Raw genomic sequence first — 283,240 nt, 5'->3', positions numbered from 1 at the left:
ACACGTGTCAAATCAAAAAAATAACACAACAATTCTGTAAAAAAAATCTGGTGTTTACTTCAAATAAATAAGGAAAATAATGATTTGAATGTTTCAAAATTCAATTTTAAATCGAAAAAATCAAAATTTAGAGGCAAAAAAGGATCTTTTTCGACGAAAACTGCGGCAAAGCGCGTAGATCTCGAAAAGTTATTCGAAAACAAAAAAAAATTGTCTCAATCGGACAACCGAGCCAAAAGTTATGGCCTTTCAAAGTTTTTCAAGCTAAAAAACATAAACTGTTCATGAATTATTGCTTCCACGTCAGCAAATTGTGCTTTCGTGGACGCGATTTGTTGCTAGGTAAGTAATCGCGCTGACGTGGACGCGATTTGCTGGCACATCCCTGACATTGAGCTGACGTGGACGCGGTTTCGGGGAAAATGACCCATTTCGGTAAATAATAAAATACCGGGCCCATTTCGGTAAATTTTAAAAAAATAGGGCTTTTATGTGTAATTTGCCCATCTAACTAATCAATTTATTTAAAAAATTATAATGAATATTACATTTTAAAATAATTTATTATTCAATTTACACAATTTAGAAAATCCAAGTCTAAATTTTAGAATCTTATTCTCAAATAGGGTAACTTAATGGGTAAATTATTGAGATATTCTGCTTTTTTTTTAATTTAAATATTTAGGCTGTTTTATATATATACTAGGATATGTTGTTTTTGGGGAGAGAAGTGAAAATACGTCTTACATGACGCGTTTTTAGGAGAGAGAAATAAAAATGTGCCTTATAGGACGCATTTTCAGGGTAACGATAACTTCTCCAATGGTCACAATTCCAACGGCTACACCCAAACATTCATTTTTTTCCTATATAAATCCCTCCAAACTTCATTCTTTTCAATTCAAACTCAATTCTCAGTTCTCAATTCCCAATTCTCTCAATAATCTCATTTTAAATATTTCTCTAAATCCTATTCTGTTCGATTTTATTTTATTCCTTATAAATTGTAATCGTTTGAATGACAAGCACATCTCTGACATTCAATTACAAATGGTAAAAATATATATTAAATTATTTAATTTTAATTAATTAATTATTATGTTGTTAACAAACTTTTTATGTTTATATACTCAAGTTAAAAATCGAATTTAACATTATTAATTTTTTATGTTTATATACTCCGTCCTGTATGATGTGTTTTCATTCCTCTCTCTAAAAATGATATATCACGATAAATATTAAAAAAAAAAAGCCTAAATACTTTTTTTTTAAAAACAGCATATTTCATTAATTTACCCCTGCCATTATATTATTTTTCAAAAAAGAAAAACCATCGTCATGGCTTGATAAAACAAGGGAAACCCGTTTTTGAGTTACTAGCAAAACTCTTGTATAAGTGACAGCTGGGCTCAGTTTTTAAGTTTATTAGAGCTAATGAAATAAAAGAAGTAGACCCGTCTTGTTTCCATTCTGTCTGAATATGAGAAAGTCTTTCATCTGTAATGGCCTAATACTTATAACTATGCTTTCCAATTTAATCTCATAGATGATCTATTTTTAAAAGGGTTTATTATTACAAAATTTAATCTCAGAGGTGATCTATTTTTAAAAGGTTTATTATTACAAATACCTTGTAGGAACTAGTATAGTGAAAGGATTGTATGAAATTGTAATTCTACATAATCTTTTTGATATAATCTTTATCTAATTCCAATAAGAGAATGAAATCAGATTTTTTTTCTCCTAATTTTTAACATTTTTAGGTAGTATTTGAGTTAATATTAGAATTTAGCGATACCAAGTTAACAGAGAAATGTACAAACTTCTAATTATAGCATATAGAAGCCCAACAGCAGGGAAATTAAGTACATTGGACATTATACAGAAAAACCCATTTCCATGGCCATACCAAGGAACTCGTCTCATTTTGCTCACCTGAAAACGCAAAAATAAGGCACCCATTTTCATCTTGACAAAATTTTAGACTCAACAATTTGCCACTGATACCTATATACTAGTTTGTCATTAGGAACAAACACCTCAATCATCACAACTTTCCAAATATCACATCTAAGTTACTATTCTCGAAGACAGTAACCGTTGGTGTCACTGATGGTCGTCTCACTGCTGCTGCTCGTACTCTTTTCATCTTCTGCAATGTGCTGCGACCTTGGAATCGAAATAGACAGACTGGTGCTCAGGGCTGGACATGCTGCTTTGTATGCTGTTGTTAATCTACTAGGTGGACGGCAATCACCAACACTGGGAACTGCAACAGGCTGAGAAACCTCAGTCTGTTTTCTAGCACCTCTGTGCATGTGTCGTGCACAATATTTTTGATCGGGGATAACATCCCTGCTGCATCGCCATCTTTTCCCATCTGTTCTTCTACACCTCCCAGGCTCAAGTTCTATTTCATTTTTGTAAGCACGGGAACTGCTGTTGCCTAGCACTGAAAAGAATACCAGGAAAAACTGTTATATTCAACGCTATGCATAATGACACAAAGTTAACCGCAACCAATTCTGCTATCAAATAGTACACAAGTATTAATAACAACGGTTATAGTAAATGACTTCATGCAGCACATCATTTTTCAGCATGTGCATTGTAAGCATAAACTACTAAAACTAAATAAGATAGGATAACATGGAAAGGGTTCTTCTATATCTGTTTTTATAGTAGAAGGGATCATGTAACAAGAACATCATACAAACTTCTACGGAACTACCTTGAAGAACGCTTTTTGGAGAAAAACCCACACTCGGAGATATATTATTACCGACAGTGGCCTTGTTTCCACTCTTGCTGCTTCTTTTGATGGTATTATTGTTACTTACAGAGAGTTTTTCTTCACCCTTCTCACTAGTATTTGTCACGTTTTTGTTCCTTTTCGGATCATTTTTGTTGTCGTTCTTCATTGTGGCAATGATGGTGCCACTAGTTGCAGCATTGATAGAAATGGAGTTTCGGTTGCAGCATACATTGTTGCTTTCTATAGCAGTGGTTCCATGGCTGGTGCTGGTATTACAGGAAAATGGGTTCGTGTACTGAAAACTTACAGGTGTTGGAAGGTTTTTTGAGTTTTCTGACAATCTGATTGAAAATTTTGATGATGTTGAGTCAGGCAAAGCGGATTGAGAAGTTTCCACAGGCTTTCTTGAACGCCGACAACCTCTATGCATGTGCTGTTCACAATATTTCTGATAAGGAATCACATTCTTACTGCACCGCCATTTTTTCCCATCAGTTCTTCGACACCTTCCCGGCTCAGGATCCGCCATGCTCCTATAATCCAATGCTTGAGGACTGACTCCTACAGCTGAAACGACATTCTTCATGTAAACTAACATTCCTATAATACCATTACGAATTTACAATGCAAAGTAGGGAAATTATGGCCAAGTGTATAAAGAGACTCAATTTTCCAGGAATAATTGAATTTGAATTAATAGTACTTAATGATTAATAAAGAATAGCATAAGCCTAACAAGCACCAAATCATCTGTTAATTACAATACATCTTCAAGTGGGATTTTACCATAGCTTAAATATTTCTTGGTAAAGATGAGGATTTTGTAGATCAGATGGTAAAGACTAAAGATGCATATCCACTTCCAGTTTCCTACCTTATACCTTATACTATAGCTTAAATGTGTAATCTAACAGATAGTTAACAAAAGGTTCACTCTTATCCTTTCACATCTTCCTACCAATTAAAACTTAAAGAAATGTATGGAAAAAAAACCAAATTATTGATCTTCTAACTCTCTAGTAAAAAGGAAAAAGAAAATATGGATGTAATCAAATTCAGGAAGCAGAAAGAAACAGAAAACAAAATCAAATTCCACGCAAAAATGAGGGGACAAGAAAACTGGCAGTAGGCAAGAGAAAAGTTAAAAAGAAGAAAGCTTACAGCTGGGATACCGTTCATAGATACAGCCCCGAGCAGAGCCAAAGGAGGAAGCGACGCTTTTCCAAATGGGTATAACAAGGTTAACGGGAACTTGGATTCCACCCGCTATGTATTTGAAGATGAGCGTTTGTAATTGCAGGTCATGCAACTGAGCTGTCGTAAACACACACTTCCCGTGTTTCTTCACGGGTTTCTCCGACGTCGTCCCATCAATCCCCAGTGCCAACTTGATCGAAGGTGATCCTCCCTTTTCCGTCTCCTCCTCTTCCATCTTCACCGTCCTTCCCTTCCCCTCCAACCTCTCTTGGGCCCCACTCCCACCACCCCCTAAAATTAAAAACATGCTCAAAATTAATTAACCAGCCAACCACGATACTTAAAAACTATATATATCTAGAAATAGACTACCAGAATCTGGAAGAATTCGAGTTTGAACCGGTTGGGCATCCATTGATGGAAAAAAGAAACACAGATTAAAGAACGGTGGTACAGAGATCTGCGAGAACTTAAGTGTGAATGATATTTCAAAAGAAGTAGCTTGAACTTAAACATGATCGCCTTTGCTGTGTTTCAGTTTCACGATATGCAGCGACGAGTGTGACATAAAGTTGATGTTAAAAACGCGTGTCAGGATTCTGACAGTTATCAGCCTTTTCGCAGTCACTGCAGGCGAAATTCAGTTACTTTATCATTTTACAGACTCCGTAAAAGGTAAAGCTCACCTCTCAAAATCGGCGTTTGAAATGGACGTTCCAATGAGATGGTGAAAGAGTGGTGCTGTTGCAGACGGTGACAATGTGGTCGGTTGTTTGCCACGCGCGTTGTCAGATTAATTGCCTGGTGCTGTGATGGGCAGAAGAGGACACGTCACTGGATTCAGTTATGGTGGGTCCTACTTTAAGCATAGGACACGGTAGGGCCCGGTTCTGCACGTCAGCAGTGACACGTGGACCGTTGGCTATGCCATCGAGTGGTTCTTAGTTTTCTAAAAGCCCATAATTAGGCTATTTTATTCCTCTAACTCTAAAAAATTTAATATCTACAAAAATAACTCTGATTTAAAAATATATATTAAAATAATCTGAAATGAGCTCTAATTTTGAGTTTTGAAAATTTAATGGCCGGCACCACAATGTATTTTGGCCCCATCATTACTTGATAATTGTGTTAGGCTTTAAAAAATATTTTTTTTGTGTTTGGGATCCCAATGGTCAGCACCAGGGTTTTTTTAAATCGAATCATACTGGTATATAAAAATACCAGTATTTGAAAAAAAAAATTGGCTCTAACCATGTAATGGCCAGCACCAGAGACATTTAAAAAAATTTTGGTGCTGGCCAGTAGATGGCCGGCACAAAGTACATTTTTTGGGCCCCAATGCACTTTTTTTTTTAATTTGGCACACTAATGGCCAGCACGAGTGTCATTTAAAAAAAATTCAAGTGTCAGCCAATAGATGGCCAGCACCACCTTTTTTGGGTCCCGAAATTTTTTTTTTGTTTTGGGACACCAATGGCCGGCACTAACTGTATTACATTAAAAAATTATGTTTTCTATGGTGGTCAACACCTTTGGATGGATCTTTAGACAATGATTTCAGTGACCCCGATTTGGATGACATCCCTAAAGACATAGACAAGAAAGGCCTGATGGAGGGTGAAAATACAAACCCTCATTTGGCCGAGAACACGGGCCCTGGTATAGTTCTAAGAAATAACCCAGGGCCCTTCATGATCGACGTGGACCCTGATGCGGCTTTTGCACGCGAGTTCCTGGAATATACAAACATTGTGTTGGCTTATCTACTTGATGATGAATTCGACGATGAAGAGTTGTTCGTAGGACAATAATTCGATAACAAAAAAGATTGTTTACATGCTATTAAACAACTTAGCTTGAAGTTATGTGTGGATTATAAAGTAACGAAGTCGACGCTATCTTTTTACGTAGGAGAATGTTGGAAAGCCTCAAGTGGTTGTAACTGGCATGTTCAAGCCACGTTAATGCAGCGAACACAGATGTGGATAATAAGGAAACTAGAAGGTCCACACACATGCACATATGCTCGTATGTCGCAAGGCCATCAAAAGTTAGATGCAAAAACTATATGCAACTGCATCATTTATTTGGTGAAAGAGTCGTCCACCATTCAGGTGTCGGTCCTTATTGCGGACATGCAAGCTCGATTCAAGTATAAAGTGTCGTATCGGAAGACATGGTGGGCAAAACAAATGGCAATGTGAGAGTTGTATGGTGACTGGGATGCGTCATATAACGAGTTTCAATGGTAGATAGTCGGGATGCGGGAGTATGTGCTCGGGACAGTGACTGATTTGCAAACACTGCCGTATAAAGGCCCGAACAGGGAGATACAATTGGGGAAACGAGTTTTTCACCGATTATTTTGGACGTTCGAGCTGTGTGTTAGGGTCTTCCCTCACTGTAAGCTCATGGTACAGGTGGACGAGACCTGATTGTACGATAAATACACGCAAATACTCCTGATTACTGTGCACAAGACGGTAACTGAAATGTACTTTTGATCGTTTTGGCCATCGTGGAGCGTGAGTACTTCAAGTTTTGGGAATTTTTCCTCAGAAATTTACGGAGGCACATTGTCAGATACGACAACATTTGCCTTATATCAGATAGATCGAAAAGATTACTTGCTGCGATAAGGCAATTGAGGGTTTCATGGAGAGAGATTATAAGAATAAATATTGGAAAAAAGAACTCGTGAACATGGGTAAATAATATTGTTTGTATTTATTTCAAAAATTCCTTTTCAATTTTTTTCAGCCTGTAAGTTTTTAAAATACTGATTCCAATTTGCATATACAGTTCATGAGTTAGAACCGCGAAAATTCAGGCAGAGGTTCACTAGGCTTGAATCTCAAATGTCATCTTTACCAACAAATCTCCGAACATGGTTGGGTAGCATAGAGAACTGGCAAGGGAATCAAAGTTACGACAAATGGTTTCGGTACGGGTAGATGACGACTAACCTAGTAAAGACTGTTAACTCTGTATTGAGATGCACACATCAACTGTCGATTTCTATTGTTTTCTCGGCGACATTCTATAGGTTGGCCACATCGATGCCTAGGATGGGGTTGAAACAAGCTAAGCATATCGAGGCTTGACACGAGTACGTTGAGGTCGTCCGAAAGGCCATTGCGGTAAATAGTCGAATGGCACAAACAATAAAAGTAGAATTGCGGCTTGGAGACTTTCCGAGTTCAATAGTACATCGGCTGTCATTCGGGTCTTCCACCTAGATCGTATGCAGTTGATCTGCGAAATAGGAGTTGCAAGTGCGGGATATTTTAGACTCTTCGATATCCGTGTGCGCATATTCATGTAGCGTGTGCGAGAGCAAACTTAAATGTTGAACAATTCATAGACGAGATTTACACGTTGCAACACACATTGCGTATATGGGGGAAAGAATTTCTTGTAATCCCTGACGTCTCAAATTAGGAAGTTCCACTGCCTGCTTTCGAGATGATGCCTGACCGTAGTATTCATAGACATCCTAAAGGTCGACCACAATTGACGAGAATTCGAAATGACATAGACGTCAGGGAGACTGGCGAACTCAAACTGTGCACTGTGCGTCAAACATCCAGACACAACCAATCAACTTGCTCACATCGTATCTATGTTTCCGATCAATCGTCTTGTAATGTCAAACTCGAAGATGATGAATTATATACTATTGAACGCATGTTCTTGTAAAAATATTGTAAAAAAAATATGAAAATTTATACAAATGATATACTTTATTCAAATTATACAATTGATTAAATATAATTATTAATACATTTTTTTCTTATTCCTAATTTAAAACACGTTAAATTATAATACAATATACATGAATATTTAATTTAAAGCACATTAAATTATTATACAATATACATGCATATTTAATTTAAAATACCTTAAATTATAATACAATATACATGCATATTTAATTTAAACACATTAAATTATAATACAATATACAAACATATTTAATTTAAAACACATTAAATGAAATAAATTACAATGAGAGAAAAATTAATATGAAAAAAAACATAAATTAAAATGGAAAGAAAGATAATTTAAATGAAATGAGAAAAAAATTAAATTTAAATGGATAAAAAGATAATTTAAATAAAATTGAAATGAAAATGAAAATGAAATGAAATGAAATAGAAATAGAAATAGAAATGAAATGAAAAAAAAAGTCAAAAGGATAGGTCAGGCCTGCAGCAGGCCTTTGGAAAATGAGCTTTTAGTGACCGGCACCAACAAACGGTCTACAGGCACTAGGCCTGCTACGATGTGACCCAACAGGTCAAGCTTAAAAAAACTAAAAAAAATGAAATGATAATTTTTTTAATTTAAATAAAATTTAAAATTTTGAAATGGAATGGTATTTAAATGAGAAAAAAATATACTACTTGTGATTAATATGAAAAAAAAATTGTATATTAGGAAAAATAAATTTAAATGGAAATGAAATAAATTTAAATGGAAAATAATTAAATTTAAATGGAAATGAAATGAAAAAAAAAGTTGAAAGGACACTGCCTGTGTCAGGCCTACGTCAACGTTAGAGGGCCCATTCGGCCTTCTATTGGCCGGCACCAGCAAGCTTGGTGCGACGTGAACCAATGGGTCAGTACCTGAAACAAGGTTTTTTTTTTTTAATTTTACCCCTGCTCAGCCATTATGGTCCCCCACTATAAATGGGGTACTTCACCCTAAACCCAATCACCATCGCCGATAACTGCTGCTCACCGTCGACTGCCGGCATTAACTGCCGACCGCTATCGTCTTTCGCCGATCGATGACCACCGATCACCTCCAAACACCTCTGACAACCGTCGTTCATTGTCGACCACCGCTGATCACTTGATGGATCCTAATCCTAATATTTTTTTAAATGACAACAACTACATTGCTAAAAATGTAAATAAGATAAACAAGAAGAAAAATGTCCCACTTAATTTTAAATATTCAGTTAAATTCTTTTTTAAAATGAGAAATATAACATTCTATATTTACTATAAACGTAGGATCAGTACTAGAGGTGCTCGTGGGCCGGGCCGGGCCCATAAAAAATTTAGGCCCGGGTCCTAGGCCCGGCCCGAAATATGGGCCTGAAATTTTGCCCAGGCTCGGCCCGAGAAAAAAACCATAAGCCCGGGCCTGGCCCGGCCCGACCCATTTTTTAATAAATACCAAAAATTTATTTTAAAAATTAAAAAAGTATTTTAAAAATATTTTAAAATTAAAAAAATTAAAAAAATAAATATATTTATTATATCGGGCCGGCGTTTTTTTGCCCAAGCCCATATTTCGGGCCTATATTTTTACCCAAACCTTCCCATATTTCGGGTGGGCCGCCCGGCCCATGAGCACCTCTAATCAGTACCGAATTATGAGACCCCAGTTGTATGATCCCTGTTATTTTCCAAATTGAAAAGTTTTGTCGTATTTGAACGTTGAGGGTTTTGGGGTAGTCGCGTACATTCAGATATTCCGGAGACACATATGTTTCACCTCCCGTGTGGGGAGGTAACTATTACACTACAAGACGTAGCAGCCTAACTTGGGCTATCTATAAAAGGTGAAGCAGTGACAGGCTTGAAAAAGTATTCGATTCGTGGGGCACTTGCGAGCAATTACTTGTAAGAGTGCCCCCCAACGATGAGAAATGACGATTAACCTATATTAAATTTACTTGGTTAAGAGAAAACTTCCAGCATCTTCCGAGCAGTCCAACGCAGATGGATATTATCTACGCTGCAAGAACGTTCATTTTGCAACTTATAGGTAGGATACTGTTGCCGGACGTTAATCAAAATAAAGTCAACATCATGTATCTCCTCTTATTAGAGGATCTCGAGCTATATATTCCCGGAAGACGCATAACTGGAATATTCTCGATGGAAACAGAGGAATGCACAACCACACCATAACCGAGTTTCACCATGCAGGAACACCAAAATTGATTCTGCCTCAAACCCCGATCTTGTAACGGCTTATTTTTAGTGAAATCAAAATAGTGATTTCGGGACCACAAATACAATGTCATAAAATTTATTTTAATATTATTTTGTGGTCTACAACATGATAGTATTATTGCATAAAAATTTCGTTAATAAATTTTATCGTTTGTATGCTCATTTTGTGAAAAATGACTAAATCGCATAAAGTGCGAAAGTTACGTTTTATTAGCTAAAAGTGTTAAATAGCTATAGAAATTTAAAGTGGAAGTCCTTATATGGTAATTAGACCATTAAATGAGTTAGTGGATGTGCATGGCTTGTAATTGAGTAATTTTTAAAATTGGGTAAGGGTAAAATGGTAATTGTGTAATTAAAAGTAAATTAAATAAAACAAAACAAAACAAATAGCCATCTTCCTCATGCAATTTCCACCGAAAGTTTCAGCAACTTAGAGCCATTGGAGAGCTTAAAATTTCAGCAACATAAACCTCTTGCATGTAAGTGAATTTGATGTTCATTTTTGTTGATTTTTATGTTTTGGAATTGTTATTGCTTAACCTAGCTAATTAGGGGATTAATTTGCAAAATGGTTGAAAGTATAGGTTTTTCCATGAGAGAATTATTGTTTTTTTAAGTTTAATGGAAGAAAATGAATCTTTGTTGTTAATTAAACAACTTTTGTTAAGTGAGTTTTAGTGAAATTACCAATTAAGGGTTAATTTGAAAAATGTGAAAATTGTGTGTCAAATGTGTGAATTTGTGATGTGTATGGACTACTATGAGCACATAGGATATTTGGCTAGGCTTGGGTGTAGTGAAATTTCATGAATTTCATTTTTACGAGCCTAAGGACTAAATTGTAAAAAAGTCAAATATTTAGGGGCAAAATAGTAATTTTTCCATAACATGAATTTTGGATTGAATTGATTAGAAATATGATTAAATGAGTTAAATTTGATTATATAGATCAAGAAAAGTAACATTCAGAACTAAATCGGGGAAAATATAAAGTCGTGGACTAAACGATCGTATTCTCCGTTTGAGTTGGAGGTAAGTTCGTGTAAATACATTGCGTAATTGTATGTGTTGATTGAAATATATATGTATGTGATTAGTTTAATTATTATGCATAATTATCGAGCACATAATCGACGATGCACGAAGAATACCAAGCCCCTTTTTGAACCTTAGAAATTCGTAGAATAAAAACGACATGTCATTAGGGTTACCGTTTTGGTTGAGGTCCTGCATGTGTTGTGGACTCACCACAGCTTGTATGAGCTTACCGATTTGCAATTCGTAGGAGCTTACCAATATTTGGCTCGGATGAGCTTACCGTTTATCGCTCGTATGAGCCTACATGTATAGAAATTGACAGATTACAGTTCAGTACACCTCGTGTGTGCTACCTGGATATCTAACGAGATTCTAAGTGATTTAACTGGTATAGTGTTATTACGAGATTATATAAGTTCGATACGAACTAGTACAGGTATTTACATGGAGATGGTTTTTATATATGATATATGGATATACTGTAGAGATGTTACATGTACATGGAATTTTAATAATTTTTGAATTCAAACATGATTCTTGAGTTTTATGTGTATACATGGCTAACTTGGTGAATGGTTATGTGATAGGCTTTGGCCAAATTGAATTGAATTATGCTTTGAGTTATTTACCTAAATTATTGGTTATACGATAAGTTTTATTCTATGTTTTACGAACTTACTAAGTTTAATTGTTTACTCCGTTTATTTTTTCGTGTTTTATAGTGCTTTGGAAGTTCACTCGGTTTGGAAGTCGTCGGAGATTTGCGTCACACTATCAAACATTCATTTTGGTACTTTGGACTTTATATTTTGGTTAAATGACATGTATATGTATTTTGCCTAATGTGGCCTATATGTCTTGTTGAGTTTTGGCCATTTGAATTGGATTGTAAGGTGGTCATGTATTTTGGTATGTATATATGTATAAATGGCCCTATGATATGTGGTGTATAATTGCTATATGAATGCTTTACTTGTGAAATTGTGTTTTGGCACTAAATGGTTGGAATTGAGATGAGTATGCATGCTAAGTTGTAGGCACAATGTCTCATATGTATTTGACCATTTAGGTAGACTTTGGAAGTATGTTTGATCTGTGTTAAAGTGGTCAAATGAATGTGCTTATAGATATCATGTTGTATGTGTGAATATTACATGTTATAAACTTGATATTTGTTGGTTTTGAAAGTTTATTTATGACATGGTTATATGTGCATTATTGAACTTAGGTTGGTACCATATTGGGTAAGAAATATGGCTTGGAAAATGGCCTATTTTTGTCCACACAGACAGAGACACGGGCATGTGTCTCAGCCGTGTGTGACACACGGCCAGGTGATACGGCCGTCTATATCCTGATACTGATTTAGAAATCAAGTCACTAGTTTCACACGGCCTAGCACACGATCGTGTGGCACAAGTCAGTATACCCTTTAGTTTTCACACGGCTTGACACACGGGTGTGTGAGGCCATTTTAAAGGATACATGGCCCGGCACACGGGCGTGTGTCCCCATTTCGAATGCCTACACGGCTTAGCCACACGGGCTTGTGTCCCCTACACTTTGAAAAATTTCAATATTTTTTAAAAAAATTCCTTGAGTATTCTGTTTAGTCCCGAACCATTTTTAATGTCTATTTGGGGCATCGATGGCTCGTATTAGGGACGATATAAATGTTTTTGAATGTTCTTTGATTTGAATGATAATTGAATATGAAATGTATGATTGTTTAAGTTTTAAGTTCGATAATGCTTCGTAATCCTGTTCTGGCATCGAATACGGGTTAGGGGTATTACAAATCTCGAGCTCCAATATAAAGCATTTGACTTGTCATCATACCACCCGGAGCTCAAGCCTGAGCCCCAACTTCCTCCATCATTCGAGGATATTTTTGGTGACGACCTCGAGCCTCAACATACCACTGGAGCTCGACTGAGAAGCACGTACACCTACTACTGATGACATTTTTCCATCGACACCTCCTGTCACCCAATACCCCTTAACTCTCGATTATGGTATATATGATTATACTGTTTTTCTAAATACACCGGATAGGACACCGGAGGCCGAACTGAGTTACTATCAAACGCCTCAGCAAGGTGCATGACATAGCCGACGGAGGCAGCCGGACCGTTACGCACTAGCGTCGGGGACGTCGCCGAGATCATCACAATTTTGATTTTTATCTATAAACATTTACTTTATTTTGTAATTGTTATGTTTTTAATATTAATTTAGATTCTGTAAAATAATTATTTGTTTAAATAAATGATTTCAAAATATTTAATAAAAAATATAATTCGAATAAGTAATAGTACACAACGAATTAAATTTACAGATACAATAAAATACAAACATTCTAGAATATTAATACACAAAAATATAAAATTCAAACAAAAATAATACGCACTAAATTAAATTTAAACACCCAACAAACTACAAACAGATAGGTAAAATTAATATACGAAAATTTTAAATTTAAACTACATATAATACAGACTAAATTAAATTTAAATACCCAACAAACTACAAATAGATGGATAAAATTAGTGCACAAAATTTTTAAATTCAAACTATATATAACAGAGACTAAATTAAATTTAAACACCTAACAAACTACAAACAGATAGGTAAAATTAATACACGAAAATATAAAAATGAAACCTTAAATCCTAAACAACTACATTAAATTTACAGATATAAAAAAATACAAACATTCTAAAGAAATAATATAATTATTTTGAATAGTGGTTTCTTCACAATTAGTCATCTTTTGCTCGAATCAAGTTTACATTGCATCAGTACCCCACTTATAAGTTGCGGAATAAATGTTCTTGCACCATAGATAATGTCAATCTGCGTTGGATATCTCGATTAACCATATATGGCGCAAAAAATCATCTTACCCTTAATGACATAACATTTAAGGTTGACATGGCAGTATATAATTCAACTCGTTAAAACATGACAATATATAATTCAACCCCGAAATTCAGTTGTACACTACAAGAAACTTCCATCTACAAATCACTACAAAAAACTCATTTGATGATACACTACAAAACACTCTTATTTTGATAGCTCTCTAAAAAAAATCTCATTCATTTACATTATTAGAACCCAAACCACCCACTATATATAGAGTGAGGGTTTGGTGTCAGCCATCTAATTCCCAAAATTAAGAAAACTAATTTTTAATACTTTGTGCCGGTCAGCAATGTTCTAAAATAAGAAAAATAATTTTTTAATGTGACAAAGTTAGTGCCGGCCATCGGTGTCCCAAAACTAAAAAAAAATTTTCAGGACCCGAAAAAGGTAGTGCCTGCCATCAGTGTCCTAAAGTAAAAAAAATGCATTGGGAGTGAAAAAATGTACTTGGTGTCGGCCATCTACTTGCCAGCACACAAATTTTTTTAAACGACACTGATGCCGGCCATCAGTGTCCCAAAAAAAGTGCATTGGGAGTCGAAAAATATACTTGGTGCCGACTATCTACTTGCCAGCACTCAAAATTTTTTCTTAAATGACACTGGTGCCGGTCATCAGTGTCCCAAAATAAATAAAAAAGGTGCCTTAGGACCCAAAAAAATGTACTTGGTGCTGGCCATCTATTGGCCAACACCCGATTTTTTTTAAAATGACACTAGTACCGACCATCAATGTCCAAAAGTAAAAAAAGTGCCTTCGAGCCCGAAAAATGTATCTGGTGCCGGCCATTACATGGTCAGAACTATTTTTTTTCAAATACTGGTATTTTTGTATTCCAGTATGATACGATTTTAAAAAAAATATCTTGGTGCTGACCATTGGGTTCCCAAACTCAAAAAATTCATTTTTTTAAAGCCTGACACAATCATCAGATAATGATGGAGCCAAAACACAAGGTGGTGCCTGCCATTGGGTTTCCAAACCTAAATTCATTGTTTATTTTAGGTCATTTTAGTGAATATTTTTGAACTAGAGTTATTTTTATAAAAAATAATTTTTTTTGGATTAGATGGGTAAAATAGCCCCATAATTAATATGACCGGATTTCAAACTCGGGCTAGTAATCCCGTTATGGGTCAGCCCAGACAAATCTTACTAATTATATTTTTAGAATTTAAAATTTTAATAAAGAGAAATTATGGGGACAATAAAGTGGACCATCTTTAAAATCTTAATGGAGGTACATAGTCATTGTATCACATGACATCCAATGCGAAACAATGTCTGCATACTGCCCCCTCTTTGCTTTGATGCTACATTGTTGCCGACAATTTCATACCTTTTCTCCTTTTACTTTACTTAATACAACAGGTAAATTTCCTTTTTCAATGACTAGGTCGTCTATTTTTTTTTAATCTTTGTCAATCGTCATCAGCTGAAATTTATGCTTCCTGCTTTACTGTCTAGAGATTAAAGAAAATCTTGTAAATGAAGAAAAAGATTGAAAATTAAAACTATATTGTGCTCGTAACTTTACAGCTAGGAAAATATTTAGGCACATTGCTTCTATTTGTGGCATTGAATGATGCCCATCATCAATCAAGGCATCATTGGTGGCAAAGCAAGCTCATGCTACTTTTAAAGTGGTCTAAGCCAAAAAAGGGCAAGGCATTTAAAATTTCACCTGCTGAAAAGAGAAAACCTAATTAACTACCCTAATTACTCTTTGTTAAGTCTGTCTTTGTTTAACACTTTACATGTTAGGCACCTATCTCTTGATCTCAATACAATCTACAATCTCTCATTCAGGTTATTTTATGACAAATTCATTAAATTTTAATGGAATCGCTATTTTCTAATTGATTTTTATGTTTATTTTATAAGTCAAACTCATCCGTATAGAAGATGAAGACATTGATATTAACACTATTATTATGTCAGACAGGACAGGCCACACAAATAAGATCAGAGAGGAAAGGTTAAATAACACAGAACATAGATGCTTGAGAATATGGAGATTATGGCGGGGATGGGGGATGTGGGTGTGCAAAGTAGTCAAGTGGTGTGGGGTACAAGCAAGCTTTATAAAAAGGAAATGTTTTGGGTGAATCATGAAAGTTCTCTGTGCCACATTGAGATTTATGTTAATAAACACATAATTCATCGAATATTAATTGGATCAGACACTTGCAGTAGAGTTCTACGTTCTTCACACGAAGGCAAAGTCTTTGAAGCTGGAAATGAACCAAAGGATTGACCAAGCAACATAGCCAAAGTCAACCCAAGAGACGTTGTGACCCTGACCTTTGGGTTAATAGCCGTTATAAAAAGCCCGTTTCGTCAGTGACAAGCATAACGGATAGCTTCAATGATGGTATAAAGTAAAAAGGCAAAGTCCATTATCGTCAATATAGTTCACCCCCATAACCACAAAATCCTTTTATATTTCCTTTCCAGCTGCGGCCTAAGCATAATGCCCTGACCCATCTCACGTGGTCCCATCCTTTTTTCCGATTATTAAACCATAGTTGTTATTATTTTAACCCTGATTAAAATTCTACCCCCAGTCCTCCCTTTTTAGCTCTTGTTCGGCCCGTACTCTGCTTCTTCACTGATTAAGCTCTGCTGCCTGCCTCCTATCTCTTCAACGTTCACAATGGGCGCATTTCACCGACTCAACTTGCTCCATTTCACGCTCTCTTTAGTTGTCATTGCCGTCAATGGCCACAATATAACGGCCATTCTCGAAGGTTTTCCAGATTACTCTGTTTACAATAGTTTCCTCACCCAAACAAAGCTGGCCGATGAGATTAACACCCGAGAGACCATCACTTGCCTTGTCCTCAACAATGGGGCTATGTCTGCCCTCACATCCAAACACCCCCTTTCCGTCGTCAAAAACATCCTCAGCCTTCACGTTCTTCTGGACTACTATGACCCCCAAAAGCTCCACAAAATCTCTGATGGCACTACCCTCACCACCACGCTTTACCAAACTACTGGTAATGCCCCTGGAAACCTTGGTTTCGTCAACATCACCGACCTCCAAGGTGGCAAAGTCGGCTTCGGCTCCGCAATTCCTGGCTCCAAACTCGACTCATCTTACACCAAGTCTGTTAAGCAGATTCCCTACAATATCTCTATCCTTGAGATCAGCGCTCCGATTATCGCTCCGGGTATCTTAACGGCTCCGGCCCCGTCGTCTTCTGGCGTCAACATTACCGGTTTGCTTGAAAAAGCCGGCTGCAAGACTTTTGCTAGTTTGCTTACCAGCAGTGGCGTGCTTAAGACTTACGAGTCGGCGCTTGATAAAGGGTTGACCGTTTTTGCTCCGTCCGATGAAGCTTTTAAAGCTGAAGGTGTCCCTGATTTGAGCAAGCTCACCAATGCAGAACAAGTCTCACTTCTAGAGTATCACGCCTCGCCGGATTACAAACCTAAGGGAACGTTGAAGACGACGAAGGACCCGATCAGTACATTGGCGACTAACGGCGCTGGAAAGTACGATCTGACAGTTACAACCGCCGGCGACTCGATGACACTACACACAGGGGTTGGCCCATCCAGGGTCGCCGAAGCAGTTTTTGACTCACCGCCGGTCGCCATTTTCACCGTTGACAACGTTTTGCTCCCTTCTGAGCTGTTCGGCAAGTCACCGTCGCCAGCACCAGCCCCGGAACCAGTTTCTTCGCCTTCACCGACACCATCTTTATCTCCAAGCCCATCCCCAATGTCTGAAGCACCGTCACCACTTGCAGCTTCACCACCAGCTCCACCAACTGGCACCCCCGTCGGATCCCCGGCCGATTCGCCAGCTGGCTCGTCAGAGAACAGCACATCGGATAATGCCGCCGGTCACGTGAGTGCTCCTCTTTTGGGCACCATCATTTTCACCGTCTTTGCCACTGTCGTTTCATCAGTTATCTTGTCCTGAATCGTAATTATGCCAGTCCGTTAATTTGTTCTTTCCTTAATTTTTTTTTGAGATTATTTAATTTGAGTAGAGAGGGCTTTTCTTATCTAATTTATGTGGTTGAGAGCTTTGTTAAACGTTTGTTTTTGTTGATTACAATTTATTATTCGTAAATTAAAGATTTATACAAGAAAAAGAGGAATTGAGTGTTGGGAAGTGGGAAATGGAAGCGCATGGATGGCAGGAATTGAGTGTGAGCGCACGTGGAGAGATTGTGGGTGGTTACAACAAGCGGAAAGTGCTTGTACTTGTAGCAGGCAAGGCAACGCTTAAGTTGTGACAGTGGGTGGTCCTTCCTGTTCCGGCCCAAACCTTTTTATTCTCTTTCAAAATTTCGGTGTGGGATCAAAATCTTGAAATGCTGCACTGCAAATCGCCCATGCTCCTTTTTTTTGTTTGGATGCTTCCCAACTTCTCTAGTTGCCAATTTATTTCAAATGAAAAATCGTCCTTCTCAAAACGCCACATTGGGTGGCTTCGGTAAGTAATGACTGCTCACCGATATGATGGCAATACCATAACCATTGTCATCATGTATTGGTATGATTGATGTTTGGGAAGACAGCCAGCATGGATTGCCATTTAAACGTTTATCAGGAGATAACAGCCACCCCCTATGGTAAATGTTAAATCTGTCCATAACAACGGTAATTCTCAAGCCTCTAGGCCCGGCCCACAACCTAGAAGTCATGTCCTGCACAACAAACCATGTATCGAAATTAAGATCCAAACTCAAGTCCACTAATAAAAGCTGAAATTTTAAATCTGTCTAAAACCAAATACTATTCCTTCTACCTGATGCAACCTGTTGCTTTTTCAGAGATTCCAATTTCCAAACAACCCTGATATTTTATTTTTTGTTATATTTTTTTAAAAAGAAAATTGTTTTGGGTATATTAAAAATTAATTTTTTTTTACTGACTAGGAAACGACGTAGTTTTGTTATTTTCACAATAAGATGAGCTCACCAAGTGGATGTTTCTCATTGGATCAAAAGCTGGAAATCAACTAAGGATAAAATAATAAAGAAATAATGACTACAATTGATTGTTGAACACAAAAATTAACGCAACAGCGACTAACCCGTGTACCACTGATTCAAGGCAGTTAGGGCTTCAAAATCCCCGCCTTTTTCTTTTTCTATTTTACTTCGCACTCTGCTTTCATCAATGGCCACAAAAGAAGATGAAGAAAAACCAGAGACACCAATTCCTTCAAAGCCAAGTCCAAACTCCAAGGACATTGTGTCCCAGCCCAAGCAAAACGATGTCTTTCCGCCTTCTAAGTTGTCGTTGAGTCCCAAAGAGTTAATAGTCTCAGCCGCCGCCAACATCTCCTCTCATCCTCTCCCAACCAACGATCCCAACGTTTGGGGCGTTCTCACCGCTGTTTCTAACAATGCCCGCAAACGCCAGCAGGTTTCCCTCTTTTTTAAACCCTAAACCCTCTCTCTCCCCGTCTTCTCAATTTTATTTTGGTTGTCAAATTTCCCATTTTTCCACAACTTTTATTTACATTGTAAGGCTTCAATTGCCTGGCTGGTTAAACTGAAAGGAAAGGAATTAGAAAAAAAAATGAAAGAAACGATCAGACAGAAATCGTAATGTACAAGTAAAAGGCTAATGAGGAGATCATTTTTCTAGGGTATGAACATGCTTTTGACTGCGGATGAGCACTGCATTGGTCGATCAGTAAAGGAAACAAGTTTCCGAATTGATTCAAATTCCGTTAGCGCGGTACATTGCAAAATATATAGGAAGAGAGTGACCAATGAAGATACACAGCAGTCCCCCAACTGTTATACATCCGTTTTCTTGAAAGATACAAGGTTAATGTGCTGTCTATGATTTCTTATTGGTTTTAAGTATTTCTAAATTCTGATTCTTTTATCTATCTTTTTTTTTTTGTAGCACAAATGGGACCTATCTTAATTGGGAGAGATTGAGAAAGAATAGTCCTGAATTTAAAGTCCAACACGGAGACATCATTTCATTTTCTGCCCCTCCACAACATGGTAATACTAATATCCGTATCGTTCACCGCCTTTTCTTTTATTCAGATAACTAGCATGTGATTGTTCTTTGTTTCTTTCATTTCAAAAGATATTTGAAGCTTATAATGCCTTGGAAAGTAACTGTCTTCCTGTTTACAGAACTTGCTTTTGCGTTTGTATATCGAGAAGTTCTTACCTCTATTCACTCAGCAGAAGGTGCATGTGCAAAAAGAAAAGCTGGTATATATATGAAAAGCTCATGCCTTTATTTTTAGGAACTCTTTATTTTCTCTAAAATTTCCATAAAATTGATATAAGCTTTAGTGAGAAATAAATGCCATGACTATCTTTAAGTTTTCAAACAACAAGGAAACAATTAACAGGTGTATGTGTAAATCTGTAAGTCTAATGCTGTTATTGATAACAATATTAATAGCTTGTTTTAGACTCGTTTTCTTCCTTTTATATGGTTGTCCTGTCTTCTTGAGGATAAATATACTGAAGCATTACTATGAAAACAGTTGCCCCTAATAAACTTCAAATGTTTTATTGGTCATCCCAGATTGTGCAGATGAGCTTACCTGTGAAAACAAAAGATTAAAAGGTATTGGCATTGGTGCTCCTGAGGGTCCTATATCTCTTGATGATTTTCGGAGTCTTCAGCGGTCAAACAGGGTATCCTATTTTAGATTCATGGGTCTAATGATTGTTCAAACAATTAATTTATGTCACATAATAAATAATCCTGAGAACTGATGAATGCAGGAACTGAGAAAGCTGTTGGAAGATCAGGTGCTTACAATAGATACATTGCATAATGAGAATCGTGCAACCGTTGAGCGTCATGAAAATGTATGCTCTTCTGATGGATTATGACCTTTCATTCTTTCTGATTTATGTCTATGTTTGGGTTCATTGAGTTGGTTTAGCCAAGTGTCTATGTTACTGGATACTGTGGTTCCTGTTTGACTTAATTCAAATTCATGCATTCCACTTTGATTTTACCTGGCTATGACTTTCCCAGAAGAGAGAAAAATAATGTACAACATGGTGTTAATGATATTTCATGGGTCTCTTTCTAATTTTATGCCATTTTTTGTACTGTATGTCACTATTTCTTGCTTTTAACTGGTTACTTTTTTCATCCTTGGTGATTAAGAATTAAGATATATAGTTATCTATTTCTGAAGGAAATCAAAGAGGTAAAAGAATCAGTTGCGACGTCATACCTTGATCAGATCAAAGAATTGTAAATTTTGTTAGATGGTAAGCAAAAGGAGCTTGTAGAGGTCAATCGGATATCAGCTGAACAAAAGCATGCTATAGAAGACCTTAATGAAAGACTTAGTGCTTCCCTGCAGTCATGTACTGAAGCAAACGAAAGGATGAAGAGGTAAGAAATGAAGGCTTTATTAACTATTGCCAATTTATGGCACCAAAAAGAAGACAAGAACAAGATATAATGTCCTAATTTTATACTTTTAGTCAGAAGGCATCTATAGCTGAACTTAAGGTTCAGTTAGATGAAGAGCGGGACCAGAGACGAGAAGAACGAGAAAAAGCTACTGCTGATTTAAAAGCAGCGGTGCAAAGAGCTCAGTTTGAGGCTCAAGAGGAACTGCAACGACTATCAGATGTTTATTTAAAACGAGAAACAGAGAAAAAGGAAGTAATTAATAAGCTTGAGGTCCGAATAATTTTCCTGTGCTTGCTTGGATTTTGATGTGTAATTTATTTCTAGAGAATTGAGAAATGAATTGTTATGCATCTCCATTCTTAGGAATCACTGAGAAAAAGCTCAGCACAAGTGGAAGATCTGGTGTCCAAACTGGTATTGTCTGCAGGACCATCTGATTTTGAAGTTAAACACATGATACCAGTTTTCTACATAATCTCTGAAATTGTTGTTCCTTATTTCCCTATCTTCTGCAGGAAGACACTAGGCAGAAATTGGTCGATTCTGATAATAAAGTTCGCCAACTAGAAACCAAAGTTTGCGAAGAACAAAAGACCTCTGCAAATACAAGAAAAGTAAACGTGTTTTTCTTGTGCTTGCTTATATAGTCAAGCATATACAAATAGATTCCTTATCTGACATTTAATGTGCATTTGAGCAGAAAGTGGAAGAACTTGAACATGAAATAAAAGGATTGAGGAAAGAACTTGAGACCGAAAAGGTATAATTTTATATCATTTGCCTTTTCCTTCACTTTAATGTTATACTTTTTTATTTCAACTGTTGGAACTCTCTTTCTGCCATACAAGATTTCAATTATTTATTGATTTTGTTGATAACTTGCTATCACTTTCATTAATCTGCATGTAAATCTGGGTAGTACCTGCAGCTTTTGAAAGCATAAAAAAGAAAATGAATGTTGTGTTATGAGTATTTTTTTATCTGAACACACTACAATTGATTTCTTCAATCGTACCTAGATTGGCGTTTATCGGATAAATAGATAAATCAATCTGGGTACAGCAAACCTCTGTTCTTCATCATTATGAAGTTAGTCTATTGTTAAGCTGAAGTTTCCTTTGCGGTTGGTAGCAGGCAGCCCGAGAAGAAGCATGGGCTAAAGTTTCGGCCCTTGAGCTTGAAATAAATGCTACAATGCGAGATCTTGATTATGAGAGGAGGAGGCTAAAAGGTGCCAGGGAAAGAATTATGCTTCGGTATGACTTCTGTGACAATAGCTATTGTTTGATTTTTAGTTGCAGCATTGGTGTAAGCATTTTGCTGAGCAAGGTTCTATCCTTTTGTATATTGTGGCCTTTGGTATTAACATTGGCTGCCATCAATTCCTAGGAATTTTATGAATTGAGGATGGTGATATTTTTGTGGTTGCTCCCCAGAGAAACACAGCTACGAGCATTTTATTCTACAACTGAGGAAATCTCCATACTGTTTGCAAAGCAGCAAGAACAACTGAAGGCAATGCAGAGAACTCTGGAAGATGAGGAAAATTATGAGAACACATCGGTTGATATTGACCTTAATGTACCGTACCAGAACGTAAATGGAACCAGAGTTAGAGAAAAGGCTCTTACTGGCCATCGTGAAAATAGTACCATGAGGGAAGGCTCCACTGCTTCAGCTCAGAGGGTTAATATTTCTAGTGATGAGGCCAGTGTTACTGAGAAGCATGACTGCGGTATGAGAAGTCAAGATGTTGGCGAAAATACACAGGAGGCAGAATTTACAAGTGCTGATCATTCTGTTAAAGGCATCTTTGGTTTTTACGTTGATGGTGTTGGTACAACACCTATTCTGGAAGGAGATCCCATTGGTACTGAACATGTTCTTGAAACTGAAAGCTTGGGAATTGAGGTTGAACCGAATATTGATTTGAACAGGTGTGGAACTTTAGGTGGAGATACAATGCAGTTTGATTATGAAACTAATGCACATGAAAGTGATGAACGGGTTCAAACAACTTGCCTAGATACTTCAGTACAATCTCAGTTGAATAAACCACACGAGACTCAAAAATGCACAGAAGACAAAGAAGCTGGAGGCACAATCAGGACAACGGACCTTTTAGTTTCAGAAGGTTTTGAGAGTCAGGCCAACGGTACTAATCCTTCTGTCCATGGAGAAAATGTCTTACCTAAAACTAGAGACAATGATAAGAATCGTGCTATGGTAGGTGAGAATCAAAGTAGATCATCTTCCGAGGCTACTACTTCCATGCGTAATGATGAACGTCAAGCATTGAGTGAGATGATTGGAATTGTTGCTCCTGATTTGAAAGAGCAATTTGTGGGTGCTGCTACTTCTGACTCAGGTACTGAAGATTGTGCTGACAGCGAGGATGGTGATCATAATAACTACAGAGTAGCTGCTAAGTCTGGATCAATATCAGATGCAGAAACAGAGGGAAGTGACCAGGCTGATAGGGATCAAAAGCATAATGATAAAATGGATGACGATGATGAAACTACAAGTGAAGATTCCGTTGGGTAGCAGGCATGCCCTTATCGTGTGAAACCTTGTTCATCTCCTTTTCAGTTTCCAGTTCACATGCATTCAATTTCTTGTACATTATTTAACGCTTAAAGATGCATACCAAAAGTGCGTACATTGATCAACTCAATTCCTAATAATTAAAGATTTAATAGTTATGCATGGTTCGAGAGTTATAGTAGTATTACTCACTGTAAGGATCCTTCATATATGCCTGATCTCTTGCCAAACTTGCTGTGCCTACTTTTCAGTATTCACATTTTAGATTTCTCGGATGGAATTGATGGTTGAACTACACTGGTTTACTTATGAATTAAGGATTAGGGTTTGTTTTTTTCTTCAGCCCTTTATGGGGAATGAGAGAATGCAAAAGTCAAAAGTGGGTGGATTCACGCCATTTCCATCTCTTTCTAGTAACTCGTAACTAATTCAGACCTCAAAAGTCAGAGACAACAATGAGTTGGCCAACCAGCCATCCAGGCAAAAACTTCGAAAATTTTCCCACGTTATTCAATTAGAAAAAAAAGAAAAAGAAAGAGATATGCGTGGCAGAGGCTGGAGGGAGCCATGAGGCCCATGATTTGTTTGGGTTTTACTTTAAAGTCAGGCTCCAAGTTTCTGATCATGTAGACTAAAATTATAATAATAATATAACTTGCTATAAATTGATCCAAAATTTTGAATATTCAAAGAAGCTATAATTGCAGATTTTTTAGGTTTAATGATGATAAAAAGAAAATCAAGAAAAAGGAGGAGTAAATAGTAGGGACAGCTGCATTCCGTAAGGGAGAGTGATAGATTAGTAATTTGAAATTTATAGAGTATGGGTGTGGGTATGGTGATTTGGACCACCTGGACATGGTTGAGGGTTGAGAAGTAGTAGCTGCTCCACCGTTGATCACTCGTCATTATCAGAGGTTGCATGTGAACTCATCATCCATAAAAGTTGCTCTCATCACTCTCATTGATTTTTCTCACCTTAATAATTTCTTCTCCATTTCCAACCCCCAGTCTAGGAGAATAGCTTAAAAGGTATATAGAACGACCACTATGAAACATGCAATCACTCTTTTATATATTCCAATCCCAAAGATACAATCCAAATATAGGGCAATTAGCTCGTTTCCAGATGCCCACTAGAGATTCATTTCATTGTTGACTACTGCCTTTATATAAGTCCATTGCACTTGGTGATACTAATTTATGTTACTTCCCCTATTATTTCTTTTTAAAATACTTGTGCTCCATATTTATTTAAATAATATTTTATCCCAATAACTTACATAATAATATAAGTAATGAGTAAAGGTAAGCTATATTAGTGCGATGGTCTTACTTCCCATCAATTTCCTATCCATCTATATTCAAAATAGCATGATGAGGTTTTTTGTTTTTTTGTTTTTCAGTTGCTACACTTCTAATCTATTACAAGGACTAAAAAGAAATATGTGATATTAGTCCCACTCATTTGTGGGCTGGCGAAGCCCAACGTGATAAATTCCCTTCACCGCAAGTAAAGTGGGTGATGCGAAATTTAACCCACCGTATCCACACATGTATTGTCGTGTACCGGTTTTTTAAAATTATTTTATAAATATTAAACATATGAGATTGAATATTTTTCAAATATAAATACTCACAAATTAAATTTATTTATTTGATGGCCCTTAGAGTTTATCGAAACCTAAATTTACACCGAAAGTAAGATTGGATATATCTTTCTATCATCTATATATACATATAATATACAATAAAAGAAAACATTTCCTATGTGGCACTTTTAAAAATTTACCATTTGTTATTATCAAAATTTGCCATGTGTATAATTATTTATAATATTGAAAAAATAATTTGATGATTTAGATAATCCAAAATCACCATGATACTATTTGATAATCATTTTTACCTTCTTAGCAATTTAAGTTTTCTTAAACAAAGGAAACATTAAATTTTACCATTACTACAAAGAAAAGAAGAGATGCCTTTAGGACATGAATAGGTTGTCGGCAATAAACATTTCAATATATTAGTATTTTTTTTCTTGAATTACAGTTTATATAAATTATTGGTAATATTGTAAATATTTTTTTTAAAATACTTAAATAAATTTCATAGATTTCAAAATTTTTATTAGGAAAAATAATTTTAAGAAAACATTCAAGTGATTTATATGTTGTTTAAAATTAAAGTTTTTAGTGTAAAATCATTTTTAAAAAACACATAAAAATAAAGAAAATTGTTTGGTATACAGTTAACGGAGTTTTTAAACTCACAAATAGAGTCTATAGTATTAAAGTTGGTTGTGGAATAAAAAAAAATACAATACCAATGTGCCAAATACTCACTCTAAAAATAAACCATCAAATGCATGCAACGAATTTAGAAATCAATAAACATAGAAAATTTTAAAATATATTCCTATTAAAGAAGTAGTAAATTTCAAACAAGAAAAGTAAAATATTTTTATTGACAAAAAATATTCAAGTATTGTGCATTTTTTTTTTGGTATAATAAAGACAGCCTTAAGCGAAACTAATAAATAGGCTCACTCGCCTTTAAATATCTGAAATAATCCTCTTGAATTAAGTCCCGCACGGAATGGGGTGGAAACTCAAAAACTCCTTTGTCATATGATCGGCGATTGCATTGTGAGTCATTGGAATATGTTGAAAACAAACCTTCTTCTATTCTCGACACACCATTTGATGAGATGCTTTTCAAGTTATATATATGATTTTGAAAAACGAAATAAATGAAAAGATTATACTTTGATGAGATATCCTTTCAAGATTTTGATGTGGTCCATTAAAAACGGATTTTCTTAATATCGTAATATAATGAGAGCATAAAAGAATATTTGAAAATTTGGATTTCGTTTTTTGACGGGTTCTTCATTTATAATGTATTTTTGAAGGAATATTGCAAATAAGAAGATAGGAGATAGGCTATTTTCATCGGAGGTGCTTCAAATTATATCAAGCTTACCTAAATTAAATCTAATAGCATTCATTTTAATTTTTTATTTTATATGAATTTGGAAATATTATTGTTATATTTAGCATGATTGGTTTGATTTTGTAAAAAAATTGACTTCAACTGCTTTCTTTTATTTATATATATATAATTGTCTTATTGTTTAAGGTAAAAGGATATTTTAATTTATTTTAAAAAGGTTGTGATAAGATAGTATCAACTACTATAATACATGCCGCATTAAACACGAAATCCTATATCATTTGAATAAATAAATAATAGGTTCTAAATTTGGAATTTTGGACATAAATAAAAAATAATGGGAACACAAAGTAAAATGCGGAAGTGCCAGGTGTATCCACCCCTTTTTACGTTTGAAAATTCCTGTAGTTAATAAAAGATTAGTGTTTGAGAAAGCATAATAATGAGGTGGATTTGATTCAAACCCTTGCCCTGTCCAAGACGTAAAGGATTTCTTTCATAATTAAAAAAACATGCTTTTCACCCAACTTTACGACTTTTAATTAATTCTCCAGTGAAGTTATGGGTGATGGTGCATGGATTCCTAACCAGCTTCTAATTTCACTCCCAACTTGGTTTTGGTAACAGCTGAACCAAGCTCCCTTTCCCAAATTCCACCTTTTGATGTTAATATGAACCCTGGATGTCAAGTTAATTTTCTACAGCAATGATAGCATCAACTACTTGCACCCATTTGTTTGATTCATTACAGCGCGTCAACGTAATATAATATATTGAAATTTGGACGTATAAGGTAAAGAGGAAGGGGCCTAACTGTTGAGAAACAGAAGGGGAAAGTTCTAAAATTCAAAAAAGTGAATGAAGATGGAGAAGGAATAGTCATTTTCTGTGTGCCCCAACTCAGCCTACACCCTTTGGCTCAAGTCTTTTACACACTCGATCGTATTAAATAATAATGGTACTTGCAATCCATAAAGGCCATCCATACAAAAGATAAGAGAGACGCACCCTTCCTTCTTGCCCTGACCTTCTCTCTGCATTCTTTCTTCTATTGCTGCTCCTTTGTAATCATGAGTCCTTGTGTCATCATTACTATGAAAAGCCTCTCTTTCTCTCTCTCTTTTTTTTTTCTTCTCTTTTTACAATTTCAGATACAAACACGATTTCCCAGCTATATAACACTTGGTTTTTTCTCCCTACTTGGATCACACAAATAATCTTCTCCCAACTCTCTAAACGAAACCCTTCCCTTGAGTTTTTTTTTTTCCATTCTCAATATTAAACATGTTGGTTAACTCTTCTTCATGCTGCCGAAAACGTCAGTCCAAGCTAAGACATAACGTTCGTGTTCCAAGGCTCAACAGGTTAGTTAATTAAGATTCTTTTGTCTTTTTGTTGTTGTTGTTGTTTTATCTCTGCTGGTTTCTATCAAGGTGCTTAAATAATGGTACTACAGGTTGAGAAGATTAAGGACAAAGAAGATGGGGGCCGTCGGGATTAAAACAGATATGGAAATAAAAAACTTGAAACTGTACATGGAGAATCAGATTATCATACAAGAGAACAAGAAGCTGAGGAAGAAAGCACTTCTTCTTCACCAGGAGAACCAAACCCTGTTGGCTCAGCTACAGAAGAAGTTGTGTAATCCGCCGAATCAGTCCTTAAAAACCTAGAAAATAACTGGCTAGCTAGCTGGATTGCATGGGATGGGATATGGGTAAATACTACCTTTATTAATATATATACAGTGTAACACTAGATGATGTGCTGCTGATGGGGAGACTGTAGGAGGACTTAAAGGATCAGGGGGGACGTGCTTCTTCATTTCTTTCTTGTTTATCTTTAGGGTTTAAATTGAAGTTGGATTTGTAATGGGATCAGCTGATCAGGTTTGGAATAATTTTGGAATTTTATTGGATGGGAATATAACTTATGTAGTGTTTAGCAGCTGCATGCATGTTATTTTTACTTGTTTAATTTGTTGAGCACTATATATTTTCTTGGTGAATGGATGAATATTTTTGTAAGAGGTAACCAGACACGAAGACTTAATTTTAATAAAATCATTTTATGGCTGAGAAAAAAAAAACATGAATCCATGATTCTGTAGCCCAAAACCTGGAGCAAGTCAGCAAATAAATAAATATTCGCTTTTTGTTTTGTATCTTCCTTGCACGTTTATTATACTAATATAAGCGATATGTTATCAAATGAAGTTTAAAAATGGACGTAAAGAGGTTTCAAGCCCACCACGTGAAACCCATATTCGATGGGGCAGGACATCTCAAGACAATATACTTGAGTATGGGATTTGATGGGCGGTACAATAGGTAAGTTTAATTTATTTTTTATCTAATATTATAGTATAGTATTATTATAATATTTAATCTCACCTTCATATTTTTACATTAACGGTATCTAAACCCACAGGGCTTCAACTTGATCCGAATGACTGCCAACTAAAACACAAAGCTAACACCTCAGTGGATCAAAGAACGCCACGAGGTCAGAAACAAAATCCATGGGTGGATTGCACTACAATTGCAATAGCAGAAGAATGGATTTGTTGCCTGCATTACTTCAGATTGTTTAGGACCGAAAGGACTCGATGGTCATGGCCCTGTGGCATATCAAAACAAGTTAATTGCTGACTAACAAGGTTATATTTACGACAAGGAATAGTGGAATTATATCTGTAGCATATAATATACAGTAACTTCTGTTTTCTGCCGTAATTTAAAATAGCTTATTAGATTATTATTTGTACTTTGTAAAAAGAAAATGTAAAATTTGCAATCTCCAAATTGAGACACAAAACTAGGGTCTTAATTAAATAGAATATATTGAATACCTTGTTCAGTCGCATGAATAGCTTCCATGGTTGGATGTGCTTCCAGTGTTACCAGTAACCTTAATCAATCCACCAAAACAATAACACTTTGAGCACCATTTTCAGTTTGCATATTCACCAAGCTGTAATATGATTCAAGATCAAACCTTCCATCACGTAGATTTAATATATCTTCTGCCGATGTCCTCCTGCAACGCAATAAACAGACGAAAGAACATCGCCGACAGTAGGATGCAGTTCTTATATTTAAAGGCAGTAAAACAACGCTCTGATTAGGATAGTACAAAGTTTATTAAGGGATACCACTTATTAAAACGCTCTCAACAAACTTGAAAATCTCCATTCCTTGTCTCTTTTTCTTTTGCAATACTGTTGGTTTCATTTATGGTAAGAGAAGTTATTTGGGCGGCGGTGGCTGTTATCAAAACAAAAATGCAACCTATTTGATGCTGTTAAAATGGGATTTTCTCACGGTCTACTCTGTCTCTGTGGGGTTGTACTTATTTTATTGAACTAAAACATGATATTAATACTTGTAAGATACCGAATGGTATTTGTATGATAACGATTGGTGTTTGCTTAAAACTTAATCCATCTTTATCTTATAAATGGAGTTGTATAGTGCATTGAGAGCAAGTTTTAATTAGTTCCTCGTAACGAGGAACCACTTTATTATAAGAACCCTAAATATCACAAATTAATGCAATTAAACAACCATAACTTTGCACAAGCATTAGATGAATGAAGAACTGTGTTATATAGAGACCATACATTTATAAGCCCAGCTAACAGATTAAAGGATTCCTGTTTCGCATTCCAGTGATTACATAATATGTTTTGTAACATTTAAAATCATTATTATTATTTACAAAATAAAATTCCTTACAACTAATTTAATATACTTTTTACACTCAAATTTTATTGTTTTGTTAAAAATACATTACTCTGGTACAAAATGTCTTACATCTTGCATGGAGCGTAATATTTTTTGTAAAGTTAATTACACAATATCTTACCACAAATTTTCTTACCGCTAATGTCAATATTTTGTAACACCCAAAGTTAATTGTTTTGCTACAAAATACATTGCTCTTGTACTCATAATCAAGTTAGACAAATGGCATCATTAGCAGCCACCTAAAAAACACTCAGTGCCTCGTCACACAATGCCGAAGTTAAATGTTGGTGCCTAACGCTTATCAATGTGTTTGGCACCTAATGTTTTATTGGTATAACCGAAGTAAAAGTTGTGCCCAGCACTCATCGACATGTAGTTGAAATAATCCGTACTCTATTTATCCTATGGCATGCAACTATATCCAACTCCGCCCGAACAGTTAATAGGGTAGCCAATAATCAATTTTCTTTATAGTTCGATCCTCGTTTTATCAATTTCAATATCATTAATTTATTAATCAAGGCATCATTTAATACATAGCATAACATTCTTCATTACAAAGCCAATTTTACAATTTCATCAATTTATACTATTTTCACTTCTATTCAATTTAGCCTTTTATCTCGAAAATCAACACAATCATATCAATTTAATTCGATTCAACTACTTAATCTCATATCACAATTCATTATATTCAATTTATCATTCAATTTGTCATTTCTTTATAATTTAGTTCATATCTCACCTTCTTTTACCAAATTGAAAACAACCAAAGTTTCAATTAAACATATTTACAATTATAATTTTAAATACATAACAATTTAATACAAACATACCACATGAACCGACCTAGTCAAAACAACAAACTAAAATTTCAAGGACTAATCAACAATTTTACCCTTTTCCCGATTATCCCTGGTTTGATTCAATTCTCGATCTATTCACTAATTCAATTTATCAATTTCAGTCCTCTTATTCTGTCCTATTATAAGCATATATCAGCTCAATTCCACTATTTGAATGTCCCTAAAATTTTACATTTTATTCAATTTAGTCCCTAAAACCGAAATTACCATAACTTTTAAATTTGAGCTTCAATTTTGAAATTGATCTCAATTTCATCCTTTTACGGCCCTTTATTATCTATAGTTTAGAAATTTCATGCCAATTTCAAAATATTTACACTTTAGTCTCTATATTCAAAATTAATAGTTTTCACTTTACAAATTAGTATTTTTTTCATCTTTAACCTTAAAATATAATAATTTAGTACTAAAAGCTTCAAGAATCAACAATGGAAACTTTTAAAAATGGTAACAATTTTACAAATTAGTATATGAGTTAGCTAAATCAAGTTCCGGGACTTCAAAAACATAAACATTACAAGAAAATGACATGAAATTACTTACCAATTGAATAATTAAAGTTGAAAAGCATGAAACCCTTATTTTCTTCCCTTAGCTACGGTTGAAGAAGAAGATGAAAAAAAAGATGGTTGTTTTTCTTTTTCTTTTATCTTATATACTTAGTTTAATATATATAATTAATATTAATTAACCTAATCAAATTAATCTTAATCTAAATTAACAACTTTAGTGGATTACACCACACATCTAACACCGTTTGGACCTTTTAAAGTGGTCTATTTTGTAACACCCTAACCCATATCCGTCGTCAAAACAAGGTTATAGAGTATTACCAGAATTTACAGATCAAATACAGACATTTCATATCAGATATCAATCATGTTGTCCCTTATATGAGCCCCTGAGGCTCAAAATTACACCTTCGAATCAAGTCGGGACTAAATCGAGAACTCAGAGAATTTTTCAAAAAATATCAAAATTTTTTCAAAGTGCAGGGGTCACACGGCCAAGCCACACACCCATGTGCTAGGTCGTGAGAAAATACCTGGGCATTCTGTTTTGAAATTTTAAAGATGCAGGGGACACATGGCCAAACCACTCACCCATATGCTAGGCCGTGTGTTGCACACGGCTGAGACACACGCCCGTGTCTCTGCCTGTGTGGATGAAAATAGGCTATTTTCCAAGCCACATTTCTCACCCAAATTGCCTTCCACCTACATTAACACTTTAACACACTCACAATCCAATATAATATCTTCAATTTAAGCCAAAATCAAGTTTTATACTTAACATTTCATAACTTATATTCAAATATCCAAATTTACCAAATTAACCATATGCACATATATGCACATTTTACCAATTTCATTAACTCAAACCATACTTTTAATATACCTATTGTTTAACCACCATTTAACCATTTCAAGCACATATTAAGCATGATAATGACACACAAATATATATATATCAAAATGCACTATATACAAGCCATTTTAATGGCTATTTACAACAAAATACTTATAAGCCAACATCGGCCAATTTACGTTATACAAACCATTATAACCAAAATTAGTTTTTTATATGTACCGAAATGGGTCGATGGATAGTGTGATGATATCTCTGCCAAGCTTCCAATCCAACGAGCTTCCAAATTACTATAAAATAAAGGAAATTAAACAGAATAAGCATTTAATGCTTAGTAAGTTTGTATAACATGAAATTTAACTTACCATTATTTCACATACATGGTAAGCATACAATACATATTCCAAACAACTTGGCCAATAGCCTAAACACATATCATTGTCAAACATGTTAGTCATGTATTTCACCTGAATATCAAGAAACATGTATGAGCTCATCAAATATAAAATTTTCATATTCATAAACTTACCACATCTTGTGTTTCATATATAGATTCCATGTATTTCAAGTATATACGGGTAATGATTCATTTCGAATTCATATTTTCTCATGTCAGAATTTTTCCCGTTGAATCATTGAAAATATCGATGGATACACGGGTAGTACACACGAAGTGCACACAATTGTAATCCTTTAATTCATATTTAGGAATGCTCATATGAGCATATAAACAGGAAGCTCATGTGAGCCATGTAATGAGAAGCTCAATCGAGCTGTATAACGGGAAGCTCATAAGAGCCGTAATCGGGAAGTTCAAGTGAGCTAATATCGGGAAGATCCGGAGAGCCATTAATCAGGAAGTTCATAAGAGGCAGTTATCAGGAAGCTCCAAAGAGCTATTAATGGGAAGCTTGCAAGAATCATATAACGAAAAGCTTGTGAGAACCAAATATTGTGATGCTCATGAGAGCTAATAACGGGATGCTCTTTCGAGCTATGGTGTGTCCGCAACACATGCAGGACCACAACTAATTCGGGAACCCTGTATCCATCGAATTTCATTTATTCAAATGGGAACTTAATACTTGTCAAACATTTTCGGATATGTAATCATATTTATACATGGAAACTATACAATTCACACACAATAATATTCAATTTAAACATTTAAATATACAATTTAGTTACACGAACTTACCTCGACAAGTGTTCGTGTACGCAAAATTTACTAATCTGACACTTTTTCTTTTCCTCGATCCAACTCCGTATTTAGTCTATCCGTATCTATTTGAATAAATTTTACATTAATTAATACAATTCATACTCAATTTAATTCAATTCACATCTTAGGAAAAATTATCATTTTGCCCTTATACTTTTAATTAATTTTAATTTCGTCTGTAGACTCGGAAAATTAAATTCATGCAATTTAATCCTTATTCCAAGCCTAGCCGATTTTTACATATAACACTAGCAGTCCATGTATTTCATAAAATTCAAAATTTTTCTATGAATTTTACATCTTTTCAATTAAATCCCTAAATCATAATTTCATAATAATTCTCTTTACAAAAGTTGTTTATCTATCAACAACCTTTCATTTTCTATCATAAAACTTCATAATTCAACTATATTCATCCATGGAAAACCTTAGTAATTTGATAACTTTAAAAATTAATCCCCGAGATAGCTAGATTAAGCTATTACGATGTCAGACATATAAAAATCATTAAAAACGGGATAAGAATACATACCTATTTGAGCTAGATAAGTTTGCTAGAACTTAAGTTCTCATTGCTAGGGTTTCCATGTTTTTAATTTGGGAAAGATGATAAAATATGATGATATTTTCATTATTTAATCATTTATCATCTTTTATTATTTCTCTTTCCAATTTAGTCTTTTCTTTATTTAATTTTCCATAGACGAATAATCATACTTATCTACTAACTCCTCTTAATGGTCTATTTTCCATATAAGGACCTCAAATTTTGAATTCCATAGCTATTTGATCATTTTAGCTACTAGAATTCAACTTTTACATGTTATGCAATTTGGTCCCTTTTATCAATTAAACATGTAATCGGTAAAATTTTCTTAACAAAATATTTATACAATATTTCTATCATAAGGTAGACCATAAAATAATATTAAAATAAATTTTCTTTCAGACTCGAATTTGTGGTCCCAAAACTATTGTTCTAATTTCACTGGAAACGGGTTGTTACATATTTACTCATTTGGTCCTCCAATTAATTAAAATTCCAAAGCGATTAACTTTTACTACTTTTACAATTTAGTTCTTGTACCTTAATTTACTATCCAATTAACAAAATTAGAGAACCAAACTTCAATTAGACTTTATATTAACCTCGTAAATATTTAATATTTATGGACTCGATGATTATAATTGGGGCTCCGAAACCATTATTTTCGACACCACTGACTTTTAATTTGTTACAATCAAATTTTAATTCATCAAAATATTAACTCTGTAAATAACTCTATTTAATATTTACGGACTCAATTTACGGAAATGAAGTCCTAAAACCATATTTTTCGACATCACTAGAAATCGGGTTGTTACAATTTATCCAATTATTGGTCCAAAGTTTTGTTTGTTGACCATTTCTAATATACTAGTGTCACGGGCCAAAGTGCAAAGCCCGTGACCATGGCACAAGATGCACCCCATGGAGGTCTGTCGATAAGATGAGGAACATTTAGCCCACGAGAGCTAGCCCGATTCAAAGAGATATTGGAGAAACCTGTCAGATTGAAGCCTGGTTGGCCCGATAGCGAAGAGATGACAACTTAGGCTAATATGGTAACTAATCTTAGAAGATAGAGGGAATCATATCTTGTAAAGATTAGATTAGATTTGATATGGCATATATTGTAAATCCCTAAAATAAAGGGATATGGTTAATCTCGTCCGTCGATGTAAATGTATCTTGACCGTCGGTTTTGGGGGAGCTCAACTATAAATAGAGAGCCCCCCCTCATTTGTACTCATTCCATTGTATTCTGAATTCTTAAGAGTAATAGAGTTCTGAAAGCATTTACTCAAACACCTTGTGTGCATTCTTTTCTGTAGCTTTCTGTTGTTCTTTTTCTTAGCTTCTTTTGGCATAAATCGCTTCCGCTCTTCAATTGGTGCCTTGGAGGAGTTCTTAAGGAATCCTCATTTGAGTTAAGGCTGACTTAGGCGAGTTTGGACGAACGGATCGCCTAAGGCCGCACGGGTTGTGAGACGAAAACTCTAGCCCCGTGACAAGTGGTATCCGAGCCAAGTTTTGAGCTAAATGTTATTCGAGTTGGTTCAAAGGCACCGTTGGGATGTCGAGAGAAGCATTTGAACAATTGTGGGTGAGAAAGCCTTTGAGAAAGATGTTGTCGGCTGTTGAGGAACGCGTGGGGAAACTTGAGGAGTCCATGGAGGACGCAAAAGAGTCGGACAATGCGCTTGGGAAAAGCATTGATGACTTGAGGGAGCAGTCTAGGGACTTTGTTACCGAGTGTCTCACTTCCCAAAGGGATAACGTGTGAGAGTTGCTAGATTCCCAAAGGAAGAAGCTAACAGAGAGGAACGATGCTCTCGAGGCCATCATGATGGCTTTGAAGGAGGAAACAATGGCCACGACGAGGGCTTTGAGCACAAGAATAGAGGAGCTCGAGGGAGAGCTGGCCTTGTGTCAAGCAGCCGTGGAGAAAGGAGTGGCAAATGCAGCACTCAATATCGAGGATGTCCCGAAGCCGAAAGAGTTTGTGGGGACAAGGTCTGCATGCGATGTGGACAATTTCTTGTGGAGGATGGAACACTACTTCCGTGCCAAAGGCATTGTGGATGATGCGGTTAAGGTAAATACTGCTTCAATGTTTCTTACTAACATTGCACTTTTATGGTGGCGACGTAGGACCACAGATAAAAGGCAAGGTGAGATTGGGACGTGGCAAAAGTGCCAATACAAATTGAAGGGACAGTTTTACCCAGAATTTACCGAGGAAAAAGCTCGGGCAAAGTTGCAAGGGATAACGCAACGAGGCACAGTGGGGGAGTACGTTCGCGAGTTCAGGAAACTCATGCTCCAAGTTTCAAATGTGACCGATGAAGAAGCATTGCTTGCTTTTCAAAAGGGATTGAAGCCGTGGGTCAGACAGGAGGTGGAACAAAGAGGTGTCTAAAAGCTGTCGGAAGCCATGACGGTAATTGAATCCGTGATGAAGCTTGATCAAGGGAAAGACAAGCTTGGGTCTTTCAAGTCCGAAGGAAGGGGCGTATGTGAAATGGATCACAAGGAAGATAGTGTGGATGGCAATGGCAACGGCGACAATGGTGGTAATAGAAAACCATGAGTTGGGAAGAAGAAACCCAAGACGAAAATGGACAAGCTAAAATGCTTTCTCTGCGACGGTCCACACATGTTGAAGAAATGTCTGAGGAAATCCGCGCTTAAGGAGAAGCCGGTAGGTAAGGCCTTGGGCCTTGGTACTTGGTTCGAACGCAAGGGGTGTCGAAGCCAATGAGGCCGAAAGTAAGAAAAAGCCAGTGGAGTGCTTCTTGTGTCAGGGTCCGCATAGGTTGCGGAAGTGTCCGAGAAAGTCTGTCATCGAGGGGAACGATGGAGCAGACAATGAGCCTAAGAAGCTTGGTTCGAGCAAGGGAAAACCCGAAGCCAAGAGGGCAAAGAGGAGCAAAAAGAAGCGAGTTAAGTGCTTATTGTGCCGTGGTCCGCATGAGTTGCGGAACTGTCCAAAGCAAGTCGGAGTCAAAAGAAAGGCAACGTCTGAGCTTGGTGAGTCGTCGGAGGGGCTTCCACCCAAGGAAGAGGTGAGTTTGTCATCGAACTTAGTGGAGAAAGTTACGATGAAAACAGTGAAGTTGGGACCAATGAGGCTTAAGTTGAGTGAAGCGTCAGAGTTGGCTGAACCATCGACAAGGCTTCCACATATGGGAGAGGTGGGTGGTGCATCGGACTTCAAGGAAAAAGAAGTGATGTATGTGGGACAGTTGACCAGAGTAAATGCGACGAGTAGGACGGTTCGAGTGAAGAAACGACGTAAGCCGAAGCAAGAGTCCCAAAAGAAGGGAGAGGCTAAGGCGTCGAGACGAGACCGAGGCGAATCAAGTCAGTGTCATTTGGAAGTCGCAACGAGGACGTTGCAAGATTGGGTGGGGGAGAATGTCACGGGCCAAAGTGCAAAGCCCGTGACCATCGCACCAAATGCATCCAATGGAGGTCTATTGCTCAGATGGGGATCATTTGGCCCATGAGAACTGGCCCGATTCAAAGAGATATTGGAGAAGCTTGTCAGATTAAAGCTTGGTTGGCCCGATGTGAAGAGATGGCAACTTAGGCTAATATGGTAACTAATCTTAGAAGATAGAGTAAATCATATCTTGTAAATATTAGATTAGATTTGATATGGCAAATCTTGTAAATCCCTAAAATCTAGGGATATAGTGAATCTCGTTCGTCGATGTAAATATATCTTGACCGTCGGTTTTGGGGGAGCTCAACTATAAATAGAGAGCCTCCCCCTCATTTGTAAATCATCCATTGTAACCTGAATTCTTAAGAGTAATAGAATTCTTGAGCATTTACTCAAACACATTATGTGCATTCTTTCTTTGGCTTTCTGTTGTTCTCTTGTAGCTTCTTTTGGCACAATCGTTGCCGCTATACAAATTGGTGCCTTGGAGGAGTTTTAAGGAATCCTCACTTTTGGGCGTAAAGGCTGACTTAGGCGAGTTTGGAGTAAACAGATCGCCTAAGGCCGCACGGTTTGCGAGACGAAAGGTCTAGCCCCGTGATAAGTGGTATCAGAGTTAAGTTTTGAGTCAAGTGTTATTCGAGTTGGTTCGAAGGCACTGTTGGGATGTCGAAAGAAGTTGTTGGTCAGAATGAGCCAATGGAGACTCGATGAAGGGCCAGAAAAGCGATTCGATCAAGGGACTTAATTTCAGCTTTGGAGGATCGAGTCATCACTCTCGAGGAGTCTATGGGAGATGTCAAAGAGAGGATCGATGATGTCGATGATAGACACAATGATGCGTTGCAAACATTGCAAGGACAGCTTAGGGAATTTGTGTGGGATACTATCGGTTCCTCGGAGAATAAGCTGGCTGAAAAGAACGATGCTCTTGAGGCTATGGTGACAGCTTTGAATGAGGAAATCAACGAGCTTAAGGGGGAGCTCAAGATTTTCAAGGCTTCTATAGGGAATGAAATGCTGGCTTCAAAGTCGAAGCCACAAGCGATGGATGTGCCCAAGCCGAAGGCGTTTAAAGGGGCAAGGTCTGCAAGTGAGATGGACAACTTTCTTTGGGCCATAGAGCAATACTTCTGTGCGATGAACATCAAGGATGATGTTACAAAGGTAAGCACTGTTGCTACGTATTTCACTGACGTTGCTTTGTTATGGTGGAGACGTAGGTCCACTGATGTGAGACGCGGTGGTACTAAGATTGGGACTTGGAAGGAGTTCCAAGATGAATTTAAAGCACAGTTTTACCCCGAGTATGCCGAGGATGAAGCTCGAGCAAAGTTGCGACGGCTAACGCAACGAGGCACGGTTAGGGAGTATGTGCGGGAGTTCAGTGAACTCATGCTCCAGATCTCTGCTTTAAGCGAGAAAAAAACATTTTTCTCCTTTACAGATGGGCTGAAACCATGGGCGAAGCAAGAATTGCAACGTCGAGGAGTTAAGGAACTCACCAATGCCATGATGGTAGCGGAGTCTATAGTGGAACTTGCTCCGAGAAGAGACAGGTTTGAATCTTCCAAGCCCAATAGGAGGGGCAATGGTGGGTACCATGAGGAGGATGAAGAGGGACAAATCTATGATGGCAACGGTAGTAGCAGCGATGGTGATGATAGAAAACCACGAAATGGGAAGTGGAGACCTAATAGCCCGAAAGAAAAGAGGGGAAAGTTACGATGCTACTTTTGTAAGGGATCGCACATGAAGAGGGACTGCCCAAAGGTATCTTCAGTTTTGGCTATCAAGAGAAATGAAGAGTCGGAAGAGGCGAAGCCTATTGAGGAAAAGCCATCGAGGGTCAGTTCGATGGTGCTCATTCCTAATAAAAGAAATGGAAAAGAAGGGTTGATATTTGTAGATATCAACATTGCGGGTCAGAAGCAGAGTGCTCTTATTGATACGGGAGTATCGAACTTGTTCATATCAGAGAAGGCTACAAAGAAGCTTGGTCTGTCAATTAGGAAATCGAACAAGAAGATCAAGACAGTAAATTCCGAGGAGGCCCCAACTTTAGGAGTAGTTCAGAATGTGGAACTACAAATCGATGAATGGAATGGCAAGAAAGACTTTGAGGTAATCGAATTAGATGATTACGATTATGTACTTGGCTTAAACTTCCTTGACAGGATTAAAACAGTTTTGTATCCATGCGCCGATCAAATTCATATTAGCACTGGTCCGTTAACAAAAATTGTTGTGCTGGTGCATCGAGATATGAAGGTGGGGGCAAATGTGTTGTCGTCAATCCAACTAGTCGAGGATGTTTCGTATGGGGGGAACATTGACTCGATAGAACGGAAAGTTACGAAAGCTCATTCGGAAGTGTTAGTGGCACAAGAGTTCGATATGAAGCCTGCAAATTCAACTGTGAAGCCGACACCTTTGGGAAAGGTGGGTTGTGCATCGGGCATTAAGAAAAAGGGAGTGATGCAAACACAGTCGGGACGAGTAAATGCTGTGAGTAAGGTACGTTGTGAACACTTTGATAGTGTTTTGAATTCTGACTTGTTGGCTTGGCAAGGTCGTAGGGGCCCTTTCAAAGTTCATGAGCAAGGAGGCCAAGAGATTGTGGGCAATACGAAGCCAAGGTCTGAGAATAGAGATGATTCAAAAGGGAACAAGTCAAAATTTGGGCAAGTTAGTGCGAAGTCTTCTTGCCAACGAGATGTACCAACAAGTGCAACGGTTCAAGTAAAGATGTGACGGAAGCCGAGGAAAAGGTTCTAATGAAGGGGACAACCTGATAGCAAGACAAGTCAGGAAGAAGCCAAGGCAACGAGAGGGTTCAAAGGTGAATCAAGTCAGTGCCATTCGGAAGTCGCAACGAGGGCGTTACGAGAATGGATGGGGGAGAATGTCACGGGCCAAAGTGCAAAGCCCGTGACCATGGCACAAGATGCGCCCCATGGAGGTCTGTCAATAAGATGGGAAACATTTAGCCCATGAGAGCTGGCTCGATTCAAAGAGATATTGGAGAAGCCTGTCAGATTGAAGCCTGGTTGGCCCGATAGCGAAAAGATGGCAACTTAGGCTAATATGGTAACTAATCTTAGAAGATAGAGGGAATCATATCTTGTAAAGATTAGATTAGATTTGATATGGCATATCTTGTAAATCCTTAAAATAAAAGGATCTGGTTAATCTCGTCCGTCGATGTAAATGTATCTTGACCATCGGTTTTGGGGGGGTTCAACTATAAATAGAGAGCCTCCCCCTCATTTGTAAATCATCCATTGTAACCTGAATTCTTAAGAGTAATAGAATTCTTGAGCATTTACTCAAACACTTTGTGTGCATTCTTTCTTTGGCTTTCTGTTGTTCTCTTGTAGCTTCTTTTGGCACAATCGCTTCCGCTATACAAATTGGTGCCTTGGAGGAGTTCTAAGGAATCCTCACTTTTGGGCATAAAGGCTGACTTAGGCGAGTTTGGACGAACGGATCGCCTAAGGCCGCACGGTTTGCGAGACGAAAGGTCTAGCCCCGTGACACTAGTAGATGCTTCCATAAAGTTCTTCCCAAATCTTGCCTAGCAAACTCCATACAAAGCTATAATTATCTTTTTTTACACTCAATAGGCAGCCACCATACACCTTATATATTGATCGTAAAATTTGGATCCAAAGAGAATCTTGCTTCGAAATAATAACAAAACCAAGCTTTAAAAGAAATGCTTTGTTCTGATTGAGCAGTTTTCGAAACTCAAGACCCCTCCTATCACGCTATTGACAACATGTATCCTAACCAACAAGAGCCGCCTTTCTATGAGAATCAAAAAGCCCCCCAAACAAAGCTCTTAATGGTCTTTTCAATTTCATTACAAATACTAACTGGAATAAGAACGGTTTGCATGAAATAGCTCGGGATCGCTTGGAGTACTGATTTTGCTAAAGTTATTTTTCCCACTAAAGACAAAAGCTTCGCATCCCGACTATTTATTTTTTCTTAATCTTGTCTAATAAGAAAACATAAGTTCCTCTTGTAACTCTTTTATGAAAGAGAGGAACCCTAGTGTATTTTCACGATCCTCAACCCGAGTAACACTAAGTTTCCTACTAATATCATTTGTTAGCTCATTGCCAACATTAGGAAAAAAATACTTGAATTTTCTAATGATTCACTTTTTTCCTGAAAAAATAATTGAACCATGAGAGGATTTCATCAACGATTCTCGCTTGGTTTAAATTTGCTCTACAAAAAAGCACCAAATCGCCTGCAAAAAATAAGTGAGAAATATATGGACTTAAATAGTTAATTAATTAAAAAGAACTAAATTGAAAAAGGTGCAAAACTTGCTAATTAAAATATTTAAGTGATTAAATGGCTTGATTAATAAATGAGGGAGGACTTAAATAGTAAATATACCTAAATCAATAGGATGAGGTGGCATAGTAAGAAAAATAATAATAATAAAAGGCCATTTAATGGCAAAATGGTAATTATTATGAAATTAGAAGTACAAAATTGAATTTCTAAGAGATTTCTAGGCAATTCTTCTCCCATTTTCGGTTGAAACAGACATAGGGAGAGCTCCTGGTTTTGGACATTTGCTTCATGTGACTCCAATTCTTACCCGTTTCTTATAATTTTTATGTTTTTGAGATTCTTACAATTAGGTCCAACTAAATCTTACCTTAGTTTTTGTTTTTGTTAAAGATTTTGGATATTTCCATTGATGACTCTATATGATTTTAGATGCTAAATGATGAATTTGAGATATTAGTTGTTATTTAAAAGTATTTTGTTAAGTGATTTTGATGAATTTTTCAATTAAGTAATAACTTGTTAAATTAGTAAAAATACAAGGATTTGTTGTGAAATTATTGCAAAAATGGGCTGTATTGAATGTCATGAATATTCAGCTAGCATGGGTTTACATTAAAATGGTTAATTTTCATGTTTTGGGCTTAGGGACTAAATTGAATAAAAGTAAAACTTTAAGGGTAATTTTGTAAAATGTCAAAAATGACCAAATTGTAGGAAATGAATTATTTGATTGTGTAAATTAATATATTCAATGAAATTATTAGTTTAGATCAAGGTCGACTGAAAATTGAGGAAAATAGAAAATTTCCAAAATAACCCTGAATATTGATATTTTTGCAATTTAACCAGCTAAGTTCGTGCGGTTATACTTTAATAATTATATTGATTTGATGAATGGTATTATGTATTTATTCTATTGTTGAAAATGAATTGTTGTTGAAATTATAATTTGAATTGAATATTCGGATTAAATGGAACGCGAGATTTGAGTACATTCATTTTGTGACACATGACGGCATTGGAGGAAAATGATGGCAAATTACCCAAGTAAACTTAGGTTCAGCATTTTTTGAGAGCTCTCGTGTTTTACTTTCCATTTAGCTTTACGAGCTTCTGTTTAACTCATATGAGTTTTCGTTCAGCTCTTTTGAGCTTTTGTTAAACTCTTGTGAGTTTCTGTTCAGTTCTTATGAGCTTCTGTTTAACTCATATGAGTTTTTGTTCAGTTCTTACGAGCTTCTGTTCAGCTTTCGAGCTTCTGTTAATGATGTACTCAAATTCGTAAGTCGTTCTTCAAATGGTAAAATATCGAGAGTTGTCTTGGATGATATATGTATATGAAGAAATGGTAAGAGAATGATATGTATCATGATATGTATATATATCAATATATTGATATGTTGATACATGGAAATTATGTAAGTTGAGACGAGTAATAAACTCAAGTGTGACATATTGAGATAATAAGATTATTGATGTTGAAATTATATGAAAAATGTTCAAGTACGCTAACAATGTAACACCCCAAACCCGACCTAAACGTTATGGCCGAATCTGGCAATGTCACATTGTAACACCCCTTACCCGTATTCGATGCCGGAATAGGGTACGAGGCATTACCAGAACATATACACTTATAAACGTATTAAACCGAGTTATAAAATTTAATACAGATTAAAACTTTCTAATTATTGTCTTTGAATGGCTAATTAGGGCTTACGAGACCCAATATATACTCATTCGATCCAAGCCTTATAGCTACCACCATTGTAATATATTAAATATTCAATATCTCGTAAAGATTCGCTAATCTATCCCGTATACTTTCACACAGATTAATTCACAATTCACAAGTCTTATCATTTCAAAGCTTATAAGACACATGTACATATCTATACTAACTCGTATGAGTCTCATACTTATTCATATGCTCAATAAATCCGTTAAACCATTTCAACATCGAAGAATCCACATTATGTTCGAAACAATACTAATAACAATCATAAATCTTTTTATATTAATTTCATGTATCATTTACTGAACTTCATATATCATTTCATAAATATGTAATTCACTAACACATCTTGCTATATACAATATCCAATTGGTGAAATCACTTAATTGAATTCAACTTCAACAAACACAATAAATCTATCACTTGAATATGAGTCCATGTAACACTTACCAACTTTGTCAAATTAGTGAACGTCTTACGGAATTGAGTACTTATTTTCTCGATGTCATAGTCCAACTATGGTCTTACACGTAATCACATAACATATACCGATGCCATAGCCCAGCTATGGTCTTACACGTAATCACATAACATATACCGATGCCATAGCGCAGCTATGGTCTTACACGGAATCACATATCACTTATTGCCATGGTCCATCCATGGTATTTTTCGTCAATTCATCTTTATCACTGAACGAAAGTACTCAAACCTGCGTTCTACTCAATTTGAACTTTCATTCCAATTTATCTATCATTCTCAACAATCATAATTCAACCATGAATATGTATATAGAATAATACATTATGTCATGCATAATACTAACAAATAATTGTTTGGTTTCAGCCATATGAATTTACAATTCAATTCATAATAAGTAATTGAAATGAGACATTATGTCATTTCTCATTCAACGTTTATCAAATATAATCGGGCATATGACCAATTTATATACAAATGATTCATATATTTTATATTTCATCCTCCTCCTCTCTATTCCACATCCTTAATGTACATAACACTCTTATAAATAACATTTTCTATAATTTTACTATTCACTCACATGTATATTCAAAGCTGTCTATCCGAGTCAGAGTCACTAAATTATTTTTAACCCGAGCTACAAAGCTCCAAATTAAGATCTGTTAATTTTCCCTGAAACTAGATTCACATATGTTATTACCATAAAATTTTCAAAATTTTTGGCTTAGCCAATAAGTACAGTTTATTCTTTAAAGTTTCCCCTATTTCATTGCTCAATAGTTCTAACTTCTCTTCACTAAAAAATAATTATCTCACTGTACAGAATTTGGATGGTACTTACGCTTATTTCACTTGAAAATAGACTCATTCAAGGTTCTAAACATATAAAGTTTAGCCCGTAATTATTTTTGTACAATTTTTAACAATTTTCCAAAATTAGAGTAGGGGATTTTAAATTCATTCTGACCCTGTTTCACTAAACTTAAAATTTCTCAAAATATATAACTCTTTTGCTTACTCAATTTATTTTATGTAAAAATAGACTTATTAACCTTTCATTTCATATCTTATTCACTCTCTAATTCTATTTCCACCATTTTTGGTGATTTTTCAAAGTCATGCAATTATTTCTGTCCAAAACTATTTGCTGCTAATTCTACTATTTCATAATTTCACTTTTTCACTTTCGATCACTATTCAATTCAATTCCACATATATATTCATCATTCAATTACACTTAGTCGTTACATAATCTCATATATTTTCATTTAGTCAATTTCCCGTTGAACACTCAGAATATACACGGATATGTAGAGAATTAGCACACAAGCGCCACACTGATATGTAGCCGAAGCTACCACTGATACGTAGTTGTAGCTACCACTGAAATGTAGCCGAAGCTACCACTGATATGTAGCCGTAGCTATCACTGAAATGTAGCCGAAGCTACCACTGATCAATAACACTGGAAATGTCCACGGGCCTGCTCACACAAGCTGTCAGGTGTCTGCAACACATGCTAGATCACCCAGCACCCGGGACTCACTGTAACACTGTAACACTGGTCTCTAGTGATATGTCACTTGTATCCACTTTTATTTCTAAGTTCAACCGGGAATTTACACTTAACACTTTATTTTAAACACTTTATCACTTGAATAATTCATGAACAATTTTCCTTCCATATTCAATAATAATAATTCACATATCAAATATAATTCAAAATTTATAAAAATATATTACTATTATTTACACATAACTTACTTTGGTGCAACAATATAAAAATTTAGCAATTTAGTATTTAATCTTTTCTTTTCTCCGATCAAGGTCGATTCCACTTCTTTCTTGATCTATAATAACACATTTGACTTATTTAATACTCAATTTATCAAAACAGTCCTTGACTCAAACTTTGGAAAAATTACAATTTTACCTCTAAATTTTTGCATATTTACACTTTTTCCCCAAAGCTCATAAATTAAACTTCATCCCTTATTCTTATGTATTATGACATGCTGAACATTTTTACCTTCTATGGCAACATCAAATTCCCACTCTAACACTTACTTATGAACATTAGGTATTTTTACCGATTATGTCGTTTTACTCGTTTTCACTTAAAATCACTTAGCAGAAGTTGTTTAACATAATTTAAAACTTTATATTCTACCATAAAACATCAAAATAAACACATTTCACCTATGGGTATTTTTCCAAATATAAATCCTAGATTAAATTATTGCTAGAATAAGCTAAATTAAGTTATCGGGACTCTAAAATCGTAATGAACATTAAAAACAGGGCTTGGAATCACTTACTATGGAGTTTGGAAGCTTGAAAACCCTAACTATGGCTTCCCCCTTGCTATTTTCGTTCATCATGGAGAAGATGAGCACATTTTGCCATCTTTTTCCCTTTTTAATTCTTTTTATTACTAAATTATCAAATTGCCCCTAACTTAGAAATTTCCTATTTCACTTATCTCATGTCTATTTTTGTCCATAACTTAACCAATGGTCTAATTACCATATAAAGACCTTCAATTTAAAGTTTTATAACAATTGGACACCTCTAACATGTAGAACTCAACTTTTTCACTTTTTACAATTTAGTCCTTTTTGACTAAATTGAGTGCCCAAACGTTAAAATTTTCAAACAAAATTTTCAGAAAATTATTTCGTGAAATCTTAGACCACTATTCCGGCTAGGCCCAAAATCGAGTTGTTACAAACAAGTGCTGTTGTTTGATGCTTAGGCAATTGCCAAGCTATTGGTTGAATGGTAAAATGTTTAATTATAAGATGCACTGAAATGATAAGTGCTCAAATAAAAATATACTTGTGCTCATGAAAGAGTGGAAAGTTTTAAGTTATACAATTTCTTATGAAATGGCTTATTATGTGATTAATTTGAAAGGGGCTATGTTTGCATGCACGAGTTTGTGGCTATGGTTGTATGATATGCTTATGACTTGTGTGTTATGCATATGGAATGAGTGTGATAAGTAAAGAAATACAAACGTGAATAAAGAAATTTGGAAGAGTATAAAGTTGTTTAAAACTCTACTATACTTGGGATGATATGAATAAAAGATACTATGGATTTACTCATTTTGTGAGTTGTTGAATATGGTTTCTTGAACCGTGTGGCATCAGTAAATGTTTATTATTGATAAATGTAAATTTGATAATGAAATGGATTGATATGATTAAAGTTTATACGAGCTTATTAAGCATTTATTGCTTATGTGTCTATTTTTCTTTACTTTTTAGATTATCAGAAGCACGATTGAGTTGGAAGCTTGTAGGAGTTATATCACACTATCTGTAACAGCCCGATTTAGGGCCTAGTCAGAATAGTGGTTTTGGGACCACAAATCTGACTAGGAAAAATTTTATTATCATGGTCTACAATTTCACGGAAAGATTTCGTGAAAATTTTGTTCGAAAATTTTGACGTTTGGGCACTCAATTTAGTCAAAAGGACTAAACTGTAAAAAGTACAAAAGTTGATTTCTATATGTTAGAGGTGTCCAATTGTTATGAAATTTTAAATTGGAGGTTCTTATATGGTAATTAGACCATTGGTTAAGTTGGTAGACAAAAATGGACATGGTTAGGCATGTTTCCAAATATTTTCATTAAGGGCATTTTGGTCATTTAGTTATTAAAATGAATTAAAAACAAAATTAAAAGCCAATTTTTGTCCATCTTCAAGCTAAGGCAGAATTTTACAAGAGGGAAGCCATAGTTAGGGTTTTCAAGCTTCCAAGCCTCATAGTAAGTGCATCCAAGCCCTGTTTTTAATGTTTTTTTTTAACGTTTTTGGAGTCCTCGTAGCTCGGTTTAGCTTATTCTACCATTAATTCATGTTAGGGTTCATATTTGGAAAAATACCCATAGGTGAAATGTGTTTATTTTGATGTTTTATGGTAGAATATGAAGTTTAAAATTATGTTAAATAACTTTTGCTAGTCAATTTTAAGTGAAACTGAGTAAAACAACATAATCGGTAAAAATACCTAATGTTCATAAGTAAGTGATAGAGTGGGAATTTGATGTTACCATAGAAGGGAAAAATGTTCAGCATGTCATGAAATATAAAAATAAGGGATGAAGTTTAACTTCCGAGCTTTGGGATAAAAGTGGAAATATGTAAAAGTTTAGGGGTAAAATTATAATTTTTCAAAAATTGAGTCGAGGGCTGTTTTGGATAAATGTGAATATTAAACAAGCTAAATTTGATATTATAGATCAAGAAGATCGTGGAATCAATCTCAACCGGGGAAAGGAAAAGATTTCAGATTAAATTGCAAAATCACTACATTTTGCACCTAGGTAAGTTGTATGTAAATAATACCTCGTTTATAATTATTTTTAATATTTTTTTGTAATATATGAGAAATGGCTGAATATGAAATAGTTATTTAACAATTAGAAATTTAGTATTGATAGTTGAATTGAACAAAATTAGCTTGAATTGTGGATATATGATTGTCGAGTAAAAATTGAAGTAGTTCGAATCGAATTATTAAATTTGTTATGGTATTGGACTGAAATATTGGAAATTGTGATTTGATTTTAGATAAATTGTAAAATATTGAAAAGTGAGAATCCCTGTTGGACCGTCGGAATAGGAAAGGCTTGAATAAAGTACCTAGGAACATGTGTGTAGTACTAAGTGCAGGCTACTACGTGTATCGATAGATAATGGTCACATGTGTAGTACTATGTGCAGGCTACTATGTGTACCAGATGGCCTTGGTCACGTGTGTAGTACTATGTGCAGGCTACTACGTGAACCGGAAAGCTTGATCACGTGTATAGTACTATGTGTAGGCTACTACGTGTATCAGATAACAATGGTCACACGGGTGGTACTATGTGCAAACCACCGAATATTCGTTATTATTCTGACATGTTCAACAGGATATGAGTAATTGCAAACAAATATGAATATGTGATTGGAATGTGATAAATTGCAAAGGAGTAACTGGAGTGATAAAGTCTCGTACTGTGCCTACAAATTAAATTGTTATTGAATGTTGAATAAATTGGGCTATTTTACCAAACTAGTCCAAAAAAATATTATATTTATAAAAATAACCCAGGTTTAAAAACAATCACCAAAATAACCTAAAAGGAACAGTAAAATTGGGTTGTGGCCTGTCAATGGCCGGAACCCACTCGTATTTTGCACCCATGATTGCCTAATAATTGTGTCAGACTTAAAAAATTTAATTTTTTGGGTTTTGGCCTGTCAATGGTTGGAACCCATGTATTTTTTTAAATTGTATAATACTGATATACGAAAAAGGGAAAAAAAGAAAAACAAATTTTTTTTGGGTGCCTGTCAATGGCCGGCACCCAGTACAAATTTAAATTTTTTTTTGTGTCAGAGTAAGATATCAGTATACGAAAAAAATAAAAAAAAATTTGGGTGCTGGCCTGTCAATGGCCGGCACCCAGTGCAATTTTAAAAAAAAAATTCTTTTTTTTCGTGTTAGAATCAGATATCAGTATACGAAAAAAATAAAAAAAATTTTTTGGTTGCAGGCCTGTGAATGGCCGGCACCCAGTACAATTTTAAAAATTTTTTTGTGTCAGAATCAGATATCAGTATACGAAAAAAAAAGAAAGAATTTAAAAAAAAATTGTACTGGGTGTCGGCCATTGACAGGCCAGCACCCAAAATTTTTTTTTTATTTTTTTCGTATACTGATATCTGATTCAGACACGAAAATTTTTTTTAAAATTGTACTAGGTCCAGGTCATTGACAGGCCAACACCCAAATTTTTTTTTATTTTTTTCGTATACTGATATCTGACTCTGACAAAAAAAAGAATTTTTTTTTAAAAAAATTGTACTGGGTGCCGGCCATTGAAAGGCCAGCACCCAAAATTTTTTTTTCGTTTTTCTTTTTTTTCCTTTTTTTGTATATCAGTATTATACAATTTAAAAAAAATACATGGGTTCCGGTCATTGACAGGCCAAAACCCAAAAAATTAATTTTTTTAAGTCTGACACAATTATTAGGAATCATGGGTGCAAAATACGAGTGGGTTCCGGCCATTGATAGGCCACAATCCAATTTTACTGTTCATTTTAGGTTATTTTGGTGATTGTTTTTAAACCTAGGTTATTTTTGTAAATATAATATTTTTTGGACTAGTTTGGTAAAATAGCCAATAAATTGTTATAGTATTATATGAATGAGTGAAATTGAAACAGAATAGATTTGGGTAGTGACAGTGAAGTTAGTTTGAAAAATCACCAAAAATTATAGGAATTGAGTTAGTGGTTGAATAAGATATGGAATTAAATCTTAATGAGTCTATTTTCATATAAAAGAGAAATAATAGACAAAAGAGTTATATATTCTGAGATATTGAAATTTTAGTGAGACAGAGTCAGAATGATTTCGAAATCCGCTGTTCTAACTTTGGAAAATCATTAAAAATTGTACAAAAATAATTATGATTTTTAATTTACATTCTTAAATTTCTAAATGAGTCTATTTTCAAGAAAAACAAACGGCAACATCATTTGAATTCTGTACAAAGAGATAATTAATTTTTAGTGAAGAGGGGTCAGAGCTTTCGAGCAGTGAAACAGGGGAAAATTTAAAGAATAAAATGTACTAATTGGCTAAACCAAAAATTCTTAAAATTTTATGGTAAGAAGATATATGAGTCTAGTTTTAGTGAAAATTATGGATCTTAATTTGGAGTTCCGTAACTCCAAATAAAAATAATTTAGTGACTATGATGAGAATAAACAGCTGGAACTTGAATAAAGAATGAATTTATGTGTGATTATGATTATATTATCTATGGAAATATGCTAAAAACTTGTTTATTAATTACATACATACTTACTAAGCTATATGTTTATCCATTTCTTTTTTCCCTTGTTTTATAGTGTTACCAAGCCAGCTCGAAAATCGGAGGTCTTTAGAGATCCAGTCACTCTGTCAACTTCCTTTTGGGTATTTTAGTCAAAAAATATTATTTTGGAATTATGGCATTTATAGAAGACTTGGTCATTTTGTTATGTGTCATAAATTGTTCTGTATATACTATATAATAGTTTATTTTGTATAAGTCATCGATATGGACTAATATGGATTAAATTCCACGTGTATGAAATTTTAATGTTGTGTTGATAAATTTTAAAGCAAGTATGTAAATGTTTAAATGCAAAAAAAAAGGGACTTTAAAATAAAATATGAAAAAAATTATTTTGTTAAAGTTCTGTAATGCCTCGTACTCGGTCCGGGAGTCTGACACGAGTAAGGGGGTGTTACACTATCCATATTATATCGGTACTTTCGAATGTTTTGATTTTGGTTATAATGGCATGTATAGGTATTTTGTTTAATGTTGGCCTATGTAATTTGTTGAGATTTGCCACTTATTTTGGCTTGTTTTGGATGCCTAATTATGACTTGTTGATATGTATAATATTGATTGTAGGTTGACACAAAATTGGGTGAAAAATATGGCTTGTAAAATGACCAATTTTTGTCCACATGGGCGTGTGTTTCAACCGTGTGACCCCTGCAGTGTTGAAAATTGTAAATATTTTTGAAAAATTTTCTGAGTTTCTGATTTAGTCCCGATTTGTTTCTGATGCGTAATTTCAGCCTCGAAGGCTCATATAAGGGACAATATGTATGATTTTGATTGGTGTTTGGACATGAATATTATATGATATGAAAAGTTTGCATTTTCAGTCTGTTTGATTTGTAAACTCGGGTAGTACTCTGTAACCCTGTTCTGGCAATAGATTCGGGTTAGGGATGTTATATTAATATTTTGTTATCTCTTTACATTGTTTTATTCACCAAAAAAAATATAAAATTAATTGTGACAAGCTCATGAAAAAGGAAATTAATGGTAAGAAATGTAAAATAATTAATTTTTTCTCTCTTCTTTAATTGTACTACAGGTCAATTCCTAAAATGTAAAATTAATTTTGACAAGCTTCGTGGGAAAGGAAATTAAAAAAATTTAAAAATTAAAAAGAAAATTGACTAACAAAAAGAAAAAAAAAACTATTACAATTGCCAAATCTTTACATAAAAAAATTTTGGCTGCACCACTTTAATTGTGACTGCTAACTCTATTTTTTTTTGGAGATATTTGAAAAAATCTATCTGCAATTACTTTCCTTTCACATAAAGCTTGACACTGTCGTTATAACATTTTATAGCTTTTTTGTTTCATATTACTATTTTTCAGATAGAAAATTATATTTCCTTTACCACTATCACCCTCTTCTTTAAAAAAAAAAAATCTTTCATCCTCATCTTCACCGGCAGAACACAATTTGAGAATCAAGAAACTCCAACAATGCAAAGTTGAATTGGCGTATCCCCATCACTGACCAAATAATCTGAATCATGGTGTTGGGATTGAAAATCATCGAAAAATCCACCATTGTCGTCAATGATGACACCATATAAAGAATTAGTAGACCCATTTTTTTTGCCTTTTCTTTTTTTTTTCCTTTCAAATATTTTTTACAAAAATCAACAAAAAAAATCACTTCTGGTGCCGCCGACGTGAAAAAATATTTTTTCCCTTTTCTTTAAACCCGGAATACTCGTATTTTTTGCGAGTATTTTTAAAAAATACATACCGGTACCGTCTGACACAGTGACGATATTAATAAAATTATTATTTTTATATAACTTGTAATGATGGTTGAACGATTGAGTGAAAATTTAAGAGTACCACTTGATACGTCAATGACACTGAGTGTATATTGTTCATTTTACCTATTTTCATAAATAATTTATAATATACGTATTTTAGTAATTAAATTTTTCTCACATTATCGAGATAAAAAATCCTTTCATGGATAAGGAAGTGAGCATAGCCTCTTCTAAAATCCAGTCTAGATTTTTCTGTGCTTTTTTATTCTATATTCATAAAATTACCAATTTATTGATTCATTTATTACAAATGATTTTCTAAGGAATTAATGTGTATCGCCTCATATGGCATATGTTAAAATAGTAAATTCTTTATCCACCAAAAAAAAAGAAGTAAATTCTAAATACAAATATATATAATATGAGAGGTAGGAAGTAGATTCACATATTTTAAACAATAAAAGCTTTAATCACCTTTTTTTCTATAAATTGAGGACAATACAAATATATATATATTTTGAAAAGTCTAAATACAAAAAATTTACAGATGTTAATCAATGCTTTAATAAAATTTTAAAGTATATATTATTATTGTATCAATAAAATTATTCCATGAACCTACCTTTAATTTAGGCATTAAAATAATATTTTAAATTTGACATTGAACATATTTAAAACATATGAATTAAATTATAAATATAAATACAATTATAACACAGACAACTTAAATTTGGTCGTGTTAAAAGAATACATAAAATTATTAAAATTGAGGACAGCTTTTTTTAATACATCAAATCCTATAAATTCTTAAAATAAAGGATCTATTTGATAAAATAACGATATTTTGGTTATTTATTAAAATATTTTGAAATTTGAGAATTAATTTAAAATTTAGGTAAGATTTTGAGATGTTTAACATTAAATATGATTTATTATAGTGATAATGTCACAAATACTATGCTGAATTTAACGGAGCAACTACTCTCTTTCTTTAAAAGAAAATTATGATTTGGTCTTCGTTTACAGAAAATTAGAAAAAGGAAAAAAGGAAAACGTCAAAACGACGTCGATGAATAAGCATGGTAACATAGATATATACTGCAGGAGAAAAAACAGGGAGTTAAAAGGCTTCTGTAGTAAGTTTCTAGATTTATCGAATAGCGATCGTGGCTGTAGGAGATGAGACAAAGGACAATCCTGTCATTTGAAGAAACTGCCGAGCAGACTTCACGGCCAATTGCCGGAATCTAAGTGCACCGCAAATTAAGAAGGAAAAAGTTAAAACACTGTTTCGGTAACTTTTGAAAATTTAAACTTCAAAATGGGGCCCGTGGAGGATGAATCCGTGCTAAGCCTCAGACCGTCTTTGTCTCATTTCCAAACACAGTGGGCCCCCCTCCCTCCCTCCCTCCCTCCCTCCCTCCATCCATAATCGGTTTGTTTTGAACTTCGAATTCACCGTATCACGAACCCACGCCAAAACTTAGTCACTGTAACTCTGTAACCATTGAACTTCAAAGCAAGCTATAACTCAAAAAGTTAAAAAAACAAAAAAGAAGGGGAAAAAGTGATGGCTTCCAATGGTTACAGAAATGGTACGGGTACCAACAAGGGAGCTATTAAGCCCCCCGCTTCATCTAATATCAGATCATCTTCATTCAAATCAAGGCTTCCTCCTTCATCCAATCACTCGACGGGATCTGCTCTTCGCCGGACTAGCTCTGCCTCTTTCACCACCGCCGCTGGAGGTGACGGCGGTTAGTCTTTCAATTATTTCCTGTAATTGATTCCATAGTGCTATACCAAGTAAATGATTTATTGTGCTCGGTTTTTTCTCTATAGTGCCCGGAAGAGTTCGAGTAGCCGTTAGATTAAGGCCGCGAAATGCAGAAGAGTCGACTGCCGATGCAGATTTTGCCGATTGCGTTGAACTCCAACCCGAGGTAAAAAAAGAAAAAAACCTAAAATATTGAAGTTCTCAATTTCATTTTGTTGCTCTTACTCAGGACGGTTATTAGTGATTTTATTTTCTTTTTTACATTTATTGTTTTATTAATAAATTTTGTTTTACTTATAGCTTAAGAGGCTTAAACTTAGGAAGAACAATTGGGAATCAGAAACCTACGAGTTTGATGAAGTGCTTACCGAGTTTGCTTCTCAAAAACGTGTCTACGAAGTTGTTGCTAAACCTGTTGTGGAGGTCTGTTTCATTTCAAATGTTTTCTTAATTTTACAATACAATGCCATTAAATTATGCACGTTTAGTGCTTAGTGTTTTGCCCCTATATCATTTTTGCTTTGGTTTTTGCAGAGTGTTCTGGATGGTTATAATGGTACAGTTATGGCTTATGGCCAGACTGGAACTGGGAAAACTTTCACTCTTGGACGATTGGGTGAGGAAGATACATCCGCTCGTGGAATAATGGTTCGTTCAATGGAGGAGATTTTAGCTAATGTTACTCCAGAAACAGATTCCATCTCTGTTTCTTATTTGCAGGTTGATAGACTCATGAATTTTATTCTGTAATCTGTGTGATGCTTAGTTCTGAAAATTAATTGAATGTAATTTCTTTGGTGGTATCATGTTTGTCCAACTGTGCTATTTTGTATAAAATGCTTCTTGGATTTTAAAATTTTTTATTGTTTCCTTACAGTTTATATGCTCTGATTTTTTTGTTAGACTTTCTGCTTTTGTGTTTCCTCAGTAAGAACTTTTACTAGTTTGTTTCCAATGTTTCCTTGTAGCTTTACATGGAGACCATCCAGGATCTCCTTGATCCAGCAAATGATAATATTTCCATTGTGGAAGATCCCAGAACTGGAGATGTGTCCTTACCGGGGGCAACTCATGTAGAAATTAAGGATGAGCCGAGTTTTTTGGAGCTACTGAGGTTAGGGGAAGCTCATCGAATTGCTGCAAATACTAAGTTGAATACTGAATCTTCTCGCAGTCATGCCATATTGATGGTGACTAATTTTTGGTTTCTGCTTCCGAATTTATGCACCACATTTTATTACCTACCTGTAGTTATTTATGCAGTTGTATTATCCTTTAGTGAAATAATATATATTCAATCATGTTACTGCAGGTACATGTTAAGAGATCAGTCTTGGGAGAAGAAGTTGCCATTCCAAGTGAATCAGACAAGTCTTCTCACTTTGTCAAACCTCCAAAGCCTCTTGTCCGGAAAAGCAAGCTAGTATTGGTAGATTTGGCAGGCTCAGAGCGTGTTCAAAAGTCAGGTGCTTATCTTTTCTTCCCCTCCAGTGGCAAATCGGTTGCATGCTGCATATCAAAGAGCATTTTCATTTTTTGCCACCTAAGATTTTTAAGCATTGCATCTCATATATATATCTTTGGCAAAGAAGTTATATTTCCTATCCAACCTATATATACCTGTATACTTTCTTAAGTGCTAGTGCTGGCATTATTTATGAGTTGGATCCGGTTGGTAGATGATGAGTTTGATTCTCTTTGCTTCTGGCAGGAAGTGAGGGACACATGTTGGAAGAAGCTAAGTCTATTAACCTGTCACTGAGTGCTTTGGGAAAGTGTATTAATGCTTTAGCAGAGAATAGCGCTCATGTGCCCATTCGTGATTCAAAACTTACGAGGCTACTCAGAGATTCTTTCGGAGGTAAGTCATCTTTTATGTTAATTTAAGTTGGCATGTGCCCGGGCTACATTTTAACCTAACTAAGCTATTATGGCGAAGATGTTTATGATCTAAATTTTTATATATTTCTTTAGGAGTTTTATATCTGGAGTTGAGTGTTTTTGAGTTATTATGAGATAGATTCTATGTATTGCAGGTACTGCCAGGACCTCATTAATTGTTACAATTGGCCCTTCCCCACGACATCGAGGAGAGACTGCAAGTACGATATTGTTTGGTCAAAGGGTGAGTTCTTACACCAAAATGGGCTCAAACTATAATCTATCATGTGTTTGCTATAAGTAATATCTGCTTTCAAACAACTCATGATTATAAAGTGAAGGCACTCGGCAAGATGCATCCTAGTTATATTTAAGCTTCTCTTCGTTGTTTGACACTTTTCTTTCATCTGTCCATTTCTTCATGTCTCGTGTAACATAGTCTCTAAATTATGTAAAAGTAAGATGCTATTACCTTGCTAACTCCATTATGCACAGGCAATGAAGGTGGAGAATATGTTGAGAATAAAGGAAGAGTTTGATTATAAAAGTTTGGCTAGAAGGCTTGAAATACAGCTGGACAAGCTCATTGCAGAAAATGAAAGGCAACAGAAGGCTTTTGATGACGAAGTTGAAAGAATAAACTTAGAAGCACAAAACCGTGTCTCTGAGGTTGAGAGAAATTTCACAGATGCCTTAGAGGTTAGTTCAGCAATTCATCACTCCCCCTGATGCGTGATTCTATAACCTCATGTTTTTATATTTTCCATTATTCATTCTTAAACAGTTATTTGCTTGAGAATGTGATATATTGATATTGAATATCTGGTTGCTCCTTTTACAGAAGGAACGACTAAAGTGCCAGATGGAATATATGGAATCAGTTAAGAAGCTGGAGGAAAAGATGATAGAAAATCAACGGAAGCATCAGCATGATGGCTTCATGAAGGACAAATGTAATTGGGAGGTACTTTGCATCAAGAACCATATCTTGTTTCATGTTAAGTTTATCAGGTGAATTCATGGCTAGCCAGTTGGGAACTTGTCTTGATGACATTTATGATCTTTCTTTGATATAACAGCATTAAGGAATTGTGCATTATTTTCCTAACTTATCATGACATATTTTTCTTGTGTTTAAGTTTCACTTTAGATATGTAGTAGCATGCCCATTGTTGAGCCATGTTTTTTCTAGTTTTCTTGTATATGTGGCTTAAAGTTTCTTCCATCAGTCAGATTTTTGTCCCATACAGTGGCAATCACCTCTCAAAGCTATTTCTGCGAACTCAAGTTCAAAGTTCTCTATTTCGCATGAGTTTATTGGAAGATGTGATTAATTCAAACTTTATTCTTTTAGTGTTATCAATGTTTGAAATACGTATTTATGGCTTGTTGGTGATTTGTTTGGCATTCAACATAATGGTAAAAAGACTCTGTTTTTGATAATGGTGTACACATATTAGTTGCATGATAGTCAAGTATAATTTCCTTGTACGAACTCAGTTGCCATTACTAGGTGGTGTACACAGTATTTTAGTCCATCTTGTGTTGTCTTTTGTTAACATGTTTCATCTTCATCATAATTTTTAGGGGCCTGGATTTTCTGAGGACATTGCTGAGGTAAAAAAACTGTTAGAGAAAGAAATTCATATGAGAAAGGAAGCTGAAAAGGAGGTCAACAAACTTAAAAGTCAACTAGGACAGCACATGGATGCCGGGGTATACTTACTATTCCAAAAATGAATACGTTTATACCAATTTCTGAGCTTCTATTGATATCGGTTATATGAGGATTAATTTGTTGTTTTAGGCAGGTGGAGATGCTGAAATCTTAAAGCTGCAAATAGCTCTGGAGGATGAGGTTCATCAGAAAAAGAAGCTTGAAGAAGAAATAATAATACTAAGAAGTCAGATGTTACAACTGACTTTTGAAGCCGACCAGGTACTTGGTGTTATGCATGCATTTCATGCTATTGTTAGATTCTCTTTCTGAATACAATTGACCTCCTGATATATATAATTCGAAGCTTTGTTGAGTATTTGAGCTTTCCACAGTTGGCTTCTCTTATCAACATTATGATCTAGTATCTGGTCTCGATGTCAAAAACTTGCATCATATTAAAAGGAGCTCCTTGTATTTTTATAAATTTTCTGCTTGCATTGAACTTAGCTTAGAAAGACTAGATCTTCTATTTGATGGTTTTTCCTTTATGTGCTTGACTGAAAATTTTGGTGCATTTAATATCATCTTTGAGACTTAGCATCCTTGGCATTCAAACTCAAGCACACCTTTATGCTGATATCTTTTTTATTTTACATATGTAGATGAGAAGGTGTCTTGCAAGAGGTGGATCTGGAAATGCTTATCCCGGTTTAGATTCTCCAATGTCTCAAGTTAGGGACTCTTTGAGTGGACATAAGACACCAGTTTCTGCACTATTTGATCAAGGTCATAAATTATGTTATTTTTCTAAAATATTGCTTGAACTGTTTTTTCCCCATGAATTTCTTATTTTCCTTTTATCAATTTATCAGTTGGAGTGCAAAAGATATTGGATTTGCTTGAGTCAGAAGATGCTAATGTACGCATTCATGCTGTAAAAGTAGTGGCAAACCTAGCTGCTGAAGGTGAGCAAAAGCTTTGGTGTCTTGTGTCCTTGCTAAGGTACTCTGTATAGATAGCTGATGGTTAGAAGTCTGTTCATCTTGTAATCTGTCTTTTGGAAAAGTTGCTTGTAGACCTTGGGTGCTAATTGCTTATACTCATGTTAAGGAGTGCTTTGGGTAAAACTAATTTGAATGTTTAAGCATTAAAATCAGTATTGGACCACTTTATTACCTTGTTTGTTGTTGCTTTCTCAGCTTCAGTATTCTGCTTGTGTTGGTTGGCCAAGCTAATATTTCCATCTCTTTTTGTTTGAAAAGGCTTCTTCTTTACCCTGTTATAGAAGTTAATTGTTCAAATAAATCCAGTTCCTCTAATGAGGACGAAATTGTGCTATGTCTTGGTATGTGAGTAATGAGGAGCACTTTCCATTTACCGAGCAGAAGCAAACCAGGAAAGGATTGTTGAAGCTGGTGGTCTTACTTCCTTGCTGATGCTTCTAAGAAGTTATGAGGATGAAACTGTTCGCAGAGTAGCAGCCGGTGCAATTGCTAATCTTGCAATGAATGGTAATATTTTTCTTTAAATATCCTTATTATCATTTTTGTGTATATCAGTCTACTTTTAATTGGTGTTTTTGTGCCAAGAGTTCGTCCACTGATTGGTTCTGACTTCTGACTACATAGGTTTAATATCTTTTCCTTTTATGCAAAGCAGAAGCCAATCAAGAACTCATAATGGTTCAAGGGGGAATCAGTTTATTGTCTACTACAGCATCTGATGCTGAGGATCCTCAGACTCTACGCATGGTTGCTGGAGCTATAGCTAACCTGTGTGGGAATGGTATACTAATTTATCTTTGTTTTACCTCTTTTACATTACAGTGTTTATTTTTCCATATCCAGTATAATTTTAATTGCTATTATATAATTGATCTCTCGGTACTACATAAATTCTATGATTAATTAGATCTACTACATGAAGAATTTCTTGGTTGTATTATCCATTGCATGCACTACTTTGCAGCTTCATTCCATGTAATAGGAGTATTCCATTTATGGGATCTGTCACGCCTTTGGCTTTGTCATTTAGGCTTCCATGATAAATTCTAGTTATGCTTAGTACTTCTGCTTATGGTTGCTATTGAGCTTAAATCCTGCTTTGGCAATGCTTGAACTGGGCTGTTCTTTCTGCTTCTTACACATTCTCATGCTTCTTCCAGATAAACTGCAAGCAACACTGAGGTCTGAAGGTGGAATCAAGGCATTGCTGGGAATGGTGAGATGCAGACATCCAGATGTTCTTTCCCAAGTTGCTCGTGGAATTGCCAACTTTGCAAAATGTGAATCTCGTGCGTCTACTAATGGTAAGTCTTGGATCTGTTGATTGCCGTTGTTGACTGTTGATTGCTGTGAAGTTTTAGTTATCCTTCTGCATCAACGTAGCTCTCTTTATTCTTAAGCTCAAATCTGACTTAAGCTGTGTAGTTCTTTTCAAAATATCAGTCATTTAGCTTGATAGCATCTAGCACGAAATGGTCTCCACATAGCTCTCGTGTTACTTCAGGTATACGAAGCGGGAGATCACTTCTTATTGATGAAGGTGCACTTCCATGGATTGTGCAAAATGCTAACAATGATGCTGCACCTATTAGGCGACACATTGAGCTCGCACTGTGTCATTTGGCACAGCATGGTCAGTTGAATTCTCCATTGATAAAAATTAATCTTTGTGAGACACTATACACGTTGGGACCTTTATTTTTTTAACCTTTTGAAATATCAGAAGCAAATGCAAAGGACATGATAAATGGGGGTGCCCTCTGGGAGCTGGTTCGCATAACACGGGACTGTTCTCGAGAGGACATTAGAAGTCTTGCTCGCCGAACACTGAATTCGAGCCTGTTATTTCGATCTGAAATGAGGCGGCTAAGGATAGAGTTGTGATTGAGGTAAAGTTTTGGGCCTTTTTGTAACCTGTTCTAAAAGTGGGATGTCAGGAAAACAACATATCTCGACACTGTATAGTCTTAAAGGTCGAGAGAATGGTGTAATACCACCCTCAGCGCTGAAAGAGCTTCCACAGGCTTAGGTAAATGAATCTGGGGTGGGTTTGTAGTAGTATTAATTATTTATGCTAGGTTCTTTCGTTGAGCTTAACGTAAGTTTCCGTTGGTGAAATGGTTGGGATGAAGAAAATTTTGTTGGCCATGTTAAGCCGAAATTTCATTTTGTAGTATCTGTTAAGGGGGGCACTCATTAATTATGTGTTCTTTAAAACTTTTACTAGTCATTTATTCTTTATTTGCCAATGGCAGTAAAATGAGTTCAAAGGGTCAAATAAAAAGCAAGTAAAATTTAATTTAAATATCTTTTTTAAACTTTATAATTTAGCTATGATAAATGGGCATGGTAGCGTTAAAGATTCACGTATGGCAATTGTTTATGTAGGATTAAGTTTAACTTTTACCAACAATTCGCTAAAATTTAAATAGCGATTAATCATGTAACTTTTTGAGCAATTTTCTATAAGCCCAAGGCTGGAACAAGCCCTGTCGAGTTTCGTACAATTACTAACAAATAATATTCCACTGTAGTTCCAAAACCCAATTAGGAATGGACCCGCCCCAAAATATAGGTAAAAGTGAACGATTTTCGTTTTCTAAATTATCTCATCCATATTGAAAGGAGTTTTCAATTTTTTTTAAAGTGAGATTATCAGTGTAATACGTATAACTTTTAAAATATTTTAAAACATAAAATATGATTAACTCAATGAGCATCGTACGTGAATATAGTTGTTTAAATATACTTATAAAATAATTATGAATTTTATAAAAAGTAAAATAAAACACGTGTCAATTGCTTGTGCAGCTTATAAAATAGAAAAAGGAAATTGTTATCAACACATAAAGAGGTAACTCTACAATAAACACGGTTGCGAATTGCCTTTGAACGAATGATTTATAACTTTTATCAACATTATGGTACCAAAAATAAATAAAGGAAAGGCCATGTTATGATTGGTTTATCAACTTGGGTTCTCCTGCAGCAGTGATTCAATGTCCAGTAATACACTATAATATTCAACCCAAAGTTTCTTCTTTTTTGGTTCAATAATTACTAAACTAATTATTATTTTTTATCATTCTTCTAGGCTCTCTTCTATTTTTTAAACTTCTAATCTTGTTTATATTCCTGATTTTGATGTAAAGTTGTTATTTTTATCCTTAAACATATCTGCTTTTTTTTTCCCATTAGATTCATTGAAGATAATGAATAGAAAAAAATGTAATATAAATGGAAAAATAATAAAAAAGAAGAAGATAAGTTTTAAGGATCCAGAGATATAAAAGAGCAGGCCGGGGGTCAACTTGTGGACAATGTAGGGGATGGTGGATGTTAATGGCTAGTCTAAAAATGTGGCCATTATAGATGCTTTGTCTTTCATTTCATGAGATAGGTACCAAAAAAGGAAAAACAAAGGAATCTTAATATTTTACAAAGTAATAATTATTGCATTGTACTTCAAGGAATCAAAGGATCCATGTTAATCATCAACAACCTCAATTGCCATTTTCTTCCACCCCATTACCAGTACAAAATTTTTAACTTTTTTTGGTAACAAAGGAAAGGCACCTTGTTAAAAGGTGCTTAATTAGACGGAAACTGAGACAAACTGAGTCCCAAGTGCATCGTTTTCAAGCTGGTGCAAAGCTTCCGATACCAGATCTGGAAAAACCTGAAGCCCCGGTTGACCACCCAAAGCCAATTTAGCATCAATATCTGCCACCTTATTTGCTCGCCGAGAAATATGGAGCACTGTAACCAACCACTGCTGCCTGCACAATGTACGTATTTCCTTAACCAACCAATTTGAGTAGAAGCTGTCCCAACCGTTGTTAAACAGTTCCACGGCCTCCTTACTGTCACTTTCCACTATTACTTCATGAAAACCACGATCCCAGTTTAGTTCCAACCCATCATAAATAGCCCAAGGCTCGGATTGGAGAACTGTAGCCAAGCCAATACTTCGAGAAAACCCTAGTAACCATTCACCCTTCTCATCCCGAAAAACTACTCCTGAAGAAGCCACGCCCCTCGTCATACTAAAAGCACCACCAGTGTTAATTTTCACCACTCGACAAGGCGGCCTCAACCATATATCAACCGGCTGGGAAAGACAATTAGTATTGGTCAATCGTTTTATCGATTTATTATAACCTTTGGCCACACATATACTACGATGCACCACTCCTCTTGGATCCAAATCTTTATTCCGAAAAACAAAAGAAATTCCATTGTTTCCATATATAGTAACAAGCAGCTCCAAAGCAGCTCTCCCATCTTGAATCATTCCTCATAATCTTCTATTGGAACCCACCCATTGTTTGAAAAGTCAAAAAGGGTGGGCACCGAAAGTAGAAAGTAAAATTGGTTGGCAAGTTGGGTTAAAAGTTGGCATGGGATAATTGCAATTTTGGTCCCTAATTGTATAGGGACATTGCAAGTTGATCCTTGAACCTCAACTATAAATAGGCCTAACCATTTCTTACTTTCTTCATCCCACACTTGCCATTCTCTACTTAAGGCAATTGTTCTCTCTCCCTATTTGTAAACTTTCACTTGTATTTTTGGAGTGAAATATATTTGGTAGTGCCCGAGGACGTAGGCAAAATTTGCTGAACCTCGTTAAAATTCTAGTGTTCTTTATTTTTGTTCTGCATATTTTGCAAGTGTCATTGTAGTGATTTATTGTGCTATTAAATTACGATAGAAGGATATTCTGGCTAGGAAAGATCTGGTATGTAAGCGATCCTCGTGATCCACCTCTCTTTCCTGGGAATTGAACTTAGTGTGATTTTTCAGTACAATAATTTTACTCTTTCACACGCTTCCGCGCAACAATTGGTACCAGAGCCAGGTTCGTACTTGGGGAATACGACCGTTTACGGTACTATTCACGTATACGGCACTATTCACGTATACAGTACTATTCACGTATACGGCACTATTCACATATACGGTACTGTTCACGTATACAGTAGTTGGGATTGAGGAGAAAAATGGCAGCAGCATCGTCATCAGCAAGGACTACTGTGACAAATGCAAAATTTGAAGTAGAGAAATTTGACGGTACCAATAATTTTGGTATGTGGCAGTGTGAGATCCTGGATGTCTTATGTCAGCAAGAGCTGGATATAGCCCTTGAAGAAAAACCTGACAAGATGGATGACAAGGAGTGGGCCAAGATCAATAGACAGGCGTGTGGTACAATCCGCCTATGTTTGGCCAAAGAGCAGAAGTACTCCGTCATGAGGGAGACATCAGCGAAGAAGCTGTGGGATACATTAGAAGAAAAGTTTCTAACGAAAAGTCTTGAAAATAGGCTTTATATGAAAAAGAAACTTTTTCGGTTCACGTATGCACCCGGTATGTCGATGAATGACCATGTGAACTCATTCAATAAAATTTTAGCAGACTTGCTAAATTTGGATGAGAAATTTGAAGATGAAGACAATGCATTATTGTTGTTGAATTCCCTTCCTGATGAATATGATCATCTTACCACCACATTGCTTCATGGGAAAGATTCAATCACATTTGATGCAGTCTGTAGTGCGTTGTATAGATCTGAGACTCGAAAGAAAGATAAAAGAGATCACAGAGATACAACTGCAGAAGTCTTAACAGTAAGAGGTCGTTCACACAGCAGCAAACCTGGTAGAAGGGGTAAGTCCAAAGGGAGACCCGCCAAAGATGAATGTGCCTTTTGTCGTGAGAAAGGGCATTGGAAAAAGAATTGTCCTAAGTTACAAAAGGGCAAGTCTATTTCTAATGCATGTGTAGCGGAGCATGATGAGGAGTCAGACTTTAGCTTGGTTGGCATGGCAATGGCATGTCAAACGGATGAGTGGATATTGGATTCGGGATGTACTTACCATATGTGTCCTAATAAGGACTGGTTTTCTAGTCTTGAAGAACTAGAAGGTGGAGTTGTTTTTATGGGCAATGATAGTGCCTGTAAGACAATGGGTGTAGGTACAATCAAATTGAAGAACCATGACGGCTCAATCCAAGTTCTGACAGATGTTCGCTATGTACCCAGCTTGAAGAAAAATCTCATCTCATTAGGGGCCCTAGAATCTAAAGGGCTCACAATCACTTTGAGAGATGGATTACTAAAGGTAGTAGCTGGGGTATTGACGGTGATGAAAGGCACTAGAAGAAATAACTTGTACTATTTAAATGGAAGTACAGTTATTGGATCAACATCAACAGCTTCTGCGAAAGATGCAGATTCAGAGGCTACCAGGTTATGGCATAGGCGATTGGGACATGCTGGTGAAAAAGCTTTGCAGACTTTGGCGAAGCAAGGCTTGTTGAAAGGTGCAAATTCTTGCAAATTGGAATTCTGTGAACATTGTGTTCTGGGCAAGCAGACGAGGGTAAAATTTGGTTCAGCAATTCACAATACGAAAGGAATTCTGGACTATGTTCACAGTGATGTGTGGGGACCTACCAAAGTGGCTTCTTTGGGAGGTATGCACTATTTTGTCACTTTTCTTGATGATTATTCAAGAAAAGTATGGGTGTATCTAATGAAAAGAAAAAATGAAGTTTTGGATGCATTTCTGAAGTGGAAGAAGATGGTGGAGACTCAGACAGGTCGAAAGGTCAAACGACTTCGATCAGATAATGGTACTGAGTACAAAAATGATCCATTTCTACAAGTATGTCAAGATGAGGGCATTGTGCGACACTTCACTGTTCGAGATACACCACAGCAGAATGGGGTGGCAGAACGCATGAATCGGACTATACTGGAGAAAGTTCGATGTATGTTGTCCAATGCTGGATTGGGCAAGGAATTTTGGGCTGAGGCAGTTACATATGCGTGCCATCTAATTAACCGATTGCCATCAGCTGCAATAAATGGAAAAACTCCTATGGAGATGTGGACTGGTAAACCTGCTACTGATTATGATTCTTTACATGTTTTTGGTTCCACTGCATATTATCATGTAAAAGAATCTAAGTTAGACCCAAGAGCAAAGAAAGCATTATTCATGGGTATAACTTGTGGTGTAAAAGGATACCGTCTCTGGTGTCCTGATACAAGGAAGATTGTTTTCAGTAGAGATGTAACTTTTGATGAATCAACCATGATGAAGAACGAGGATTCACAAAAGGATAACAAAACCAGTAGTACTTTGCAGCAGGTGGAGTTTGAAAAGGTTAATGATGATCCAGCTAATATTGAAAGAACAAATGATGAAGAAGTTTCGACCCAAGAACTTCTACAGCAACAAGATTCAATTGCATATAGGAGGCCAAGAAGAGAGATTCGTAAGCCTGCTCGCTTTGACGATATGGTGGCCTATGCACTTCCAATTGCAGATGATGATGTTCCTTCCACTTACACAGAAGCAATAAGTAACTCTGATGGTGTAAAGTGGAAGCAAGCTATGAATGAAGAAATGCAGTCTCTTCATAAAAATAGGACTTGGGAGTTGGTGAGACTGCCCAAGGGAAAGAAGGCAATTGGATGCAAATGGGTATATGCAAAGAAGGAAGGATTTCCTGGTAAAAATGAAATTCGATACAAGGCTAGATTGGTAGCAAAGGGTTACGCTCAGAAAGAAGGAATAGACTACAATGAAGTGTTTTCTCCAGTTGTGAAGCATTCGTCTATTCGAATTTTGCTAGCCTTGGTTGCGCAATACGATCTTGAACTAGTTCAGCTTGATGTGAAGACAGCATTTTTACACGGTGATTTGGAAGAGGAAATCTATATGACTCAGCCTGATGGATTCAATGTTGCTGATAAAGAAAATTGGGTTTGCAAACTGACAAAGTCGCTTTATGGATTGAAACAATCTCCGAGGCAGTGGTACAAGCGATTTGATCAGTTCATGAAAGGGCAAAGGTACACAAGAAGTAAATTTGATCATTGCGTATATTTTCAGAAGCTACAAGAAGGAACTTTCATATACTTGCTCTTATATGTTGATGATATGCTGATAGCATCTAAGAGCAAAGTTGAGATTGAGAGATTGAAGACTCAACTCAATCTCGAGTTTGAGATGAAAGATCTAGGTGAAGCTAAGAAGATTCTTGGCATGGAAATATGTAGAGATAGAGCTCATGGCAGAGTTAGCTTGTCTCAGAAGCAGTATTTGAAGAAAGTACTACAGCAGTTTGGCATGAACGGGCAGACCAAACCTGTAAGTACCCCGTTGGCTTCTCATTTCAAGCTTTCTGCACAACTATCTCCTTCGACGAATACGGAACGAGAATACATGTTGCAAGTTCCGTATTCTAATACAGTGGGTAGCTTGATGTATGCAATGGTGTGTACAAGACCCGACATTTCACAGGCAGTTAGTATAGTGAGCAGGTATATGCATAATCCTGGAAAAGGACATTGGCAAGCTGTGAAATGGATTCTACGGTATATTCAGAAGACCGTGGATGTTGGATTACTGTTCAAGCAGGATAATACACTTGGTAAAGGTGTTATTGGGTACGTTGATTCTGACTATGCCGGTGATTTGGACAAGCGAAGATCAACCACCGGTTATGTGTTTACACTTGCTGGAGGACCAATAAGTTGGAAGTCTACACTACAGTCTACAGTTGCATTGTCAACCACAGAAGCCGAGTACATGGCTGTAACAGAGGCTGTAAAGGAGGCTATTTGGTTACAAGGTATGGCTAAAACCTTGGGGTTGGTTCAGGAGCATATTAACGTGTATTGTGATAGTCAAAGTGCTATTCATTTAGCAAAGAATCAAGTCTATCATGCACGTACAAAACATATCGACGTACGATTCCATTTTGTGCGGGAAATTATTGAAGAGGGGAAAATTTGTCTTCAGAAGATCAAGACTGCAAATAATCCCGCAGATATGATGACCAAGGTGGTAACAGCAACCAAGTTCGAACATTGTTTGAACTTGATTAATATCCTGCAAGTTTAACAGTTGAAGAAGGCACTATCAAGTATTGTTGTCAAAGGTAGAAAGAATTGTGTGAAGATAAGATTATCCTAATCAAATCTTCAAGGTGGAGATTATTGGAACCCACCCATTGTTTGAAAAGTCAAAAAGGGTGGGCACCGAAAGTAGAAAGTAAAATTGGTTGGCAAGTTGGGTTAAAAGTTGGCATGGGATAATTGCAATTTTGGTCCCTAATTGTATAGGGACATTGCAAGTTGATCCTTGAACCTCAACTATAAATAGGCCTAACCATTTCTTACTTTCTTCATCCCACACTTGCCATTCTCTACTTAAGGCAATTGTTCTCTCTCCCTATTTGTAAACTTTCACTTGTATTTTTGGAGTGAAATATATTTGGTAGTGCCCGAGGACGTAGGCAAAATTTGCTGAACCTCGTTAAAATTCTAGTGTTCTTTATTTTTGTTCTGCATATTTTGCAAGTGTCATTGTAGTGATTTATTGTGCTATTAAATTACGATAGAGGGATATTCTGGCTAGGAAAGATCTGGTATGTAAGCGATCCTCGTGATCCACCTCTCTTTCCTGGGAATTGAACTTAGTGTGATTTTTCAGTACAATAATTTTACTCTTTCACACGCTTCCGCGCAACATCTTCCATAGATTATTAATACCACCCATCAACCAAGAATCAGCATCAACAGTAAAAAAAACTATGCCTAATATAAACAAGTACTAATTCGTTTGTGTCGCGAGCTATGGATTTAAGCCCGTAATGAACGTGCATATAACGTCCCATGAAAGTCAATTAATTAAATGGGGTTCATTGACCCATTTCATGGAAGTCTTGGTGGCCGAATGAAGCACTTAAGTAAAGCTACTGTTACCAGGATAATTATTGTAAATCCTAAAAGATAATAACGTATAAAGTTTAAATTTCTTAACTCTCAAATTTTAAATACACACTACTCTCAATCGTTGATATAATTTGATCTGTACTGTTGGATCTGAATGAACTCAATTATAAATAGAAGTCATCATCTCATTTGTAATCACTCAATTGTAAATTTTTAAATTAATAAATTATTTTTGAAAGCATTTACTCAAACACTTGGTATGTTGTTATTCTTTTTTGAATTTTCTGTTTGATATAATTTCTTGTCTTTACTAGTTTGCTTCCGCTTTATTTTCGGTGTCCTAACTAAGTTCTGTGAGAATTTTTATTTTTCGAGAATAAAGTTGACTTAGGCGGATTTGAACCTAAAAAATTGCCTAAGGCCGCGAAATTTACTAGACAAAAGTTTTAGTCCCATGACACTAGCAACCATACAATCGCACAAGGTGTTTATCATAGATTCAGTACGAACAAATTGAGCAACTAGCATCGAATGTTATACCTTTTCTTCATCGTTCATTGTTCGTCAATAGTCGACCTTTAATAGCCAGCAAAATGAAATGTCTCACGCGCTAAGGGTCTTGAGTTCTCCAAACTCCCTTTCATTTCTCCTCACATGCTAAGGGCCTTGATCATGCTTTAAGTTGATGCCACCCTGCAACTACCATTTGATGTTTCACGCCACAAACATAAATCAAGGTTGGCCTCAATAGAGGGAGAACTTATAGAAGAAATTATGATGGTTATTTGAAAGTCAATAAAAGGTTTGATAAATTCCCATCTCCATTCGCCACTCATATTCACATAATCTGCTACCCAAATAGGATGTCGCATGTTTAAAGGAATTGTAAAACAATTCGCCAATAGACCTATATACCAGGAATCCAACTATCTTTCCAAAACTCTATCGATTTACCATTTCCAACGATCCAATGTATATTGTCCCTAAGCAAATCCCATACTTTAGACAAGGACCTCCATATAAAAGAGCGACGAGTTCTATTGATGGAAGTTGGACAATCAATATCAATCTTATAATTACTCCTAAGCACTTTGACCCACCAATAATCCAACTTAGTAATGATTTGGAATTCAATATTTAGAAGGACTACTTTATTTTAGTCCAACAATTTCCTCAGCCCAAAACCTTCATTAGTTAGCGGCTGACAACAAGAATCCCAAAGAGAAACTTTTCGTGACTTATTTGAAAATCCCCAAATGAAACTTCAAACCAACTTTTTAATTGACTCACAAACTCCAATCGGGATCTTCATAGTTTGCATCAAATAACTAGGAATAGTCAAAATAATAGATTTAGCCAATGTAATCCTTCTTCCAAGAGACAATGACTTAGTGTTCCATCCGAAAGCCTACTTCGAACGTTATCGATAAGGAATTGAAAAGTAGCTTTTTTAACCCTTTGATGGAGGTATAGCACACCAAGATAAATACCTAGATCCTCCAACTGTTGAAAACCAAGTTGACGCGTAATAAGTGAAGCAATAAATTCTAAAATATTACTAGTAAAACAAAATCTTTGACTTCCTTGTATTAATCTTGTAACCAAAATAGTAGTAGAATTGTTGCAGAATAGAACTCATAACCATAGTGTGTTCAGATAAAGCCTCACAGAATAACACCAAATCATCTACAAAGAAAAGATAAGAAAGTAAAGGGTCCTTGGAAAGCCTAATGAGGTGTCAAAACCTTTTCCGACCGTATTACAAATACTATGACCTAACCTCTCCACCCCTAAAACAAAAAGATAAAGCGAAAAAGGGTCACCCTATCTAATTTCCCTGGAAGAATAAAATGCTTCATCGAACCGCCGTTCCAAAGAAGTTACATTGAAGAGGAAGGGATAAAGTGCATTATGATTCTATTAAGGGTATGCAGAATATTATTATCCACCAGAGAGTCATTCATAAAGTCCAAATGAACTCTATCATAAGCTTTCTTGAGATCAATCTTAACAACCATCCGACTTGTATTCCCTTTTTTAATTTGGAATGAGTGACCCTTCTAAATAATCAAAATGTTATCAGTAATATCTCGCCCTGCCACAAAACTTATCTGTTTTGATCAAAAAATCGTAGGCATAATCTTAATTTTATTAACAATCACCTTCGTTAAAACCTTGTAGATAATCGAGCAAAGATTGATTGGACAAAATTAGAAAATCTTCTCCGGTGAAGAAGACTTCGGAATAAGAACCAAGAGAGTTTTATTAAAGAAAGGATTGATATTACCGCCTTCAAAAACATTCCTTACCTAACTAACAATTAAAGGTCCAACTATTTTCCATTGTAACTGGAAAAATTGAGCATTCAAGCCATCAATACCCAGTGCCTGTAACGATGCCATATAAAAAAAGACATATCTTACCTTCTCAGTCATCACCTTTCTAGAAAGCCTAGCTTGTTCCACATCAGTACGCAAAGGAAACTTGCCCCAAATTGGAAAAGTACCTTGCAACAACTCTTCATTCGTATAAAGATTCCTGAAAAACTCAATGATATGGCTACTAATATCATCCTTATCAAAACACCAATCTCCATTTATCTTCAACGAGCATTATCTGTTTTGAGCCCATTGGGAAATTGTAAAACCATAGAAATATTTTGTATTATGATGATCCCCATACGCTAACTAATTACACCTTGATTTGTGCCACCAAAAAAGTTCTTCCAAATCCAATGTCTCCTCAAGTTCCATCAACAACCTCTTTTTGAGCTTAAGCAAACCATTAGTATGTTATCTTTCAATAGAAGCTTGAATGTAACACCCCTAGACCGTATCCGTCGTCGGATTAGGGCTACAGAGCATTACCGAAACATAACGTCATACAATGAACAATTTAATTCATAAATAAAATCACAAAGTACACATAACAATATCAATCCAAAAACATACATATAGTCCCTTATACGAGCCCTTGAGGCTCAAAATAGATATTGGAAATGATCCAGGACTAAATTGGAAACATATAAAATTTTTCCAACTGTAGGGGTCACACGGCCCTGTGGCCAAGTCGTGTGGCTCACACGGCCAAGAGACACGCTCGTGTCTTAGGCCGTATGGGTATTCGAAATAGGGACACACGGCCGTGTCCCAGCTCATGTCTGCACACGTGTAACTCATTGACTTGGGCTACACGACCAAGTCACATGCTCGTGTGCCAGGTCATGTACGTTCTGAAATAACCTCACACGCCCGTGTGCCAAGTCGTGTGCTAGAACTGTAATAACTTGACTTGCAACCCTTTTAAAGTTAGAAGGGACACACGACTGTGTCGCCTGGCCGTGTGTCACACACGGCTAAGACACACGCCCGTATCTTTGCCTGTGTGGACAAAAAATAGGTCATTTCCAAGCTATTTTTCTCACCCAAACTCACAATTCATGCTCAAGCCATTTGCACCTAAAAACAAACATTCAAAACTCACTTACATATGCATATTAAAGCATTCACATCAATTTAACAACCACACAAAATACCATATAATCTTAATAACTTACCAACTAATTTATCAACCAAAATAACATATATACAAGCCACACATAATGACTAAATTCATTGAAAAAAAACCTATACATGCCATTATAACCATGATACAAAATCTTCAAAATATACCGATATAACCAATGGATAGTGTGATGGATCTCCGATAAGCTTTCAAATCGCAGGAACCTCCGATTAACTAGAATTATAAGAGAAAAATCACACAAGTAAGCATCAAATTCTTAGTAAGTTCGTAAATTATTAACATTAATTACCATTTCATTATAAAAGCATAAAAGCAAATAGTAAATATATCCAACATTGCTTGGCACAAGCCTAAGCACTAATAACATTTCACAAGTATAATTAGCATATAAATTAACTAAACTCATTATATGACAAAGAGCTTCATTAAGTTTTCCATGAAAACATTCCTTCTATTGTGAACATACTAAATATCTTTAATCAATATCTTATCATAATTTTGCCATGCTTTCGTGATATTATAAGTCAATGTTTATACTGATCATTCACTTTTTGTATACCCGTTGAACCACTAGAATAATATCGAATACGTGGGAATCTCGTACACTAAGTGCCTACATGTGGTCAAACCACTACTAAATCATATATCATATTAATGCTCTCTCTCGAGCCATAAATGGGTCTGCTCACACAAGCTGTCAGTCAAGACATAGCTACACAGTGCTCACACAAGTTGTCAAGTAACCGCAACACATGCTGGAAACTCAGTCACCGGTAGGACGTACGAGACCAACACCCAAAACACGGTAGCCGCTAATGACATGTCATTTGTAATATTCCTAAGGTTCAAACAGGATTCGAAAATCGCTGAAACTTCGTTGGATATTTCTGTAGAGTCATAATGCCAAGAATATAACATAAAAGTATTTAAATCGAACATAATTTAATGCTAATTAAATATACAAACTTACCTCAAACACGTACAGAGAAAAACGATCGATTAATCAAATACTTTTTCTTTTTCTCGATCTAAATCCGTACGTTGCTTTTCTTGATATGCACTAAGAATGTTGGCCAAATGTTGAATGCTCAAAAATGGTGTCTTGCCCTAGTTTTTTTTTATTGGAGAAGAAAAAAGAAAGATGATATATTTCTTTTATTCATTTTTATTTTAAGTTGTTTTATTATTTACTAAATTAACCTTAAGTAATAACCTTTAAAACTATAAAAAAATGTCCATCTTTGTCTACTATTTATCTTAATGGTCTAATTACCATTTAAGGCCACTCATATTCCAACTTCATATTAAATTGACACATTCTTTAATAGAACACAAGTTTTGCACTTTATACAAATTTAATCTTTTTTATCAAATTAAACATGCAAACGATAAAATTTCTTCATTAAACTTTTATACAACACCACTAACATGCTGTAGACATTAAAATAATAATAAAATAAATTTTTTGATGTCGAATTTGTGGTCTCGAAACCACTATTCTGATTTAACTGAAAATAGACTGTTACATTGGACACCCTTAAGTCTTCCCATTACTTGGCGTTTCTGAGAGAATATATTGTTGAAAACTTCATTATTCTACAATTTAACCTTTTCGGTAAAATGAGTGACAATTTTCGACAAAGGAGAAGTCAATCAATCATCCATTACCAAATCCTTAAACGATGGATGAGAAATCCATTTAGCAAAAAATATAAAGGGTCACTAAGCCCTCCTCCCGAACTCAATCAATATCGGTCTATGATCTGACTTTATTTTCAACAAATGTAGGACCAACATTTTAGGATATAATCGAGTCTAGAAACCATTGTATATAGCTCAATCTAGCCTTTCAAACACATGACCCCTACTCCACGTAAATTTTGGCCCTTTGAAACCCAAATCCTTTAGGCCATTGCAAAATAGAAAACCATAGAGCAACTTACATCCTCTACCAACTAAGTGAGACCCCCCGTTCTTTTCATCACTAGTCAAGATCACATTAAAATCGCCTGCTAAAATCCCTGGGTCTTGCACTGTCCTAGCAACTATACATGTAACAACCCGGTTTTGACCCTAATCAGAATAGTGGTTTTGGGACCATAAATCCGAGTTAGAAAAATATTTTAATATTATTTTTAGTATATATTATATGTTAAGTTATAGGTGTGAAAAATTTGTGTGGAAATTTAATTGTTTGAATGTTCAATTCGATAAAAATGGTTTAATTGCGTAAAATGAAAATTTAGGGGTTAAATCTAAAAATACCTAATTGTTGTTGTCTTTTAAAAATGGGGGTCTTAAATGAAAATTAAACCATTTAAATGTTAGTGGGTGGCTATGGACAACTATGTCCTTATGTTATATGAAATATAAATTATTTATTAAAGGTTAATAAGGTAAATAAATAAAATACTAATATATACTAATTAAAACAAAGAAAAATGGAATTGTTATCATCTTGTTTAGCCGAAACTAGAGAAAAGAAAGAAGAGAAAAACACAAGCATAGGTTCGGCCATACTTGAGCTTGATTTAAGGTTCGTTTTAGCTCGGTTTTTGATAATTTTTACGTTTTTGAGATCGTTGCTTTGAATACTTCAAAACCCATGTCTTAATTTTGTGAATTGTTGATGATTTTGAAATGTGCCATTGATGAATGCTTGAACATTGTGATAGTTGATGATGAAAAATGAAAGAAATGTGATAGATTAACATGTTTTGTTTTTGAATTTTTAGTGAATTTGAGAAATTAGAGCTAAATTGTGAAAATGAATTTTTTAGGGATTAAAATGTGAAATAAATGAAATGTGTGGATTTGTATGAAGACAAGGAATATTCGGCCCTAGCTTAGTGTGGGAAAATTTTGTGTATTTTGTGTTTTGTGCAAAAAGGACTAAATTGCAAAAAGTGCAAAATGTTAGGGGCAAAATGGTAATTTTCCCATTTATGTATTTTTGGACTTAATTGAATGTTTTGATGAATAAAAAGGTTAATTTTATTATGTCTAGATCAAGAAACGAAGAAAAAGGATTTGGATTGGGAGAAAACGAAAGTAATTGAATAGTCGATCGTGTCCGCTAATATTCGAGGTAAGTCGACTAGCTATTTAATGTTAATAATTCAATATATATATATTTGTGTGTATGAATATCTATTGTATTTTTATGTTAAGGTATAAAAAAATAAATATAATATACTTTGATTAATTAAGTTGATATATGGATGGCTTATATGTGTACACTTATATTCGACTATATGAATATAAGTCTTATTAAGCTTTGGGAATTAAATGTAGTTAAGAATGATGCATAGATGGATATAATTATATATAAGTATAGCTATATGTTTGAAACTTCATTTGGAAATATTTGATGATATGAGGGCTATAATTGCAAAAACAATTTTCGAATATATATATGTATAATTAAGTAAAATCTTTGAGTTTGATTAAGGGTATATATTGTATATACTTTAATAATTTTGAATGAATGTCTCTGTGTGAATTGAAGAATATATATGTATATTTTCGAATAAGTTCTGAACATATTTCAAGGTTTAAATGTTAAGTATATTTATATATATGGAAATATCGAATAGGTAATAATATACATATATAGTTATTTCGTATAAGTGTAAGTATATGAGTTAAAATAAAATGTATGAATTGTATATATATGTGTTAGTTAATGTATATTTGAGTTTTATAAGTTAAAATAAATTGCATAAATTCTATATATATATTTAGCCGAATATATATATGCTAAATTTTGTAAGTTGGATGAAATTTAATGGATTACATATATGTTAGCCGAATATATGTATTGAATTTGACAGGTTGAAATAAATCACATGAATTATATGTCTGTTAGCCAATGTTTGCTTTAAGTTTTATAATTTGAAGCTTATAATATAAAAGAAAATATATATAATAACCGAATGTAGGTATTGAGTTCTATGAGCTGAATCTAATGATATGAACTATAGAGATGTTATCCGAATGTATGTTTGCTACTAAGATTGGAATATAATTCAGTTCTTGCTGAGATACGATTATTGAAAAGATTTATGTGTGATATAAAGAATATCTAGATTTTCTTATAAAGATTTTTGTGAAAGACCAATTTCATATCTGTGGTATTCAGGCTCGATGCCTATCAGATGTAATGCCGGGGAATTATTTCAGACTTTATGTCTAGCAGGCTAAGTGCCGGTGATCTGAATCAGGTTATAAACCTAGCAGGCTAAGTGCCGGTGATCTGAATCAGTCTATAAGCCTAGCAGACTAAGTGCCGGTGAATATGTTAAATTAAGTGATTATATGCATTTGATATATATAAATATATAAATGATTTCGGGTTATATATAATGGATAAGTATGTGAATATTCATTTATATGTGTTCGATGAGCATATAATTGTTTGGATCTATGTGTTTAGTGAATAGACACAGATATTGGTTGCTATGAAAATTGTTGAATATACATGTATACAATCGGCACATGTGGATTAGAAGTATAAATGTGCATTTGGTTCATGTAGTTGATAAGTAAAAATATAAGCTTTTGACCTATGTATTTGAAAGATCATAGATATGCTTTCGATGAAATGCAAATGATAAATATATTTGGAATTAGTATATGCAATTAATGGTTACGTATGTAACTTGATTATAAGCACATAATGTTTATACATATGTTCGTTTATATGTATTTTAGATATGCTATAAACTTACTAAGCTATAAAAGCTTACTTTGATTGTTTTTGTCCATTTGTTTTATAGATTTTGGAGATGCTTTACAAGCTCGGGGATCATCAGCATAGTCTATCACACTATCGACTTCTTTTTGTATTGTGTTAAAATTTGAACTCGATCTTATGGCATGTATAGGCCTGAGTATGTTTTTGGTTAGTTTTGGATCATAAAATATAAATAGCCATGCGAAAATGGTTTAATTTCCATGTTTGTAGATCAGTTTGGTTTAAAAATGGTTTGTTCATGATAATTTTGTTTAAATTGGGTTTTATGTGTTTTCGAATGTGTGCTTTGTTTAGTAATGCCTCGTAACTCAAATCCGGCGACGGACGAGGGTCGGGGTGTTACAATACATAAAAATTCTCACAATTGTTTATGTTTTGAAGAATTGGATTTACCATAAATAATAGTAAAGTAACAATGAGCATTATTAAAAAGTAGTACCACTTGCATATGAATGAATTGAAAATGGTTGAAAATGACTTAAATTTTGACAAGATCAGACCATAAAACCAAAAAACCCATTAGCTTCAACACAATAAGAATATCGTAGACCAATTCTCTTTATGATACCATCGACCTTTGACCCATTGACTATTTGCTCAAGCACCACAATAATATAAGGAGAATAATCTCTTAGATATTCCTTCAAAAAACAAACAAAACTCAAGCTACCATACCCTTAAACGCTCCAAACGAAAAATTTGCAACTCATGTCAAATAATCCAAAAGATAAGGAAAAAGAAAATCACTTTATGTTGATGGCTCCAAAGCCACAACATCCTGATCAAGACTGACATCTAACTCAACTCCTTCCATATCTCCATTAATAGTTTCTAACTCATGGTTAAGACGCTCAACCATGTCCTCTATTGCACCACAACCAACATTTCTAAGTCTTTCGAACGTTGCAATTGCACTCCCCTTCCAACCTTGAACCCAACGTGGAAGGACAGATTCTTAATAGTACCATCTAGAGGTTGAAAAGACGAACCCGAACCACCCTAAAAGAGTACATTGTTCTCATCTCTTGACAAACATTGTCAATAGCCTTGTCAATATTAAGATTCATGTTTTCAATTTCCTCCACTGATACCACTACGTGTTTTTCTTTATCTAAACATGTGACAGCCCAAAATTGACCCTAGTCAGGAAGTGGTTTCGGGACCGCTAAACCGAGTCACCGAAATGCTCGAATGTGATATTTATTGTCTAGTATATGTAATTATGAATGTGTGAAAATTTCAAGCTTCGATTTAGTCGATTGCATGTGAGTTTTAGTAAATAGGACTTATGTGAGAAAATTTTGAAATGTGATAGGTCAAAGCATAAGGACCGATTAGTGCATGTTGAAAAAGGGGGGACTTGCATGTCAATTTCCCCCCCTCTATTAGTAGTGGCCAGCCATGACAAGTATGGTAGACCAAGTGTGATGGGCAAGACATGTCATAGACATGTTGTGTTGGTGCATCATGGGTGGAAACAATAAAATAATGAGCATGGTAATTAAATAATGAAAGGGAGGAGTGATGAAAAAAAAAAGAATGGTCTCATCCATGCCCCCCCATTGCCGTGAGTTAAAGAAAAGAAAAGAAAAATTTTGTTCATCCTTTTTCATCTTCTTTTGGCCGAAAATTCTAAGGAAGGAGGAAGGAGTTCTTGCTTCATTTTGGTTTGGAAGAGGATTAGGAGGAGGTTTGGACATACTTGTATCTAGATCAAGGTATGTTTGAGGTTGTGCCATGAGATTCATGCATGTTTTTAGTTGCTAGCTTGAGTTCTAATTAGCCCATGGTTCAAATCTTTGCTATGTCATGGGGATGATATTCGGCCTAGGTGGATTTTGTGTTAATGCCATTGCATGCTAAATATGAAGCTTGTTAATGATGCATGTGATGGTGGATTGATGATTCTTGAATCTTCTTTTTAGAATTTTTGAGTGAGCACATATGTGCATTAGTTGCTAGATGGAGAAGAATCGGCTAGCAAGTTGTGTGCTAAGGCCGAATATAATTTTTGTATATTAATGAGTAATGCATGTGTTAAATTGATGGAAAGGGAAAGGATGCTTTACTAGTGTATATATGTGTGTATTAGCCAAGTTTTGAACTTGAAACAAAATGGTGTTTAGTCAATACAAGTGACCATACTTGTAGAATGTAGTAAGTGTTGCAATCGGCCCCAACATAGACATGCATATTCGGCCATAGGAAGGAGATTGGTGTTGCATGTATTCGGTTAGAGGCAAGCATATTGATGCTTTTGTCTTGGCTTAGAAAATTCGGCCAAGGGGGAAAATTAGCTAAAATGTTGAGTTTGATTCATGATTCCGTACATATGTGACTTTAATGTCTAATGTATAAATATGGGCTAAGTGCCTTGTGTTCCTCTTTTCGATGCTCAAATGATTAAATCAATTTATTTGTTTAATTAAGCTCAAGAGCAAAGGAGAACTAAATCCGATAAAGGGAAGGAAAAAGTGGTCGAATAGCTATCGGAATCGTTCGACAACATCCGAGGTAAGTTCTTGAGTAAAAGAGCTTAAATTATGATTTGATTAGATCATGTTTTAAGCAAATCAAAATCATGCTCTTTGTGTGTGGCTATTGAGCCGAAATTGCAAGAATGATAAGTGTCTTGTGTTTGAGTTTTGCTAACGAAAACGAAATACGAATGTGCCATGATTTATTGTTAAATGTGCATGGTTATTTGAATGATGTCCGGGCTAAGTCCCGAAGGCTTTGTGCTAAGTGACCATATCCGGACTAAGATCCGAAGGCATTTGTGCGAGATACTAATTTCGGGCTAAGCCCGAAGGCATTTGTACGAGTTACTAAATCCGGACTAAGATCCGAAGGCATTTGTGCGAGTTACTAAATCCGGGTTAAGTCCCGAAGGCATTTGTGCGAGTTACTAAATCCGGGTTAAGTCCCGAAGGCATTTGTGCGAGTTACTATAACCGGGCTATGTCCCGAAGGCATTTGAACGAGTAGCTATATCCGGTTAAATTCCGAAGGTACGTGATTTGGGAATGAATGATCTTGCTGTAAAAATTTCAGTTAATACGCTTGAAACATCCCAACATTGAGGTATGTTTCGTATGTGCTTTGAATTAGTTGAGCCCTTACAAATAAGTATTCGCTCAGTTGATAAATGAGCTACCGGCCTTTGGCTAAGTTGATCTTTGTGTATGAATAAAAGGGTTGGTAATGTGAAGTAAGTATGATATTGAAAAATTGTGCATATGAAATTATCCGTTTAGCTACATGAATGCTATACTTTTGTTGTGCTGGAATCCCTTGCTCAAAACTTACTAAGCATAAATTGCTTACTCCGTCTCCTTGATTCTCTGTTTTATAGATTTTGGTTCTCCAGCTATCGGACTCGGGATTTTGAAGTCGAAGTCGCCCACACTATCAAAGCCCCCCCCTTTTGGTACAATTTTGGTTGAACTTCGAAATGGCATGTATAGGACTACCCTTTTGTTGTGGGTCATGGACCCTTTGGACTTGTATAATTTTGGATAGCCATGCGAAAATGGCTTATATATGTTTGAGTATAATGTTATAATCATTTGGTATGGATATGCTTAACAAGGATTGGCCATGGGAATGGTTAATCACTATCATAAATTGTGCTATTTATGCTAAAAGGGCTAGTTGAATCATGGAAACTATGAAATAGGTAAAGTCTACCTTAAAGGCAGATGCTGACAGCAGCAGTGATGTAGATTTGGAAAATCACTAAAAATAGTAGGAATGGAATTAAATAGTGAATAAATTATGTAAACGAACCTTGATGAATCTATTTTCATAGGAAAGTAACGAAACGATCATATGGACAGTATGTTAAGAGACATTCAGGTTCTTGTAAGACAGGGCCAGAACGGTTTCTGGATTCCCTGTTTCGACTTTGGAAATTCATTATAAATTAACCAGAGATAATTAGGAGTCATGCAATATATGTATAGATTCCTATTTGAGTCTAGTTTCTATAGAAACAAATGACATCAGTATTGAAGCCCTGTACAGGGAGATATCCAAGTCGTAATGCGCAAAGGTCAGTGTAGTCGATCCCTGTAACATGGGAAAATTTGACTAATAAACTGTACTAATTGGCCCAACCAAAAATTCTAGAAAAAAATATGTAGATGGGCATATGAGTCTAGTTTCAGGGAAAATTTACGGAACTGGATTCCGAGTTTCTGAACTCAAGATATGATTTTTAAAGCGACTAGTACGCAGATTGGCAGTGTCCGGGAAATTTTTTTTATAAGTGGTTTAAAGTCTGTTAACACCTCGTGTTCGACTCCGGTGACGGTCTCGGGTTCGGGGTGTTACAAAACATGTATGGACTTTATTTCCTGTGAAAATTGGTAAAGAATAATCCATCTGATTTGCAATAATTAACGGGGCCCTAGAAATGGGTTTAGCCTTATCAAGCCCATGATCTTGTTTCTTCATGACTTGCTTACCCTCATCTCTCCTATTGGGCTTGTGAGTTCGGTTAATAAGCCCCAAAGAGAAAGCTCAATACTTTCCTATATTGACCTTTTTCCCTGTTATCAAATCTTTTTTCCAAATTTAACGAAGCCTCAATTTTGGATTTTTCTTGACTGTTGCATTGATTCCCTTTGATAGAATTATCTATTTTCCTTGTTAACTTACATGATTTCCATTGGGCAACCATTCAGTCCCCGTACTTCTCTTTCTTGACCGACGACTCCTACTTTAGTTGTACCAGTTGGTTTTCCAATTGGTCAACATCTTGTGACTCATTTCTAGCATTCAATAGGTAGCCCTCATTTAAGTGACCATATCATCCACAACTATAACAAATTTTTGAAAGGGGTTCATATTCAACCTTTTGAAGATAGTCATCAATCCAAATATTCGAAACTAATGGTTTGCTCAAATCAATACTAACAGTCATAGGAGTAAATCTTCCTTGTGAACCACTATGAGTTTTGTAATCGATTTTAATAACCCGTCCAATTATTTCACCGATTGCCTTTAAAATGCTCTTCTTGTACATAACGAGAGAGATCGGGTAATCTAACCCATGCAACGACATTTAGAGGATAAGGTTGACTTGTATTGAACATGGGAGTCCATGGTTGGACAGTAACATAATGGTCGTACACGACCTATGGACCTTTCGATAAAGCTGTCGAAAAATTATTCTCATTTTTGAACTTAGCCAAAAAATAATCATTATCAACATCCATAAGATGAACATATGGTTGTGGTTTTCACAATGCATAAATATAATTGTACAAAGCGTTAAATTCAGTCCTCGTTCCTAACAACTTAACAACCATTGTTCGCTCTATACTTATCTCTATCGACTTATGAACTCTCTCCGAGAACTTGATAGAACAGACTTCATCAATCGTTCTCGTTGTAAAATCCCCATCCATAATAACAATGTCCTTATTGTAACCACCCATCGTATTAAAATTTTTTTATCCTTGACCACTAGCCATAAGCTGATCTTTGAAAGACATAGTTTTTGTAACACCCCTTACCCGACCCGACCGCTAGGTCTAAGCTATAAGATACCACATTCGTTTCTGGAGTAATTACTATAAAATATACCTCAATTAAACCATTCAAACATTTAATTATATTCTAAACACATTGAGTCTCAATTTTTTAGAGGATAAGGTTGACTTGTATTGAACATAGGAGTCCATGGTTGGACAGTAACATAATGGTCGTACACGATTCATGGACTTTTCGATAAAGCTGTCAAAAAATTATTCTCATTTTTGAACTTAGCCAAAAAATAATCATTATCAACATCCATAAGATGAACATATGGTTGTGGTTTTCACAAAGCATAAATATGATTGTACAAAGCGTTAAGTTTAGTCCTCGTTCCTAACAACTTAACAACCATCGTTCGCTCTATACTTATCTCTATCAACTTATGAAATCTCTCCGAGAACTTGATAGAACAGACTTCATCAATCGTTCTCGTTGCAAAATCCCCATCCACAATAACAATGTCCTTATTGTAACCGCCCATCGTATTAAATTTATTTTATCCTTGATCACTAGCCATAAGCCGATCTTTGAAAGACATAGTTTTTGTAACACCCCTTACCCGACCCGACCGCTAGATCTAAGCTATAAGATGCCACATCCGTTTCTGGAGTAATTACTATAAAATATACCGTAATTAAACCATTCAAACATTTAGTTATATTCTAAACACATTGAGTCTCAATTTTTTTTCTGAGTCTCAATTGAGCTTACCAAAGCTCTTTTGTTGACCCGATTATGAAATAAGACCAAATAGCAAAGTTTAAACTTCAGGGCCGATGTTGCGGCATCATCACTTTCACGTCGTGACATCACCAAACAGTTTGTTACATCACAATATCAGACCACTTGACGTTGTGACATCACTTACTGTCGACCGACATTGCGAGGAGAAAAGTTACTTGTCGGGACATAGATTCTATTTTGGATAAAATATAAACGATTTGGTACCTATTTCAAGCTTACACCTAATCTCATTCATTTTATACATAAAGGCACAACTTTACCTACACCAAAACATCCCAAACACATGCTAAGAAAATCCATTTAACCATTCCACTCAATCAATTCAATATAACTTCAATTTAGCATAAAAACATATCAATTCAACTTATTGAATCACAAATCATTCAATCATGCATTTAACCATTCAACGCCATCATCTTAATTATACCATTTCATGCTCAACTTGCCATTTTAAGTGTTGTTCATATATCTTAACATGATACCAAAACATTCATATACAAATAGGCGTTAACCTTATCAAAGATCAAACATAACAAACACCTATGTACATGTCATATAACCAAGCCTTAAAATAATAGAAAGATTGTCGAATCAAATAACAGGATAGTGTAAGCTTCTTGTTGATCCACTTGACATGTTCTGCAATTAAAAAATCTACAAGGGAAAATGAAGGCAAATGGTTAACCATATTGAATGCTTAGTAAGTCCATATGAAAATTACTTAACTTACCTTAACATTTCAAAAATTTAACAATTAAAACACTTTGGTATATAACATGACATCCTTTGGTATCCTTATATTTTCATGTACAATTCAACAACATAACCAATAAGTTAGTTCATTTGCATTACAAGAACTTATAACTCAAATCATATGCATGTTCAAACATTACATCTTATAACATGTACTATTCAAGCCATATACAATTTGCAATATAAGTAGTTCAATTCATATCCAATCATTTCAATCATTTCCTTTCCGTTAAGTTGTCATTTTTCTCGCCTGAGGGAACCTTAGTAAACTGAAGTCAAATACACAGGATTATAGTGCTCACACAAGCTAACAGTGATCAGAATTGCTCATACAAGCTGACATATTTGCTCACACAAGCTAACATTTATGAATCAAGAATCTGCAACAAATGTTGGATCTTAAATAACCATGTAAATCCCTAATCGTTTTTATATTTGACCTTAATGGCATGTCATAATCCTTTACTAAGTTCACATGGGCATTATTACTGTGATCGTATCAATTCAACCCCTGTAACAGTGTATACATATCATGCCAATCATATAAACATTTCATTTCCATTTGGTACCTTGTACCTATGTGTAATCACCATATATTTCATACTTTATGATTTAATCCATTCGATGCCAAAAATCAACCAATTCACTTTTATATAAACTAATGAACTAATCAAATACAATTAAATCAAAACATGAATGAAATAGTAAGTTCCATATGAACTTACCTGGAAAAGCAGTAAACGAGTAATTGTCTAAGGACTAATAACAATTTTACATTTTCTCTGGTTATCCTTAGTTTGATTCAATTCTCGATCTATATAATAATTCAATTTAATTTATCAATACCAAACATCTTATATAATTTTATTATATGCATGTATCAATTCAATTTCATTATTTGAGTGCCACCTAAAGTTTTGCATTTTATTCAATTTAGCCCCTAATCTAAAATAGCCATAACTTTCAAATTTGAGCTTCGATTTTGAAATTGATCTCAATTACATCCTTATAGAACCCTCTACTATCAATAATTACAAAAAAATTCATCGATTTCAAAATTTATACACTTTAGTCCTTATGTCCAAAAACTAATAATTAAACTTTACAAACTAGTCTTTTTTCACTTCTAAGCTTAAATTCTAACAATTTAGTATCAATTTCTTCAAGCACTCATTAATGACAACTTTTAGGAACTTTACCAATTTTGCAAATTGATGCATGGGCTAGCTAGCTAAATCAAACTCTCTCAACCTCAAAAAACATAAAAATTACAAGAAAAATAACTAAATTGAACTCATTTAACTATCCATGCCCTATTTTTTTTCTCTTCGTGAAGAAGAAGATGAGTATGAAAAAAAATGTTTTGTTTTGTTTTTATTTTATTTTGTCTTTTATACTTGTTTAATAATTAACTAATCTACATTAACTTAACGGTAATCTACCAAAATAGTCACTTTTGTTTGCCTTAAGTTATATTTTAGTCACTTATGTTTGAAATGTTACGTTTTAGTCACTTACGTTATCGTTTTGTTACAAAATGGTAACTTTATCGTTAAGATCTGTTACCTCCCAAATGACAGTCCAATGTGGTAGTGAAAATGTATTTTAAATGCCAACATGGATGTCCAGTTGGGATGAGAAAAGTTAAAAAAAAATTTACGAAAAATAGAATACAAAATTTTGGGATGTCCAACATATTTGGGTTTTAAGGCAAATTTTGTATTCTATTTTCATTAAAAAAACTTTTCTCATCCCAACTGGACATCCACATTGGCATTTTAAACCTATTTTAACTGCCATGTCAGACTGTCATTTGGGATTTAACAAATCTTAAATGCATAGTGACTATTTCGTAACAAAACGATAACGTAAGTGACTAAAATGTAATCAGAGGCAAACAAAAGTGACTATTCTGATAGTTACCCTTAACTTAATTAACATTTAATTAATTAGCACTAAGCATAATTAACTAATTTGATGGGATTACAACTAGCCTCCACCACTGTTTGGCTATATATTAATAGTTCAATTGCTTAATTGGTGTTTTGATTAATTAAAAATTCATAGCAATTAACTTTTACAATTTAATTATTATACCGTAATTAACTATAAAATTGACAAAATTAAGGGAAAAAACTTTAATTAACCTTTACACTGACATCGTAAATATTAAATAATAATATTTACGGACTCGAACATCAAAATTAGGGTTCCAAAATCACTATTTCTGACCCCATTGAAAAACGAACTATTGCAATTTTCCTAACCGAATTTGCATCCATAAGGTCACCTGGATCGTCCAGCGACTCTTCCTCTCGCCGGCGAACCTTTTTAGTGACCCGACCACCATTGGTGACACCCACCGAGAAAGAAAGGAATATTCTCACAATTAGCTTCCTCTCGCCGGCGAACCTTTTTAGTGACCCGACCACCATTGGTGACACCCACCGAGAAAGAAAGGAATATTCTCACAATTAGCCATTTAAGATTTTTTAACTCCCTTCACAAAATGGAATTTAGAAACCTCAATGTGTCTTTATTTAATTAAATAAATATATTAACTTTATGTTACCAGTTAAAACCTTATACTTACCAAGCATTACAAATAAAATCGTTCTCCCCTTGAAACGAAGATTACCATTTTCCAATCGTTCTTTTTTTTCAATTTCAGTAGATGAATTAGTATATTTTTGTGGAGGGAAGACCAACTATTTTTAGAAAAGTCTTTGAAATGTCGTTCGGTGAAAATTGACGAACCATTCAACGAGTTGATATTGTTCTCAAGTTGAACTAGAGTTTTGTCTTGAATGTTGGAAGCCGGATTCACTAAGGTCGATCAAGTGGTAGCATTGCCCTTAGATGCCATATAAGGGGTAAAGATTCAAACCCTACCAAATGCGTAATGCTCATGTTCTTTTTGTAGGCGGTCGTGCACCACACATAGTTCGATCCGATGAGGCACTCTTGCTCTATGAGCTCTGCCTTCAGCTTAAGCTTTTAATAGGGTCGAGAGACAAAATCTCAATTAAAAACCAGAGTCAATATCAACTTGTTGAGGGATTCATAGGCTCCAAACAAATAATTCTTTAAAAAAGTTTTCCGGAAAGAGTTCACCACTGCTCAGCAATCTCATTTCGAAGAAAATATAGAGAAGTGAAGAAATACATTCACATATTGAAAATGAAATAATCAAACGATCGTACAAAAGTAAGCTATACGTTTGGTTCTTTAGTTGAAAAGATGTAAGAAATTTAGGATTTATTTTATCACAATAAGAACCGCCAAAAAAGAGGGTTTGCATGCATATGCATATATACTGTTGAGGACGATCAATGAACTAAAGAAAAACTAATAATAAAGATTATTAAGTGCATGCAATTGATGAGATTAGAAGAAACAACAGCCAAGGAGTAATTAAAACATATTTAGCTAAGTATGTAGCATGTACTTCAGGTAAAGTTTCTGTTTGGAGAACCCGCATAGATCAGTTAGGGTTTAAAAACAGCAAAAAAAACTTAAAAGATAATCAGACATCACAATATAGCAAAATGAGATGTCTCGAAGAAATGGGAGCAAATCTTAAAACATCAAATAGGGTTTAAAACTTTTTTATGTAAATATACAATGAAGCATATTAAATAAAAAATCAATATTGATTATTATCATAGTGTAAGTAGAATATAAGTAACATAAACTTACCTCCTTCACTATTTGATTCATTCCGTGCCGTTTTACACGTATGATGGGATGACAGTTTTTTTTTTTTTTTTGAAAAAAAGAGAGAGAAAGGGGAAACTTTAACGCTTAAGGATGACACCCAGTTTGTCTTGCTTGTTACTCATGTTTTTGTGGTAGCTTGCTTGTCTTTTACATGGAATTATACTGCAAGGAAATGGTTGCCTCGAAAAGGAGCTTTCTTTTTCTTTTCTTTTTTGGCAGAGCAGCAGCGCACGTGTAACCCAGGACCCAATGTTCACCTCTTATTCCATAATGAACCCTAGCATTACCAATGTAAAAAAAAAAAAACGTAGCGAAAAGACAGCCAAACCCTAAGCCCATAACCTCCCATCTCTTTGCCTTTCTTCAAGTCATCATTTGCCATCTCTTCGAACTTCAAACTGACACTAGATTTATTGTATTTATATGAACCAATACTCATAGCGGTGGCAGTATTAGTGAAGTTTGTGATTAGAGTTGAAGGTGGTCACTGTTAAATAAACAAGAAATTTTATATATTATTATTTATGTGAACCATCAATAAACCGATTTTTTGTTAAAGAAACCCAAAACCCTTGCATCTCCATGAATGTAAATTCATTTCATATTCTTCTTAAGAAAAAAGAAAAGCTAATAAGCAACAGAATCTGAAACTTGAAAGTATTATGGCACAAGAAAAGGAACCTTACTGAAAAGGTTGCTTCTTTTTTTTTTGGCTTTTTTTATATTTTAAAAAGATGAATTTTATTTGTGGGAAGAACAATTCTGAGACAAGCTGCAAAAGAATGTGAGTGAGAAATGACTGCCATCTTCTGGTACTTAATCGTTAAGCTACAATAATGAGGAGAAGTGAGAAATTAAAAGGCTACTTTTTATAAAAATAAAACCGGAAAAACCCTCCAGGGAGAAAATCCAGAAAATTTGTACATCATCCTTCTTCAAACTTCAAACTTCAAACCAAACCCAGATGAATCCCATGATCAGCAGCATCTTTAACACTTAATTTTAAAACATCAAAATCAACTATTTTATAAAGGAAGAAGATTAAAAGGTGATCAGAAGGTCAAACTAACAAGAGGTGACTGAAAAGGATAATTAAGGAGACGAAAAAAAAAAAGAAAAGAAAAACCCGAGTTTTTTTTTTTTTGTTAATATGGAGGATGACCTGTGCCCCAGTAGGCCTCGGCTGGCATTTGGACTGAATTTAGAAGATTTGGTGGCAACCCTTGAGCGAAGGATCCGTTGGGATCTTGCAATAGTTGCTGCTGCTGCTGTTGTTGTTGAGCAGCCATGCTTCCCGGTGACTCTAAGGATCCACTTCCTGGAATCGGGTCCAGAGGTTGTTCCTCTTCCTCCAACGGGAGCCTTTCATAGGCCGCATTACCAAAAGAAGCTGCCATAATCACCACCGGACCTGAAGCAACAAGTTGACCCACCACGGTTCCTCCAACTACTTGACCTTGACCGCCGGCTAAATATATGGCCAATCCCGATGCAGCCGCTGGTGCCGGGGGAGGCAAAAATGACCCAGAAAGGGATAAAATTTCGAACCGTCCTTGTAAATTCACGACTGCACCAGGAGCTCCAGGTTGTTTTAAGGTTACATTCGTTACAGTTCCGCTCCCACTCAAAATGCAAACCCCTCTTTGTTTCCGCCTAGCGAAAGTCGAAACGCTCTCCATAATATCACAGCCGTTGGCAATTTCCATGACATGGGACCGGAGGGCGTTGGCACTATCACGGGTTATGATGATCGGCGGCTTAGGCTTGTTCTTGGAGCCCGCAGGTCTGCCTCGTGGTCTTCTTGTGAGTTCACCTTCAGTTCCAGGGGCTACGGCTAGGTCGTTGCCTCCACCACCCGTGTCGGCAGTGCCAGTGGCGGCGGTGGTGGTGGCCGTTTCTTCTCGATCTCGTTTCTGGCCACGGTTTTGTTCATCTTCAGAATTTTGTTGTTGGAGGAGATGTTGGAATTGATGGTGCGGATTTAGATGAAGATCTCTAGCGAGGAAAGGAGGAAGATGACGCCCATGAGCTGTTACTGGGTCCATTTCTGTTCTTCCCTTCAAAGTTGAAACCTAATCATCAACAGATCAGCTAACAAGTACAAGAACCAACTGAATTCTGATGGAGAAAGAGAAAAGAAATGACAATAAAGTTCCTATTTTTGTTCCTTTGTGGATTAGAGGTTTGGTATTGCTGGGTATGTCGAATAATTGAATATCTACAGGTTTTTTTCACGAAAAAAGGGCAAGAGAAGAGATTTGAAGCATCTACCACCAAATTTTAAGCTGAATCTATATTCTCTCCACTCTTGATGTGAGTTGACTAATTCTTGGAACTGATGTGCTTCTCATGTAATGAAGATAAGTTTTGGTTAAGGGTTTGGAAGGAAATAAGGAAGAGGAGGGAGGGGTATGAAAAATAGCCAAAAGATGCTAAGAGGGGAGAGATGGTTTATGGGTTTAGATCTGAGGCTTAGTAAAAGGTAAAAAATAAAAAAGGGGGGTGTTGGGTTAGGGTTAGATGATGAAGTGGAGATCAGGTGAGGTGCGGGTGGGTTTAGTATTGGTAAAGACTGCGTGAGTGAGGTGAGCATGGGATGGGCGGTGTATCCTCTTTCTCTCTATATTTTGTGAGTTTCCCCGCCCACCATGGGGCCCAACACCCCACGTTCTCGCCCCCCTCTGTCTGTCTTGTATTGAGAATTAAAAGCCTGCAGTATGAAGATCATGCTGTCCTCCATTTAATACCTTCATGCCTCCTCCTATCTCTCTTCTCCTTCCCTCTCTTTTACTCCCTAAAAATTCTGCCTCCTTCTCCCCCTTCCTATATTTCCCTACTTTCCACCCCTATTCATGATAATGACCCTACATTTGCCATTTCCAAATCTTGGAAACCAAAGCCAAAAAGTACAGAATGTTATGTTTCCTTTGTCAATCAATTAGCTTTATGTAATGTAAGGTCTCTTTCATCGGATGGGATTCTTTGTTTCATCCTCCAAATTGTCCCAAAAAAACCGTACCTATCATCCAATCTAACAACTCAAAAATATAAGCATATCTACAGTAGTTCTCAATCTCATTAACTCACTTGCCCACAAGATATTATTAAGTCTTACAGTAATAAAAGTTTAAAACTGTTTGATACATAGCACAATTGGCTTTGTTTATAGGATTCCATTGAACTGCGGAGTCGGAGATTCTTTGTGTAGTGCTGCACTGTACATTTTAATAATTCGATAAAGCAATGAGAAAGTGTGAAAAACTTAAACCAGGCGTTATTGTGGTTGGAAAATGACAGGATGGAAATTTAAAAAAGAAAACTGAAACAAGGGTGAGCTAGCAGCTAGCGTTACGATATTTGGTTTCATGCTTGCTGTTGGCTGTTGTGCGAATAAAAATGAAATAAGAGTCAGCCATCCATTTGACTACAGTTGCAACCCAATATTCATATGATTAAAGATTCCAACATGAGTTTTCAATATTTCTAAAAGCCATCCATGATTATTTTTTTCACATTACAACACACAAAGTTGTTGGACTAGATATATAATTAATTAAGTTAGCTCTTTTTAAAAGGGAATGAGATAATTTGCATAATTAATAATATGGGGGAAGGAAATTAAGGGGGCATTAAAGGAGAGTGGGCATGGGGAATTGTAGTTGGACCTACAGCAACAAAAATAGGGTCAGGGGCGTGTCTTAAGGGGGACTCTTGTTTCTAGGATACCAATTCAATGAATCAACAATAATCTTCTCTCCTCTCCTCACCTCTCATTTGTCTTCAATTTGATGCTTGGGGAGATTAAGGGATGCTAGCAAGCTGCATGCCTTGTTTATTACACGATCATTTATAGGGAACTTATCCTACCTAATCCTCAACATGATAAAAAGTAATCAACTCATAATAGTTTTAGATTAGAGGCTATGCTTTCTCCACCCTTAATTTTTAGATTTTTGGGTACTCAGAAGCTGTAGAAAGAAAATAAGAAAACAAAACCCATCCATGTGAGAATAAACAAATAAAGTAGAGACAATTACAATACTGTTCATTATGTAATTTGTAAAGACAAAAAAAAGGTGCTTCTATGGAATCGTTTATACTACAATACATATATCATCTCTCTCAATATATACATGTAAACGACTAAATGGACTGGGGGATGATGATATAAAAATAAAGTTCATGTAAATGAGCATGGTGAGGTCTATTGAGAAATACGAGGTTCATATTTATGGCTACCTAATGGGATGACTGAAGAGAAGAGTCCCTATTCTATATATCCACTATCTATAGAGAGAGTCCAATACACCTAAATCCCATGAATTCATTTGATGCTCTCTGTTGTCGTCTCCTTTGCAATTTTGGTTCCGCCGCTGTGCTGTAACTTCACTTACACATCATCTTTATATCAAAATATTATTAATCTAGCTGTCAAAGTAGTAATATACAATTTGGTACAATATGGGAGCCCCTTATTGGCTAACCGGTAAAAGAATAGTCGTGGTGACGAAGCATAATAGAAGATGGATATGTGAAATTATCTTATTCGTTCTATTTTCATCATCTTTAGTTTTATATTTCTTATATATCTAAATCAATCATCTCGCAGTGATTACACAATCATATACTCCATCACTAATATCATACTTTTAGCATCTTCTCATATTTGTTTCATGAAAATAGGTTATTCAACCAAAAATAATTTACAAACCATTCTTTTTTTCTTTTCTAAAAATTGACGTCGTGTTTTTGAAAAAGAATCTCCTATCAATAACTTGATTTTTATACAAAAACTAGTCAAATATTCTTATATTAATACTAAATTTTTAATTTTTAATTTTTAAAATACTATAATTTTCAATATTATTAAACATATATATTTATATTTAATAATTAAATATAGAGCACAAATGTGTGTTTAAGTTGTCTATTCAATATTATAATTTCATTTAAAAAATTAACATTATCAATAATTTTAAATTTTAAATATTTTTCTTAATATTTTATTAAAAATAATTTAATTAATATTTTAATGATAAATATATATTACAATTTATAGTAATTTAGCAATAAATGTTTTATAGTATAAAATATGAAAATTTTAATAATATAAATATGAGTATTTATTTGAATCATGCTTAGCTTGTATCCCTTCCAGCTAAATCTATCCATTGGTCAGGTGACCGGTTCAACTTGGTTCGGGCTTACACAAAAAAATTTTGTCCTTGGGATAGCTCAACTCTACCTAAAATTAAATTAAATTAAATCTTAAAATATAAATTTATTTAAATTTAATCATAAATATATAAATATAAGTATAAAATTATATATTTTATTATTTTTAAAAGGTAAGATGGACTTTTTGAAGGTTTGAGCTTGGGCTTGAAATTTTTTCAGAATCGAACCTCAACTCACCCCATCCTAATCCGTTGACACCTCTACCTCTAACTCCAATATGTCACTATTCACTTTCATATATATAACTTCAAATTAAATTTTAATTAGGCATTGTTTTTATTAAATCCATATGAGATTTTAGTCATTATAAAATAAATTTAGTTTGTAAAACATAAATTTATTCTATAATTTTTTGTAAGAAATATAATATATGTTGTGATTTTTTTATTAAAAATAATTTTCAAAAAATAGTTTTTAAAAAATTGTCAACTAGCGAAAAATATTTTATGCAGAAATATCTTAACACTTGGAAAATATTAACTTTTTGAAAAAGACAATAAATCTTCCAAAAATCATTTTCTATTTTTATTTTCAAATAATAATATTTATTTTTAAAAAATTGAAAAAAAAGCGTTTGATAAATAGAAATAAAAAATTTGTTTTCAATAATAAAAACATGAAAAGATGTTTGCTAACTATTTTCCTCTAACAAAAATAAAATAAAGAAATTTACATTTATATGAATTTGAATTAGAGTGCTATATTTAATATTTGAAAACTTGTTGAAAAAAAAATTATTATAAGTTTGAACTAAAATCAATTTATCAAAATTTAAAAGGAAATAACTTACATTAGGATGATCCTAAAAACTAAGGTTTTTAGGCACCAATAAAATTTTACCACATCATCAAATTTTAAAGACATGAAATAATTATTATACACTCATATATAGATAAATTATTTTATGGACCCTTCCCACCACATTATTTATGGTCCCTTTCTATATATTTCATAATATTCCAACAATATTTTCATGTCATTGACATAGAATTTTGGTGATTTTTTTTACCTTGAACCCCAACCCAAAAACCCTAAACCCTGAATCTAGAATCCTGAACCTTAGACCCAAAACTTTAAACTCGAACCCTAAACTTGTAACCCCGAACCCTTAAACATTGAGCCTCGAATCCAAAACTCAAACCCGAACACTGAAACTTAATCTCGAACCAAACCCTAAGCCTCGAGGTTTAGGGTTCAAGATTAAAGGTTCGAGTTTAAGATTTAGAGTTTTGGGTTCAGGATTTAGGGTAAAATAATTACCAAAATTATGTGTCAATGACATGGAAAAAAGTACTATTTTTTTAAAAAAATTAGTTGCACAAAAATAAAAAAATATTAACTTATATATGGAAAAAAAATAAAATGATTAAAATTTGTAAAAGAAGAAAATATATTAATTTATAATTTAAAATTGGAAAAGATATTAGATATAAACTAGTGTACAATAATATTTGATTATCTTTAAAATTTAATGATGTGATACTATTTTATTAATACTTAAAAACTATAATTTATTTCTAAATTAAAAACCCTTATTTGCATTAATTACACAATTACAAAACACTTTTAATGAAAACCGTAAAAACACATTATGATATATAGATTGTACTGCTATTAATATATTTGCTCAACTTATCACAAAGTAATATTTGCACATATCTATATAAATAATCCAGGAAGAATCCCAAGCTCTGGTGTTCACCTATACTTAAGTTGTTGAGAGTATACGTTTGTTATAGTAGCATTTATGTACAGTTAGTTATTAGTTAACAAACGTATAATTAGCAGTAGGGTTAGTTACAGTCATGTGTATATATTTACTACTCTTCTACTTGAATAAAAAAATCCATCATTAATCTTACATTCATTTTCTTAACATAAGTATAGTCTAGATTCAAAATATTATTGTTTAAAAAGTTCACTAAAAATATAAATGGGTTTTTTTTATAATAAATCATTATTAATTAAGACTTTGTATATTGATGTACGATTAATACACATTGACTTAAAATTAAAATAAAATGATACTAACATCGTTTAATTTTGATTTTCTTTTTACAAGAGCATGAAATAAAACATCAACGTGAACTAAGTGTTCTCCAAAGGATAAATAATTGTACGAAACTGTAATTTCACGTCATCCCTATCCTTTTCCAATAGGAGAATGACAAATCAGATTTTCAGCTTTTTCCTCTTGAAAAAATTTAAATCCAACTAAAAATGCTAAAAATAAGGAGGAAAAATCTGATTTGTCATTCTCCTGTTGGAAAGGGATAGGGATGACGTGAAATAAGAGTAATTCATACAATCTTTTGTGAAGTAGAAAGTAGTTGTTCCATCTTTACCTCTTTTGAAAGTTTATTAAATTAGCTGCACTTTGTAACAAGCTTTTTAGTTTTCAAGATTTTGACGTAACCCAGAATATTAGCTAGGAAATCAAGAGTGGATTAAGAGAAGTGGCATTCAGATTTAGCTATTACTTAATTAATTTATTCATTGGCAGTTAAATTGTCAATTTGTGAAGCTGTAGTAATTAAATAAGAAATCTAAACCCAACCATTATAATACCGTAATTCATTATGCAATTTGTAAAGACAAAAATAAAAATAAAAAAGGTGCTTCTATGGAATCGTTGATACTACAATACATAGATCATCTCCCTCAAAATATATACGATTAAATGGACTGGGGATGGTGATATAAAAATAAAGTTCATGTGTCTATTGAGAAATATTTATGGCTACCTAATGGGATGACTGAAGAGAAGACATATTCACTCCTCACCATCTCTATATAGTAGACTCCAATACACCTAAATCCCATGAATCCATTGTCGGATTTTGGTTCCAACCCTGCAGCCTTGTTTCACTACATTTCTAAGCCATGGTTTTCTTAATTAAATTAATCTCTCTCTTTTTTGTCAATTTATTAATTTAGTTTTGTCAGCATAATCAAACTCATATCTTCCTCCAACAAAAGAGTATATATTAAATGTTTGACTAAGAACAAACAAAAAGAGGTTGGCGATTAGATGAATGGGTCCCCTTGGTAACGACCACGCTCTTTCATCTCCATCTTCCAGTTTAGCCAAACCTTCCCAATGAAAACAACCTTAATTAATATAAAACGCATGTGCTTCACTGTTTGATTCGTTTACCGATAGATTTGAGTAACAACTTTTTCATCTTGACATGATTTAATTTTATTTGATTTTAACTATAAAAATACATAAATATTAATAAGATAAGTTATTTGAATGTTTCGGATTTAAACAGTGGAAATTTTGTAGGTTTCATTCAATATTATTAGATGGATAAATTAGAAGTAGAATCAATTTTAAAAAGTTGAAAACAATTGTAAATCGAAAACCATAAAAATAATAGTTGGATTCCAACTAGTTATATATTTTCTATAAAATTTTCCGTTTATTCAATTAAATTAAAAATGGGTAATTGTAATTACTTGATTCAGTTTTTTAGCTGATTTAAGACTCAAATTCCATTTTTTTTCCTTTTTTAAAGTCAATATATTTAAAGCAACTTCTTATCTTTAGGTTGGAATCTTTTCCTATTTCTTATTATATTTTCAGCGGTTTTGATTGATTCGTAAATTAATGTCAATGATTTGATGGTTTTATAAAGGGTAGAATCTTTTTATCTTCTTCTTCTTATTATTATTATCAAAAATGGCTTAGCAGCAACATGTTTCAGCGTTTTTCTTTGATTTTTTATTTTTTTTGAATGTTTTGCCAAATAATAATGGCAATTAGGTTTAGGGTTCAAAAGATGCAGATTTCCATGCCCAAAACAGCGTAAAGTTCACGGGGTTTAAAACAATATTTTCCTTTAGAAAATCAAGCAATCAGCTTGAAATTTGTGAAGATAAGAGTTGAAGTCTTCACTTTAGGAAGAAACAAATGAAGAGAGCTTAGAGAACTGTTGGAGCTTCGGTCTAAGTGCTGCACTAATTCTATTTTAATCCTTCTATTAAACTAATGAAAACCCATTATGTTGTCCAAATCAACTCTTATTATTTTAGTATAAAGCTCATTAATGGATGAAGAGAGTGGACCACCTCAACGGGAAGAAAAAGAAAGTTAAATTTTGATATTAGTCTCTCTACTTTATAATAATTGTGGATTTAATTCTCTACTTTTTTTTTAATTTTAAAATTTTAGTCTTAACCTTTTAATCTATTTAGTTAAATTCAATTACCAGTAAGGTTCTCAATTGGATCATTTTAAGTCCCAGTACTTAGTCGAATTTTTGAAATTTCAATCTCCACACAAATGGCAATCATCAATCTATTAATTGAATTTTTAGTAAGTAATATGTGAAAAATAATGCAGCATCAGATCTTGAAAATACCAAAACTTAACTTAATGAATTTAATAGTTATTGTATAGTAATGATTTGAAATTTTAAAACTTGAAAAAGTATAAAAATTAAAAGTATGGGGACTAAATCTACAACTTTGGTAACGTACAAGGACTAATAGCAAAAAGAAATGTGCTTTCAGTTGCATCATGTGAGGGTGCTTCGAATCTAGCATTGTGTTTTGCATCCATGTTCTTGGTGTCTAAGAAGCCGCTTTTATAGCCAAAGTGAGTCGAGATTGTTGCACCAATTTTCTCTGTCCTGCATGGAAGGGGCCAACGGAAAGCTTGCATTTTCTTTACTTAATTAAATCCAAACACATCGAGCAGTGGGAATTTTTTAAGACTAAAACAGCCGACCAAACTGGGCTTGCCATGTGATTGATAGCGATTTCTTTTTGGAATCATTGTTGTCATCTCTTCACCTGCTTGTATGACTTCTTTCATTTCAATCGCTAACCATAATTGTCAACACAGTTTCTTTCCCATATTTCTTTTTTCTATTTGAGCAGTCGTTCATGTATGAAGTTTTTGTTAAAGAAATGATGCGACTCATTTAAAAAATTTCGTACAAAAAAATTAGGTTAGACTTTCAGAAACAACAATATTTCATGTATATGTAAAACGGTTTCAGTTCAACCATTTGAAACCAATTGAGTATGAGTTAGCATAACCCAGAAACTTGGTGGTCTTTAATAATTTCTAAAAGAGCGAGGTGCAAGTTCCATTTAAATAACAAAGCACTAGATTTGCCTTTTAATCACCAAAATAGTACTGTAATTATAAGGCAATTAAGGCCAATTGATTGCCCCATATAAAATTCACTCCCACATATACGGGAGTGCTGATTGCTTTTGTTAGGAATCTTCTGTAATAATATTTTGGGTTCAACTGAAACAATTTTTTTGGAAAATTGTAATTTTTAATATTTAAGTAAAGAATGGTGTGATTTTCAGTCTCGCACTAAGAAATTGTGTAATGAACAATATGATGATAACTTTGAGAAGTTACTTTTCTGTTATCTATAAATTATCTTATTTTCATTGTGTGGGTGTTTGACCTGGATGATAAACGTCGTCAGTTTTAGAAGAACTGAATATTTTAACAGGAAACAGCATGATTGCGTTTTACTTCAAAATGCTCATTGCAAAAACACTTGGGGGGGAAAAAGGTGAAGGTACGGTTTAGTGCATGCCTTCAAACTATTACAATAAAATATAATTTGCAACAGGTTGGACGCAATAATGATGGAAATTATGAGGCACCAACCTCATAAAGGAAGTGTGTATACACAATAAGAGGTCTTCAATTTCTAGTAATTAATAAGGTCCTTTTTTACATGAAAATTAATGATCCGAAACTTTGTTAAAGGCAAAAAAGGAAAAGAGATACAACAATAGAAAAAATACTCTGAATTGAGTGGCTATTCTCCCACGTAATAACTACACAGCAAGATGGGAAGTATTAACCGATTCAAAACTAACTCTAAACACTCTTTTCATACACTAACACTGTATTCGTTAATAGTTATTACCTATAGGAGGAAATAAAACTATGGAGCTAGATAAGAGGGGGGGGGGACACATGTTTATCATACACGTCCAAAATACAATCAAATCTCACCAGGACAAACATGATCGCAGCAGAACGGGACCAACTGAGGAACTAAGCATATCACTGAGAGCTACCTGGACCTCAGTTGAACCATGCTCAGTACTTACCAAGTTCGAAATAAGAGGGAAGAACTGAGGTAAGTTCTTCTCAAACAAGGTTTCTCCCAAACAACAAATGGCCTGGAGAGTCGCCACAACGAGAGGTGCACGGGCAGCCAATTCTCTTCGTTTCCCAGAACCAAGAGGAATCAGCCATTGAGTTTGTCCATTGGCAGATGTTTCGGAAGCCTGTCCAGAGCGCGCACTTTCAATATAAAACAGCAATACCTCCTGGCAAAGATCCACAAGATGGGACTCCACTTCAGCCTCCTCATACCTTGGAGGCCTATCCAATATCAGGTTCTGCAGGAATGTAAGGCAAAATTGATACGACTCATTCTCAAGGCGCAATAATGGAGGATCTTGTAGTTGAGTCATGGGACCAAACTCTTGAAGCTTGGAACGTAGTATAGTATTGTTGTTGATCCTGTGAGCATGGGATGCCACATCATGCATTGCCTCATAGAGGATTATGATGCTCTTAGCTGAAAGGTGAGTTCGATACATGTTGTAAATTTCCATCACTGCCTGTTTGCAGAATAACACCCAAGGGTTGAGGTTAGTCAACTTCAAACATAGAATAAGCCTATTATTTAGTTAGATCTTAGTACAAAAATTAAAAAAATCAGAAAAGATAACAGTTGTTCATTTCTAAGGTCAATTAACAGTGACACTTGCTCGTTTTAGAAACTTTCAATCCAAAAAAATTATTATCTTCACAAAATTCAAGCCTTTGTTCCATAACTTTGACAATGTGGTTAAGCTAAACAGCTTGTTAGTTATCAACATTTCTAAAACTTGATGCACTTAGTAGGGGGACTAATTCCAAAAAATTATAGTTGGATGAACCATAAACATCCAAGGCCATCATCTAAAACTTAATAGTGTCAAAGTGCATTAGAAGAGACATGAAGTCAAAGGTGCATGCTTATGCTACAAATGTCTAAAGCATTAGATGGGGAGGGGTATGACACCTTTCAAAAGTTTGAATCCTTCCTCACCTAACTCTAAATTTATAAAAAAATATTTTTTTGAAAGAGAGGGAGAGAGAGAGATGGAAGATTAACTCCATTCCATTTCTTTACTTATTTTATGATATGAGGAAAGGTTTCGATCAGTTTTTCAATATTTAGAAGAGAGATCTTACCTGAATCAATAGAAGCTGAACAGCAGCTCGGCACTTGGCATCAGATAAAAGATCATAAACATGTTGTGCTCTCGAGCTCTCTGAATCTCCATGAGATGTATCAGAACCAGCAGAAGCCTCATTGCTTTGGCTGTTCAAAGCATGACCATTGCTTCCAACCTTGATATCCCCACTAACAATGAAAGGAAAATCGGGAAGTGTAGCATTAGCAGCTTCTTTTAATGAAGAAACTACTTCCAGCCACTTCTCCTCTGAAAAAAGATCGCCTGCATTGCTCATCAAACGTACAAATGCAGCAATTCCGATACCAGCTAGGCTTTGGTGGGGACGCTTGATAAAACTTACAAGTAACGAAAGAACCTTCCTCAAGAGAGGATTGACGGTATTATAGAAGTTCACAAAAAGATCTACAACTAATTGGAGTGCCAATGTACACGTCTCATAGAGCCATGCATCTTGATCATGTTCATCAATGTCATTAACAATTCCCTGCCCAGGCGATTCACCACCTGATGGATCAATAGCATGACGCACATAGTCAAATATTGGAAAAAGCACAGACTCAAACACCCTTTCCCACAAAGGTAGTGAGAAGAGGTGACCATGGTTCCGTAAAGTTTCAAACAACACTTGTAAAGCACTCTTCCTAATTTCTGGCCTTGGATCAAAGCTGAGTTCTGATAAGCCTGCGGATCGAAATGTGATGCAATTTTAGAACAGAGTGCATTTGTAAAGTATTAGGATAAACGTAACTTCAAAAACTCAAGCAATTTCAAATGCATTGTGATATAAAAACAACTAGTTCATTATTCCGTACCAGCCAACAACGGGAACCAGAAATAGAGATGGTCATCCTTATCCACTAGCACTCCATTATCTTGTCTTCCATCTTTTCCCTTGTTAGATGAAGATGGAGAAATCTTCCCAAACTCGTTGTCCTTATTTTTTGACGAGGAGCCAAGATCCCCTTCTGCAAGCTTTGTGGCACAGAAACGTAGAAAAGCAATTGCATTGAGACTAATGTCTTTGTTGAATCTACTATTGGTGAATGCAATTAGGCAATTCACACAATCAGTGAAGGTGGTTGTTTCAGTTTCAGTGATGTATGGGAAATAGTCTCGAATAATCTTTTCTATTATTTCAAAGGCTAACAGTACGATGTTTTTGTGGTCATCATAAGCTGCAGTAGTGAAAACCTGAGAAAAGACTTATCAGTTCAGTAATAAATTGATAAAGACTAAAGTTTACGGAAGTTATTAAAAATTCAATACCATGAACATGCTTTTCCATCCTGATTTGACATTATTGACACGAGATAACACCATCTGTGAAACACATCTGATGATTAATTCTCGGATTTCAACAGCACTGCTCTTGCGCATAACAATGACAAAAGGCTTCATAAATTCATTCTGAAAATTATAATTAGCCAACTCTTCTCGCTCCAAAAATTTCATTGATAGCTGCCGTAAAGAGTCCATTGCAAAAATTGCAATTGACAGGTTTTCAGAACAGCCAATAGTCACAAAGAAATCAGAGAGTACAAGCCAGATGCTTGACCATACAAGCCTGATCCGGTTCATGTTATAATGCCTGTCAGTATATCAGAAAACTAACAGTTAAGAATATAAACAAATATACAGCATTTAAATAAGCCCTAGGAAGAGAAGTGGAATGAATCTTACGCAATCTCAACAATCTTAGTAAGGCTAAAAACCCGAGGGTCAGATGTAGATCGCAACTCCTCCATGGACACCTTGCAGAGAGCCTTAACAAAGTCTACGATAGCCTCACTATTCAATTTTTGACTACGTGTGAATATACGGTTCATTTCACCAACTTGTTCTAGCATGTTGAGATTAGAAACTAAATTGTTCATCTGTTCAGATGTGACTGCCCCAGCAATATTACCTCCAATACCAGCACTATCATATGAGCCCCTCATCACAGCAGCAGCAGCATACTGAATTTTTCCAGGTCCCTTCTTCCTTAAAACAGGAAGGACAGTTGACTTAGCTTGCTTAGATTTTTCTGAATCATTCTGAGGAAAGGCAAAGAAAGTGGCATCTGGAGGAGCACCCTCCCCCAATAGATGCAAATGCTCAAACCGAGACACACACGTCAATATATGTTCCCAAGCTTCTCTTAAATAATTTCCATCTTCATCTGCAAGTGTAACTATTGCCTATCAACAATGTAAATGGAAAATTCATTGTTAGATCTACAAGCAAGTGAAAATTTTCTCTCAAATAACTGGATCATACTAATGAGCTTTCTAAGGGTACTTATTAAAGCTTTGCTTTAAAGAATAAATTCATTGAATACATCAGGATGATCACATTCAGTAAGGCAAACTTGCCCTAATAGCACTCCTCTTGTGAGGTTTGGCAAGTCACCATCATTGTCACCACTATACCAAAGGTTACAATGACTATCAGCAATTGCTATAATAATGATAAGTTGCTGATGAGAATATACGGCATCACATAGCTTGCCAGTTTACAAGCACTTGAATGAGATAAGATAAAGGGGGGGGGGGGAGAACATAAATTAAACACTACTAAAATTTTCGGATTAAGAATCCATGAAGCTAACAAACAACTTATCAGTGCAGATGAACCAAAATACTAACCCTGATAGCATCTATATTTTTCTGCTTGATATCCGCAGGAGAGTGCAGTGAAGTAAACTTAGCTAATGAAGTCACAAAAGCATCTCTATGAGTCTTCATGGACATCACAGCAGTCACATGGATTGCATAGCGGAAGCCTTCAAGACACAATGCTATCACTATTTCATCATCACTTTGATCAAGAGGCACACTGAAGGCAGCCAACATAGGAGCCCAGCACACCTCAACCATGAATCTCAGAACCACTACATCTGTAGCAGCATAATAAACTGACCTACAAATTGCAAGTACAAAAGAAATCAAGGAATAATCAAAAACAAGCTTTCTTCTCCAAACAGGAAAAACCATATTTCTCAAAACATGTTTAGTGCCAAGTCATGGGAGAAAATCCTGTTAAATGTGACAGGGTAAAAGCAAAAGATGTTGGAAATTGAATATAATGTTTACAAAATCTCAAAGTATTAATTTAGCTTAAACCATGTAACAAATTAAATGAAAGTACTCCTTGAAATTCCGCCCTTTTCGAATGAAAATTAAATGCATAAAAATATTTTAGAAAAAGAAGAGGCACAGATAAAATGAGTTTAACTATACACAGTCAAACAGGAATCTCTCCATATAAGAGAGCACAATATGAAAAGTTAAAATCCAGTTGATCTTACTCAGATTTCCGAGCTTTCTCCTTAAATTGTTCTTGCATGTGCTTGATAAGATTATCACTGGTCTCCATATGTTGGTCTTCATCACGCTTGCGTATCACAATATTCAAGATACTGTCCAAACCTAATATTCTTGAGGAATTCACTGACTGCTTCTGCTGCACGGACAGATCATCCTCTTTCATTTTGATCTCATTTCTAGATATCCGTTCAAATAATGATCTTAAGTACTCTTCTGGCAAGTCTTTTCCATCATCTATACCAAGATTGTTTCTTATGAAATCATCAGCTGACATCTGCACATTTCAAATAGGAAAGGGAGAACTTCATCAATTTTCTTGCACTAGAAGTCAATAGGATCAGATAGAGAATGTATATGCACCTTGTTCTTGACCATAGGGTTATGAGCATCGGTATTGAGCAATATGACAGAGTAAGCAAGGACATAAGCTGTATCAGCACTGATGAATGCCTTCGGGTTACATTTGCAGTAACGCTCAGCAAACTTTTCCATGATTCGGTCAATCTTTTGCGCCTCACCGGGCAGTCTAAAGCCTTGCAGAAAGGCTCGGATTGCATCATCAAACTCCATGCCTTGAAAGTCAAAGGAGTCAACATAGGCATGCATAACTTTCAGTGATAAATCTTCCCTTTCTCCAAGATAATCACCAATCAACATTTTGTTGAGACCAGATGCATTTTTAAGAAAAGCAGCAATCTCCTCGGGGGAGTCACCAACCTTATTTGCTCTAATTAGAAATTCAATTCCTTTCTTAGGCTTCCGATTAAAAAGTGATATACCTTCCTGCCACAAATTTTAAATCAGATCCCATGAATGATGACTAGCTAAAATGAAGATAAAGTCAGACCACTTTACCATACATCATCTACATACATACCTGAAGCTCAAGCTTGTAAGCTCGACGTTGCTCAATTGATAAAGCATCAGAAGCTTCACTAGAGGTTTCAGAATGAAAATCTGATCCTTCAACAGTTTCATCTCCATTACCATTTGCCAGGGGGACATTTACAGGCTCAGGACTGTTCTCAACAGCTTCAAATCTCTTAGTAGAATGAGGATCTGGAATACGCAACTGTTTGTTCATCCAGTCTCCCATTGATTTTAAAATAGCCACTAAACACTTCATAGCTTCAAGTTTCATGGTTGCTTCCTGAGGTGGTAACAGCGTTGTAGCTGTACTGGGAGGAACACCTTGAGCCGTTTTCAGAAGTCCATTGACCATTCTAGAAAGAACCATAATGGAAAAAGAATGAGAAATATGCAGAAGTCATGAACATCTACCAAACATACGGTGTTAACTTCGGTGACATTATTATAAGAGTACTGAAGATACCTCTCAAATATGTTTGATGAATTGACATCACAATCATAGTTGATAAAGATATCTACCAAGATCTGTGAATCAACACAAAGCTTGTCCAGAAAACGAAGAACTATCATCTTTTGCTGAAAATTAGGTTGAGCAACATTTTCCAAGACCCTGAGGACAATCATAGGAAAAAACACTCCAATCTCGGCTTTCAGGCCAGCTCGAAACCTTGAGACTAGACTAATGAAAATGGAGCAAGAAAGCTGGAAAACAATTATAAGAGATGAAGCGCTGTTCTTCAACAGTGACAAACACAGGTATTGCTTTATGGCACCTAAAAACCTGTACCAGCACAAGTATATCCACCAGAAGAAAATTTTCAAATTCAGGAAAAGGTAGTATCGGGACAGGTACAGTGAGCAAACAAAAACTAAAAAATGTGGGAAAGCAATAGAATATTATGTCAATTCTAATTAAGGAGATGGACAAGATTATATGTACTACCCCCATGTTAACTTTCAACTTTTTTTCTTAAAGTGATCTCAGTATCGGAATAAAGTAAAACTCACAAATACCAAAAACTAATGGTAGGGAAGATGGAAAGAGATATGGAAGGAAAATTTATTAATCATACAGTTGGGATTCAAAATCAGATTTGTTATTTTGTAACTCAACTTTCCTTTCTCATTTCCATCCTTCTTATCAAACAGAGTGTAAAGGTTGTGCTGCACTATGAAGGCAAACAAAATGAATTGTTGAAACTAACAAGCAAATGCAACATACCTTTCTAAAATAAACAGAGGTGAAGAAACAAAAATAGTCAAAAAGAAGACTCCTTAAAAAACCATCCAGAGAAATTTGCTAAATTTTTCATGGGTGCATGCCCAGATGATTACCACGAAAAGATCAAAATATTCACCAAATTTCCACACTAACAAGATTTATTTTAATACGCCTCGACATGAAAAGCAACCTAAGGTGTTTCCAAACCCAATAAAATGCTCTAATGCTTTTGCCAATCCTCCAAGATTTGATGCCTAAGAGCCTATGCCTTATAGTTGTCTCTGGATATAGCCTATACTTGGAAAAAGTTTATCCTCTAGCACATACTAAATGCCTAGCAGCAAACTAATACTAAGAGGGTATACTGTATCAAGAGTTGCATATCACATTTTCCAAGAACATAGCAGCAAAGCAAATCGACAATTAAACAGCTAACCGTAAGAAACTTTTCAAAGGGAAGATTAAAATAATCAAAAAAAATCAGATAAGCGTTAAAGGTACCTTTCACTTGTTCTAAATACAGCTCCAGCATTCTCTAACAAAATCTTCAACAACTCAAGCGCCACAATCTTCCCTCTCATCAACTGAGGATCTGCCATAGCCTCTTTCGGTGGTGTCTTCATTGACAACTTGCAAAGCGCTCTAAACACCAAAAAGGCATCCCTTCTCAACTTATTCCCAATCTGAACCTCCAAATCATCATCTCTCTCCACATCGCCATCTGCCAACTCCCCTTTCCTCCCTTCTAATGCTGTCTTATACATACTAATCTCCCAATATTTTGCATCCAACATATCCTTATCAGTAGAATCCAGCAAGTCAGTTGGATTAGTGGTCTCAACAGTGGTGGTTTCAAATGCGCCGTCATGGCCACCTAAAGAAACCTTACTCGGTGCCACTGGATTCAATACTCCATCAATGTCCTGCATAATTTTGGTTATAAACCCTTGAACAAACTGAGTCATCGATCCATCCGCATCGGATTTCTCAACAGGTTCCATTAATTCAGCCACTACAATTGGCTGAATTGGAACGGTTGATGAATCAGCCTCCATTCTCCTAAAAACAATCACTAACATTTGAACCAAGGAAGCTTTTGCTGTCGTTTGATTAACCACATTTTTACTCCCTAAATAAATGTCATAACAAGTTCTCACAATTTGCAACAAACAATCACCATGAATTCGCAGTGAGATGGATGTTACCGCCGATAAAAGCGTTTTCAAAACGAGTAATTCAACAGCATCATCCCCTAAATCGTGGCATTTGCAGACGGATTCTATCAATTTTGATAAGAGCTGAGCCTCAGGACCTCCAGTGGGGTCCGCTTCGCCGCGTAGGTAACCGTAGGCGATTAATTTCTGAATGCAATCAACAGCTGGATCGACGATCTTGTTGTAAGCGGTTCCGCATGCGTTGATCAGAGGGGTGAGAATGGACTCCGATTCAGCAAGGGAATATTCCACTGGGCCGCCGTCATGGAGCGGACCAGGGATCGAGTTATCAGGCTCCGAATCTGACGGAAATAAAGGCGACTTCGTGGTAAGTTTCTCGAGAAGGGATTTGCATTGGTGAGCAAGTTTGGAGTGCTTCCGCCATGAAGCGTTCTTGATGATCTTCTCAAGGGCCGGGGCTACCACTTGGCTCATGCGGGAATCGGCTTCCGCAGAAGCCATTCCCGAGTCGGATATTGCACTTCGCTTATAAACTCGGATCTAGGAAATGGATAGCGAAATGATAGGGTCCGTTCTCTTTTTTTTAATCTGTCTTTACTCGTGGGAGGCCGAATTATCTGAGTAAGGACTGGAAACGAGTTGACTCAGTGAGTCCACAGGGTTAGCGTTTGTTCTAATTGCACAAGAAACGGGAAAACGAAGTGCAAAGAGTACGGAGCCCAGAGAAGGCAAGGAGAACAGTGACTTGTTTTGGTACACGCAGCCAAGCAGAGAGGCTGCTTCAGTCTTCAGATCCAGATCGGGTTTTGATTTTTTTCTTTTCTTTTTTTGGAGTTTGAAAGCCAATAGACTGAAATGCCCCTCTCTTAGCTATGGGCTTCGGCTACGGTTAGTATTGTTTGAAAAGTAAATTGTGGCATCGTGACGAGGCGTTACGAAATACGAATTTCCCCATCTTTTCCGGCTGCCGGGACTCTTGCATTGCTTTCTTTTTCTTTTCAAGTTTAATTATAAGTTAATTCTTTTTTTAAGAAAAGCTTTGAGTAATTTCTCAAAGATATGTTATTATGATAAATATTTTATATATTAACATTTTATTTGACGGAAATCACAATTATTGCACAATTAATTAAACTTAAGTTAACAAATCCGACATATCAAAATAAATCACGAGTGGTAGGATTTTAGCTCGGAATTTCAATGTTAATATTCAAAATAGTTTTTTCTATTACACTTTAGCTTAATGTCAAAATAAGGTATTGAGAATTTTAAGGTCTTGTGTTTATATTGCAGTGTGTTTGATTTAGATTTGTTGGGGAAGCATAGAGGAAATAAATAAAAGTATAGTAATTACGTTTTTTTAATTATAACAAATTACAATTTATTAGATTGACTGAGTGTAAATACATAATTTCTTATATCGCTTTTGGTTGTAAAACTTATTATTATACAATTATAAAATTTATAATATTAAAAAAATATTAATTATTATAAAAATATCAATATAAAAAAAATCTAAACGAGCAACAAAAGTATCGAGCAGCATATAATTGGTTGGCCGATTTTTTTTAACATCTAAAAAACTGAACTGATAGTGTCTGATAATATTATGGGCTAAGCTAGGAACGTTTGATAATGTTAGGGACTGAGATGAGAAAAAAAATTTTAAGGACCAAAGTAAAAAATCAGGTATACTAGTCATGTTTAAACTTAAGGTCATAATTAAAATTCAAGACCATCCATCACAATAATATCTACTTTAAGATTCAGGCTCCATTTAGATTTACAACTATTATCAGTGAGATTGAATCTTAAAGCATATGTCTTTTTACTGTACCCTTTTTGTTGTGCATCTCCACCATCTCACCACACTGTCTCCTCAATTTTCAACTGGAGTGAACTAGGACAATGGGTGAACTGGGCAACCAGTGGAAGGAATAATCTCCTTTTTGCCCTTGCAATCCTTTTTAAAAAAATTATATATGTTAATTTTACTTTATAATTATTTTAATCATAGATTAATATTAATATGTTTTATTAATCAATATAAATATAATTTTTAACAATTTCTTAATATAAATACAATTTTAATATATTTTATCTATTAAATAATTTAAATTTATTATATAATTTATTTAAAATATTTATAATAAAATATTAGAAGATACATTTTAATATTTTATTAAATTAATTTATAAATTTACATATTTTAATAATTTTAAAAAAAGTAAAATAATTTAAAAACTTCTATTATATATCAATTGTCCTTAATAGTCATTTTTTATTCTCACCTCACCGCTACAGCTGCGTTTGAATCCAAACACACACTCCACCATTGTTTCTAATCTCACCGCTATAGTAACCAATCTCACCGCCACCGCTATTTTTAACCTCACCGGAGGTACTCTACTATTGTTTCTAATCTCACCGCTATAGTAACCAATCTCACCGCCACCGCTGTTTTTAACCTTACCGGAGGTATGTCTTACTATAGCGGTGAGATTAGAAACAATGGTAGAGTGTGTGTTTGGATTCAAACGCAGCTGTAGAGGTGAGGTGATAATAAAAAATGACTATTAAGGAGATCAGATAAGAATTGATATATAATATAAGTTTTTTAAATTATTTTACTTTTTTTAAAATTATTAAAATATGTGAATTTATAAATTCATTTAATAAAATATTAAAATGTATCTTCCAATATTTTAATGAATTATATAATTAATTTAAATTATTTATTAGATAAAATGATAATTATTTTTAATTTTTTATAGTTAAATATTTTTTATAACAATGATAAATATTATTTTCAGAAATAGTAACATTATACTTGGATCAAATTTTGAAGTATTTAAATGGATGATTTTTAATAAAAAAATATAATAACATAAGGCATAACAAGTTTCATTATTACTAGAAATTAGGTTATGATACAAAATGTTTTACAAATATGGATTCATTAAACTAATTGCAATGGTTTTCCTTAACATCATGATTTCAAGGTCACTTTCTCTATTAGAAGAACTCGATTCACCTCTGTCAAACTGGCTTGAAGAGACTGGCATGTCGAGTATATTCTCAAATTCTCGAAAATCCTCATCATTTGACCAAGCATGTCTTCGAATGTAATTATGCAAAACCATTGTTGCAATAACTATTAAAACTTGCTTGTTGAATGAATAACTTGGAATATCTCTTAATATTGGCCATTTTTTTTCCACACTCCAAATGTTCGTCAATCACAGAGCGTAACGAAGAATGGGCATTTAAAGATTTTTTTTTCCAGATACTTGATTATTACCTCGATGAAAATCAGGTAAATGATATCGTTCCCCCTATATGGACCTAGAAAACCTGCCATTTGTGGATATCCTGAATCCATAAGATAATATTTTCCTACAAAAAAGTAAAACATAATATCAAGTTTAAAAATAATTTTAATATTTTAATATTTTTTATGTAAAAAGTAATTAAAAAAATTAAAGTTCAACCTGGTGGAGGCTGTGGAAACTTCAACTCTTGTTTTTTAAGTGCTTGCAAAAAAATTCTACTATCATGTGTTGTTCCTTCCCAACCAGGAAATGCAAAAATAAAGCACATGTTGAAGTCACAAACTGCCATAATATTTTGAGTTGGTTCACCTTTCCGTCCGATATAAGGTATTTGACAAGAAGGTGAAATACATGCTTTTATGTGTGTTCCATCTATAGCCCCAATACAATTCTTTAAAATAAATACAAGTAATAAGATAAAAGTTAGAAATAATTTATATTTTAAAAATATAAAGATTGTGTAAATATTACCTTAAAGTGAGGTCAATATCTTGTATCATGTCGAATATGGTTCGGTACTTCCTCGAATTGACCTTCAGTGGGTTTAATCGAGCAAATATATGCAACATATCAGTAAAAATTCGACTAATAGTTTCCCCATATCGTTGAAATCGCTCTGTTGCATTTGAATTTGATTCTCGATTTCCAAGAATGTATAATGATAATGCTAACTTCTCCATCGCCGATACTTTCCCATTCTTTAAGCCATAATTTGTTTGCAAATCATGCAACAAGCTGTGAAATATATCTTTTGGCATCCTAAAACTATTCATGCAACGATCATCGTGCCCATTTAATACTTCGTCCACCCACATTTGACCTGTATAATTTGAATCCATACGCGGTTGCATAGTGAAATAAGTTTCATGGTGTACCAATACACTGCTTAACACATATTCTTCCTCTTCATGATAATTGTTGTTCTCAACTTGGGTAACAATTGTGGCTATTCTTCGTTGAGCTTCTTCACTTAATTCAGGGGTATCATAATTCATATCAAAATTACTATACATGTTGTTAAATTTATCCATAACCTGAAAAAGTAATCAAATGAAAATTAATCCTTTAAAATCTCGTGACATTCTATACAACACAGAAACTTGATTAAAAATATAGCATAAACATACCAAACATAAAAAGTATCATACATTAGTTTTACATATAAAAAAGTAGTATAATTATATTACAATAATAATTCTAAGGAGCTTATGATGGAGGTGGTTGATGGTATGGTTGGAAGGGAAATGAGGATGTTGCTACCAAGGATGAAAATGATGCAATTGGATTTTGTTCAACATACTCATGTCGAAGCCACCAAACCCTATCATCTAGATCTAAGTTCAAAAACACTTCTCGTTTCACCGGTATTTGGAACATTTTGGTGGCAAAATAGTACAGTTCATCTTTTTTTGGAATTTCATCTCCTAAAGCACGCAAAGCATCCATTGCATTTGAAATAGTATATTGAGAGTGAGGAAAAATAATTTCATTCACTGACTTCCTTGGACTAGCCATACTCTCACACAATTTCTCAATCTGAGTAGTTAATGTATTTATTGATGATTTTCTACTTGAACTTGATTTTTTTCCTTTACCGTGTACAGCCCTAAGTGTTTGCTTTCTTTGATTAGGAATTTCATGAGAAGGGTTTGATGGTACCTCATTAGGAGGAATACATTCATTCTTGTTACTATGTTCATCTGAATCACCAAATCTCTCATTAGGTGCATCATCTCCCATAGGAACCCCACTTGAAAGAACACCAGACGAAGGTGCCCATGAGTTCTCTCCGGTGGCTACAATGCCCCCAAACATTTGCCACATTAACTCATTCAATCGTGGTTCAATTCCTTTCTTCTTAAATCCTTTAAAATCAAGATTTTCCTACATAACATGTTAAATGTTATACTAAGATTTTTATAATTGTAAATTACTAATTTCAATAAACTTTATGCATTAAAATAATGATAAAGTGAACACAAACCTGTATCTTTGCAACCCACCATTCTTCGGTAGCATCGACCGTCTTTTTAGATGGACACCATCCAATACTTGTAGATTCCTTAAGCAAATCCCTCCATAACTTCCATTCCTTTTTTAATGTATCCCACTTATTTTTCAATTGAGGTTTTCCATAATTTTTTTGTGTTTTTGCTTGAAAAAGAGCAATGACATTTTCCCATCCTTTTGAGTTTAGATGAGTTGTCGATCTATTACTAGCATTGGTTTCATTCACGCAAAGTTCACAAAATATCAACGTCAACTCATCATCTCAAACAGCTTTTGTTGCTAAGCTGCTATCTCCCTCCCCAAAATTTCGTGTATTTACCATCTATTGTCATTGATATAATTCAGTCAATGTGCTAGCATTCACCAAGAAACATAGAGAAAATATATAGTCTATAAGTTATATTAGACGTCTCCCAATGCTAATCTTTATCTAGCCACACCCAAAAAAAACTAGCACCTTAATTGAAGCTTCAACTTAATGGAAAAAGGGGAAATGAATGTAACAAAAATATAATATTCAAGTCTCATATTTACTCTATTTCTAATTCTCTTGGACACAAGACATATTTATATGGATATCAGACTTAAGTCTCTGAGGCAAACTGATAAAATTAAAGAAAAAATCTACAAGAAGCATTGGTTCACGTTTATTACTTAAAAATCTATCTACAATACAATTTCTTCATGTTTCTGTCAAATAAATACAGGACCTTTGGGCCTTTGGCTACAAGCACTAATATGTTTATTTAATATGAGTTGTCTATGTAGTAATCCACATGTATGCATGTCAATAAAATTAACAAATGCTAATTTTTTTTCTATTTTAGAATGATTTGAAAAAAATTATAAATTAACATACTCAAATAAATTTTCTTCTAAAGTTGAACAGATAAAATGTTTATGTTCAAAGAAAAGCAACAAATTGACACCTGTAATTTCACAGGAATTTGACTCGGCGGAGCCACCGAGGGGAGAAAAAAAAAGAAAGAAAAAGCTCTTTCGTTCTTTGTAATATTGGCGTAGGCAAAATAAATCCATTACGCTTCAAAGATTGAAATTAACCGATGCGACCACTTTTCATTTGTTTAATTATTAATTTATTTATTTTCTCGATATACGGTCAATGGTGAAGGAAAAGGGGGAGGAGGAGGATCAAGTGACTGGACGGTGGAAGAGCTGAAAGGATGTCATCAACGGGAGACCTAGACCTTCAAATCGAGCAGCTGATGAATTGTAAGCCACTGTCGGAGGAGGAGGTTAAGGCGTTATGCGAGCAGATTTTTATATTCAGTTTTAGGTAGTTTGATTTCTGTTCACTCATGACTTTTGACCAGATTTTTATTGTGCATTTCAGTCGGAAGACATTGATTTATCTGGTGCTTACCCTCTATCACATGTATCCTGATTATGACTTCAGGTATCTCTGTATATGTTTCATCAGCACATTTTCATTTCAAAGAGAGTTTAAAAGGAGGATTATGGGGTAATGCCACTGTCAGCTTATTTGGCGACTTCACAACCCACTATATAATCCTCTTTTTATTGCAATGGGAGTGTTGTCAAAAGGTTTTGACAGACAGTTCAGCATACTGTCGCTCTTGGAGGAGCTGAGAGTTCAATTCTCTCAATTTCCCAAATCTAATTCTTCTGGTTATATGGGTTTGATTGTGTCTGATTCAAGTCTTATTTGTTCTATTGAATGCTTTATACTGACATTCATGTGTGTCTTATATGGTTCTCTTATATTATGATATTGCATGTGCTGATGTGGTTCCAGTGCAGTTAAAGCACACCAGTTCTTAACAGAGGAAAGCTGGGATACCTTTAAACAGATTTTTGATACCAACATGCTTGAAGCGTCGAAGGTATTGGCATAAGTATTCATTTATTCTCTTGACATTGGATATCAAAAGATTATTGGGCACATTTGTGAGAGAAGGAATATGCATTTCCTCTAATATTAACTTGCAGTTACTCTTGTTGCACTCTCCTATCTCCTGTTCTTGTGGTATTTATGCTGGTCATGAATATAACTTAAGTGATTTTAGTCTAGAATTTGCATGTTCATCAGTTTTTTTGGGAGTTAATCAGACTCATGACAAGTATTTAGGAGTATTGGAATTTGAAAATTGCAGAGACTAGTTCAGCATCAGCCAACACAGTACCCAACATTGGAAGAACTAAGCATAGGAATGATAAAATTCAAGGCCTTTGATTTGGGTGGTCATCAGATTGCTCGTAGGGTCTGGAAGGACTATTACGCCAAGGTATTTGCATTTATGTATGTGTGTATATATATATTTTCAATAAGAAACCAACTAAAAATTCAAGTATTAATCAATTGTTATCACCAGTTTAATAAGAAACATGTTAATGAATGGTTGGATGGTGAAAAGACTCAAAAGACAGCAAAATTTTGCCCATATACATATTTACTTGGTTGTATGCCTATATTTTTGCTGTAATTTTGTGATGAGAGAATTTTGTTATCTTTTACAAAGCATAGGTCATCTTTTAACAGGTATGGATGAATTTGGTAACCTACCTATGTGATTGAAATCGTTTTGGGATAGTTTTAGCATTTTTTTATATTTTGATATATTTTAGAAATTATTAATAATCATTAATAATTTTATTTTTAATAACTTTCATAGCTTTTTTTGATTAAATTTTATTTTTTAAAATATAATATTCAAAAATGACTTTGTACATATAGTTGTTTAGTCATTTGTTCAAGTTAATTATGAATGTGCAAATTTTATTTTTTTAATGATAATATCTTCTTGCACCTACTAGGTTGGATTGATGCTAAGAGGAATAGGATAAATTTCCTTTTATTAGGTGATGCAGGCCATGACTGTTTGATTTCTTTCTTCCTCAAAGTACCAAAAATTCCCTTGGATAAAAGAAGGAATTATAAGATCATATATGCTTGTGGTATATGGTATATGGTATATGGTACTAACCCCCTCACGATGAACTCGTGTTAGGCATGAAGTCATATAGCAAACCTGCCTAGACTTGTTCATATTACTACAAGCTTTTGTTGTTTCGTTTGTTTAGTTGTGCTTTGTTTTGTTTTTGATAGTTTTAGTTTTTGAGGGTTTGAGACATGAATACAGCATTGCCGGAGACATGAATATGGATGGTATTATTACCGATTTGTTTTCTTACTTTATCAGGTCTCTTTCATTAGATAATAATGTTTTAATTACGTTGATTTATATAAGGTTAGAAGGAAGAAAATCAGTGAAAGAATGAAGTATCTGCAAGATTTAGTACCAGGATGTAACAAAATCACAGGCAAAGTTGGTATGCTGAATGAAATCATCAATTATGTTCAATCTCTTCAACGGCAAGTAGAGGTAAAAAAATAATGGAGAAAGAACATATGGATTTGTGTATGAACACAAAAATTCTTTGAGTCTGCTAAGAACAAGATGAGAAGGAAAAACAGAAACTACTTTGATACAATCCAAACACATATATAGAGTAGAAAAAGAAGGGTTTTGACTTACCAGATCAAAGTTGAGAACAAGATTGATAGGATGAGTGGAAAAATAGAGCTTCTTTGAGAGTCTGCTGTGCTGTTGGTGGAGTTTTGTTACTGTCAATTGAAGAGCAGGAGTTGAAGAGCAGGGTTTTCTGCAGATTGAGAAAGAAGTTAACTTAATTTTCAATGATAAAATGATAAAATAATAAATAAAAGTAAGGCTATTTTTGTCTGTTACAGTGCCAACTGCTCTGCTGATTTCTCCAGCTAAAAATCAGTTGATCAGTGTGGTGGAAAAGAAACTTCACTGCACTGACACTCTAAACCAAACAACACAGCAGTGAGTTTGGCACCATCTTTTCCTTCAAAACGTGCCGCACTGCCTCAAAACCTCAAGCCAAAGGAAGCCTAAGCCTCAAACTAGCATCTCTCACCTAACCTTCAATATTCCTTAATATTACAAATTAAAGAATGGTAATACCGTAATATTATGTCAGGTCACATAAATTTGTGTATAAAGTAATTAACACTGCATGTTCAAGCGTCTGAACTCAATATAAATTTTTTAAAGTTATTTTTAAAATAAAATAATAATAAAAAGAAAGTCAACATTTGAAAGTCTATGCTGAAATTATGAATTAAAAATTGTGTTAATCCATCAGACGTGTAGGAGAAGAAATTAATGATATTTTTAAAAAGGAAGTTGTTCAATATAATGAATATTAGAAATTGTGCCACTTCTAGTTATTTAAAAAAAAAACTTCTATTTTTAATATATATATATAAACATTTAACTTTTGAATATTTTTATCTAAAAACATAAGGATATTTTTTTAAGTGAAATAGTGAATAACTTTTTTTTAATGTAATTTCCTCTTTCAATTAACTTTTTAATGATGTAAATACTACGAGTTTAAATCTCATCACATGTAATTTTTTTAAAAAAATTAAAATACATTCGAATAATATAACTTATTTTAACTAAAAATAGAATTTTCGTAATCGCTTTAATTGAATTCATACTCGATTGACTCGTGACACCAACTTAATCAGAGGCTTAAATAAAATAAATACTTATAAATTTAATTTTATTATTTTAAAATTTTATGATTTAATTCTAATTGCCAAAAATTCTTGATTTCGTGGCTTAATGCTTAAGCCAAATTATGATGTAGGTGAAATAAATTTAAAAAAATATTGACACAGGAAGAAGTTGAGGTTTTGATTGAAATAATTAAATTAAAATTTTTTGAAATTATTTTGTCCTAGGTTTAAATTCGAACATAATATTATTTTATAAAATATAAAAGATGACACGAGTCAAATATCACTAACATGATTAATTAAATTATCAAAATAATTAAAATTTTAAAAAAATATATATTGTAAAAAATCTTTGATTGAATTTGGTGCTACAAATTAAATAATACCAAATTGATCAATAATATCACCAAAATACTCTAAAAAAATGTAAATCAAGATTAAAATAAATAAATTCTAAGAGAGAAACTACCCCTTTTTTTTTCATTTGAATTCAATTTTACCACCTCCTTATAAGACTATATGTTTCTCCATTTACATTTTTATTATTTTCTAACCTAAAATAAATTTTTTAAAATTTTTATTATTTTTAATTAGGGATAACAAAATACACGAATTTTAATTTGATCCAATTTATTAGGATCAAATTTTCTTTTAAAAAATTGAGTTTCGATGAAGCGAAATTAAAAGAAAAAAATTGAATCGAATTTAAAATTTAAAATAAGCCCACTTCGCCCAACTCTAAACTAAAAAATAATAATTTTATTTGCTTTAACTCACAAGGTTTCTCAATTTGTATATAAACTGCTTTTAAGGGAAAATTGTGTATTTGTCTTTCCCTAGAAGCAAGCCGAATACCTAAAAAAAAATGAAAGAGAAATAGAACCTCCCATTTTGAATGTTAATGGAGCCTTTGGGCTTTACAGCCCATTTTTCTCATGTTTATCTGTCCACTTTATTTGGGTATAACAGGTGTGGAGTTAGAAAATTGTCTTGGGAGACTGAATTAAATTGTGTATTTTTATTATAGTAAAAATATAATTTCGTCAGTTTAATAATTTATATATTTATAGTTTTAAAAAATTAAATTAAGTTTTTATCATTTTGAGGGGTTTATCATTATAAATTTAAAATTTTATAAATTATAAAGAGTCTAAATGAGCGAAAATGAATGATTGGTCAAAATTGAATTATTGTAGTTTAGGAATGTCAGCTTTGTTATTTTCCATGGGAATGGTTGGTTAGTCTCACCTCTTGTCATAACATATCCTGAAATGGAATGATTTAAGTATTTAAATATTAGTGAAATTAAAGCGACTTTACTTGTTTGATTCTGAATTCAAACACCCTTATGTGAATATCCAATTATACTGAGAAATGATGTTTGTTCTGCCTATGCTTATTTCATGTCTCATTGTTCTTTGTTTAGGTGGCACTACTATTTTAGATCACAGGTTTATTCGCCATTAAACAATGGTCAGAGCAACAATTTTATTTTATTTTTCATAATAAAGGAGAACTACATGATCCTAAGTATCACAACCTAGCATATACTTAATATTCATTACATCCTCAATGAGTATGTTCCATATACCAGCTAATGCCGTTTTCAATGTCTGCAACTTTGTATCTCTGTACTTGTCTACTTGAAGTCTGCCGCATGATTCTCGTCTACTAGATTTGAACCTCCCATTGTGTTTGCAGCAGCTGCCTATCCAATTGATCGGTTCCCGCATGATTTTCCAGTAGGTGGACTGCTGTAGACCTGTTACATTCCACCACACTTCTTCTATAACCACGCTGCCAAGCAGTACTCAGACCTTAGCTTCAAGTTCAGCTTTCATAACAACTGCCTGCAGGGCTGCAAATTTTAGTGAAACTTTTGGTTTGTGCGTGGTTTGATGAATTTTTCAATATTGTCTGGCAAAGGCTGAAAGTAATTCTTAATAACTGAAGGCTGTTTACTGGTGAATAGCCCTCTGATCTACAAATGCTGCACTAAAACTTGCTGCTCTAACCATATATAGCTAGAAGGCTAGGTATAAAAAGTATAAGAAAGAAGATTTTGTTTTAAGAGTGAAAGGAGTAATAATTAAAGAATATAGGTGAGGAGTATGATTAATTAATTTTTTAAATCACAAATGCAATCATAATTGTAATTATAAAGAATATATTCAAATAATCATAATTAGAATGTATTATTACAATACATGACCGGACAAATAGTTAAAACATCTCTGAATAAGACCTACTAATATTAAGACTTAAATCAAAATATATTTAGAGAATATCCACATATGATTTATATAAGATATAATTCGAAGCTAAGATCACAAAATTCTATAAGCCTCAATCTTGCCATTAAACCAGGGGGAGCTTGGATCAGAGGAGGCTTCACTTCCCTAATTTTCGTCTGGCTTGATCACTTTTTGCTAAGGTCGTAATTGTTGGTAGTTTCTTAACCTTTTCTTTTATACTCTATTTATAGGAGTTGTGTTTATGATTAACGCTTCTACCAGTTATGCTTCCACAAATTTGATGTGAGGAATTTGTTTGTCGACACTATTTCTCTACAATTAATCATTCAACGTGCTTGACTGGTTAGCCATGCATATGAATATATATATGTCACGGGCAGCAGTTCAAAGCCCGTGACCATCACACCAAATGTATCTAATGGAAGTCTATTGCTCAGATGGGGATAATTTGGCCCACGAGAACTGGCTCGATTCAAAGAGCGATTAGAGAAGCCTGTCAGATTGAAGCCTGGTTGGCCCGATAATGAAGACATGACAACTTAGGCTGATATGGTAACTAATCTTAAAAGATAGAGAGAATCATATATTGTAAAGATTATATTAGATTTGATATGGCATATCTTGTAAATCCCTAAAATAAAGGGATATGACTAATCTCGTCCGTCGATGTAAATCTATTTTGACCATCGGTTTTGGGAGAGCTCAACTATAAATAAAGAGCCTCCCCTCAGTTGTACTCACTCCATTTCATTATATTATGAATTCTTAAGAGTAATAGAATTCTGAGAGCATTTACTCAAACATTTTGCGAGCGCTCTTTTTGTTATTATTTGGTTAGCTTCTTTTGGCATAAATCGCTTCCGCTCTTCAATTTGGTGACTTGGAGGAGTTTTAAAAGAATCCTCACTTGAGTTAAGGCTGACTTAGGCGAGTTTAGACGAACGAATTGTTTAAGATTACACGGATTACGAGACGAAAAGTCTAGCCCCGTGAGATATACACATACATATGGCAATGTTAAGAGAAATTTACCACCATGTCGGTACATGATGAATTATAGGGCAAGTGATGTTTCAACCGCAAAAGCTAGACAAATCATTGCCATAAAAGTAAGAAAATAATTAAAAGAAAAGGTGAAAAGTACGTATGAGAGTGAGACAGCGAGAGAGGTTAGACATACTCACACGATATCTTCCCCGAATTCTGTGTACAACAATAATGAGCAAAGTAAAAAGGGATGGCCTCCAAGTCCATGTTACAGAGTGGGACCTTGATGCGCCAATTCAACTCAAATATTGGTTCAATCAAATTAATTACTTACAAACCCCCTGTATACTATTTTCATTTCATGTACCCCAATCAACTCCATAAGCACGTGACTGTCTGGAAACAATTAGCCTTATAACATATTATGGTTTAACGTTGGTTTAATCATTTCTCCATATAAAACTGGTGAAAACAACAACCTGGTATTAAAATATTAAACTCATTGCAGGCTGTGGCCTTGTACCAAAGACAAAAGTGAAAAATCAGCAGCACTGATCTATCTATCTATATCTGTTATAAAGCAGCGTTGATTTCAACCAAAATTGTGTGAAAAAAAAGCTCTAGTAGTCAGAGCCGAGGAGATGAGAGACGATATGAATGATTGAAATGAGAAAGGATGTTTGTCCCACGTGGGTTTTTGCACGTGTGGTAGGGTTGGAATGACAAATTGATAGTTGAGTTGAGACTGCCAGCCACTCACCGCATATATGTATTTATGTTTGCTTCACGCAAGCAAAGCTGCTGCTCCACTTCTTCCCTTCTACTTTGCTTTACCGTGGCTTTAAAGTTTCTATCCCAAAATACCACGTTCGTTTTTTAAAACAGTATCTACTACTAATAATTAACAATCTCTACATAATTAAACTTTAATAAATCCAAACAAGAACGTCCATTGCAGTAGAATATTCAAATATACATAAGCTGCTTATATATACGAGCATTTGATATACATTTCTAGGGTGTCAATGAATCAAACATGAAATTCTATAATTTCTTAAAAATGAAAATAAATAATTTTATATATTAATAAGTGTATAGATTTATATACTTAATCATGATTTGTATTTGAGACTTTAAATTATACTTAGTTCTCCCTTGACAACCCTTACTACTATCACTTATATAAAAAAAATTACAAAAGAGAAATGCATTGCTTAGAAAACACTATCCCTCTATTTAGAATTAGAAAAAGGATGGAACTACCAGTATTTTTTTTTCCTTTTTGGTAAATGACCCACAGCCTCAAGAGTAGCAAAGCTTTTAACATATTTCTTATCTAAAACCGGTTAAACAAACAACACCCAGTTTTCTACTTGTAAAAGGCAGAAATAATCTCTTTAGAAAGAGAGAAAGAGAGGGAGATGAGTGGAAATAATGGAGGAGGGCCTTGTGGTGCCTGCAAATTCCTTAGGCGAAAGTGCGTAAAAGGGTGCATATTTGCACCCTATTTTGACTCCGACCAAGGGATGGCTCACTTCGCTGCGGTCCACAAGGTTTACGGTGCCAGCAATGCTTCCAAGATGCTGCAGCGGATACCTGTACACAAGCGCCTCGATGCCGTCGTTACCCTCTGTTATGAGGCTTTGGCTAGGGTTCGAGACCCTGTTTATGGCTGCGTCGGCCACCTCTTCACCCTGCAACAACAGGTCTGCCCTCCCCTCTTTACTTTGATTTTAGATTTTCTCTCCTTTTTCTTTGTGTATTAATTATTTCTCTCCCAGTTCCAGACATCATCGCATCACTATTTTAACATTCATTGTCAGCATTAGGTTTAGTGTTTTTGCTTTCTTTTCTCTTCTTTCTTAGTTCAAAATTCCGTTCAATCATAGGAAGCCATGGCAAACATGCTGGCATGCATGCAGCTAAACATTTTACAGTTAAGTTTTAAATATTTATTTCGTAATTCTTTTAGATTCTTCTAATAAACTGGTAGCAATTGCATGCAGCAGGGTTACTTAGCTAGTTTGAAAAAAAATCTTATACCCAGATTTCGCATAAACTAACCAGCTGTTTCGTAGCATAGGATAGGCCTCCAAGTCCAACCACAACACCCCATAATTGAAAAAGGCCAAAACTCAGAAAGTTCTTCACAGGTTCAATGTTCATGCAAACGTGTGCCTTGGAGCGCGCAGTCCATTTGGTAAAATTTTGACAACTGACTCAAATATTATTCATATATTGGACAGTGGAAGTAATCTAGTTAGTCAAGGTTTTCACATTTGTAACCAATAAATATTTCTTGAACACCAAAAATTAAACAAAAAGGTTGGTAATAAATACCTAATATTAGCACGTTCATAGTGACAGCCCCTACCTGGCAGTAGGCTTCTCTTGGCTTCTGTGATTATAAAATAGTTAAGCCTAATCACCCACAGTTTTGTTTACCCTCAAAAAATATCGATCACTCGATAACAGTAGTGATGAAACTCGGGCCCAGTTCACTTGGAAAGGTGGTGTTTTTTCGTTGGCTAACAACACTTATTTAATTGAAATTGCACCCCAAGAGTCATACTAACTGCGGCTTCCCCCGGCTGGCGGCTGCCACACGTAGTGGTGAATGGCAAAGTGGGTGTGGTTGCTTGCCGGAGCCAGCAAGCATAAGTTTAGCAACTCGAGAAATATTCAAATAGTTTTGGATTTGACTTTGTTTACATTTCCTTTTTTATTTATTAAAAAAAAAAGAGGATAGTAAAATGTAGTTAATTGATGGGTTGTGTTCTTTGTTCTTGCTTTCAAAGAAGCTCATGGGTCCTACCATGTGAAGGTTCGATCATGGTGAACTTCATTCAACAAAATCAAATCTTCCTCTGATTTTACTTGTAAGGATTATCTTCTTCGTGAAATGCCTTTTGAGAAACTCCACATGAAATATGGATAGCTAGTCTTCTGCATCACATCCATTGAATAGGGTCTTTAATTAATAATTTACAACTTGAGGGTTTCTGTTTTCTTTGTAGGGAATTATTATTAGTATTTAACCCATTATTTCCCAAGATATATTTTTAAGGATACTATTCTTTATTTTTTCCACTTTCATATGTTAGGAAGATATACGAAAGGAGAAAATTAGTACTACATCATGGTAAAAAGAATTATTTAACAAATTTATAAAGAATTGATATAAAAATTAAATATGGTTTTAATTGAACTAAAAGTGATAATGAATTTTTGAGTTAAAATATTATGAAATGTATGTATTTTTTAGTATCTATATAAAAAAATAAAATAATATTTTTTAATTAAATTTGGATTCAATTGATGGGTGATATCAACTTGTTCTTGTTAACGATGTGACTTAAATAAATGGTTTAAGTAAATGTATAGGTGAAGCTTTAATTAGGTAGGATACCATTATCATGTTAATATTCACTATTCTAAAATTCTTGAAGATAGATAGTTAGATACATTGTTTAATTTGAATTACATCAAATTTTTAATACCCAAAAGATGTGTAAATTTTTTATAAACAATTAAATGATATTAGATGAAAAGAATTTATGTAAAGTTTATATAAAATTAAATATTTATGTAATTGTTTTATTTTAAGTATTTTTTATATAATTGTTTTGGAGTAGTTATCTCTGTTTTATACATGGTTTTACATATGTTGTTTCTTTACATATTGGGGCTAGACAGAAGGCTTAGCCATTCCTCTTAACTAAATCTTAATTGCCTCAAATAGTATGGTGATTATAATGTTCACCGTAGGCCTGATATTTATGTTGATTACAAAATCTGCCACAAAGGAAATGAATAGATAATTTCATATTTCATTTGATCCCGATTAAACCCATTCCCTTTTCTCTTTTTGAGGAAAATATACAAGTCTCAACTGCAAACGGTGATCAAAAGCAATAGAGTCAAGAGGAATGGGATCCCATCTTATTTTACTTCTTTTCTTTTGCACCTGAAATTTGACTGTCCGTAATCTTGCTCGGAAATGGAGTCGAAAACCTTTGTTTAGTTTTAAATTTTCTGCACGGTTTCATTGTAACATTAGCCTTGAACTGAACCGTCAAAAATCAAGTTTCTGTAATGTTAAACAATTACGTTATGATATTTGTAGGTAGTGAATTTACAGGCAGAATTAGCCTACACCCAGGCCCGTCTTTCTACGTTGCAGCGTCATCCTCCGTACTCATCGTTAATAGGATCCGATTTGATGTCTTCTTCTAACATGTCCACGCACTTTGATCCGCCACAACAGACTTCAGTTGGGCTTTCAAGTTTCCCAAATTCATTTGACCAAGTTGCAGAGAACGAGCAGTTTCAAGTTTTAACCAGGGAATTCGTCTCCAGATATCTCCCAGGTGTCCGATTCCACCCTTCTACTTCCACTTAAAAACTTCTGATTTATCTGTTGTAAACTCCCATAACCCTTAGTGGGCTTTGTCCTGCTTAACTACTCCTGATTCTGGAAGGAAACTAATGAAATCGAACTCCTTTTTTTCTTTTCTTTTCTTTTCTTCTTTCTTTCTACAGCAGTATATATAAGTCCTTCCAAAAATGGAAGGCATTCATGATATTAATCCAGTCAGTGCTCAATTTAGTTAAAAATACAATCCAAAAGGAGATATATATATATATGAGTGCGTGTATGTGATGTGGGGAAAAAGTTAAAAAGGAGAAAGATGATGACATCAATTCCTCATGAAATTGACTGCAAAGCTAAAATAGATTCTAGATTAAAAAATATGAACCAGTTTTAAGTTCAATCTGAAATCTGCACCACCCAACTAAAGACCAGCCTTTATATGCTATAGTCATCTAATCAAACATCTTGACGCTTCTCATGCTTTCTACACAAAGAAACACAACTAGAACCAAGTACACTGTCTAAGCCTCAAATATTCAAACCTATTTCTCTCCCATGCAACTGGGGGCATGAATCAGCCTTGAGTTTATCTACCATCTGGACTCATCTAATAACTTTATCAAAGCAAGCAGTATTTCCTTTCACTGTAATTAACTGATTTGAAACATATACATAAGGCATCGTATCTATAACGGATAATTAACCAATTTAAAACAATTACATAAGAAAGCATCACATCTGAAATGGTTTCCATGCAGGAAAACCATTAGATATGGACAACTTCGATGAACCAAAATGCCTTATCCAAAAGTCTCAACATAATTGAAGCATAACTGCATTACAGAAAACAGGCAACCTACTATAATTTTACAACAAAACGGCATATACCTGCAGAGAAAGAAATGTAAGATCACACATATTTGGTACCTATGCATGAGAGATCCTGTATATTAAGATAGATAAGGCACCAACTGTTGGTCAAAATAGGGTTGTTCCCCGCATCTATTAACTGCAATGAAAGCCCACCAATAATAAACTGCCTAGTAAGTCATTATTATGTTATTTTGATAGTTTCAGTCGAAAAATATCACATAGCAAACATGCGTTATGTCTTAAGATAGCAGTTCAAGTTTAAAAAGTCAGCCCTGGAGAAGTATTATTAAATCATTCAACAGATGGCATAAGAAACACAAACATAATTTTAACTATAAACTCACATACAATCTCAGCCTGCAGGCTAAAATCCTGGTCTGACTCCCTGCCATGCTCAGGGCATAAGTTGCAAAGCCTTAATCTTGTTATAATAAACTACAAAAGTATATTATGAGAACAGGTCAGCAACTCTCTAAAGAGGCACATTAGTTGAATTTCAATAGTTATATTACCACCAAGTACGGGAGGTAATATATGAGAAGCTAACTAAGAGTCATGAATGTCCACAACACGGTCAACAAATAGTTATGAATAAGTTATGTGCAGATGAGCCCAATTGGCTATACTTTACAGAACCACACACGACACCTACAAGCATGTGAGAAGCTCCAATCATCAGTATACATAAATGTACAATCCAGTGGTAGCTGTGAGAAGGGATGAAGAGGACAATATAAATTCATGTTTATGTTAGAGTGGGTTAACCAAGCTCATCAGGATCCTACACAATCTCTCCATGTCTAAATCCACTGTCACCACAGTCTGTGCTGGAATCTAATCCACAAGGAGAATCATACCATTTAGGGTTATCTTGGTAGAAACTATCAACCTGAATGCCAACGAGACCTACATCTGTCCCTATGCAATCATCATGTCTCATGGACTTGGTTAGTTTAGTATCCTCGCAGTCAAGAATGCTCTTCTCGTCGAAATCACGGCATTTCAACCACTTATCCATCTTACAAGGCTCACTCATCAAATCCTTCTGACTCCTTCTATCCGTCCTCATTTGGTCCCAAGGAACAACATCCCCAAGTGTCCTTCCAAAACTGTCATCATCATCTTCAATCAGTTCAGCATCCTTTCCATCCCCATATATCCGATCATGGTGGTCATCAGCCCAGTGCGCCAAATCATTTTCTTCTACCAACAAGTCATCAGAATGAGGCTTGTCAGACACCAATCCAATTGACTTTGGACCCTCTTCTCCAAAACTTCCAACTTTATTTAAAATCTCAAACAGCTCCCTAGATACTGAACCCAGTAACTGATGAGGAATCTTGCCAATCCTCCCTTCTAACAACCCAATTTCAGCTCTCAACTCTCGCACCTGCTGCAAAACGGCAAGCTGCAAGTCTCCTTGTTCCTTCCCCATCAACCCAAACCCCTCGCTATCCAAATCCTCACTTACCCCATAAACCATATCTTGGTCCATCACAAATCTTCCCTTATGCCCAACAACCCTATGCATAATCCTTGCATTCCCGTCTAGTGGCCCTGGCTCATGCCCGGAGTGTACCGCATACAACTTAAAGACAGCCATCCCTTCCTCTTGATATACAAACGTCTTCTCCTTCTCGTTATAATTGGCAATTGGCACTATTGCCCTAATTCTAAATCCACAACCACACCTCTTAGATGCATAAGGTTCCCTCTTCAAAATCCTTGACTTCTTTGCTGCAGGCTCCCCAGCTCGATGACAAGCATAATCCTTCACCTCAGCCATAAAGGGCTTATACCTTATATACTTCTGTCTTATACAGAGCACAACCTTGTGCTTTGCAGCCAATTGCTGCAACCTATAAGGTACCTCCTTTGCAGGCACGTCAAAAGACTCCGTGTACTCAAAACGGCGGCGTTTGCTCCTGGAAGCAGAGCCCGAGGAAGCATTGCACACAGGGCACGCCGCAACACAACCCCTAATGTAACTCTCGGGAATACCGTAGAACTTAGCACCTACAGTCCAAACTTGTTTAATTCTCTCTATTGTTTCTTTAAGCCCTAAGTGCTTTAAATCGGCGTCTCCGTGGAAACTCATAACGATATCTTGCCATTGATTAACATGGGAAACGAATTGATTGGAATTGTTTTTGAAGCAAAGGAATTCGTTACCGGAATTGGGGTCGACGTGAGCCGTGAGCTTGTCCTGGATCCGCTTCCAGGCAGTTAGGTAAGCAGTGTCTTCGTTGCGGTCCTTCCAGACGGCGCGCCAGGATTTGAGGACGGAACGCGGCGTGGCGGCTCGGATCTCAGCCGGAGTGGCCAAACGCTGCTCGCGGATGCAACGGATCATGAGGGAATGAGACTCAGCGTTGAAGGTGTAGAACTGAGAGGAAATGTGAGGCTCGGGGCTAATGTAGCCGAGGGGCTGATTGGTAATTTGATGGGAAGGGGTTGTTAGGTCAGTTGAAGGGGTGGAGGAAAGAGGGGGGTGAGCAGTGGCGGCATCGTCGTTATCGGAATCGCAAGGGGTGGGGGAGTCGGCGGAGGGAGAGGAGCGGAAAAGGACGATTTCGGGGAGGGAGAAGGAAGGGTCATCGTGAAGAGGAATGGAGGGCTGTGATTGGGAGTGGATGATGTGGGAAGATGGGCCCATACCATGGTGTTGATGGAAGATGTGGTCTTGGGTTTTGTTGGGATTCATGGATTAGCGTTGGAGAAGATGGAGATGCCGAGAAAGAGAAGGGTAGGGAGGGAGGGAGGGAGGGGATTCAGTTTCTATCTGACATTTTTGGAACTCGAGGGTTTCTTGTCTTCTACTGTCTCTCTCTCTCTCTCTCTGTCTATAATTTTTCTTTTTTTTTCTTTTTGAAGAAAAAGGGGTCTAATCCGTGCCTTTACTCTGCTTCAGCTCCAACTTACTTTATTTTTTTTAATTTTAAAAATATACAGAAAAAACTTTTATTTTCTCTTTGTTTGGTTTCTTTCTGTATGTAACTTCGCTCTGTTTGTCTGTTACATAAAATTTTTTTCTTTGTTTCGCATGACCTGATTTTTTGATTGGATGGTAGATAGAAGCACAAAGGCTAATGCGTAATCCATTCCAAGTTGAGCTACGAATAATGAAAAAGTTTGATTCCAGGTTCGGGGTTTTTTATATTAATAATAAGGAAAATATTAATTACAAAAATAAGTGAACAATAAAAAATAATATTGTGACGCGATATTACTATAAAAATGTATTTTAATAATAAATTAATATTTTAATTCTCAAAAGGGATGTCACCAAATAAGGACGCGGAAACCTTTTTCATTTTATTTTTTAGTTTTATGTTTATATTTTATAGTTTTATAATTGTTTTAAATTTGTATTTTTTAAAATATTTTATAATTATAAATTTTTGAATATTTAAAATAATGATCAAATTGATAAATTTTTGGTAAATTTGACATAAAAACATCGGAAATTTTTTTAGGTGGAGCCGAAATTAAATTGTACATTTTTTATAGTAGTAGAAATGCAATGTCACCATTTTTATATCTTATATCTTCATAATTTTTAAAGATTAAATTAAATTTTTATCTTTTTGAGGGGCCAAAGTATAATTTTATTATTATTAATTTAAAATTTTATAAATTATAAAATGGCCTAAATAAAAAAAATTCCGTATTAAAGGATCATGCCCTGTAAGCCCCTGACTCCGCCACTGAGTAAACTACCTAAACAATCACTCAAGTTTTTTAACGAGTTCCTATTTGGTGATCGAAATTTTTAATATTTATAAAAATGGTTGAATCATTTTATTTTATAGTTTTTTTTAAATATTTTATAATTATAATTTTTTAAATATTTAGAATAATAACTGAGTTGATAACGTGTAAACATTGAGGGTGAAATGTATTGAATTTTTTAAAAATAGAATTAACTTGATAGGGTGTGTGAAATATTAGCGGCTAAATTTGTTATTAAACCCATAAAAAGAAGGCCACATTGACACTCTATTTGGTAATCAAATACATTTTAATGTGTAAAATATTAACAGTTAAATTTATTTTTATATCAATCAAAGGAAGGCTACATTGAAATTATGTTTGGTAACTAAATACATTTTAACGGTAGAATGACTAGAAGTGACGAAATTAAAAAAAAAATTACCAAAGTAGTAACTTACTAAAAACCTTGAATGGTCATTTAGGAAGTTTACAATAATGTTTTTATGTCAAATTTACCAAAATTTTATCAATTTAGTTATTATTTTATATATTAAAAAATTTATAATTATAAAATAAAATAATTTAGCATCTTTTATTAATAAAATTAAAATATAAACATAAAACTAAAAAATATAAAATATAAAAAAAGTAAAATGACATGTGAAATAAGGGTGTCGCCTCCTTGTTTGGAAAATATTTTTATTATTATTTTATTAAAATATTATTTTTATAGGTAGTGGTGTTGTTTTTTTCAAAACTATCTATTTTTGTAAATAATTTACTTTCCACCTTATTTTCTAATTATTTTGTATTATTAATGTAAAAACCCCAATTACACTATTGGAAATTCAATTTCAGCTTACTCAAAGATTCACATTTGATTCAAATTAAAATTCAACTCCTTCATTTTAAGTTTTTTTCGTTGAAATAATAAAATTTAAAAATATTTTAATGACAAATAAATCGACATGGGAAACTCTGAAGCTGGGAAAGCTTTATTCACAAACCAACATGCTCCCATATAAAAGAAAAAAAGGATGGCAAAATTTTCATTACTAGGATACAGAGAGAAATCTAGTAACTAAGCAAAATCCAATGACTAGGGACAAATAAAGAGAGAGAGAGAGAGAGAGAGAGAGTCGTAAAATAGAAGTGGGCAGTGGAGAGGCGCAGAGTTTGTGAGAATGAATGAGTGAAAAAAAGCAACGGCTGAGAGATCAGAGGGGTGGGAGAAAAAAAAAGAAAACCGCGGCTGAGACTCAACCGAAGGAGGGAAACAAAACATGGTTGAGATGGAAAGAAAAGTATTTAGGGTTCAAGTTCAACTATATCAATATATTTATATTTTTATGATTAAAATAAAACTATATCCAAATAATTAGGTTGGCACTTATCCAATTTTTTTTTCTTTTTAGTATATACGTTTAAAATTATTCATCTTTTACGGTAACAATAATGTTAATGTCAATGAAGGTAAAACTCAAACTGTCCAATGAATAATATTAAATCAAATTTAATTTTCTCAACTTAAACTTGAATAGAGATGAGAAAACTCAATCTGTTCAATAGATTTCAAAAACTCAAACCTAGATAATATTAGATTTTTTTTCTACATTAATAACAATGTCAATACTAATTAAGTTAAAATTTATCTGCCCAATAAATTTCAAACCGCTTCAAATTGAGTAGAATTTTCTTTTCAGGGGTGAATCTAGAGGTGGGGATGGGCGAGATGAGGTGAGTGAATTTTTTTTCTTTTGCATAGTGCGTATAAAGTAATATATTTACTATTTTATATTTATTTCTATGTATGTATACCACGATCAAAATGGTAAAAATGTAATCATATATCATAAAAAAGTTTATATTTTATGTTTTTGAAGAATGTTGATTTAATTTAAAAATTAAATATATTAAAATAGATAATAAAATTAAATTAAAGCGAAAAATACTTTTAAAATTATACAATCATAATAAAACATAATAACATTCGCCTTACTCTACTGCCATTCGTACACATCATCAATCACATTTGCTTCTATCCCCTAATTAGTTGATATTTAATATATTATTTTACTAAAATAAAAAATTAAAAGTTATGAAAAGGACACTTGTCTAAATCCCATAGCCCATGCTAATGTAAAACCATCAAACAAATCTCAAAGCTCCGCCTGCAAGATAAAACAAGAGCCCACACTCCTTGCAAACCCAGTAATCCACTCACCAATATTCTTGTCCCGGACCACACCACTTTAAGGTCCCTCTCTAAATTAAGAAGATTCCTGGTTGCACCAATTCAGATTATCCAACTTCTCCTTACCCCATCTTTTAGCAGCCTCTACAAAAATACAATATATATAAATCTGATTAATTGAAACTGTTTTTTGAGAGGCCAAATACAATTCTACATATTCCTTTTTATCAATGCGACAATAATTTTAAATGTTATAATTTTAGGGTTCAAATGATTGTCAATAAAATTATACAGTCTTGAAAGATTGAGGAGGCCAGCCTCTGCTACCCCTCTTTGACCACGCCCTTATTCATCTCCTAACATTACCCTTTGCGGTTGAAATCTTTTTTACTTTAATCTTTGTTTGATGATAACAAGTTTTATGTATTATTTGTATGGTCAAATTCTATATAAGGTCTTCATACTAAATATTTTTATGGATTTCATTTCTCTATCACAAATTGATAATTTTAAGTTTCTTTACTTTTTCACATTTTCATTTCTATAACTTTTTAGTTTCATTATATCATATAATCTAACGTAAACATGTGGTAATGTGATATATACACTTTCGAATTTTTTTTACAGTTGGATAACTTTTTGCATATTTAATAAATAAAAATTTAATATTTATCCAATTACAAAGAACAACAACGTTTATATATCACATCATCACTGTAGATTCTTAAAACATTAGTCATACCAAAAAATATTCACAATTAATGGAAAATTTAAGTTGAAATCAGGACTAAAAATATATATTTCAAAAAGTAGAGCGACTATAAATAAATAAATAAATTAGAGTCAAAGAAAATAAATCTATCGAAAATATATAATAAAAGGGAGTTTACGTGAAATTTTATGTTCAAGGGCCAAATGATAGTTTAGGAAAACGTGATGATTAGGGGTGTTCACAGTTTGGTTAAAACTAAATTAATTGATCTAATCCAATTAATCGAACAATGGTTGAATTTAGTTTGGTCGGAAATCGGTTAATGATTGTTTAAAATTTCAGTTATCAGTTAATTCGGTACGAAACTAGATAATTAACCGAAATAAATAACATATATTATTTAAAGTTGTTTTTAATGTCTTATTTGTCATTTTCATCGGGTAATTAACTGAATTTCAAGATTTATGTCATGTTTTTAAAGACAGAAATATATAGATTTCATTAACCGATCAAATTAATCGAAATATTTCGATTTAATTAACTATTGATAATTAATGATTTTTATATTTCTAGTAATTCAATTAATAATAATTCGATTTGAATATTAATCGAACCGACTGTTTGAACACTCCGAATGATGGTAAAGCAAGAAGAGGTTTGTGGGTCAAAACCAAGCCCATTCTTAAGCTGAAACTGAAAGAAGGCCTTTTAGACCTTCGTTAGCCGCTGCCGGTAATAGGAAACTCTCTCCCTCGGTGGAGAGAGATGCTTGCCTTTTTTTTCCTTTAATTATTGTCCAATGAAAAACCGTTCTTTTAAATGAAGAATGAAAAAAAAAAAGAGACTTCACTTGTATTCATTAATAATATCATTTATCTGTATAAATCCAAAAGCAAATATAGTTCGGTGGTTGATGCCACCAATAAAAAAACAATCACCCCTAATGTAGCAAAGCTAGCTAAATGTCGTGCGAATTGATTGTCCGATCTTAACACATGCCTAAACACCAAATATACTGATAGCATAAAGAATTTTAGTTTTAACTATCAAGTGTCCAAACTAAAGAGTCCTCTATTTATCGATGCCACCCAAATCCAATGCCGACAAGTTTTCCTTCACCTCCTTTGCTTATGGCCTTACGGCGATAACACCTTCAACAAGCTGGGGTTTTTTTCCCCTCTTCTATAAGTCCATAAGTCTGAATCAACTCACAGTCAACCTTCTTTCCTCCTAACCATATCTTTTCTCCCTTTTTGAGTTGAAAAAAAAAAAAGAACCAAATAAATTTTTTCTTCAAAAGAAAAGCCATTTTCAACGTACATAATAAAATATTTGAGCAGTGAGGAGGAAGGAAGACCAAATCCAAAATTAGGAAATAGTGGTCAGGGTAAGTTGGGGACAGCTTATCTTAAATAATCTTTCAAAGAGTAGGGCCCTTGTCTTCACACTTGACAGCCATGTGAACTTACATTAACAACATGCCTCTCTCTCACACAACCATTCCTCTCAACAATATGACTGTAACTCAACCACCCTCACAGCACTCTGCATTGAGATTAAAAAAACACTACGTTTAATCTCAGTAAAATTAAAAAAAGAATTAATTAATTTATATATTTTTTTCTGATTTCGCCCTTTAAATATGACTTGTTTTGTACCATTAAAACAGTTTTTTTTTTGGACATAGGCCATAAAATCTTAAATGACGTATGAAAGAGGTGTGCCAGAGATTATCCACTCATATCCGACCATGAGACAATATGACTTTCACCCACAGGTGACGCGATCACCACTCCCAAACGCCTCATTATTATCATCAGGAAAAATCAGAAACGCTTATAATAAAGAAATATAAAAAAAAGGAAGAAGAAGAACAAAAACGAGCAAAAAAACAAAAAGAAAGTCCACACTCTACGGCTACGGTGGCACAACCGTGATTAAGACAACAAGTCAAGGGCAAAGTCTAAGATGTTCGTTCTTTATTTGCTGAAAAGACAAAAAGCAGACTAGCAGCGATATAATGTCGAAAAAGTACCCTTAGTATTTATCAGCCAAGTTACATTTATAGTTAGATTCAAATATGTGGTAACTCTATGTACTTTTGGTAAATTTAAACTATCAACATATTTAATAATATTTATGTTTCAAAATTAATTTATATTTTAAAATTTTAAAATAATTATATAGATTAAATAAAGTGATAGTTAAAATTTTTGTTAAATAAAATTTTGATATAAATTTATATCGTGTAACCCCATTATTACCTTAATATTATATATTTTTTTAAAAAAAAAAGCTATTTTAATTAAAATTAAAATATTTGCTTTAAAAGAATTAGTACGGATTTATTTAATAAAAAATAGCATAACTTTGAAAACGGTGGGCCCTCCAACGCCAACTTTCCAGCTTGAAATGGAAGACACAAATAAATATTTTAGGAAAGCTATTAACTTCACTTTTTCTCCCTTATTTTATTTCCCATATCTTTTTCACCAAATTACTATTTTACCCCATTTTATTTCAAGTTTCAAATTCAATTTTCGCTTACCGGACTTGAAATTCTTCTTAACCAAATTTTATATATCGGGGTTATCAATTTACTTACTAATTAATACTTATTTTAACTTTTATTAAATTATTTTATTTTCCATATTTTGAATTTTCATTTTGTTTTCTGTGTTCTCTCGGAGTTCAGACAAGAAAATAAAAGAACCGGCAGCGGTTTTCTGAACTTTTTTTTTTTTTATTATCTTGAGTAACAGTTTTTTTATATAAATATTTTAGATTTTTTTTGGAAAAGAAAATTATGTTGGTTGGACAGAAAAAAAAAAAGTTTCGAAGTACTTTGCTACAGGGAAATGCGAACAGGTCTGAGAAGAATAGTGTCAGTGAAGAGTTTGTTCTGGTGCGGTGCTTAGAAGTTACAGGTCATGATCTCTACATTTAACATCGTTTAATTTCTAAGTTTATTTATAATACTTTCTTTTGATTTTGATTTTTTCTTCTTTTTCTTTGATTGAGATGAAAATAATTTATTTTTAAAAGATTTGGTGAGTTACAAATTATCTTCTTCTGTTTTTTTTTTAAATGCTAAGCTTTGCAGGTATGAGTGTTTTTATGCTCAACTATCAGCAATTCTCTAGGTTGATTACGTAATTATTACTGTCACAGTAAGGTTTTTGTTGAGTATTAGTTTGTGTTAAGAAATTGTGATCATCACAACTAAACTGAAAGTTGAGTTTTTTTTAATGTACTTTTTTTTCTGATTTTTTTGGGAGTGTTCTGATATCTTTTTTTTTTTTAAATTACAACTTCCGTTCTAAGTGAAATAAGTGATGATGGAGCAAAATATAGGAGGAGGTTGTATGTATTGTATTGTTACCTTTCTGATTTTTTGTTGAAGATTTCTGTTTTATAGGTGACCGGCTTGGAGTCTGCTAAGTATAATTTAATATTTGCATGGAGACAAATTCAGGTGTTACAGTGATAGGAGCAGAAGCTCCATCAGCTTATCAAATGGCACCTAGGACCGAAAATGTTAGCCAGATTGGTGTCGGCTCAACAACAGAGGATGTTTCACCAGTTAGTGTAGGGTTAACTGGTAGTATAGAAAAGAAAAAGAGAGGTAGGCCTAGGAAATATGGACCAGATGGGACAATGGCGAGGGCATTGTCACCAATGCCTATTTCCTCATCCGTCCCGCCCAGCGGAGGTGAGTTCTCAAGTGGTGGCGGAAAGCGTGGGAGAGGACGAGGTAGCGGGTACCAGATTAAACATCAGAAGGGAATGGACTTGGAGAATTTAGGTACCAAGCTTTTCTGTGGAAAGTTATTGCTTTTGATTCAAATTTTAGCATACTGTTGTTTTGTTTTAGTTTGAGTTCAATCATGTTATAGATTCTTCAAAACACCTGATTGGTTTGGAATTTTCTGAATGCCACTTTGAAAGATTCTATATGTGAAGTTGATAATACTTGTTGACCTTTTTGTGGGACCTAATCTGAGATGCCATTGTTCAGATTTGGAAGGATGTTACTGGTTTCTGTGAATGAGTGGCCTTCTTTTTTGTGACTGTACAAGGTCTAGGAATATTCTTAGTGTCTTTGATTTTATTTTTCATCAAGGATTTTTCAAGATGCTCCCACTGATATAAACAAAATGAAACTGGTTAAAGCAGCAAGATCGGTTGATTAGTAATATCTTTTGGTCTGAAAGTATGTTTCTTTCTCTGACCATCTGGAATCTGGTTTAAAGGGCTTCTTTGCAAAAATATGTAGTAGATCTATGTTTGTTTGACAAACAGGCTAAAGGCATATCAGCACACGATTTGTTTATTTGTTTAGTTTGACAGTGAAATTCTGTACTTATAGATGTTGCTTAAATGATTTATAGGTGAATGGGCTGCTACTTCTGTCGGGTCAAGTTTTACGCCTCATGTTATCACGGTCGATGCCGGTGAGGTAAGTTTTGATATGGGAAACAGAGAGGAGTTTATTCATTTTATCGGGGAACATTCTTATGCTTCATTTCTATCATTGTCAAAGACTTGCGTAGGCTTTTTGGGTCCATCCTTTTGGTGGTCGCTAGTGTTCTTTTCCTTGTTCATAACTTTTTTCTAGACTTTAGACCTTCGATAGGCTAGATTCAGGGAATAGACTGCATTTTAACTTTCCATTGTGTCGGGGAGCATTTATAGGTCTCTAAGGTGATCATTATCTACTTCTTTCCTTATATTTGATTTTGTGGTGTTTAAGGATGTGACAATGAAGGTGATATCATTTTCTCAACAAGGACCAAGAGCTATTTGCATCCTATCTGCCAATGGAGTAATTTCAAATGTTACACTTCGTCAACCCAATTCTTCTGGGGGCACTCTTACGTACGAGGTTAGGCAATTTTGAAATTACTATCACATTCTGAAATATGAGGAGTTTCCAGTAACATATAGTCTAATTTATATGCAAAAACGGTAGTCTAATCTGTAATGTGTTTGATTATGGGGTTTGAATCAATGTTTTGTTGCATGATTCTAATGTTTGCAGTACTGTTTAATATAAGTTTGTCAAAGGATTTCATAAGATAAAAGACATTCTTTAAAATATACTCATTAATTTTAAAGGATGTTAAGCCTATAAATGTTCGTACGCTAAGGAAGATGTTTGCTGCTGAGAATGTACTTTATAATGCAGCCGAGTAAGTTGAAGTTCCTCCTGGAAAAACATTTTCAGGTCTAATTTGAAAATATCAGTGCATAAAACTTGGAATGCTTTGGGAGGAATTGATTATAAGATGGTTCGCATTATTCTCCGAAGGATAATGCTATTAGGTGTGTGAAAACCACGGATTATACAGATACAAATGTTCGGTAAGATAAATACTCGTGAAACCAAGTAGATAGTGCATATCGTTTGAAGGGACAGGAGGGGGTTGTCAAAGCAAAATTTTAACCTAAAAAAGCTGGAACTTTTTTCCATTTAGTATTGAAGATAAGGTGAAACACAGCTTTTGACCTCAAAAGTTGTGCCAACTATGATGCTGAACAAGGCCAACATGAACGTCTTACTCTGTTTTGATTTTCTAATCCTTAATAGAAAACTGTCTGTCCTATTTTCTTGTAGGGTCGCTTTGAGATACTTTCCTTGTCTGGATCCTTCATGCCTACAGAAACTCAAGGAACGAGAAGTCGATCTGGTGGGATGAGTGTATCTTTGGCAAGTGCTGATGGCCGTGTTGTAGGAGGAGGAGTTGCTGGGCTTCTTATAGCTGCCTGCCCTGTACAAGTAAGCCTCTTAGTGCTAAATTTCCGGTCACCTTTTAGAATCAATATATGTTTAATGGGAGGGGCTGCAAGTGATGGCTAAGTACTCGTCTATTGGCTCTCAAGCTTGTAGTCTGAGTTGTATGAACACCTGAGAGAAGTGCACGAGACATCTTTCAAAATATTGTAGAGAGCTGGAATGGAATTGATTCAAGACATCTTTCAAAATATTGTAGAGAGCTGGAACGGAATTGATTCATACTTTGCCTTTCACAATTTTAAAAGATTTAAGTCTAGACAAATCTTGGTCTTAAACACATTGATGATTAATCTTTTGTTGAATTATCAGGTTGTTGTCGGCAGCTTTTTACCTGGCAACCAGCATGATCAAAAACCCAAAAAGCAGAAGATCGAGTCCATACCAGCTACTGTTGCACCAAACCCGAGTATTGCCGCTGCACCAGCTTCAAATGCTGAGAAAGAGGATGGCATAGATGTTGTTTCGCCGCAACAAAATTCGAATGCCCTGAAACCAAGCCTCACCGGTGCTACCTTCCGGAGAGAAAATTGGGCGGCCACCATGCAGGAGCCAAGGAATTCAGCAACGGATATCAACATTTCGTTGCCAGCAGGTTAATCTTATAAAATCAGACTCGGAGGCTGACTAGACTAAAATCCCTGATGTTTTTCGTTCATCAAAGAGTACGGAGTGTTATGTGTTGTTGAATATTACTGTAGGATGATGAGGTAGGATTAATATCCAGCTAGGTTTTAATGTCTCAGGCAAAGACAATCTTTTCTTCTTTTTTTAGCCTGATTGATGAGATTTACCCTAGATTTTAAAAGATCTTCCGATTATGTAGTAGTGACATTTTTATCAGTTCTATTCATATGGTTTCATTTATCATTCAACTACATTGACTCTTTATCATACCATTATTAACCTGCTTCTTCCAATATGCCAAATTACACCCTAAACTATACTATGTAAACCTTGACCCTCCATTTTCTATTTCTACTTTGCTTATGCTTGAACAACTATAATGTATACAATATAATTTTCACAAGCATCAGGATAGATATTTTTAAAATTGAGAAAATAATATGAATCATTTTAAATTAAACTTATTCAAATGTCGGATTGGGTTTGAATTTCAACATTTATGACCTGAGTTTGACCTAACTAGATCCATTTTGAATACGATAGTATATTATTTTATTTTAATCATCGTTTAAAATGTAGGAAGCACTGATCAAAACCCCTTGTTGCCACCTTAATGACCAAGATTCATTTAATTTCCTCTCCCTCACTTTGTACCAAAAAAAAAAAAATCCTTTAAAATATGTTTTTAAAATATTTAAAATGATTAATTTCCAAAACTAAAGTAAGGAGGATGATTTTCTGGCTTACTTTGTGTATAAATAAATAAAATAATAGAATCGGATGTAGGGAGTTTGACATTGCAAACAAAACAAATAAGGAGCTTATGTATTCTCGTTCAACAACACATGCTTCTCAATCGTGTCTTTTGCTGTCGGAAAAACATGAAACGTCAATATGTCCATGTACCAGGATATAATTATGTTATACATCCTCTACTCTACTAGTTATCTTGCCCGACTCATTAATCGATTACTTCGCCCAACAATTTTTTATTTTACTCCAAAGTGACACTAAATTTAACCATTTTAATAAAATTATTGTTACTAGTAATTAATATATCAAGTAATTTCATTACATCAAGTCATACAGTCCATCTAACAAAAGATCTAATAATAATTTACCAATTAAGAGACGACATGTAATTTATGAGCATCTCTCTTAAATTCTTTTCTAAATCTCATGATAAGACATATTACCTATGAATGTCTCACTCAATAGTCATTACTCTCTTCTCCTTTTCAAATTTTTTATGATTTTTTCACCTAAAACATCATTTATTACTTTCAACTCACCAAGTAAATTGCTACATCAAATAAATGAGACATTTAACCTAGACTTATCTATGAGCCGAGTCGAAGACCTGCTCGAAAAGTGGGAGGGTTTGGGTAAAAATATAAGTCCAAAAAATAGGCTTAAACAAAAAAAATAAGGTTCGTTTTCTAAACGGGTTAAGCCTCAGGTAAACTTTTTTGCTTGGCCCAGCCCAAATTTTCATAAAAAAATATTGTTGCTGTTTTTTATTTTTTACTATTTTTGCATTGTTTTGCTATCATTTCGCTATTATATTGCTACTATTTTGTTATTATTGTTTTGATATTGTATAACTCTTGTTTTATATTTAATTTGGCTACTATTTGAGATGTATTTGCTTGCTAAGTTGCACTTATCTTAATGTTATTTAAGTATTTTTAATTTTTTTTCCATTTGTTGGGAAATATTTATTTTAATTTTTTGGTGTATTTGATGGATTATATTTTTTGAATTTATTTTTTATATAAAAATTTTAATGTGGGTTGTGCCGGGCTCGACTTTTAACATTTTTATTCAAGTCGGACTTCGATAAATTTTAAGCCAATTTTTTAGGTTGGGCCAAATTCGAACCTAAAAAACGTGCCTAATTTTTTTACTTGACCTAACTCATGGACAACTCTAAATTTAACCTACAGAAAAAGAAGTTTGTTGTGGTTTTACTTTCCCTGCCATGGCGCCAATGTAGTGAGTAGACGAGCAATGTAAAAAGAAGAAACTGAATTTGAGGTAATGTTCTTATTGCTTTTTTAACAATCAGCAAAATAGGTTTTTAGCGGCGTTTGGACCAAAAACGCCCCAAAAGTTATACATTAGTGGCGCTAATAGGAAAATGCACCAAAAGGTTAAGCAGTAGCGGCGTTTATGTTAAAAACGCCACAAAAGGTCAAGCAATAGCGGCGTTTATAAAAAAAACGCTGCAAAAGATCTAGCAGTAGCGGCGTTTATGAGAAAAACGCCGCAATAAGTAAGCAATATCGGCGTTTTTGATAAAAACGTCACAAAAAAATATTTTATATTAGGGTTTAGGGTTTAGGATTTAAGGTTTAAGGTCTAGGGTTTAGGGTTTTATGGTTTAGTGTTTAGTTTTTTTGAGTTTATAGTTTTAGGGTTTAATATTTATGTTTTAAGGTTTGGGGTCTAGTGGTTTAAGATTTTAGGGTTTAGTGTGAGCATTGTTATCAATATAAGAGAACATGAGTTTGAGTGTGTTGAAATGCATTTGAAATGCATTATCCTCCTATTTATGAGTTGGGGAGGAATTATGAGTAGTTGTAGACATAATATCAAAAAAGAATTTGAAGTTAAATTTTATCAAAATCAATTTGGATAAATTCCATCAGCTGCACAAAAAAATTAAACTCATGGATACAAACTTTTCGTAAGGAAGTTTGGTTTCATTTTTTAAAATTATTTTTGTACACAATTATAAAATATTATAAAAATTATTTTCGTACACAATTATAAAACATTACAAATTAAATATATTGTTCGAAACAAAACAAACTTAATTTAAAGGAATTTAAGAAATAATTAAACTATAAATATATATTAGTATCAAAGGCATTAGCGGCTTTTTAATAAAAAATGCTGCAAAAAAACATTTTACTTTAAACAAAACGACGCCATTTTTAGTGGCATTAGCGGCGTTAGGTAAAAAACGCAGCAAAAAACATTTTACTTTAAATCAAATGGCTTCGTTTTTAGTGGCATTAGCGGTGCTAGGTGAAAAACGCCGCAATAGATCGAGCATTAGTGACGCTAGATAAAAAACGTAGCAAAAAAATATTACTTTAAACAAAACGACGCCGTTTTTAGTGGCAAACAGTCATTTTGTTTTAAACCAAACTATGTAGTTTTGCTCTCCTCCATTTTATCCCAATCCATATACCTGAAACACCTTATTTTTTCCCCCTAAAAATTTTTCCCAAATTCCTAAATTTTCCCCAAATCAAAATCCCAACCCATTTGCTGCATCGCCGTTGACCCGACCATCTGCTGCTGCCATCGACTATCTCCTCTGCTGCGTCATCGTCCCACTCCTTTGCCGTCGCTTTCACTGTTCTAATCTTGGAGACAAAATGGCATTTTTCTCTCTTGATTTTTGCTTTTATTAGCTGCTGAAGTGAACCATCTTTTGGAATCTGTGGTTGTCTTAGGTACTGGTCCTTTTGAAATTTAGTACAGTGCTTTATTTTGTTACAGCTGAGGTTGTGGCAGGATCAACAACATGGTTGGGTCGAGGTCTTTCTTGTGTATATGCTCAGAGCAGAGAGAGTGATGCTCGTCCATTATTTGATTTAATTCCTTCTTAGGTAATGTCTATGATAGGGTTCACCTGTTCATCTCTACGTTGTCAACTATGATGGTCATTTGCCCATTTCATCTGTAATATGTGAAATTTTTTATTGTTTCGTTAGTCCTGTATTTCTTTTGTTTATTTCATTGATTTGATTTCTTGGTGGTGACAGCTTTGATTTGAAATTTTCTTTTGTTTGTGATAGTGATTTAAAACACACAAGTTTAAAATTGGTTAGAATTGCTTGACTATTTCTCAGCCAGGGGACCCTGGAATCGATTCTTCATTGGCTGCTTTGCTAAGGTCAAAAACGAATGTTAACAATGCTTGATAAAGGAAACTCGAACTTTAGTCTCGACCAAATGATAGTAGTTAAATCTGTTTGGAGTTTTATTTTGCTATTAGTCTTGTATTTATGATTTTTCTTTCAAATATTGGATCATTTTACTTACTTTAGATTTTTCATCCAGCTTTCTACCATTCAGTTTGCTTAGCTTTAATCCACATTATCTCAGGTAAGACAGTTTCCAGTTTTTGCATGCTTTGCCATTTCATGAAATTATAAAAAATGATATTGCTTCCAATAATAATTTAGCTACTTAAAGTTATGTTTCTCTCCATTGCAATTTATTAGTTAAAGCAAATGTTCATCACTTTCTTAGTTTAATTATTATGATTATTATTAATTTAATGAGTCCATGAATGAAATCCAAAATTGATGTTAACCGGATTTAGTGTAGTTGAATTCATCACTTTGTTAGATGATATAACATTTTGATGGATTGAGAATTTAAAACACACATTCAGTTTGGTAAGAATGTAAGATGGTTTGAGTCAAAAGGCCATTAACAGCTACCTAATAGAGAGACGGTCCACCTTTTTTTATCCAAACTCAATTCCCTATTTACTACTAATTTCTTAGTCAAGTTGCATGCAAAATGCTTATTTACCTTATAAAATACTATTTGTATAAAAAATTAATATCATATTTGTATCTAAAATTAATATTGTATTATAAAATACTGTTTATCCAATGTTTTGTCTCTTATTGTAGGGGACATATTTTTTTGTGCTTCCATAAGTTTATTTGGTCGGAGGATTAGTTGTTGTTTTCTCAAAGGCTTTTGTGGACGGTGTTATATATATTCTTATGCTTCATATAATATGTTCTTTTCTCTTTAATTATACTATTAATAATAATAATTTTTACATTACATTTCTGCATTGTTTTATTCTTTATTACATCTCAGTAATGCTCATAGAAAAAGACACTCAATTGGATTTAATTCAAAGCAGAAGAATTTAACATGTGTAGAAAAATTATGCATTTTATTTTCTCATTTTCTTCAAATAATAATAAAAAATTAGTCTACTTAAATCTGTTTTTACTTACTAATATATTTATTATAACTACTTAAAAAAGTTAATTTTTTAAAATTGTTTAATAACACGAATTGGAATGAAAAGAGAATATTCATTAGCAGCCTAAATTGATCAATTTAAATAATCAATGTTGATATTTCACATGGGACTGGATATTATGATTTAAGTCCTTATTTCATTTAAGTAACTTCACTATAACATCTTTATATTTAATCCAATTTTTATTATTTGTTTTAGTTATGATTCTAAATTTTTATTTTTCTTAATATAAATAATTATTATTCAAAGATATGCAATTAGTTATTTTTATTTATTTAATAATATATTTTTATTTCATGTAATATAAAACAATTAAGGTATTTTATAATATAATATTTGTTTACTTATAAATTTTAATAGTTTCAATTATAAAAACCCACAGTCTAATTAAATATTATCAAATTTTAGGTCTTTTAATATTTTTTTGCTTTAACGTATTTCAATATTTATCAATTTTAAAATAATTTACTTATGTGTAAAACTCTAATTTTTACAATCCAACCATTAAAATTATTAATATAATTTCATTTATCATGTAAGGTTAGTATGTTGGTATTATATTTTGTCTCAAATGTCTTGTATACTTGGTTGTATACTTAATGAAATTGCATTGCTTGGTTGTCCAACTACACAATGACCTTGAATCTCCTATTAGGGTTTGGGATAGCTTTTATATAAGGGTAGATAATGGGAATTTTAAATAAAATTTATAATTTATATTATTTATTAAAAAACACAAATTTATAAATTATAAGAGTATAATTAAAGGGTTAAAATTTAAAGATGATAATCATAACTTACATAACTTACATATCATATCATAACTTACATAACTTACGTAATACATAAATATATACTTATAAATAAACAACTTACCTGAATTAGTTTACACCCATTAGATACTTGATATGTATTATCTATTTTAGTACAATGACATGATTTAAATCAATTGAGAACATTTAAGTAACCATAATTTATTGTCAAATTTAGACTTCAAGAACTACGAAATGGATAAGAGTTGGATGAATTTGTCAAGGGTAAGCAACGGCTATCAAAATGGACTACAAACTTTTCTAAATTTTGCATTTCAAAATGCAAGCCAAGAGAATATGATTCTTTGCCCGTGTAAGAACTGTGGCAACATCAATTGACATTTTCGTGAAGTTGTCTACGAACATCTAATTGTTGATGGCTTTATTCGTGGGTATAAAAAATGGATTTTCCATGGAGAGTGTACACATTATAGATCCTCTTCAACGATTAATTCGACTTATCCTCATAATGCTTACCATCAGTCTATTAGAGAAGATGGCATGGAAGGTATGTTGCGGGATGCATTTAATATACGCAGTCATGGTTTGCAATCGTTTCCACCTGACTTTATTGCATCTGATGATTGTAACATTGGTGGAAATGATTTTACTGAAATGGGAAGAAGTGTACCTGATGAAAAGCCAAATTGAGAAGTGGCGAAATTCTACAAGTTACTTAATAAAATGAATGAAGAACTTTATAAGGGATCAAAATTTTCAAGAACATCTTTCTGCATTCGTCTTTTTCACTTAAAATGTTTGGGAGGGTGGACCGAAAACTCTTATACAATGTTGTTAGAGATATTGAGAGATATGTTTCTGTTTGCAAAAATATTTCATTCATGCAAAGATATGAAGAAACTGATAAAAGATTTAGGCCTTAGGTATGAAAAAATTCATAGTTGTAGGTAATCGAAAAAGCCAACAGTCTTGTCATGTTTGCGGTAAATCTCGTTGGATGAATATGAATACAGAAGATGTAACGGCTCATTTTTAGTGAAATCGAAACAGTGGTTTCAGGACAAAAAATTTGAAGTCAAAAAATTTATTTTAATATTATTTTATGGTCTATAGTATGATAATATGGTGGTATAAAAATTTCGTTAGGAAATTTTACCGTTTGTATGCTCAATTTGTGAAAAAGGACTAAATCGCGTAAAGTGCGAAAGTTGTGTTCTATTAGCTAAATGTGTTAAATAGCTATAGAATTTTAAAGTGGAGGTCCTTATATGGTAATTACACCATTAAATGAGTTAGTGGATGTGCATGGCTTGGTAATTGAGTAATTTTTAAAGTTAGGTAAGGGTAAAATGGTAAAAATGTAATTAATGATAAATAAATAAATAAAAGAAAAGCCAAAAAGCTATCATCTTCTTCTATTTTTCATGCCATAGCCAAATTCACCATAGGAGAAGGGAGGAATTTTTTTTCTTAAGCTTTTTCTTTGTATGTAAGTGTTATTTCATCCCGTTTTCGTTAATTTTTATATTTTCGGAACCGTTGTAGCTTAATCTAGCTAAATAAGGGACTAAATTGCAATATGGTTGAAAGTATAGGGTTTTTACAAGAGAACATATTAGTTTTTCTTGAAGTTTAATGGAATAAAATGAACCTTTGTTGTTAAATAAACAATTTGTGTTAAGTGAGTTTTGATGAAATTGTTAATTAGGGGTTAAATTGAGAAATATGAAAATTTTGTGATAAATGTGTGAATTTATGGAATATATGGGCTTATATGAGCATATATAATTTTTGGCTAGGCTTGGATGTAGTGAAATTTCATGAATTTCATTTTTTACGAGCTTAGGGACTAAATTGTAAAAAGGTCAAATGTTTAGGGAAAAATGATAATTTTGCCATAACATGAAATTCGATTGAATTGAATAGAATAAATATTAAATTAGTTAAATTTTATTATATATAGATCAAGAAAAGCCACTTTCAGAATTAGATCGAGGCAAAGATAAAGTAGTGGATTGATCGGTCGATTGTCTCCGTATAAATTTGAGGTAAGTTCGTATGTTTAATAAGCATTAAATTACATGTGTTTAAATGCTTAATTGATATAATTGTGATTATATGACACCATGGAAATTCTCGGCGAGGTATCAGTAATGTATGGATCCCGATTGAACCTTAGGAATAGTTAGGATGCAAATGACATGTCATTAGGGGTTACCGTGTTTTGGGTGCTGGTCTCGTACGTCCTACTGGTGGCTGAGTTTTCGGCATGTATTGCGGTTACTTTACAGCTTGTGTGAGCAGCACCGTGTAGCTACGTCTTGACTGGCAGCTTGTGTGAGCAGACCTAGTGATGGCTCGAGAGTGAGCATTTATATGAGATATGAGATAAAAGTGGTTTTGACCACGTATTGGCACTTAGTGTGCGAGATACTTGAGTATCCGATAGTATTCCAAATGGTTCAACGGGTACAGATGATACGAGGTTATAAGAGTTGATACAAACCAGTATAGGTATTCGTGTGAAATACAAAATGTAACTCATAGTTGATGTATTCATACTTGACTAACATAATTGTAATTATGTGTTAGGCTTTGGGCCAATTGAAATTTACCTATGTTTTAATTATGCTTATCTAAATTGTGGATGAATGGTATGTTGTATTTATTAGCCATACGAACTTATTAAACTTAATTGCTTACTCTGTTTTAATTTTCGTGTTTTATAGTGATTCAGAAGCTCGCTCTGTTTGGAAGTTGCCAAAGATTGTGTCGCACTATCAAACTCTCATTTTGGTATTTTGGACTTTGTATATTTTGGTTAAATGGCATGTATAGGTGTTTTGGCTAATGTGGCCTATATATCTTGTTGTGTTTTGGCCATTTGAGACGGCTTGTAAGGTGGTCACATATTTTGATATGTATCTATGTTCAAATGGCCCTTTGATATGTGGTGTATGGTTGCTATATAAATGCCTTGCTTGTGAAATTTTGTTTAGCATTAATTGGTTGAAATGGAGATGATTATGTATGTTAAGTTTTAGGCATAATGTCTCATGTATGTAATTGACCATTTAAGTAACCTTTGAAGTATGTTTGGTATGTTTCAAAGTGGTCAAATGAATGTGTTTATGGATATCATATTATGGTGTGAATGTAGATGTTATAAACTTGATATTGGTTGGACTTGAGTGCCTATTTATGCCATGGCTTTATGTATTTTGATGTGTATAGGTTGACACTAATTTGGGTGAGAAATATGGCTTGAAAAATGATCTATTTTTGTCCATACGGGTAGAGACACGAGCGTGTGTCTCAGCCGTGTGTGACACACGGCCAGGTGACACGGCCGTGTGTCCCATGTAATTTTCTTAGAAAGTAAGTCAGTAGCTTTACACGGCCTAGCACACGGGCGTGTGGCTTGGCCGTGAGGCACAAGTCAGTATACCCTCTAATTTTTACACGGCCTGGCACACGGGCGTGTGGTTTGGCTGTGTGACCTAAGTCAGTGAGTTACACGGGGTCGGACACGAGCTGAGACACGGCCATGTGATCCCTTTTCGAATGCCCACACGGCCTGGCCACATGGGCGTGTATCCCCTGCACTTTGAAAATTTTCAATGTTTTTCTAAAAATTTCTTGAATACTCGGTTTGTCCCGAACCATTTTTAATGTCCATTTGGGGCCTCGAGGGCTTGTAACAAGGACTGTATGAATGTATTTGAATGGATTTTGATTTGAATGATAATTGATTATGAAATATATGATCGTTTAAGTCATAAGTCTTGTAATGCTCCGTAACCCTATTCCGGCGTCGGATACAGGTTAGGGGTGTTACAGAAGATGTGAATAAGGATGAAGGTGAGGCACAGTCAAGAAAGAAACCAATAAAGATTTTGCGATATTTTCCACTAATACCAAGGCTTCAAAGGCTTTTCATGTTGTTAAAGGCAGCCGAGTATATGAGGTGGCATCATGATCAACCAATCGATGATGGATTATTAAGGCATCCTACGGATTCTTTAGCTTGGAAATCATTTGACAGTAAATTTCCAAGCTTTGCAAGCAATCCTCAGAATGTGAGGCTTGGGCTAGCATCTAATGGATTTAATCCTTATAAAATCATGAGTACTTCGTACAGTACTTGGCCTATAGTGCTTGTTCCTTACAATTTGCCTCTGTGGATTTGCATGAAGCAATATTCTTTTATCTTATCTATGATTATCCCTGGAGAGAAAGGTTCCTGAAATGATATTGAAAGTTATATGCAACCACTTATTGAAGAGTTGAAACAGTTATGGGCGGGTGTTGAAACATATGATTGTCTTGAGAAATGAGAACTTTTATTTACGTACAGCTTTGTTATGGACTATTAATGATTTCTCAGCTTATGCCAATTTATCTGGTTGGAGTACCAAAGGGCGTTATGCTTGTCCTTGTTGTGCGGCACAAACATGTTCGAAGTGATTATATAATGGGAAGAAGTTCTCTTATATGGGGCATCGTCGATGGTTAGATGGAAATTATAGATTTAGATTTCAAAGGACTCTATTTGATGGTACTGAAGAGTTTAGAGAAGCTCATGAGCAGACCATTGGATCTAAAATCTTGTTCATGTTAAAAGATATCAATTTCAATTATGGGAAGATGAATCAACCACCCAACACACAAACAAAGAGAAGACCGAGGGAGGCGTATGTTGACGATGTTGATCGGCAGATTGATGATAAATCTGATGAAGAGGATGATCCTAATGAGGCGGACTTTTGGAAAAAAAGAAGTATTTTTTTTAGTTTCCTTATTGGGAGCATCACATTTTGCGACACAATCTTGATGTCATACATGTTGAAAAGAATGTTTGCGAGAACATCATTCGGACAATTCTGAATGTCGATAGAAAATCGAAAAGCAATCTTCAGAGTCGACTTGATCTAGTTAACATGGGAATTCAGCGTGATCTTCATCCCTAAGTACTTCTAAATAGGAAATATCGGTTGCCGCCTTCTATTTTTGCAATGTTGAAGAAAGAAAAAGAAGTGTTCTGCACGGTGTTGAAGGATATAAAGGTCCCAAATGTGTATGCATCAAATATATCTCGATGTGTGAGTCTTAAAGACCGAAGACTATATTCCCTAAAATCACATGATTATCACATCTTGATGCAAGATTTACTGCTAGTTGTTTTACGGTGTTGTATGTAAAAAAAGATGACGTCTTGTATAATTGAACTATCTAATATAATGAAAGTTATTTGTAGCAAAGTTTTGATTGTTGAATAACTTGAGAAAGTACAAGATCGAGCCGCCTTGACTTTATGCAATTTGGAGAAGATCTTTCTACCTTCCTTCTTCACTATTATGGTACACTTGCTAATCCATCTCCCTCGTGAAGCAAAAATTGGTAGACCAGTTTTCTATTGGTGGATCTATCTTATAGAGATATGCTAATTTATTTGTAAAGTTTTCAATTATTCATGAATATACCTTTAGTTACAACTTTTGATAATGTTGTATATCGTGTTTAGATTCCTATGCAAATTGAAGTCTTATTGTCGTAATAAGCGTTATCCAGAAGGATCAATTGCTGAAGGTTACTTGGCAGAGGAGTGTATGACTTTCTGTTCTAGATATTTAGAAGATGTTGAAACAAAACTGAATAGACCAAGTAGAAATGCTGGGCTCACTAATCATAACTTAGCCGAAACTTATTTATTTCGAAGTTAAGGAGAACCAATCGGTAAAGTTGAAATTGCACACTTAGATGATAGATTTTGGGTATAAGCACATCGATATGTTCTTTTTCACCACGATTCAATTGAACCATTACGCAAGTAAGTTTTAGAATTTGATAAATATTCATCTTTTTAATTTGTTTATCTTCTAACTAAGTAATCCACTTTTTAACATAGCGAGTACAAACAAATCTTGAGATCTCGTTTACGCTCCCAAAGATTACAACATCGAGAGATTCATAAATTATTCACAAAATATTTTCATGAATGGTTAGAGCAAACGGTATGCAACTGAAGCTTTCATTGACAAATAATAATATTTTCTCATAACATTTATAATTAATCAATTTACTATCGATTCAATAGGTTTGGAGTGAAAAGAACATCAATGACGAAGTTAAATGGCTTTCCCAATGTCTGAATAGAGTAGTAAAAAGATATAGTGCCTTCCTCATCAATGAATTCAAGTTTCATACAAAATCTCGCGAAAGATTGAAGAGGACTCAAAATTGTGGAATAGTTGTTAATTCTTCAATTACAAGTTATGCTAGTGCTAGGGACAGTAATCATGTTGAGGGAAATGTGAAGTATTACGGACTTCTTACTGACATTATTGAGTTGGATTACTATGGAAAACGGAAGGCTGTCTTATTTCGATGTGATTGGGCTGATGTTAATACTGCTCGCGGAACTAAAAAAGATCAATTTGGTTTTACAATGGTGAACTTCTCTCGATTAATTCACACTGGCCAACAATTGATAGACGAGCCGTATGTATTTTCTTCTCAAGTGAAACAAGTTTTTTACTTGAAAGATCCAATTGATGAGGGTTGGTATGTTGTACTCCGTAACACCCCTAGAGACTTGTTTGACATGGGCAATGGAAGTAGAGATGACATCGACGAAAGATCAGAAACTTTGCCTTTTCCAGAATAAAACTTTAATGAAATTATCCCTAGTACTAGTACACAATTTCAATGGGTTCACCAAGATGTGGATGAATATATTTACGAATTATGATGTAGTAAGATTTTACGATTTTTTAATTATATGTAATATTATAATTTAAATCTTGATCTTGTTAAATATTTCAACTATTTTATATGTACTATTATTATTGTAATTAGTTACTAAAATTTCAACTATTTTATGTGTATTGTAGATAAAATGCCTAGAAGAAGATTGCGAGATCTAAGTATTGTTCAAAATCCTCCAAATTCGGAAGAAACAAATAGTGAAGAACAGACTGCTATTGGATCTTCGAATGTTCCGAATACGACTGACAAACCTGCAGAAATTCAAAGTAATATTAACTTTAATTTACATGCGTGTTGGCTTTTATTATTGATTTATGTTTCCAATTCTTATATTATAATATACCATTTTTTCAGCTGAAAGTGGTGGGACACGCAAAACTCGAGGACGTATGCTACTAAAAGATTTATACGAGTTAAATTCTGTCGAGCGTGTCAAAGTAGCTAGAAACAGTCTTGGTCAGCCTATTTGTAATGCAAATAATGCTAAGTTATGTTGCATTTGTTTTTATTATATATTTCATTTCTAACTCTTTGATTGATTTATTAGGAGAAACTAAATGATAAAAAGGCGGAGTATGAAGCGATTGCTTTGAGTGATAGTTCAGTTAATCTTGACGACATTGATAACCGAATTATTACTGAAGTTTTGGGTCGTAAAAGGTATGGTCGGGTTCGATTTCAAGGATCTTTTGTTAACCCAACCCAATATTTTGGATCCAACTCGTAGCAATACATGCCTTCGGGGAGTCAAGCTCAAGCTGAAGTTCAGAGGTTAAGAGACTAGATGGCTCAAATGCAAGCGAGCACAGTTGAGCAAATTGCTCAACTTAAAGCATAGGCAACATCAAGAGAAGCAGAGAATCAAATAAAATATGAAGAACTCCAGCTACAACTTAAAGCAGAGGCAGCAGCGAGGGAAGCAGAGGCAACAGTGAGGGAAGCAAAGCAAAGCAGAAAATATGACGCATTCTAGCTATAGCTTCAAAATATGATGAAGGTGTTTCAGCAATTGCAGAATCTACCATATTAAATGTTTGTTTTCTTATTGTAAGAATATTTTAACATTATAACTTTTAAAAATAATAAATTTTGTTATTTCATTTATTAATTTAGATCATATATCTTTTCGTTGGGATTTGAAGTATCATTTATATTTTCAGTTTTTGGTTAGATTTGATGTTACAGGAAATTACGTTGACAATTCGGGTTCTATATGAACGAAAATGAGATGTTAAAAATCTGCTAAATTTAGTGGCGTTTTTGGGAAAAGCGTTGCTAAAGAACATGTTCTATAGCGACGTTTGTGGGAAAAGTACCGCTAAAGGTCATGTTCTATAGACGCCGCAAAATTTAGTGGCGTTATCTATAGCGGTGTTTCTTGCTACAAGCGCCGCAAATAGTTTTAGCGACGCTTATAAGCACCGTTATAGGCCCCAAAAAAATGCTGCTAAAAACATGTTTTGCTATAGTAGATGTTATTAGCCGAATCAAATAGCTGTGAATTATGAGAAACTAATACTTTGTTTCCAGGAAATATAAATGTGGAGACATATGCTTGGAAGTTTCCCATTGAAAAGGACATGGACCAAACCACCCTGGTTTTAGGCTAAATAAATATCTAGTGAAATAATAAACAATGACCCAATTTACTATATATTGCAAAAAAATGTTGACATGGAGATGGAATGTTATTATAATTCTCAAGTCACCAATTTCTTCTTTTCTTCCGCACACTCTTGTTTCGTCACTATATTGGTTTTCCACAAATACTTCCAACATCCAACCTATTTCATTTTCTCTTTTGGTTTAAATATATGTTCCTAAAATGCTCAGAAATTTCCTCCTGCACCTTCATAATTAACTTCTTCCCATGGTTTTAATTTTGCAATCAACCAGTCCTCTTTGCTTCCAGGAAATAGATGAGTAGCTTTTTTTCTGATTAACTTTATATAGCTAGTAAATCTTGCCATTGTTAATTTAGTGACAAAAAACCTCTTATTAATGGCTAAAACTAGCAAAATGGAGGGAGGTGTTGGGTTCCCTGCCTTATGGTTTTTATCAAGTATTCCTTTGGTCATCTTATTGGCTTTGTTACTATCAGCTCCTATGCATCATGAACTTGTTTTCTCCACCTATGACTTCATCGTGGTGGCAAAGTCTTGTCCCTTAGCTCGGTTTACCGTGTTCTACGCTATCCTTGGCATTATTAACATTATTATTGGAAGCCCTGATCATCAAGATGCAGCTGGTCATGAGTTCAACCATCCTGTCCTGGATTTAGGGTTTGTCAACATAGGCGCAAAAGAAAAAATTTATTATGAGGGCAGTGACGTTGAGGATGTACAACTTTATCATGGTTACAATGAAGAAAACGATGATACTCTTGGCACAGAAGATGATCAGGATAGTGAAGAAGATGAGGAAGATAATGATTTGGAAACGAGAGTAGAGGAATTCATAGCCAAAGTCACACGAAAATGGAGAGAGGAATTGCTTACGGAGAGGCTTAATTTTTTGCATAGCACCAACTTAATTACTCTCAACTCCACTCTCACTGCTATATCTGCAGCAAAACCTATGTATATAGAATAGGTGGCATCCCACAGCCCCCCATGTCTGTATTTATGTATATATATGTGGGGATAAAAAAATATGGAGTATGAGAGACTCGGTTAATTCTGTAGATATATAACATATGGTATTGAAAGAATAGATTAGGTTGCTTGATTCCATCCTGCAGCCATGACTGAGTTAGATGAATTGGATATGGAGAATGTTATAATAAGTAGATAAGGTAGTTTTATTTAATAATTCCAGAATATTTGTAATATATACACTGTTTGATGATGTAGTATTATAGAGGGAACACTGGTGGTGGTTGAATCCTTTTCTGTCTAAAACAAAAAAAGAATAGCTCACATTTCCTCTTTTATTACCAAAGTGAACGTGTTATCATAAGAGTGCACGTATCTTTTTACTATTATATTGCAGTTGGTGAAAGAAAACAAAGAAGAAGAACAAGTACCTGGTTATTTCTTTAGTTCGGGTTAGCTGAGTTGAATCCCAAGTTTGGCATGTATATCCCAAATTAATTACCATTTATTTTAGGTGAGTTTGGATGGCCGGTGTGGTGCAATTCAGTACGCTATAGTATCTAATATCATCACCACCGCTATTTTTACTCCAACCGCAGCTAAACACACCGCCATCCATACCCACTTTTTCCTTTACTGCTTCACCTTCATTTGGATCTTTGGTATTAACTTAACCTTCCTTCCTTCTTGGTCTATCATGTTGCTTTTGTTCTGCTCCCAGGCATTATAAGTTGTTTCTACTCATCTTTAATTTTATTATACACTTTTACTATCCCTATAAGTAATATTTATATTATTATTTAAGCTTTTGATCGAGTCAGTATCGCCCTCAACTGGATCACCAACTCGATTAGGAACTAAATAAAATAAGTAAAATTATTGGATGATATTTTAATCTTTTTTATTTTTAAAAAATTAATGAAAGTATATACATATGGTGGGATTTGAATCCACGGGTTAGTAAAATTTTTAATTTGCTATTCAATTAAAACTTTATTTTAATATTTTTACACATTTTAATTTCATTATACATACTTTATTACCTTCATCTGTTGTATATAAATACTTCTATATTATTGATTAAGTGTTTTACTAAGTTTGTGTTACCCTTAACTAGGTCACCAACTTAGTTAGCGAAATTATGGAAATATTTTTTCGTAATTAAAATAAATTATATTATTCGAGGTTAATTTAATATTTTTATTTTTTTTAAAACCAATAAAAATGCATATAGTAATACTTGAAGCCAAACTAATTAAATTAATAAAACCTTTAATTTATCACTCAACTAAAGCTTTATTTTAATGTTTTTATACATTTCAATTTTTATTTGCGCACTTTATTACCCCAATCAATTGTATATATATTAATGTATTTGATTGAGTTGGTATCATAAGTTAACTCGACGCCGACTCAAGATTAATGGCAACATCATGATAAACAAATTGAATATATATACTTTAATTTTAACATCGTACATATTTCATGTGGTATTATTATTAATTAGTTCCAAACCATACATTTCATTATTCATTATATGTTATTTTTAAACACACATTTGAGTTCTAAATTTGTGATTTTTGCACGAATATGTGTGTGATAGAATTTCTAATATATATTAATAATTTTGTTGATTAAGTTAGTGTCATAAATTAATTTGACAAACCAACTTAGGATTGATGACAATACGGTGATAAACAATTGTGTTCATTTAATATTCTTAATTTGGTGTATTTATGTGTTTAAATTTGATTACACTCACAATTTAATCTATTTTTTCATTTATATATTGCACATATTTTATATGTTATTAATTAGTTTCAAATCATATGTTTCATTATTTATTATATGTTATTTTTAAACACACATCTGTATTCTATATACGTGGTTTCCATACACATAGGCGTGTGATAAAAATCTTAGTATTATTATTAAAAGTTTGACTAGGTTGGTGTGCAACACCCCATACCTGACCCGATCATTGGGTCCAAGCTTTGGGATGTCACATTCGTTGTCAGAGCAATTACAAACAATTACCATTCCATTTAACCTTTCGTTCATGCTGTTAAGATTATTACACACTCATAACATGATTCACAATCTTATCGGAGTATTATGCGAGCTTATGAAAGTTTTTTACTAACCCAAAGTCGAATAAATATTAAATTATAAAGTTTAAAACTTTAGGATTGATGCCATGACTTTGGGGATTCTAAGTCGCAACGTCACTCACTGTTTGATTCTCATCAAACGTGAGGATCTGACGTTGCGACTTGAATTATGTTTTCAAATACCTTAAACTCAAATATTAAACAACTAGACACTTTCTTTAATACTTCATTAATTCACCTATGTGCATGTCATACTTTATACCTTAAAGTTTATTTCATACCCTTTTTCTCCCAAACTTTGATGATGATGTGGTGAGATATGTCAAGGTCACCACTTCGTATGAAAACTTCAATTTGATCTTTCAACTACGCATTGAAAATAATGTGTTAAGCTTGTGAAAGCTTAGTAAGTACCCATGAATTTAAATCTTATCATTTCTTTAATTTAAAAATAGTAACAAATTACTAATATAATTTCATGAACATATCATTTATATCAAGAGATTATTCAATATATTTACCAAACTTACTAACACTTTAATTTACCATATTATCACTTCACGTTTTAACATAGATTGTTATCGGAATTCACTTACCACATATATTTCTTTAACACTTATTTCGTTAATCACCTATCTCTCTTTCTCAAGATTCTTTAATCACTTACCAATTATCTTTCTCATGAGTTAATAGCCCATAGTAGACTCAATTGAACAAGTAAGATATTCGGAAATAACATTGTAATGCACTGAAGTACAAAATCACTGTAGTGCGCCGAAGTGTCAAATCACTAAAATGCTCCGAAGTGTCACTTTCATTTACACCGAAGTGTCACTATTATTTGCACGCATGATAATTTCCTAATGGCATGCCATCTATATCCAACATGTTCATATCTTATCTACTTGGGGCTTTATATTGTCATTTTCATCGCTATCACTTGCCATTTAATGGCATATAAAACTTTACACTCTTACAATTTAGTCCTTATTTTCATAAAAATCAATATGCATTAAATTAACACTTTAATATCACTTAGAATTAAATTCAATATCATAAGTACTTCACTAAAATTCTCTATAAATACTTTATTACACATACCAAATTTTGGTCACTTTTCTATCTAGTCTTCTTTGCATAAACTTCACTTCACTTACTTTACAATCTTTTCGATTTAGTCTCTACTAGCATATATTTTCATTAATCACCATCCTCTCACTTAGTATTCACTTCACTTCTATATATCATTACATTTGAATATGTTATTTTAAAATCTTAATACACTTAGTCACTTTTGTATATTTTACGATTTGGTCCATTTTAATATGAAATTCAAGTATCACTAGAAATTCACTTAAATATCACTTTGTAATTAATTCACTAAAACTTAACCTTTCATTTAAGCTCTTTATCATAATATTTTATTTCACACTTAAACTTTTGCACACTTTTCAATTTAGTCCCTTTGCCATGAAATTTATTTTTCAATACCTAATCACTTTAAATCAATTCTCTTCCATATAACACTTCACTTGAATAATTCTTTCTAATGTTTTTAGTACTTGTTGTGATTTCTAAGTATATTGCAATATAGTTCTTAACATTGTGAAAATTCAATAATTATTACAACATCCTTCTAACTTCACCTTTTACTCAAATTCACTATCAATTATAAATATTTCATTAAAATATCTTATTTCACATAACAAATTTTTATGCACTTCACTTCTCTTGTTTCAATTATAAATTTCAAAAAAAAAATTCAATTTAGTCCTTAGCATCATGAAAATCACTATTTACTATAATTTCACTTTAACATCACTTTATGTTTAATTCACTACTATTGCATACTTCAATTATGCTTTCTATCATAATATTTTATTTCACATATTAAAATCATTTTACACTTTATTTTACTAAATTATCACAAATTTCATAAAGTTTATATTTTAGTCCTTAAGTAATAAGAAATTCAAGGGTACTTATCTCTCTTCAGCCTTTAATCACTTGTTTTTCTCTTTTCTTCGCCACTTGAATTACTTCCTCTATCTCTCTCTTGTTTTATTGATTTCAAACCTTAGCTTGATTTTCTCTCTCCTTCAATTCTATCTTTCTTGAATCCAAATTGATATTTATGCTCACCATAGTCTTCTTATCAATTTTCTCTCTTGGTGGCTATGAAAATTCCTTTGACTTCTAGGTGAAATGATGAATTTTGATGGTAAGGACCAAATTGTAAAGAAAGCCAAACTTTTTTTTCAAGAATGGTGGACGTGAGTTGAATGAAAGATGGAGAAATTTCTATCATCTTTTCTTTTTATTTTCTTAACCATTAAGTAAATTAACAAAATAATAATATTATATTAAAATAATATTAACCAATCAAAATCTAACATCAATATTCATAATCATCATGATGTTTCATGATAGTTATCCTAATTGAGAAATGACCATTTTACCCTCCAACATCCTCTACGATTCCTTCTTTGAATCATCGCTTATTTTGGTAAAACTATGATTTAGTCCCTCTTATTTCTTTACTTATTCAATTTAACCCCTGATTGCCAATATTGTGTCTCAAGGAATCGAGTTATTTTCATATTTGGTCCTTCAACTTTTACATATTTACATTTCAACCCCTTAAAGTTCAAATAATTATATTTGAATACCAAAACTTTTTACATCTTTACGATTTGATCCCTGTATTAAATTAATATATCACTCTATATTTCTTAATTCAACTTTCTCTGGCATCCATCAACCTTTTATTTTATCATTTATATTCTTTATCTTACTTTATCGATAAATCCACTGCGTACGATTCTCGCTTAATACAACTTTTATAGCATAATGATTTTAGGGGTGTTACATGGTGTCACCCATCAATTGTGTTCCAATTCAGTTATCAAAATACTAAATGCTCATTCTTTTTACAAAGCAACAAGTTTTATTTTGGGGTATGCATATCTTTTTATATTTTGATAAATTTAGAAAAAAAAAACATATACATACTGGGAATTATGTGATTTGAACTTAAAACATCATGATCTTTACCATTAAATTCTCAATTTCAATCAAAGTCATATTTGATCTTTATATCATTATTTTTATAAATTTGTTACATAGTTTTTTCAGTTTTGTGTATAGTGGGGTGTCTATAAATGAAAGCCATACCCAAATGCTTGACGTAGCAGTATTGCTACTTACTTCGAATTACAGAAATAAAAAAAAAAGGTTTTGGATTTTATCACATACAAAATAATAGGTAAATGTATTATGAGTTTTTTCTCATTGAAAAATCTAAATCAACTTATTATAAAAAATATTGAGAAACAAGATAAACTACCAAGAAGAAGATGAATATGATTGAATTCTCAGAATTAATTAACTTGCTTTCAATGAATACATCTTTACATATTTATACAACAAGTTATTTGCAGCTAACAGAGACTAAACTAACTAATTGCTTCTAAACCAACTCAATAACTAATCAACTGATTAAACTACCTGTAACTGTATTACAACTAACACATAATCCTTAACATTCACCCAACTTTCCCAATTTGAACTCAGTGGCTGCCATTGATGGATTTAAAGTCGAACTCATTGCATACCTTGACAAACATCGGAAAATGATCGTCAGAAACCTCTGATCACCGAAAAAACCCAAGCTCTGATACTATGATAAGAAACAAGATAAACTACCAAGAAGAAGATGAATATGACTGAATTTTCAAAATTGATTAACTTGCTTTGAATGAATCCATCTTTACATATTTATATAACAAGCTATTTGTAGCTAACAAAAACTAAATTAACTAATTACTTCCTAACCAACTCAGTAACTAATCAACTAATTAAACTATCCATAACCATATTACAATGGATACGTAATCCTTAAAAAAATTGAATTTGAAAATAATCATAATTAGATATTCTTTTTATAAGATAAATAAGTTAAATTGAATAAACTTTAATTATTTGATTTTCAATTTTAAGAGTAAAATTAATCAAGTTTGAACCATAAGTCAAGCTCCATCTTATTACTTGAATTTAACTCCATTACGGTTTTGTTATAATTGAGATTGAAAAGAATTTTTGAACTGAAATCTTAATTGCAAACCAAAAAATTTGGTAAACTAGTAGCTTTTCGAACCAAACATTAATTTTAAATTGAGATTCTAACTCAAGTTAAAAAATTTAAAATTTTAACTTTTAACATTTGAAAACGTGTTTTCCAATGAAATTACCTTTTTATCTACATATTAAATCTTATACTTTACAACATTTCTAAAAAAAAATACTTATTAACAATAACGGCGAACACTCTTAAACTTATTAAAAACACTTTTTACAGTAATTTCAATTTCAATGATAAACTAGTTTTACATAAAGTAGGTAAAGTATAGTTGTTGCATTCATATATTAATCACAAATTTGTTGAAAAAATAAAAAATAAAAATCTCATTGTATTATAATAACCCAATGCTCACCTCATTGTACAAAGTGAATAAAAAAATATTACTGTAAATTGGAAAAACAAAGGTTGGAAGAATATTTGATCCAAAGCCTGTTTAATAATCATCATCTTTTCCTACTGTCCAAATCAACCTGAAACATATGTAAACCAAATTTATGAGTAAGGAAAAAAAGTATAATATATTTGTAATTTTGTGAGATCATAATTACCAAAATATAAAAACAATTAAAAGGATAATAAGATAGCCAAGTTTGATTAGTCGTTGTTTCTTTTCCCACTCGAGCTGATTAAAGATCTCTGTTACATCAACCAGATGTTTTCTCCTTCTATACCTGTTCATTCAATTCCAAAAACCTTAAAAAAAAAAAGGAAATAAAAATAGTTGAGGATAATTTTTGAAGGATTTTAGAAACTTACAATATGAAATTATAGTATGAATATGGGAGAGACGGGAAAAAAAGAAAATAATGCCCTGTAATTAAACAGACCAAACAGAAAACGGCTTGGATTATGAACTCCGGCATCACAACCTTGTTTATCCGTACCGCCGAATCGTAATGATTTATGTAATCAATTTCCAAATCAATAAAACACATAAGCTGCAAAATTTGCCATTATCAAACGATTGTTAACAAATTAAAATTATATTAAAAAGAAAGAAAATGACCTGATAACAAATAATGGCGAGAAGAGATATGAGGAAGAAGAAGGTCACGAGCCATCCCAAGAGACTTGCGATGGCCATCTTCCCTCCTATCAAAATCTCAACCTCTGTCTTTTCACCTTGTTTTTATATATTTTTTAAATTTAATTTCGGAATCAATTTCCATGCCGCCAAACCGGGTTGTTGGCATTGGTTGAGAATTAAGAGCTAATAAAAAACATTTTCTCTTCCACTTTTCTTATTCTAACCGCTTATATATTATTCATATCTATCTCAAATGACATAAAGGCCCTTGTGATTTTAGAAACCTTCATCCAAGCCCAAATTTTGTTTAAGGCCCACTTAGACCTGTTCATGGATCAAGTCACTTACTCAGGCTTGAAAGCTTGTTCGAAATCTAGGAAGGTTTGAATACAAATATTAGGCCCAAAAATGGACTTGAACATTTAAGGCCCGAGCCCGGCCCGATTTTAATTATGTTATTTTTATATATTATGTAATTTATAACACATTAAAAAAATAAACCTATACTAAATATATAATACTACTCTAATGTAAACATTAAAATAATATTAAGATAACTATACAAAAAATTTCAATAAAATAAAATAATATAAATATGCTTTTTAAAATTTTAAAAATAATATGGACAGACCCAAAATGGTTTGGGTTAGTATTTTGCAAATATAAACGGGTTTGGACAAATTTTTAAGCCCATATTTCGGACTGACCTGGGCTTAGACAAGCATAAAGTATATTAACATCATGCTTAGGCCCGACTCGATCCGACCCATGAGCACCTCTAGGCCCACTTTAGTATTATTAGTTCGGATAGAAAAATTAATGTTAATTACTTAATTACATCAAACATCCTCAAATTATGATCTAAATTTTAAATTCATTCTTTTACTTTAAATTGTTATAATTAAGTTTTCAAAGTGTTAAAATCAATCAAATACTTCTATTAGGATTTCCGTCAACTTGAATGTTGAATATTAGCTCGAATCAAACAAGAAGCATATTTAAAACAAGTTGATCAAATTTTAAACACATTGTTGCCCACCGTATTGTTTTTCTTTTTAAAGTTTGATCTAAGTTATCTATGGTATATATATGTTTAAAATTTGACCTGATGAATTCAAAACATGTCAACTTAAAACTTTTTGCGGTAATTTGGGATGTCTAGTGCAATTGACCCCAAAAAAGTATGGGTGAAAAATATGATTTTAAGAATTCAGGATGCTGGGAATACGGTATCTGTGAAACATAAATCAAACAGTACGATGTTGGTTTCTCCTGATGAGTAATCCTTCAAAATGATGCTTCAGAAGCCCATCCTTTCTTTTCCAACTCCATTCGCAATGCCTGTAAGGAAAACAATGGTAGTATTGAGTTTGTTTGACGACTTTACCTTGATTCTTTTTCTGTTGGCATCAAAATCAAAGTTTCCAATCTGTGATGCTGATCGATACTCCACCATTGATTTCTTCCCTGGTGGAAACCAGAACTCCTCATCATCCACAATCTGGTTAACAAGAAATACATGAATCTTCAGTTAAAACCCATTTTGCAAGTCGTCTCGTGTGCGTTATGTTTGGTATTGAAGAAGAAGAAGAAAAAGACGTTGAATTTTACCCCTAATATGGGACTTTCGTACTCCACCGGCACATAATCGTCTTTCTTCTCCTCATTTTTGGGAGTACATTTGTCTGGTTTTGTGATTTTATCTACAATATGCGGTAGCCATGGACTAAGTCGCTAAAATACAGAGTATATATGTATGTATATATTTTTATAATCAGTTGAAAATTTACCACTTGGAGAAGTCACTAAAATACAGAGTATACATATATATTTGCATGTGTATATAATATATAATTTATTTTTTTGCCAAAACAACTTCTAATTTATGAAAAAATTAAAACTTAGACTATAAATATATGTGTTTGTGAGAAAAATATACATAATTTATCGAAAAATTAAAAATTAAACTATACATATGCATAAAAATATTTAAAAACATTAATAAATTCAATAATACACCGAAATATGCCGGTATTACTATATGGAAATACCAAGATAAAAATAATACATCTACTAGTACGGCACTGATAAATTGGATACAAAAAGATAATAGCCTAATGTGAAAATGGGTGAGCTATACTAATTATAATATGATTTAAAAGACAAATTGTTAATATACTAGGACTAATACTATATATTTTTTGCTATTTTGTAATAACAAAATTTAAAAGAAATGAATGTTCTTTTTTTTTTCTTTCAATAAAATTATGACTTTTCTTTTTTCGATTGTGTGTTCCAAAAAGGAAAACAAAATTCTTCCATAAATCGGATTTATACGGGACCATTATGTAATTTAGTAAAACTTGCTGACCTAGGCGGGAAGAAGAACGAAAAAACTAGAAATGGTCAACAGTTTTATAAACCCACCTCCCCATTTTTTCTTTCAAATTCCAAGCTTCCGCCACAAGCTTCTCTCTCTATATCTTCCTGGTTAGCCTGGCTACCTCACTACCCATGCCATGGCTCGAAACAAGGTGAAGTTCTACACTTCTAACTCTCATTCGAACATTTTTTTTTCTGTGTCACCTTCATTTTCCTTCAAAACGTTAGACACTGCATGTTCATATTTCTTGGATTCACTCCTTTTTCGCTTGCTACCCGGTTTTGATTTTTCATATTCCTTTTTGGATTTTTTAACCATTTTGGGTAATTTTATTAGGTTTTATGGTTATTTTTTCAGTAATTGAATTCATAGTTATTTTGGAACAGGAGAAATTAGTATTATTGCTTGATGTCGGTCCATCGATGCACGGTGTTCTTTCAGAAGTTGAAAAACTCTGCTCCATGTTAGTGGAGAAGAAGGTATTGCTTTCAGTTCAAAATTTCAATTAATGTACTCATACAGTCACACTCCTTTTTCAAAATATGATGATATTTTCTGCTTTCAGTAAACATCGTAACTAAAAATATTAGGGAAAAAAAATTGATTGCATTTTCTGTACACAGCTTATTTTCAGCAAATATGATGAATTGGGAGTGGTGGTATTCGGAACCGAAGGTAACTCCTAGTTTTGTAATGAAGCAGAGTAACTTTTAGGATTAATTTCGCCCAATTAATGGTTGCCTCCATATCAATTGTTTTTAGCTAAAATGTCAATGTAGCACTACTTATGTTATCCTTGTAAATTACAGAATCTAAAAATGACCTTACAACGGAAGTGGGTGGATATCAAAATATTACGGTGTTGCAAGATATCAAAGTTGTTGATGGAGATCTTGTCGACACTCTACAGAAGCTGCCTCGTGGAAGAGTGGATGGTGATTGTATCCCTTAGTTTTCTTGATTATTTTGTTAAGATAATCTAATCTGAAAAGGGATAATGTTTACATTCATTCTATTGCAATTTCTTTTCTTATAGAAAATTAATTGCTCATGCAAATCTTCAGGACATATTGGTAATTGTATAAAGTTGATGGCCTTACACTATTAAGTGCTTTTAATTCTCTACTACTACTACTACTACTACTACTACTACTACTATTATTATTTTGTGATTTCAAGACTCAAGTAACATTCGTTGTTGTTATTAATTTTGACTGATCTTTTTGTGCTTTTAAGTTAACTATTGGCTTGTATAGCTAAATTAGTTTTGTAAGACTGTTGTTTTAAGGGCAAAATGCTATTCAAGCAGCCTGTTTTTCTGCTTATTGCTGCATTGTTGGTTCTTTAACTTCAGTAGTTCTTGACGCAATTGTTGTTGGGATGGATATGCTGATAAAGAAATATAAAGATCTACACAAAGGAAAGAAACGTCTGTGCCTCATTACTAATGCCATTCATCCTATAAAGGACTCTTTTGAGGGAAGCAAAGAAGATCAGGTCATGACCATTGCTGAACAGATGGCTGCACAAGGCATGAAAATAGAAAGTATAGTTGTGAGGGGAAGGTTAAGTCGTGATGCAAATAAGGGAGTAATGGATGAGAATGATCATCTCTTGAGTATATTTTCAAAGAAAACCCATACACGTATTGTATATGTTGATACTCCAACTTCATTACTGGGAGCACTTAAAACTCGAAGAGTAACTCCTGTAACAGTTTTCAGAGGTCATCTTGAGCTCAGTCCTCATATGAAAATTAAGGTGAGACTATCAATGTCAATCATATACTCTTGAAGTAATTACATTTCCATTATTTGTATTTGGCTACCTTGTTCATTTATGATAGATGCTATCAGATATCATTTGACAACATTATAATTGCTATTACCATATATACTTCTGGCACATTTGTGTCATAACAAGCATTATACTCTATGTGATGCTCATATGCATGGACAGAGAGAGATGGTGTTTGGTCTCTTAAGAATTTATAGGTGTTTTTTAAGGAAATAAAACCATGAATATCAACATTTAGGCTTTGTGAAGCATTCTACTTGATGCTGCACATTTGCTTGTACACTGACAATTGGTCCATGTTGCTATAGATGGATGATTGTCATCTTAATTTGCATCAATGGCTTTGAAGGTAGTCATGCCTTTTTGAGACTTGCTATGCCATTTATCCTCCTTTATGTAGGTTCCTTGCATCCAGCTTTCAGGCTGAATGGGATGATGCCTTGATGGGTTATATTGCCTTTTCCATCACGGTCCCATGGCGTTGTTGAGACAATCAATTAACATACCACATTGAGCTGCTAGTATTTTCTTCATGTTAGGTTCTCATTAGCTTTTGTGAAAAAGGATTCTGATATAAATATATAATAACACATAGGTGTGGGTTTATAAAAAAACACAAGAGGAGAAGTTTCCTACTCTGAAGAAATACTCAGAAAAAGCACCAGCAAGTAATAAGCTTGCAACACATCAAGTCAAGGTTTCTTATGAGTACAAAAGTGTTGATGGCTCCAGTACTTCAGTTATACCACCAGAGCAAAGGATTAAAGGCTACCGTTATGGACCTCAAGTAGTTCCTATATCAACTGCTGAATGGGATGCTGTCAAGTTCAAACCAGAAAAGGGTATAAAGGTTCTGGGATTTACTGATGCTTCAAAAATAAAGCGGTAAGTTGCTTTATCTGGGATAAAGATGGTTATATTCTGATTAGATTTGATTCAATTGATTATTTATATGATCTTTGTATCGTGTCCTGCCTGGCAATTAATCAAAGACACTGCTACATGAAAGATGTTTATCTTTTTATTGCTGAACCGGGCAATACAAGAGCCACTCTTGCTGTTTCTGCCATAGCAAGAGCAATGAAGGAAATGAATGCGGTTGCAATATTGCGATGCGTTTGGAGGCAGGGACAGCAAAACGTTGTTGTGGGGGTCTTGACACCAAACATTTCACAAAATTATAAAATTGTAGGATTTTATCTCTTCTCACTGCATCTTTCACTTGAATTTGTTACTTCCACATCCATGCTTCTACAGTGACCCTTATGACACTTGTGATGGTCTCTGATTTTTCTGTGCAGCCTGATTCGTTTTATTTCAATGTACTTCCTTTTGCTGAGGATGTTCGTGAATATCAGTTCCCCTCTTTCAACAGTTTTCCAGCTTCATGGCAACCTAATGACCAACAACAAAAGGCAGCTGATGAATTGGTGCAAATGCTTGATCTTGCTCCATCAGGCAAAGAAGCATTGTTGCCTGAGTTCACCCCAAATCCCGTTCTGGAGGTACTTAGATATGCGTGTAGTCTGTGTTTACACAATGTGATTCTGTTTTTGTATCATGGCAAGTGGCAACATGTTGGCTTATAAATACAAAAGTTCCCCCCCCCCCCATGTTGTTCAAAGAAAGAGATCGTATATTTGAAGTACTAGAGTTAGGAGGTTGTACTGATGCTATGGTTTCCTCACTCAGTCAACCCCCAAATGCTGCATTTGAGTTATTATGTGTTCAGTTAGAATAGAAGCTGGTTGAAGGCCTGCCATGGGTGGCAGGCGTTTGAAGTTATTGTAGTCAGGTATAAGTAACATTTAAAATGTCTTGATTGTTTCTCTGACATTAGTGTTATACATTGTTAGCGTTTTTATCGTCATCTAGAGTTGAAAGCAAAGCAGCCAGATGCAGCTGTACCTCCACTTGATGAAACTCTAAAGAATATCGTTGAACCAGACCCGGAGCTTGTTGCTGAAAACAAGTCTGTTTTTGATGCATTACATAGACACTTTGAACTCAGGCAAAATCCTAAGGTCAATTCTATTTAACTTTAAGGTGATAGGATTTATTTTATCTTCTGCTTGTGTATTGCGGTATTAACTGTAATCTGTTTGCAGCTGAAGAAATCATCCAGGCAGTGGTATCAAGAGAAACAATCAGGATCAAATGCACATGTATCCAGTGGTCAGGCTGTCAATTCCATTGAAAATCAACCACCAGTTAAGATTGAGAAAATTGGAGATTTAACTCCTGTCCAAGATTTTGAAGCCATGATGTCTCAAAGAGATAACCCAGAATGGGTTGAGAAAGCAATCAAGGAATTAAGAGAGAAGATACTTGCTCTATTGATACACTCCGATGAAGGAGATAAGTATCAGAAAGCAGTGGAATGTGTAGCTGCTCTTCGCAAGGGTTACATCCTTGAGCAAGTATGTCTCTCTTCTTCCCTTTATTCTATGCATGTATGTGCGCATGTGTATGCTATCGAAAATTGTCGATCTACTTTTTCCTAGATATTTACTGATGATTGTGGTGCTTTTGCTTGATTGTATTGTAATCTTCTTAGTTTGTAATGAAAAATATATCTGAAGGTTAGCATTTAAGAAAGCAACAGTTTTTCAGTTGACTTCATTGGGTATTGGTCCTAGGTTTCATATGGTTAACGTTTTCCGTTGGTGAAAATCATTTCCATTGCAGGAGCCAGGACCCTACAATGATTTAATGCACCATATTCGGCAGTATTGCGAGGAGAAAGGAATCAAAAGTTTGCCACAGCTTCTTGCTTCCAGGGATCTCACTTTGATCTCCAAGTCAGAAGCTGAAGACAGGTTCCATGTCCCTGCGTTCTTTGAATGCCTTAAATTGATCTCCTTACTTTTATAAGCCAATCTAATTTTATGTCCATTTATTTTTGTATTCTGAGCAGCGATGTTACAGCTGAGGAGGCGAGAAGCTTTTTCGTTAAAATGGAGCCAAAACCCGATGTTTAGAGTTGTTACTACGTCTCTGTTTCTTTTGTAGTTGGCTCTCAGTTTATGTGCAGTAAACTTAACTTCTGTTTGGTTATGAAGTATGAACTGTATATTCAACATGTAAGATCCATGTAGCTTATCTGTTTCCTCTTAACAAGTTCATTATTTTTCCAGATCCATGACGTTGCGTATCCAAATTTGTTAGACCGTTATTGCGATAGGATGGGTGATAAAATATCGGTAAAATATCTGATCCATGTATTTCTTTCATAGTTTTGTAGTAACTTGCAAATATAAATTTGGAGGAAAATGAGTAAAAATATCTTAGATAATCTAACGGTAGAGTAGTAACTTGGACACTGAAAACGAATAAAATAATTTGTTAATTATTTCAAATACAGTCAAATAAGAATAAGTGACGAGAATCTATTTTCTTTTATTTCTCGCTGTCTCAAGCCAAAATACTCGACTGATCTTTCCAATTTTTATTTTCTATGAGATGAGAAGAAGACAAAACGTTTTCCGTAGAAAACTCTTTGCTGACATGACATAATGAAATCAGTTAAAATCTGCTTTGAACTTTAGTTACTTACAATATTATTCTTTTAGTTAAATGGCTACCAATTGTGTGTTTCCTTTTTTTAACTTCAAAATGTTACACCAATAAATATAATATAAAATTTTTAATTTTCTTAACAATTAAATTTAAAAAATAAAGAAATTAAATTCAGGAACTAAATTCAAATTTTGAAAAAAGTACAGGGACTGGACATATTTTAACCAAATTTTGACTCGTGACTCAAAAGAAAATACATAAAATTCCCTGTGATAACAGACCAAAACAATGAGCTTCATGAACCGCAGCTACTTCTATTAAAATATCTCCAAAAGAATCAGGGCATCTTCATATCCCTCAATTTATTCACACAAACATCTTCCAGCCCTTGGTTCCTGCAATGAGCATCAAATCAGTTGATACATATCCCTTTCCCTATAGATGCCAAACTTAGCCATTCTAGAGAAACCCTTTTTCCCTGCAGCACTTAATAGCTCCATCATACATACCCTCCGCCCCATAGTTAAACTTGAACCCAAAATACAAGAGTTTCTTTGATGACAAACCAGGCAATTTTGCACCTTCAATTTCTGCTACGAAACTGCATGCCCAGAATTAAACAAGGCTTTTAGTCCCAGGAATAGATAACAATGTATTTGAGAAAACTTTACTCACTCTGCAAGCTTGAATTCTGGATCATTAGCTGAAAGAATTTCAACAATCTTTTGAATAGTTACTGTGTCTGAGGAACAATTAAATCTCCTTTTTCCCTCAGGAAAATCATTGCCCTTGCCAAATCATCAATATGAACCGTTGCTACATTGATTAGAAGACTATGTAATCCTTATTCCCTGCACCCATATCAAATGAAAACTCATAAACTCTCTTAATACCAATATTAAAATGGCATCAATAAGTAACAAATTAAACACAAAGTTTAACTTAAACCAAAGATTGGAGCCAATGCAGCGCGTGTTCAACCGTGCATCTTTGGACAAATGAAGGGACCGACGACTATGGGAGGAATGATGGCCACCAAATCCAATCCATGTTCTGTAGACTGCCTTTTCTGTCTCAGTCTTGGATATGGCATAAGAACTTACGTACGAGTTAAGTTCCGATCGGACGTAATCCACATCAGTCCAAAAACTCTCATCCATCCTCTCCACATTCTCTTTGTTGAAACACATTGCGGAAATGCTGGAAGTGTGGACCACTCTCTTCACTGTTTTGGACCTCAAGCATGATTTCACTATGCCAAGTGCTCCATCGACTGACCTTTGTGTCAACACTGCCTCAGGCTCGTTATCTTGAAAATCCATGGGAGCTGAAACATGGAGAACCCTACGGCAACCTTCCATGGCCGCATTGAAACTCTCGGGAGATCTGAGATCTGCTTTGAAGATTTTAAGCTTTTCATCTTGTTGCCTGCTCATATATGAACATCATGTCAACAGGCTTTTAAGAAATAAAATAATATTTGACATAGATAATATCTTACCTTACCTGCCAGGACCCAATGTAGCCAATCCCTCCAGTGACGCTCTCCTCCCATTCCCCAACATATCCCTTCCTTTCTGTTTCGGCTGTTAGTTAGAGATGTGAAATTGGTCTTGCCTTGCCCCTGTTACCGATGCAATGACGATTGGGCATCACATTTGAGTACCCAATGACGACGTAATTGACCAAAGTAAAAGCTTCTTTTTGGGTCCATAAGCATGATAGATATGTTAAATTATCAAAGGTTGACTCCAAATATTTCATATTCTAATTTATTTGTGATGGTCAATAATTTAATTATTACTTTGAGTTAAATTTAATTCTTTATTTTCAATTAAGTCCATTGTTATCAATTTACTATGAAACCTTTTCGTAATTTGCAAAATTAATTATTAAGTGTTGCGTATGACTTCAAGAATTAATTATGCGACTTTTCTTATCTTTGTTATTTTATTCACGCAAAATAAATATACATCCTTTTGATTTAAAAATTTATAAATCACGTTTTTGGTAGAAACTAAAAGCTTTCCTTTGTAAAGCATTTACTTATTTGATTTAAAAATAAAAATTTTAAGCCACAGTTAAGGATTATGATTTATGACGCAATAAAACCATTAATACATCTCCCTCGTAATTAGCTTTTAAGTATTTTTTCCCAATTACCCATTGCCTTTTTAGTCCAAGAAAGGAAAATACCAGATATTTTCTTTAATCCTCTCTTACTGGTCTTCAGTCTGGCAAGATGGATATGGATTCCACAGCCTACCTGGAAACCCAAATTCCGGTGTATACCAAATCCCATAAGCTCTAGATTCACAATCCCACTCTCACAATATATTGCAGAAAGAAAAAAGTTTCTTTCTTTCATTTCTTTTCGGAAAGAAACCCTTTTTCTTTTTTCTTGTTTCACTGTCATCCCAGTTTTCTTCTCCGCTGTTCTCGATTGGAAAACCTCAGATTGCTTCATCTTCTAAGTCATTCAGACAACCTTAATTAGGGCTCCCTTGTTTTTTAAGAGTTACAAAGCACTGTGAATCAGAAGGGTTTTATTTATCTTATTGGTTAGCTGGGTATTATGCACAGATCCGGAGCAACGATGGCTTGGAATGTATTCAAGTTTTGCACGGCTCTGAGGGCTCTGGGCTCCATCATGATCCTTTTGGTTTTAGGGGTCGTGGGTGTCACATACTACTCTGTCGTTTTTACTAATTATGGCCCAGCTTTATACGATGGTGGCTTTAATTCCCTTACTGCTGCTGTTATCTTGTTCTTCTTTCATTGTTTCGTAAGTCTCCAAACTTGTTACTGGGGTTTTCTTAGGTTTTACATATCTTCCTCTGGATTACATATCTTGACATTTAACATATTTTTATTGGTTTTGTAATTAGATTAGACATCAGTCTCTTGAAATTAAATTCAACTAAGTAACGCGGATTTTTTTTTGTTAAAATCATTAACATGGCTCTGAAAAGATCCAAGCTTGAATTTTGTGTTTGCTTATTCATTAGTTAGTGGTCTTTCTAGATCTTATATTTTCTTCCTTTTTTCCTTAGTTGTTATGAATCATTAAAAATTTCAGTATTTGGGGTTCTGGGGTTATGATTAATGTTATTGCATTTCTAAAAGAATGTAACAGTAATGGACGATTAATTGTTTTCTGGAAACTAATTCTCTAAATGTGGAAATTTTGATGTAATTCTGCAGTTGATAATGCTGTTATGGAGTTACTTTTCTGTTGTTTTGACTGACCCGGGTAGTGTGCCACCTAACTGGAGGCCGGCTATGGACGAGGAGAGAGGGGAGGCTGACCCATTGAATGGTTCAGAGTTCAATGGTTCGCAGCCAGACCCATTAAATCAAAGAATTCGATATTGTCGGAAATGCAACCAGCTGAAACCACCCCGCTGCCATCATTGTTCTGTTTGTAAGTTCTTCATTTACCAAAACTCTCCGTTAATTGTTCTTGATTTGCTAATAATGTTGCTATCGTCGATGACCAGTTTTGTATTGATATCATTGTTTCAGGTGGGCGGTGTGTGCTAAAGATGGACCATCATTGTGTGTGGGTAGTCAATTGTGTTGGTGCACAAAATTACAAGTATTTTCTTCTTTTCTTGGTATGTCTGCTTTATTTTTGAATTAGTTGTCCATACATTTTGTCCTTTTTGAAGTCCTACAAGTTTGGAGTTCCTATTTTCAAGTCTCTTTTAGAAACATAAGTTGTGCCTTGGGAGTGTTTCTTTTTGCTCTAACATTTTGATTATAGTAATATATTTTATGATTGCAATTCATGAGATGTTAAGGAGAAATACTTCGATTTTCTTGGATTGCTTTGACTATGTATTCCCATCACTGCAGTTTTACACGTTCCTTGAGACTAGTCTTGTGACTATGGCCTTGTTGCCACATTTCATAGCATTTTTTAGTGATGGAGAAATTCCCGGAACCCCCGGCACCCTTGCTACCACTTTCCTTGCCTTTGGTAAGTGTTGCTTTGACTGATCTTCTGACCAAGTTAACTTCTGCGACTATATACAAATGTATGACTATGTTCTCTTGTCACAGTTTTGAATTTGGCATTTGCATTGAGCGTCTTGGGGTTTTTGATCATGCACATATCTTTGGTTTCAGCTAATACCACTACCATTGAGGTACTGTGATTTTCTCTTCATATTGAAGTTCAATTTCATGTCATAATAGTTGGGTTTTTTTAGTATTTTTCATTCTATTTATTATTTTAGTACTGTGCCATAATACCGGGAGACATGCTGAAAATCATTAGTGTGTTAATTTTTCCCCCGTCTCCCCCTGCCCTAATTTACTGAATATCCTCAATGAGAATTTAGATCCATCTTTCAGTTATTGTCTTTGAAACAGGCATATGAGAAGAAAAGCACTCCAAAATGGCGTTATGACCTTGGTCGAAAGAAAAATTTTGAACAGGTTAATTTTTTTTACAAATACATCGCTATTTACCATTACATGCAATTCTTGCACAAAAAAGGCATTGATGTTTGGTCATTTGATGATTGATCTGGTTGAAATCAATTAATCCCTGTTACTGTCCTTTATCAATTGGGTTGTCTGGAATTTCTTCTTTTAAAAGTTTTGCTTCTAATTGTTATTCGACAAGTCCTCGTGGCAGTTGGTACCTTTTTTGTTGGAGGCCAACTTTTTTAGTATTTGTGCTGAATTATTGGTTAGAAGTTAGTAGTTTTACACTGTTACTGGGTAATTGGAGTATGTGTTCTTGTAGCTGGCTTTTCTGGCATGCTAACTGTTATCAGTTTACTCAAGTTCTGGTTTTGGTATATGTATAGGTGTTTGGAACAGACAAGCTATACTGGTTCATTCCCGGTTATTCAGATGAGGATTTACGACGGATGCCAGCACTCCAGGGTCTTGAATATCCATCAAAGCCTGATTTTGATTCCCAGGACTTCTAAAAAGTAAAAACCAAACCACCACAGGCAGGAAAATTTTCTTCTAACTATCTATGGAAACAGAAGCTTCAGGTGGCGCTCCCTTTGTGAGGTATATATCACGCTCAGTGTTGGGTTTCGGCTTCTAACCATTGATTCCCACAGGCATCTTCTTCACCTAGAAATAAAGAGTAGAGGGAGGAAGAGAGAGGATATGAAGCAGGGAAAGCAAGCAGCATATGATTAAAATGGTGGAGGGAGAGCAGTAGGCTTTGTTTATGAAATGTTAACGTTAGACGACGTTGTATTGTAGATTTGTTGTACGTACTGATTGGAAATATAGAGATTGCTTTTGGTGGATGATAATATCCATTTTCTATTCAACCGTGGCATACTATGTTCTTGTTTTCATTATTTCTAAAAGTTCTCTTCATCAGCCTACGGATTTGATAAATTTATTATTAATAGTGCAAGGGTTTTGTATCTGTTTACCGTAATGTAAGTCCATAAATTTTCATTGAAACGTAGCTAGCCTAGCCTATGGTGGTACGCTAATCCAACAAAATTCCTTTTTAATACGGTATTAGATTACGCGCTAATATGTATATTTCATATTAAAATAAAAAAAATTGATACAAACTCCATTTTGATAATTTTTAAATTTAAACAAAATCCAATAAATTAAGACCTGGAACATTCTAGCTTTAGCTGGGAGAAGAAAGTGAGACACGTATCACCTTCTCAGACGTTCCTATTTAGTCCCGAATTCAAAGGTAGTGAGAGCAATTTTGACCACGACACAAAGAGAATAGACAAGGAAAAAAGAAAAAACCTCGAAACGTCCTTGTGCTTCATTTGAAATATTTCTTCCGATATTTGAAATCCAACGCATTTCACCTGGTAATATCATCTCTCTTTTTCCTGAATCCGCATTAAGAAGTTAGGGAATCAGGTTCATGCTATATTCGATATTTTCTTTCATTCAAAATTGTCTATCTTTATGAATTATGATAGCTTTCATGCAAATTCTGGATGCGGATTACCTGAAGCTGAATTTCGATTCTTTTCCATCTATGATCATGTGAATTCCGAGTTCATGATGAATTTTTTTTAATAACGAAATGGTTTTGTTATAGGAAATGAGCACTTCAGTAATTTAAGGATTATATATGTGAAAGTTTCTCGTTTGAATAGTTTTTTCCCTCTATTTTTAAGCAATAGAACGGAGCGTAAATAAGCCTTACAGCTGCATGTTTAGTTAGCTAGTTTAATATCAATCTGAAGGAATTAGCATCATCCTTTTAAACAAATGTGATTAATTTATCAACAGATGCCCTATAAATTATTTTTGAAATCTTTTGCTGTTAAGTTGCATTTGAGAGATCAAATATGGAAGAGCTCTATCTCTTTGACTTGTTAGATAGATGATGGTTGATGGAGTTGATAGATTGGTTTCATTTTATTATTCAAGTGTATCCTCTCTAATAGATAGATGGTAAAAGTTTTCTTTTGGTATATCTCAAAAATGTTTCACTTTCGAACTTTTAATTGTTGGTGTTGAATTTCTTTTTTGATATATATTACAATGTTTTTCTCAAGGCCATCTTTGCCAATTCTTATCAGCATGTTTCCTTTTTTAAACTTGTTATGTTCTTTTCAGACAGCAGGCAAATGCAGAGGAGAAGAGAAAGCTCAAAAGACCTCTTTGATAGGGGTGAGCCATTTGATGCTTTCCGAAGGTTTGGTAGCTTCGGATCCCATAATGGTATGATGTCTAGCCTCTTTGGAGGTAAAGATCCTTTTGATGACCCTGTCTTCAGTCGTCCGTTCAGTAGCATATTTGAACCTAGCATCTTTGATCAAAGTACAACTTCTCGTGAAGCACCAAAGGGCAATGGAGGAAAGGGAATAGTTATAGAAGAACTGAACTCTGATGGTGAGGAAGACAAAGAAAAAGATGAAGGCAACACTGAGCATGATGGTTCAGGCAAGGAGCCATTCGTTGAGCACCTAGATGAGTGATAATGGTAAATGGAATTTGATTTTGGATGAGTGCATAAGACCTGTATTTTTGTATATCATAATGATTGATGTGGTATATTTAACAGATGGGAAGATTCTGAATTTGAATATTAGGAATGAGTATGACAAGGTGAAAGGCTCAAAGGCACAAGCTCCTAATTTTAGTTTTCAGACCTCCAGAGTTACATATGGAGGTGTAGATGGAACTTATTACACTTCTACAAGAAGCAGGAAGACAGGCAGTGATGGAGTAAGTAGCTCTTTGTAGTGATTGCTCAATTATAATTAAAAATCTTCTTGTTTCTAACGTATGTGTTGGTCTTTCAGGTGGTGATTGAGGAGAGAAAAGAAGCAGATACAACAACTGGTCAAGCAACACATAGGATTTCTAGAGGAATTCATGATAAGGTAATTATTCGATTGGTGGTCTCACTAGCCTTTCTTGGGAAGAATTAAAAAATGCGACGCTAAAGAGGGCAGTTATATATGTCAATTATTGCATTAAATAATTGCAACTTTGGGTGTGTTCTGAAAGGGCATATCCTCCAAGGAACTTCACAATTCATTGAATGTACAGTTTGTTGTACAATTTCAAAGTACCTAGTTGATTTGCAGTTATCTATTTCATTGTCACAATGAGATTTATTTTTAAGCTCTACTTTAGAACTGATTTTTGTCATCAGATATATTTTCATGCTGTAATTTGGAATCAGTTTATTTCCTTACCACTTGTCCTCGGAGTTAGTTTTGCTTCTACTGCATTTCATTTATTTGTTCACTTTCGTTTGCTACCTCTCACTGTTACGAGAGATCTTTAGAAATGATAAAGGAAGAACAAAGATTTAACCTTCACTTGCAGTAATTTGTGCATTTAATTCTTGCTAGGATTGAGAATGTTCCTTTGTTCATGCAGGCCATTCTGTTACAAGGAAGCTGAGCTCAGATGGTAAGGTGGACACAACACAAACATTACACAACTTGAATGAAGGTTTGTTCCCTGGTTTGCTTACTGTGATTATTCAAGAACATTGTGCTTGAATGGAACTGATATTTTTCATATTGCAACTTATTAGACGAGCTTGCAGATTTTGAAAAGGCCTGGGAAGGTAATAGTCAGGGTCATTTGACTGGTTGGAGCGATGGATTTAGTGCACCTGCGAAAGCTGGTAAACGTTTCTTTTAACCTTTATGAGCGATTATTGGTAGAGATCTTATTGTTTATTCTTTTTTCTTTTGAGCATATAAACTCATTTATTCTAGTTTTACTAGAAAATTTATCGTTAACAAAGAAGGTATAATTTTCATGGGATATGAGTTTGGCATCACTTCTTTCATTTTCTTTTTTCAATATCCAATGCGAATGTAGGATCTGGAACTAGTGAGCAAATGGGAGTGGCAGTGAAGAACAGTTGGAGACTTCCATATAGAGAGCAGGCCCGAAACATGGGAAATCAAGGAGCAAACACTGAGTCAAGAACCACTTCTGGGGGTAGAACCAAGAAGGTTGTTAGGATTAATATAGAATGAACCAGGTATGAGCATATACTGGTTATGCCGCTTTGGTCACTGCACTCTAGTGCTCATAGGGTTCTAACAATAATTCCGAAGCATGGATCTTTTCTCAATTTAGTTGAAAGCATTCATTATCCTGCTACATATGTATTTGTTTGGGATTCTGGTAATAGTTGAGTAAATGAACACTAGAAACTCTTCATTTTAAAGTTGTTTTGCATTAAAACTAGCGATACAAGTGAAATGGAAAGAAAAGAAAGGGCAGAATTTCATTATGGTCTATCCTTGGCTCTTTCTTGGTCGTACTTGTGGGCTTTAACCAGGCTCATTTTTCTTTTGAAAGAAACAAACGACGTCGTTTTGTACTCAATCCACTCCATCGTGTAGCTGGATAGTGCATGAATTTTGGCCGTTGAAAACCGTTGAAAGATGATAATATCTGAAGCGTTTGTCTTTTTGTTCAAATAATATCTAAAGATGATAATATCTAGAGTATGGACACACTTATTTCTAACAAGGGATTGTAGAATCTAAAACACAGAAAATAGAGTTGATGCTTACCTGTGCGAATCTAAACCAGCCTTGGAACTCAACACTGCCAACTTTAGCTCTTCTCCAGAAATGCAGGACTCTGACCGACGTAAACCAAATCCACGGCCGTTTAATAACCACTGGTTTCATCAGAAGCCAAGTTCTCACCACCAAAATCGTCCTCACTTTCTCTCCTTCACCCTTCACTCCTTTAGTCGATTTCGCTCGCTATGTCTTCTTTACGTACCTTGCTTTTCGTTCACCTAAACAAGACGAGGACCCTTTTCTTTGGAATGCTGTAATAAAGTCGTATTCTCATGGACGTGAGGCGCAAGAAGCTTTTATCATTCTCTGTTTGATGCTTGAGAATGGGGTTCCTTTTGATAAATTCTCGTTGTCTTTGGTGCTTAAAGCCTGCTCTCAATTGGGTTTATTGAAGGAAGGAATGCAGGTACATGGTTTGCTTAGAAAGCTGAATTTTGGGTCTGATTTATTTTTACAAAATTGTTTGATTTCTTATTATTTACGCTGTGGGTTTATTGGATATGCACGTCAATTATTTGATAGAATGTCTATGCGGGATTCTGTTTCATATAATTCGATGATTGATGGGTATATTAAAAGGGGGATGATTGATTTAGCAAAGGAGTTGTTTGACGTTATGCCACTAGAGAAAAAGAATTTGATAACTTGGAATTCCATGATTAGTGGTTACACGCAATTGAAAGATGGGATGGGTTTGGCTTTGGGACTCTTTGAGAAAATGCCTGATAGAGATTTGATTTCTTGGAATTCAATGATTAATGGGTTTGTAAAGTGTGGGAACATGGAAGATGCCCAGATATTGTTCGATAAGATGCCGAGAAGGGATGTCGTCAGTTGGGCTAATATGATCAATGGATATGCTAAAGTAGGTAAGATTGATCTAGCTAGGTCTTTGTTTAATGAAATGTCAGAAAGAGATATTGTTGTCTGTAATGCCATGATGGCTGGTTGTGTCCAAAATGGATATTGTGGAGAAGCTTTGGAAATATTTTATCATCTGCAAAGGAATTGTAGTTTGCAACCTGATAGTGCCACATTGTTGATTGCTCTTTCAGCAATTGCACAATTAGGGCATGTCGACAAAGGGTTGGCACTACATCATTATCTAAAGCAAAAAAAGTTCTCTTTGGGTGGAAGGCTTGGCGTTGCTCTTATTGACATGTATTCAAAATGTGGGAGCATAAAGAATGCTGTGTTGGTTTTTGAGGGTATAAAATATAAGGCTGTTGATCATTGGAATGCTATGATTGGTGGGTTAGCCATTCATGGCATGGGTGAATTGGCTTTCAAATTGCTCATGGATATGGAAAAGCTTTGTGTGGAACCTGATGATATCACATATATTGGGGTGATGAATGCTTGCGGCCATGCTGGCTTGGTGAAGGAAGGCCTGATTTGCTTTGATATCATGAGAAGAGTTCACAAGATGGTACCGAAGCTGCAACACTATGGATGCATGGTAGATATCCTAGGCCGGGCAGGGCAAATAGATGTAGCAAGAAAATTTATAGAGGAAATGCCTATTGAAGCCAATGATGTGATATGGAGAAGTTTGCTCAGTGCTTGCAAAAACCATGAGAACATTGATGTTGGAGAACCAGCGGCTAAGCATTTAATCACACTGGACTCTTGTAATTCAAGCTCTTATGTACTTCTATCCCACATGTATGCTGGTCTGGGTATGTGGAACGCTGTTAGTAGTGTCAGGTTGGTGATGAAAGAAAGAAATTTGAAGAAAATTCCTGGTTGCAGCTGGATTGAACTAGAGGGAACTGTTCATGAATTCTTTGTGCAAGATAAGTCGCATCCCCAAGTAATGGAGATATATTCATTGTTGGATAGTTTATCTACATCCAATTCAGAAGTCACACCTTACGTACATCATGGCTAGTTTGGAACCTTACAACCTCGAAGCCTGCAAGTCAATTATAGATTTAACTAGGAGCTTATTTCATGTAAGCATGCAAACCAGGAGGTATCTAGTTTTTATCAACATCCCAGGCTGCCTTAATTTGATAGCGTATTAAAAGATCTCATCTGTATGCCGTTTAATTAATTTAAGTAAATTTCCAATGAGTTTTTGTTTTTTCCTCCCCTCTGTGTCGTCATCCTCCACTGATTCGCGTGTACTGTGGAGCAATTCTACCTAGTGAAACAAATCCAAGAAAAAACCTCTACGAAAAAACTCTTCAAATATGAAAAAATGAAATGAAAATGAATTATTCCAATATACTAAACATAAGATTTAACACATTAAGTATCTCAACTTCAAATTAAGTGGACTAGTTCTTTTACGGCATTAATAGAATGTAAATACAAAAAGTCCAACTCCTGCTAGCCCATCCGGAAGAATATCAATTGAAGCACGGGAGGACAGTTCAAAATTTGATTTATCTAGGCCACAAGAGTGCTGGCAGTGGTAGACTCGCTGGATTGGGAAAAAATTAAAGCTCGTTAAGATTTACGCGTTAAAACCAATTTCAAGGCAAGAAAGTAGAGAGTAAAAGGCAATAACCACAGAAATACTCACTATTTCCACACTGGTGGCAGCTTCTTTGTCTTCTTGTAATAGCGGGCGAGTCGGTGGATCCTGCTCTCAACCAAGATCAACCTAAACTTCGAATCCTTGTCTTTTCGGTTCCTCTCAAGATGCTTGCTGATGGCAACGGCTTTCTTAATCAGGTGGTACAGATCCTCAGGTATTTCAGGAGCAAGACCTGACAAAGAAAAAGGGATGAGTTGAATGTTAATCTTCCAATCTGAAGGAAAATGGAATAGTAGAAAATGTTGAATAAAGATGCACCATGGGCTTTCAGTATCCGCAAAATCTAGCTGCCAGTAACACTCTTCACCTGAGCAATCCCATGAGAATCTCGGAGAATGACACCAATTTGAGATGGGGTCAAACCCTTCTTTGCAAACTTGCAAATGTTATCCTCAACCTAAAAGATGAAATCAAGATAGGGGTTTGAGGAAGACTTGATTAACAACTACTATTATTTCATTCATTCAAGACTACAACTTCCAGCTACATTTGTGGGATACATAAACCAAAATAATATCTTCCACAAAAATATGGTAACCTGAGCTCGAAACAACTTGAGGCTTATGTCAAGTAACCAACAGAAAGAATAAATGAATATTAAGATTCCACATTTCACAAAGGTGAAAAAGTCAAAACAAAATACTGAAACATAAGTACATGCAATATCAAACTTCAATTTTCTATTGAACCTATCTTTAGTTTTACTTCATAAATCCTGACAAGTTTCACTTAATGAAGCAAAGCAACCAGTTTAAAATGTAGGCATTACTATTGAATAACTTTAGGTTTCAAGCAGAGCATAACATTGCATTGGATTGTATCACAGTCAATGAGGATAACAACTATACCATGTTACATTTGTTAAAGCATCTGGTTCTTCGAGGACTCAACTGACATAAGGGATTAAAGGAGTAACTCCACTTCTCATATAACCAATTTCGAAACGAAAAGTCGAAATCTCTTTTAAAGAAGGTAAAAGGATACTATCATTCATTTGCCTAACTAAAGCAGAAGCAAAAGTTTAGGGAATGATTAAAACAGTGACTCACATCTTGAGAGGAGATCTTCAACCAACTAGGTGGAGTCCTCTTGTAAGGCAGGGCAGATGCAGAAATCCCCTTACTGCACAGACAGTCATGTCAAAAAAAAGAAGCAATTACAGTACAATTCGACCAGATAATCACATGGTTGTTTATGATAAAAGATTTAGAAAGAAAAGAAAAGAAAAGAAAAAAGAGATGCGAAAGAGGATACAAACCCTCGGCTGTGCATACGACCCATGATGGAAGAATTCCAAGCTTAGCTGCTTCACCTCTGATTCTGTATTGCCTGCTAATTGCTAAGAGCAAAGAAACCCTAGCCCAGAATCAAAACGGAAGTTTGGGCTAGGGTTTTTATTCTTCTAGTCCTTCTGTTAGTGATTCATTATCGGGCCCTTATTATTATTATTTTTTGCCATTGCTGGTTTAGTTTTTAATTAAGCCTATTATTTATGTAGATTAGCCCAAGAAAACTTCAAAGGCAAAATGACCCCAGCAATTTTTTCTTTGTCGGTTTTAAATTAGGATTTCAATCCTTCAAATTACTTTCTTACCCTTATGGAGGTATTTTGTCTCATTTATGATATGCAAAACGAGCCTGAAATTTGAGTATTTCCATTGTTCAAGATGGATAAAGGAAACGCCCAATCCTTGAGCCTTGAGGCTTTGGAACAATGGGACAACAGAAAAAAAGCCAAGGTAATCCACTTTGGGAGACCATCACCACCTTTTCATCCCATCTCGTATTCCTCAACACCCATTCCAACAACAGCTTACACACAGACAACTGCACATGCCTCAACACCATTCTGACTTCTCATGTATTCAATGGACTTCTTCGTACATAAAAAATCTCTCCTTATCCACAAATACTGACCATGACACAGAAAACAGCAAAATTCAACACAAATCAAGCTAGTAAGATAAGTACAAAAGACGTATTATGAAGCCTCGTCATTTTGGTCAAGTTAACTCGATAGATGCCTCGGAAAGTTTTAGTTTAGCAGACAACATATTTGATCTAATCTAACACTTCATCAAATTCTTTAAACTAGCACTATAGGCTTGATGTTTATTAAAGAGTTGCCTCGGTAAGAATTTCGTCAACCTCCTTAATAAAGTACATTCTTCAATGAAAGAACCCATAATTATCTTTCACTGCCAGTGGAACACTAAAAACATTTATGATTCTGAAAGTAGACAAATGGCATCAAACCCACAAGATACAATAAGCGATCTTAGATAATAAGAGAAAAAAACTACTGATTTAGATGCGTCTGACCCAGTATTCCATATCTTGCTTTGATGAACAATCCATGTGACTTCATTTTAGCTACATAAATTATGCTCACATCGTGTAAAATGAGGTTTTCAACCGCTGCAAGACTTACAAAGACACCACTTTCTATGAAAATGCCAATGTTAAAATAAATTATCAAAAGATAGCTTTAAGCAGATGCTTCTATTGATAAGGATCTTTTAGTTCTTTATGGACCACGCCATGAATAAAATCGTCTTGGATCGCCTAGTGTTCCACTATTTGTAAACCTAAATGATTCTTGGATCATGGACCAAGTTGGATAACACTACTTTGTGTACAAAGCTCAAAAAATCCATAAATCAAGTAGTAACAGAAAAATCATATTCCTAAAGTTAAACAGCCGATTGTCAGCTCTTAAACATCAACTCAATCAAACATATCTTAGGAACCCTATCATATTTATTCATTTATATCAAGCTCTAAGAAAAAACATGAAAGGAGCAATACCTCTATGCTATTGAATGAAAATGTGCAATTAGCAATGATCTAGCATTAACTAAAAAAGAAGAAATAAGCAAAGCTTGGACCATTGGCTTTTTAAGGTGTCAAAGTCAAGAAAAAATTACTTATCTTAAAGGCAAAAGAGAACAGCAAGGCATCAACATGAGCACATTAATTTTACAAAAGTACAATGAAGTTGGAGGGCATCTTCTTTTTTCTTTTGCTTTGGGGGGTGGGGATTGGTAAACATTAGAAGAAAAGTCACAAAGTAAATTTCCAAATGCAACCCAACGGTCATATTATCGAGTTCTATTTTATTATCAATGACATATGCTCTATCAGTTCATAAGTTCTAAACGGAAAAACTACAACAGTTACATTTCAAGGGACAGAAAAATGAAAAAAAAAAATCTGGTGTTCTTTTGATACAACGTGTGCCTGGCCAGCAAACAATGTCCAGTTATCACAAAACTTCTCCCAAGTAGGACATGATATCCTTCCTTATACGATGGCATCATTAAAGATGTATGAAACAACGATAATTTCCTAACGAACAGAGAAATGTTAAAAACAAGGATTCGAATGATAATGAACAAGAATTTGGAGGATCCTACCGCAATTCAAAGAATGAATCACCCAGCAGCCTTCTTCCCACCATTATAGTAACCAAGATACCACCTGACAAATTTCTTCAAACCAGTCTGCAAATCAGTTGAGGGCTTATATCCAAGCTCTCTCTGAGCCAAGCTAATATTGGCATGAGTAAACTGAACATCCCCGTTTCGTGGCAACTTCATAATATCCCTCTTTGCATTAACTTTCAACAGCCTCTCCAAGATACTCACAAGATCTGAAACTGGCACAGGCGAAGTATTCCCCAAATTATATACCCTCAGTTGAGCCGGACCCTTCTTCTTCCCTCCACTACCGGTACTCTTCTCGGCAGTATCCAGTGCTGCTAAACACCCTTTAACAATATCATCAATGTAGGTAAAATCCCTAGCCACCGTACCATGATTAGCTGCCTCAAATATTGGTATGGACTTCCCCTTCAAAATATCCCTAGTGAAAAAGAAATATGCCATATCCGGCCTTCCCCATGGACCATAAACCGTGAAAAACCTCAAACCAGTTAAAGAAAGTCCATATATATGATTATAAGTATGTGCAATTTCTTCACCAGCTTTCTTAGTAGCAGCATATAAACTAGCAGGCTGATCAGTCCTATCTTTCTCAGAAAACGGAACTTTGGTATTAAGACCGTAAACAGAACTAGAAGAAGCCCACACAATTGCAGGCTGTGGATTGGCTGACTTACAAACTTCAAGTAAACTAACAAGACCAGCAATGTTGCTATGAACATAAGAGCCAGGGTTTTCCATTGCATACCTGACCCCAGCTTGAGCAGCCAAATGCATAACGTGCGTAAATGCAACAACCTCGAAAAGCTTCCTCAAAAGAGCCGAATCATTGATATCTCCTTCCACAATGAAAACCCCACTTCGTTCCAGAAGTGCTTGCCGAGCTCTTTTCAGTGAAGGGTCATAATAGTCATTGAAATTATCAAGTCCAAGAACACCATCGCCGCGCCTTTTCAAAGCAGCCGACACGTGGGTTCCAACGAAGCCGGCAGCTCCAGTAACCAAAACGGAGATGCCATTGTGGGAACGGACACAAGCAGAGGAACGAACCCTTTTTTCCCAAGCGGGTCCACCCCAGTTGTACGTACGGAGAGAGCGTCGGGAAGGATCTTGCGGAAGGGGATTGGAAGAGGGAGATCGAAAGAAGAAGATCAAGATCAGGCCCAAGAAGATAAATGACCAAAATGTGAGCTTTGCAAGAGAGGAATGCCACCTCAGCCGATTGTGAACGAACGGCGATTTTTCCATCTTGAATTTCCCCGGCGTTGATGGAATGTCGTCAAGATGAGACATTTGTTTTGACATTTCTGAGGTTATTTGGAAAAAGACGTCGACTTTGGAATATCTTTTTTTTCTTCTTTTTTTTATTAGGATTTGGAGAAATGGGTATCTATCGTTTGAGGATAACTCTGCTTCGGCGGCGGCGGAGACGGCGGAGGTACAGGCGGAAAGGGGAGATCTTGCTATTAGTTTGGGGGTGGATTTTGGGATGGGGGTGGTGGTGGACTTCTCTCGTGCAAGCTCTCTTTTTATTTTGTGATGAAATGGGGAATCTTTGGAAGGAAGGGTTTGTTTGTTTTGTTTGTTTGTTGTTGGTTTGGGTTTATTTAGTCTCTCTTCTAATGGCTCTAAAATTAAAGAAGAGAGAACAAAAGAGGGTTTTTTTAATAAAAACAAATGGTATTTAATTTAAAGAAATCAATGGACTTGGTTAAAATTAGGGAGTTTAAACATTTTCTTGTTGTATTTCTTTTGACAATTAAAAAAACAAAACAAAAACAGAGACAATTAAAACTTAAAACTTTCTCAACAATTTAAGATGATTTCTCATTCATGATCAGCATGATTTTGCCTAAATATGCAATTAATAACTTAAAAATGGTTTCTTTTTTTTTTTTTGCAGCATCATTCTGATTCATTTGTTTCCTAATGTTAATCCATGTCAAAGTGTCTCCGAATATAAATACATTATGATGCCACTACAAATACTGTAGTTATTATTATTATTGCAATGTAAGGCAAAAGCAACCAACTTTCCTCTGGAATTTTCTATAGAAATCTTGGATTGTAATTTATGTAAGCTAAGCTAGCATCATGTGGATTGTAGATAGCAATTCACATGGTTAAAATCTGAAGAAAGAATTACACTAAGCTTGTTCAAACAAAGCTTTACTTCATTTACAAGCCCATCAAAATTAAAGAAGAGTGAGCTTCAAGATTTACACCAAACTCTGACCAAAAACCTCCTTACGCATTGCCCCTTCACCTATCATCTTCATCTTCATCCTTGTTCTTGAACAACATGTGACAATTTCTAGCATTGAATTTCCTCACAGCTTCCACCAACCCCATGTGAGGATCTGGTGGAAAGGAAGCTGTCTTTAAGTTGTCCTTACTTTAGAGCTGGCAAATAGGCAACAAGTTCCATGCCTGGCTAGTTAATGTAACCAGGAACTAGTAAAAAGTGCATGTTTTTCTATCATTTATGGAAAATACGCTTATCCCATGATCAACAATAGCTATCCCTGTCAAACAAGTTCCCTTCTGGTTACTGAATCTGCTGCCATTGTCGGTTTCTTCCTCCTATTGTTACGGCAATCTAAACTGCCGCTCCATAGATTATACTAACTTCTTTTCCAAGTTCTCACAATAATGTTGCAACTGAAATTGTATGTGTGCAAAATATAAAAGAAAATTCCCTGTTTTCATAGACATGGAAGGCAAATCTGTATTGCAGGCCTCGAAGAAAAAAATGGTGAGAGCCCTTGAAATATTCAATGAATCAATCCTCAGTTGAGTTTCATTCTGTTTAATATTACAGTCTTCATGGCAAGGATTAAACACCATGTCATCCATCACTCTAAGCAGAAAAAGGAGTTACAATTTAGGAAGCTATCATGGCAAACTCAACTTGCCCATGATAGGAGACTATCAAAGATTAAAAGCTGACATCAAATGCAAGGCTGAATTTGCTTTATTATCTTGTTTTAATGACAGTGGGATGAACCTCTCTCATTTATTCTTTGTCGACAACTTCAAATCAAGTCAGGGAAGGCTGCAAGAGAGAATGCCAGGGCCATTCGGCGGTCATCACAATTGCTGTCTAGTTTAATTTCTCGGATGGAGGAATGATTACACAATAATCTGGCCCTTCTTCAACTCTTGCTCCGAGCATCATCTAAAGGATTTGTATAAGAATAAAGGTAGCTAGAATCTACCTTCTGAGTTGTGTCTGTGCATACAGCAATCATTCTTTCAGTCTCCTTTTGCTGCTGAAAAGAACCAGGGAAATAGTCTTTAGTTGGGAAGAAGAAGAAGAGGAGGAGGAGGAGGAGAAGAAATATGCATATTTCAACATCCAAATATAATGTTCATCCCCAGAAATCACTTATTGCTCAGAACTACTGATAATAAAAAAAGTAAGCATCATTTTTAAATCAAATGCATTTTGGGCTTGATGTTTCCCATTAAACTGCAGCAAAGGTTTCAAGCTTGTAAGTGTTGTTTCATTCCTTAGGGTGCAAAGGACTTGCCAGAAGCAGTGCAAAGAATGAAAGAATATATTAGCCTTCCTAACAACTAAAGATCTCTGAAAGATGATTAACGAAAACAATTGAATCCAAGTATATGTAAAAAATTTCAATATTAGAATTCTTTCACAGTCCTCTCCTTCGATCTGTTTTATAGCAAGAGAGCATAACAGCCAAAAGAAATCCAATAGTTGTGTTGTAGGTAGACCTTCACCTTCCACGGTTCACCATCAAAATAATAAGGCGGCTGAAGAAAAATAATATGGAATCAGGATATATGCTGAATATGCTGAAGTAGCTTTTTCATGTCCAAATCATGCATAAAACCAACAATCATGTTCTTAAAATAGGTCCCATGCCAATACCAGACTTGACAGTCAATTTCATGGTAACAAACTGAGATACGGCTGGAAAATAAGAGACTGAAAATTTCCTAATTTTGCAAGCCATTGTTCGTCAAATAACTTTTAGTCATAAAAGACAAAGAAGATAGACAGGATCTCCAACGACCACAAACATCCCCAAGCCTTTTTGAATGGCTTGAAACCATTTCCGAATCATTAAGTTTCTCTTCTAATGACTGGAACCTACCAACAAATTCCAACCACCCACCACCTTTCGTTTTCCGGGTAGGGTCGTGTTATTATTTACTTGATACTTCAATAAAGTACGTCAAACAAGTAAAGGGTAGAAAATAAGCAATTTAGTGTGGGGGAATCAAACTGTTTATTCTGAAAAGCAAAATTATACAAACTCATTTTAACTCAGGCCAAAGCAGAAATCCGGATAAGTCCCAGGAGAAGTTACAAATCCATAAACATAAAGAAACTCTAACCTCCCTTTTGCTCACTGCTGCTATTGATGAATCATAAGCAACAAAAGAAATTTTGAATTTGTTTCTTATTAAAGAAAACAAAACAGAAGAGACTGTCACAATTGGAACAGCTCTTCAGCGACATCTTCAATCGAAAACCTTAAGTTTCCGCAGAGACTTTGAACCAAGCTTAGCAAAGTTCTTTGGCTGCAGCAATAACAGCCTCTGGAGTTAAACCAAATTCCTTGTATATTCTCCCTGCTGGTGCACTTGCCCCAAACCGATCAATTCCGATTGCCTTCCCTTTGGATCCAACTATCTTCCCCCACCCAAATGTTGATCCAGCCTCAATACTCACTCTAGCTGTTACAGCAGATGGGAAAACACTTTCCTTGTAGGCATCTGATTGGTCATCAAAGAGCTCCCATGAAACAAGGGAGACAACCCTTATAGCCTTCCCTTCCTTCCTTAGTTCATCAGCAGCTTTAACAGCGATCTCTAACTCAGAACCAGTTCCAATCAGAATTACATCAGGATTGTTGCCTGAAGAATTGTCTGAAATGATGTAGCCACCTTTTTCAACCCCCTCAATGGAAGTTCCAGCTAATTGGGGTAGCTTTTGTCTGGAAAGGGCAAGAATTGAGGGTGTCTTCCTCTTGAGGACAGCAACCTTGTATGCTCCAGCCGTTTCATTTCCATCAGCTGGACGGAGCATCAAAACATTAGGCATTGCACGGAAGCTTGCCAAGTGCTCAATTGGCTGGTGAGTTGGTCCATCTTCCCCAAGACCAATGGAATCATGGGTCATAACGTAGATAACTCTAGCCTGACTCAAGGCAGAAATCCTAATGGCGGCCCTCATGTAGTCAGTGAAGACAAAGAAAGTAGCACAGTATGGAATCAGGCCAGGGCTGTGAAGGGCAATGCCATTGCAGATAGCTCCCATTCCGTGTTCCCTAACACCAAACCGAACATTGCGTTCCTCAGGGGTGTCCTTCTGGAAATCCCCAAACATTTTGAGCAAGGTCATGTTGGAAGAAGCAAGATCTGCACTTCCACCAAGAAGACCTGGGAGTACTTTTACAAGGGCGTTGAGATTTTGTTGAGAGAGATTTCTGGTAGCATCAGCTGGGCTCTCTGGAGTGTATGTCTGGAAGTAGCAAAAAGAAAGGGTCACTAGACATTCTACATTCCAATAAAATCAGACTGCATTAATCATATTAAGAAAATTGTGAAAATTATGGATGTTTGACATCAGAAGTCTACTCACTGGAAGTGCCTTCTCCCAGCCAGCAGGTAGTTCACCAGTGATTATTGACTTGAGCTCTGCAGCTTCCTCTTTGTAATTCTTCTCATATGCAGAGAACTTTGCATTCCATTCGGCTTCGAGAGCAGCACCTTGAGGGACATGGCGACTCCAGTGCCTGCAAAAATGGCAGAAAAGTATGAACACCAAACCAAAATATAATCAGATGAAATATTTACTGATCTCCCCTTACCCTTTCACATCTTCAGGTACATGGAAAGGCTCATATGGCCATCCAAGGTTTTTCCTAGTAGCATCCACTTCCTTGGCACCCAATGCACTACCATGTACACTGTATGAGTTTGCCTTGTTTGGAGATCCATAACCAATGGTGGTTGTCACCTGAAAAGAACAAGAAGAAAAAGCAACTTCAAAAAACTCAATAACAAAGTCAAGTGTAAATACATAGAGAGAAGCAAGAATTTTCAATTTTCAATAAGGGCATTCTTCATGCTTCTAATATGATGCAGCACACTTTTATCAAAAGTTATAGCGGAGAAATGAGTTTAACTAAGAATCGTGAACCTTTAAATTTCAAGAATACAATATTCACATCAATCTAGAATACAAGCGTATTACTTCCAAACAAAGCATTTCGAAAATATCAGACCTTGATCAGAGTGGGCTTGTCTTTGACAGCCTTTGCTTCCTTAATAGCAGCACGAATTTCATCGTAGCCAGTGTTTCCATTCTTGACCCAGATAACATGCCACCCAAGCCCCTCAAAACGCTTATCAACACTCTCTGTAAAGGCAATTTCAGTGTCTCCATCAATGGAAATGTGGTTGTCATCATAGAAAGCTATAAGCTTTCCAAGTCCCCAGTGTCCAGCAAGTGAACAAGCTTCATTTGCAATACCCTCCATCTGGCAACCATCTCCCAAAATAACATATCTACAACAACAAGGGCCAAACTATCACTAAGATTGAGCATGCAGGCAATAAAAAACAAAGGACAGAATTGGCGAGTAATCATACGTGTAGTGGTCGATGATCTCATTGTCTGGCTTATTGAATCTAGCAGCCAAGTGTTTCTCAGCAAGAGCCAATCCAACAGCATTTGCAATGCCTTGACCAAGAGGACCTGCGGGTAAAGGAAAAAGCCAGATATAAGCGCACACATTTCACTTTTATTGATAAAATCAAATACAAATCACTTTGCCAGAGGAGTCAAACAAACCAGTTGTGACTTCAACTCCAGGTGTTTCAAAGTTCTCGGGGTGTCCTGGGGTTCTGCTTTCCCACTGCCTGAAATTCTTCAAATCATCTTCCTAAAGGATAATCCGATAATCATAAAGTTTAGTCCTTTAGTGCAAGAATCAACTGTCTTTTACCATAAATCATCCTAAAAAGAAGTACTACCTAACAATAAAAATAATTTATCAAATAAATAAAGAGGAACTCAGATCCAGTTTTTAACAAACAGATAATAAAAAAAACGCATGTATCCAAAGTCAAATAGCTCTCAATAATATGGATTCTTTGAAGACTTCTAAAGAAACTTACTCGGACACTGTCGTAACCAGCGAGGTGAAGCAGAGCATACTGTAGCATGCAACCGTGACCAGCGGACAATACGAAACGGTCACGGTTGAACCAATAAGGGTTCTTCGGGTTATATCTCATAACTTCATCGTATAAAATGTGACCCATTGGAGCACAGCCCATGGGCAACCCAGGATGCCCTGAATTGGCCTTCTCGACAGCATCAATGGCCAAGAATCTGATCGTGTTGACCGATTTCTCGACCAATGAAGTCTCGGCGGCGGTACCAATCGTCTCGACAGCGGCAGAACGGACTTGATGATTCCGGGTAGAGCGCGTGGGAAGCCGGCGACAGGAAGTGGAAGCGCGTGGGGAAGCAGATTTAAGGCCGGAGAAAGTGGGAATAGAGAGGGCGGAGAGAGAGACGCGGTGGTCAGAGGGTTGGGCAGAGCCATGGGAAGAGATGGCTCGAGCAAGGAGGGCTTGAGATAGGGTGAGAGAGGAAGAAGAGGCCATTGTTTTTCGATCGAATAGAGAGGTTGGTGAAAGGGAAAGGAAATGACCCTCGGCCGCTTTGTTTATTGGTAATGTGAAGAGAAAGAGAGATTTTTTAACTCATAATATCTATTCAAATGCAAAAGGCAATGGGGGCAAGTAGTCGTAACTCGTAACCAGTAGCCACCAACTCTCATTGATCTTCTCGTCTACAGAAAGGGACAAAATGAGAACAGATGAGCTGACCGTTAGATTCGAAGAGTGCCGGATCTCAACCGTTGACTGTGGGTAGCAATGTCATATTTGCTCTCTCCGCCTTTCATTTCATTTTCATTTTTTTAAGGTTGTCAGTGCGCTAATATTGTTACTGCTCAGCTCTCTCTAAACGGCTAAACCCTTCTTCTCTTGTTTAAGTTTAGCCTTTATTACATCAGAAATTTATTTCCCCTGCTAATGATGACGTCAATAATCGGCTGGCTGTGGCTGAGGACTCAAAGTGAAAACTGAAAACTGATTTGAGTGATTTCTGGCTTTTCCGTTGAGCCTCGGGAGTAGCGGAAATGTTGGGAAAATTTTACATTTACCCCTTCAAGTTTTCATTTTTTGCATTTACCTCTTTAGTAGAAGGGAAAGAAGAAATGAAATCAAGTTGGTAGAATCTGGAAGGTAGTTGGTGGGAAGTAAAATTCAATTTAGTTCGGTGGAGTTGGTCAAGAACATCTAACTTGCTTGGAATTCAATATTCTTGTAAAAGTCATATTTCAAAATAAGAAAAAAAGTCCGAAAAATAGAATCTTCATGTTTCACATTTAACTTCTGCTAATAACATTTTGCGGTGCTAACAGACAATTGAACGTTTTAGGTTTGATTCTCATTTTTTTGACTTAAATCAAACATATGTAAGTACTTTCCAGAATTACTCCCCTTTTGGCTTGTGTACCTCTTCTTCAGTTCCATCTATATCCTACATCAATTTCATCTATTTAGAGGTTCAATCTTCCAAGCCCTAGCTGTACTGGTGGTTGAAAAGAATGCGAGGATTTCTCAGTCTATGCTTTTTCGTCCTTCATTAAAACAATTTGACTTTATTATTATTTTGGATAAGTAATTGGTTTTATTATGCCCAAAAAGCAGATGGTTGCTACAGCTTTACATCATCACACGAGCTGAACAAAAATGCATAAAATAAGCTAGACGACAAATCCAATTTTTCAAGCGAGCGACCTGCAATAACTGGCCATGAATGTCTTGAACCTACTCCTAATGGTTACACCATGCACGTTAAACACTGTTACTATGGCACAATAAACACGGGACGATGCAAAATTTTAATATTATTTTCTATGTCCCAAAAATAAGTATAAAATTCTTTCTTTGCTCAATCCATATTAAAAATATTAAACCCAAATTCGATTCGGTCCACTCGTATTAATTTTTTTTATATAATTTTAAAAAAATATATAATACATCAAATACATTAAAATAAATATTTACTAATAAATTGGAAATACATTAAAAAAATTTATGCTTAAAGAACACTATAACAACAAAACAACAGCAGTATAATAACAATATGGTAGCAAAATAACAACAAAACAGCAGCAAAACAACAACGAAACAACATGAAAACAACTAATTCGGACCGGGCTTGAACAAAAAGAAACTTACTTGAAACTTGATCTATTTAAGAAATGGGCCTATTATCCAAGCCCATTTTCTAAACTCATAGTTCTGCTCAATCTCTATTATTTTTTAGACGGGTGTTCGAGTTCTAGCAGGTAGATCAACCCCAATTAGGCAAGCACACATCTAACAATAGCAAGGAAACTGAAAAGTTTAAACAAGAGGCATAGGCATAGGCATAGCCATATCCATATCTAGCTTTAAGATGGGCCCCCAATGCATTAACCAGCGAAACCAGACCCATAGTGAGAAGGCCGAAATTTCTTAGGCAGTCCCCATATTTAGGGCCTCCCTCGTTTTGAGCTAGTCCCTTAATACTTAACACATACATATTCCCTAACTCGAAATAATTAGTAGGATGGATGATCATTAGGCGTGACATGAACCATGATTATAGTATTTTCACACTCAAAATACGGCTAATTTAATCTCCTTACTTTGACCTACTTGATTCGCTTCCTTGTAAAAAGAAATTAAAAATTATGAACTAACAAGCTTCTTATAAATTTTTTGTAATTTATAATTTGAAGATAAAAGGAAACTAGAAAGACCAATTTTGAATTCCAAGTTAACCCATCAGTCATCATAGCCATAGGGTGTGCTTTGTCCTATAGTGGTGGACCGTGGGCCTACGCCCCCCAAAAAAAGAAAAACTTCAGCAAAAGGTTACCTATTCGACGCTTTGCTTCTCTGTCGCTGACTTGTTTAATAATTTTGTCCGAAAATATTCCCCATCTCGTCCGGCTCCATCTCCGATCAGGTAAATTTCTTCTTCCACCCGAAAAAGCTAATCACTACCAAACCAAAAAATTACCTGCTTAACCATGGTCAGTGTAGGTCTTATATTACTGTACAATCATAGATTTGGAGTTTTAGTTGCTTGCTTTTTCCCTTTAAACTAAGGGTATTTTCTCTTTAACCTAAATATTGTTGTCATTACTGGAATCTTGTTTAGCTGAAGGGTTTGCTTATTAAGAATGTGTTATTTACCTCGTTTTCTCACCCAAATGATGAATTCTGAGTGGTTCCAGAATTTTATCATTTTCCTCTTAAAACTTTGCTTTTAGGGTTGTAGTGTACCTTATGAGATGAACTTCCAAAATGATTAATGATTAATTATTTGTTGCATATGTTTTAATCTATCATGCTCTTGGAAACAATTTAATTATTCATTACTATTGCTTTCAGGTTGAAGGTGATTATGTTTACTGGATATATCTTGGAGAGGGGCTGTGATCTTTTCAGGTATGCACAGGTCCTTACTCTTTTGTTATATATCTAGTTTGTGTCCCCGTAGAGTATTCAATTACCAAGATGTGTGCCTGATGACTTGGATCACTATGAAATTTCAACTGTATTTTTGTGTTCCTATTGTGTATGAAATATATGTTAAATGTAGGGATCACCCTTTGTTGTTTATAATTTCCAAGTTACCATACAGCACAGAAATATCAGTCAAGTGATGCTGTGTGTTAAACCGGAAGTTAGATTTTAACTGAGAACTTGGTGAGTTTAATAAATATAGAGATTGCTCGGTGTTGGTATATTATGTTCTGTTTGAGTACTCGTTCAAATCTTAACCATGTCTAGAATAGCAGATCATGCTGAGAGCCATCTGTCTTTTGTATTTTGATGCTTTGCATCATATATGATATTCGTGAAAACTTGCTTAAGGTTTACTTACATTAGTAATGTTGTCCAAATTTGCAGGTGTTCTGGTAGCAGTAGCCTTTCTGAAAGATTCCATTTCAATTATCCCCTTGGTTGGTAACAACTATGCTACCGACTGGGGCAAAAGATACTCATCTCCGTGATAGCAACAATCAAAAAGTCCACCCTCAACCCATGGAAGAGAGCATGAACCAGAACCCAGAAGCTGTGGAAGCTCTAATATCCAAATTATTTACGAACATCTCCTCCCTGAAGTCAGCTTATATTCAGCTACAAACTGCTCATACTCCCTATGACCCTGAAAAAATTCAAGCTGCTGATAAACTTGTAATATCTGAGCTGAAGAATATATCTGAACTGAAGAACTTCTATAGAGAAAAGAACCCCAAGCCAGTGTGCGTTTCTCCTCAAGATTCTCGTTTAGCTGCTGAGATCCAAGAACAACAGAGCCTGTTGAAAACCTATGAGGTCATGGTTAAGAAATTTCAGTCTGAAATTCAGAACAAGGATTCTGAGATTCGACAGTTGCAGGAGAAAATTGAAGATGCAAACCAGAAGAGAGTGAAACTGGAAAAGAATATAAAGCTTAGGGGCTTGTCTATGAAGGAATCTGAAGGCTCAGGAGAAGAAAATGGATTCTTTCCTGCGGATTTGACCCCTGAGCTCTTCACATCAGCTGTTGAATCTGCTTACAAAGCTATTCATGATTTTTCTAAACCATTAATCAACATGATGAAAGCTGCTGGTTGGGACCTTGATGCTGCCGCTGACTCAATTGAGCCCAATGTTGTTTATGCGAAGAGAGCTCACAAGAAATATGCATTTGAGTCCCACATTTACCAGAGGATGTTCAGTGGGTTTCAACAGGAGAACTTCTCCATTAAATTGGATAATGTTACAGTCAATAAAGAGAGCTTCTTCCAGCAATATCTGGCTCTGAGGGAGATGGATCCATTGGACATGTTGGGCCAGAATCCTGATTCCTTATTCGGGAAATTTTCCCAGAGCAAGTACCTGATGGTTGTTCATCCAAAGATGGAAGCTTCATTCTTTGGAAATTTAGACCAGCGTAATTATGTAACAGGAGGTGGGCATCCTAGGACTCCATTTTACCAAGCCTTTCTAAAATTGGCTAAATCTATTTGGCTTTTGCATCGGCTGGCTTACTCATTCAACCCTAACGTGAAAGTCTTTCAAGTTAAAAGGGGAAGTGAATACTCAGAGGTTTATATGGAAAGTGTAGTGAAGAATTTGATAATGGATGAAACCAATGAGAAGCCTAAGGTTGGGCTAATGGTCATGCCTGGCTTTTGGATTGGTGGCAATGTCATCCAGAGCCAAGTTTATCTTTCCGGAATGAAGGTTAACGAGTAAATTACCAGCACTATGCAAATCTATCTAGAGTTCAATGAGTAATACACGTATGGACTAATATAGTGTGCTGTTTGTCTTTGTGATTTGTTGTTATTGCTGTAGTCATGCAACTGTAATAATAGTATTACGACATAGGAGCTCACTGTTTGTTGTCAAAGTTCCTTTGTCTTTGTGTGCTTCAACTGTTCTTCTGGGTTTGATTGCCTGCCAGAATGCAGCAGACAATCCATGATTTGAGCATCATCTGTCTCTATGCTGCATTGGGACTTTAGATTACTGAAGAGCAGATGTAAGAAAGAGGTTATGGTGATGAAAACGTTGTTGTTCATCTCAAAAACGGTGTTTGATCATCAATGTTTCCGTTTTCATGTTAAATGGTATTACTTGTTCTTTTCATCTGACTGCATAGATATGTACAAGCTGCTATTCTAGATAACAGATGTTGATCTATTCTATTGCATGTATTTAACATGTATACTACTGTTATTCAAAACTGACCCAGGACTCGGCTTTAGCTTACATGGTTAGTTTTGTTCTTATTTTTTTATTTAATTTCAAACCCAGTTATTTATGTTGGAGCTTGAATTTGAATTAAAATTCTTTTATTATTACTTTAAAATATTAAAGAGTTTTGAATATGCTTGTGAATTGCTTGAGATCAATCACAGTCCAATTAAAGTTTTTTTTTTCTTCTAAACCTCATATGATTAATTTGATTGTGCTAGTATTTCTATGTAAAGAGATTCGAGCCTTCAAGATTCAGCTTGGAAAAGCTATACCTTTTGATTGATTTTGTGGGTTTGATTTTGAGCAGAAACCACTCAATCACATGATCCATGAGTGCCATAAAATCAAGTAACTTAAACTAACCATAATTTTAGATGCATGTTCTTAGCTGGGTCCCTTGAACGAAGGATCATGTTGGCCACAGAAGCTTTAACTAGTTGCGGTCGGCCATAGGCATCGCCGATAAACCAGTCATTTTTGTCAGAAGTCTAGTGCAAATCATACTTTTAGTTTAGTATTTGATGTTAAAGAAAATTTTAGGTTTAGAAAAAATGTGTTTAAACAGTGTGATGAAAAAAATTATTTTGGTGTCTTCGGCATGTAGATAAAATGTGGGGTAAGAAATTAAAATCTCAAAAAGTACATGTTTAAAATAATTAAAACCTAAAAAAGTCAAAAAAAATTAATATTTTCTTAGGTTGCTTTAAATGGACAGTGTTTTTACTTATAGTTAGTCTAAAAACAATGGTGATAAGACTAGATATTTTTTATCTATAACATTGTTTTTACTAAAAAAAAACCTAACTCATAATTATATAACCCAAAATTTCAACCAAAAAAACCAACATTTTGCACGGTGGATTTGTCTCATAATATACTGCAAAAGGAAGCTTCAAATAATGCGCTCTTAACGGCGATTTAACATAATCTGGGAGACATTTTCTTATTTATTCTACTTGCTTCGCTAAATTGACACTAAGTTTATTTGCTCTTAACTTCACGTAAATTGCAAGCTTAGCAATGGCTTCGCATGCCACAAATCTTCTTTATATACTTTCCATATGCATTCATTCTTTGTCTCAAGTCTTAGTTCAAACCCTTCAAATATCAGCTTCCCCGTTTTTGACCAATGGCCGAACTCCGCCTCTCCGTGGTGTTCTTCTTTCTCTTCATCTTCTTTTACATTAACCTCAGCACGGTTGAATCATCCATGGCTCGAGCCAGACATTTTAAACATCCGGATACCAAGGCCCTCATTGAGGTCTCGTGTCAAACCACTCTATATCCGGCCCTATGCATTAAATGTCTCGCCCGCTACGCCAACTCCAACGTTCGGAACGAGCAGCAACTGGCTCAGGTTGCCTTGACAGTGAGCCTATACAAGGCTCGTTCCACAAGGTCGTACATGTTGAAGGTGGCAAAAGAGCTGGAGTCAATAAAAGCGAAGGAGTGTCCAGCCCTGAGAGATTGCTTGCAACAAATAGATGATAGCATAAACCAGCTTAGCCACTCAATCAGAGAACTCCGCCGGTTTGATCTGAAAGCGGGGATGACCGATGACCTATTTTGGCACATAGATAATGTTGATACTTGGATTAGCGCTGCCCTAACCGATGCTAGCAATTGCGTGGATGAGTTGCCGGGGCATAGGATGAGTAAAATGAAGGCCACCATTAAAGGTAAAGTAATGAACGTTGCACAGCTAACAAGCAATGCACTGGCCTTATTTCACCGATATGCTGCTAGGTATCGATCTGCTACCAACAAGAAGCCATAAGGCTAAATGTGATGTGAATACATGATTGTTCTATTGGATTAGAGTGTGAATAACATGAATAAAGGCATTACCCAATACGAGACATAAAAATTTATACTCAAAATAAACCATCATATTAACATCTAAATAGGCGTGTCGGGTTTCGTTACGGGCCGAAGAAGACGTTTTGTTTTAGGGCCTTGAATTTTCTTCTCTTCTAGGCTTGATAAACATGGACAATTTTCAACTCTGGCTGAAAAAGGATTTTTATAAAATGGGTATTTTGTATTTTCTTGTTGGGCCCATTTGTTTTCTTTTTCCTTTTGATTTCAACGGTGATTATTTCACTGATTATGATTTGTAAACTACAACAAGACTTTTCTTTTTTATAAATGGTTGGTAATTAAGGTAATCGATACTGATATTAATAGTATCAGTTTTCGAGTTTATTAATATTTTTATTTTCACATATATTTTTTATACAATATACCTTAATAAACTATATTATATATATATGCATTTATATCTCAATTACAATACATTTATATGCAAATATAATTTTTAAAATTATTAATTAGGTTCAATAATTTAATTTAATAATTGCATTTTAAGTTTAAATGTGAGTTTATCTTTACCTGTATAGAGTGATGATTAAATCTCTTGTTAGACATCCTTTAGACATTGGTTCAAATCCTGTCACCCCATTTCCTACCTCCAATATTATATAAAAAGAAGTTTAAATGAAAATTTAAAATGTTTAAAATAAAATCAATATTGACCAAAACACTCCAGAACAACCGAAATGCATCAAATTTTGACTGAACAATAACTTGGATTTTTTGATACTAATCAAGGATAAGAACGATGCATACCAACTGATATAACCGGTAACGATATAATATCGACTACTATAGTTATAACTCAAGTTTTTCCCCCAAAACTCAAGTCCATTTAAACGTTTTATAAGAAGAATAAACCTACTTAATAATTTATTTAGTTTTTCACCATTGAAATTATGATTTATTCTCACATCTCCATGTGTTTAATACATATAAAATATAGATAGTTATAACGTGTATGTATTAACTTTTCATATATATACATATTTGATGGAATTGTGATGTCTAAATAAGATATTAGTTATATAGAAAGAGTCTGGGTATAGGAATGGAAAATTTTGTTTCTCAATTAAACTTGTCAACCAATTTGCACACCTAAAATTAAATTTGTTGAGGAAAAGAAAGTATGGAAGAAGAGAATTATGGTTCATACAGTGGCAAAAGTATCTGCTACAAGTCAAGTTAGTGGTGGAAGGTTGGGCTAGATGTCGATTTCTTGGAAAGTTCTCATTGTTTTGGTGAAGGGCTTTTATAGTTATAGGTAAGGCTCTTAAACATGTGTTTATGGAGCTTTTATTGGTTTGCCCCTTAAGGGCAAGATAGGCCTTCTCATTAGGTCGATGATGTTTCTTTGTTAGGTCAGCTATGTAACTTGATGTGATGGAGTACAAAGCATGTGAGTGATAGATGATAGCCATCTCGTCAAGAGAAGCTTACTAGTCAATTTAGTGCTCTGGTTTGGCGTAGCCTCACCTTGTCTCTAAGTGAGACATCCATCTTTACGAAGTAGTACTCTAACAATATTGTATGTACAACAATTGCCACCCAGTGAGGCGAGACTTCCTCCTAGACTAAGGGTTCTGGTGAGGGATCTCATTTGCTTATGTGGCATAGTATAGAATTAGGAGCGAAGTCAAAAAAAAAAAACATTGGAGGGGGCAGGATAATGTTATACAACTTTATGAGAGTTAAAATACAATTTCACTATATTATTGAGTTACATTTTTGCAATTTTTAGGATTAAATCAAAATTTTATTATTTTGATGGGTCAAACTATAATTTTGTCATATATTACCTTGTAACTTGATAGATTTTAGGGGGTCTAAACCAAAATTTTCCAATTCTAGGGGGCTAGAGCCCCTACCTGCCTCCTCCCTTCGTCATTGTATAGAATGTTTAAATTTTCAAATTTGTAACTATTGATTTAATGAATGCATGACTTAAGGAAATGTGCATTAGCCGTTATTTAGATGACATTATTTATAAGCGTTACAATGATGTGTGGGTCATGAGTCTTCTTGTATTTGGCCAAGAGTGTTGCTAATATCAATAAACATGTGTTGATGGTGCATGAAACGATTGTCATATATATAGAGAGCTCTCATTTCGTTCTCCTCATTTCTACAATCTCTCTAAAAGTTTTTTTTATTATCAAACTTTAATTCTTTCTCTACAACTTTTTTGTCAAGTACTTTTATTCTTTCTTATTCATTTAATGCTTGAAGTTGCCCAAAGCATTTTGAGTTGCTTGGGATGTTTTTGTTAGGTGAGTGTCTTCATTCGTTTCTCTCTTTTCTTACCTTGTTTTTTCCATGTTGTGTGTTTTGCTCGAGTTACTTTAATTGGCAACCAAGGTAAAGGTGAGGTTGCTAGTAAGGGTAATAGTAAAAGCAAGGTTGATGGGAGTAGGGAAAGAAAAAGTTAGAAAAAGACAATGGAAAGGGCGAAATTAAGTTGCATATTTTTACAATAGCAAAAATGTAATTTCATCATTTTAATAGTTTATATTCTTTATAATTTTTAAATAATTAAATAAAAATTTATCTTTAGGGGGACAAAGAGTCATTTTATCCTTACTAATTTAAAATTTTATAAATTTTAAAGAAATTAGAAGAGAAAATTTTCATTTTAAGGGTCATTGACTATTAACTTTTGGGTGCCAATTGAGGACACAATTGGATCACTAAAAACTTTTATTTTTGACCCTTTAACCAAAAATAATATATATTAAAGATATAAATACTATTATAAGGATATAATTTATTTTTACTTTAATTTTTAAAATTTCAAATTAAGTTGAATTAACTTATAATATTAAACATTACCAAGTCATTTTTAAACATATATCTCATAAAAGATGATGGTAACTATAATAACAACTTTTAAAATGAGAATCATGAGAACCAAATGGTCTTAGCATTAGATCAAAATAAATGGTTCTAAGTCTTAGATTTTGTATTTATCTTACCTTAATAAATAAAATCAATAACACCCCATTTTTCTCTTTACTTTCAAATGTTTTTAAGGAAAATTGTTATATGATTAATCAAGTTCTGCATTAAATATTTAATTTTCTTAATTGAAAAAAAATGATCAAAAATTTTGGGATTATATGAAAAAATGATGGATTTTGACCATCACTTTTGTAGAAGTGGCATCTAAAATTAAAATACGAAGGTCAGCTAAAATAGATGAATCCCCTACAGAGTTGTTCATCCACAGCCTTTTTTGTTGAAACCCATATATTCGAAAATGTTGGGGATCAAACCGTGGATGGATTTTGTTTCTTTTGAACGGCATTTGAATTTTTATTTTATGATTAAGGCGCAAGTGTGCACACGCAACTTGCTAGTCAATATCATTTCTCAATTAAACTGGATAATGATGCTTAAGCATATGGCTAATTTGTGTTAAGAATCTGATGAAACCAAAACCAAAGGCCCTTTAATAAAGCGCAAAAGAATAAAAAAGTCAAAATCAATCGTCCATGATTGGATACTTGGATTAGTTTTTAAACTTCCAACATTTATTTTCTTAACACCTCAACTTGTTTCCCAAACCTTACATATTCAATAATTGAACATTTTAGCAAAAGTACATGAATAGTTTGGATGAAAAGTCATGTAGTTTAGAGGAAATTTTTCGTAGCTTAGGTCAAATCATGTATTTATTCATGAATTCATTTGTTGTAAGTTGGGTTATTAGTTCAAATTTGGAGCCTTGTTCAAAAAGTGGGGAGGGTTTGTGTAAAAATATAAGTTTAAAAAATAGGTTTAGACAAAATAATAATAATGTTTGCTGGCCCGGCTCAGCTTAAATTTGTCTAATTTTTTTCACTCTGTCATTTTGCTATTATTTTATTATTATTGTTTGGATATTGCATACTTTTGTTTTATTATTAATATTTTAAAGGCATTTGCTTGTCAAGTATAAAGACTTTTTTTTAATATATTTTCAATTTGTTGGAAAACATTTATTTTAATATTTTATACAAAATTTTAGATGAAGTGTAATTGTAATGTAGAAGTGTTATTTTGCGTTACATTTGTAGCCTTAGTTATAAATTTCTTATCATAGCAATTAAATGAAGCAATGCCAAGTATTTTTTGTTATCAAATGGCGTCCTTTTTTATGTTATTGGCAGCTTTCACCTGAAAAATAAAAGAAAAGGTTACTCAGCATGAAGGATGAAAAAGACCTAATACCGTATTATCATTACAAAATGAAATTAAAGACGAGGGTTTTTCCTCATAAGTATTAGAAACTGTTTGATTATGACTGTAATATGTTTATACAAATTTCGTGATAGAAACTAATTAACAGAGACGTTTTGAGTTAGGATTATAGCACAAGCGATGCGTATGGATTAACTAAAACATAACTCAGCTTAATGCAAAGTTTTCGCAATTATTTGATTGCAATTAACTAGTTAGTCCAATTTGGCATGGAAATTGGCATCCTTGACCTTGATTACGATATAAACGCAGGGCTTTTGCGTGGAGTGGAGATATTTATATAGTTTTAGTAAAAACAGACTTAATTCAATCTTTCTTGGATCGATGAATTATGCAAACATGGTTTGGATAAGAACAACATTCATATACTTGAGAAGTCACTTTGTAATTCAATTTAAATGCTGGTTTTTATTAATTATCACTTGTGTCCATATGCAACAAAACCTAGCATGCTGTTTGATATAATTCAACCAAAAATAATGTGTTAGTATTATTTTTCTGTAATTATTACAGAAACGTGAGTTGAATGCTAAATAATTTTATAGGCCAATTTGTCAAGCCCCAGCCATTTAAATAAATTGAGAGATGAAACACAAAGTCTAACAAATTGAACTTTTAGACCAGAGATCATGAGTCTTAAGGGAAGATGGGTAAAATAATTCAGTAAGGCAGGTAAGTCAAAGACGACTTTGAATCTTTCCTCACTATTTTATTTGCTTTTAAATTATATTACCTTTAAATTGTTTTCGCATCTCTTTTATTAAAAAAAACCCCTAATTTTAAAATAAAAATTTAAGCATATATATTAAAATTAGAAGGGTTGGTTCTGTCTGCTTGGCTCAATCAACCTAGCCCGCTTTGTGTTTTTCAACCTTATATTTAGTAATTTTATAATTTATAATTAAATATAAATAAATAATAATCTTTTTATCTTTTTTGAATAATAAAATGAAGGTTTTAGCCAACTTAAGCTTTACTTACTACTTTACCAGCGTGAATATGAAAATTTTATAACTGGAACTCGCCGGATCCATCCTATTAACATCTCAAACTTAAAACCAATTTGTACACAAAATATATAATAGAATCCATTGAAATTAAGGACCCGTTCCATGGTATTGAGAGGCTACATGCAGCCAAGCCAATTACGTAATCAGAAATACAAACAATCTGACTTTTCATCGTCATAATTGATGACAGGTCGCTCTAGGTAAGGAAGGGAAGGATTGTTACCTAGTTGTCCGTCCAATATATACTGCATTTGCTTGTAATTCAGAAGGTCAATGCACATTGTTTTTTTTCTTTCTTTTACTTTCTTCAAATAATATGTACTTGATAGAAAAAGGCAGCCATCAAATTTTATTTCGCTTACAAACCAGCCATCATACAGTTTTGTACTAGTTACTGCTAGCTGAAACAAAAAACATTTTAGACTTTTCAGTACCCCAAACATCTATATAAAGAGACCCAGAGACAGGGCACTAATATCCCACAATAAACCCCAATTAAACCTTTCGAAACCTATTACAATTCACACATTGGTGAGCCATCCATGGCATTGGCACGTCTTCAAATCCTCGTAGCACTTTCCTTGGTGCCTTTTTTTCTTTTTCCGGTTGCTTTAGGATATAGGGCTAATGATGTGAGATCATGGTGCAGGAAAACTCCTAACCCACAGCCGTGCGAGTATTTTTTGAGCCATGATCCCAAAAACACCCCAATCAAAGATGAGTCCCAATTTTTCAAAATCTCCATGCACCTCGCTCTAGAGCGTGCCGCACGAGCAGAAAGTAACACGCATTCATTGGGCCCTAAGTGCCGGAATGGACGTGAAATGGCTGCATGGTCCGATTGCGTAAACCTGTATGAGTTAACCATCCTTCGTCTCAACAAAACTGTTGATTCCGGCACCAATCTCAATAAGGATGATGCTCAAACATGGCTCAGCACGGCTTTAACCAATCTCGAAACATGCCAGACCGGGTTTATGGAACTCGGGGTCCCGGATTATCTTCTTCCCATGATGTCTAACAACGTTTCCCAGTTAATTAGTAACACCCTGGCTCTCAACAAGGCACCTTACAAGGAACCAACCTACAAAGATGGGTTCCCGACATGGGTGAAACCCGGTGACAGGAAGCTGTTGCAGTCGTCGTCGCCAGCTTCTACGGCGAATATCGTCGTGGCCCAAGATGGTTCAGGGAATTATAAGACGATAAAAGACGCTATATCCGCTGCTTCGAAGCGGTCCGGAAGTGGAAGGTATGTGATATACGTTAAGGCAGGCACATACAAGGAAAACGTTGAGATAGGAAGCAAGCTGAAAAACATCATGATGGTGGGCGATGGTATAGGGAAAACTATAATCACAGGGAGCAAAAGCGTCGGAGGAGGATCCACAACGTTCAATTCAGCCACCGTTGGTGAGTAAACTTTTGGCATTTTCGCATGATTTTCTTACAAGTGCCATGGGATGGGAGTGTAGCTTGCTAGAAAAGGCAGCCAATAGTAGCAGGGAAAACATCTTGCTAGTTACTAGGTTTAGACTGGGTACCAACTAGACAACTAGTATAATAAATAAAACCGACCAGTTTAGCTGTCTTCTAAAAACTACTGAGATAAAAATATTATTAAATAAGATAATTTAAAATTTTTTAAAAGATTTTTTTGTAAGAAACAGAAATAAAAAATTTTAATTTTTCCTCAAAAATACTTTTTAATCTAAAAACATTTTTAAGAAGTAATACTAAAATAAATCATTAGTTTAATATATAATTAGATAATTTTTACAACAAATAAACATGCCGGGCTTACACAAATCAATGTTAATAATAGATGTATTAATAAGAAATTGACTAAACCCTAATTCAATTCAATGAAACATAACTTATATATAGCTTAGTAGTAGTACATACATAAAAGTAATAGTAGTAGTGTTAACAAGGAAAAAGTAATTAACAAGCCTAAAAGTCTAAAATTAATGAGGCGCCTAATTTTGTTCAACTATTATTTTCTTATGAAAAAAATATATGTATTTAAGATACAATTATAAATATTAATTCCATTGGCATCAATTTTTTTATAAGTGTAAAATTATAAATAGTTCTAAATATCATATCAAAAAATTATACAGCATAATTACCAAATAACATATCACATATATGCATTGATAATGAATTAACAATAAATATATATATACTTAATTTTATATATCGAGTTAGATTAGGATAAATAGCAAAAACATAGTAAAATTACTACCAACTGAATTATTTTTCTTTTGAAGAAGAAACTTTGCATATAATTTTTAGTAATAAACTTTTGAATGTTGTGAAACTTATTTGTTGGTTATTTCACATGAATATAAACACTTCATAAACTATATATTAATAAATATAATTTTACATTTAAAAAATCTAAATGAAAATTTTGGAAGTGCTGGCAGGAGCTAGGCTCTGCATGAAAGTGACATGTATTACCTTTCAATTTCATAGTCAAGGAAAGGATTTTAAAACTATAACAGCATGAAATCATCAATTTGATTGATGTGATAGGATGATTTCTTCAATTTCTAGATTGAAAATAAAAGGTTAACTTACGTTGGTTTTTATTATTTTAATTTGTTTTTTTATAATAATGTCGAATATCAGCCGTTGTTGGAGATGGGTTCATTGCTCGTGGCATTACGTTCAGAAACACCGCTGGTCCTACTAACCATCAGGCAGTGGCTCTACGTTCAGGCTCCGATCTCTCGGTGTTCTACAAATGCAGCTTCGAAGGGTACCAAGACACTCTTTACGTCCATTCCGAAAGGCAATTTTACAGAGAATGTGACATCTACGGGACCGTTGATTGGATATTCGGCAACGCAGCCGTTGTGTTTCAAAACTGCAACATATACGCACGCAATCCCCCTAATAAGACCAACACGGTGACGGCTCAAGGCCGGACCGACCCAAACCAGAACACTGGAATTATAATCCACAACTCCAGAGTTACAGCAGCTTCCGATTTGAAGCCAGTGCAAAGCTCGGTGAAAACATATCTAGGGAGGCCATGGAAACAATATTCGAGGACGGTTTTCATGAAAACGTATCTGGATAGCTTGATTAACCCGGCCGGCTGGATGGAATGGGATGGTAATTTTGCACTTAAGACGCTGTATTATGCGGAGTATATGAACACTGGCCCCGGTTCATCCACTTCTAATAGAGTCAAATGGGGAGGCTACCATGTTCTTAAGAGCGCAAGCGAGGTGTCAAAGTTCACCGTCGGTAACTTTCTGGCTGGGAATTCTTGGTTGCCGAGCACCGGTGTGCCTTTCACTTCAGGGCTTTAATTTGTTGCGATTTCATAGTTAATTTAATTGCTTGTAAAATAAGTAACAGGGTTTAATAGGGTTAAGGCTGTATAAACCCTCAATATTGTACTAAAAATGCTACTTTCATACAGGGTTGCCATCAATTCTTTGTGTAACGTTCTAAAATCTTTGTTAATGAATAATAAAGTTGAATTTCATCCATTGCATTCGTACTGTACGGTTATATAGATATAGATTCTCGTGGTTGGGATGTTCAATGGTGTGGGTTAGTTAAGATATCAACATCATTATATCACGAACCAAAACAAATACTTGTTCAAAAGATGAGTTGGATTTGTCTGTAAGACATAGCTAATAAAAACCATCTAACTAGATTAGGCATTCGTTATTGTTTGGTTGGTCCATTCATTTATGTTTGAAAATGACAACAGTTCGTTTTCAATCTACGACTTTTATGTTTTCTAGAAAACTCAAATATATTCCTTCACATTGCTTTGACGTTAACCAACCCCGTTTTTTTTTAATTTTTCGCTACTTCATTTCTTTTTTCTTCTTTAATAAAAACTTGAACTGTCACGTAACTATTTCTATGTTGTTGTTTTTGTTTTCTTTTGCTCTCCTCGTCCGCTTTCTTCTTCGTGTTCGTATCCAACACATAACCATAGCAATAATCACATTACACAAAAAAAAACCCTAAAGGAAAAACAGTAAAAAAGCGACATATCAATTTCAGCTAAAGCGAAATTCGAGCATTCTAGATAATGGCGACAGAAAAACTTAAAAGAAAATTTTGAAAATTGAAAACAATCCAAACCAAAATATACTTCATTTTAATGTTGAAGTTTCGAGATTGAAAAAAAGAGGGTTGAAAACAATGGTGAAATCTAGACTCAAACAACCAAAGTGGCGGCCAACGGGGGCCATCCACCTGAAATCTAAATTTTTGGAGTTTGGTTAAAATTTGGAAAAAGAAATTAACTTAATTAAAAGGAATTTTAAAGATAACCGAATACCAGTATGTAGGTTAGTGGGTGGAAATTTCTTTTATTTTATTTCTCCATCATTCACAAATTTGTTCAAAATCATTTTAATATTTGAGGGAAGATAACATGATAATCTGGGAAGTGCGAATATTGAACCCAAAATAATAAAAATAAAAAGAAATTTGAATCATGAATTCAGAACTCTTTTTTCTTTTAATTTGTTTAATTATTTCATTTATTGAGAGAATTTGTATACAAGCTTTTTTTTATAATTTTAAATTTTCTTTCTATTTTTATATATATGGGATAATTTTTAATACACCACCAATACACAAATCTCGTACACCATCAATAAATCACTTTAAGTCATCTCAACAATAAGTAAAATAATAAAATCTTTGAGGACTTGTAAATAAATATTAATAAGTTTATTTAATATAATTCAAATAAATTAAATTTTTTTATTATTTTTCATCTCTTTCCTTATATATCTACATAGCAAAACGTCTCTAAATTTAAATTATTTCATTAATATCCAATCCATCTCCCTCTCCCACTTACATCAACTGGGTTTTGATTTTTTTTCTTTTCAAATTTAGAATTATTTTATTGATTTTCAATCATCAATAATAATTTATTCTTATGAAAATCCAAACTTATTAGTAAAACTAATGAAGATCCACAAGTGAAGAACTATATAACTAATTTTTTATTATATAGTTTTGACTTGTTTGATTAGTATCTAGCTTTTATATTTCTATCGGTTTAGTACCTATATCAATATCATAAATAGACTGCAAGATCTTCTAGTTTAATTAAAGAGATGAAAGAAATAAAAAAAATTTAATTACTTTTAATTATAATTATTTATATTTATTTATAAATATTCAAAGACTTTATTATCTTAATTATTATTTAATGTGGTTCATTGATGGGTATGGAACTAATGCATCAAACATTATCCCCATGTATATACATATATATATACATTTTTAGATGTCTATTAGGCATTTATGATCAGCGACCCGAAAATCATATGAGGTCCGGGTTGCCTACCTGTGACTCAAACAGGGCCCACCAATCGGATACATGCAAGCCTTACAATATGAAGCTCGCAAAGGGTGTTCGCAAGGGAAGCTCACCTACTTAGCTCGCACAAGACAATAGGAGTTCGCAAAGGGAGCTCGTAGGTCTCGGCTTGCAGGAGTCGAAGGAGTATTCAGCAAGCAACCCAGAGCAATACACGTGTCCAGTATGCATAAAGCCTGTTAAGAGCGTCAATAGCTATGTATATAAAGATTCGATTCTCCCCTCTAATGGAACACAACGGAAAATTACTCAACAATATTATATATTTTTAAGTTTATATATTTGATCAAAGGAATTTTATATAGTTTTTTTTATAAAAATGCAAAGTGGAGCCTTTTTATCGTCTAAAACTATTTCATGTTGGACCATTTGGTAGTGCATCAAGCTGATTGATAATATTGCATTAGATGGGTCAAACATAGATAGTATGGCCTTAAGCCCAATAATTAATAATATTGCATTAAGCTCCTTTTGTTTTGGGACTAATCTTCTCATTTCATGTTATATTTACATAAGATTCACATAGAAACGATTTTGAAACTGAAATTGAGATATGGAATGGTTGAATCTGTTGGAAACAGAAATGCAAATTTTATTGAAGATTTTCTCATCTAGAGAAACGAAGAGAAGGCAGATAAAGAAGCCGGATTTTGATTGTCGGTTTAGTTTACTTACCAATTCATAATTATGATCAACTTGGCTTACTTTTGTGAAGGATAAAGTTTTGCTGAAGAAAGGTGATGGATTTTCATGTCAGCTTTGTGAAGGAATCAGCATATGTTGTGAAGTTGATGGAGATTACATTCACTGCAGCCTCCCTTCTTTTATGACAAAAAAAAAATAAAAGTAACTGATAAAGTTGCCACCTTAATATTAAAGAAAACAACCCAATACATTAATAACGAATACTCTTTCGGAAGCTGGGCAGGCTCATTCAATCTGGGAAAAGAATAAAGGTCAAAGTTATTATCTCTAAAAAATATGAGGAAACGGAGAGAAAATTAAGAAGAGCTTTACGTTTGGTTTTTCGGCAAACTGAGAGAAGAACAATCAGAACCACTACACCTGCCAATACACCCACGATTATTGCTACTGTTTTCCCCACATCATCTTCGTGGGAGGAATCTACACACACACAAAAAAAAGCCAATGTTATAATAATCACAATTATTTAGCTTCCTATGCCTATACTTACAGACCCTACTTCTTTAGTTTTTTAACATCACAATGCCACTAGCAAATTTGTGTTTATGTCTTTTCACCTTATATATATATATTATCCTTTTAATTTATTTATTATTTTATTAAGTTTCAAGTTGAGAAAAAGTACTTTATGTAGAGAAATTCTGAAAGAAAACTGGAAGGTTTTAGGGGGAATCTTTCCACTATTTAGGGTTAGGTCATGGTTATACCAATATTCCCTCAACTACTTTATTGATCAGCCAACAATGCTGCTTTTAAGGCAAGTTCTTATTCGAAATGAAAGTGGGAGATGGTGGATTCTCGATATGTGGAATTCACCTTAACGGAATGTAACACTTTTTTTCCTTCATATCTATCAATACTCAATAGGAGGTCAATTAAGATGCTGCTAACCCTTCGAAGTTACTGCCTTATAATAAAATTGTTGTATTGTATAATTATTTATTTTGCTTTCTAACTAAAAAAAAATATTTTAGCTCTTTATTTAATTTTTCATTTTTTACCTTTCAAATTTGTATTATTTGTTAAATCATCTCAAAATAGATAAAAAAAATTATAAACTTTGATGATATGATATACACATAAATTGTCATATAGACATTACATTAATAATTAATAATTTTTTAAAATTTTAAAAAATATTTTTAAAACATCAAAAAGTATGAAAAGATATTTTTAAAAATTTAAAAATTTAATTAATTACTAACATGTAAAACATGAGGATTAGACTGAATGGGGTTATCAAGGATATGAATTGCACCTGGAGTGAGTTCAGCGTAGTAGCCGGATGCCCAGTATCGAGCATAACACTGCCCTAAGTACACACCAGCGGCTGCAGCTGATCCACATAAACTCTTAAGTTTGGCCACAGCATCCGAAAGGCATGCAGAGCAATCAGAGGAGCTCAAGTCCCCCAAACACTGAGAAAACCCTTCCACCAACCCTGAGGAACTGACTTTGAAACCAATAGCCGACTGCAAGTCAGCTAGAACATCATCTCTACGCTTAAAGAACTCCACATCGTTGTTAACACTTCTACTGCATTTCTTGAACATGAGAGTCGTATCGGGACTCCCCAAGAAATTACTATGCTCATATCTTAAATAGCAGCCTTCGAGTTGTACTGAAGCGCCGTAAGAGTTGGAACAAACCAAGCCTATCTGGTTAACAGCACTTTGCATACATCTTGAGCATTCAAACATCGGCAAATCACCCCTGCACTGGTACAAGCCATATATGGCGCCTTCAGGAGGGGTTGAACTTCCATTTCCAAGAGCATACGCATCGTAAGACACTTGAGAGGATGAGCTAACGACTGATGATAGAAAAGAGTTGAGGTTACCTTCAAATGGGGAGTTTGGTGCGTACTTTTCTTGAGAGCAGCCAGCGTAGATTAAGACATAAGCTTTAACCAAATGACCAAAGCAACTAAGAGAGAGCAAGAGAATGAAGAGTGTAGGGAGTCCCAAGGCTTTGATAGTTTTGTGAGTGGGGTGTGATTCAAAGCTCCCGAACATTTTTTTTCTTTGTTCTCCCTTGTTTTTCTTTTCCCAATTTGACTTTCTTTTGTTTCTTTTTGTTTTGTGCTCTGTTTTAGTGGTGAGGAGGTGAGGAAGTGATTACTTTTTTGCTCTCATTTTTTTTTCCAGCTTTCCTATTAAGAAAGGCCCCATTTAATCTTCCTTGGGCTACTCAAATTTCTAGAGTAAAATAGCCTAAAAAGTAGACCATATGCCGTTTCTTCCATTTCTAGCCAACAGCTCGTTGCATCCTATTTGGGCTCCTAATAAGGCTGTTGCTGCCTTTGATGCCATTGGGCAGGGACAGCAAGCAGCCCATTATCTTACAAAGAAGAATAGGGCTTCTTCACTCAAGTGTTTTAACCCAATTGGGACCAGCTTCGTTGGGATTCTCATATGAGTTGTGTAACTATGGTCAAGCATGTTCAGGTTCTCCCCCACATAAGCATAACGATATGAAATAAGCTTGTATTTTTCTCAAACAGAGGGGGGGGGGAACAGCAAAACGGGATAATGTGAAATGAAAATTGAACCAAATATGAATAGATGCACATGGTCCAGGGAGCTTTATGTGGCAATTGGCACAGGCCATGACACTCTCAAAAGGACCCGTTTTTACGCATCCGAAGTATTGTGGTGCAATTCCCTCAAGATTCGCCACTCCCACCTTCAAGATGCGTGATATTGACATTTATGGTGACAAACACTGTGCTGGCTCTTTTCCGTTAAGTTTGGTTTTTATATTTTATTCCTCTTTACTTTTTAAATATCTAAAAGGAAATAAATAATAATAATTAAAGACCCAGTTTTTAGTCAATTTCTTAAATCAAACTATCAAAATCGATTATTGCCATTCTTTGCAAAAGTAGAGAAAAGACGTGCATATTTAGAATACGACCAAAATTATAACTGAAAAATCTTTTTTGTTAGAGGCACCTATTACTTTACTCAAATTGAGTTTTATATTATTACTAAACATGATGAACCACTAAATATTTATTTTAGCACTTTCTGACAAATACTACAAGCAAATAAACAGTTGCAATAACGGAAAAAACGTAACATGTCTTATTGTAGTAACCAATTTCATTTGTCTACTGTAGCATTATTTTGGACATAATTCTTTATAATCTTATCGAAAAAGTCACTTCTACAATATATATTCTCAATGAGTGTACACCTAAAAAAGTGAAAATCCATTAAACGAAAAAGTGAAAATACAAAGGTAAATAAATCCGCTACCAAAACAAAAATTCCGGGACATCGTAATCACAATCATTGACCACAATTAATTATCGTCATCATCAGCCACTACTTTTACTACCACCACCGGTCTCTCAATGGTGGCCCTTACTCGATATTTTCCTTCCTCCGGTTCCCGCTGCGATCCGGGTCTGGACCTTCTCAAACTCGGAGAACCGGCAAGGAATGGTGATTCCACCTTGGTGGCTAAATCCATATTCCTCTTCGGCTTTTCTCAAGAGCTCGCCGAACAAAGGGTGGTTAAAGTAAATAACCGGCACCAAAACTCTATGAAAGTCGCCGTCTTTTTTACCAACGTAGACGGCTAAGTGCCCTTTTGGAACTTCCATCCGTTCCTCTTTGTTGGGGTCTTGATCAATGAGAACGTAACCCGACCCAGGTTTCACTGAGCATAGAGATTTGGCTCTTTCTGTCAAACGGCGCCCCCAACTGATAAGCTTGGAGAAAGGCTTCAAGTTACAAAAGGACCCAGCATGGGACAGGTGAGGGTACCCAGGTGGGTTCCGAGGTTCGCGGATGAAGCATCTGGAGATTCGGACAAGCCGTTTCCCGATCTTGAAGCCTCTTATCTTTCTCATGGATCGTGTCTGACCGGAAACAGAAATAACTTCAAGCAAAAAAAAAAAAAGGAAGAGGAGCTTGGATTTAAAAGGGTTTGGTTAGAACGAAAAAGAAGCTTAGGAAAAGGGCCATGGATCGGCGATGGACATGGTAAGGCGAGAGAGAGTAAGGCAAACTTCAGAGAGAGACGTTGGTATATTAGACATCCTTATTCCTCTCTGCAACTGAGTATTTCATTCGAAACGAAATTCACATGAATAAATTGAGCCTTAATTTCTTATAGTCTCGCCCTCACTTAAAATCTTGGGTAGTTGCAGGTAGAATAGGGAGATGAAGGACTTGTCTTATAAATAGAAAGCGAAGCAGTGAAAACTCTTAAAAGGTCAAAAAAAAAAAAAAAGGAATTCGGAAAGGTGGTCAACGGGAGGACTAAATAGAGTTTAAGAGGGGCTGTGCAGGGTCACTCTCACGCGTAATAATGTGTTGGAAACTTTCTTTTTTTTTCTTTGGAGAAGGTCATCACCGTTGGATTGGCATTTCCTTCTCGTCCCCGCATTGAAAAGGAACTGAACTAATAATTTAATAAATAAAAATATTATTTAATTATATTTATGAATATTTCGACAAGGAAAATGGTTTTATAGTTTTAATTTTTTTTGAATAATATAAGAATATTCAAATATCCTTGGTCAAATCAAATTTACATTGGAATTTTATTGTGGCTCACAACGATAAAGGGCTGTAGTCCATAGAATGCTGATTGTGGAGTGCCCTGAAAGTCATGGCATCAAACTTCAAAGCATTAGGTTCCATGCGTAAGGTTGCATGGCCTCCGACGAATTATCAATTATTGCATCCTTTCTTCTTCTTCTTTTTTTTAAATACACAATTTAAGGCTCTAAATAAATATTTTAAATATAAATTATTAATGTAATATCTTAACCACTATATATAGAAATATATACATTCAATAAATTAGATGATTACATATAATTAAAAATGAAATCTTTAGAAATTACATATTTAAATGTTATATTATTTAGTGAATGCATTAAATATAAATTCATATCTTAAATAAAAACATGGAAGTTAATTAATTTAATATCTCAAGCACGATCGTAATATTATATACAAATATTATCAGGGCTTATTACTAAAAAAAGCATTTTTTTTTAAATTTACCGAAATAGGCCACTTTTTTAATTATTTACCGGAATGGGCCATTTTCCGCGAAATCGCGTCCACGTCAGCGCGATGTCAGGGTACGCACAGGAAATCGCGTCCACGTCAGCGCGATTTGCTGACGTGGAAGGAAATCGCACCCTCTAGGACGCGATTTGCTGACGTGGCATAAACAGTGTGTTTTTAGCTTGGAAAACTTTGAAAGGTCATAACTTTTGGCTCGGTTGTCCGATTGAGACAATTTTTTTTGATTTAAAATAACTTTTCGAGATCTTCGTGCTGGAAAACTGCTTAGAGATGAATAGGGACTAATTTGTAAAGTATAATTTGTTAGTTACGAGTATAGGGACTAAAGTGTAATTATTTCAAAATTAGCACGAAATTTTTGTATTTAAGAATATTTGAATGTTATGGAATGATGAAATTGAATTTGAATTGAAAAACGAAGCTTAGATTTGAAAATATGACTATTTAGGTTTTAGGGACTAAATTGAATAAAATGGAAAATTTTAGGGAACTTCTCAAAAGTGGAATGAGCTGACTTATACCTATAACAAGATGATATAAGACAATTCTGTAAAAAAATATCCGCTGTTTACTTCAAATAAATGAGGAAAATAACGATTTGAATGTTTCAAAATTTAATTTTAAACCGAAAAAATCAAAATTTAGGGGCAAAAAAGGATCTTTTTTGATGAAAACTTAGGCAAACCACCTTAGGCCATTTTCCAGCGCGTAGATATCGAAAATTTATTCGAAATAAAAAAAATTCGTCTCAATCGGACAACCGAGCCAAAAGTTATGGCCTTTCAAAGTTTTCCAAGCTAAAAACACACTGTTCATGCCACGTCAGCAAATCGCGTCCTAGTGTCAAGGGCCGCAGTTCAAAGCCCGTGACCATCGCACCAAATGCATCCAATGGAGGTCTATTGCTCAGATGGGGATCATTTGGCCCACGAGAACTGGCCCGATTCAATGAGATATTGGAGAAGCCTGTCAGATTGAAGCCTGGTTGGCCCGATAGCGAAGAGATGGCAACTTAGGCTAATATGGTAACTAATCTTAGAAGATAGAGAGAATCATATCTTTTAAAGATTAGATTAGATTTGATATGGCATATCTTGTAAATCCCTAAAATAAAGGGATATGGTTAATCTCGTCCGTCGATGTATTTGTATCTTAACCGTCGGTTTTGGGGGAGCTCAACTATAAATAGAGAGCCTCCCCCTCATTTGTACTCACTCCTGAATTGTTTCATTATTCCTTGTGAATAAGAGAAGTAGAGAGCATTTACTCAAACACTTTGCGAGCGCTCTTTCTGTTGTTCTTTTGCTTAGCTTCTTTTGGCATAAATCACTTCCGCTGTTCAATTGGTGCCTTGGAGGAGTTCTTAAAGAATCCTCATTGAGATAAGGCTGACTTGGGCGAGTTTGGAGCAAACGGATCGCCTAAGGCTGCACGGATTGCGAGACGAAAGGTCTAGCCCCGTGACAAGTGGTATCTGAGCAGGTTTTGAACCAAGTGATATTCGAGTTGGTTCGAAGGCACCGTTGGGATGTCAAGAGAAGAGTCTGAACAAAGGTGGGCGAGGAAGTCTTTGAGGGAGATGTTGTCGGCTTTTGAGGAACGCGTGGGGAAACTTGAGGAGTCCATGGAGGACGCCAAAGAGTCGAGCAATGCGCTTGGGGAAAGCATTGATGACTTGAGGGAGCAGTCAAGGGACTTTGTTACCGAGTGTCTCACTTTCCACAGGGATAGTGTACAAGAGTTACTAGATTCCCAAAGGAAGAAGCTGACGGAGAGGAACAATGCTCTCGAAGCCATGATGATGGCTTTGAAGGAGGAAACAATAGCCACGACGAGGGCTTTGAGCACAAGGATAGAGGAGCTCGAGGGAGAGTTAGCCTTGTGTCAAGCAGCCGTGGGGAAAGGAGTGTCAAGTGCAGCACTCAATAACGAGGATGTCCCGAAGCCGAAAGAGTTCGCTGGGATAAGGTCCGCATGCGATGTGGACAATTTCTTGTGGAGGATGGAACACTACTTCCGTGCCAAAGGCATCGTGGATGATGCGGTTAAGGTAAATACTGCTTCAATGTTTCTTACTAACATTGCGCTTTTATGGTGGCGACGTAGGACCACAGATAAAAGGCAAGGTGAGATTGGGACGTGGCAGGAGTTCCAATGCGAATTGAAGGGACAGTTTTACCCAGAGTTGGCTGAGGAAGAAGCCTGGGAAAAGTTGCAATGGATAACGCAACGAGGCACAGTGGGGGAGTATGTTCGAGAGTTCAGGGAACTCATGCTCCAAGTTGCAAATGTGACCGATGAAGAAGCATTGCTTGCTTTTCAAAAGGGATTGAAGCCGTGGGTCAGACAGGAGGTGGAACAAAGAGGTGTCCAAAACTTGTCGGAAGCCATGACGGTAGTTGAATCCATAGTGAAGCTTGGTCAAGGGAACGACAAGCTTGGGTCTTCCAAGTCCGATGGAAGGGGCGTATGTGAAATAGATCACAAGGAAGATAGTGTGGATGGCAATGGCAACAGCGACAATGGTGGTAATGGGAAACCACGAGTTGGGAAGAAGAAACCCAAGAGGAAAAGAGACAAGTTGAAATGCTTTCTGTGCGACGGTCCACATATGTTGAAGAAATGTCCAAGGAAATCCGCGCTTAAGAAGAAGCCGGTAGGTAAGGCCTTGGTACTTGGTTCGAGCGCAAGGGGTGCCGAAGCCAAGGGGACCAAAAGCGAGAAGAAGCCAGTAGAGTGCTTTTTGTGTCAGGGTCCGCATAGGTTGCGGAAGTGTCCGAAGAAGTCTGTCATCGAGGGGAACGATAGAGCAGACAAGGAGCCCAAGAAGCTTGGTTCAAGCAAGGGAAAAGCCGAAGCCAAGAGGGCAAAGAGGAGCAAAAAGAAGCAAGTAAAGTGCTTCTTATGCCGTGGTCCGCATGAGTTGCGGAGCTGTCCAAAGTAAGCCGAAGTCAAAGGAAAGGCAACGTCTGAGCTTGGTGAGTCGTCGGAGGGGCTTCCACCCAAGGAAGAGGTGAGTTTGTCATCGAACTTAGTAGAGAAAGTTGCGATGAAAACAGGGAAGCTGGGACCAATGAGGCTCAAGTTGAGTGAAGCGTCAGAGTTGGCCGAGTCATCGACAAGGCTTCCACCTATGGGAGAGGTGGGTGGTGCATCGGACTTCAATGAAAAGGAAGCGATGCATGTGGGACAGTTGACCAGAGTAAATGCAACGAGTAGGGCAGCTCGAGTTAAGAAGCGACGAAAGCTGAGGCAAAAGTCCCAAATAAAGGGAAAGGCTAAGGCGTCGAGACGAGATCGAGACGAATCAAGCCAGTGCCATTCAAAAGTCGTAACGAGGGCGTTGCGAGAATGGGTGGGGGAGAATGTCACGGGCCGCAGTTCAAAGCCCGTGACCATCGCACCAAATGCATCCAATGGAGGTCTATTGCTCAGATGGGGATCATTTGGCCCACGAGAACTGGCCCGATTCAATGAGATATTGGAGAAGCCTGTCAGATTGAAGCCTGGTTGGCCCAATAGCGAAGAGATAGCAACTTAGGCTAATATGGTAACTAATCTTAGAAGATAGAGAGAATCATATCTTGTAAAGATTAGATTAGATTTGATATGGCATATCTTGTAAATCCCTAAAATAAAGGGATATGGTTAATCTCGTCTGTCGATGTATTTGTATCTTAACCGTCGGTTTTGGGGGAGCTCAACTATAAATAGAGAGCCTCCCCCTCATTTGTACTCACTCCTGAATTGTTTCATTATTCCTTGTGAATAAGAGAAGTAGAGAGCATTTACTCAAACACTTTGCGAGCGCTCTTTCTGTTGTTCTTTTGCTTAGCTTCTTTTGGCATAAATCACTTCCGCTGTTCAATTGGTGCCTTGGAGGAGTTCTTAAAGAATCCTCATTGAGATAAGGCTGACTTGGGCGAGTTTGGAGCAAACGGATCGCCTAAGGCCGCACGGATTGCGAGACGAAAGGTCTAGCCCCGTGACACTAGAGGGAGCGATTTCCTTCCGCGTCAGCAAATCGCGCTGACGTGGACGCGATTTCCTGCGCGTACCCTGACATCGCGCTGACGTGGACGCAATTTCGTGGAAAATGCCCCATTCCGGTAAATAATTAGAAAAGTGGCCTATTTCGGTAAATTTAAAAAAAAGGGCTTTTTTTAGTAATAAGCCCATATTATCATATCTAAAATAATCACAACTACAAAATACATAATTAATTCAAAATGATGTAAAATATTTTTGTTTGGTGTATCTTTCAAGTCCTCAAATGGCTGGTATTGTTTTTTTTTTTTTAGAATCATATGTAAGTTATAGAGTGTCCTTTTTTGTAATTTTATCTCCTATTTATTATTTTCTTTCGAGTTTTTCTCCAAGGAAATAGATTTTCCTTCAGCCTTGTGTAGCTTTTTTTTTTAATTCAGATTAATTTAGGACTTATGTTCTCTTCATTTTGATCTTCCTTTTCATGTTCTTTTATTCGTTCTATGATTTCCTTGTTTTTTCCCTTAATGGTTCAAGAACTATGAGTTTAATCATTTTTTTTTGTTGTAAAACAAACAAATCAATCAAACATTATTAACTAATAATATTCACCCAACTCTTTGCAAACAGTTTAGCCCTTCATTTTTGTCAAAAGCTAGTTTAGCAATACCATTTATTTTTATGTTCTCTTCTCTAAGATTATGTTCAAGTTCTCAAAGACCTATTTCCAACAGAAGTTGTTGAATATGTCAGATTAATGTTTAATGAGATGTCTTTGAAAATGCTTCATGAATTTCCTCGATAACATTTAACTTGTTCGTCTGAATCAAAACTTTATCATATTGTCTGCTCTAAAGAAGAGTCAGGCCATCTAAAATACCCTAGAGCTTGGCGTTAAAAAACAATCATTGGCACAACCGTCTATTAAATCCAAGAATCCAATTCCCGTGTTGATCCCTGAGAATACCCCCCGCAACAACATCCCCGAAGCCAACTTTAGAAACTCCATCCGAATATAAACGGGTCCAATCGTCAGTCCTGCTAGATGTTAATCTTGACTTCGACCTTCTAAATTGATATTTCTTGTGCATAGAGTTACACTGTAAAGCCCAACTGTACAAACATTTAATAATTTCATCCACACTCCATGACAACCTTTGAAAAATACAAATACTTTTGTTTTTCTAGATGCGCCAAGCTACTAACCCAAAGAAACACGACCAATCAATATCCCTCAAGGAAAGACTATGATGATTACCCAAATTAGACGTAAGCTATTCATGCAAATCTCCCGAAAAGAACTATTCCTGTTTGTCGGTTGGAATAATCTACGACCAGACATCATTCGCAAAAAGCCCACAAACTATACAACGCTCCTCTACCCTAACGTCGCGTCGCACTCACTCCACCAGTGTTAGTAATATTTGTTTGAAGGCTACCCAAATAAACATCCTAACCCTCTAAGACCCTAAAAATTTCCATGTCAAATTCCAAACTTCCTGATAGAGGGTTGCGCGTGGACCAAGATCGAGTTGCCAAGTCACGAGAAAACTCCTACGAGGCTCTAACAAACAGATCTGAAAACAAATCAGAGAATAAAATTAAAACTAATCAGATCTGAAGATAAAAATCCCCAAAACAATAAAGAACAGCCAAGAATCAAAATACTTATGAATGAGGTGTTTTCAGAATGCAAGAACACGAATTCGAACTCCAAGATTGATTTCCAGTCAACCGAATCTGTCAAGAACACCAAAACAGCAAACAAAATTAAAACGATCAGATTTTAATAGAACTTAGGGTTTGGTGCGACAAGAAGAAAAGAAAGAAATTGATGGACTAAAACGGTTCTTGAAACCCAAGAGATGTCGATTTTCCCAAATTGAAACAGCAACTCAATTTCCCCTAAAATTCCAGCAACCGAATTCAATCAGATTTGACAAGAAGAATTCGGCAAGATCAATTGGGAAAAGATGGATTTAATCGAATTTGGCTGCCAAGAAAGAGTGCCGATCAGTCTTCTTGAATATTAAAGAGGCTGAAAATTCAACAAGAAGATTAAATAAGTTAGAAAAAAGAATCGACACAAGCAGAATCTAAGAAAAGAAATTGAACAGCAAGAAATTAAATTAAAGTCCTATGAAGCCTTGAAATCCCGAAAGACTTCACAACTCCCTTCAAACGGCTCTAATCTCTCCTCCAAAAATATCAATGGTAAGAAGAAGGTTGAAGATGGCTCCCACAATCAAAGATTGTTAAAACAGCTTCTAAAGAAAACTCAAGAGAGAATTCTTGAAGAAAAATCTCAAAGAAAATTCTGCACTTAACAAATCTGAAATTTCAATAAAATTCTAAGTAATGAATACAAGGGGTGGCCGGCCATCACTTATATAGGCCTCAAACTAATCCTAATCTCATTAGGAAACTTAAAAATTAACCCTAAATAATAAAAATAATAAAAGAATTTCGGCCTAACACTTAAATGGGCTGTTTTGGGCCGAATTTAACACGTAATATCTCTAGAGCCTAAAAAATTAAATTAACAAATAAAATGTTTACAAATTGGGCCCTTTGATATTTTGGTCTGATTTTCAACTAAGTATGTATGAATTTCTTGATTGGACTGGGAATTTGCTTATTGGGCCTCGCCTTCAAGATTGGGCTTGTTTTCCATCTTCTACTGAAATTGGTTCGTTGATGCTCGTAACGGAGATCCAATGCGCTTTGGGTGCAAGATTCGGTTTCTTGGACCAAGATTTCCAAGATTTGAAATCTTGATTTTCTTGATTATTGAAATCGCTCCAAACAGCAAAATTGAGCCAAGATTCGGTTTCTTGATTTTCTTGAAAACAATAAAGTGAATCTTGATTTTCTTGATTTGAGCCCATCACCTTCTTGAGCTTGGGTTGGGCCTTTGTGACTCGTATCACTTCCCATTTTTGGTCCTAAGAACTCTCTGTAAGCATTTTATAAGCACTCTTTATGGAAAATGACCCTGATCCACTCTTAGCCCAAGCAATTCTATTAGGTCCTGCTGAAGAATGAGGTGAGGGAATACTAACGATGTGTCTTATGATATCATCTGACAGCCAAACCCTCAAAAGATCCAAATTTCACAAACCTTCATCTATAACCATATCATTAAGTAGACAGCCTAAATCAAGGTTTGTATGCGTAGGAATTAGATTAACTAAGGGTCCAATATTAGTAATCCAGTTATCCTTCCAACTTTTAACTCTAAGGCCATTACCCACTAACCAATAAATATTATCCTGGAGTAAGAGTCATATCTTAGAAAGAGATCTCCAAAGGAAGTACCCCTTATCGCAAGCTAAGGAATCAGAAATGCCTTCTTTAATATCATATTTTGATTTGAGAACGCGAACCCATAGAGAATTAGTGTGAGCCACAATATCGAATCCCAATTTTAGCATAAAAGAATTGTTTTGATACCTCAGTTAATGCAATTCAATACCAACACAAGCTTTGGGTTGATAGACCATTTGTCAGTTAACTAAAGAAATCTTCTCTTTTTCCCCATTCATGCCCTAAACAAATTGTCGCACCAATCGTTCTATCTCCTCACCAAACTTTTGTGGAACACTCAAAGACTACATGAAAAATATTAGGAATTGACAAAAGCACGGATTGGGGTTATAATGGTTGAATTCAATGGCGAAGTCAAGGAGGGTTGGCAAGGTCTCAAGTTCCTTTAAAATGGAAAATTTTCCATTTAGGTTTATTTATAGTTTATAAAATTTTAAATTAGTAATGGTAAAATTGTATTTTGGCCGCTCAAAATGATAAAAAGTTGATTTAATTTTTTAAAAATTATAAAGATATAAGCAATTAAAATAGTGAAATGACATTTTTACTATCATAAAAATGTACAATCTAATTTTGACCCCCAATTTTTTTTTTGGCTTCACCCCAGTTGAATCCTTTGATTCAGACATGATTTTTGGAGTTTTAAAATATGCTTTGAATCTTTATATTCTTTTTTTAGGAGTGCAATGTGCCTTATCAACATATATTATATAAAACGTTCAGCGACCTAATGAAACAATTACCCTTTTAGATTAAAGGGTCGCGCCATTACATCTCGAGACACCCAATGTTTTTAAACTTTTAGTCTATTTGCATGGTAGGTCTATCCCATTTTGAAATTAAATTTAAATAGCCCTTAAAAATACAAGAATAACAAAAATAAACCTTTTCATTTTTTTTATTTTTTTAAAAAACAATAAACATAGAAAACTATATAAAATTGTTATTTAAATTACCCAAATATATCCCTCAAATTTTTTTTCAAGTTTTAAATAAGAAATTTTGACTTGAGGAAAATTCTTGAGAGATATATTTGGGTAATTTAAATAACAATTTTATATATTTTTTAAGTTTGTTATTTAAAAAAATAAAAAAAAATGAAAAGTATTTATTTTTGTTAGTCTTATATTTGTTAAGGATTATTTAAATTTAATTTCAAAAGGGGACAGACCTAATATGTAAATAGATAAAAAATTTAAAAACATTTAAAGGGTAATTGCTTTATCAGGTTTCTGAACTTTTTATATAATCACATCAGTCCGGTGGCACTGGCACCGAGGTTATTGTTCAAAACAGATTTTGAAGATGTGTATTTTTATAAATAATAAAAAAACTGGGCATTTTTATAAAAAATCCCTAAAAGGATTTATAGATATGAAAAGTTTTTTCTAATAGTATATATAGAAAGTTAAGATGTTACTTATGTTATTCCGTACAGTACGCTATGGTATTCAGGAGAGTTTGAGAAATTCAAAAGCAGAAAAATGATACGGTGATGTGGATGAATTTCCACAGCTAACGCGTATAATCACTAATCAAAAGAGACGACTACTGAAAACAAAAGACAAAATCATATGTCATCTCTTTTATCTCTCCATCTTTCCGTATTATCTTTGAATAATATTGAAAAATATTTGAGCTCATTTTCTTAAAAATAAAACCAAATGAAAACATAATTCAAATATATTTAAATCTGTGAGAGGGGTAAAATGAATAAGTTTTTCCCTTATTGCTCACCAAATGGCTAATGAAATTGGAAGGATCCTTATTTGAAAGGAGTTGAATTGTGATAAGATATGATCTATAATTCAAATTTAGGGATAGGGATGAATTTAATTACACTAAAATAATATTAATATTTATATACAAATTAGAAAAAATCAGTGTCGCGGGAAGGAGAACCGAGCTTCCACTAAAATTTGGGCTATGAGGAGATACAAATAGGCTCGATCCAAGAATTGCATACAGTCACTACAATACGCTCTGCACGGGTACCCCTACAACATCCTCTCCCTCTCTTTCTCTATCAGGCTGAGGCTGGAGCTGATTGAATCAGAACTGGACAACAAAATTATAGAAATCCAAGTCATAAAAGCTAAGCAGCGAAAAGAAGAGGAAAGAAAAGAACAACGCACTCAACGGCATTTTCATGTATCCGATTCAATGGTCATTATCTGTAATCTCCATCACTGGACTTACATTACAACTCAGCGCCAGGGCAATTGAACTACCGACATCCAAATGACGGATACGAATCTGGATCTACAAGAATCGGGTTGGGAGGAACTGAGGAAAGAAGCTCGAAAGATCGAAGGCGATCTCGATGTTAAACTCTCTTCATATGCTAAGCTCGGTGCTAGGTTCACCCAAGGAGGTTTCCCCCTTTCATTTCGCTGTATCTCTTTAGAATTTTGTTCCAGACTTCAATTGTTATTTTCTACGATGTGCATTGCTTATATATTAGTAGATTAATGAAATTAAGAACAAATCTGTTGAAAAATCTAAACATACTCTAAAAGTTTAATAAGATTTGTTTAATTAGTTTCGTTTTTCTATTTAGGAATTCGTAGCCTTAGGAATAGGGTGATCTTTCTGTTTATTCATGATGATGTTTACCTACATTGAGGTTATGTAGATGCTGGGTCGCCAACGCTTGGGTCGAGTAGATCATGGAAGTCTATGGTAATTGAAATTCAATCATTGCTTGAGAAGCTGCTAGACATAAATGATGCTATGAGTAGATGTGCTGCATCTGCTGCACCAACTACTTCGGTAACCCAGAAACTTGCGAGGCATAGAGACATACTACATGAGTTTACTCAGGTTTAATCCGTTGACTCTGCTTTATAGACCTGTTTTCAGAAGTCAGATTTTCATGCTTAACTACCAGATATTAAGACCCTTAAAGAAATATGAACATTTCATGATATCTTGTCCTATGTTACTGTTGATAGGTAAACTGTAAATACTTTTAGCAGTCGTGTTTCTTCTAGGACTTGTCTACATTTGTTACTTCCATGTTTATTGGCCACGGGTTTAAAGTTTGAACCGATCATCTTACTAAAAATTTCACCATAAGCTGATTCTGAGGAGACAAGCTCTAGCACACTTATATCATACTTGGTTGATCGGTTTTGACAATCCTTAGTAGGATATCTGTACCTTCATTTGGACTAAAGTATAATTCTGGCATTTTATTTCTTAAGTATGTAAGAGTTCATGGTCCTTGATTATTACTTGCCTGGCAATTTTACCTTAATTGGAAAAGAATTCAGTATAAGCAACGAGTAGCATTTGGTGCAAGTACTTAAACGAGAACTGTTTTTTAAAATAGCAATACATGAGTATAAACATATTATTATTTTTATTATTGCTTTTTGTTTGTGTTACAAGGTACTGAGGTCAAGCGTTTATTGGTTAGAAAAGAAAAAAAACAGTGAAATTCTCGAAGGTTTTGGTCCATGGGGTTTTTTTTTTGTTTGGGGGTGGGGGGGGGTGGGGGGCTGTTGTTAGCTTCATATACATACCCTTCTAGCAGCTACGGAGCTCAAACTCTGATATAATCTCTTCTGTTGGTTATCGTTCTATTTTCTGTGTCTATAGAAATAATTTTCCTCATGGGACAATTGGGAATTCCTCCAAGTTACATGAAAACTTGTTGTAGGGATAACCTGTAGTTTTCGGTACTTTTTGTGTTAGAGAAGAGTAGAGCAGTACCCGTGTTATCTTTTACATATTGAACTAAGTACTAAATGTAGGGATAACTCATAGTTTTAAGTACTTTTATGTTTTACATTGACAAAGCGTAGGGTTTCTTCAAAAGTGCTTTATTTGCAACTTTGTTCATTGTCCTATAAGTTAATGTACCCATATTCCTTGGAATTACCTCAATTACATATTGTTGTTTCCTGGTATATATCAAACGAAGCTCCCCAAATGCATTCTTTCACTCTTAATTTCTCAAGAGTTACGGATTCCCTCATTAATTTGCTTCTACATACCAAAACTGTGGTTTCTTTAGTTGTTTCATTTACCATTTTGGTTTCTTGCACTATAGATTAATGTACCCATGTTCCATGAAATACAAAGTTACTGCTTCTTTTGGATATTGTTATTTGGAAAAGTGGATTATTATTTCTATCCATTCGAAGTAATGCTATAAAATTTTGTTAGGAATTTAGGAGAATTAAGGGAAATATAAGCTCAATGAGGGAACAGGCAGAGCTTCTGAGTTCTGTCAGAGATGATATCAGTGAGTTTAAGGTAGTCATTTTCTTAAATTTGTTACTCTAATTCCCAATACTATGTTGTTTCCCAAAGTTTACTATATTTGCTTTCATGTAGGCATCTGGGGGTATGTCACCAAGAATGCAATTACTTAGAGAGCGAGCGGCCATCCACGGGAACATAGCTCATGTAAGATTGAATTTGTTTTGATCAGTGTATTTCTTTGTGCATGCTTTGTTGCAAGAAATTTCCCCTTCTGTTTCCTGTCATTATATTGCAATTACTTATCAGCTTGGAGAGTATCCTAAAATATATGTGTTACACACGCACTTAACAAACTAAACGAATGAATCTATTGGTCAGAAGGTAAAAAACCTCAAACTGGTGGTTTGGTATGTAGAACCCGAAAATATCAATGGCCAAAATCACTAGTTTCAACCCTCAAGTCTGTGATATAGACCTCAAATCCAAATCTCAATAACCAAAAGTTAGCTCAAAGCACGAAATACATAATTCTAAAATCAAGCCCATAGAAATAAAATGAACCCCCAAAAATCCTATTTCCTATATTTTTGCCTAAAATGAGTATACCTCCAATCAGATGATGGCCTTCCATCATTTTGGTTTTGATTACTTGATGTATACCCTTTTACCTCTTGATCATCACCGCTGTATCTAAAGGAAGTCCTAATTTCTTTCTTGCCATAGAAGGAACTATTTTAAACTTGAAACACTATGTAATAGACTTGTGGCCCCTGAACATTAATTCTTCTTGGTGCTGCTACCTGCTATCACAGAGGGGAAGCTATGGTTTCTGCATCATATTTATTTTAAGCTGTGGCAAAGGATGGTATCCGACTAAGTTGTAATTTTTCATCCAAAAAAGATATTTTTGTAGCTGGGTTGGGAGGAGGAAAGAGGAACTGAATGTCCCAAACTGATTCTAGAAAGATATGTTAATGAGAATTTTACGTGACCTCTCTAAGACATATAAAAACATGTGCATGCTCGCACAGAAACAAACAATTGTTCACGTGTTTCTTAAAAACAAATTTCTCTAGCTTTTTCTACAGGTAATTTAGTAATCTTACAAGTGCCATACTTCCATTTTTGCTTGACAAGATTGATGTGGCATACAGAAAACGCTCTAAGCTTCCAATTTGTATCATAATATTTTTGTTTACTAGCTTTAGCACCCTGTAACGAGATAAGCTTGTATTTTATTTATTGTTGGTAGTTTGCCCTTTTGCCTATTTATGGAAGCGTCCATTTTCCTTACCGCTATGTTTGTTTGCTATAGATAGATGATGTGATTAATCAAGCTCAAACGACAAGGGCTGTGTTGGGCTCTCAAAGAGCTTTGTTTGGAGATGTCCAAGGCAAAGTAAAAGTTCTAAGTGACAAGTTCCCCGTTATCCGTGGCTTGCTTGGTACTTAATTGTGCATCTTTATTACAGACATTTTATTAATTATGAAATCATTTTGTATACTAAATAAAATTCCCCAATATTCTAGGTTCCATCAGATGGAGGCGTTCAAGAGACACACTTATTTTATCAGCCGTAATTGCTGGTTGTACGTTGTTCCTTATTATCTATTGGCTCTCAAAGTAACTAGAGATACGAGTTATTAATAGGGTAGTGTTCAAAGTGGAAGGTTTGGCTTTGCTGAGAGAATTTTGCAGTATAATTTGTTAGAACCGATCACATTCTCTGTTAAGCTTGAGGTACCTTCTTTTTGGTGCCATTACATAGAAAATCACATTTTTATTTAATGTGCAAGTCAGTTGCATTGCTCAATCATAGACGGGTGCTAAACCGGGGGTATCATATTGAGTTTTTTCGAATTCATATTTTGTTCGGCTCAAATCCTTTCGGATTCGATTCTTTCAGGCTTGGACTTTTTAGATTTAGATTAGTTCAAGCTAGGTGGGTTTTGATGGATTCAAATAATCTTGAATTTTCTAAGTTATAAATATTTTAATTTTGAATGTAATAATTTGATTTATTTTTATATTTGATAACACAATTACCCTATTAAAGACATAAACTTATATATAACATTGATCATGATAATCGGTACCGTACCGGTCAGTATGTATCGAGTTTTTCCTCATTTGATATAAAGTAATCTAGTTTCTATTACAATCAATATTTCAGTGTGTTTCGACCATTTTGATGTGTTTTGGCTTGTTTCGGCCAATATCGAATTGTATTGGTGCTTGTCGGCTTATATAGGTTGGTATAAAATTTTGATATTTTAAACTCAACTTTTATTTTTATCTTAAATATTTTAAAGTTATTGAACTTAATTAATAATTTTAAAACTTATATTTACATATAAATATATTTATATTAATGTAATTTATTAAGAAGCTAAAAATAAAAAATAGAGATATATTTGCATGTATATTATATATAACTAGTTTCTTTCTTGTGTAATGCACAAGTTGATTGGTCAAATTATGTATATATATGTTGAAAAAAAACTTGAGAAATTATGCTGAAATTCTAAAAAATTATTAATCTACGTTATTTTTGGTGAGAGAAAGGAAAATGTGTCCTACAAAGCGCATTTTCACTGCCACATCAGTGAAAACGCATCACGTAGGACGGGTTTTTAGCTTCGGACAAGTATTAGGCGCAAAGTGGGGATTCGGAGAAGAATTTCGAGCCTCAAATGTATATATCTTTTGTCTTTGAAACCTATAAGACATGTCATTTTAAAGATAAAACGGGACAACAATCTGGAGCAGGTGATCGAATCTCATTGCTGTAGTGGGAATGTTGTGCTGGAGTTGTATGTCGACTTCATCGAGGAGGATGAAGATGGCCCGAGCTCACAAACACCTTTGCCACCAAATCCTAGACTTGATGAAGAACTTCAAAGTCCCACCACAAGGTTGTGCAGTGGAATGACATCATTGTTACAAAGCTCATACCAAGACCTGCCAGAATCATCATCAATGGTGAGGCATTCATTAATTTCACCCCTCGATCATTGGGGTGGATAACAGTCGGGGGTAATTGGTCACCGGGCCTACAACACACCCGCACAACATTCTGTCAATGCCTTTGATTTTAATTTCGGCATGCCGATATTGAACACCAATAACACTTAGATGGGCACGCAATTAAGTTATTGTGGTGGGTCAAACAAAAGTGGTTTGGGATTGGTTCTGGGTTTACAAGAAGGATAATCTATACTCGACAACGTCGACCAGCAAGGGCACATCCAACCCTGGATCTGCACAAGGGGTTGATAATGAAAAGGAGAAAAGAATGAATAGGTTGAAGAGGACGATCAAACAAATAACGACCCAATAGAGGAGGCAGGGCCTTATGGAGTAAAAATTACGGTAATTTCAGAACTAGATCTCATTCCTAGTGAAGTTGAGGATGGTGGATTTGACGGTGAAGCTACAAAGATTGCTCGATGGGATGACCCAGATTTCACGGCTTATCAACCACTACCACACATGCGAACTCTTGATATTGCTGCTAGGGGAGGTTTAGAATTCCCAACCTTTCCTCATAGAAGACTAAGGCATGAGTCTTTGTCAACAACTTTCGGGCATTTAGAGGTTGGGACGAAGTTTGACACCAAAGATGCTTTTCAAGCTGTTGTCAAGCGGTATAGCATACAACTTGGTGTCAACTTCACTGTTACGTGCATTCGATCTGAGAAATATGAGGTGAAATGCACAATGTATGCAACAGGATGTCCATGGAAAATCATAGCATATGTGAGGAAGAAGTTGCTATTCTGGACGGTCCGAAATTTTATCATGTTCTATGCATGTGTTGTAGCTGGTATACACCATGGTTACCAATATCGACTAGATTTCTGATATTTTTTCCAGACATTATACTACGTATGGTGACCCAATTTATTATTTTTTAGGTATGTCGAATGATCATCCGAAATTGGATTCAGATATGATATCTAACTTTATATTATCAATAGTCAAAGCATGTCCTAAAATACCCGTCCTTGATTTGATTGCACACATCCATAGCGAGTTCGATTTCACCATGTCCTACCACAATGGATGATTGGCAAAACAGAAGGCATTGGAGAAGATGCATAGCAGTTGGGAGAAATCCTACAACGAATTATGGCAATGGTGTCAAGTACTGGAGCGGTGTGTACCAAGTTCCGTAACCGAGCTGCAAACGGAGCTTGCGTATTACGGCAATTGCTTGGTCCCTGGAAAAAGAGTTTTCCATTGTTTTTTCTAGACTTTCAAGCAGTGTATAACTGCATTCTGATACTATAAGCCACTTGTTCAAATTGACGACATATTCCTGTATGAGAGATACGAGCATAAGTTGATAATAGTTGTTGCACACTATGGTAACTGAAGAATCATGCCAATAGCTTTTGCAATAGCTCCAGAAGAATCCGGTGATGATTGAGATTTCTTCTTAACTAACCTGAGAAGGCATGTTGTGTTGCAGCCTGATGTGTACATCATTTCCGACAAGTGCACCAGAATACAACGCCGCGTCCTACATGGCGCGTTTTCACTGATGTCGCAGTGAAACAACATAGATCAATAAATTTGTAGAATTTTAGCATACTTTCTAAAATAAATATTTTTCAGCATATTCTTATAATTTAACCCAAGTTGGTTGTATGTTAAAAGCTAAGAAATTAAAATACTATTCTTTAAAATAATTTTATACAATAATTATGCACGTTTATATAGATTTTTTTAGAATTTTTAAAACTCAAAAATTTATACATCTAATTATCTTAAATTTAAATTAATAATACATATTTTAAGATAACTTTTAAATTTAATGACATAATTAAAAATATTTTAAAAAAAATTAAAATTAAAATTAATTATAATGATAATGGTAATGATAATTTTTTTAAAAAAAATCTAATGATAACAAATTTAAATATTAAGATGAATATTTATATTTATGATAATATTATTTATCTTTATAATAATTTTATACATAAAAATTTGATTTAATGCAATTTTTACAAATCACTAATAATATTACCGAATTAATACTGTTTTTTGTTGATATATTGCATATACAGATAATCATATTAATCTAATATAAAAATAAATGTATGTATTAATTTCTTTTAAATGCATACAATTGAATCAAAATTAAAATTTTATATAAACATATGAACTGCAATTTAATTTTAATATGTAGCGCGGAATCAAAATTTATATATTAAATTACATATATATAACCAAAGTTTATATATAAATTTAATATTTATCTATTATGATAAATTATTAAATATTTACAGAATAGGGGGAAAAGAAGTACAAATTCTGGTTAGGGAGAAATATACTGACAATACAGTTTCATGCCATGTTTATTTGGCTTGTTCCATTGGTCAAAAGGAGTTGTTTATAAAGGTTGATTTATGTTTAAAGTCAATATAACTTAATGCTTTCATATCTTTTGAATTGTCTACTTAATTTTGTACTTATAATAATAAATTCTTTATTTAAAAAGTCAAATTAATTTATAAGTAAAATATTATTACCTAATATATAAATTTTATAGAAATCTCTGATTTTTTTAAACATAATTATAATACTTTGAATAAATTTATAAGTAAAAGGAATTTATTATAATTGTTTTAATTTATAAATGCATTAATTTAAATATTAAAATTATTTTCATAAAATAAGTAATTATCATTTATTTTTTTAATATTTTAAGTAATATCATATAATTCTATTAATTATTAATGTTTGATTGTTGAATTATAAATTTAATTTTTTTCATAACTTTAGATTGGATTTATCTCCAACCAAATCGTTTTAAGACTCGAATCCTTATAAATTGAGATTCTATCGGATTCGGATTATTGCCGGGACCGACGAACTTTGGAGCTTCCATGTTGAGTGTTTGCGGTGGGTTTTGAACCTAGTGTTCTGTTGGCCTACATACATATCCGACATTTTAAACAACGTTACCATACATTAAACCCTTTCTTTGGTCGTAAATTTTATAATTTGCATAGTAGATTCATCAATTTATGTATTTACATTAGAACCGGAATTTGTGAAAAGATTCCCTGAACCATTCCCATTCTGAGATGAAGATTACTTATCAGAACTAGATTGCCTGGAAATCTTAGCTACTGCTATACCAACAGAGGTTGACTTATGTTGAAATGAATCACATGGTCATAACCTCGTGCATGGAAGAATGTTGGCAAACGTGCCTGGAGTAGAGGGCACAGCCCGAATAAGAGAGTCTAGCTGTGGTTTGAGGCTTCTGTTGCAGTACGAACTACGTACTTTTTAAAAAAAAAAAAATTTACAAGGAAAATGGAACTGTTCAATCTACTAGTCAATGGCTACTATGGTCCAGGCAGCAGCCCGAGTACTTAGATGCCGAAGAGGCTATAAATTATAGTCTATCTTTATTGGACTTCTAAGATCTAACCGCAACAGGCGGCCCCCGGGATACGTATATTCAACTCTCTAGTCTCTACGCTACTTAATGTATACATGCCCGCTGCTTAATGATAGCTAAATGGTAGATGAAAGAATATTAACAACAAGATGAGACGGAATTTAAAAGGTTGGCCTCTCCTTGCTAGATTCAGACTGATTAATACAATCATCCTTAAAACGTTTGTATATACAAGTTGATTTATGTGGGAATTTGTTAGTTTTTCTCCTGCTTGCATCTTTACATCAATCATCTATACCATAATTTTCAACATTATTAGGTTCATCTTCCCGGCAATCGATCTGCCGCCGGTGCAGTAGATTAATTAAAAGCTAGCTCTACCGGTTCAAAATCACATCACCTCAAATGGAAGTTTATACATGGGAAAAACTAGAGTAGTTTAATGGAAAATCAATGGTGAAAAAGCTGATTAGAAGCAGCGAATGGCGGTGCCTCTATTACAGGCAGACATTCAAAGTTGGCCGTGGCATATGTAATACAAGAGCCACTGTTATTTGTAACAAAGCGACTTGAAATATTGCCTTAATAGGAAGAAAAGGAAAGGCAGTTTGCACACATGGGGGATGGGGATGGGGATGGGCATAGTATAGTTTTGAAGAAATGTTAAAGAGAGATGACAGCTGCCATCTTTTTCAGCAAAGTTAGGGTTACTTTGCAACAAAAAGTAAAACCAGCCACAGATATATAGCAGTTGCCTGCAGTGTAGTGTAGGTAGAGAGTCCCGCCTAACTAAATTAGCCAAACACTAGACAACTCCTCCATCAATGCAAAGACAAAATAGGTAGTAATTTCGATTCAAAGATCTCTGTCTTCTGTTATCACTGACAACTACGTATCTCTGTATGAGAGAGAAATCTAAGTGTGTGTGTGGTCAAATCCATATTTCAAAAGCTTTTTCTTGTAAATACCTTTTTGTTTCATTTACTTCCTCAACTCAACTCAAATCCTTCCTCCTCATTACATTTTTATAATCTCTCTTTTTCTCGTAAATACCTGAAAACCAGTTCCTCTACCTATCACCATTCACGGCCTCCCTTATATAGCCGCTTTACCCTATTCTAAGAGCTGCCACCCACTACACTCTAATTACTCGTTTATTTTAGCCTGTAAATGAAGGGTTTGTGGATCCTTTAGAACCTCTGTTTCACGGCTTTCAAAGCAATTATTTATTTCACTCAAGTATTGAATTTACTGTAAATACATTTTTTAACTATTTAATAAAAACTCATTTTAATTTACATCTTATTAACAATTTATTATAATATAAACATTAACTTTCTATTCAAGTTAAATAAATGCACAATAATGAGGTAACAATATCAGAAATAAATAACCAAGTGATATTTAATCTTCCTTGGCTTTTCTTTGTCGATGAAATTCAGAGTCCCATTTTCGGCTGTTTGTCAAAGCGACAGTGGGTTCACACGAAGCCAAATACCAATATCTATTAGGCTGTGTTTGGTTCACGTAAATTAACATCTCCTTTTGGATCAAAACATTATTTCATTTGGATTTCAAGTCTTCTCATCATCATCTAATCTCACTTTCTCAAATAGGATAAATACTTATCTCATATTTCGAACAAATTTTCCCTTCATTCTTATAATTTTAATTAATTTCACCCCTTTTGTTTAAACTTTAAATTTAATCTCTTTTTCTGTAATGGTAAACTAATAGCTGCCATACTTTATTATTATAATTATTGTATTTATTCAAATAATTTTTATTATATTTATGGTTTATGAATATTATAAATTTATTTTCACACCATATATTTACTTATTATTAATATATAGATTGTAATAAAAAAATTATCATAATTTTATTACAATTGAGATTAAAAAAATCAAAGGGACTAAATAGGGTAAAAACCCAGTTCTATAACAAGGATAATTTAATAATATATACTTGTAGGTAACCATGCATTTCATCAATCAAACACTAAAATCTTTCATTTTAGCCAAACAAATCAAACAATATAACATATTTCATATCATAATCCTATGACTAAAAATAATCTCACCTTTCTCAAATTTGACATAACAAACAGAAAGAAAGAAACCAAGATTATGGAGGAGGACAGCGAATTCCACAGTAGAGTGAGGTGGGTAGGTTGGATTAAGGTTAAACAAATTAGAGATAAAGATGAAATTAAAATCTATAAAGGATACATAGTTACATGGCAATAGGGTTTTAATTGATATATGTAACTAAAGATGGAGTTAGAAAGACGTGAGATATAGTATGGTGGGCAGAATTGATTGGTATGTAAGTAATATGCATAGTTGAAAATCCTATCATGTAATCATAAATAAATTATATGCATAAAATGGCAGGGTTGGGAATTTGAGAGAACCGAGAAAAGCTTCAGCTTTGGCACCCACCTCTGAAGTATGAAAAGAACAGGTGATGAGCCAAATTAAGTTAATCAGCCCCCATGCAAACGTCCCTTTCTTACTTTGCTCTCCCCCACTTCTGCCGCCTCTGTTCTCTCTCTCTCATTCATCGTAAAAGCCAACCATTAATTTTTCTTTTTGCCCTTTATCCTATGCCCTTCATTAAATTTCTTTCGCTTATTTTTCTTTTCTATCTATCTGGTCCCGTTTGCAATGCCTCCACTCCACAAGCTGTACAAAACTATTCAAACTACAACCCTTGAAGCAAATTACCTACACTTACATTTACAATACAGCAAGTGCACAGAGAGAGAGAGAGAGAGAGAGAGAGAGAGAGAGAGAGAGGGAGAGAAGCAAGACACATTGAGTCTGAGTTCCATTACTTAGCAGTATCTCTAAACTCTCTCATCTTCTTATCTTTTAGCACAACTCAACAATCAAGAAGATCAGAGATCAAGGAGTTAGAAACCTATCAAAATCCACCCATCAGTCATTCTATCAATCAATCAATCAATTCAAAAGCTCATAAAAAATTCCCCCAAAAAAGAAAGGATGTCGTCCTCATCAGTCTCATTTTCATCGGACCACCTCTCTCCCCCGGACCAGCTCTGTTACGTCCATTGCAACTTTTGCGACACTGTTCTAGCTGTAAACCTTTTCTTTTGTCCCTATTGTGTTTCATCTTCTTCTTTTTCCTCCAAAACCCTTTTTGGGCTTTTTATTTATTGTGTTATAGTATTTAAGAATGCATTCTCTTTGCTTTTGTATCATCTCAGGTGAGTGTTCCTTGCAGTAGCTTGTTCAACAACACAGTTATGGTTCGATGCGGCCACTGCACAAATCTTTTGTCAGTCGACATGCGTGGCTTGCTTCTTCCCACAGCTAATCAGCTTCACCTTGCCCATTCTTTCTTTACCCCACAGAATCTCCTGGTATATACATATTAAGTAGTTTCGTTTCTGATATGAAATTAGGGTATTATGTCAACAAACAAACACTGTAACTATGTTTTCCTCTTTCACTACAAAATTCTTCACAGGAAGAGATCCGAAGTTGTGGACCACCAAATATGGTGATGATCAATCACCCAAACCCAAATGACACTGTTATTCGTGGAGCAGCTGAGCTTGAGGAGATAGCCAAACCTCCTGTGGTTAACAGACGTGAGATTCTTCACATTTTATTATTTATTTATTAGTAGCAAGAAAATTATTAGACAAAGTTTCACAATATACCTTATATAGTTGAAGTAGCATTTTCTTGAAAAAATGAGTTTGTTTTCCAGCTAAAATGAAGGCTAAGGCAAGAAGTGAAGGTTCAAGGCCCTATGCTTTACATGCCTACTTAAATTAGTGCTTTCATTTCCTCTATGTCCCCCCAAACCCTAGGTTTCATGTTGTCAATGTACATTAAATTAGTTAAGAAAGAAATTGTCCGAAATTTCTATTTTCCCCTACCCAGATATAGATCTAAATAAGAATCCATGCAAAGCAAGATAGATAGATGTGTATGAGAAAAGTGAGGGAGGTGATTTTTTTTAAATGTTTAATGCATTTGTCTCTTTGTTTGTCTGAGATGGATGTGTGTATGTGCAGCTCCGGAGAAGAGACAGAGAGTGCCGTCTGCCTACAATCGCTTCATCAAGTAAGCTAATTAACTTATAATTAATTTGCCCTCTTTTAACTTAATTATGGCTCATCTTATCGTCCAACTTACAAGTCTTATTTGAATGGCAAACACACAATGAAACAAATGCTTCTAATCTATCAACTCTACAGGGAAGAAATCCAACGTATCAAAGCCGGGAATCCTGATATAAGTCACAGAGACGCCTTCAGTGCTGCTGCCAAGAATGTAACCCCTTTTTTTCTTAAACTTTAAAAATCACTCAAGTACTGCACAATCTAATTTGCTCAGCAACAATAAAATAAAAGATAGGGTACTAATTTTCATTTTTTCCCCGTATTCTAGTGGGCCCACTTCCCGCGCATACATTTCGGACAAATGCCTGATCAAGCTGTTATGAAAATGAAAAATAACGTACGCCAGCAGGTATTTCAATTCAGACCCTAAAGGTGCACTGTTTAGTCCTTGTGTTTCTTTATATTCGTTTTGATTCGGGATAATGTGTGTAGGAAGGAGAGGAGGCGGTGGTGAAAGATGGGTTCTTTGTGCCTACCAACGTCGGCGTCTCTCCCTACTAATATAATAAACCAAAGTCAAACTTTTAGGGTTTACTTGTTTCCTCTCCCTCTAGTTTTGTTTGTAGCTGCAGTTATTAGGGTTCGTATTAATCTTACAATATGTTTTCTTAGAAGACAGGTCCAAACTTTGGGTTTCTAATATTATGTTGTTAGTAACTATGGGAATTGATCAGTGAAATTTAAACCTAGTTTAACATTTGTACATTTATGCTGATGAACAGCCTTACCTCATAACTCTTCTTCAAATGCATGGCTAATCCTAATTAATCTTACCTTTACTTTTAGTTTCTATGTTCAATTTGTTCTTTAAACTTAACTAATATACACACATAAAAACTCCCTAAGAATGAAGATATATACCATGGGCGGAGGTAGAATTTTTTGGATCAAACCAAAAATATATCTAAATTTAATTATTTTAATGAAGGGCCGAAGGCTATTGATTAGATATACGTATGTGTGTATCAAAATCTTCTACATGTGTGCATACTTTTATTTTTTTATTTTTTAATATTCTTTCAGTCAGATCGATGTTGTATAATCCTTTGAAGTTATAATCTTTTATATGTAAAAAAAAAAAAAACCTTAGAAAAGCCATTACAAATACTTATAATATATGGTGAACTTTTGTTACTAGTATTTGTAGTATACATAAATTGTGGATTTAGTCATTATACTTTTTAAATTATGCAGTTTTAGTTCTGACTCGAACGATAACAATTAAACTCGCTAAATCAAGTTTTGCTACTAGTTTTGTACTATACGTATTGTGGATTTAATACATGTTCTCCAATTTGATTATTTTCCGTCATTGCACTTTTGAAATTTGAAATTTTAACAATGATTTTAAATTAATTAACTAAAATAACGTGATTTTTTTTGCAAGTGTTATGTAAAAACAAGTTGGCATAGCTTTATACACACAATAATATGCTTGTAGAACAAGTTTTTAAGAATAGCAAAAGTTAACGCCACAAATTTGACTATAACCTTTGTTCAAGATTGAAATTTCAATATTCAAAAGTACATAGACTAAAAATGAATAAATTAAAATACATAAATGTTGATACAAAGTTTCAACAAGGGAGAGGATAAGGAGGAGAAGGTGGTGGAGATAGGAGGGCGATTCACCTATGATAGGTGGAGAGCCAAAGTAGGAGGTTAAAGAGAAGAGAGGAGAAGAGGAAAGAGATGGCTAAGAAAACACCTAGGTTTTTCTTGGGGAAGAAGGAGAGATCCCTTGCCTCTTGCGCTCAGAGGTATATATAGGGGTATCTCCTTGCCTCGTTTTGTCATGTAGCTAACAATACAGAGGTAAGCCCGCCTATGTGGTCGGTGAGGTGGCAAGGCCTTTATAGGTAACTTGGTATTGTGTTGGTAATGTTGTGACTTTCTCCTTGTTAAGGTTGTGTGAAGTTATTGTGTCCTAATGGTCTGTTAGTGGTCCTCACAGAGAGCCCGTAGCAAATCATCTCTAAAGTAGCTTGAAGAGGATTTGTAGAGAATTACTCACAGAAGATTCTCAACGGAAGGTTGGTATAATGGGTACCCTCCGAAAGGGTTATTCTCAACGAAATGTCACTAACAGATTACCCCCTACTCTCCACGTGTCTTTATTAAAGTAGGAAGTATAACAATAAATTAAATCTACAACTTACATATAATACATTAACTAGATTTAAATCTATTCCACTTTGATTTTCCAAAAAAAAATATATATTCCACTTTGAATGCAGTTCAATTCAGCAATTATTTAATTGATTACATATTGTTTTATTTTTCCCGTCTGGAGGGAGAGATTGATGGGAAAGGAAATTGAGAGGCGGAGGCCCAATAGGGCCGCATTAAACGGAGCCCAAGGATCTGAAATTGGCCCAAAGCACACATTCCCTGTAGCCCAATTCCGAGTCCAGCAACAGAGGTTTAGGTAGGTATTGAACCAACCTGGACTTTACATCTCAAATGTCCTACTTCAGTCCCATTAGTCCTAGGGGGGGAATGGAGATCATTATCTATTTGCTACCTTTTATCCCATAATTAAAAAACCAAGTTACGTGGTAAAAACACATTATAAAGCTAGAAATGTAAACACTTTAATGGAGTATTGGTTGAGGCTTTGTTTGTAAAGAAAAAATATTGACTTTTGAACTATCCCAGAAGCTTTATATTAAATAATTCTGAAAAAACTTTATATTAATGGTTAATCCTTTAGGCTGTAGTTTTCCAAGTCAAAGATCTTGATACCCTCTTTATAGATTTATGTTTCGTACAGCTTTTCGGTGTGCTTAACGACATTTTATTGAGTTAGTCTAAAGCCTAACCTCAACATCTTTAGCTTTGCCTTTTAGGATAAGAAAAACCACACGATGACCATCTTTTATTTCTATTCATAAGTTTTATCTGGAAACAAAATAACTCGTTTAAATGTGTTGGAACTTATAAAAATAATGTTATTGCAATTAATGAAATTGGATATTTACTTTTTTATGATTCAGAGAAAATTAGTTAATATTGTATTTGTTTCACTAAAAACTAATTTTTAAAAGATTGATTGATTTTCTGAAAATTGGTCTAGGGTCTTGGGTTAGTATTTTACTATTTATTTATGATTAAATATTATTTAAAAGTCTTGTGTGTTACATTATTATTCGCCAATGGTGTATGGAATTTATGCATTGGCATTAGATCAAATATTTTTTTTATTATATTATTAAACATAAACAATTAAATATAATATTGAACATTACAATATTTGATTTATGTTAAATTGTAAATAAAATTAGTCATAAATGAGGTTTTTCGGAAAATGATTTATGTTTTTTAAAGAGGTAAGTAAATTTACAAAAAAAGAGACTCGAGGTTAATTTATTATTAAGGTTAAAAAGTACGGTGAAAATAAACTTTTAAAAAGTGATTTTGGAAATTTTGATTATATTTACCGAGAAAAAGTACTTTTAAGAAAATAAAATGTCAATTTTAAACCTATTATGAAGTGGTAGATTTAATGTGAGCTAAAGAGATAATTTCATTGAAAAGCATTTTTCTGAAAATTAAAATTTAAAATTTTTAACCTGGTTAAAATCTCAATTTATTATTTTTGGTTTGAAAATGGATGTTTGGGTTGAAAGCCATATTTCTCGTTTACTTGTAAATTACTAGAAAACTAACATAAAAAATACAAAAAAAAATCGATAAATAAAACTTCCCAAAATAAACGCACTCTAAATCCAGACAGTAACGGTTCACGTAATCATAACCTGATTTGAAACTTCGCTGTCGTGGTTTTGTCTTTTTTATTAAAGTCCTTGGATTTCTCGTTTTAAACCTTTCCCATCTCTTGCATTGTTTGTTAGTTTGTTGTTTTGCCTGCCTGGATACCCCTCTAAAGTCTAAAAGTCTCTTAATTCATTGCTGTCCCTTGTGCAGCTGTTTCCTGGAAGCTGGAACTTGTTCCCAATTTGACTTCATTTTTATTTCCCAACTTTCACATACTTGAGTTGAGGCCTCTCTATTTGCCACCCAAAAAGAAAGAAAGGAGTTTCGGCCTGTCTTTTAATTTATTGAATATTGGGAGTGCTTGTCGCCAATATATCATATCATGGCTTGATTTGAGTATGAAAAACGGTGAAACCAGGCTTCACTTTCGGCCTATAACTCAGCTACCTACTACTACCCTAACGTCATTAACCAAATCTTCTGCGGTTCAAATTAATGCCTTCTTTTATATGGTGTATTTTCATCATTTTTTATTTGAAAATAGATTAAACTCTTAAGACCTAACCCCCTCTTTGCCTGCGACTGCAATTGTATTGCTTTCGCTTACTTTTCTCCTGTTATGAAATGTCTTAAATCACCCTTAAATTGATAGATAACTAAGCGAAGATATTGTCTATTGCAACTTGCGAGTAAAGGACATTTATTGTATCTTCTGACTGCGATTTGGTTCTTTTTTGACTACCCCATGCCAACTGTGATTTAAGGCATGAAAATAACCGGAGTTCATTACTCTATTACACCTATGTTCTCGGACCAAAATTCTTTTGTTTATTATCTATTGCCACTACGACCAAACCTCTTTTCGTTTGAGCTAAATCCCAGTAATTAGCTGACGATTAAATTAGTGAATACTATATCAAAACATGATTTTTGCTAACTTGATATAAATATAATTAACTATATACTGACCACGAAATTTAAAATCACTTTATATTCTAAACAATAATCGAATTCTCAACCACGAAAGACCCTTACAACCTATAGTTTTACTTCTATTTTTTTAACTAATAATGTTTTATATTAGTATTCAAGGATGGTGAATGAAACTCATGAAATAGTGTATGTATAGAGTTCTTGCTCTTAACAAATTCCACGTTGATTTGACCAGTAAGAACTCGAAGCTAGTTCAAATGCAACTCCATTTCGGTTTAATGTCTGAGGCATCCATCAATAATTGAGCAATGAGCAGGAATTTGATGAATTTACCCAAGACAACTTCTAGTCTTCATCCACTTGTACTAAAGTTGTGGAGCAGCTGAGCCAGCAGAGTTTTCGAAAAATGTTTTGCGTAAACTACTTGGGCAATTATGTCTAAAATTTTGTTTTCATTACTTAATTAAAGAATATTTTTAGAATCACAATTAAATTATATATTTTTATGATAATAGAATATAATTTTATAATTTTAATAGGTTATCTTTTTATAATTTTTAAAATATTAAATTAAAATTGTATCACTTTTGAAAGGTTAAAATGTAATTTTATTATTATTAATTTAAAATTTTATAAATTATTAAATTATAAGATGATGTAAATTTTAAAAAAATTATTTTAAAAGGGTTAGGCCCAATCAATCTCTTGGCTCTGTTACGAACCTTATTTGAGATTATTTTCTTTGTCACCCCATTGTTAAATGATTAACGAATTGGTGATGTCACGTTTTTTTAATTAATATAATAAAATTAGTTATTAAATTTTATATTTTTTTTGTCAATTTTATCCTATTCCATATAAAAATTATAAAAATAAAAATTCTTTAAAACAGAAAATTATTAAGTTATAAAATGTATGTAATATATAAATACATAAAAAATGTACTACATAAATACGTAAAAGTAAAGGTAAACTATAAAAATGATCACTTTTGTTTGCTTCAGATTACATTCTAGTCATCTATGTTTGAAATGTTACGTTTTAGTCATTTACGTTATCGTTTTGTTACTAAGTAGTCACTCTACCGTTAAGTTCCGTTACCTCCCTAACGGCGGTTCTACGTGGCAATCTAAATGGGTTTTAAATGTCAACTTGGATGTCCAGTTGTTGGGATGAAAAAATATTTTTAATTAAATAAATTTAATTTAAACTACCACATAAGATATCCAAGTTGGCATTTAAAACTCAGTTAGACTGTCACGTAGGATCATCATTAAGAAGGAAATGGAGCTTAACGGTAGAGTGACTAAAACATAACATTTCAAATATAAGTAACTAAAATAGAGGAAGCATTGAGCCGTCTGCAAGGTGCGGGTAAGGTGGTCAAGTGAGGCATTAAGGGTGGGTGAGTGGGCATGGGAGAGTTGGTGAAGGTGATTGTTTTTGTTTCTGAGAGATATTTGGTGGCTGTGAGCTACTAAGTTGGGGCGATAAGAAGGCTGGCTATTATATGGTGTGATATTGGTGCTTGATTAGTGTGCTTTTTTAGAAAAAAATTGAATTATAATTTTTTATTTAACTCAAGACGCAAATTTACTATTATATTAATTTATAATTTTATATTTTTTAAAATGATAAATTAAAATTTTATAATATTCACGTCAAATTAAAATTTTAGTATGAATTAATATATAAAATTACAAATTTAAAAGGACTAAAAACAGAAAATATAATTTTAAGGAGTCTAAGGCTCTTGCTTGTCCAATAAGAGCAATGTTGTGGCTGGTCGGTGGTGTGAGGATGGTGATGGTGCGAAGGTGTGGCGTTAAGGAGGCGGGTGTTTGTTGGTGGTGGGTTCAGCAAAGGATTGGCGTTTGATTGAAAAAGAAGAGGATTGAAGGTAAGAAAAAAAAAGGGGTAAGTTTTGATTGGGTAAAGGCTTTGGTGATATGAGAATTTAATTGGTAAATTCTTTTTACTTGGACAAAGGGTGCGAACCACAAAAAGACGTAAACTTAGTTTTTCTTTTATATTTTATAATTTTCATTTTACAATATATTTTTATAGTTTTGATGGTAAAATTGATAAAAAAAATATAAAAGTTGAAGACATATTGTATTATTACATTTACTTTAACAAGTACCACATCATCATTTTATTAATTACTTAATGGTGGGGACTAAAACAATAATTTCAAAAAACATTATTGATTAAATTATAATTTATTTTTAAATAACTGATCAAAATGAAAACTTGTATATAATGAAGTGACTGATGATATAGTTTATCCAAAGTTTTTGTATAGAACCGTAATTCCACTATAAAGAGGCCATTTTCTTAATTACAGCGCCACTTGCGACTTTTCTTTTACCGTTTTCCACCGAGAACTGAGAAAAGGCACTGTTTCTCGTCTTGTCATTATGCAGTTAGCACAGAAGAGAGAGAGAGAGGACCAAAGGGCTAGGGTTTAAACTTTAAAGGGTTTTGGGGACATGAGCTCTTAGTAAACAGCAAAATAGTATAGAAGAAGGAAAGAAATTTATCTTTGCCTTCGCTTTCCATCACTATTCTATTACTTTCTTCCTTTTAATCTCCAGCCCTTGTAATTAATAAATCCATTTATTTCTCAAATACACATTAGAAGATAGAACAGGTCTTTAAAAAAGGCCAACCCCTCTCCTTCTCTCTCCTTTTCTTTCTCTTGTTTTTTCATTGGTAACTGCAAGACCGCCAGCCGCAGTTGCCAGGCGCCGTTTCTCTTTTCTTGAGCTTTCATCTCATGTCCTCTCTCTCCTCAATAATGGTTTGTCCACCATTATATTCTTAAGCCTTGACCAGATTAATATCTCTTTTTTAATTTCAAGCAGGTAAATCATGGTAAGTCTCTCTTTTTCTCCTTTTTTTTTCTTTTTTCTTTCTGCTTTATCGTTTGTGAAAGCTAAATGAGTTTATGGCTTTTTTTTTTAATAGTTGTTTTCTTCATATGTTCCTCGTTGGCTTCAAGTTCTTCTGACGGAGAAATTCTTCAACGCTTGTATAATTCATGAAGATGCGAGGAAAAACGAGAAGAATATATATTGCTTGGATTGTTGTATCAGTATATGCCCTCGCTGCTTGGCTCCTCACAGTTCCCACAGGCTCTTACAGGTTCCCCCTTGCATCTTGTAATTCTCTTGATATCGTATGATTTCAAGTGCTTTAACTCTCTTTCTCAAGTTCTCAGGTAAGAAGATATGTCTACCATGATGTTATAAGGTTGGATGATGCAACCAAATTAATGGACTGCGCCTTTGTTCAAGTAAGTCATCACCCTTTGCTCCTTAATTCAACTTCAATTCCAACAAACATAGAAAACAAAACATGTTTCAAATTTAGCTTTTTGTGAGTAATTTAATTGCTCTTTGTCGTGTCTAATACTTTCGGCATGCTTGGTAAAAAGAGCTGAAATTGTCATAAAGCCAAATGTCTGAGTTACGAAACAAGTCTTCAATGCTGTACTCACGGTCTTTCTTTGTTCTGTCTTTGTTTTGTTGTTCCATAAGTCATACATAACAAATAGCGCAAAAGTGGTATTTATAAACCAAAGGCCACAAACAAGGCAGTTCAGAGGCTCCGGCAATTTCTGCACCATCTGCGACAGAAGCCTGCAAGACCCTTATCTCTTTTGCTCTCTTTCCTGCAAGGTTACTTTTTCCTTTGTTATTATTTTATTGCCTTTTTATTCCCAGTAGTACATTTTTTCAACAATTTCAGCTACCATTTTCTTCATAGCAGATAGATTATCTGTCAAGAACAGAAGATGGGCTTTCCAAGTTCCTGTTTGAGTGCAATTATTTGCCTTTACCTGATTCTGGTCTGGATGATGGTTTGGTGACGCCCGACTCGGTCCTTGAGCCGTCTTGTTCCACCAAAACGTCTTCTGGGTCTGGTGGATACGATGAAGTGTGGTGCCGGGCACTTGCTTGCACCGCTGCAACGTCGGAGATTGTGAGGAAGAAAAGGACAAGCTTGACAGCATGTCGTCCGACATGTCCTCCGGTATCCGAAGTTTCAGGAAATTTAATGAACCGGAGAAAGAAAGCTCCACAACGAGCTCCACTGTATTGAAACTTGATTTCATCTATGGAAGTGAGAGAGGTAAGGGGAGATTGTGACATTGTTGGTATTTATATATATTTCATTTTCAGGCAATTTACGGATGAAATCTCCCAGTTTTGTTAATGCACTGCCCTATCCTCTCCCATAGCATAGTTATTTATATTCATCCTAAAAAACCTATTCTTTCTCTCTTCCGTATGTAGTCATAGGGAGTAATAGTAATACTGACAGAAGCTGCTGTATTAATATAATATGATTTATATTTCCCAACCTATATGCTTCACTGTTTTATTTTTTATTGTTTAACTTGAACAATGTCATGTTATTAAGTTCCATATCACGAAGATGAAAGATGACGATATCAAAATATCAATTATCATCTTTGTAGATTGATCCCAATCTTCACACACACAGGGTAATTCAATTATTTATTGGTTTCCTTTCCTTTGAGAAAGGTAGTACAATATTGTCTTTTTTGTATTTCAATATTCTAGTTAAATTTTCCCATAATGTTTTGTACATGGAAGAATTTTAAGGTGAAGTATTCCGTATGTTCCGATTAATGCAAATTGTTTATAATATTGTGTATTTTTATAACAAAAATTATTACAAAATTATATATTTAAAATCAAACATTATAGTATTTTAATTTTTAAAGTTAAACATTAGGTAAAACTGGTTTAGTGTTTTACGCATGTACAATTTTAAATTTCATCTTCTCATCAAACTGTTTCATCCAGACATCCTTGGACTAGTGGGATGATCATCGTCATTAGATTTTCACTTCGCTCCACCATTAAGAGTTAGACATCATCAACACCATTGTAAATCTCAATAATACTATTAGTATTTGTTTAAAGTTATGAAAAATAAGAGAGGGAGATTAAGTGTGAAGAGGTAATTAACGGTTTGTCGATTTAGTGAGGAACAACCTTTTGATATAAGGTTTTGGTCACCTTATGCAAGGACAAGTGTTGGGCCTCTGAGTTTCTGCCACGTGTCTTTATATGTGTTGGCTTCTTCTTTCGTTTCTGCACATAAAATACAATGTTTTTGTACCCTTTACAACAGCATTGATGAAGCATGCCGACGTTTGTTTACAAAGCAAAGCTAAAATTGCGGTCACAGTCCTGGGTGTGTTTTTTTTAATGCTCGAGATAAATGGGACCACAACGCTCTTGCTCAAAGCTATTGCTTGCACAAATAATAGGAGTTAATTTGGCGTGAAACTGCCATCACTTTGTAGCAAAATTTTATGTGCTTTTTGCTTGTGCAATATATCTGACAGGAAAAAGGGGTGAAGAGATAGATGGATTTATATACACGAATCTAAAGTGGGTCCAGGAATTACAGTAAGGTTGCATTCGCATCGACTGCCGTGTTTACGCTATAGAAAAGAGTCGGGTAAATGCATTCACTGTAAATTTATAGCCCAATTTCACAAGCTCCCCACACCCTGAATGTTCATACAAAAAGCATCTAGCAGTTGCTGAAACCTCCAAAACTAAAATGTTGGCCTAGGCCCAAATCCTTTGCAAAGATGAGGTCCTTTCTTCCTCACAGCAATATGGGAAATTCAATCTTTTGATTATAATTTTGTGTTTTGACTTTGAGCCGGTTGAACAAAGGTGATACAGACAAGCATTAACATACATAATTTCAGATGAAATTCTACTGTATTTCTGTTTCTTATTGTCTCTGATATGTAAAGCTGGTTAAGTGTGTGAGACAGGGAAGTAAGCCATCTCACTTTCAAATGATAAAAGAACAATTTAGGAATACAAAAAAAAAACCTGTGCATGTAAATATAGTATATCTGACATGCAAGGAGTATATATAATGTTGATCTAGATGATTTATGGTATGAGCAAGTTAATCAGAAGATTCTATTTCTTGTATCCATTTGTCAACATCCCATGTATCTCGAAAATTTTCACCATGACCGAATATGCCTTTCACGAAGCTGAAAAACGTTATTTCTTCCCACGATTTCGGGGGCCTGATGTCCGACTGAGCAGCAAGCCAACTTGCATACTCGCCCTGCCATCACCCAAACAAAACAAAATCAACAGTAAGCAGACAAAGATAGAGACAGAGTTTTGGCTATGTGAAAGTTGGGAGTTGAAACCTCGTCATTCTGAAGGCTATGAGTATGATATTTGGGCCATCCGGCCTTCTCCATCTGCTCGTAAAATTCTTCAACAGAAGCTGCCATTGCTTCTTGTGTTGGCAGCTTCACCTTGCCGGACAAAACTTTTGCTACCCATATTGCTTGTAACTCTATTACTCTAAACACCAGTGCCTGATTGTTTAAACATCCAATTCCAATGTCAAAACTTGAAACACAGTTTTAAAGTATAGTATTACTAATCAATCCATTCAATACTCTGGCTAAACAAAAGCCTTGGCTATTAAACTAACATTTGAGCAAAACTCAGATGGATGGTTCATAGCGTTAGGACTTGAAACTGCAACCTCTTGTTCAGAAGTAACATTTAATTCCCATGACACGTTCTGATCAAATGGAAGATAAAAGCTTACCCTGTAATTTAATCCCACAAAAGAAAGCCAAGGGGCTAAGCTCGGTGGAAATATATGTTTATACAGAGGTCCGACACGGTTATCGTCCACGGTAACAATCCCATTTGACTTGAGAAATGGTAAGTGGAATTTGTACCTGCAAGAGATGATTTTCCCTCAGGATGATTGAAAAGCGTTTCTAAATATGAAAAAGGACAATGTATTTGAAAATACCCAGTGCAATGAATAATGACATCTGCCTCAACAATTGATCCATCTTGAAATACCACTTTACCATCTTCGTGAGCGCATTCAATCTGCATAAAATGTCGCTCTATCAGCCAAAAAAAAAAGAAAAAAAAAGAGACCAGCTTAAACAAAATTAATTGATAAAAATGAATAAGAAACCGGTGAATGTGGCCAGGCGTTATCATAATTTTTCAGATTTATCAACTTGATATCGGATCCTCTGAAAGCCAAATGAACTTGTTTTGCAAGAGGGGAGATCTCTCTCAAAATGTCGGTGGCACTTGGTCCGTTCCCGATGAGCACCACTATCTGTCGGTAATAACCCAGAATCATTGTAGGAATTGCGTGGATAGAATTGAAATGTACCATAAATTTAAAAACCTTATTTTCAAACTGTTCTGGAGTTCGATAATTATGACTATGCATTTGTAATCCGGGCCAAGTATCCCTGCCTAATGAAAATAATTATACATATGTATTAGAAACAGACAATTATTACAACATAACAGTTGAATTCGAGATGTGATGACATTTACCAACAACTGCCGCATAGAGAAACAATATTCATGTATTTGGAAGCAGTAGTAGTTACAGAAAGCTGATGTAACGGCATCAATGAAATACCTGGAAATTCTGCAACTTTTGGCTCTGTGTTTTTACCATTGCAAATAACCACAGCCTCAAAAACCTCTTCTTTGGATTCCCATCTTGACTCGGTCTCTCGAGTCCTAGACTCAACAACCCAGTCGTGACTCACCACATCAACTAGCTCCACCCGAATCACTTCATGCCCAAATCGAATCAACTCCATCAACCCAAAGGCCCGAGCAAAGTCTTGGAGAAACCTGAGCACCTCTTCATGACCCGGAAAAGGCCTTGTATCTCCACTTTCTCTCTTCACAAATGGATAGTCCAAGAAACTCATAACCTGCCTAGGAAGGTTAGTTCGAAGGGATTTGTAGAGGCTACTATGAACTATTTCCCGATTCGGGTCGAGGCCTAATAGGTCAGATTCCACCAGTGAATCATAGAGCCATGTACCGCCAACTTGGTTGGCCTTTTCAAATACAGTGACACGGTGACCTTCTCTTTGAAGCTCTCTGGCCGTAACAAGCCCTGCAGTGCCAGCACCGATGACCGCTACATTATAAGATTGTCCCATTTTCGGCTATCACGATCGACGGTGTACCTCTTCAGTTTTCAAGATCTATTTGGGAGGCCAGGTTTCGATTCTCTTAAATTAATACATGCTATATTTTGGTCAAACACTCAAAATGGTCAATGTAGTTCAAGATTACAAACTTTGACAAAACTGGATTGGTTTACATTAGATAAAAGTCAAGAGTGTGTTATTTACATCATTGCTGACGTATTTGTTTATTTATAATCGTTGATTTCTATATTTAATGAAAGAGTTTCAGACATGATTTGAAAAAAAAAAGATGAGTTCTCTCTGTGAAAACTCTGACTTTGAAAAATCCATTGTTGAGGAATTGATCCCTAAGAAAGTTCATTTCAGAGGTGAAGATGTTGATACAATGAGTAATATGATGATCGACACGACACCGGAAAAACCTATCTCGTAGAAGGACATGCTTGTCGGCCAATCGTCAAAGGATACTTCCAATGTTTTGGAAGGAAAAGATGATTTAGATATTTTGGACGGGGATATTCAAAAATCTCTTGTTAATGGCGTTCCATCAATTTCCTTCTCAGATAGGATTCATAAAATCCTTATTCAAGGTATGGAGAACACAGTGATTTTAAAGCTTCTTGGTCGTAATATTGGTTTTTCAGTTTTGTAGAATAAACTATTCAATCTATGGAGACCTTCAGCGGCTTTACATATGATGGATATAGAAAATGGATATTTCTTGGTTAAATATCAGAATAAGTTGGACTGTGAAAAGGCACTTTCTGAGGGTCCTTGGATCATTTTTGGTCAATATTTAACGGTTCAACCTTGGACGTTAGCTTTTGATCCCACACAAGCTTACCCTAGTGTTGTGATGGCATGGATTAGATTCCCTGGTTTACCTGGTTATTTATACAATCATAAGATCATCACTGAGATAGGGGAAACAGTTGGAAAGGTGGTTAAATTGGACATGAATACGGATAGTAGGACTAGGGGAAGATTTGCCAGACTAGCTATTTATGTCGACCTGGAGAAGCCGTTGATATCCCATATTTTGATCAACGGTCGAAAGCAGAATGTTGAATATGAATTGTTACCTACAATTTGCTTTCACTGTGGGAGGTATGGACATGTGGAGAATTCTTGTTCTTTTAGAACACTCGAAAGTCATAGTGAAAAGGAGATTGTTCCGTCGGAAATGTCATCGGAGAATCAAACCACGGTCAAGGTTGGCGCGGAGAAGGAACACGGGATTTTCGGACCATGGATGATCGTTGAAAAGAAATCAAGGCGGAAATTTAGAGATAATATGAATAATTCCTTTAATAGCCAACAAATTGAAAAGGAAGGTTCCCGTTTTAGAGTCCTTAATGATAAAGATTCACACAAAGAAGATGCTGAAGGTTCTTTGCTGGATTCCAGACGCTATAAAGGAAAAGAAATATCACAAGGCAATTTTACAGGGAAAGTTTCTGCTACTTTCCTTAATGGCCGAAGAGAGTGGAAAAAAATATATTATTAATAAGGAGGCGGGTTTGATGGAGAATGGTGGCCCTACTATTAAAATGAACAACAGGCCTAATTCGGAGCCCAGTAAGCCCAGTTCTAGTCTGAAGGAAAACCTGCATAATTTAGAGAAGCCTGATAGTAGATTGGGTAATGGGGCTCTACCTGCTGGTCTGGCCCGGGGAGTTCTGGACTTATCTGTTCCAGTTTTGGCAGCCCAGCACCTCCCTGCCACTGTTGGAAGGGACAGTCGGTCTTTGGCAGTGGATGAATTGCAAATAAATCCAGGCGACGACATGGGTTTCAGACTGGAAGAAGAAAGCTCTATAAATGAGACAGTGTTGGAGGTTTCAAGACGAGATCACACTGCTGTTTCACTGGATGTCGAAAATCTGGGTTCTGGCCGACATTCGGCGGTTGTATTCCATAAAAATCTTCAAATCAAGGAAAATAACAGCGCTCAATCCCCAAAAAATTATGATTCTGCGCTGGTGCTATCCTCTAGTTCGGGGAAATCCTTTAAACATAAAGGTAGAAGTCAAGCTAAAAAACAAGCTAAACTTCTACATAGCAGCAATACTCGTTTCAAAATTTCCGGAGCCCAGCGAACTCCCTTGAAGGAATCGATGGAGCATATTGCCGAGAGCATTTCGACCCTTGCAACTCCTAATTCTGGGGTTACAATTAGCATTGGAACTGATGCGCAGATAGGGGGAGAACATGCTCCTGGACAGTAAGGGTGGTCTTATTAATCCTTATAGGGTTTGATATTTTTATTTTTTGTTAATTGCTATTGGGCTTTTGATTTATTTTATTTTATTTTATTTTACCTTAGTTTTTATTATGGCTTTAAATTTAAAATTTTTTTCATGGAATTGTCAAGGGTGTGCTAGCAGGAAATTTTTACGAGCCTTTCAGGAATACAATGTAGAGCACAGGCCAAATATTGTTTGTTTGGTGGAACCGAGAGTGAGTGGTACAAAGGCTAATATTATTATTGAAAAATTAGGTTTTAATCATTCACATCGGGTTGAAGCTGTTGGTTTCTCAGGTGGCATATGGATTGGATGGAAGGATTCTATCCAAATTCATATCATTCGGAATCATCCACAATTTATTTTTTTACGTGTTAATAATTTTATTCCCAATAATTCCTTTTTTATTTCCTTTGTGTATGGCAGTCCTGATAGGGCAAAACGAAAGCTTTTGTGGGAGGACTTAAAATCCGTTAATTCTAATCTTTCTTTTCCTTGGTTAATTATGGGGGATTTCAATGCTATTTTTGTCTCCCTCAGATAAAAAGAGTCATGTTTCTACTGGTAAGCGCTGTGATTTTTTTGGTAATTTTGTTGATTTTTGTGAGTTGCAGGATTTGGGGTTTAATGGACCTACTTACACTTGGCAAAGAGGTAATACTTTCGTCAGACTTGACCGGGCCTTAGCTAATGATGCTTGGGTGTCCGCTTTTCCACAATACTCTATTCACCATCTTACTCGTATTAAGTTCGACCATAAGCCTCTCTTGTTATCAACTATGGTCGACCTTAGCTTTCCTCAAGGCAGACCTTTTAGGTTTTTAGCGGGATGGACGAAGCATAATGATTTCCATAACCTGGTTAAAGAAAAGTGGAGCTTCTCAGGTAATATGTTTGAATCTTTGAATAATTTTACTTTTTTTGCTAAAGATTGGAACAGGAATATATATGGCCTTTTGTGTACTTGTAAGAGAAATCTTACGAGATCTCTTAATAATATCCAAAAAGTTTTGGAGCATTCTCCCTCTACGTATTTAGCAGGAAAATAATTGGAAATTCGGGATGAGCTGGAAAATGTGCTTGACCACGAAGATTTACTTTGGAGACAAAAGGCTCGCTGCGATTGGCTTCAATTGGGGGACCGAAATACAAAGTTTTTCATAGTCGCACATTGAGGAGAAGGAATTTTAATCGTATCAGAACCTTACGCATTGATAATGGGGATTGGTGCACTGATCAAGACGTCCTGCAGGCTAAGGCAGTGGATTTCTTTGAAGGTCTTTTTGGAGAGGATTCTGCTACCGTGAGGGATTTTCCAAATGTTGGTCTCCCAGCTTTAATTCTTCTGAGATTTCTTTCCTGGAAGCTCCTGTCACTAATGAGGAGATTAAAAGGGCATTGTTTGACATGGCTCCTTTAAAAGCTCCCGGAAGTGATGGTTTCCATGCTCAATTTTTTCAAAGTCAATGGGATATTCTTGGAAACGATGTTTGTCAGTGGGTTAAAGAAATCTTTGATGGTCGTCCGATTGAACCTGAATTGAACAATACGCTGATTGTGTTGATTCCTAAAAAAGAGAACCCTGAAGACTTTAACCACTTTAGGCCCATTAGTCTTTGTTCTGTTCTCTACAAGTTGGTTATGAAAATAATAGCGAATCGATTTAAGGTGATCTTTCCTAAGTTAATATCCCAAGAACAAGCTGGGTTTATAGCTTGGCGTAACATTTCTGACAATATTATTTTAGCTCAAGAAATCATCCATTCTATGCGTTGTAATAGGAAAGGAAGGAAGTGGATGGCTATTAAGTTAGATTTGGAGAAAGCCTATGACAGGGTTAGTTGGGAATTTATAAGTGCTTCTTTGGTTGCTGCTGGAATCCCTGTCTCTTTGAGGGGAGTTATCATGTCCGCTATTTCTTCCTCTTCTATGCAAATTCTATGGAATAGGTCGCCTACTAAAAAATTCAAGCCTAAGAGAGGAATTCGCCAGGGCTGTCCTTTATCGCCTTATCTCTTTGTGCTCTGCATGGAGTGGTTAGGACATTTTATTCAGCCTGAAATTGACTCTGGAAAATGGGATCCAATTCATCTTTCTCGCACAGGTCCTTCAGTTTCTCATTTGTTCTTCGCGAATGATTTAGTGATCTTCTGTAAAGCTCAGCTTGACCAAGCTCGCCTGCTGGATAGCATTCTAACTCAATTTTGTGAAATCTCAGGCCACCAAATCAGTGTTAGGAAAAGTAACATATTCTTTTCCAAAGATACTGAAGCTAATATTCGTAATCAAATTAACCAGCTTTTTGGTTTTCAGGAAGTCCGTAATCTTGGTACTTATTTAGGTGTTCCTCTTTTACACGAAAGGATTACTAAAAGTACCCTGAGTTTTATTGTGGATAAAGTTAGGAAGAAATTGCAGAGTTGGGACGCTAGGAAGCTATCCATTGCAGGAAGAATCACTTTAGTCCAATCAGTTCTTCTTTCTATTCCTAATTACTTCATGCAGTCCTTGATGATCCTAAAAGGTGTTAGTGTTGATATTGAAAAATTGGTCAGGCAGTTTATCTGGGGTAATACTGATGGACAACCCAAAATGTCTTTGGTGGGTTAGAATTCTATTTGCCAACCGAGGTCTCGGGGAGGCCTTGGATTCAGACATTTGGAAGATCAAAACTCATCTTTTCTTATGAAGATTGGTTTTAATTTTGCTTCTAAAAGTAATGTTCTTTGGGTTCGTGTTCTTCGTGCCAAATATGGATGGAAAGATCAATTCCCTGATTCTATCAATAGAAGCCAATGTTCTCATTTATGGAGGGCACTTTCCAAGATTTGGCCTCTTCTTCGAGAGAATATTGCTTGGTCTATTGGAGATGGAGCTAGTGCTCGATGTTGGATAGATCCTTGGATTCCAAGTATGGGCCCTTTAATTTCAAAAATTTCTCATTCTGCTAACCTTGATTTGGATTGTTGTGTCAGAGAGATGGTCAATTCTGATGGTAGCTGGAATCTGGATCTGTTTCGTGCCTGGGTGCCTGAAGATATAATAAATAGAATTATTAGCATTCCTCCTCCTCACCCTAACTCTGGTTCGGATAAGATTATTTGGGCCTCATCTGCATCTGGTGTCTTTTCAGTTCGTAGTGCCTATTGGTATCTGAAAGAGAATTCTTGGAATCCCCAAGAGGATTACTGGAAGATTGTTTGGAAATATCCAGGCCCTCAGAGACTAAGAGTCTTTCTTTGGCTTGCTTTCCAACAAAAACTTCTTACTAATTCGGAACGAGCTAGAAGGAGAATCGGTCATTGCAGCTCCTGTCCTATTTGTGGCCATGATATCGAAGATTTGGTGCATGTTCTCAGAGATTGTCCTTCCGCGCAGGATGTGTGGCGGCTTGTGATTCCAGATCAGCTAAAACAAAGGTTTTTCTCTGTTTCTTTTCAGGATTGGCTTTCTCTTAACCTTTGTTTTCATGAAAGATTGCAGGATTATGGTCTCATGTGGTCATGCCTGTTTGGATTAGTCACATGGCGTCTATGGAAAAATAGAAATCTATTCTCTTTCAACATATTTCTTGGACAGCATCGGAAGTGGTGAAAGTCTCTAGTTGCTGGGGCCGACACTATACCTATTATGTTGGAGATCACTTTAAGAGCAAGCAGGGCTCTTCTTTGATGGTCAATTCATATGACAATTGGGTGTTTTTATTCACTGATGGAGCTGTAGCCAGAGATTCTGATTATGCTGCAATAGGAGGCGTGGCTCGGGATCGTGATGGAAATTAGATTGTGGGTTTTAATCGGTTCCTTGGTGTGTGCTCTCCGTTCGAAGCCGAAGTTTGAGCTATTCTTGATGAGATCCTCATTTTACTTAGTAAGGGTTATAAACGAGTTACTATTATGACAGATAATCTTGAAGTTGCCCAGATCTTGTCCGATATAGATTTGGAGGATTCAGGGATCACTGTGATCCGAAGAACTCTTCGTATTTTGCCAAACTCAGTTTGAGTTGGAAATCAAGTTTACAAGTTATGGATGCAGCTCCTAATGATATTTTGGATTTATTACAAGTTGATAAAACGAACGGTTGCTTTATGTAATTGATGTTTTTCATTTCACCAAAAAAAAATGAAAGAGTTTCACATATTTTATTTCTCATCTTATTGAACTCAATTATGGAATTTTAAAAGGTGATTAAGATTATAAATTATGAGGTTATTTGTATTTTTTACATAAAATCTAAAAAAGAATACGAGATTTAATTATTTTTATTATTTCAATTAAAATTACATTAGATTTTTATAAACCTTTTAATAAAGTTGTTACAACTCAGTCATATATTAGATTATATGTCAAGAGTGAGGTCAAACCCTTTAAATTTAATTAGATTATAACACACCTATATGATGTTTGTTTATTGAAATGATAAAGTTGAAAGTTTAGAAATTATGGTGGTCTTGATTCAAATTTTATTAATAGAATATTATGGCATGTTTACAACTGACTTTGACATAACTCAAGCACGATATATTTGGAGTGATTGCAAACACTTAGTACGATAAGAAAGTTAGCACCAGATGATCCAAAGCAATGGACAAAAATCAACAAAAGAACTAAGCAACCAAACTAGAGAGAATGGTGACAAATCCATCTCTAAAATCACTTTCAAAAGCAAGACTACATGCATAAGTAAGAGTAGGCAAAAACTTCTAAAAGTAATGACTTATTAAACAATGGAAAACAAACGAAAAAGAACATATAAAACTTAAGACAACACGGGTCCAAACTGACTCGTGAAATCATTTATTATTTTAAAAAACTTTCAAACAGAAATAAATTAAGAAACTAACGAAGAGCCACCCACTTTTCAAGAAAAACTGTTGTTGGTCGGTGAAGTTTCAGCGACAATAAATACTATCATCTGTCCATCACAACTTGTGAAAACAACAAAGATACCCACAAAATAAATCTACAAGTTGAAAAGAGAGAAGACACATAGTGTGAATGAAACAAAGAAAGGAAGAGAGAGGGGGTTTATGGAGGGGGAGAAAAATGCAAGTGATAGTCAGCTCGAGGCTAACACCGCCACTGAGCAAAACAAAAGAAAATGAACAAAGGACTTGAAAAAAGAAGAAGAAATTTTTAGGGTTTTCAATTCGTCCTTTACATTATGTGTACATTTTTATTGACATAAAAATATAAAAAAAATTGAATTTTTGATGATTTTTTAATTAAGTTGAATTTGATTGTTAGGTAACAAAAGCATTATTAAAATAAAGATTGTGACACCTTTGATTTTCTTTCTTTTTTCTATTTAGACCAATGGTGTGAGAAGGAAGAAAAGTTATCTTGTTTCTAGAATATATATATATAAAAGAAATTGCATATTATACATACTTTTCAATTATATAAACGTGAAACTATGAGAAAATGTTACTGAAACACCTTTGATTTGAAACCAATTTACTTGACATTAATAAAACAAATTGTTGGGATTGGAGAGAAACAAAGTGTTAACAAGTTTTTGATTGAGTTATTTGTGTATAAACAATAATTGTAGTTATTGGATGTTCCCAAGTCTTAGATCCAAGAATCCTTCACTTTTTACCCACACCCTCTTCATTCCTTTATGATCAAAATTTGTTCCGTAAGAATATTTGGTGTTAGACGGTAATTTGGAGGTTTTCTCGCCAACTACATCACCAAGCTGACAAAATTTTAAAGAATTTGACGAGGAACTAGACAAATGGATCCACCAATGAGTTATGCTACCATGTGCGCTTAGAGAATCAGTAATAATCTTTTAAAATTCTATATTTCATCCTCTAATCATTTATAAATTTATATATTAATTAGAATCTATTTTAAGATTTCATTTAAATCAAATGTAAAGAAAGAATATGATACTATTAATGAATAAATTAAAAAAACTCATATTTTAATTATATAATTGTTTTCATGTCGTTTGCTTCTTCTTTTTTTGTCCAGCATGCCAGCTTCCAGGTTGGCTACCACCTACCTTTTTCTCCCTCCCACCAACATTTTATTTCTTTCTTCTTCTCATTCACTCCACATGTTTTCTCTATTTTTCAGTTTGCAGATCTATTTTGTGGGTATATTTCACAAGTTGTAATGGATAGATGACGGTGTCTGTCGTTCATTAAAACTCCACCAGCCACCAGTAGTATTTCTTGGAAAGTGGGTGACTCTTCATTAGCTTCTTCATCTGTTTTTGCTTTGAGAATATTTTAAAATAATAAATTATTTTACGAATCGATTTGGACTCGTGTTTCTTCAGTTTTATATGTTTTTTGTTTGTTTTTCCATTATTTAATAAGTCTTCAGTTTTAGAAGTTTTTGTTTGCTATTGTAGCACATTTTTTAATCTTGCTTGTGCATGTAATATTAGTTTTACAAGTGATTTTAGGGATGATTTTGTTGTCATCCTCTCTAGTTTGGTGAATACTCGATTCTTTTGTCAATTTTTGCTCGCCGTTTTGGACCATCCAGAGTTAATTTTCTTATCGTATTAACTGCTTGCAATTACTCCAGATATTTCGTGCTTGAGTTGTGACAAAGCCAATTGTCAACGTGTCATAATGTTCTATTGATGCTGAGCCTAAAGCCTTTGTTTTGTTGATAGATTTTTTCCTTCATCATTTACAACGAGTGTTTGCTATTTCCCCCCTAAATTGTATGGTTTCATTCATTGAATGAATTAATGAATTTACCTTTCAAAAAAATAATTGTCTTCATTAATTTCAAAAACTTAGCATGACTTAGTATGAACCCGTAATTAAATGAAATGTTTAAATTTTATGAATGCATGTGAATTATTTTATTAAATGATTTATTTGTTATGCTATTGGTAAATGTAAATTCAATAAGGTGGAATTATGTTGAAATAATCTAAGTTACTTAGATAATATAATGTGATGTGTAACACCCCCTACCCGTATTCGTCGCCGGAATAGGGTACGAGCCATTACCGAAGTTTACCTAATTAATTTTTTCCCGTTATTACAAGTTAATTACTATTCATTTACTGAAACATGTCATGACGTCCTTTAGATAGGTCTCCAAAGCCCAAAACATACTACGGGACCAAACCGGGATTTAATCAAAACCATAGGGAATTTTTCGCAAAGTCTCCAATTTTTATTTTTATTAAAAAAAACTCAATATAATCCCTTTATAAATATTCAACCTTCCCTGCAATTTTTAAAAACGGAGATCAATACCAAACCAACCAATCTATTTCAATGAATTTGATACCAAATCATACTTCAATTATAATTATACTATTTAGCATATTCATCTCACTTTAATACATATTCATTAAACAAGTTTTTGTATTTATATTATCATCAAACTATATACATGCCATATAAATCAAAAAGGAAGTTTACAAAAGCTATTAGGGATAATCTGAATAGTGTGATCCTCAGTGTCGACCGATCCTCTGTATATTTTCACGTCAATCTACAAGAGACATTGAATACACTCAAGTAAGCTTATAGAAACTTAGTAAGTTCATAGGCATAAAACATAAATCTTACCAAACATTTATACACTTATACATTATACACCAATACTAAGTTTACCTGTCAATCACAATCATTGGTGAGTCCCTTGGAATAAACTCACTACTACTTATCCTTTTACTATAATTCTTTTGGGTCCATTTGTCACTTACCATCCTTAATCAAAATTAGGGAACGGTTACAGAAAATTGAGTACTTCACTTCCACTTTGCCATAGTATAACTATGGTCTTACGTATGATCACTTATCACTTGTCACTGATCAGATAAGTGTAGCTGAAGCTATCACTTATCACTTGTCACTGATCAGATAAGTGTAGCTGAAGCTATTACTTATCACTTGTCACTGATTAGAAGTACTCAAATCCGGCGTTCCGCTCAATTTGATCATTTATTCAGTTTTCGTATTTTTATTTTATTCTCATTTCAACAATAACTATATTTCATCATACATTATATAATTTATGAAATTAACATTTAATCATTAAATTTCAGCCATATGAACTTACCTGGGTCGATTTGCAGAATTTGTAAAAGTTCAGAGACTAATCAGCTACTTTTTCTTTTCCTTGGCTTGCTTCGGGTTCTCAATCGATCATTGTAAAATTATTCACTTATCAGTATTGATTTCACCTTCACTCTATTTCACATCCTTAATGTTTATAACCCGCTTATAGGTAACATTATCTATAATTTCACTATTTACTTATGTATATTCAATGCTGTCCATCCGTGTCATAGTCACTAAATTATTTTTATCTTGAGCTACAGAACTCCAAATTAGGATTCGAAAATTTTCCCTGAAACTAGACTCACATATCTTCTTACCATAAAATTTTCAGAATTTTTGGTTTATCCAATAAGTAAATTTTATTCTTTAAAGTCACCCCTGTTCTGTTGTCTGACAGTTCCGACCCTTCTTCACTAAAAATGAATTATCTCCTCGTACGGGATTCGAATGATGTTTCTATTTGTTTCTCTTGAAAATAGACTCATTCAGGATTTTAAATATATAAATTTAATTCCATAATTATTTTTATTCAATTTTTGATGATTTTCCAAAGTCAGAACAGGGGAACCCGAAATCATTCTCCTCTTGTCTCACAAAATTTATTATATCTCATGATTTACAATTTCATTACTTACATCATTTCTTTTATGAGAAACTAGACTCAATAAGCTTTAATTTCATATTTTATTATCCTCTAATTAAATTCCCACAATTTTTGGTGATTTTTTAAAATTAGACTATTGCTGCTGTCTAAAACTGCTTTAGTGAAAAATGTTGATTTCCATTTTACCCCAAATTTCACAGTTTATACAATTTAGTCCTTTCTCAATTAACCCCTCAATTGATCTAATTTTTCTCAATTAACATCTTGTACAACTATTTTACACTACTATATAGCTTTTTATTTTCAAAAACACAACACCAAACCCTAATTCTAAACTTTTTCACAATTACGTCCCTAAAATCGATTTCTATCAAAATCACATAATAAAATCATCTTATAATAAAATTAAAGCTTTAATTCCATGTTAATTCATCATAAAAATTCAGCACTCATCAATGGTAACTCTCAAAATCAGTCATGAAATCAAAAACTAATGAAATAATTAGTTGGACCTAATTGTAAAAGTATCAAAATCACAAAAACTAGAAGAAATAATCAAGAATTAAACTTACATTATTCAAATATATGAAAAAACAGCTTGGAGGGACTCTTATATGGCGTTTTGGCTGAGAATTATAAGAATTACCTAGAAACTCTTTTAATCAAGAATTTTATTTGTTAATTTTTACAAAATTTCCAATTTTGCCCTTATTACATCACTTTTTCAGATTTTTCTTCTCTTATGCCGTCTCAAATATCTCATATTGGCATATTTATGCCTTAATTCCCTCCTTATTTATCACTTAAGCAATTTAATCACTTTTAACAAATTTTACATTATTTTCAGTTCAGTCCTTTTTAATTAATTGACCACCCAAACGTTAGAATTTTCTAACGAAACTTTAATACCAACCCAATGACACTCTATAAATATTTATAAAATTATTTATGGCTCAGTTTATGAATTTTGAGTTTCGATACCTCATTTTCGATTTTAATTATTTTAATATTTAATCGTAGTAGGCTATTCACTATTTCAAAAATTTTTCCTAACTTCACATTTAACTTATACTCACTAAATTAATAATATTTTCTACTCACTTTTTGGATTTAGTGTTCTCGAATCACCGTTCCGACACCACTGAAAATTCAGGCCATTACATGATGTCACACACTTGGATCTGGTAACGGATCGGGTGTGGGGTGTCACACAAATTTATTATATCTCCAAAAGGGGAATTGAGAGCCTTGTGTCTGACGATATTTATAATCTTTTTTTTTATTTTTCTGATACTTTAAAAAAAATCTAAACCTTACAAATCTTATGATCCCACTAAGGCTATTTTATTAAAACAAATAATGCTCTTTCTTTGAGGAGGTTGAGTTTGCGCAGGAGAAAGAACTAAGGACATTGTCTTTGAAGAAGAATATGTTGATATTCCTCAAAACATTCTTTTAATTATTATTGATAAAGATTAGGAACAATTTATTATACATGATATTATTCAAATAACAACTCTGGTTTAAGACAATGTTGTTAAACCTCCTGATCAAGTAACAAACTTTACAACCTCAAGAATTAATATTATTAAGAAGGTCCACTGGAGAAAGAGTTATAATAACTTTGGTGGCATAAATTGTCATTGAGCTCCATTAGATGGATGTCAAGACTGTGTTTTTTAATGGTAACATGGATGAGACGATTTATATGGTACAACCACAAAGCTTTGTGTTCTGTAATGCAAAGTCAATGGTTTGCAAATTAAAGAAATTCATATATGGGATTAAGCAAGCCTCACATTAGTGGTATTATAATATTTACCAAGTGATTATCTCATCCAGTTTCGAAATGGCTTTAGCTAATGGTTGTAAATATCACAAGTTCAGTGGAAGTAAGAATAGTCCCAACCAACACCCCAATAATGATTTTGAGATTACGAAAATGCATAAGATTCCTTACATTTCAGTTGTGGGAAGTCTAATGTATGCTCAGGTTTGTACGCATTCAAATATTGCGTACATTGTTGGGATGTTGTGCAAATATTTGAGCAATTTAGATATGGATAATTGGAAAATAACCACATGATTCATACATTATCTTTCGAAAATAAAACATTACATGCTCACATATTGGAGGTCTGATAAGTTAGAGATTGTCAGATATACAAACTCCAATTTTATAGAATATGGATGCAAAATTTTGTTGCTAAGGTGCAAATTGTGACAATAAAATAAATGCCAGTCCTTTATTCCAAAAGCAATAGGAGCACACCAAAGTTAAAACACATAGGTTTTAAAATTCTAATTGTTAAAGTAAGAGTTCAAAGTGGTCAGATGTCTATAAAGCATACTGAGACAAACTCTATGATTGCAGGTATGCTTACTAAGGGATTATCACCCAATGTTTTGATGAGCACACTGCTCATATGGATGTAATGTCATTTCAGGATATTCAGTTTTAGTGGGAGTTTGTAATTTTAAATGGTTTTTTTTGTTATAAACACATTTTTAATTATTTCAATTTACGATTTTGAAGGTTATTTTATGCTGAAATAAAGTTTATTTTATTTATTCACACTTTGATTTTGGTAAGGTTTGATATCACAAAGGTTTAAGGAGGACTAGTCGGAAATAGACATGTTTAGATCACATTGTATGTAATTTCCATATTTAGATCACATCCATACTTGATCTAAGTCATTTGGTTGTGTTAATATACGTGATCAGGAATGGATTTAGTTACGATACATGTAACGAAAATCATTTTAGTTCTATGTTAACATAATTTAATGGACGAGATTGTTTGGAATACCTTTTGGATATGATAATAAAGTTTTTAGCTTATAAGGTTATATAATGACATGTAGTTATGGAGTCATTAGTATATATTTGTGGTCCAAGTGGAAGATTGTTGGATAATATGAACATTACATAGATATAATAAGAAAATTACATGTTATTATTTACTATTATAAAATGTTAACCCAAATAGAAGTGTCTAATTTAGTTAAAGTTTATTAGACTTCAATTATTAAATAAAGTATGAGGCTAATATGTGTAGTAACTAACTTCTAATTGATGATGAGCTAAGTAGAAATTAATGTTAATGTGCAAAAGTTATATATTAAGGTTATGGTCTCCAAATTTACACATCTGTACATTTTTTTATGTCCCATTTTAAAAAAAGAGAGCCCCCATTTTCCAAAATACTCGTATGTTAATTTAGAATATGAAAACCATATGATTTTTGATATCTCAATTACCTAAGAAATGAAAAAAGATATTTGTATAGAAATTTTTTTTCCCCTTTAGAGGGACAAGTTATTTAAAAAGATTAAATTATATCTCCTAATAAATACCCAGGGCAATGAAGAATAACATCTGCGCTGACAATTGATCCATTTTGAAATAACACCTTACCATCTTTATGTGTACATTCAATCTGCAACAAAAATCACAATTTCTTACAGAGAAAAAATTGACGAGTTTAAAGTGCAACTTAATTAAATGATAAAATGATTAAAAAACCATTGAATGTTGCAAAACGTTATCATGATTTTCCAGTCTTTTTAACTGGAAACTAGGTCCTCTAATAGCCTGATGAACTTGTTTCGCAACAGAAGCGATCTGTTTTAGAATGTTATGGATTGGGCACTTGCTGAATCTCCGATGAGCACTACTACTGTCAACTAGAACCAAGAATTATTATAGCAATTTGTGTCTTTTCTAGGTTGATACTGAAGTTTTAAAAACAGATTACAGCAGGGTGATTGTTATCAATATTGAATTCCAACTGTATATGGCACAATGCCTTATTTTCAAATTGTTCTAGAGTTCTGTAATTATGGCTATGCATTTGCAATCCTGGCCAAATGTCTCTGCCTAAAACATGACAAATTACTACCCAATAGAGAGATTATCATACAAGTAAACAGAAATCGAGTTATCTGTTATAGTGCAATGCAATTGAATGAAAAATATTTAAGATGGCATTTGCAAAAGTAGTTATGACAGTGACAAACTACTACAATGGGAAAGAATTTTTTTTGGCATGAATGAAATTCCTGAAAATTCTGCAATTCTGGGCTCTGTGTATTTACCATTACAAATAACTACAGCCTCAAACACCTCCTCCCATCTTGGCTCGGTCTCTCGAGTCCTAAACTCAACGATCCACTTGTGACTCGTCTCATCAACTCGCTCCACCCGAATCACTTCATGCCCAAATCGAATCAACTCCATCAACCCAAAGTCCCTAGCAAAATCCTCAAGAAACCTGAGCACCTCTTCATGACCCGGAAAAGACCTCGGATCCCCACCTCCTTTCTTCACAAATGGATAATCCGTGAAGCCCATAATAGTTCGAAGGGATCTGTAAAGGCTACTATGAACTATTTCCCGATTCGGGTCAAGGCCTAATAGGTCGGATTCCACCTGTGAATTATAGAGCCATGTACCGGGGCGCCCACTTTGTTGGCCTTTTCAAATACAGTGACATGGTGACCTTCTCTTTGAAGCTCCCTGCAGTGCCACAACCGACGACCGCTACCTTATAAGATTGCCCCTTTTTCAGCATTATAGCCATCAAAGGCTTACCTCTTCAGTTTAAATTTCAATTGTCAACAATCTGCTAGATGATTAATGCTGGGTAAAGAGACTTAATTAAAGCTACCTTCTACCCAGTATTTGCAATGGTTATTAATTAATTCATTGTGAAAGACAGAGAATAGAATTATAATATCTTTGTCAGAGAATGATATGATATGATATTATATTGTAATTTCTCACCCAGTGTTCTATGATCTACTTTGTCGGGTCATAAGCACTATCAAATAATTGTTATAACAAAACTTTCTAAAAAATATGATGATAGTATGACAACGGCTTCATGTATAAAAATTAGTAGGATCAAATTTCCAACAAGCCGACGGCTGGTAGAAAAGAAAAATGAAGGACAATATATATATTTTTCAACAAGCCAACGGCTGCTATAATATCAAAATTAGTAAGATAAAATTCCCTTTACTTTTTCTTTTATCCAAGTAAAATGGCTTTTTTATAAAGATAATATTTAAAACATTAAGGCTACGTTTGGTTCACTGTAATGAAATAGAGCTGCAATTGAATAAAGCTGTAATCGGTAATCAATTGTTTGGTTGAATGAAATGGAATAGAAGTGTAATAGTATTCTTGTATTTGGTTGAATGGAATGATATTGTAATAGCATAACGAAAAAAACTAAAATAACTAGAATACCCTTAGCAGAATTTTTTTTAAGTAGATGATTATTGTTATTATTATTAAATTTTAATAAGATTATTATTAAAAATAATTTAATAAAAATAATAATTAATTTAACCATATTTTAACATAATAATTATTAAATATAATTTAATAGAAAAATATATAATCTAATAAAATTCTTAATATAATTATTATATGAATTTACTAAAATCATAATAAATAATACTATAAAAATAATATATAATCTACTTTATTATTTTTAAACTGTAATATATATTTAATGTGCTAAAATATCATTAGTGAAACAAATAATTTAATTATTCTACAATAAAAAACAAAATACTAGAAGTAATAAATAACTTGAGAATTATATTTCACATCCAAATATAATATTCATATATTAACAAAAAGTTACATATGTATTTGATGTTCTAACCAAAAAAATGGTTTCTCAATGCCTACATCTATCTATATTTTACAAATTAAACTCTAATACCAACTCCAACCATTTGGTTTGGGGAGTACTGGAATTTGGTAATGAACAAGGGAATATGTACAATGATCCATGTAACACGGACTTTTTGTTAAGTCATACTAGAAGACACCAATCCTAAACTCGAGAGTTCCTCAGGGGGCACAACAACAGTGTACTGAAATGCAACCTGCACTATAGGTAGTTCAGAAGAATGTCTGCAAAGGAAAAATGATATTAAAATATCTAAATAATATAACAGTAATGCTCCACAAATTACTATCAACAAAAAAAGGTAGCACAACCACAAAACACTGAAAGGGAGCATGTTTCAAGCATTTAGGTGGGCCCATCTGGTGCAGGCAAGAAATTGATACAATGAGAAAAAAAAATAATCATAATAACATTGTATAATCTAACAATTTACATATTACAAATCTGAGCATAATGAATAGATTTTATTGAATCAAGAGAACTCAAAGAAAGTAGAATACTAAGCTATAAGATTCTATGCCAGTTGAAGTCCCTACATTCTAGAGCAAAATAGTCTAGAATGTATGTCCATCAGATTCAACAATAAAAAAGACTAGTAATATTGACTGTGGCAGCCAAAGAACGAAATTGTAATGAGTAATTAATATCTGTAAAATCCAACATTATTAGCGAAATCAAAATCATAAGCATATGTTGCAAAAAAATCACAACAAATGATGTGCTGAACATTTTCATATTGAGGATCTGGGAAGAAGTGACCATACTGCAAAAGGTGGGATTGAAAAAAGTGAGAAATCGAAAATTATTAGATGATATTTCCCCAGTAAGAAAATTTGAAAGTAGAAAGAGGAAAACTTACAGAATGGCCAGGCTTGAATTTAGTAGATGTCCTCAATCTTAGTACGCAAGTAAAAGCATATGGTCGACTTAGCATTCGGTACCTGCAAAGTAAGATCAATAACAGCACTCAAATGGAATATCCATATAATTAACTCAAGTAGATATGAAGTATCCATATAAACATATACTTTATCATCTTTAAAAAAGAATAAATTAGAGGAACTTATAGTACAACATGTCCTGAGGAAGTGTTGAATCATCTGTATTTGCATATAAGAACAAAGAGCCACCACTTTCTATGCTAATAAATTTAAGAGATGCCAAATCTGTATACTCATTTGTAACAGCAAAAATGTCCACGCATACACCTGCTTGAATAGCTACAGCAGCCTGTAACATTTGTCAATGCTACATTTCCCAATCCACATGACTGGGATGAGATAATACAAAATTCAAATGAAAGATACCAGATCTTTGTAGAAAGGTGTCTGCTCAGGAAGCAAAGCAAGGCCTGCACCTTCTCCTTTACTAGCATATTGCTCACCATAACTTTTTGTATCTAGTTGCCCAGGTCCATAATGATTGCAAAATTTATCATTATCCCTTAATAAAAAGTAAAATTTTAGACTCAAACATAGTGATTGCAAAATTACATGATTTAATTAGTATAAATGAGGATAAACAACACTATTCTAAGTGAAAGGCTCAAACAACAAAGGTTATACCACATACAAACATATGCACAGTCCCTTCCTAATTCTATTCTTACAAAATAACCCTATATTATAGTTAAGAAATCGAGAACAACAAAAAAAGAATAGAAAGAGCAAGGGGCTCACCATTGATTCAGAGGCAGATAGACGAGAAATAAATCTACAAATCTCGCGTTTGTTTGGCGAAAGAAGAGCAAATCAGGGTAGAGTGATTTGGGAGACTGCGATAGCCAAAGGGTTTATAAGAGCGAGGGCTTTTGAGAGTTCAACTAGAAATGTCGTCGATTAAGGAATCAAAGGCACTTACTGTAAATAAGGAGGTTCAACTAGAAGAAAGATGAAGATGAAGATGGCGATAGCCAAAAAATGTTCACCTGACCTTGGATGAAGGGGAGGAATGCCGGAGTCGGAGGAAGCAAGAAATGGTTGCCGTTGAGTGTTTTTGAGGTGAGAATTTGTGAGGGTAAAATAGGGTTGATTTGGGACGGAATGGGTAAACGGTGAAGAGGGAAGGGAATAGAAATCCTAAAATTTTTCTGCTTAAGGCCGGAATGGAATACACCCGTAATACAGTATTCCCTTCAACCAAACCTCTGTTTAAGTGGGAAGCAGAATAAGCTTGTAATAGGTAGGTAATGGCATAGCCATTATCTTTAACCAAACATGCTGTAATTAATTATAAAAACTGGAGGAGAACAAATTAATTAAGAAAATTGAGGTTTGCTACAGTAACTTTTTAAGTATCGCCTCATTGGTGACACAAGTAAACTTTTAAAAAAAATGAAAAAAAAATTGAAAAAGTAAAAATATATTTTTTATGGTGTTGCCTGATACATTAACGACGCGGATAAATTAAAAAAAAAGTCTAATACGAAAAAAAAAGGTTGAAAAAGTGAAAAAAAGCTGTTTTGTGGTTCCAGACAATAGCATTTTCTCTTCATTTAATGTCTTAATAATTTTTCCTTGCATTTAATGTCTTAATGTTTTTTCTATGCATTTAATTCCTAAAATTATAACTTTTTAATTTAATTAAGGGGACACATTGGCGGGCACTAATTAAAATATTTTTTCCACTATTTTTCTGTCAAATTTTTTTTCTTCTAAAAGTTTATTAGTGTCATCAATGTGTTAGAGAACACCTAAAGTTACTACATCAAATACCTTATTTTTTATAATTAATTTATTTTCCACCCTATTTTTATAATTAATTAATTTTTAATGTTATTTTAATAAAAAATTCAAGTAAAATAAATTAAATTAGGTTAAATAATTAATATTTTTTTATATAACATCAAGATTAGAAAAGTTGTAGCTTTTTGTTGAATTAAAAAAAATAAGAATAAGTAAATGAAATTTGGAAGAATTATTTTTCAAAAACAGTTGCAAGAATTAATCTAATCTTTATTGGATGAAACTTGTATGTGTTGGACAAAACGTTACCGAATAAATATATAAATATAAATAAATATTTATATATTTATATATTTATATATAAAATAAAATAAAATAAATTGAATAATTTATATTTAAATTATCAGATACGAAAAACCAATAAATAACATAACAAAAACCAGAAATCGAAAAGAATAATCGAGTTTTACTAGATGTTGAGACTTGTTTTACACAGTTTCCTTAAGACAAATTCGACTGCTCCTACGGTACTTGGAGAAACGTTGGTCAACTGTCTCTCAAGATACAACAACACGATTCGAAGCAGTAGCACCTCTGCAGTGATCAACAAACAAACGTTGCCTTTTTTTATCACCAAAACGTTGGAAAATATGGAGAGAAAAAGAGAAGAATTTTGAAGCGTAAAATAAACTCGGTGTAAGAAAGTGTGATTGTCCCAAATAATTCTGAAGAATTCTTAGGCTTTTATAGGCATTCAATATCAAGGAATTTTGGAAATATCCATGAATAAGGATACAGAATTTGCATTAAAGGAGTAATTAAATCAATTTGATTAAAATCAAATCAAATTGATTGGAATAAAATAAAATCAGGATATATTTCATTTTAAATCAGATTTTGTATATTAGCTGAGAAAAATAAATAAATTGTGTGTTGGTCAAGTACTAAGTTGTCATAAGATTAACACAATTTTTTCTAATGCATAGGTAGAAACTAGACTTGAAGAGTTAGTATCGAGGTCGCAGTCGGCTCATCTCATCACCTCTTCAAGCTTGGAAGAGAGTATGGTTAACATTTTGGTTTTAGTCTTGGCATGTACGTAGGTAATGTTAGTTATAAATGAAATGTTTTAATGGACCTAAATGTAGAACTTAGATATTTTTTAACCTTAAAATCTTAGCCTTAAATGAGTTTGATGAATTATGTGACTATTGAAATTGAAATTGAAATTGAGTTTATGTGGTTGAATTGTGAATTGGATTGATTGAATTTTTAGTTTTTGTAAAAGAACTTAAGTGATACTTCGACAAGATTTTTCCCTTAAATTTTCAAACTTCGAACTATAAAATAATATCGATACCTTGTCAAAGGTACCGATATCGATACTTTGAGGAAGGTTTCGATACTATAATAAGGGTATGGATACCTTTTATTTTTGCTAAAATTTTCCAAACATCGAACCTCAAATTAGTATGGGTACTAGGAAAGAGTATTGATACTTGGGCCAAGATATTGATACCCTATAAAAATGTACCAATACTTTAATTCCAAAAAGTAGTATTATACTCAATAAAATGATTTGAAACAAATTGTTACTTGAATTTTTACTGAGATGAATTCAATAGAAGATTAATTGAGAATTCTAAATTTGTTACATGGCAACATTCATTAAATAAAACTAGACTAATAGAATGCGTCTATTGTCGCTCTAGCAACAATTGTAGCACTCCGAAACCTTGACCCAATAGTCGGATCGGGCATGGGCTGTTATATAGGATGTGGAGTTTAATTGGAACAATCTACTTCTTGTATCCATTTGTCAACATCCCATGCATCCCGATACTTATCACCATAATATGATTTTATTTTCTCCATGGAGAAAAACATTATTTCCTTCCACCTTTCCGGGGGCCTTATGTTCAACTGAGTGGCGAGCCAATTTTCATATTCGAACTGCCAGCAGACAACAAAACAATATAAGCAAAGAGACAGTGAAAGAGAGATTTGGGTTTGGAAAATGGAAAACCTTGTCCTGCTGAAGCGTATGAGTAAGATGCTTGGGTCGCCCACTCTTCTCCATCAGACGGTAAAGCTCTTCAACAGAATCTGCCATCTCGGCTTGGGTTGGCAGCTTTACCTTGCCAGACAGAACTTTTGCCACCCATTTTGCTTGTGATTCCATCACTATAGAGGGCACTGCCTGATTATGTAAACACCAATATACTGTGTTAAAATTTGAAATTCAGTTTGAAGAATATTACTGTTCAATACTTGGCCATGCAAATTCCCAGGATTAGTCTCTATATAAGATATGCCAGAGCCAAGAAAATTTGGCTTTGAATCTTTGACAGGGCGCAGAAAACAAGAAAATCTGTGAGAATTAATCAACATTTGAGGAAAATTTAGAATGACTCATAAAGAATCAGGACTTTGACTGCAATTTATTGTCTAGAAACATTTAATGCCTTCAAAATATTTTAATCAGATGGAAGAAAAAAAGTTTACCTTGTAAGGTAGTGCCACAAAAGAAAGCCAAGGGGCTAAGCTTGGTGGAAATACATGTTTATATAGAGGTCCAACACGGTTGTCGTCCACAGTAACTGTCCCATTGGACCTAAGAAATGGGAAATGGAATTTGTACCTGCAATAGATTTATTTTTCCCAAGATGTTTGGAATGCATGCTAAATCTAAAAGGATAAAGTATTTAAGAGATTGAAGCATTTCTCTGGTTTGATAAAAGATAGCTAGAAAGATTCAAGTATTTTTAGAAATACCCGGTGCAATGAATAATGACATCTGCATCAACGATTGATCCATCTTGAAATACCACCTTACCATCTTTACGAGCACATTCAATCTGTTGATAAGTCACAGTCTATCAGGAAAAAAGACGACCAGCTTAAAGTTCAACTTTAAACCAAATTGAGAAAAAGAAAAAGAAACCATAGAATGTTGCCAAGCGTTATCATGATTTTCCAGCCTTTTCAATTGGGAATCAGGTCCTCTAATAGCCTGATGAACTTGACTCGCAAGAGGGGAGATCTCTTTCAAGATGTCCTTGGCACTTGATCCATTCCCTATAAGCACCACTATCTGTCAGCCAAAACCCAGAATCATCTTAGCAACCTATGTGTTCTCTTGGTTGAGATGTATGGATTGATGAAACTAAAAGTTCATCAAGTTCAGAAACATATTACCAAGTTTGCAGCTTCATGTAGAGGACTGCAGAGTGATTATAAGTAAAAATACTGCAGATTGGTTGTACTTGTATATGATTAAATACCTTATTTTCAAACTGTTCAGGAGTCCGGTAGCTATGGCTATGCATTTGCAATCCTGGCCAAGCATCCCTGCCTAATATATGACAAATATCATTATAGCTAAAGATAAGAGTTGAGCATTATTGAGAAAGAATATTCCTGGATTTAGAAGCTTTTAAATAGCAACAGTGATGAAAGTAATGCATATTTATTCTATATTTCTGAAGCAATTTCTTTATTTAATAAAGCTGATTCAATGATTTCCAATGGCATCAAAGAAATACCTGGAAATTCTGCAATTTTTGGCTCCGTGTGTTTACCATTGCAAATAACCACTGCCTCAAACAGCTCCTCTTTCGATTCCCATCTCGATTCAGTCTCTCGAGTCCTAGACTCAACAACCCACTTGTGACGCGCCTCATCAGTTAGCTCTACCCGAACCACTTCATGCCCAAATCGAATCAACTCCATCAACCTAAAGTCCCGGACAAAATCCTCAAGAAACTTGAGTACCTCTTCATGACCCGGAAAAGTCCTCGGATCCCCACCTTCTTTCTTCATAAATGGATAATCCGTGAAACCCATAATCTGCCTAGGAAGGTTAACTCTAAGGGATCTGTAAAGGCTACTATGAACTATTTCCCGATTCGGATCAAGGCCTAATAGGTCGGTCTCCACTCCTGAATTATAGAGCCATATGCCACCAACATGGTCGGCCTTTTCAAATACGGTGACTAGGAGACCTTCTCTTTTAAGCTCCCTGGCCGTGACTAGGCCTGCAAAGCCACCACCGACGACCGCTACTTTATAAGATTGTCTCATTTTAAGAACAATAACGATCGACGGCTTACCGCTTCTATTAAGAAGCTGGGTTTCACCGTTTGGGTAGCGAGATTTCGATTCTTTTAGGTCAGCTCCAGAATTAAAATGTTTGTTTATCCAAGGAAATAGTAGCATATTTTAATGATAAACAGTTTGCTTGTCTTGGCCTAAATCCAGCACCCTTTTTTCTTTCTCTCGTATTTTTAAATAATTTAATCTTTACTTGGTGGGCTAAGCTTCACTGCCTCAAAGCTTAGGTCGTGGTTGTGTGGCCAAGATCAAATTTTATACAAGTTGAAATTTCAGTTAATATCCAAGAAAACAAGATCTACTATCTTACAGCAATAACCCAGTGATAGTTAAAAGTTACATTAAAAGAAAAAAAAAAGAGAAAGAAACCGTAACCCTTTTAACAAGAAATAAATTTCCCATTTCTCCTACTGATCTGATTCTGAAATGTTAAAAGATGATGGTAAATTATTTGGAAACGTCGACAGCGTCGTCGTTGGAGTTGGTGGTAGCGGAGGGTTTACGGTAGTTTTCTTCAATGTGTTGTGCTATAACAAGGCCGGAGTTGAGGAGCTTTCCGATGTTGGGAACGTTATAGTTCTGAGCCAGATAAACCCCAAAAAGAGTTCCAGCCATGAGAGAAAAGGCACTCCTCATTACACCCATCCCTTCCGATGTGGCAGTTAATTCCCCGTTCCACTGTTGTGATTTGGGTGGAGGATGGGCAAATTTATACCATGGTTGAACTGGCTCAATTGTCTTGAGGCCCAAGTCTCTCTTTCATTTTCTTTTTTCAATTGAAGTAACCCCCTACCCCAAGGGTCAATCTCACACTCTTGAGTCCCAAGCAAAAAGCAGGTATTTCTTAAATCAAATCTAAAAGATAACTTGATCAACTACGTAACTGGGCTGGATCAATGCAAAAAAAGTCAGCAGTCTGAATAAGGACAAAATTGAGGGGCCTTTTAACTCGTTTGTATTGCATTGGTTAATTCACTTTCAAGTAGTTGAGCATTAGCAATGACTTACAGCTTGGTTGAAAACTAGACTAGACTCCGTCCATGAATATTTGTATTTTGTATAGATTTTCATGTTTAAAACCTAAAAATTAAGTCTTCCAATTTTATTGCTTTAAAAATCTTGATTCAGTTTCTAAAATAGGTATTTTCTTTCAAAATTTGTCAATTTTAATTTGCTTATCCTCCTATGTTTACAGAAAATAAATATATTAAATTAATAATTTTTTACAAAAATTACTAACCACGAAAATATTTGGATTAAAATTTTAAATTGAAAAAAATAAAATTATTGAATCTTTAATTTTAAAATATAGGTATTAAATCTAAATTTTATACAAGTACATAGATTAACAACATATTTTAATCTTTCCATTGCAATCTTGTACTCGTTTTAGTTTACTTTAGACTTAAATGGATTATTTGGTAAGAAATTATGTTATTTAAAGATCACACTTAAAATATTTTTTCCCTTTAATTCATAAAAATTGTTATAAAATGGGGGTGAAATTTGTTAATGTATATTACTTTTTATTAAAAGGCTAAACATAAAAGATGGTATATATACATGAAAATAGAGAACTTCAGTTTTTGGGGTTCAAATGTTATTCAACATGTCTGCATGTCTGCTCAATTTATTCTTAAATTGAATAAAACTCACAAGGAATTTACAAGTACAGTATAAAAAGGACAGTAAAGACATTAAGCAATGTGAAAGAGTTAAAAGTAAAAACACACATCAGGCTGAATGAAGGTCGACCCCACATGACCCTCTTCTAACCTTATACGATCTACAAAGCAAAACACACCCATGTCTTCAATCACGAGCCAACAAGCGTTGCCTCCGATTGCTGTTCCACTTGGGGGCCTGGGTTGGCATCAGCAGGTTTGTTTTGAGTTGGTTTGGTGCGAGGGCAGCGCCTGTTTTCTCCCCTGCTACCGCTACTGCTTGTTTCTTTAAGATGGCGGCAGCGATTGAATCCTCCAGTTAAAAGGGCACCGAACATAGCCCCCAGGAGAAACGTCGCACCTGGCTTCATACTCATTTATTACCGATTATCAGTTGAAGACGAAATTTTAGAAGCGAGATTCGAATGCAACTGAAATCTGTTCCAAGGCTTCTTCCATTCTCCATCATTTATAGTGAAAAGAGTTTACATTAGGCTAACCCCTTCCCCACGGCTCAACCCAATCAGCAGTCAAATCAGACATGTGTAATTATTTATTATATTTAAAAAATTATTCAAGACAAGTTTTTTATAAAAGTATAGTAACATTTTATTTTGTTAATATCTCCAAAAGTCTCATTGTATAATGATTATGGAAATAAAAGTTTTCAATTTACAATTTTTTAAAGTTAATTTTATTTGATATAAAATTTAAAATGGAAATTATATAATTTTTAATAATTATAATAATACAAGATAGTGTCACATGCTGCTGATTAAAGTCTGTGACCAAATCTCACAGAATCTCTCGAGAAAGTCAATTGATTAAATTGGTCTCATTTTACCCACTTGGACTGGCTCGATTCGTAGAACATAAAAGGGAGCTCATCTACTTAAAGCTTGATGGTCCAATGAAATACTCCAGTAATTTAGAGGTATCAAGGTAAATATTTGTAATCTTATGGATAATATTGTAATTTAGAGGTATCAAGGTTCAAACTCATTAGGACTCTCAATATACATTAATTTTAGTTGTTGATGTAATTTAAATTGTATCGTTGGATTTGGGAGAACTCAACTATAAATAGAGGTATTCTCTCTCATCTGTAATCACTTTAGTTGTACTTCACTCCTTAAGTAATCAAACACTTTGAGAATAATTACTCAAACATTTTTATGCAATATTTTCTAGTGCATTTTTTTGTTCTTTCGTTGTTATTTTGTTTGTGTGTTTGCTTGCGCAAAGTTTTGGTGCATTGGAGAATTTCTTTGAGAATTTTCACATTTTTTAGAGTTAGGCTAACTTAGGCGGATTTGAAGCAAAGTTATTACTTAAGGTCGCACGATTTTTTAGGCTAAAGTTCTAGCCTCGTAATAATTGGTATCAAAGTCAAGGTTTGTAAGGTGCCAAGTTGAGATGACAAAAGAAGAAGAGGATTAGAATATCCTAATAGAGACCCGTGGGAGGTTTAGGAAAATGAGCAAATCAAGGGATACAATGTCAGCTTTGTAAGGTAGGGTTGCCAAACTTGAGGGTTCCATAGGTGATAAGAAGAAAACTCTCGAGGTAGTTGGAAGATGCACTTTTGAGCTGGATTGAAGGAGAGATAAGCTCAAGGGACAAGTGTTGGATGTTCTTAATGCTAACGTTAACATGAAGGAGATACGCGGGGATCTCAACTCCACTAAGAAGAAGCTAACTGAGAGAGATAATTCTCTTGAAGTCATAATAATGGTTTTGAAAGAGGAAACCAAAACCATTGTGATGACTTTAAAGGAATAGATTGAGGAGCTCAAGGGAGAACTCATTGATTGTAAAGTTGTTGTGGAGAAATGAGTGTTGGTTGCGACACCCAGGCGCAAGATAGATGTCCCCAAGCCAAAAGACGAGGTTGGCGAGTGATATGAACAATTTTCGCTGGAGAATGGAATAGTAATTCCATGCTATAGGTATCAAAGATGATGCCATTAAAGTAAATATTGCTTCCATATTTTTTACTGAAATAGCTCTTTTGTGGTCGCGTCGTAGGTCCACAGATAAGAAATGAGGTGAAATCGCAATTAGACTTGGGAAGACTTCTAAAAAAAGTTCAAGAGATAATTTTGCCTCAAGTATGCTAAGGAGGATGTTCAACGTAATCAATAATTTAATAATTTATTAAATGAAAAATATATAATTGAATAATTTATATATGACAATTTGTATGTGATAAATTAACAACAAGCAACTGTCCAAAATTTATGTGTTTCTCAATAATTTAACTAAATTATTAATTTAGATAAAATTTTAATAAATATAAATTCAAAAAAATATGATATACAAAGTTAAAGCATAATAACATATTTTATGAATGCAAAAAATATATATAAACCATAAATCAGATATGACTTACCTAAAATCACTAATTTCTTAATTTTAGCAAAGTTTCTTTTTTAAATAAATTTGATTGGATTAATAATTATTAAAAAGTCGGTACCTAAGACATGACCCTTGGGTTACCTAAGACATTTCGGCAATCAAACAGAACATAAAGAAAACTTTTGTAACGGCCCAAATTTCAGTGATATCGGAACAGTGATTTGAGATCACTAAATCCGACAAGTATGTTTAAAAATTTAATAAATTAATACTTATGAGTCAAGTGTGAATTTAGAAGAATTTTGAATTAGTGAATTTTGTGTAAAAAAAAAGAGAGAAAAGAATTTAATAAGTAAATTGGGTCTAAAACGAGGTATCGAGACCTCGAATTCATAAACCGAGCCATAAATATTTTTAAAAATATTTATGGAGTGTAAATAAGTTAGTATTAAAGTTTCGTCAAGAAATTTTAAGATTTCGGTAGTTAATTAGGTGAAAAGGACTAAATTGAACTAATTGTAAAATTGTGAGATGTGATTAAATAGCTTAAGTATTTAAAAAGATGGATTTAAAGAGCAATTAGACCCAAAGGTTAATGGCTGGACGGTTTGGGTATGAAATAAGCAAGAAAACAATGTGAACAAGGGGCAAAATTGGAAATAGCATAAAAGTTAGTAATTAAATAATGATGTAATTGAAAAATCTAGACATTTTCTTCATCTTTCTCAGCCAGAAACGTCGTACCAGGTCTCCTATGCTGGTTTTTCATATTTTTACACCATGTAAGTTCAATTTTTACTATTTCTCAGTAATTTTTATGTTTTGGTGACTTTTACAATTAGGTCTAATCATCTAATTCATTAGTTTTTGATTTGGTGGGTGAAATTGGAAGTTACCCTGGCTGAGTAAGGGTAGTATATGATGAATTATTATGAAATTGAAGTTCTAATTTCATATTAAGGTTGCTTTATTAAGTCATTTTGATAGAAAATGGTATTTAGGACCTAATTGTGAAAAAGTTGTGAATTAGATGTTGGTGTTGAAATTGAGAATATCAAAGGTTGTGAAATAATTTATAATGATAAAATAAAGTGTTAATTGAGAAAAAAATAGTTCAATTGATGGGTGAATTGAGTAGGGACTAATTTGTAAAAACTGTAAATTTTAGGGTAAAAGTGTAATTTCGAAATTTAAACAGCATAAATTGTGAAGTGAAGTAGAAATCAAATAAATGCTAATGAGTAGAAATAATTTATATTATAGATCAAGAGAAACGAGATTCAAGTCGTGATCGAGGGAAAAATAAAGTTTACGAGGAATAGGCTCGATTGCTAATATTTTATATCGAGGTAAGTTCATATGATTTTTAATAATGCAATGTGTAATTTAATGTTTTGAAATGAAAATTTCATGAATGATATAGTATATTATTGTATATAAAATGTCATTAAACTGTGATAATTGTAAAATGATATTTGAATAAAAGTACAAATTAAATGGAACAACGGACTTGAGTACTTTCATTCAGTGGCTAAGACAAATTTAAAAAAACCATGGTTGGACCATGGCAGCATGTGAAATGTGATTTCCGTATAAGACCATAGCTGGGCTATGGCTTCGGAGAAATGTGATATGTGCTACTGTATAAGACCATATCTGGGATATGGCATCAGTGTGATATGTGATCCGTATAAGACCATGGCTGGGCTATGGCCTCGGTATGTGATATGTGACTATGTGCAAGACCATAATTTTACTATGGCATTGTGATAATGAGGTACTCAATTCCGTAGTTGTTCCCTAATTTGATTATGAACGAAAATGTAAAATGGCCCGAAAAGATTAAGAATTGGTGAATACTATGAAAATGACACGATTTGGAATAAGTTCTTGATACTTGATGACATTGAGATTATGGATCTATGCTTATGAAGCATAATTATGTGTTCTTACCATGATGGATGAAATGATATTGTATGGATTTAGTGAATAATAGTGGTGAATGAATAAATATGGCCTTGGCAGTTTTGGATTACTGCAGTAGTGTAACTTTTGAAATTCACCATAAATTGTGGAAATTGAGTTAAGGGCTGAATAAAATATGAGATTAAAGCCTGATGAGTCTAGTTTCATATAGAGGAAACGGTGCATGCAATTGGATTTTATGTTATAAGATATTTAAATTGTTGTGAGACAAAGTTTGAATGACTTCGAGATCCCCTGTTCTGATTTTAGAAAATCATTAAAAATTGTACAATTGTGGTGTTTTATCTTAAAAGCATGTTGGTAATTGCTTATTAATTTCATATGGACTTACTAAGCATTTATGCTTACCCCTCCTTTTCATTCCTTATAGTTTTGACAAGCTAGCTCAGAAATCGGGAACGGTCGGAGGCCCACTCACACTATCCGTATACCATCTTGGCATAATGGCTTGTATATTTTGAGTATGGCATGTATAGCATTATAATCATTTTGTATATATGGTCTTATGATATGGTTATTGAGTGGTATGGAAATGCTTGGTAATGATTAGCCATTGGAATGGCTAATCATGATCATATTTGGTGTTATGTATGTCAAATTGCTAGCTAATCCATGGAAACCATGAAATAGGTAAAATTTACCATAAAATAGATTCAGACAGCAGTAGAGATGAGAATTTGAAAAATAACTAAAAATAGTAGAAATGGAATTAAATAATGAATAAGTTATGGAATCGAAGCTTGATGAGTCTATTTTCATATGGAAGAAGCGAAACAGGTATATGATCTATATTTTATGAGATGTTTAAATTTTTGTGAAACAGGGCCAGAGCAATTTCTGGATCCCCTGTTCTGAATTTGGAAATTCACCATAAATTTTAAAAAGATAATTAGAAGTCATGCTTTATATGTACAGATTCCTTATTGAGTCTAATTTTATTAGAAAAAAACGGCATAGTCATTTAAGCTCTGTACAGGGAGATATCTGATTTGTAATACACAGAGGTCAGAGTAGTCGAACCCTAAAACAGGGGAGACTTTAACTAATAAACTGTACTAATTGGCACAAACAAAAATTCTAGAAAAAAATTAGTAGATAGATACATGAGTTTAGTTTCAGGAAAAATTTACGGAATTGGATTTCGAGTTTCGGAACTCGAGATATGAATTTTTAAGAAACTATGACGCAGTTGGACAGCTTGTCCGAATTTGTTTAAGTGCTCAAATAAGTTTAGTAATGCCTCGTGCTCGACTCCGGCGACGGTCTCGGGTAAGGGGGCATTACAACTTTAGATGAAACTCAACCCAATTTAGTTTGCCCCCAAAGCATGTAAAACCAAAAACATTCCAAACTAGAAAAAAATCTATAACACCTGAAACAACAAAACCAAGAGAAATTTCTATCGCTTTCCTTTTTGAGCACTAAACAGAGATTCACAAATACCTCTGCTTTCCCCCATATTCTAGAGCCTTTGTCCATTGTCGGTCAATTTCCACCACCGCGTTTGCAAAACTAAGCACTCCATTCATCAGATAAGTCTATTCCATCCTTTTTATCCATTCGGTTGCTAGCAAATGAACCACTCCATTGGCCAATCTAGATGCATGAATGAAAATACAAGTTTGAGATTCTTTACTTAAACTCTTCGCATCCTTTATGTAGGTCGAGATTTCAGATCTGTCTTCCTCATCCATCTAAGCCTTCTTCACCACAGTTAGTGAATCCCCTTCAACCTCCATCGCCCTTATGCCCAAATCCAAACCCAAACCCATCTACATTGCTTGGATGTAAACCAATGCTTCAGTCGCAAAAGTCGAAGGTATGTTTTCTTTAATCATTTTTTTTCAAGCCTATCACCTGACCTTTTGAATCCCTAATAACAATACCAGAACATGACTTATTTTCTTGATTTCTGTATGCAGCATCAAAATTTAACTTAACACATAGGTTTTATGGTATATTCCATTGTTCAATCACCTCCTTCCTCTCAAGTAACTTATTGCTTAGATTATCTAACTCCTTGAGATAGTTCTTAATAAAGTTTGTAGTGACTAATCCATCTTTTTTCTCACTTTCGTGCACCCATTTGTTTCTGTCCATCCAAATTACCCATAGAGCACATGCAAACACTCTACACTGGTTTTTCGAATTTTGTTAAAAAATTTAGGCAATCCAATCTTTATTTCCCATGTCCGCCATTGTAACACCCCTTACCCGAGACCTTTGCTGGAGTCAGGCACAAGGCGTTACTTGACTTAACTTACCAGTTCGAAGCATAAAATTTTGCTTTTAAAATTAATTCGCTCACGTTTAATCAATATGTCCCTAGAAAGAGTACTCGAGACCCTAAAACATACAATGAAAATGATTCGAGTCCAAACCGGGAACATTAAAAATTTTCCGAATACTTATACAAATCAAAATAATTTATTTCACCATTCACAATAAAACTGTCCACCTGCATAACTGTCACTAACTTAATTATAACTCGAGTTACGAAACTCAAAATTTAGATCCGTAAATTTTCTCTAAAACTAGACTCGTATATCTACTTACCATAAAATTTTCAGAATTTTTGGGTTAGCCAATTAGTACAGTTTATTCGTTAAAGTCTCCCCTGTTTCACTATCCGACGGTTCTGACCTCTGTTTGCTAAAAATCAATTATCTCATTGTACAGACTTCATATGGTGTTTCCGCTTGTTTCTACTGAAAATAGACTCACTAAAGAATCTAAACATATAACTCATAATTCTTTCTGTACAATTTTTAATGATTTTCTAAATTCAGAACAGGGGACTTCAAAAACCATTCTTACTCTGTCTCACAAAAATTCAAATATCTAAAAATATATAACTCTTTTGCATACTCTATTTCTTTCATGTGAAAATAGACTCATTTACCTTTAATTTCATATCTCATTCAGCTTCTAATTCAATTTTCACTATTTTTGGTGATTTTTCAAAATCGAACTATTGATACTGTCCAAAACTGTTTTAGTAAAAAAAAAAGTTAATAACCAAGTTTGTAACACATTCACTTCCTTTCAATTAAACCCTATAGATACCATATAAACTTTCTGATGAACAATAAAATTTACCGAAGTAATTTGGATAGTGTGCCCTGATGTGTTGATCCGATCAACTGATTTCACATCAATCTACAAAGAACATTAAACACACAGGAGTAAGCTTATAGAAAGCTTAGTAAGTTCATAGGCCCATAATAAAATCTTATCAAGATTTCACTAACAATATTAATAAACAAGTATAATTCAACATTTCCTGCCAACCACAATCTCAAACAATAAATTTACTCAATCGAGTTCAATATCAGATATCAACTCATTTCCAACATTTAGCTTCAATTGCACTTACAAATACTTGTCAAATTGATGATTGTCTTACGGATTTGAGTATATCGTTTGCCCGATGCCATGATTTGCTTGAATCTTTTACAATGCTATAACTCAGTATGGTTTTCTTCACTGAAATACCATGCCTGCTTTTCATAACTCAGTATGGTTTTCATTACTGAAATACCATACCTACTTCTCACAACTCAGTATGGTTTTCATTACTGAAATAACATACCTACTTCTCACAACTCAGTATGGTTTTCTTTACTGAAATACCATACCTACTTTTCACAACTCAATATGGTTTTCTTTACTGAAATACCATACATACATTCCACACTTTGCCATGGATCCACCATGGACTTATTCGTTAATTCATCACTGGTTACTGAACGTATGTACTCAATCCTGCATATCCCTTAATTTGAACTAACAATCTCATTTTTTTCTCATTTTTACCATAATCATATTTCAACAACAATATACGAATTGATACAATATATCATTCCCACATTAACAATTAATCATAAAAGTTCAGCCGTATGAACTTACCTGGGCCAATTTGTAGGAGTTGTAATATTTCAGAGACTAGTTTGATATTTTCTCTTTTCCGCGTTTATCTTCGAATTCCCGATATGGTGTACAAATATGAGAAACCA

General features: G+C 34.4%; 33 protein-coding genes and 3 pseudogenes across 61 annotated transcripts; 19 read left to right on the top strand and 17 right to left on the bottom strand.

Annotated features, from left to right (window-relative positions):
- Positions 1-1,802: 1,802 nt before the first annotated feature.
- Positions 1,803-4,710, bottom strand: LOC107910885 (growth-regulating factor 9). Its single transcript, XM_016838809.2, has 4 exons — positions 4,325-4,710; positions 3,917-4,243; positions 2,732-3,322; positions 1,803-2,452 (listed from the first exon to the last, which is right to left on the bottom strand). Exons 1-4 carry the CDS (start codon positions 4,365-4,367, stop codon positions 2,079-2,081), a joined length of 1,335 nt encoding a protein of 444 aa, XP_016694298.2. The 5' UTR covers positions 4,368-4,710; the 3' UTR covers positions 1,803-2,078.
- Positions 4,711-16,330: 11,620 nt separating this feature from the next.
- On the top strand, positions 16,331-18,002 carry LOC107911922 (fasciclin-like arabinogalactan protein 10). Its single transcript, NM_001327057.2, has one exon. It carries the CDS (start codon positions 16,556-16,558, stop codon positions 17,831-17,833), a length of 1,278 nt encoding a protein of 425 aa, NP_001313986.2. The 5' UTR covers positions 16,331-16,555; the 3' UTR covers positions 17,834-18,002.
- Positions 18,003-18,930: 928 nt separating this feature from the next.
- Positions 18,931-23,991, top strand: LOC107911921 (uncharacterized; annotated as a pseudogene).
- A 3,390-nt stretch (positions 23,992-27,381) lies between these two features.
- LOC107911920 (protein LITTLE ZIPPER 3) lies at positions 27,382-29,643 on the top strand. Of its 2 annotated transcripts, XR_005921019.1 has the most exons (3): positions 27,382-28,148; positions 28,241-29,114; positions 29,215-29,643. XR_005921019.1 is itself a non-coding variant. In XM_016839919.2 (2 exons), exons 1-2 carry the CDS (start codon positions 28,069-28,071, stop codon positions 28,455-28,457), a joined length of 297 nt encoding a protein of 98 aa, XP_016695408.1. In that variant the 5' UTR covers positions 27,424-28,068; the 3' UTR covers positions 28,458-28,731. The 2 variants fall into 2 exon arrangements, 1 of the variants encoding a protein (XP_016695408.1); XM_016839919.2 differs by lacking the exon at positions 29,215-29,643 and having other exon boundaries at positions 27,424-28,148; positions 28,241-28,731.
- A 24,699-nt stretch (positions 29,644-54,342) lies between these two features.
- On the top strand, positions 54,343-61,799 carry LOC107911919 (kinesin-like protein KIN-UB). Of its 2 annotated transcripts, none has more exons than XM_016839917.2 (19): positions 54,343-54,920; positions 55,015-55,115; positions 55,250-55,372; positions 55,484-55,669; positions 55,918-56,139; positions 56,262-56,415; positions 56,661-56,810; positions 56,986-57,074; positions 57,326-57,529; positions 57,672-57,794; positions 58,418-58,546; positions 58,638-58,769; positions 59,153-59,276; positions 59,363-59,455; positions 59,876-60,001; positions 60,150-60,275; positions 60,655-60,798; positions 60,999-61,127; positions 61,218-61,799. In XM_016839917.2, exons 1-19 carry the CDS (start codon positions 54,743-54,745, stop codon positions 61,376-61,378), a joined length of 2,694 nt encoding a protein of 897 aa, XP_016695406.2. In that variant the 5' UTR covers positions 54,343-54,742; the 3' UTR covers positions 61,379-61,799. The 2 variants fall into 2 exon arrangements, with proteins under 2 accessions (XP_016695406.2, XP_016695405.2); XM_016839916.2 differs by having other exon boundaries at positions 54,344-54,929.
- Positions 61,800-89,142: 27,343 nt separating this feature from the next.
- LOC107911918 (AT-hook motif nuclear-localized protein 22) lies at positions 89,143-90,961 on the bottom strand. Its single transcript, XM_016839915.2, has one exon. It carries the CDS (start codon positions 90,333-90,335, stop codon positions 89,436-89,438), a length of 900 nt encoding a protein of 299 aa, XP_016695404.2. The 5' UTR covers positions 90,336-90,961; the 3' UTR covers positions 89,143-89,435.
- Positions 90,962-99,300: 8,339 nt separating this feature from the next.
- LOC107911917 (brefeldin A-inhibited guanine nucleotide-exchange protein 2) lies at positions 99,301-108,366 on the bottom strand. Its single transcript, XM_016839914.2, has 11 exons — positions 106,669-108,366; positions 105,409-105,726; positions 104,953-105,298; positions 104,436-104,858; positions 104,057-104,349; positions 103,395-103,668; positions 102,448-102,947; positions 102,034-102,355; positions 101,580-101,958; positions 100,763-101,448; positions 99,301-100,143 (listed from the first exon to the last, which is right to left on the bottom strand). The coding sequence occupies exons 1-11, from the start codon at positions 107,841-107,843 to the stop codon at positions 99,523-99,525; spliced, it is 5,337 nt and encodes a 1,778-aa protein (XP_016695403.2). The 5' UTR covers positions 107,844-108,366; the 3' UTR covers positions 99,301-99,522.
- A 1,871-nt stretch (positions 108,367-110,237) lies between these two features.
- On the bottom strand, positions 110,238-116,666 carry LOC107911235 (uncharacterized). Of its 4 annotated transcripts, none has more exons than XR_005921018.1 (7): positions 116,416-116,666; positions 116,203-116,329; positions 112,659-113,006; positions 112,334-112,558; positions 111,146-111,708; positions 110,834-111,065; positions 110,238-110,738 (listed from the first exon to the last, which is right to left on the bottom strand). XR_005921018.1 is itself a non-coding variant. In XM_041105795.1 (6 exons), exons 4-6 carry the CDS (start codon positions 112,496-112,498, stop codon positions 110,980-110,982), a joined length of 795 nt encoding a protein of 264 aa, XP_040961729.1. In that variant the 5' UTR covers positions 112,499-112,558; positions 112,659-113,006; positions 116,203-116,329; positions 116,416-116,666; the 3' UTR covers positions 110,833-110,979. The 4 variants fall into 4 exon arrangements, 1 of the variants encoding a protein (XP_040961729.1); XR_005921017.1 differs by having other exon boundaries at positions 110,834-111,046; positions 116,416-116,665; XM_041105795.1 differs by lacking the exon at positions 110,238-110,738 and having other exon boundaries at positions 110,833-111,046.
- Positions 113,020-116,138, top strand: LOC107911916 (GTP-binding protein SAR1). 19 transcript variants are annotated; one of them, XM_041105798.1, is made up of 5 exons: positions 113,024-113,917; positions 114,039-114,101; positions 114,467-114,549; positions 114,820-114,951; positions 115,915-116,138. In XM_041105798.1, the coding sequence occupies exons 2-5, from the start codon at positions 114,092-114,094 to the stop codon at positions 116,059-116,061; spliced, it is 372 nt and encodes a 123-aa protein (XP_040961732.1). In that variant the 5' UTR covers positions 113,024-113,917; positions 114,039-114,091; the 3' UTR covers positions 116,062-116,138. The 19 variants fall into 19 exon arrangements, with proteins under 19 accessions (XP_016695394.1, XP_016695392.1, XP_016695402.1 ...); XM_041105797.1 differs by having other exon boundaries at positions 113,025-113,917; positions 114,462-114,549; XM_016839908.2 differs by having other exon boundaries at positions 113,027-113,940; positions 115,920-116,138.
- Positions 116,667-121,269: 4,603 nt separating the features above from the next.
- On the top strand, positions 121,270-125,023 carry LOC107911915 (LOB domain-containing protein 19). The gene is made up of 2 exons (XM_016839902.2): positions 121,270-122,169; positions 124,590-125,023. The coding sequence occupies exons 1-2, from the start codon at positions 121,885-121,887 to the stop codon at positions 124,863-124,865; spliced, it is 561 nt and encodes a 186-aa protein (XP_016695391.1). The 5' UTR covers positions 121,270-121,884; the 3' UTR covers positions 124,866-125,023.
- A 998-nt stretch (positions 125,024-126,021) lies between these two features.
- LOC107911914 (uncharacterized) lies at positions 126,022-128,700 on the bottom strand. The gene has a single exon (XM_016839900.2). It carries the CDS (start codon positions 128,413-128,415, stop codon positions 126,493-126,495), a length of 1,923 nt encoding a protein of 640 aa, XP_016695389.2. The 5' UTR covers positions 128,416-128,700; the 3' UTR covers positions 126,022-126,492.
- Positions 128,701-134,968: 6,268 nt separating this feature from the next.
- Positions 134,969-139,000, top strand: LOC107911913 (AT-hook motif nuclear-localized protein 7). The gene is made up of 6 exons (XM_016839896.2): positions 134,969-135,258; positions 135,807-136,136; positions 136,723-136,790; positions 137,085-137,216; positions 137,949-138,110; positions 138,438-139,000. The coding sequence occupies exons 1-6, from the start codon at positions 135,138-135,140 to the stop codon at positions 138,723-138,725; spliced, it is 1,101 nt and encodes a 366-aa protein (XP_016695385.1). The 5' UTR covers positions 134,969-135,137; the 3' UTR covers positions 138,726-139,000.
- Positions 139,001-160,362: 21,362 nt separating this feature from the next.
- Positions 160,363-161,646, bottom strand: LOC107911265 (protein cornichon homolog 4-like). The gene is made up of 4 exons (XM_016839138.2): positions 161,175-161,646; positions 160,925-161,106; positions 160,717-160,839; positions 160,363-160,638 (listed from the first exon to the last, which is right to left on the bottom strand). The coding sequence occupies exons 1-4, from the start codon at positions 161,250-161,252 to the stop codon at positions 160,602-160,604; spliced, it is 420 nt and encodes a 139-aa protein (XP_016694627.1). The 5' UTR covers positions 161,253-161,646; the 3' UTR covers positions 160,363-160,601.
- A 685-nt stretch (positions 161,647-162,331) lies between these two features.
- On the bottom strand, positions 162,332-163,716 carry LOC107910884 (uncharacterized). The gene is made up of 3 exons (XM_016838807.2): positions 163,708-163,716; positions 162,807-162,929; positions 162,332-162,696 (listed from the first exon to the last, which is right to left on the bottom strand). Exons 1-3 carry the CDS (start codon positions 163,714-163,716, stop codon positions 162,496-162,498), a joined length of 333 nt encoding a protein of 110 aa, XP_016694296.1. The 3' UTR covers positions 162,332-162,495.
- LOC107911912 (ATP-dependent DNA helicase 2 subunit KU80) lies at positions 163,576-168,511 on the top strand. Its single transcript, XM_041105794.1, has 12 exons — positions 163,576-163,729; positions 163,965-164,057; positions 164,202-164,253; positions 164,388-164,519; positions 164,936-165,339; positions 165,971-166,260; positions 166,368-166,563; positions 166,677-166,880; positions 167,232-167,399; positions 167,484-167,795; positions 168,064-168,194; positions 168,293-168,511. Exons 1-12 carry the CDS (start codon positions 163,715-163,717, stop codon positions 168,354-168,356), a joined length of 2,061 nt encoding a protein of 686 aa, XP_040961728.1. The 5' UTR covers positions 163,576-163,714; the 3' UTR covers positions 168,357-168,511.
- Positions 168,512-169,750: 1,239 nt separating this feature from the next.
- On the bottom strand, positions 169,751-170,609 carry LOC107911313 (vestitone reductase-like; annotated as a pseudogene).
- A 426-nt stretch (positions 170,610-171,035) lies between these two features.
- LOC107911581 (probable protein S-acyltransferase 14) lies at positions 171,036-174,225 on the top strand. The gene is made up of 7 exons (XM_016839433.2): positions 171,036-171,679; positions 172,099-172,318; positions 172,420-172,511; positions 172,753-172,876; positions 172,960-173,045; positions 173,272-173,337; positions 173,715-174,225. The coding sequence occupies exons 1-7, from the start codon at positions 171,470-171,472 to the stop codon at positions 173,838-173,840; spliced, it is 924 nt and encodes a 307-aa protein (XP_016694922.1). The 5' UTR covers positions 171,036-171,469; the 3' UTR covers positions 173,841-174,225.
- Positions 174,226-174,565: 340 nt separating this feature from the next.
- Positions 174,566-177,630, top strand: LOC107911585 (uncharacterized). Of its 5 annotated transcripts, none has more exons than XR_005921016.1 (7): positions 174,566-174,716; positions 175,477-175,843; positions 175,925-176,088; positions 176,166-176,246; positions 176,752-176,826; positions 176,924-177,004; positions 177,205-177,630. XR_005921016.1 is itself a non-coding variant. In XM_041105793.1 (6 exons), the coding sequence occupies exons 2-5, from the start codon at positions 175,831-175,833 to the stop codon at positions 176,773-176,775; spliced, it is 282 nt and encodes a 93-aa protein (XP_040961727.1). In that variant the 5' UTR covers positions 174,566-174,716; positions 175,477-175,830; the 3' UTR covers positions 176,776-176,826; positions 177,205-177,630. The 5 variants fall into 5 exon arrangements, 3 of the variants coding, with proteins under 3 accessions (XP_040961727.1, XP_040961726.1, XP_040961725.1); XR_001687928.2 differs by having other exon boundaries at positions 176,912-177,004; XM_041105793.1 differs by lacking the exon at positions 176,924-177,004.
- Positions 177,631-177,797: 167 nt separating this feature from the next.
- Positions 177,798-180,002, top strand: LOC107911582 (pentatricopeptide repeat-containing protein At2g45350, chloroplastic-like). The gene has a single exon (XM_016839434.2). It carries the CDS (start codon positions 177,904-177,906, stop codon positions 179,815-179,817), a length of 1,914 nt encoding a protein of 637 aa, XP_016694923.1. The 5' UTR covers positions 177,798-177,903; the 3' UTR covers positions 179,818-180,002.
- A 120-nt stretch (positions 180,003-180,122) lies between these two features.
- Positions 180,123-181,905, bottom strand: LOC107911584 (40S ribosomal protein S13-like; annotated as a pseudogene).
- On the bottom strand, positions 180,123-185,569 carry LOC107911908 (UDP-glucuronate 4-epimerase 3). The gene is made up of 5 exons (XM_041105790.1): positions 181,730-185,569; positions 181,521-181,593; positions 180,730-180,868; positions 180,457-180,643; positions 180,123-180,354 (listed from the first exon to the last, which is right to left on the bottom strand). Exon 1 carries the CDS (start codon positions 185,217-185,219, stop codon positions 183,906-183,908), a length of 1,314 nt encoding a protein of 437 aa, XP_040961724.1. The 5' UTR covers positions 185,220-185,569; the 3' UTR covers positions 180,123-180,354; positions 180,457-180,643; positions 180,730-180,868; positions 181,521-181,593; positions 181,730-183,905.
- A 2,584-nt stretch (positions 185,570-188,153) lies between these two features.
- Positions 188,154-192,320, bottom strand: LOC107911586 (transketolase, chloroplastic). The gene is made up of 7 exons (XM_016839436.2): positions 191,070-192,320; positions 190,744-190,834; positions 190,542-190,647; positions 190,175-190,457; positions 189,758-189,906; positions 189,529-189,682; positions 188,154-189,408 (listed from the first exon to the last, which is right to left on the bottom strand). The coding sequence occupies exons 1-7, from the start codon at positions 191,562-191,564 to the stop codon at positions 188,449-188,451; spliced, it is 2,238 nt and encodes a 745-aa protein (XP_016694925.1). The 5' UTR covers positions 191,565-192,320; the 3' UTR covers positions 188,154-188,448.
- Positions 192,321-193,763: 1,443 nt separating this feature from the next.
- Positions 193,764-196,667, top strand: LOC107911588 (protein GRAVITROPIC IN THE LIGHT 1). 2 transcript variants are annotated; one of them, XM_016839439.2, is made up of 3 exons: positions 193,764-193,986; positions 194,415-194,471; positions 194,937-196,667. In XM_016839439.2, the coding sequence occupies exon 3, from the start codon at positions 195,003-195,005 to the stop codon at positions 196,269-196,271; it is 1,269 nt and encodes a 422-aa protein (XP_016694928.1). In that variant the 5' UTR covers positions 193,764-193,986; positions 194,415-194,471; positions 194,937-195,002; the 3' UTR covers positions 196,272-196,667. The 2 variants fall into 2 exon arrangements, with proteins under 2 accessions (XP_016694928.1, XP_016694929.1); XM_016839440.2 differs by having other exon boundaries at positions 193,969-194,130.
- Positions 196,668-197,907: 1,240 nt separating this feature from the next.
- On the top strand, positions 197,908-198,555 carry LOC107910829 (pectinesterase inhibitor 9). Its single transcript, XM_016838762.1, has one exon. The coding sequence runs from the start codon at positions 197,908-197,910 to the stop codon at positions 198,553-198,555; it is 648 nt and encodes a 215-aa protein (XP_016694251.1).
- A 5,886-nt stretch (positions 198,556-204,441) lies between these two features.
- On the top strand, positions 204,442-207,225 carry LOC107911587 (pectinesterase 2-like). The gene is given in 2 exon segments (NM_001327046.1): positions 204,442-205,312; positions 206,537-207,225. Coding segments are annotated over 2 exon segments (1,560 nt in total).
- A 2,480-nt stretch (positions 207,226-209,705) lies between these two features.
- LOC107911589 (plasmodesmata-located protein 8) lies at positions 209,706-212,484 on the bottom strand. The gene is made up of 3 exons (XM_016839441.2): positions 211,243-212,484; positions 210,297-210,404; positions 209,706-210,218 (listed from the first exon to the last, which is right to left on the bottom strand). Exons 1-3 carry the CDS (start codon positions 211,997-211,999, stop codon positions 210,214-210,216), a joined length of 870 nt encoding a protein of 289 aa, XP_016694930.1. The 5' UTR covers positions 212,000-212,484; the 3' UTR covers positions 209,706-210,213.
- A 563-nt stretch (positions 212,485-213,047) lies between these two features.
- Positions 213,048-214,236, bottom strand: LOC107911590 (auxin-responsive protein SAUR36). Its single transcript, XM_016839442.2, has one exon. The coding sequence runs from the start codon at positions 213,841-213,843 to the stop codon at positions 213,340-213,342; it is 504 nt and encodes a 167-aa protein (XP_016694931.1). The 5' UTR covers positions 213,844-214,236; the 3' UTR covers positions 213,048-213,339.
- Positions 214,237-224,066: 9,830 nt separating this feature from the next.
- On the top strand, positions 224,067-228,571 carry LOC107911591 (Golgi SNAP receptor complex member 1-2). The gene is made up of 6 exons (XM_016839443.2): positions 224,067-224,723; positions 224,985-225,172; positions 226,523-226,612; positions 226,694-226,765; positions 227,877-228,006; positions 228,092-228,571. Exons 1-6 carry the CDS (start codon positions 224,591-224,593, stop codon positions 228,187-228,189), a joined length of 711 nt encoding a protein of 236 aa, XP_016694932.1. The 5' UTR covers positions 224,067-224,590; the 3' UTR covers positions 228,190-228,571.
- Positions 228,572-235,383: 6,812 nt separating this feature from the next.
- On the top strand, positions 235,384-237,912 carry LOC107911592 (axial regulator YABBY 1). Its single transcript, XM_016839444.2, has 7 exons — positions 235,384-236,084; positions 236,213-236,368; positions 236,476-236,599; positions 237,032-237,080; positions 237,215-237,290; positions 237,408-237,488; positions 237,572-237,912. Exons 1-7 carry the CDS (start codon positions 235,989-235,991, stop codon positions 237,638-237,640), a joined length of 651 nt encoding a protein of 216 aa, XP_016694933.2. The 5' UTR covers positions 235,384-235,988; the 3' UTR covers positions 237,641-237,912.
- Positions 237,913-244,146: 6,234 nt separating this feature from the next.
- On the top strand, positions 244,147-246,157 carry LOC107911593 (protein RGF1 INDUCIBLE TRANSCRIPTION FACTOR 1). The gene is made up of 5 exons (XM_016839446.2): positions 244,147-244,666; positions 244,760-244,936; positions 245,013-245,087; positions 245,332-245,472; positions 245,564-246,157. Exons 1-5 carry the CDS (start codon positions 244,664-244,666, stop codon positions 245,894-245,896), a joined length of 729 nt encoding a protein of 242 aa, XP_016694935.1. The 5' UTR covers positions 244,147-244,663; the 3' UTR covers positions 245,897-246,157.
- Positions 246,158-247,544: 1,387 nt separating this feature from the next.
- On the bottom strand, positions 247,545-250,094 carry LOC107911594 (flavin-containing monooxygenase FMO GS-OX-like 3). Its single transcript, XM_016839447.2, has 7 exons — positions 249,281-250,094; positions 249,038-249,108; positions 248,816-248,965; positions 248,642-248,724; positions 248,429-248,564; positions 248,016-248,189; positions 247,545-247,927 (listed from the first exon to the last, which is right to left on the bottom strand). Exons 1-7 carry the CDS (start codon positions 249,816-249,818, stop codon positions 247,760-247,762), a joined length of 1,320 nt encoding a protein of 439 aa, XP_016694936.1. The 5' UTR covers positions 249,819-250,094; the 3' UTR covers positions 247,545-247,759.
- A 154-nt stretch (positions 250,095-250,248) lies between these two features.
- LOC107910830 (uncharacterized) lies at positions 250,249-251,316 on the top strand. The gene is made up of 2 exons (XM_016838763.1): positions 250,249-250,399; positions 250,493-251,316. Exons 1-2 carry the CDS (start codon positions 250,249-250,251, stop codon positions 251,314-251,316), a joined length of 975 nt encoding a protein of 324 aa, XP_016694252.1.
- Positions 251,317-251,332: 16 nt separating this feature from the next.
- LOC107910831 (uncharacterized) lies at positions 251,333-255,837 on the top strand. The gene is made up of 7 exons (XM_016838764.1): positions 251,333-252,033; positions 252,482-252,553; positions 252,670-252,709; positions 253,308-253,380; positions 253,422-254,656; positions 254,747-255,545; positions 255,635-255,837. The coding sequence occupies exons 1-7, from the start codon at positions 251,333-251,335 to the stop codon at positions 255,835-255,837; spliced, it is 3,123 nt and encodes a 1,040-aa protein (XP_016694253.1).
- Positions 255,838-264,043: 8,206 nt separating this feature from the next.
- Positions 264,044-265,065, bottom strand: LOC107910832 (flavin-containing monooxygenase FMO GS-OX-like 3). Its single transcript, XM_016838765.1, has 3 exons — positions 264,810-265,065; positions 264,238-264,398; positions 264,044-264,151 (listed from the first exon to the last, which is right to left on the bottom strand). Exons 1-3 carry the CDS (start codon positions 265,063-265,065, stop codon positions 264,044-264,046), a joined length of 525 nt encoding a protein of 174 aa, XP_016694254.1.
- A 5,613-nt stretch (positions 265,066-270,678) lies between these two features.
- On the bottom strand, positions 270,679-273,863 carry LOC107911596 (flavin-containing monooxygenase FMO GS-OX-like 3). Its single transcript, XM_016839456.2, has 7 exons — positions 272,649-273,863; positions 272,388-272,458; positions 272,048-272,197; positions 271,879-271,961; positions 271,609-271,744; positions 271,130-271,303; positions 270,679-271,056 (listed from the first exon to the last, which is right to left on the bottom strand). Exons 1-7 carry the CDS (start codon positions 273,319-273,321, stop codon positions 270,889-270,891), a joined length of 1,455 nt encoding a protein of 484 aa, XP_016694945.2. The 5' UTR covers positions 273,322-273,863; the 3' UTR covers positions 270,679-270,888.
- On the bottom strand, positions 273,523-273,861 carry LOC107911597 (uncharacterized). The gene has a single exon (XM_016839457.2). The coding sequence runs from the start codon at positions 273,859-273,861 to the stop codon at positions 273,664-273,666; it is 198 nt and encodes a 65-aa protein (XP_016694946.1). The 3' UTR covers positions 273,523-273,663.
- Positions 273,864-283,240: the final 9,377 nt, after the last annotated feature.

The sequence above is a fragment of the Gossypium hirsutum genome, chromosome D11, assembly GCF_007990345.1.
Source record: "Gossypium hirsutum isolate 1008001.06 chromosome D11, Gossypium_hirsutum_v2.1, whole genome shotgun sequence".
In the NCBI taxonomy this organism is placed as follows: Eukaryota; Viridiplantae; Streptophyta; class Magnoliopsida; order Malvales; family Malvaceae; genus Gossypium; species Gossypium hirsutum.
This window is presented reverse-complemented; position numbering and strand designations above follow the sequence as displayed.

What these genes read in the sequence shown, in the direction of transcription:
- LOC107911582 (XM_016839434.2), top strand. Translation starts at nt 177,904, where the DNA reads ATGCTTACCTGTGCGAATCTAAACCAGCCTTGGAACTCAACACTGCCA.
- LOC107911922 (NM_001327057.2), top strand. Translation starts at nt 16,556, where the DNA reads ATGGGCGCATTTCACCGACTCAACTTGCTCCATTTCACGCTCTCTTTA.
- LOC107911235 (XM_041105795.1), bottom strand. Translation starts at nt 112,498, where the DNA reads ATGTGGCAAATGTTTGGGGGCATTGTAGCCACCGGAGAGAACTCATGG. An exon ending in AATGTATTCCTCCTAATGAG is followed by an intron (nt 111,709 to 112,333) that starts GTACCATCAAAC and finishes TTACTTTTTCAG; the next exon opens with GTTATGGATAAATTTAACAA. An exon ending in GATATTGACCTCACTTTAAG is followed by an intron (nt 111,047 to 111,145) that starts GTAATATTTACA and finishes TTGGGGCTATAG; the next exon opens with ATGGAACACACATAAAAGCA.
- LOC107911594 (XM_016839447.2), bottom strand. Translation starts at nt 249,818, where the DNA reads ATGGGACAATCTTATAATGTAGCGGTCATCGGTGCTGGCACTGCAGGG. An exon ending in AAAAGTTGCAGAATTTCCAG is followed by an intron (nt 249,109 to 249,280) that starts GTATTTCATTGA and finishes TATTTTCATTAG; the next exon opens with GCAGGGATACTTGGCCCGGA. An exon ending in ATAGCCTTCAGAATGACGAG is followed by an intron (nt 247,928 to 248,015) that starts GTTTCAACTCCC and finishes GGGTGATGGCAG; the next exon opens with GGCGAGTATGCAAGTTGGCT.
- LOC107911585 (XM_041105791.1), top strand. Translation starts at nt 176,325, where the DNA reads ATGTCAATTATTGCATTAAATAATTGCAACTTTGGGTGTGTTCTGAAA. An exon ending in AACTTCACAATTCATTGAAT is followed by an intron (nt 176,410 to 176,751) that starts GTACAGTTTGTT and finishes TTGTTCATGCAG; the next exon opens with GCCATTCTGTTACAAGGAAG. An exon ending in ATTACACAACTTGAATGAAG is followed by an intron (nt 176,827 to 176,911) that starts GTTTGTTCCCTG and finishes GCAACTTATTAG; the next exon opens with ACGAGCTTGCAGATTTTGAA.
- LOC107911592 (XM_016839444.2), top strand. Translation starts at nt 235,989, where the DNA reads ATGTCGTCCTCATCAGTCTCATTTTCATCGGACCACCTCTCTCCCCCG. An exon ending in TTTGCGACACTGTTCTAGCT is followed by an intron (nt 236,085 to 236,212) that starts GTAAACCTTTTC and finishes GTATCATCTCAG; the next exon opens with GTGAGTGTTCCTTGCAGTAG. An exon ending in AAAATAACGTACGCCAGCAG is followed by an intron (nt 237,489 to 237,571) that starts GTATTTCAATTC and finishes TAATGTGTGTAG; the next exon opens with GAAGGAGAGGAGGCGGTGGT.
- LOC107910831 (XM_016838764.1), top strand. Translation starts at nt 251,333, where the DNA reads ATGGAGAATGGTGGCCCTACTATTAAAATGAACAACAGGCCTAATTCG. An exon ending in GGAGAACATGCTCCTGGACA is followed by an intron (nt 252,034 to 252,481) that starts GTAAGGGTGGTC and finishes TGTGTATGGCAG; the next exon opens with TCCTGATAGGGCAAAACGAA. An exon ending in TACTTACACTTGGCAAAGAG is followed by an intron (nt 252,710 to 253,307) that starts GTAATACTTTCG and finishes GACGTCCTGCAG; the next exon opens with GCTAAGGCAGTGGATTTCTT.
- LOC107911586 (XM_016839436.2), bottom strand. Translation starts at nt 191,564, where the DNA reads ATGGCCTCTTCTTCCTCTCTCACCCTATCTCAAGCCCTCCTTGCTCGA. An exon ending in CTGGTTACGACAGTGTCCGA is followed by an intron (nt 190,835 to 191,069) that starts GTAAGTTTCTTT and finishes ATTATCCTTTAG; the next exon opens with GAAGATGATTTGAAGAATTT. An exon ending in GCTGGGAGAAGGCACTTCCA is followed by an intron (nt 189,409 to 189,528) that starts GTGAGTAGACTT and finishes TGCTACTTCCAG; the next exon opens with ACATACACTCCAGAGAGCCC.
- LOC107911919 (XM_016839916.2), top strand. Translation starts at nt 54,743, where the DNA reads ATGGCTTCCAATGGTTACAGAAATGGTACGGGTACCAACAAGGGAGCT. An exon ending in AGGACAAATGTAATTGGGAG is followed by an intron (nt 57,795 to 58,417) that starts GTACTTTGCATC and finishes CATAATTTTTAG; the next exon opens with GGGCCTGGATTTTCTGAGGA. An exon ending in ATCTCGTGCGTCTACTAATG is followed by an intron (nt 60,799 to 60,998) that starts GTAAGTCTTGGA and finishes GTGTTACTTCAG; the next exon opens with GTATACGAAGCGGGAGATCA.
- LOC107911916 (XM_016839903.2), top strand. Translation starts at nt 113,869, where the DNA reads ATGTCATCAACGGGAGACCTAGACCTTCAAATCGAGCAGCTGATGAAT. An exon ending in ATTTTTATATTCAGTTTTAG is followed by an intron (nt 113,982 to 114,461) that starts GTAGTTTGATTT and finishes ATGTGGTTCCAG; the next exon opens with TGCAGTTAAAGCACACCAGT. An exon ending in ACATGCTTGAAGCGTCGAAG is followed by an intron (nt 114,550 to 114,819) that starts GTATTGGCATAA and finishes TGAAAATTGCAG; the next exon opens with AGACTAGTTCAGCATCAGCC.
- LOC107911914 (XM_016839900.2), bottom strand. Translation starts at nt 128,415, where the DNA reads ATGAATCCCAACAAAACCCAAGACCACATCTTCCATCAACACCATGGT.
- LOC107911912 (XM_041105794.1), top strand. An exon ending in GGTGGTATTCGGAACCGAAG is followed by an intron (nt 164,254 to 164,387) that starts GTAACTCCTAGT and finishes TGTAAATTACAG; the next exon opens with AATCTAAAAATGACCTTACA. An exon ending in TGGAAGAGTGGATGGTGATT is followed by an intron (nt 164,520 to 164,935) that starts GTATCCCTTAGT and finishes TAACTTCAGTAG; the next exon opens with TTCTTGACGCAATTGTTGTT.
- LOC107911908 (XM_041105790.1), bottom strand. Translation starts at nt 185,219, where the DNA reads ATGTCAAAACAAATGTCTCATCTTGACGACATTCCATCAACGCCGGGG.
- LOC107911590 (XM_016839442.2), bottom strand. Translation starts at nt 213,843, where the DNA reads ATGAGAAAGATAAGAGGCTTCAAGATCGGGAAACGGCTTGTCCGAATC.
- LOC107911581 (XM_016839433.2), top strand. Translation starts at nt 171,470, where the DNA reads ATGCACAGATCCGGAGCAACGATGGCTTGGAATGTATTCAAGTTTTGC. An exon ending in CTAATACCACTACCATTGAG is followed by an intron (nt 173,046 to 173,271) that starts GTACTGTGATTT and finishes TCTTTGAAACAG; the next exon opens with GCATATGAGAAGAAAAGCAC. An exon ending in GAAAGAAAAATTTTGAACAG is followed by an intron (nt 173,338 to 173,714) that starts GTTAATTTTTTT and finishes GTATATGTATAG; the next exon opens with GTGTTTGGAACAGACAAGCT.
- LOC107910885 (XM_016838809.2), bottom strand. Translation starts at nt 4,367, where the DNA reads ATGGATGCCCAACCGGTTCAAACTCGAATTCTTCCAGATTCTG. An exon ending in TCGAATTCTTCCAGATTCTG is followed by an intron (nt 4,244 to 4,324) that starts GTAGTCTATTTC and finishes TTTTAATTTTAG; the next exon opens with GGGGTGGTGGGAGTGGGGCC. An exon ending in TCCAAAAAGCGTTCTTCAAG is followed by an intron (nt 2,453 to 2,731) that starts GTAGTTCCGTAG and finishes TATTCTTTTCAG; the next exon opens with TGCTAGGCAACAGCAGTTCC.
- LOC107911597 (XM_016839457.2), bottom strand. Translation starts at nt 273,861, where the DNA reads ATGGGTGTAATGAGGAGTGCCTTTTCTCTCATGGCTGGAACTCTTTTT.
- LOC107911596 (XM_016839456.2), bottom strand. Translation starts at nt 273,321, where the DNA reads ATGCTACTATTTCCTTGGATAAACAAACATTTTAATTCTGGAGCTGAC. An exon ending in CTGAACAGTTTGAAAATAAG is followed by an intron (nt 272,198 to 272,387) that starts GTATTTAATCAT and finishes TTTGGCTGACAG; the next exon opens with ATAGTGGTGCTTATAGGGAA. An exon ending in GTCATTATTCATTGCACCGG is followed by an intron (nt 271,745 to 271,878) that starts GTATTTCTAAAA and finishes AATCTATTGCAG; the next exon opens with GTACAAATTCCATTTCCCAT.
- LOC107911918 (XM_016839915.2), bottom strand. Translation starts at nt 90,335, where the DNA reads ATGGACCCAGTAACAGCTCATGGGCGTCATCTTCCTCCTTTCCTCGCT.
- LOC107911920 (XM_016839919.2), top strand. Translation starts at nt 28,069, where the DNA reads ATGTTGGTTAACTCTTCTTCATGCTGCCGAAAACGTCAGTCCAAGCTA. An exon ending in CGTGTTCCAAGGCTCAACAG is followed by an intron (nt 28,149 to 28,240) that starts GTTAGTTAATTA and finishes ATGGTACTACAG; the next exon opens with GTTGAGAAGATTAAGGACAA.
- LOC107911588 (XM_016839439.2), top strand. Translation starts at nt 195,003, where the DNA reads ATGCTACCGACTGGGGCAAAAGATACTCATCTCCGTGATAGCAACAAT.
- LOC107911265 (XM_016839138.2), bottom strand. Translation starts at nt 161,252, where the DNA reads ATGGCCATCGCAAGTCTCTTGGGATGGCTCGTGACCTTCTTCTTCCTC. An exon ending in TCGCCATTATTTGTTATCAG is followed by an intron (nt 161,107 to 161,174) that starts GTCATTTTCTTT and finishes CAAATTTTGCAG; the next exon opens with CTTATGTGTTTTATTGATTT. An exon ending in TCATACTATAATTTCATATT is followed by an intron (nt 160,840 to 160,924) that starts GTAAGTTTCTAA and finishes TTGAATGAACAG; the next exon opens with GTATAGAAGGAGAAAACATC.
- LOC107911917 (XM_016839914.2), bottom strand. Translation starts at nt 107,843, where the DNA reads ATGGCTTCTGCGGAAGCCGATTCCCGCATGAGCCAAGTGGTAGCCCCG. An exon ending in GTATTTAGAACAAGTGAAAG is followed by an intron (nt 105,727 to 106,668) that starts GTACCTTTAACG and finishes GTGCTGGTACAG; the next exon opens with GTTTTTAGGTGCCATAAAGC. An exon ending in AAAATATAGATGCTATCAGG is followed by an intron (nt 102,948 to 103,394) that starts GTTAGTATTTTG and finishes CATTGTTGATAG; the next exon opens with GCAATAGTTACACTTGCAGA.
- LOC107911589 (XM_016839441.2), bottom strand. Translation starts at nt 211,999, where the DNA reads ATGTTCGGGAGCTTTGAATCACACCCCACTCACAAAACTATCAAAGCC. An exon ending in CTACGCTGAACTCACTCCAG is followed by an intron (nt 210,405 to 211,242) that starts GTGCAATTCATA and finishes GTGTGTGTGTAG; the next exon opens with ATTCCTCCCACGAAGATGAT.
- LOC107911591 (XM_016839443.2), top strand. Translation starts at nt 224,591, where the DNA reads ATGACGGATACGAATCTGGATCTACAAGAATCGGGTTGGGAGGAACTG. An exon ending in TACTACATGAGTTTACTCAG is followed by an intron (nt 225,173 to 226,522) that starts GTTTAATCCGTT and finishes AAATTTTGTTAG; the next exon opens with GAATTTAGGAGAATTAAGGG. An exon ending in TCCACGGGAACATAGCTCAT is followed by an intron (nt 226,766 to 227,876) that starts GTAAGATTGAAT and finishes TGTTTGCTATAG; the next exon opens with ATAGATGATGTGATTAATCA.
- LOC107910830 (XM_016838763.1), top strand. Translation starts at nt 250,249, where the DNA reads ATGCTTGTCGGCCAATCGTCAAAGGATACTTCCAATGTTTTGGAAGGA. An exon ending in TCATAAAATCCTTATTCAAG is followed by an intron (nt 250,400 to 250,492) that starts GTATGGAGAACA and finishes GGAGACCTTCAG; the next exon opens with CGGCTTTACATATGATGGAT.
- LOC107910884 (XM_016838807.2), bottom strand. An exon ending in ACGAAAGTCCCATATTAGGG is followed by an intron (nt 162,697 to 162,806) that starts GTAAAATTCAAC and finishes CTTGTTAACCAG; the next exon opens with ATTGTGGATGATGAGGAGTT.
- LOC107911593 (XM_016839446.2), top strand. An exon ending in TGGACTGCGCCTTTGTTCAA is followed by an intron (nt 245,088 to 245,331) that starts GTAAGTCATCAC and finishes TTGTTCCATAAG; the next exon opens with TCATACATAACAAATAGCGC. An exon ending in TTTGCTCTCTTTCCTGCAAG is followed by an intron (nt 245,473 to 245,563) that starts GTTACTTTTTCC and finishes TCTTCATAGCAG; the next exon opens with ATAGATTATCTGTCAAGAAC.
- LOC107911913 (XM_016839896.2), top strand. Translation starts at nt 135,138, where the DNA reads ATGTTGGTTGGACAGAAAAAAAAAAAGTTTCGAAGTACTTTGCTACAG. An exon ending in GCGGTGCTTAGAAGTTACAG is followed by an intron (nt 135,259 to 135,806) that starts GTCATGATCTCT and finishes AGACAAATTCAG; the next exon opens with GTGTTACAGTGATAGGAGCA. An exon ending in TCACGGTCGATGCCGGTGAG is followed by an intron (nt 136,791 to 137,084) that starts GTAAGTTTTGAT and finishes GTGGTGTTTAAG; the next exon opens with GATGTGACAATGAAGGTGAT.
- LOC107910832 (XM_016838765.1), bottom strand. Translation starts at nt 265,065, where the DNA reads ATGGGCTTCACGGATTATCCATTTGTGAAGAAAGGAGGTGGGGATCCG. An exon ending in GGCTGTAGTTATTTGTAATG is followed by an intron (nt 264,399 to 264,809) that starts GTAAATACACAG and finishes TCTTGGTTCTAG; the next exon opens with TTGACAGTAGTAGTGCTCAT. An exon ending in ACGTTTTGCAACATTCAATG is followed by an intron (nt 264,152 to 264,237) that starts GTTTTTTAATCA and finishes TTTTTGTTGCAG; the next exon opens with ATTGAATGTACACATAAAGA.
- LOC107911915 (XM_016839902.2), top strand. Translation starts at nt 121,885, where the DNA reads ATGAGTGGAAATAATGGAGGAGGGCCTTGTGGTGCCTGCAAATTCCTT. An exon ending in TCTTCACCCTGCAACAACAG is followed by an intron (nt 122,170 to 124,589) that starts GTCTGCCCTCCC and finishes TGATATTTGTAG; the next exon opens with GTAGTGAATTTACAGGCAGA.
- LOC107910829 (XM_016838762.1), top strand. Translation starts at nt 197,908, where the DNA reads ATGGCCGAACTCCGCCTCTCCGTGGTGTTCTTCTTTCTCTTCATCTTC.